We start from the raw sequence: 237,747 nt of genomic DNA, 5'->3' as shown, positions 1-237,747 counted from the left end.
ATAGGAATTTTCCATTTTGCATTTTAAATGCTTTTCTAAAAAACATTTTGCATTTTGCATTTTAAATGCTTTTCTCAATGCATTTTCCATTTTAAATGCTTTTTTGCAACATTCTTCCTACTATCTCCACTCATCTTTTTTTCATAAGCCCCAAATATCAGTCGTTCCTCAGCCTCGCTATGAGAGATAATTTACTTTTGTCAAGTTGCTCCCTGGTAGGAGCCCTGGCAATTGAGTGATACCATTACAAAAAATACTAATTATTATTTTTTTAGTAAACTAATGTTTAAGACAAGATATTTTATGCATAGCACAGAGGGTAAAAATTATTTTATAAGCAATAATTATTAGCCTGAAACACTCATCCACATTGAAAAATCTCCTGATAAAAGATACATGACGCCAAATATAATAAAGCCAAACCAAAATAAAGTTGGTTGTTTCAGGTGAAAAAATGTAACAAGCAGTAATTGTTGAATGAAACACTAGTATATATTGAATTATTTCGCGGAAAAGAGATAAGCCGCCATAGCTCAGTGGTCAGAGCTGTCGACCGGAAATCGAAAGGACACGGGTTCAAGTCCCGTTGGCGTCATGTATCTTTTATCAGGAGATTTTTCAATGTGGGTGAGTGTTTCAGGCTAATAATTATTGCTTATAAAATAATTGTTGTAAAAAATACTGATTCAAATACTGAACATGGGGCCATGACGCTGTAATATTAAATGTTAGATAGCAGTTTCTATGTTTTTACGTTGGCAACATTAATCCCGCGCAAATTTTTTAGTCGTGGTGTGTTTGGATTTACCATCATGTAATATGTTTGTTCTACATTGATGTCCATTATTAAATGACCAAATTGTTTAAAAATTCTATAATTCATTTTAATATTTAATTTTTGGCACTTCTAACAATCATTTACAAGTGCCAAAAATTAAATCCACTCTTGCTAAAAAACATGAATCTTACCTCGCACCTTCCATATTCAATATTTTCTTACAACATACAACTCAAATCAACAGAAAATGTACACATAAATACTTTAATACGTGGCTAATGAACAAAAAAAGAAATTGCATTAACAAGTTACTTGCAAACCTTCCATGCTAATTTTTATATGACATATTAAAAAAAAAAAAAAAAAAAAAATAAGAACTTTCACAACAAAAAATGTTCAATTATTTGATTATTTGATTCACATTTGATTATTTGATTCACACTAAAAAAAACAATTACTGTTACATATGTATGTAATAATTTATATTTAGATTATTTTATCTAGGTAATCTTTTATTTTTAATTACGTTTCTTTTTCCTGTATTTTGTATTTTTATTTATTTACTTTGTATTTTTATTCACTTTTATTAGTATTGATATATGTAATGGTAGATACTGCTACCCGGCTCAGAACAGATATTGTCTAGTGAGTCGGGTAGCGCACATAATATGTAAACAAATATTGATGTCAATAAACGCCCGGATTACCGGCAAATTTAAAAAAAAAAAAAATAAAAAAAAAATTATTTTGATTGTTTGACCTGAGAAACCATTTTGCATTTTCAATGCATTTTGAAAATAGGTAGGTATTTTGCATTTTGCATTTGAAATGCTTTTCTAAAAACCATTTTGAATTTTGCATTTTCAAATGGAAAAGTTTTGACCCATTTCCATTTTGCATTTCAAATGGTTTTGGGTACCCATTTTGCACATCTCTGTACCTACTCCCCCACTTGGCTGGAGGATAGTTAAGATCACAGTGGCCTAGCTACAAAAACTGGCGTTTTGAGTTAAGCTTAGTTTCAGCCATGCCATAATCATGTTTATTAGTGACATGAAGCTCTATCTCAAATATCCACATACAGCGGTTTAAGAGTTACAGTTGGGCACATCAGTTGGGCATACATTTGGGCATATGAGCATTCCAATCTTAGTTTGCGTTTATCTCAAAACTATGTTTTATGCGATAGGCCCCTGTGATCATAAACTCCCAAATTTAATACACATGGAGTGAGACTCCATAGCAAATAAAACTTAATACTTACCAAGAAAATTAAATGCCAATGTATACTTCATAAAGTTCATCATATAGTATCTTTATTCTTTTCACTACATTATACTTAATTATCTTTGTAATATTAGGATGTTTAACTCAACTAAACTGCTACTTACCTAATTTACAGTTCTGCCACCATGGATGGAACCACAGTGTCTTCATTAAGAATCTCAAGGAGGACTGGTACTGTGTTTTTACTTATGTTTTGCTGCTACTAACCTAATATACACTACTGCCACCATGGATGGAACCACAGTGTCCTCATTGAGAATCTTACGGAGGACAAGTACTGTGTTTTAACTTATGTTTAGCTCAACTAAACTGCTACTAACCTAATATACACTACTGACACCATGGATGAAATCCCAGTGTTCTCATTGAGAATCTCAAGGAGGACTGGTACTGTGTTTTTACTTATATTTTGCTGCTACTAACCTAATATACACTACTGCCACCATGGATGGAACCACAGTGTCCTCATTGAGAATCTCAAGGAGGACCGGTACTGTGTTTTTACTTATGTTTAACTCAACTAAACTGCTACTAACCTAATATACACTACTGCCACCATGGAGGGAACCACAATGTCCTCATCGAGAATCTCAAGGAGCTGTGATTTTACTTATGTTTAACTCAACTAAACTGCTACTAACCTAATATACACTACTGCCACCATGGTTGGAACCACAATGTACTCATTGAGAATCTCAAGGAGCATTTTCTATAGTAGGTACTGGAACTTATTGTCTATGTAAACTGTAAACATCTGTAAAAAGTAAATACGAGAATAGATAAAAATAAAATGGTGTAAACACAAGGAATGTAATAAAAGAAATCGGTAGGTGTTGATTGCCCCAATACATTTATTTATCATTAATAATATCTAGACTGTCATTGAAACTCTATTAATTGTACAGTGACTTAAGAAATGGTAAGTACAGTTTATAATAATAACATTTTAATACTGTGTTTCAGTTAAATATAGAATTTATATAAATATAATACATGGCTATTGGCTATCCCCTTATTATAAGTACTTTCTTTCCCATTATTAAACCTTACGTATGTTTTATTATTATTTATGAAAAAAATTACATGATTTCAAACATAGAACAATATTTTATAAAACAAATCTTAATAAGAACACAACTAAAGAAATCTAACTCGTTAAATATATTATTTATAAAATCAGTTAAGATATTATTTGATTGTAATTAATAGTGATAATGATGTAAAATAATATACTTTAAATCTACGCCAAATTCTTACCAGCCAAATAAGCATTTGGCAAAGATTTTTTAAGTTTGTAATAGGAAGTAAAGAAATAATGTTTGTAGGTAATTAATAGTTTTTTTAAATTCTGAGATTTAAAAAACCTTCAGGAAAATTCAAATAAAATTTTATTGAATCAAATTAGTGATGGAGTTTTTGAAATGTAGACTTTTATGTTTTTTCTTCGCATTAATGTAGAAATTTTTTATTTCTTTGGAATTATAGTGTAGAAAAGTAACACATAATGGAACATAAGTGAATGGAGTTGCAAGAAAAAACCCACGTATAAAGGACAATAAATCTCAAATAAAATCTAAAAGTACAGGATGTCCTCTGCGGGAGCTTGTCTATAATTCAGGTTTTATTTCAGTAGGGGGTGTTTCTTATTTTACGACGTGTTTTAACTTTGGGATGTTCGTCTTCACAGCTTCCGGCCGGTAATACAATTCTTGTAGATGTGATTATTCATGTGTAGATTCAAATATTATAAAGTTTGACGTTAATATTATGTAAATGGTGACGTAGTAGTGAAATAAAATAATACAAATTAAAGGTTTTATAGTAGCGAACTGACAATTAAAATAAGTTCAAAAAGGTTCGAAATAGATTCAAGTAGGTTTCGAAATAGCCCATTTTCCATTTGTTGTATGTCTCGTATTATAAAAATCTAATAATTGCACGCCCGGGAGAAGTAGGTATTAAAGTATTAAGTTCGATTAATGGCTATTTTAAATGTGTTCCAATTATGAAATGATCGGCTAAAATTGTTTTTAAGAAAAGTTAAATTTTTCTATATTTTAGACAGTAGAATTAAAGAAATAGCTGTAATTCCAATGGTGTTGTTGGTAGTGGAAAACACCAACAGATGCAGGAAATGTGAAGAGGATGAAGAGACTCCAATTCACCTTTGGTGCCAATGTCCCACTCTATTGGGAACAAGGCTCAGATACCTGGGAAGACACATTGTAGAACCAGAAGACATAGCCACATATCCAATGACAACCCTGGTGAACTTTATAAGAGGGACCGGATTACTGTAAAAGGAGTCAGGTAAAATGGGAGAGAGCACAATGGGCCTATGGCCTAAGTGCTCACGGGAACCTTACGTCAACCGTCTCCTATAGTAAAAAATAATAATAATTCAGATGGTGATGAAAATTCGGGTAAAATAATTCTATGTTTTTATTATTTTATATTCGTAGGGAAATTTCATTGTAATAATACCAATGTCTTAAAAACATTAGAACTTTATTTGACTTGGGCCTTTCAGTCAACTATTCTGATAGTAAAAGAGTCTGAGAATAAACCAGCCTGAAAGTGGATCAGTGTGAAAACGAACCAGCGTGAAAAATTACTGATCTGAATGTGAACATATGAAAAAAAACCCGGTTTGAAAATGTACTAGTCTGAAATTGGCACTGTCTTGAAAATGAAACAATTTGAGAATAGACTACTCTGAAACATGACCAGAATTAAAAATGATACGTCTAAACTCGAAAAAGACCCAAATTAAAGAAACAAAGATATTTGGAAAAAAATCATAGCAACATGAAAGCCTACTAGGTCAGTTCGCTTCTGGCAGTTAAACAACATGAAAGTTATACACTTTTCTCCCCTTATCCCTACAAAGATTTAGTGCGATGCTCCATTAACTTGTAAGATTGCCGCGTAATGAGCCCTTTGAAAGAAGATGTTCATGAATTTAACCCTTAAATAGGTTATTAAATCCATTAACACCATAATATCCTCTTGCGTTTTACCCTTCAAAACCTACCTCCAACCCACAACCAACGTAAATTATTAAGTTAACTTTTCGAAAACTTGACTCGCTATAAAAAATAACATTATTATAAAATTGAAAATGAAAAAGAAAGACTTTTCCGTGATCAAATTAATGAAATTTAAATAACGGCGAAGGAGAATTTTCTCTTTCCGCGGAGAGTTTTTACTTCATTCACTTCTTGCCCAAGTTTCAGCAATTTACCGACCATTTCACTAAGATAACAGCGCTGGTGTAAATAATTTTGCACGTTTATCAGTTTAAACTATTTTGGTTGAATTTAATCGGCAGAATTAGGAAAGCAAACGATAAGTTGATATTTTGCCGCCATAAAAACACAGTATATATATTTTCTCTTCACTGGTTTCAGAATATTTTCAGGAAAACTCTTCCTTCATCAGGACGACAATTATACGTTGGTTAAATCTGTTTTACATGAATACTGCTTCAGAATACATGCCACTGTCTTCCTAACGATTGAAGAGTTGTTTAATTTTTACAGCACATCTTTAAAAACAGTTATTTAGGTATTTTAACACATAACTATATCTCAATTTAAATGTCTTTTACATACAATAATAATATGTAGTAAATCATTAAGGCCGCTAACAATAACACTCCTTGTTAGAAGACGACAAGCGATCAAAATTTCAAATCAAAAACACGTGATTTTGTATAACTTCATTTCGCCTTAAAAAATTTAATTCGGTACTTTGTGTTTGTTTTGACGTTTTCCATAAATTAATTTTTAAATTGCTTAGATCTTTACCTGGCAGACCTTTAAAAATAGCATTTAATTTAAATATATATTTTTAATAATTTGAAAAAATGTGTTATTTTTTAGGCTTCTTGAAGGGTTTTGTAGGTAAGGGCGTGTTTGACGATTTATAATATAAGGTCAGTTACGAAGAGGATAAAAAGAAGAAAAACATGACATAATTTGGCGAAACGACACTATAAGTTTAGTACGAGGATATATAACCGACGGGATAGGATATTTATGTACCCCGTAGAGGGGCATTTTACCAGGAAAGCAGAGAATAGAAGAGAAACGATAAACAACGTGAGTTTATGAAATATTTAATGAAATAACTCGGCGGGAGTTGCAGTAAGTGACGGGTTTACGGGGTCTAAGGAAATCAATTTATATCTAGCCAAGAATGGATTGTGACAACTGTATAAGAAACGAGTCCTTTGTTTTCTGATCTCCGGATAGAATCTATTTAAAATGCCCCCTTGAGCTCCTTCCAAGAATATTTTAATTGAGTTTATTTTGGAAATTGGGCATTGATGGCTTAAGCTTTTATCATTGGAATTGCACAGTTAATATTGAAACGCATTTGATTTCAGTAAACAAAAAATTTCAAAATAATGATAGGTTACGCAAATATTGAAAAAGAATTGTTTTTAATTTTATAATTTCCTTATGATTTCAAAACGGATTCATCCACTTATTACGAACAAGTATATAACAAGAAATTTGTTGATTAAAGTGTATTTATAATGATAAAAATGCCGTTAGATTAAATGATATTAGGTTTGGTTTTAAATATATTTAAGTGTGCAGAAGAGGTGTTTGCAAATGCCTCTTAAGAATTGTGTGTACAATTTTGTTTAGTGATAAAATAATGATAAGTCATAGAAGAGTAAATACATAATTAATATGTACGTGTAAGAGTTTTTAATATTTAAAAAATATATTTTAGAGGTTTTAATAATACTGATTTTAATTCCAAGAGCACATTATTTTACATATAATTAAATGAGTCATAATTTTGTAGAAAATATATACTAAATGACATAAGGCCCTGTAAATAAAATTAAAATATTTATTTCATAAATATCACTAATAGATAATGTACATATCATAATAATTTGTTCTTACAAGTATTGAAAAATAAATATAAAAAATATATAAATATAATATTATGAAATAATTCTAGTTACAATGATAATTATTTGTTTGTGAGTGAAATTTAAAATATCTTTTTGGAAAATAGTTTGTGAAAAATAGAAGGATTGTATTTTTAAGCGTAGATATTTCATTTTTTTTGACGATTTAAATATTAAGCTTATTTTATTTCAAATTCCATGTCCATCAAATCAACGGTCAGCGTCATTTAGTTTTTTGGCATTTGAACGCTCCCTGTTAAACGCTGATTTCCGGCCTGTTTCAGCCTTTAATCAATTTGTGATCAGCTGACAAGCATACCAACATGAATGTGATTTATATTCAGATTCTAGTTAGCTCTGTGAAACATAGATGGCATTAGTGAATATTTGAGGAACTACCGATATTGTAGAGATCTACAAAATAAAGAGAAACATTCTTACCGCCTTCTTATAAGGACATTGGATGGCCATTGGGCTACTGGCTTTCCTGCTGTCTACCAGCTCTATATTTGTGGAAGTTCGTGTCATTATAGAGCATCAATTTACAGGAGTCAGAACAATGAACATTATGATTCGCATTGTAACAATTATCAACAGTTTAAAAGTCATAAATTCAATAAGGTTCTGGTCGTTGATTTTGATGGTCATCAAATATGATGGGGTTGGAAATACCTCAAACAAAGATTTATAGATTAAAATTAATTGTAATCAATAATAAAATACTTCAGCGCAATTAAAAACTAACCATTCACGAAGAATTTAAGGATTATGAATATTAATATTATAAATAACGTCATTTATACATTTTCAAAGACATAATAATACTTTCATCGTAACGAGGAGCACGCCATTTTTGAAATAAATAATTTATAGTAATTAAAAATACTTTGATATATAGGACTTCAGTGAAAATAACATTTTGTTAATGCCGAGTGACCATTGAAGGATGCACTCCAACCGGCGGAAGGGTCCAGAGTTTCACGAATTGTTGCATTTTAAGGTTCCTTCGGAGTGGACGAGCCTGACACCTTTTACATCACCTTTGTTATCCAAATCCGCATTAGTCCCAATACCTTGTTCTGCTTTCTTCACAAGAGATCTTTTCTTTCTAGATTCTTCTGGGAATAGAACGTCAAAAGCGTCGCCGTCTTGGTTGCCCATATTGTTTCCTCCCATACGCATGTAGTTCTCATCGATGAACATCTTTAGTTTCTCATTGGCTTCTTTATCGTTTATTTCAGCGCTTTCTTGGTTGTCTTCTTCTTCGTCTTCGTAGTTCTTTTGCAACAAGGATCGTCCTAGCCTCATGAAGTTGTCATTCTTCCTGTCGGCATAGTTGACTGCTTTAGGTTCTGGGGGGTCCTTGGCAGACCTTTCTTCCCTGACGTAGGTGTCTGATGCAATTGTAGGGATTTGTTCTTCTTCGTTAAATTCTTCAAAGTTAGGGTCAGTTTCGTAGTTGGCAAAGTCCTCGTCAGATCGTCCAAACCTCATCAAATTGTTGTTCGCACGTCCGAATCTCATCAGATTATTGTTTGCACGTCCGAATCTCATCAGATTGTTATTGGCTCTTCCGAAACGCATCAAGTTGCTGTTTGCACGTCCAAACCTCATTAGATTGTTGCCTCCTCTTCCGAACCTCATCAGGTTGTTGTTAGCTCTTCCAAACCTCATCAGATTGTTGTTTGCCCTACCAAATCGTATTAGGTTACCGCTGCTTCTGCCGAATCTCATCAAATTTCCTGGTGATCTGCCAAACCTCATGAAGTCTGAATTCTTGGCTCTGCCGAGGCGCATGAATCCTGATTGTTTGCTGCGACCGAATCGCATCAGATTTCCACCGCTCATCTTTACTCTGGCTTCCGTTGGCATATCGGGATCGGAGCGTCCAAATCTGTTGACAAAAAACCTGTTATTTATCGTTCCAAAACGGTTACATACAATTAATCCGAAGGAGCCAAATTAAATACACGGAAAACAGACAGTAATACGAAGTGGGAAACAAATGGTGTCTATCACGTTTGCTTGTCATCCTTCAAATATTTATTTATTTAATATCAACGGTATAAATATACCATAAATAATGACATTATTGACACATATAAAAGTAAGAGATACAAGTAGATGCAAAAGTTATGAGCAGACTTAGGTTAAATTAGTATTAATTTAAAATATATTATAGTACCTATAGCCTTTTTCCATCTACATTCTGTTTTCATTTTTGTTTTTATCTGTTACTATCTACATGTAATCTAAATAAAGCGAGTTTTTGAAATGCTCAGCCCTGGTATTGTTATTGATTAAAATTAAAAGGGTGAGTTGTTTCATAGAAATTGAACAATTCATCAAATTTCAACATTCATTTGCGAATTCTGTGAATGTCCTATTCAAATTCTGTTATTATATCATTATAGGCCAGTTACTTGACAGAACTGAAATAATAGCAGGACCTTCACAAAACTTGAAAATTAACTTTCAAATTTGAAGAATTGTTCAAATTTACTAAAACAACCCTTCAAAGGACGGGTTGTTTCGGAGAATTTGAACAATTCATCAAATTTCAACGTTAATTTTTGGGTTCTGTGAAAGTCCTATTCAAGTTCTGTTATTATATCATTGTAGGCTAGTTGCTTGACAAAACTGAAATAAAAACAGAACTTGAAATTTTTTTTCACAGAACTTGAAAAACGAACGTTGAACGTTGAAATTTGATGAATTGTTCAAATTCTCCGAAACAACCCGTCCTTAGTTATTCTCATTTTTGAATAGGCATCGAGTGTCATTGGAATACCGTTTTCAGAAACATGCTTTTCCATTAAATTACATTATTACGTGAAGAGGCAATAAGATTGGAAAGATGGGTCCCCGAGCCGAAGAAGATGGGATGATAATATTGAATCTCAAATTTTCCATGCACCTCTTACATAATAATAACATTAAGAATCGTGTCTGGTATAATACCAACCTCATGAAAGTTTTATCAAGTGCGCTCCTTCTCCTGGCCGCGATCTCGCTGATGGACCTCTTGACCATCTGACTTCCCTCCCCCTCCCCGGAGAAGGACTGATCCTCTTCCAGCAGAGGGTTGTCCTTGGAGGGAAGCTCCTCGCCAGGCAGCTCCTTGACGCAGAACACGAGGGGGGACACCAGAAGGAGTAGGCAGAGTCGCATGGTGGTCTGGAACAAACAAACAATTTCTATTGTTAGAACTACTGGATAACTTATTTTCAAATCTGATACTTTTTTACATTAACTCCACACAAGGGGAAAATAATTTCATAACCAGAGTAAGATGTTAAGATGGTATTTGATCGATTTCATCCGAAGGAAGAGAAATTATCTAATCAGGCACACCAGGATATCTTGCACGGTCGATCGATATAACCCTGTATCAATACAATGTTGACAAAATTCGTCATTTATGGCCTGTTAGCGATGTGTGCGAGCATGGTCAGAATATGATTCAAATCAAATGGGTATTTTTTTAATAATGTCACTCGTTATGCAAAATAACTGGCTTATTAATGAATGGAGGTGAAGTACCGAAGCTCTTAGAATTGAAAGAAATCGTAATCACTATACATAGACTGAACTACTTCATGATTCCGTTGCAAATCGAGATAATAAATTTGTTAAGAGGAAGCTACAAGCCAAAAATGTGTATATTCTTGGTATACCTTATATTGTAGGTAATAAGCATTAAAATCGCTTGACAAACGGAGTCTAGAAACGTTCGATTTCAAGTACAAAACTGGTTTTTATTTATTTTGTAAATATTTTTAAAAGAAAGCGAAAAAGTTAATCCCTTGAAACTGTCACAGATAATCTTAGCAATAATACTGTATTTTTTAAAAAGTTGTTTCCTTTACGCGTTCATACATTTCTATTAAAAAAATATTATTTAGTAGTTTACATTTATATTTTTTATTGATTAGTTAATTTTTTTATTTGTATTCTAATCAAGCGAAATGATAGGAAAACCTTCAATTTATCTAAAGCATATAAAGTTCACCCACCATAACACAGGCTCATCCCTAGCATGGAGGGTGACATATCACAAAAAATCAATAAAATAAATAAATAAATATTATTTGGTATTCATAATGTATGCAGTGGTTTCACATTTAGGAATGTCAATCCATATATAGATCCGTCAGTGTTGAAATCGTAAAACGATTTCTAATTTATTTCGTGTCAATATCGGTTCAGCTATCGAATGCAACCGTGCTAAGGATCTTGATATAAAATCGTATGAAGTTCAGCCTATCGAGCCGATTTTGTGAAGTTATCAATTTGATCGTGCTAGACTCCAGGACACACTTCCATCGTCCATCTATTCGGTGGTTATAGTAATAAATTATAACTATTCATTACGAAACGAAGTACAACAAATTAAAGTTAATCTTTACACGTACTAATTATTGTCTTATATGTACTTCCTTTGATGTTAATTTGAACACGTACTGCTGTCATTAAAACTTAACGTTAAATGTCAACTAGTTAAGTTATTAAGATGTTAGGTGCAGTAGAATGGTAGTCAACTAATTCTCACAGAACTCTCATATAAACGATGCAGCCGATTTGCATTAAATGTTGCAAATTACAAGCTAAAAGAGTTTGCGGTGGTTCTACGCGATGTTCATTATTCTCATCAAGATATTATGTGCCTGTTGTTAGCTAATAAGTTAAATGACCAGATACGAACTGGCGATCAAATTAACTATGTTGTTTTTTAAAGATGAACTCATGTTTACAAGACAAGATTTTTACACGAAGCACCAAGGATAACCAATTATTATTTACGATTTTAATTCCCGTCGGCGGCATGTATTTTTACAGGCAAATAATTACTGCTTAAAAATAGTATGTTATCCTTTGTGCTATGCATAATAAACTTTGTCTAGTTAACATTAGTTTTTCATTAAAAATAATAATTATTAGGTTGAAACACAAATATAAATTTGAAAAATCTTCCGAAAAAAAATTAAATGCCGCCGACAGGAATTTAACCCGTACCCTTCTGATTGTCGTGAAATATAGTAAAAATAAACCGACGTAGCAGTGGCCTAGGGCACCTCGATGATAATAAGGGTGTGGATTCAATTCCCTCGTGTGTGCTAGTTGGTTCCATGATAACTCAACACAATGACAATTCAATACACCTTTATAAAGTGATATGAAGTCATTAAAAGCAATGAAATAAAACTAGCATATTAATCTAACCTACGTAAAATATTTAACCAATCTTTTGTTTCATCACTTTTTATGACTTTATACAACTTTTTGTGTGTTTAATTGATATTTTTATGAGTTTTCCGGTCACCTTGCCAGGATATAATATTAATATTGTAAACGGTGACCGGATAAATCATCAAAATTATAATTCATTACATCTTTAAAAAGTTATATAAAGTCATGGAAAGTGATGAAAAAAAAACTTTATTTAATTATTGAAGACAATATTAGCGATTTCTAAACGAAAATCTGAAACAGAAAAGGATACGGTCACATCTAGGACTCGAACCCAGGACTCAAACCCAGGACCCTTGTCTTGCCGGGACACCGCTCTACCACTGAGCTAATGCGACCCTATCCCCCTCGGTCACTTTTAACTGTATCATACTTCGAATAAGATCTACCAACATTGTCTTCATTTTTTATGTATTTAGGCAACTATCTTTATGTATGATCGCAAGATTCAACCCGAACTAAATGCAATCTAGACAGCGTCTTTTTAGATAAACCTATCTTATTTTTATTTTTTTTCTGTTTCAGATTTTCGTTTGGAAATCGCTAATATTGTCTTCAATAATTAAATATTACAATTTGAGGTTTTACTCAATAAAGTTATTCCGAAAAAAAAAACTTTATTAACTGGGTTAAGTAGGTTAGGTTAGGTTAGGTTAGCTAAGGTTAGGTTAGGTTAGGTTAGGTTAGGTTAGGTTTGAATTATATTTTTTTCATCGTTTTTAATGACTTTATATCACTTTTTGAAGGTGTGTTGAATAGTCACTGTGTTGAGTTATCATGGAACCATTGTAAACATACGTTACAATTATTGATAGTTTGCACTCCCCGCGCAGTGAATCCGTCTCTGGTTTAGCAGGATTCTGTGTTGTGTCTTGTATCATGTTGTCTTGTGTTACGTTATCTTATGTTATGTTGTCGTGTGTTGTGTGGTGTAGAGGAAGTATGAAGTTGTACAATGTACATGCCCTCCCGGTACGGGTTTGATGCGCCCGTTTCCTCTCCGAAGCGAGTGGCACAGCCGGGTGCCTTCATAATTAACATGTGAACTCAGGTACACTAACAGTGGCGTTCTGGTTAATTGACTAGCTACGTATCAGTTGGAAACAGAATTTGCTATAATCTTTTACGATCACGCTCTTAAAATGTCTTATTTATCATTATTTATCATTTTAGGTTAGGATCTTTTTCGTTTATAATCAAAACCTCCTAGATCACAAGGTCGGGACACTGAATCAAATATGGCACTACATTCTCACTGTGAAAATGGTACTTTTACAATTAGTTTGGATAAAATATCTGTAATGTTGTAAAAATTTTGTACACAAATAAAATAAAATAAAAAATAAAATAAAATCAGCCTCCTAACTTGTATGGAAACCTAAAAATAATAAATGTATTTTTGAAAATTAATTCAAACATTTTAGGATGTTTTATATGATGACAACTAAACAACATAAAATATATAATACGTTAACAATGATTTATAAGCTTAAAAATAACATGCTCCCTAAATATCTGCAAACTAATATTATGTACCATGAAAATGTTCACAATTATCCTACGAGGAGTTGCCGAGACTTCAGGCTTCCTAAAACTAAACTTTTGTGCACACAGAACAGCGTGTTTTATAAAGGGCAAAAGCTTTATAATAACCTACCAAGTGCCATAAAGGAAGCCTCAACACTTTCCGTAAAATATGTGGTATGTATACTAAAAAATGAATTGTATTCACTCACAAATATTATTGTCACCTTAACAGGAGTTAAGTGTATTTTTCAAACTCTATTTCTTAAACGGGGGAAACTGTTTTTCTTTTGTTATACATAGTGTTTAGTTCTTTTTCCCAATATTTTTAATGATTTTATTTGTTATTTTATTTTGTATTTTATATATTTTTTAATTACTAAATGTATGAAAAAATTGGCTTACATCTAAATAAAGCTTCAAAAACATAAACAAAAAAATAAGAATAATTTGAAAAAACGACAGTTAAAATGATTTTTTGTGTAAAATCCCATACACGTTAGTAGGCTGCTTTGAATGAGTGTACAAGCCTTGTGATCTAAGAGGTTTTGGTAAAATCCCTTCACTTTCAGTAGCCTGGTAAATGGGTTTGTGCGTATCTTTTTATGTCTGCCGTGTTTATTTTACCGGTATTTTAATTAATGGGGAACTGAACCTTTGAGAACCGGAGCATACATAGTCTGATTAATCTGTTCTATGCTCAAATTACACATCAATGGATTAAAAAAAATTAGATTGTAATCAGATTAATTTATATTAAATCATCATCAACAAAACTAAGAAATATCGACCCAAAACATACCTTAATTTAAGTGCTTCGTTTTTGTTCGCCAAAAATATTTACGCTGGACTACTCAAAAACCAAAATCTAAAGCCACGATTTTATACTAGTTAGTAGTTCTGTGTACAAAGACTTCATATCCAAAAAAAGGATGTTTCTAATTTTCCATAACGAAGATTTTCTCTGAGATCGTAAGATTTGTGTCGGTCTTTAAATATCCATTTCATAATAAACCATATATTTTATGTTCATTTTAATTACGAACCAGCTGTCCCCCGCCACGTGTTGCTGCAGCTCAGTCTAATTATGCAGATAGAGAAATATTAGCGCGTGTTGCTTTTACGTCAAACAGATGGCGCTGTTTTTCAAAAAAATATGTTTGTCCAACAGATGGCGCTGCTTACAAAAAAACATGTTTTTACCTGTCACAGACATATGTATACTATAGGTATATAAAAAACACACGCGTATTCGAAAGCAATGTTGTGTCAACATTTTTAAGCAATCGGTGAAGAACATTTATAAAGATATGTAATTAATTAATTTGTCTAAAGAAACGTCGCTATTTAAATGATAATTATTTTTCAAACTTTCTTCAGGATGTAAAAAGGATTATAAGATAATCCATTTAAAAAAAATATTCTTTAATTTTGAAACGTAAATGGAAAGTACAAGCAAATTTACAGAAAGACGAAGTACAAAATGGTCGAGTTATAACAGGACTTCGCCACGCACAGATAACTAAATAATTTGTATTAAATTACCGAATTGGACTGTTCAACATATTTAAATATTCCTACTTCCGACAGAATGTAAAGTGAACACAAGTATTAGTGGCAATACTTAATAGTCAATTGATGCCATCGCCAGTATCTTCCAAATTATATAATTATTCAGTGATCGTCTGAGCCATTTATTTATAGCAATTTATTTAATTCCAACATTCGTATTTTAAGCAACTGACCAATTACTATCAGTGTACAAAGTGAACTTTCCAGTATATATTTTTACAAAAGTGAGTTAACTTAAATAACAGAAACTTTGAAATATGAACAATTCAAAAAGAAAATTATCTCCCTGAAATTTGATAATTACATATTGTACCTTTAATATACGCATACAATCTTTTTTATCTAGCATTTAAAAAAAAACATTGGTAATTGTTATAATACTTATTCTCTAAAATTGTGTATAGGTATTGAATAATGTTTGTAGTTAATTTGATGATTGAATTATTGGATTCTTTAACCAGATATAAATGCTAAACCGACCAAAACTTGCAAAAAATGACAAATAAGGTAAAAACAGTTTGAAAGTTACAAATCTCAAGATATTAATTCAACATTTATTTATTTTATTGATACATGATTTAGAGAGCACATGTGATCATTGATATTTCACCCTCCATGCTAGGTATGACCCTGTGTTAGGGCGGGTGAATTTTACAGTTTGCGGACATAGAATCTATACATTACTATAATATAAAAAAGAATATTAATACTAATAAGAAAAATGATGTATAGCTAGTTTGGGTTGCAAGAAGAGGATGGAGAAGTTAGAGAATTATAAGAAGATGAAAAATTTGAGAAATTATTAGTAAATAGATCACACTAATTAATTATGTACATACTATACTGCTAAGTTAGGGAATAAGGATATATTATGTTTTGTCTAAAAGGTGATTAAATTGATGGAGTGTAGAATGAATGGGTACTGTAGTTGTAATGTATTCAGTGTGTAAGGATCCATTTAGTAAGTTGTTTTTTAAAGGAATGGGGTTGAATTAATTAATTTAATCATAAGAAGATAATATTCTATTTACTTTAGCGTATGCCTTTCTCTGTTATTTGCGTTTACATATAAAACAAGATATTCCTTTATTTAAAAATAAATATGTATTATTATTATTTTTTTTATTTTTTTTTTTTTTTTTTTATTTAACAATTTTTTATATAAGATAATGTGTCCTTACTGGGGTACCCCGTTCTAAGGTCACTAAGGTGATTCCAACCAAATACAATCTTCGCCAAAGCACGTCCTTGCTTCAGAATTAGGTGCCAAATAAATTCAAGGAAATGTTTTTTGGCCATCGCGTTCTTTGTGTTACTAAGCATCCAACAGTTACATTTCTGTTGAAAAGTGTAAATTGCCAAAATACAATTGCAAATAATAATTTCTTCGTGGTTCAACGCAACAAGAATAAATTTATTCTATAGGCTTAATTTAATTAATAGGGGATGACGGAGGAATGCCTTAGTAGCAATTTTTTCAATTCCACGAGTTATTTATGCTAAGTAGGAAACAAATTAAATAAAAAAATTTCAACATCATTTCACTAGGCACTAGGTACTCACCGATATAATACAAACATGGATATGTACACAATTATTTTTTAAACTATATTAAATTCATCTTAACTTTTGCTATTATTTAATTTTTGGCCTGTTTGCAATATCTATAACACAACAAGTAAAAATTTTAAGATAGATCTAACTCCTAACTACTCAATATTTATTAAATCAGACTAGAATTTCGGACAGGAAATAACATAAATCACTAACCTTCGAACAAAAGATTGACTCTTCTCATTATTGTGTAACCCGTATGTGTAACCCGTGTGTGTAACCCGTGTGTATAACCGGTGTGTAATGGTCAATAATAGATCGACTCGCCTCATTATCGCGTAACTCATAACCCGTGTGTAACCAAAGCCTCCATGATGTTTTGCTGCAATCCGTTGACAACGGGGTAGTTAACCACATTACTTTGTGTAAATTAAAAATATTATTTCTGCACCTTAAAATTTAGCGAAACATGAAAAATGTTTAATTTATAATATATATGGTATTTTTATTTTATATATCACATATTTATAGATAGTTATGTGATATAAATACATTGAATATTTCATGATTCCAGAGTTAACCTTCAAGAGTTTTAGTTGAGACAAATATGTTGGTTATGAGTTTTGAATAATTTCTATGTGGGTCAGGCTAGTCTTGTAAGCTGCTCCCCATCTGATTATGGCATATTATAGAAGGTAAATTTTTACCTACGACTGCCATTTTTAATAGGGAATAAAAAACAAACCTTTTATTCAACTTCATGAGAATAAACAACAGCATTTAAGATTATGGAAAATAGTGCCATTTAATATTAAATTAGTACGCAAAAATCTGCTCAGGAAACTGCTAAAGAAACCCACCGTTTTGGAAGAACATCGATGTGAAATTCGCGTGTGTTTGTTAAGTACTGTCTGCACTGCCAAACTAACAAAATAAAACACTAAACACAGAACCAGTAGCTAGAAACGCAGAAATCTAAAATAATTGATTATAACATTAGTCAACAACCTCTAATCGGAATAACTTTTAGCTGACTGCTGTGGACTCATTATCTTAAGTCATTGAATTCTTTGATTCCATGATAACTCAACTCAGTGAAAATTCAACGCACTTTTAAAAAGTGATATAAAGTCATTAGAAACGATGAAATTTTTTTTAACATAACCTAACCTAAAATAACATACTTAACCAAGTTAATAAAGTTTTTGTTTAATCAATTTCAATGAATGGATATAGCTTGTTAAAGATGTGATGAATTATCATTGTGATGAGTTATCCGGTCACCGGTTAGGATATAGGTTAGGTTTGGCTAGGTTAGATTATTATATAGATTAGTTTAAGTTAGGTTAGGTTATTATAGGTCAGTTTAGGTTCGGATGAGTTATTATAGGTTCAGTTAAATAAAATAATAATTATAATAATACCTAAATATAAATAATTTATGCTTTTTAAGTAACATACAAATATTTAATTTTTCGAGTTTGGCCAAAATAGTACCTACCTAGTATTTGCATACAGTAAATGGTTGAATTCTAGCCACTCATATCAGGAAAACCAACAAATGAAAATGTCATCGACAGAAATCATTCCAGCTATGTCATCGCGAATTTTCATTTTACGTAGCTAAAAATTTACCAAATGCAGATTCAGATTCCTTTTATAGTAATTAAGGTATTTCGTATAATCCGTGTCCAGCGATTCCGAATATTTACCAAAACGGTAGTTGTAGGTAAAATCTTACCTTATAGAATAGACTATACAAATGCGTAATATATTGAATGTATCAATTAATGACTTACGAATCACTAAAAACTTTGTATTAATAGAAAAATAAGATTGTAAGGTGAATACATAAAAAGGTAGCGACACTTAAAAATTGCGAATTTCACAAACGATGAATTTAATGTCAGCTTCAACACTCCAGCCCTTTAATAAGGGGCATACAACGTTTTGCAGTACAATTTCTAACAATTTCTACTGCGGAAACTTTTGTGTTGCGCTTTTGAGTGCTTTTTGTTACGTTTTGCTTATCACGTTCACAACTTTCCAATTAGAGCGACTAAAGTTTTTCTATTCACTTATTTAGTTCATACGTCATTTTAAGAACGAAAAGAATATGAGCAAAATATATTATTCAACCTTCCAGGCCTCTGGCATATTCTGTCTGAAGGTCGGAATGTTTCCGCTTTCCAATGAAATACAAATAATTGGAATATTTCGGAACGTATCTGATATCAGAAAAATGTTTTTGAAAGGTGAATTACAAATAAACATTTATTTCTTAAATATTAAAATTTTAAATGCAAACATAAACCTTTTTTTCTCATCTAAACACTAAAATTAGTGAATTTTTTTATAATAATAAAAACACTTATTTCATTAGACAAATGTGTTAAAATTATTGACATTTTTCTCGTTTCATATAAAAAAATAATTCATAAAGAGTTTTGCTCGATTTGTGTTCGGACACCTTTGGTGTCATAAAGCGTGGTGTCTTCTCTTTCTAACACCTTTTAGATCATATTTCGAACCATGGTTGTAAAGGAGACACAATTTCTGTGAGACCATATGAGCTGTTTCCAAAAGCGAACAAATTCGCCCGAAGGATTAAGCCTTCTTAAATTCCAATGAAAAATACTACCGAAATTAGTTTGTTCAAAGTTTTTTAAAGAATCTTGAAAACATTGGATTACGAGTAATTTGAAGAGATTCTAAATATTTTATATCAGTACGTTTTCAAACGGTTCACAAACTTATATTTTCTACCTTGTATAATATTATGCCTAGAAAAACTTTCAAAATCTGATGAATCAATTTGCGATCCACAAAATTTTGTTTACATCTTTAGAATACATTTACACTAACATGAGTGAGTGGGAACATTGAATGAATAGATGTATTCTAGTTCCACTAACATGAGTGAGTGGTAACACTGAATGAATAAATGTATTCTAGTTCCACTAACATGAGTGAGTGTTCCCACTGAATGAATAAATGTATTCTAGTTCCACTAACATGAGTGAGTGTTCCCACTGAATGAATAAATGTATTCTATTCATTTAGTGTTCCCACTCACTCTTGTTAGTGATTAACCGTTTGTAGAACATGGAGAAAACTTAATTATAAAAATACTAGTAGTTTATTAAAAAATATAGTGAAATTATTCGTTTTCCTGTCAAAAAAGGGACTGCAGGCCTTTGTTAGGAATTGACAGAATTTCTAACAAAGTATCAGTTAGAAGCGAATGTTTTATTAGGACGGCGGAACACGTGTTCATACAAATATGGATATTGATATTGACATTCTGATATTATCGCATATCGTCATGGTATTTATTAGGAAAAGAACACGTGTTCTTTATATATTCTGAATGACTAATTCATTACATGGTTTCTTCTTGGTAGAAAAATAGTTAAATCTCAGAGAAAATATCATAGTTATATCTGTGAAACATACATTGCATGAATTTGTATTTATCTGAAGGTCCATCATCGAGTTTTCCATTCAGGAAGGGAAAATGCTAATACATATCAAAAAACAGTTTATCCAGTCTGGAGAAGTTCTCGGGAGCGTTATAATTGATGTATTGCTTTGATGCACATTTCGTTCTTTGAAAAATGCAATGTTATATTTGTAGCATGTTCAGTAAATTATCTCAATTTCTTTAGATATATTGTGCTCAATATGGATGTATATCTACAATCAATGTAATAATATGTATCATTGTTTATTTTTAACTTTTGCTCCACACAGGAGGCCCTGAGGAAAATAATTCCCCTCAATGACCAATATCATCTTTGGAGAGGTTGGGTGGAGGGTAAAAAATAATGAGGGGAGGGTAGGAACCTGGGTCAGTGTGTCCAGGAGTATGGACGTAAGAATCACTCCCACTGCGGTGCAAGAAGATGGGTTAAGAGAGTCCTACTGTAGAAGTATAAGTTCTCCCTCAACCTGACTCATATTCTTTTATTTTTATTATTATAACGCCATATAATGGCTTTTACAATGCAGTGAAAATCGAATTACAAGCGTACAGTGGTAAACAGGATACCAATAGCAATAATTTAAAGAACAATTAATGTGTAAACAAAAACACTATTGCAAGTGATTCGGTTATTAATATAAGTGCAGTAAGACAATGCATAATTCAAAAGAAATATATACCAGTGTAACAATAATTGAACTGCTTTATACTAGGTTTGTATAAGACCTGTCATAAGTCGATGTATGAGGTGTCTATGATAATAGTCAGTAGTGAGTTTATTGTTACCCACAAAATTAATTGTACTTGGAATATCTGAGTAGGCATCGCAACTTGGCATTGACAATTCAGGGCTATCAGCGATTCAATTCAATACTTATAAATAAGAAATAATATTTTTTAATAAAATAATACATATGTTAGCTAACACTATAAGATATCAAGGAGCCATGCAGAAGAATGTTATCATTCCTAACATTGACTATTGTGTTTGGGGTATGTTATTATAGCCTTCTTATAACTATATTCGGTGCAATTGAACACATCTATTACTTCTGAGAAAATATTGCCACCTGCATGCAATCTAGGTATAAGCGAGTATCTAAATGACTCAGTCCTGATATTTTTGTTGCAATTAAAAAGAGTTTTGGATCGACTAGTTCTTATAGGTATATGGGTATATATATATTCCATTGTCATTGAATAACATGCTGACAAACTGCTTAATATGGTATTTTCACTGTTTTTTACTCTAGAAAAAAATTACGACAGTTAAGGCATTTTTGAGTTGTCGAATAAATTTTCCATAAAAATTTAAGTGTGCCATTTTGTTTTGCCGCCAAAACGACAGATTCACTTTTGTTCGCGATTATAGCGTTGTTGATACCACACCGGCCAACGTCGGTGATAGCCAGTAGTGTTATGTACGTCATAATGACGTTGTAGCAAGTTGGAGCCATTTCGGAATGTGGGTTTATAGATATTTTTTAAAATAAAAAATAATATAAAATTTACACAGAGCGATGACCAGAATCGGAACAAAACTTTATATCTTCCGAACACATTTTTAACGGTATTCATAGTTTGAGAAAATACCCCATTGCAGTTTAGCAGGATAATATATTTAAAGACAATATAAAGCCAATATTTTGGTAGACGAGATATATTTAAGAATAAAAGTTCTTGTGATGGTAGGGTATATAGTAAACCATCACTGAGGAGGTTAATACTAAGTTAAAGTGGCTTCTCAAATTCGCTAGATAACGGAATTGTATATCTGTATCTTTGCTGAAACGCTATGTCGGGGTCTTCAGTAGGTAATAGTCAAGTTGCTTTTGGCGATTTATTTATTTACTTACGCCCATTTTAGGGGACTTTACATATAAATAGTAAGTAAACATTATACATAACTGAACTCCTTCAGTAACAACATTTTGTATTTGTTTTGTGAAAATTTCCACTGACCCGGTATAATTATTACCCTCCATCAGTATTCTTTATAGAGAGGGATACATATGGCAGTTAATCCCAAAATTTCTGCACTAAAATAAATTCTGACTTATAGTATAACGTATTGTTTTTCAAATGCTTATAAATGCAAGCAAATCTAGGTTATCAAATGCATCATTTAGAGTTTTATATATAAATAAATAGTCAGTGAAAATCCTTCAGTCTGTAAAAGATTATCGTAGTTCAACAAATTTGCAAGAATACCCATATTAAAACATAGAGATCGTAAAAATTTATTTTGTATTCTTTCGATAGCTTGTACATGAATATTAAAATGTGTGTTCCAGACGGGAGAATTGTACTAAAGTTGGCTTCTAATAAGACAAAATATATCTTATGCACTTAATATTTTTGAAATTTATAGTTAACCTAGTTATAAATCCAAACATTTTTAATCCCGCATTTATATTGAGTAAGCTGATAAATAATTTATTGTAGGTACACCTAATTTGTAAGAACAATTTTTCTACTAGATATTTCGTTATATTTGACGTTTAGAGTCCTTATTTTCTTCGGCACTGATTAGTAGGTGATTACGAGGAAAACTATTTAACTTCCTTCCTGAAATTTCTGATACTTAACCAATAAGTATATAATTATAAAACTTCAGGAATTAGTTCGCTTTTCATTTGGTCAAGTTTCGCAGTTAAGGTTCGCACAAAAGAAAAACGCTTTGTAAAAATTCACTACGCTATTTTGTGCGTGTATTAGATTTCTTCCAAAGTTATGATTACAGCGATTTATAAGTAGCTGGTCTCGAAAGATCTCATTGAATAATGATTTGTTTTGTGATACATAAGAGAAAGTGGTATAATTTATGTAGTAAATTGACTCGAAAACTGTGCGAAAATAACCATTTAAAAAACGATCTCTCATCATTCCAATATAGTCGATAAATAAATTCTACGAGTACTCAAGTTCGGTGTGCCATAAAAAATTAAGGAAATTAAAAAGTCTTTCAATTCGGAAGGCGGGGATAGTAATAATAATAATATTTTGATGATTTGAATAGCGCCGTTTTTGTGCAAAATCACCTCAAGGGCCCTGTACAAATATATAATACATTTCTACAATGATCTATGTTCTTACTAACTATATTTGGAGATCATATTATACAGTACAATACTTACCTGGTAGGTCACTTGAAATTAACACTATATTAACATTAACTAATTGTTTATTAGTGAAATTTAGATACAGGATTTAGGACATAATTAGATATAACTGAACTTTCTCTGAGGAATGGTATATTTAATTTAAGGGTATGACAGTTTAAAAAGGTTTATACCTGAATTCTGTTGGACTAGTTATGAATCTTAGTTTCGGAGGAAGTTTATTCCAAGCCTTCGGCCCAGATACTCCGAAACAAAGATATTAGAAGGACGAGATGTGCTATGAGCAGTTCATACTGTGTGGAATTGTTTAGCCGAGTGTCGCCGGTTTCGTTCACCAATACTACTGCACACCTTCGCTTACGCTAAGGTATCCGCACTAATACATAGAACAGATTTCTGTGCGTACACGTCCCGATACCGTTCAAAGTACCCTAATTAGGTAGTACTCCGGCTACGGTCCGGCGGTCAACATGGCATATCTCGTTCTTCTAATATCTTTGCTCCGAAAGCACGATCGCCAAACTTAGTATTTGGCTTGCGCATAGGTTCTATCAGTCTGCCTACAGCTGCTGATGTTGCTGATCTAAGAGTTGACTGCCTCAGACCAGTGTTTTCCGGGACGCATAGTTCAGAGATGTAGGGTGGGGCCATTTCATTGATGGATTTAAACACCATCCAGCACAATTTGTCCTGGATTCTTTCAGGGCACTTGAGCCAGTGATGGGTACCGCCGCCCCGGGAACTATTTATTAGATAATCAAAATCTCTGTCATATGTCACCCCCATTGGTGCGCTACGTTTGGTGACTTGCAGTGGTGCCCGGATCCATGGTATAAGGTTTATCTAAGTCTCAGCGGCTGATGCATCTGCCCACCTAATGCGTGGCTTGCCGGATTTGGAGACTCTGGTTGATCGAGACCTCTCCAACAGTACTCTATCGACCGATCGCCTTGTACCGCAGTGGGGGAATGGATTCATAGTCAATCTTGAATACAACCAACTTCCTCTCTTTTATTTCCTTAAAAAAAACCTTCTCACAGCATCAACAATGATAGAGAAAATCCAGAAGAAATTCCTCAGGTATGTCTATATGCGGATGCATGGAACCTATCCTAGGTTCCATGCACCATATCGACTTACTTGAGGAAACTAATTCTGTGAGTCTAGGCGGAAAGCAAGTCTAGCCATTATATCTTTCAAAATTTGGAACAATTTTTAATTGATATCCCATTCCTCTTGGGATGCTATGATTTATATGTACCAGACCACTACAGCTGAAGTCGATACCATATCTTACTCAGAGTACCAAAAGGCAAAACCGACGTCCTGGCAAAGCATAGCATGACGAGGAGAGTGGTGCTGTTGAACGAACTAGCAAAGAATTTGGATGTAAGTGACTGTTCTCTAAATGACCTAAAACAATTATTGAAGAATCACTTACCTAAATGCTGATACGATGTAAAATTGTACTGTAACTGGAATGAATATTCTGTTGCACAATAAAACAAAAAAAACAAAAATGAAACAGGCTATAAATGCAAATATTTTTCTTAGGGTCTCCTGCATGTACCAATGTTGAAAAAAAATCTTAGCGAAAGATTAATAAATTCCATTTCACAAGCAGTTTTTGACTGAGCGTTACTACGTCAACACCGAAATATAAGTCAATATAAAATATCGGTGGTTTCGCCAACTGGTGAATTTATGTCATTTAGGTACATAATATGACATAATTAGCGGATCGCAGTAAATTGAGTGCATATTTCATAAAGCTTTTAACGCGATCGGTAAAATTATTGACTAACTAAACGCACCTTTATATGTCTAATAGCCCTTAAAAGCTTTTACGTGATGGGTTGTGGCTATTTTGGTTTTTGGAAACGATGCATTTGACTCGGTGGATCAACGATAAGTCTTCCGTACCGCAATGGGCCACGTATTTTTAACATAGACTAAAATAGATCATTTGAACTTTAAAATAAAAATTATGATATGAGTATGGGTGTTGATTGTCAAGTTTGTTGGACCTTACAGTGGTTAACAGCCGTCATTAGGAAAGTTGAAAAAAAATTTTGACATTGAATTTTAACCTACCATGATATTAACTACCAATATTTCCTGGATGAATATAGACAGTCAGCAATAATTCTCGAATGGTGAGCTCTGGTGTCATAAAACGTTGCAATGTTTTATTTATCTGGTCTGGTTAGGTCCACGAATTTTTTTTCTTTTCCATTATGAGCTATGGAGTTTTCAAGTATATTTTTTTCTGTCAAAGATGTGACATGATGTCAACTGTAGGTGTATTTCAATAAGAAACAAATAACGTGTTTGAAATCTCAGGGGAGGCCAGGTAGGTAGCAAAGATATATATCTATTCACAATAAAGAACTTAAAATAATATTCAGGCTTAAAAATATATACTCATACTGATCAACAAACAATGATTCTGAATATATAAGTTAAATCATATATAATTACACGTAGAATTAATAATCGTCACTTAAAAACGATGAAAACTGTTCCCAAGACCCTCAAACGCCCTGTGATTGGTCTGTGGGTTCTCACAGCACTTTAAATGGCTACCTTACGAGTTGACCGGCCGCGTGCATTAAGAATGCGGACAATTTGGTTCCACGATGAGGTGCGTATACTCGCACTCGCGTCATTACTGCGGCCTACAAATTATTTCATAAGACTAATTTAATTTAAAGATTTCATAAGAATTCAGGTTTTTGGATTTCGAATTTTTTTGTTTTGTTTTCATATCTCACGGTGCGTATGAAGTCACGCGCACCCTTCAGATGTCGACCATTTTGGCGGGTTTTGAAAAATGAAAACTTTCAAAATTATTTTAACGATAAAATCGACATCCGTAGAAAAAAAGGTATTTAAGTTAGAACGTAAACATTCTTAGGACGGGTTGTGTCACGGAATTTGAACAATTCATCAAATTTCAAAGCTGATTTTTAAATTCTGTGAAAATAGTATTCAAGTTCTGTTATTATTCCAGTTTTGTGAAACAACTGGTCAACAAGAATATAAAAACAAAATTTGAAAACAACTTTCACAGAACTTGAAAATTAACTTTTAATTAAATAAATTGTTCAAATTATATGAAAAAACTCGTCCTTAGATAGAATATTTAATTTTTTAAATTGATTGTAATTCCTTACTACAGAGTTCGTATTCAGTAAACGTTCTAAATACGTAATGGCCTTACTAAAAACGTGTTTTAAAAATCTTATTAATTGATGTATCTTAAGTGGTCGTTTATCAGATGTCTAAAATTACACATTTGTTAATATTAGTAACAGGTTTATCGTAATTAAAAACTCGATTAATTTTATTTAAAAGTACCACACTCTTTAAAAATAAAGAAAAACCGTGCGAGATTAAAGGGTCAGCTCAAAATTAGAATTGTAGATTTTCTTCTCCTATATGCTAATTTTCTGTCAGAAAGCTATCCACTGAAATGTAGATTGTGGGAGTTGCACTTTTGTTTCAGTAAACATACATTTTAATGGTGGATCAGATATTGGAAAACCATTTTAAATCTGGATTTCTTTTACATAACTTACATTATTACAAGGCAAACTTCGCACTTAAATTCCTCGCAAGTGTATGAGTGATAAATGGAGGCGATAAAGTGCTCCACACACGATATTTCAGCTTTCGTTTAGTAATATTATTACGTGCGAGGTTTCTGCATAAGTGATCTATCGAAGGACCGTGAGGCTTTCCGTCTGTGGGGCCAGCTAAATAGCTCACAGACACGATTGGAATTGAGTTAAATTACTTACCTATTACATGTAATGTACATACTTAGTAAAGGACTTTTTTTACATTTTTTGTCTTTGTCATCGGTTTTACACATATATATGTGAATACCGCAAAAGAGTCCCAAACTGAACCCAACCGTCTGCAGCCTGTGAGATACCCAATTGGGTTATATTTTGAGACTGAAGATAGTGCAGAGGGAAGGTGGAAGAGGAAAGCGGGGTTGTACCTTGCTATTCAGAAATTGTCACCAAACACGCTTAAAGCCATTTCAAGCATTCTTAACGATGCACAAAGTAAACTTACTGATATAGTATTGCTAATGTATTAAAAACGGGATTGCAGGCCTTTAAAGAATGAATGAGCAGGTTTTCCAATAAACTGTCGGTAAAACGATGTCGGAACATGTGTGCATAAAAATTCTAATATTATAACATTTCGTTATGTTTATTAGGAAAAGGACACCTGCTGAACACGTGTTCCGCTATATTCTGAATAGAATAATATTTTATTGGAAAATGTATTGCAATCACGTTTTTAACAGGATTTAAATTTATTTATTTATTTAATAACAACGGTAAATATACCATAAACAATAAATCAAATACAATGACATCAGAAAGTATAAAATGATCAGAAACTCTAGAATGATATTAAAGTAAGAGATGCAGGTACACGCAAAACTTCTATGTAGACTTTCTAGGTTTAATTAATATTTATTGAAAATATATGATATTATAGCCTTCTTGCAGTTAAATAGATCCGCCACATCTGCTTATCTATTACTAACTTCATGTAATTTAGGTATAAGTGAGTATTTTTAATGCTCAACCCTGGTATTGATACATTTAAACATTATTTTGGAACGAGTAGCTCGCGCAAGTACATGAAATTCATTGAGGTTAAGTAAATTAGGGCTGCCTGTACTACCAATTACGATTTAATAATTAATCAGCCATACTTATTTTTTCCGTGTGGTCTTTTACCAGGGCTATACTGAAAATATCTCCCAATCTGGAACTTGCCGCAAATATACTATTTATTATTAAGTCAATTAATTTATTATTAAGTGAATTAACAAAAGTAAATAATTTAAAAAAATTTAAAAACCCGCGATACCCCACTTATTATATAAATTCATAATATGCTAGCGTAACTCCAAAAGCTACATTGTGAACTTGCCCTCTATCTCACGTTTAATAGAAATAATGATTGATAGATATAACTGTGGCAGGGTCGTAATGTTCGCTAAAAGAACAACGAAGGGTTTTTTAACCCTCTGAACTTAAACCCAAAATAAAATAAAGTCAATAGTTAAGGTTACTTACTTCAAAATTATTTATAGGAAGAAGCCAACCGGTTTCGGCCAAATCAACGGTTTTTGTTTATTAATATCATCTTCCCTCATTAATAAGCAATTGAGTCGAAACCGGTCAGCATATTCGTATAAACAAAGTGACGCAGATTGGAATCTAAGCAAAAATTCAATTTTATTCGAAAAAAATGTGTTCTAAATAATTAAATTCATTTAGTATCATTCATTACTATAGAGGAAAAAATATTAGATTTGGTGAAAACATGTTGAAATTGGAGGTGAATTGTGAGATTATCGTGATTAATTTTAGGGTTATTATGCCGTGTTGCGCTTCCTCCTTCTTTAGTTAACGTTTCCGACAGCGTTGCAGTGTTCATTATCAAGACAGATTTGTACACGGAAAAAATGAGTATTTCTAATTTATTAAGAATATCTTGAAATTATTGGTAATCCGGTTAGTAACGGGATTGCAAGTCCTTAAAGAATGAATTTATAGGTTTCCTGATAAATTTTTAGTAAAATACGAATATATTATTTTTCATAAAAATCCTATTATTTTGCATTGCGTAAATATATATTATTAAGGCAACTGCAGGTGCATCAACACGTGTTTCGATATATTAGTAATTTACTTAAAGTTTATAAGGACACGGCTTGCAATCCCGTTTTTAACCGGATTCCCAATAACTTGAAGATATTACAAGCAATACTTATATTTGTCTGTGTAGATTGTGATGAAGTGTGTGTTTATGTGCCTATGTGGAAAATATACCGTTTTGCGTACGTTCATCCTTATATGCATTGATTTAATAAGACTGTTAGATATTTCAATGTGATTTTCTGCGTTTAGTTTTGGTTTAGCCGAAATCTCAAATCATCCCCCAAGATTAATATTTTTTATCTCATGAAGTATTTGAGTCATTAATTTTACGATTTCCAACCTAAAATGGTTAAATCTTTCTGACTACTAAATAGTGAAAAGTTGGACGTCATAACGTTTACAAATATTTTGGGAAAAAAATAACACACTTAAATATTTTCTAGGTTTTTTTCCTTTTTCGCAAAACCGGCCGTAAAATCTGCTGATTGCTTTCTTCCCTAACTTTCTCCACAATCCAATTACATTCTTTCTCTAACTCTCTGTTTATCCTCAAAGATTCTGCTGCCTTAAAAACCTTAAACGCTTCTGGAACGAAACGGCTAGTTCGTTAATTATTGAGGTGGGCGGAACTAACATATTGTTCTACGAGAACTGATACAATCAACTTGTTAATTACCTGGAAATGGCAAACTCGAAAAAATCAACAAAGCCAATCGGAAGTGATTCACATTCATCAAAGAAAATTATTATTTACCTACGACGTGTTTATACTGGTTGCTTGATTAGCGTAAGTCTTTTGATTTGTAAAAAGATTCTTTTCGTTTTGTTGAATTCGCGTATTTTTTGTGAGTTTTTGAAGAGAATTCATTCTTTGGTTATATTTCTAAAGTTCTGTGTGTTGAAAATTTATTGAATTCTTTATTTGTATTTATTAATTTAACGCCTAGATCAAGTAGTCCCACGCCAAACATTTAATATTTCTATTAGGTATTAAATTTGTAACATTTATATTAAATTTATAAGATTTATATTAAATTTGTAAGATTTATATTAAATTTGTAAGATTTATATTGAATTTGTAAGATTTATATAAAATTTGTAAGATTTATATAAAATTTGTAAGATTTATATTAAATTTGTAAGATTTGTAGTAAATTTGTAAGATTTTGTATTAAGTTTAAAAAAATTGTATTATATTCATATTTCTATACTCTTCAAGTGCAAGTAATACAAAAAAATGTTCTTAATATAAAACACGATATAGGAAGCAGAGTGTAAAATAATCAGTAACTGTGTGTAAATGGTTACGTAGTAATGTTTTAACACCTCTGTGAGAGAGCCTCTGCTGAGGTTTAGGGTTGTAATAAGTATTTTGTATGGGTCACAGAATTAACAAAAGTACCGTTAAGTAAATATGTCAATTTCACAAAGTTTTTATTTATTTATTAATTTTTTATATAATTTAAGCTTTTTCATATGGGCTTTCATAAATTTATGTTCATAATAATTGAGGGGAACAGTAATCAAAAGTAATTTTCTTTTAAAATCATATAGAACTTATGCAGAAGTTATGATTAAGTATTATGCTAACCGTAATTGTTATTATTACTGAGGTATGGTGTTATATATTATAGCCTCCTTGTAACTATATTGAAAGAAATTATTTGCTAACTGCATGTAATCTAGGTACAAGTGACTCAGTTCTGATATTACTGATATTATTGAATAAGAATAAAAAACGGTCGCTTAGAAGGTTTGGGAATGAAAGGATTACATAAGAAGAGTCAGAAGGATATTTGTGAAACGATATTTGATTGTGAGTTAAGCCAGGAGTGTGTGCCTAGACCGACTTGTTTGGCAGTACATCGTTTCGGCCTACCCCTATGGGGAAACGGCGTGGTGGTTAGTTAGGAAGTTAGTTAACGTTTTCTTAACCTTTTGGTATTTTTCATCGAGGCAGATGCGATAATGGACTGAATCAGGCTATCCGAAAAACTGGCTCAAGAATACAGAGAAACACAACACATGTAACAAGTTAATCTTTAAGTTACAGTATAATAGTATTATTAAATACGTATGTTAACTCACAAGACAGTCTTAATATTGAAAAGAAATTTGAATTAACTCCCCCAAAAATAAACAACACATATAGTATATAGTTATTATTGACCGTAGAAATTAAGAAATGATTATTTTTTTGTTGTCATAACTTATCTGTACACTTGGGTTCGTGAAATGCGAGCTTTTTCTTTACATCATAACACAGGGTGGTCGTAAGGCCAGGTATCCTATGGCCGCTATTTTCCCTCTGGAGCGATACTTCGCGGTTATAAAGCTGGCTGTAACCAAAGCAGGCTTAATGGTGTTGCTCATTATGGTTAATTTCATAAAATTCATCTTTCCTTAGTAACTTGGTAAGATTCTGATATTAATTATTTACATAAAATGCGACAGTTTACGTGTTTTTGGCTTCAACGAAGATAATGTCAAATTTGACCTTTATGTGAAAAATTACGGGACATTAAACAAGCCATGTGAACACATGTATTAAAAAAAAGATGTTAAAATTAGGATTATGTACCTACCGCTTGTATTTACTTAAATTCAAAACCAAGAGATATTTTCTTGGCCTGCGACAGATCTCAATCTTTTGATCAAAATCAAGAGCTTAAATGTAATCTTAAAAATTTACTCGACAGAAGATATCTGTACATACCAAAACAAAATATCAATAAAATGGCAAAGACATACAAATTAATAGATCCATCAGAAAAGGGGAACAAACCAAGTTGCAAGGAGCGCAATCTCCCTTTCTACTATTTGTCAATAAATGAATCTGACAGTATAAATGCAACTCTTATTATAATATCACCATTTTTTAAGGAAAATAAAACCTGTTCACGTATTACTAGTATTTTTTACAATGGCGAGCAAATTGCTGACAGCGTAAAAAACAACTAGAAATCCCAAATTGGGTGAACAAAAGTTTGGGCTCACTTCCAAGTAGAATATTTTGTTACACTGTGTATTCAGACACTTTTACAAATGTGTTATAATTTACCCACCTCACTCATTTTTTCATCGCTACGGAACCCGATTTGAAGAAGGTTCGGTTTTTTTTAACCGTTTTTACGAACATTCCGATCTTGCACAGAAAAGTTCCATAACGGACTTCGCCGCAAACCGTTGCCTTACTGAAGCGAACTTTACTTTTCTGCGCAGGGTTTGGTTATTTCAATGTGCGTTCTCCAATGTTCAACGCTCGACTGATGTATTAGATTATACGAAACATTCTCGAACTCTTCTGGTGCCAAAAATATGTTCACGTGGTTTAACTCCAGCTGCCGAAATGATAACCGGATTTCATTTTAGGACAAGTCTAGCAGCAATTTGGATGACTATGGTTGTGGGCGTGTCCGTTTGAACAAAGGAAGATCAAAATTTTCTTACTTTGTGTGTTTTTCAACTATCAAAATTATTTCATGAAAATATTTATAGATTATTATATTTTTATTTTTTGTTTATTGCAGAAACAAACAGTACATAATTACATAGATGACAATAGTTACAAAGTTATAAAAGTTAGTAAAATTAATTGGTACCAATGACATGTCGCTGACATATATACATATGAGGTATATTATACATTTTTCGGTTAAGTTACATTTTTAAGTTAAGTTGATTAGTGTGCTGGGGAAGGAGAGAGGTGTGTGTGTGAGTGTTTGTGTGTGTGTGTGTACGTGTGCATGTGAGGGTGTGTGTGTGTGGTTGTATGTGTTATGTTGGAGAATTCAGTGTGCTAAAAAAGTTTTTCTTAAATAGAGGGAGAGAATCAAAAAATATATCGGTATTTGTGCTTGTTTGAATTGAGTTGAATGTTTGAAGGATGCGAGAAATAGGGGAATTATCTGCAGCGTTTATACTCTTAATATTATTATAAACATAATTTAAAGTGGACAGTTCAGAAAACATGGATAGAGGAAGGTTTAGAAAACCAAACTATTCAGATATCGTCATTCAAATATGGTATGCACGGTTGTGCACAAACGTGAGAAGCGAATAGTTAATCTTTTATTAAAGCTCCGTAGTAAGCGTCCAAAAAAGAAAAAGATGGTTTCAAACGGAGATTATTAAAAGATTATAATTAATGTGCGTAAGCGAAAAAATATAATAAAGCATGACGTATTGTAAATTGAGCAAAAATCTCTGGACAAATGTTTTAAGTAACATTTAAAGAAACACTTTTCAGAACATACTTCGCGATTTTTTTCTATGGAGGGAACTTCATGTAACTACTTTTCGGCTCACAAATTTTCAGAAAATTTCTTCAAAAATTATATATATTTTTTAAGAGCTTACAAACACAAAATGTTCAAGTGAAATATTTTGTAAATCGGTGGAAATTCGTAATGCAGGATCTTTAATTAAAATGATTGAGAGTCCGAAGGTTGTCCCGATCTATGGTCTCATAAATATATATAGATGAGTAGAAGAACTAGGGCGATACTTAAAAAAACTTTATCTCCTTGAGTACCTGAGATACTTTCTTATTCTATGATATTCTATCATAAAATATAACATTTAAATCTTAATAGTCGTAAAAGCTTTAGTGTCTTGTATTCTTTACGTTGATTTATGCAAAATATTGCAAGGAAGGACGTATATTACCTCCCATAATTCTAAATATGGAAACATGGTCTCGGAAGAACAATTATTTGAGATCTCATAATTTACTTCATATAATAAAACCTTCAACGTGATTCAAAATGTAATGCATTTATTATATCTTATAGGTATCATTCTAGTAGACCAACTCGACTCATTTCGCCATATTAATGTAAATGAAGAACAAAATTCTTGAATACATCGCCTGCATAGATTAGGAAATGAATACTTTGATGAAAAAAGTCTGTTATCATTATAAAAGATTATTATTTTTTTGGTAAACTAATGTTTAAGACAAGATTTTTTTAGGCATAGCACAAAAGGTAACAATTATTTTATAAGCAATAATTATTAGCCTGAAACACTCATCCACATTGAAAAATCTCCTGATAAAAGATACATGACGCCAACGGGACTTGAACCCGTGTCCTTTCGATTTCCGGTCGACAGCTCTGACCACTGAGCTATATAATAAAGTTGGTTGTTTCAGGTGAAAAAAATGTAACAAGCAGTAATTGTTGAACGAAACACTAGTATATATTGAATTATTTCGCGGATAAGAGATAAGCCGCCATAGCTCAGTGGTCAAAGCTGTCGACCGGAAATCGAAAGGACACGGGTTCAAGTCCCGTTGGCGTCCTGTATCTTTTATCAGGAGATTTTTCAATGTGGATGAGTGTTTCAGGCTAGTAATTATTGCTTATAAAATAATTATAAAAGATGTATAAAAAAATATTTTTACGTATGCAAGAATCAAAAGATAAGTAATTAAGCATAAATTATTGTTCTTATTATCGTTACTTTGATAATTGATAACCATTTGTGTTTGGCATAGTTGACAAATAATTCTTATTAACATTCTCATTATTAACAATATATATTTTTTTGTTACCTTTTGTACTCGTTTTTTATAATTTATTCTTGATAATTAACTTAAATTTATATTTAACCATACACTTTACACCGTAAATTATACTTTACACATAAACTTATCTTTATATTCCATCTTTACTCTTTATACCGTGTATATCTTTATACTTTAAGCGTATTACTAAACCCATTTATTGTACTAACTAAAACTTTGAAGTGTCCGCAGTTTTTTTTATCCTCGTCGAGTTTTGAAATAACTATTCTATTGATTACCTTTAATTTTTCCGTGTAAATGTCATTCTTGTGAACATACATATTATCCATGTAGAACACAAGAATCTGATTGCAATAGTCCCTTAAACCAACATTATGTATGATGCTTTTCGCTGTTGATATATTATACCTAGTTATTTGAGTATATGTCACCAAATGACACGTCCTCATACAACTCATTTTATCTACTTTTCTATTATGGTCAGAAATTTAATTCAAACAGATTTAGAAAGAGAGATCACGAAGCTCTCTTTTTGCATTTAAAAGTTTACCATGAACGGTTCTGTATAATAAGAAAAAAATCTATAAAACAGTAAACCGCCGTCCACTCGACCCGATTAAGATTTGGCAATTTTTAAATGAAAATTTTAATACAACTGACCATACCCTTTAAAATATGTTTATCTAAAAATGTGCTTTTTAATTTCATATAAAATGGTAAATAGTTTAAAAAAATCAACGTTAATTGATATCAAAAATTTTAACAATGTTTGCGATCAAAATTTGAATATTTTTAATTGCATTACATATTTTCCGCTGAGTTTGTAAAATGAAAATTTGAAAGAGTTTTTCATAAGTTTTGTAAAACAGTATTTCATGTTGGGATACGTTTCAAAAGCAGTGAATCTATTTGAAATGAATGTATCAAGCGGGAATGTTTTTTGATAACGTGGTATATTTATTTTGTCTTGGTTCAAGGGGTTAAAAGTAAGGTTGAACTTTGAATTTCTGTTAGTATGTATATAATGAATGCAGTTATTATGTATGTAATTAATGCAGTTTTTTTAAATGTGTACTTTTGTAGTAGTTTGTGTGTAGTTCCAACTGCTCCCAACCACTTGGAGCCAGTGAGATTATGGCATCCCAAATTGGGTATGTTGTGAGGCTGAAGGTAGTGGGGAGGGGATGGAGATGGGAAGAGGAAGTAGGGGAAGTATCTGGCCATTTAGATCTAGTCACCAAACACGGCTGAAGCTATTTCAAAATGAATGGTGGTCTTCCACTAGGGCGATACTGAGATTATCTTTCACCAAGTTTTGAGGATGAAGTATGCTGATAGTAAGAATATAAGTAATGTGTTCATTAATATCATCAGTATAGATATCTGAGTGAATAGTAACGAATGTTTATTCCTCAGAATTGAGACCCGGTAGAAGGCTTTTGTTTTCATAGCACTCTACCTCGATGGAATTTAATCGCTTGCTATCCGATGAAAATAATATTTCTCAAAACGGTTGCGATGTAAAACTCGTGTCTACACAAGATGAATCAGTAAAACACTTGGGCAATTTTAGTCAATCACAATATTTTGTGAAATTCCCTTGAGTCATATTAGTTTTATCACTTTTGGCTTTGATCCTCTTCTTCTTTCGTTTGGTGGGGGAGTCAGGCCTCGGGAATCGCTCTGTAGACTTCAATACCGCCGGGAATGAATGAGCGGGCATTCGTTGATTACATATTTGGTGGTCTGTACTGCACTGCATTCACACGTCGCCGGCACAGCGGCTGTGGAAGCACATAATTCTATTGATGGAGAACCAGACTGTCCATAGACATATGAATATTAGTAGACCTGCCCTAAGTGATTAAAAGCGTATTATTCCCCACTCCCCATACCGGTTCCATTGGAGCCGGCTGTGCTCGCGTATGGCCTCAAGTGAATTTAGAAAACGTGACGTCATCATTCTTGTGCGAACTATGGTCGAGGCATCATCGGTTCATTTTACGAAATAACACGGCAAAATGTTGACTTGTACTATGAAAACTTGTAAAAATAGATGTGAAAAAGAGAATAAACCCAATTGTCGTATTACATTCCATATATAAGCATTATTTTACTCCATTTTAAGCATATTCACATCGTATAATATGGATCAGTTGTAGAAACATAATTATACTATCACATCGAGACACGTCTGGACGTGAAACACAAAGCTAGATGGTTGCTGGGAAGTAAATTATGAACATTTATAAAAGTGTCTTAACTAAATACATAAACAAAATATTCGACTCTGAAAATAGAAGAAATTTATTGTGCCGAATTTGGACTTCGCAAATTTGTTCATAACGTGGCGAGTAATTTGCGCTCCCATGTAAAAATGTCTATTCATTCAAAAGCAGATTTTACTTTTAAGAACTAAATGGTGATATTATAAGGCGAGATGCCTATATACTATCAGATTGATATATTGACGAATCACAGTCAGCTTTACCCTCTTCGTTCTTCAACAGTTGATTTTACCCCTCATCCTTAATTTCTAGTCTATTAATATTCATGTCTGTGAGACTGTCTCTCGGCGGGATCGGAATCGAGATGGGCATATCTCACGTTATCCGATTGCCAGTCAAGTTTTCACCTGTTTGTTATCCGAAGGAGTCTCTCCTTTCATCCAGAAGTGTTTTCGGGATTTCAGGCGGCATGTAGGGTGAGAGTCGATTTCATCGTGAAAAAGGTATTGCGCTATTTTGCATAGTTTTTAGTAGGTTTTAGTTGTTATACAGACAAAAAACCGAAATTGTGGTCTGTCAAGGATAATTAAATTTGATCATTTGAAATTTACTTTTTCATCTATTTAGAGCCGTTAGCAGACAATATCTGCTTGTAAACTTTAGAGTATACAATTTACACCCGCACAACTGTGCAAGCGTCAGAACAAGATTTAATGAATATCAATAAAATCTGATAAACCGTTAAGGGGGTGACAGATTAAGATGTAAATTCTAAACGTTTTATATATGTAACTCCACATTGCTCGCCATAAAATTCCACATTTGTCATACCTAAAAAGGTGAAGTGTGGGCATTGCGACGATATGCGCTGTGATCTGCTAACCAGGCTATATTTGAAAATTATGCGACCCCTTTACTAGAACAATTTACATAATGCTATAATTTCGCGGCTGTCGTCTGTCAAAGTGACAGATCCCATAAAAATAAATGATATTCCGCGGCAGTTCCCCATTTGATCTGACCGACTCTCCTCGAAGATTTTAGCATAGTGTATCACCCCAACATATAATACGTATATGCCACGCCCAAATTATAATATAGCATATGTGTCTAAGGCTTTAGTGGTTTTTTCTTACTGCCTGTAAAGTTACTTTTTACTCCATGTGTTATATTAATATAACAGTTATTTTAAGTTGTCGGTGCAATATTTTCCTAATATTAAGTCATTAAGTCAAGTATTTTTGCATTTTATTCTTACGGTAGTAAATAAAGAAAACGGGCTGTGTTAATAATTTCGGGCTATTAGTAATACAAAAAGGTATCTGAAAGTAACAAAGCTCGATGTAAAAGAGCTTCCTATTTAGTCTTAGAAAATACGAGTACATGTTACGTTTTTTCTATGCTACCGGGACACTCTCTATTGCTACAGTATGTCGCATCTCTGATGTACAATGCGCAGCAGAGAACACACTAATTTGGTGCACTTTCCTTGTGCCATCTTTCTAGAAAGCTTGGAGCATCCGTACTCTATTCAATATTACACGGAGAGATATGCCTTTTCCAATTTTCTTTCAGACAAGTTCCATCCAACGGTACCAACATTCTTTCAGACTTATATTTTTACTATAACGTTTCAATTCTGAATGGTGGTCTTAACACTAATGCGATGGTGAGAACTTTAATTCTGAAACGTACCGCAAATATACCTTTTATTATTTGAAGTTTTTCAAATAAGAAAACTGTGAAATAACACAAATTAATCAAATAAAGTTTACTTGTGCACGCCGGTATTTGATCCCGCGACCTCCATCTTGCTAGACCTCCTTCTTGCTAGCCTTACCTCTCGACAACGGAGGCTAGCTAGCTAAAGCCATTTCAGGAAAAGTTTGGATTATTATCAACAGTCTCTACTAACCATGGCAAAATGGATAATAACTTTAACTTTGGAATGATTTGCAATCATACTACGGGTACTTGAATAAGTCTTTCACAGAACCCAATATGAAATTTGATGAATTGTTCAAATTCTCCGAAACAACCCGTCCTAAGCCTTTATTTCATTAATTCGAATTAACATAGTTAATACGTCATTTTAGTCGAATTTCATATACAAACGTCGGGTTACGATCTTGTGATCTCTGGCTGCAGATTCAAAAATCTTACCTCTCCGCCACGAAAGTCGTTCACATTCATTTAGTTGAAATATGCACAATGCAATCCTGATTAAAAAACTTTCAAATATTATTTAGATTTCCTAATCGCTTTCTGATAGCTTTCTGTTGGATAAAAATATTACAAAGTATTTCTGACTTAAATTTCTACAAAAATCAGTATTGCGAAAGGAAATTTACTCGTGGCCAAATAAATTAATTGATGGAATACGTAGGCAAAACATAAGGGGATGCCGTGGACTCCATTACATTTCCTACGTCAGGCTAAGGTAATATAATAACTTGTCAATATTAAATGATGGATGGTGGTATAATAGTGGCTGTAACATATGTTATATTGTATACTCAATGTCCATTTTACATTTGGAAATCTACGACAACCCTTGTTGGTTCGTTGAGGTTATTTTTTGTGACTAATGGGAGTGCTTTTATGTGGAAAATGGATGTTTATTTGATGGACATGTGTTTTGATGTCGCGGATATGTGTAGAAAATTTAATTTAATAAAAAAATGTGCTCTCTTGTAATCAATCAATAAATTAAGGATTATAAAATCTATCATGGCATCATGAGACCGGGTCGTTTCTCCGACTAGCTCTTTATAAAATTAAAATAATACAAAATTTACGTTTCATTGGGTGATGTTGGTCTAGGACTTGGCGGCCCACTTCTGCCCCCATCTACTGCGTGGTGGGCTGGTTGAAGGAGATCTTTTGTCCTCTACAGCAGGACATCTCCTTGTACCGCAGTGGGCGTGATAGTTTCATACGTCCGTAACTCCTAGACTTACACACCCCCAGATTACTAACCACTATTGATATGTTTTTCCTTTCTAGAACTTCCTTTCTATTAATTTTTTATTATTTTTATTTATTTTTTCCGGAGCCTCATATGTGTAGATTTTCAAAAAAAATGGAAAGAACCACTAAAAATTTTCTTTCCTACTTTATTTAACACGATGTCTTCAATCCCAGCGAATCAAAAAATGAAATCTCTTCCATGTGTTCGTTCCTTAACCCTGCTCATAAAGTTAATAAAAATAATACTTGGATGATTTGTAAGCCCGTTTTTGTGTAAAATGACTTCAAAGTTGCCCATAGTTGATGCACATAAATTCTTTCCCTTGGCTTACTTACTTACTTTGCAGACACGAGATTCTTACGCAATTTCTTCTTAGTTAAGTCAAAAATATGTGACTTACATTCAAACAAAGTTTTTGAAGTATAATAATATCTTACATTTTTATAAAACTGTCAAAATTGCCAAAAAATACACTTTTTTAAGTATTTCTATTGTTGTTGGTAATTCGATCACCAATATGATCACAAATCTTTATAAAGGTTTTCCAGCCCATTCCAAAGATGATCTAATTGATCTGAATTTTCTGAATAGCCAGATACTGATTTGAGATTTTCACGGCCAAATGTATTATAGTGATTTGTTTTTGAGGTATTATGCCGTGTTGCGCTACCTCCTTCTTTAGCCAACGTTTCGGACATCATTGCAGTGTCCATCAGTGTCAGCATTACAATTGGGGTACTATGCCGTGTTGCGCTACCTCTTTCTTTAGCCAACGGTTCGGACAGCATAGCAGTGTCCATCATCAGGGCATGATTACACATCTGCCCTGATGATGGACACTGCAATGCTGTCCGAAACGATGGCTAAAGAAGGAGGTAGCGCAACACGGCATAATACCCCAAAAACAAATCACTATAAAGCCAGATAGTTTCTAAGTTTACTCTTACCAATTCACTTTTTACCATTACAGCCTTTAGCTTCACAACATATTCATTTTATTGTGAAAGACATAGTTCCACTAGCTCCAAACCGTTGGGATTATTGTGCCGTACTTAAATAATTTATAACAAAAAGTGATACCTATCCGGTCTTAAATGAATAATTGAAAAAAAAACAATTTTTTTAAATAATTTACCTTAAGATAATGCATTATGTTGTAGTGGACATGTTCATTCCAAAGATTTTACTAACACTTAGCGAGAGTTGTCAAGTGACACATTGAACAGCTGTTGTCTGTTTTTCCTCAAGTGAGAGAATATCAACAGAGACCTGAAGGAAATGGGGAGGGAATGTCTGAGGGACGATGCGCACTTATTGCCGGTGCCAGAGGGTCTGGAGAAATGTTTTGATTTATTTTCTTTCTTTTCAAGTTTTCCCAGAGAGGTATTGTAAAAATATTTGAGTTGCCTGCTGATAGAAAGGCATGCACAAGATATTCGATTTATTCAATAACAATAGTTGATATGTCTAAAGAATATGTAACATTAGAAGAAATTTCCTGTAGACGTGCGCAGTGTAACACCAAATTTTACACAGTAGACATTCTTAGCAATAACCTTCAGAAATATCGAACAGAAGTAATGAATTCGATCATAAATTAATACATTAGTACGGAATGTATCAAGTAACATATTTAAAAAAAAAAAAAATTAAAATAAATTATTTATTAATACGCTGATAAATGAAAAAAAAAATGTAAAACATATATTTTTGTTTTCTGCATTAACACGTCGACTCGGGTGGGTAAAAACAAACAGAAACGGTGATGGGTACAGAAAGATCCACCTAAAAATTGAATTTAAATGCTTTTTTTCTGTAAGTATCTGATTAGCTTGATTGTACCATGTCTTCCTCGGGCGTCCCCGACTTATGCTACCATTCGCATTTGCGTGCAAATATTGCAACTCTGATAAAGCATGAGCGAAACCTGAATGAAATTATTTAAAAAAAATGGAAAATATGTTGAAGTTTGAAATTTTTGTTGGATCAGAAAATGAGAGCAATTTTAATTGGAGCGTAGGTAGTAAGCAGGCCAAAATAACTTTGAGTTGATATGTGGGTTTTTGATTTCCGTTATATTGAAAAGCAATTTAATTAAAATAAGCGCTCGTCAAAAAAATAAATTGGTTTTCCTCTGGCTACAGGTGCATTTTCTATTTGATGTAGACTTTTACCTTTTCCAGTCTTAATTTTAATTTAATATCAAATTCAGTTGCTTACTTAGTTAATCAAATAGCACCGTATATTTTTCTCCAAATTGTGTGTGGTAGTATTTTTGAAATCAAATTGGATATAAATATTTTTTTGTAAATTGTTGTCGACATAATAAATTACATTGCTAATGCCACTGAATCTACTTAACCTAGAAGTGTACAAAATCCGGTGATTTATTAACAGACAGCAGTCACTTAAAACGCCCTCCAAATAACGTAAAATAAAAAAGATTTGACACATTTTACCAACAAATTGCTTCGTGTCATTATTTGTTTCGATGACATGTGGTTTTTTGCAGTAACGAAGACATGTGGAGAGTTTATTCCAGGCGTGCTTTACAAACTCGGGTCAAACAAAGCTTCATTATTCGTTTACAAAGGATTATTTTCATATTTTTATTGCAAATAAAAGAATTTAATATAGTTTAAAACAATATTTAAACAAAGACCAAAAAAATAACATTAAAAGAAAATTACAAAATTCAAACCTGTAACATTCTCATAGAATATACACACATAATTTGAATAAATTCTGCCGATTACGAAATAATTTCCTGTTTTAAAATGTTTCGTATTTTTTGTTTGTTTTTTTTTTTTAATGTTCATACCGCACGAGAGTCCCAACAGCTCTCAAATTTTTTGAAGCCAGTGAAACTATTGCATTCCCAATTTCATGAGGCCGTAAGCAGTGGGCAGGGGAAGGAGATAGTGAAAAGAAGGTGGGAAAGCACCTGGCTGTTCAGATTTGGTAACCAAATACGGCTAAAACCATTTCAAGCAACTTTTTCATTCTGAATAGTGATCTTACACCACGGCTATATTAGTAAGTATATACCACTCTGCAAAGTGCCGAAAATATACTGTGCATTATTTTAAATTAATAAATTCTGAAAAAACACAAAATAATTAGATGAAATTCGACCGGTCGGTGGCTGAGTTGAAATCGCGTTTGGGTCCCATCCAGGCGTAGTGTGTTCAATTTCTCGGCTGGCTAAGTCCTCCATCACAACACAAGCAACATTTTCCGCTTAGTGTGGCGGTGGTAAGAAATTTTCAAATATTGTCAGGTTATCCGTAACCCGGGAATGTTTGACTTTCTTTTTTTTTTAAGAAAGGAATTTACACAAATTGCTGAGAAATTTACATAAATCTGAGCTCCTCCGGAATGCTAGTTCAAAGCATAGCTCCTCGACCACGGGGATTGCTGTAATTTATTAAATGGCGGGTTCCCAGCGACAATATCAGCACAAACATTGAACCAAATTTTTGTGCAAACAAGAAACATTGGGGAAGGGCCACAATGTTTTTGTTTTTCGTGGCCGATGGAAATAAAAAACTTGTGACCCCAATCCAATGTTTTTCTCTTTGCAACATTTGTTCGTTGGTAACCCGACATTTCACTACACATTTTTTTTATATAGTGTGTACATTTTTTTTAAATGTATTAACATTTTCTGAGTGACTTACCTAGGTCACTATTGTCTATTGTATCTTCTAAGTTACCTACCTAAGTAAACAGTAAACCTAGGTACATTATCACATGTCACATCGTAAAAGGCAATATTGGAAGAAAAATTCCAACAAGAGAAAACCTTTTCTTTTAATTGCTTACGAAATTTATGATTATGGCGCAATTTTCTCAAAAACATGGGTTCCAGATTTGAAAACATGTTCGAACTAATATTTGGTGTTATATATTTAAAACAACTGTAAAGTTTCTATGACACAAAACTGTCGATTCCTATATCGTATGTAAGTAAATCCTTATGTAAACTGTGAATCATGCAAACAATAATAGTAATCAATACATCGGTATCGTGGCTGAATTCCTTTTGAATTCTTTGTTAAAATGAATATAGTTTTATGGGTCACGGATGTTGTAGAAAAATCCTAACAGGAAAAATATAAATAATAATTTCGATGGGGAGACGAAAAGTTTCTCTATTTTAAAGTTCTGTAAAATGTCAGCCAATTATTGGCTGCGATTTCCCAGATAAGTGGACGTTCCTAAAGGGGGCATTCTCTCCTTGTTATTTCTTACTGGTTTCCAATTCCCTCGTTTCCTTCTATTTCGTTTCTGATCCACAGTGTAAGCAGGAACAATTCTGGTACCTGATCCAATGAACTTCGTTACCATTTCCTGGAATTTATATTACAACGTCCCTGGAAATGCAATGTATTTATAACTTGGAAACAGGTAGGAATTCCGCGGAAGACTCTGATTTTTGAAGAATTTCTAATAAATAGCAAAAACTGAGAAAACTCGAGTTTACAGTTCAAAAATAAACACTGTCTGCATTAAGAATGTTGAATATTACTTTTATTGATAATAATTAAACTTTCCATTTTAGATTTTTATCAATGATTATTCCTAGATATTATTACAATTATTCCCTTCGCACGTAACACAAAACGATACATTAAAATTCCACTCACAATAAAAGTGAACAATAATCATCAATAACCCGGTCAGTAAAAGAAAAACGTTTTCCTTTTTTTCCGCTGAATTATGTCTTTATAAATCCACCACAACACTTATCTTATATAAGCTGACGTCGCTTATCGAATCGAGAGAAATACAGATTTAAACACAGATAATATTCCTGTCCTTTAAAAGCCATTAATAAAGCAATAAACTAACTTTATTGACTTATACCCCTTTTATTGTCTCGTTAGTGGTGTGAAATATTGGCTTTATCGTCAAGGAATAATTATTCAAAATTATTGATGACTTATGAAAAAGTTTTCGTATCTTTTATTTACTTTGTTTAAATAAAATGCTCAAAAGTTTATCAGTTAACATAATATGAATTCATTCGTTAAGGGCCTGCAATCCCGTTCTTAACCATATTACCAATAACTTTTGAGAGATTCTTAATAAATTACAAATAATTTTTTTTACCGTGTACTTTCGAATGGGTACTTCTTCTATATAAATAAAAAATGTAAATGTTCCTTTTTTCAAAATCTTAATTCTCCGAAAGTTTTTTACCGATTGCTTTGAAAATTTGACATAACTTTGCATTCGAATGCACATATGTTTTTATAAACCTAGATGTCACCTGTGACAGGTAAAAATATGCCTTTTTTAATAGCGTTATCTGATGGACGTAAAAGAAATATGCTGAGACAGACTGAACAACAGCTTGAAGAATATAATCTTAGGGCGAGTTGTTTCGGAAAAAATCACGTGTGAGAAAGTCATCACAACGTCAATCGACTCAATTTTCCATAAATTGGGTTGTTTCATCGTCCGTCAAGAGAAAATTCAACGAAATATTCATGAAAATGTGATCACCCAAAATCGGCCGGTTAACGCGATCCGCCATTTTGATAAAGAATGACGCATGCGCAAACGTCACAATTGCGATCTGACAGATTTTATGCACTAACTGAATACCAATAAAAACTATACTCACTGTTTTATTTATTTTGTAAATAAATATTACGCACGAAGATTTTTTTCATTTCTGCTATTTACTTAAGGCGATTCACTACGTAGTAATTCAAAATCATGTGTTTTTGGTTTGAAAATTTGGTCGCCTAAAAATGTTTCAGATGTTTTAATTAAATACTGCGAGTAGAATACATCTTGGCCTTTGAAATAATTGAGTATTTTTTAGATAAGTCTGTTTATAAGCCAAGAAAAAAATAATGTATAAGACCTATGAAAACTGCTTTAAAGTTCAAAATCTCCTACCTACGAACCCATTTTCGGTTATGATTTTATTCTATAATGTGGCAAATTAAGTTATTTATCAAATAATCGGAAAAAAACTAAATATTTATACCCTGAACATCCACAAAATAAAATAAAAGGCACTTTTTGGCCATGTTTTTTTCTTGCATAAATCAAAACAGGCGGATGGTGTTAAGCGGGAATTTAAACCTTATCGCCATCTAAATAAGGGCTATTATTGATAGCGGCTCGATTTTAAATATTACACTACGTAGTGCATCGCCTTAACCAATATGAGAATATTTATTAACCGTTTGCGCAACTTTTTTTTAATATTTGCAGTTTATTCATGATTTCCTTATTTTTCTAAATAATGTATATATCATACATTCGTCAATGTAATTTCTAATATTGTCATCAAGTTTAACTGTTTACAAAATCCTACATTATTTTCCAGATTTTCGTATTATCTATATCAAGTTCAGGCATCAATTTATTGATTATATATTTTTGTATCAGCTGTTGGTAGAAAGGTAATTTGGTTTATGAGAAGGTTATCAAGGATTTCTATATTCGGACGACTGTGTAACGTAAATGGGGACGAGAACAGACAATTGTCTGGTGACGTCACGTATTTACAGCCATTCGGGTAAACTTTTCATTCTAAACACACGCTTGTCAAACGGTTACAACATTTCAAGTATTAATGATTTTATCCATTACAATTATTCATATAAATTCTAAGGGCATCAAATAAAGTAATTAAAATTAAAAAAAAATTGTGGAACTGTTAAAGTAGTTTGAGGTAATTTTTTTATGACAATAATGGACTGTTGTAGTAGATTGAGGTAATTTTTTTAATGACAATAACGGACTGTTAAACTATTTTAAGGTAATTTTTTAATGACAATAAAGGGCTGTTATAGTAGTTTGAGGTAATTATTTAATCACAATAATAGATTATTTTGGTAGCTTAAGGTATTTTTTAAATGACAATAAAGGACTGTTACATTGTTTTGGAGTATTTTTTAATGACGATAAAGGAATGTTACTGTAGTTCGAGGTAATTTCGTAATGACAATAAAAGACTGTTATAGTAGTTTGAGGTAATTTTTTGATGACAATAAAGGACTGTTATAGTAGATTGAGGTAATTTTTTTAATGACAATAACGGACTTTTATAGTAGTTTGAGGTAATTTCTTAATGACAATAAAGGACTGTTATAGTAGTTTGAGGTAATTTTTTTGATGATAATAAAGGACTGTGATAGTAGATTGAGATAATTTTTTTTAATAACAATAACGGACTGTTATACTATTTTAAGATAATTTTTTAATGACAATAAAGAGCTGTTATAGTAGTTTGAGGTAATTATTTAATCAGAATAAAAGATTATTATGGTAGTTTAAGGTATTTTTAAATGACAACAAAGTTCTGTTACATTAGTTTGGAGTATTTTTAATTACGATAAAGGAATATTATAGTAATTTGAGGTAATTTCCTAATGACAATAAAAGACTGTTATAGTAGTTTGAGGTAACTTTTTGATATTTAGAATATGCATAGGGTCTTACTTATAAATGTGTTATAAATTTTGCACAACTGCTAAACAACCATTAATATAGGGTAAATGGTTATTAAACACCTGTGTAAAATTTAAAACACGTTTATTAGTAAAGGGGTAAGTGTTCAATTTTGGGATTACAGTACTATTCTGTTTTCGTTTTTTTTAAATGTATACATTTTGTCAATTGTACGAGTAGGTCATTGAATATTGCAAAAAGATTCTAATTAAACGATAACACTGTCCAAAGAGTGTAATAATTAATACTGGAATGTAAGACAGTAAGGAAAATATATTTATGACGATAGGTTTTGTGGTTTGTATTAGAAGTATGTTAGGTTATGGTTGAAAAGATTATTACAAAATATCTTTTATTAAAAATCGATAATCCTCCAGATTGAGAGGGCCTTGAACGAAATGCAAGTCAGTGGTTTCATCTCAAAATGGTCCACCATCCCGCCTGGCTCGCAGCCAAAACGCGTAGGTGCTCTAGATAAACGCGTGAATTCCATTTTACTACCAAACACTTTTTACATCTCCTTAATGGGAATTTTTTAAGTTTTCCATTACATCCTACCGGGCAGATAATTCATTCAGACACTGACTCATCGAGGGGCCTATTAAAGCATGTCAAAACAGACGATGTTATTATTGCTAAAAATATCTTTGTGATTTGGGGTGGTTAAAATGTATAGGGTATTTCTGAAGATTACGATGTTAATTTAGAAGTTAGATTATTAATTGTTGCGGAGTCTGACGTCTGATAGGTACAAATAAATGTGAATCTTAGAGAGGGGCAAATCTGCTTATAATTTTATGAATAAAACAAGTCTTAGCTGTTACGCCTTCCGGAGGCATTATTAAACTGCGGTATAGCCAATTTCAGAATATATATTTATATTATTCTTCCAAATAGTGTACAAAACTATTCACCAAAACTACATCTTAGATTAGCACGAATTCGGGAGGCGGATATGGGTACCGCCGCCCGGGAAAACATTTAATGGATAACAAAACCTCTGTCATATGTGGTTCGCTGTGTTTGGTGACTTTATGTTTGATGACAGATGTGCCCGGGTTTCATGGGGTGAGGTTTGTCTAGATCTTAGACTAGTTGATGGTGACAATTGACCTCCATGGTCCATCACCTTGCACCACGATGAGAGGGATATATTCACACGTCCGTCACTACAGAACCTACTGACAACGAGATTCCTACCCACCCTCTGCCTTTTTTCTTCCTAGAACTTCATCTTCTTCACTTCCTTAAAAAGATCTTCCACACAGCATCACCAAACATGAAATAATCCCTGAGGGAAGTTATTTTGCTCAGAACCTTATATGTGAAGCTAATTTAAAAAAAAAATACATCGTTCAAACGCGATTCTGCATTGCGTGGAAGGGAGTGCGGGATTAGCATTAGGATTTGATTGGAGCCGATTATACAGCCAATGAACATTTCAATTTCAAGACGGATAAATTCTAGTAGGTATATTTGCAAAGTGTTAAATTATAACTAAATAATCTCATATTTCATAGCTAAATATTCTAAAATGATACTTTTATATCAAAGGACTCTTTTGTAAGCTAAATTCAGAATGTGATTCAACGTATACTAAACAGTTATTTCAGTTGAATTTCAACCGTGCCTTTGATATACCTGGCCGATTACTATGCAATACGCTTCCCTTCAGTTCGCCTATGATATGTACAGGACCTTAGGAATTCTGAGAAGGATTTAAAAGGAGCAATTTTCCAAAAAATTCTTGGCAACAACCGAACCAGAATGAACTGTTTCGACGGAAAATCTTCAAAAAGAGTGGCTACATTTACAAAAAAACGAAGGAAAATAAAATTTACAGTGCTAAAAATTTTAATCTCGTAACTCTTTCTACTGATTTCCGTTACAACAAACAGTTGCAAATTGTCTTAGACGTGAAGCGCATGAAACTCAAATACCCCGGACATCGATTTTGTGATGCCAAACTTATTTACTAAAAAATGCCCAACATAAGAATATTCCGTGATAGGTTGAACCAAAACAATTTAAGTACACGTATTTATAGCACTTGCCTAGTAACAAAATTTTAAAAAAAAACACACACATTTATCGCTTGCCTGTTTGGTCCAAAAGAAATAATATTAGTACATAGGTGTAGTACATAAATGTGTATTAATGTATTAACGTCCTTAACGAGTTTTACAAATTAATATGTGATGTATAGAATAATTTTGTGAAACAGTAATAAAAAAGTAATTTAAAAACAAATTTTATATGTAGATCTATGCAAAAGAATAGTATTATTTTAAAATTAATTATAATTATAATTGTGGTATGTTATAATAGCCTTCTTGTAACTATATTCCGTGCAGTACAGTACATCTACTATTTCTGCGAAAGTATTGCCAACTGCATGCAATCTAGGTACAAGCGAATATCCTGATATAGTTATAATTAAAAATAATTTACGAGTTCTTATTATTAAATCAAAGGAATTAAGGCTGAATGTATTCAGCCTAAATTATAGATAGAAAAAATTAAATTTTTCATGGGTGATCACACTGATCACCTTTAGGTGATTTTTCACACAAACGGCGCTATTACAATTATTATTATTAACCGACAGACAGCACATACATATTGAATCCATGGCAATAAATAAGAGAATCATTCAAAGTGACAGTTTTGGTTCATTCAAAATATTTTTTAATAAAATAACGAGTAGTGTGGGTTAACAACACAATTTTAGGATTGTGTGTATTGGGGAATATGTATTTACTTCCGATGATGATGTCCTTGCAAAACATCTCTGAGAAACCGTTTTTTGTCTTGTTGTCCCTGCTTTTCGTTTTTAGCGAGAAAGGAAAAAAAAAAACAATCCATTGTTGATCGAAGTTGATCTTTCGAAAAATCTTTGATTTCATTCGTGTTTATATTTATATCGACTGTGGCTTGGTAAAACTATAGTTGACATAATGAAATGGAAACTTTACAGAAGACCGAAATATAAAACCGAATTTTTCCGATTTCGTAAAAGTAATTTAAAATCTTGAAGTTTCTATAAATGTGGTTATGTGTTTTTCAAATTTTTTATTTAATATATTGCATTTTTTACAATAACTTAATGAGCATGACCGCAAATCTGAATATTTGATTATTGAAATTAAACAATAATCTGCAAAAGATACGGTCGCATCTTGGAATTAAACCCAGGACTTTAACCTTGCCGGGGCTAATATTGTTTTCATTGATGAAATAAAATATTGCTTTTCTAAATTTAATATTTGAAGGTTGCGTAATTTCATCAACGGTTTTCTCGAAATAACCTAAAATTTTTTGCATACATTTAATTTTTAGTATTTAAAATACCTTAATCAGCATAAATTACTTTTTACTTAAAAGGATTTATCAAAATACAGTCAATATGTATGAGAATAACGATTTTCCGGATTTCTTACGATTCTTACGAAATCAATCCAGATTTTTGTATGGTAAGAAATATGGATTTGCAAACCCTAGGTTATTTCAATTTTATTTTATTTAAGCACATAAAACAGGCAAATGTAAAAAAATTATAATAATTGATGTTTTAATACATATTTATAACAAAAATGATAATAATAATAAAATGATTAGCTAAATACACGAAAATAAATGACAAACAAGAGTGGACAAAAAGTAGAATACAAATATGTCAACAAACAATTTATTATTGCACCTGTACTGATCAGACACTGATTTGGTAGGTACAATATTGCCTGTCTGAATAAAAGGCTTTATTACAATATCAGCTTAATAGGATTAATAGTAATTCTTTTGATTTAAATGTTAAAATAGGTAGTTGAAAATGTCTACTTCATTATTAGAGCAGTGTGTAATGTTATAATTTTTCAATGTTCGCGAAACAAGAAGAAATATCCTGCATTTGTGTGATAGACTTTAATATTGAAAATATCTTTCATCCTCGGTTGTCCCTAACTGAAAATGTCTTTAATTCTCGATTATACAGAACTGAGAATGTCTTTCATACTCGGTTATCCCGAACTGAAAATGTCTTTCACCCTCGGTTGTCTCTTACTGAAAATGTCTTTCAATCTCGATTGTCCAGAACTGAAAATGTCTTTCATCCTCGTTTGTCCCGAATTGAAAATATCTTTCATCCTTGGTTGTCCCTAACTGAAAAAGTCTTTCAATCTCGATTGTCCAGAACTGAGAATGTTTTTCACCATCGGTTGTCCTGAACTGAAAATGTCTTTCATCCTCGGTTATCCCAAAATACCCTGACAATATTTGAAAATTTCCTACTACCACCACAGTAAGCGGAAAATGTTACTTGTGTTGTGATGGAGGACTAAACCAGCCGAGGAATTGCTCACACTACGTCTGGGTGGGACCCAAAAGCGATGCCAACTCAGCCACTGACCGATTTATTATGTAGTTATTTTTCTAGAAATGCAATTTATCACGTGAAAAACTTTTCCAGAGACCTCTTTCTATAGAAGGGTAGAAACGTATTGTTAACGACTACACTGAAGATCTAGTACATTTAATCCGATAAACTAGAAGTTTTCGTGATAATAAAATGTCAACTATCCGAACTTGATTTTTCATTCGATTCGTTTGACTGAATTCAAGTCAGAAATTAATCGATTTATGGAATTCCTCCGATGCAGCCAGAATTTTGGAACTTTCATCAGAATTGAAAATATCTCGAAACGGGTGAATCAAATATTCCAATATAAAAGAAAGCTCAGAAGGGAAGTTTACACTCCAAGCTTTGGAGATCATATTACTGCAAATATAATTTATGCGGAAAAACTCATTTTAAAAAGAATATACGAGATTGTTATATGAAAATTTTATACATTTATTTTATTATTTCAAACACATACGAAAAAATTGAACTCATGTTATTCAAAAGTATAGGTTTAATTTTTTTTTGGGTAAGATGCTGACTAATTCTTTTTGGGTTATCAGGATATTAATTTTGGTCCTCAAGAAGGAAGAGTTTTTTCGAAACCGGTCAAAATTTGATTTTATTTTTCTACTTACAAATCTGAAAAAACATTTTTTTGGTTTCATCATTTTCGTATTTTTACATTGAACTTCTCTTTGATTGCTTTTAGTAGGTGTTTATCGTTTTCTATTGTTCTAATATTTTCGGGTAGGCTTTTGTAAGTATTTTTTCCCTAGAGGTATGTGATAATGTTGAGCAAAAGTGGTGTTACATTTTTGTGTTGGAAATATATGTTTTTGACGAGTACGATTTTCAGTTAAAAAGCTGTGATTTTGTTTTTCTTTTATTATTTGAGTTATTATGTTTTTTGGACAAGATCATTAAATTTTAACACTTTAAATTCTTCAAAAATTAGGTGTGTTGGATAATCTCTTGGTTTTTCAATATTATTTTTATAATTAGACGTTGTACAATTTCAACAGGGTTATTGTACATAACTGAATTGCTTCATTAACAACATTTTATATTTGTTTAAACATAAATTGAAGATGTCCACTGACTTGGTATAATTGTTTCCCTCCATTAGTATTCTGGGCAAAGAGGAATAAATGTGGTAGTTAGTCACAGAATTTCTGCACTGAAATAAATCCTGACTTCTAGTTTTACGTTGTGGAATCCGGAAGCGTATTAATTCTAGCAATACCGGACTATCCACTAAATCATTTAGAATTTTATATAGAAATACAAAGTCAGTGAAAATTCTTCTGTCTGACAATTTGAGTATATTGAGTATATTATCGCAATCCTAATATCTGGCCTGGCTCAATTATCAAACTTGTTATAACTTCAAAACCTTCTACCTTGTCTACTCACTTTTTTTATAACTCATTAAATTCAACTTATCCATCATTTACTCCCACGCTCACAACACACCACAACAACACACTCATTCTACCCATAACAGCCGCTAAAATGTTTAACAATCATACCTACACACTTGCACATTCAATATATTATCAAGCGTTACACTCGCCTAATGCATATCCCAGTGGACTTGTGACAGACAACAATAAATCGGTAATTTACTTCGCTCTCTTATGTCCGAAAAATTAATAATTTTTTATCAAAACGCGCGTGGCCTTTGCACTAAAACGAAAGAGTTTTATCATAATGTTTTGTCAAATGAATTCGATATAATTTTAATTACTGAAACATGGTTAGTAGACAGCATATCTGACAACGAGCTCTTCGACCCCAGGTATAATATTTACAGAAAAGATAGAGACACGCCCCTAACGGGTAAAACCAAAGGAGGTGGTGTCGCAATAGGTATAAAAAAAGAATTTACTGTTCACTCACGCGACTCGTGGAGCTCGGAAGCTGAAGACATCTGGATTTCACTAGCATTAAAAGACCCAAAACGCCGTAAATCTAATATTCACATATGTTGTTCGTACTTACCCGGAGTCGGTCCAAAGCTATCAAATACTCAGCGTTTATCCTTTCTCAACAGTCATACGTCCAGAATTTCCGATTTAACCACAAACTATCCAAACGATATCTTCTTATTAATTGGCGATTACAACATGCCTAACATCATCTGGAACACCACATATCATCCCCGTGGTACTGACATCTGCTCCACCACCCTCCTTAACTGTCTATCTTATTCGGATTTAAAACAATACAACCACATTCCAAACAGGTACGGTAGAACACTCGACCTAGTGCTCTGTAACACCACAGTCTGCGTCACTCCTGCCGACTCTCCTCTGGTTCCGGAGGACGCACATCATACATCCTTAATAGTTGAACTCAATATTTACGCCCCCATAACCACTTCCTCACCCCAGACGATCAAGTTATTCAATAAAGTCAACTATGACCTAGTCAATGACGCTCTGGCAAAAACTGACTGGTCTTCTGTTTTAAACGCACAGGACGTTAACACGGCGGTTAACAGCTTTTACCTAATCATCGACGCCTTAATAGATGACTTTGTTCCAAAGAAAGTTGTGAAACCAACCAATTTCCCAACGTGGTACTCATCGGCTCTTATTAACATTACAAAAGAAAAGCTGAAATTCTTTCGAGCCTGGAAACGCCACAAGAACCCACTAGATTACCAAACCTTTTCACTGCTCCGAAAAAGACAAAAGAAAATTGCTACTCTCACATACCACAATTATATTTCACATTTAGAACATTCTATACAAAATAATACAAAAAAAATATGGAGCTTTGTCAAAACGCAAAGAAAATCTCCCTACATGCCGGAACACCTAACATACGGCTCGAAAATCGCACACAACAGTAAGGAGATCACTGACCTGTTTGCTGACTATTTCTCTACCGTCTTCACTGATCATACCCCAAATTTAGCACCTGATGTCAAGGAACCTGATCCGTTAAATAATATAGCCATAAACTCAATTAAAATCAATGAAGACATCACCTACAAATATCTTTCATCCATTGACATTAACAAAGGACCTGGTTTAGATAGTTTGCCTGGTATCTTCATACGTAATTGTAGTAAATATATCACTATTCCGGTCAGCGCAATTTTCAAAAAATCATTAAGTGATGGTACGTTTCCTCATAAGTGGAAATCTGCCGTAATAACTCCCATTTATAAAAAAGGCGATAAACATGACGTTACAAACTATAGACCTATCTCTCAACTTCCTATCTTAAGTAAAATTCTTGAAAAAATCGTTTACGACCAACTTTACCCGACTATCGCTACAGCAATTACACCCAACCAACACGGATTCATGAAAAACCGGTCTACTACATCTAACCTGGTCCTATTTGTCAACTATTTGCACAGCAATATGGACGAAAGGGTACAGGTCGATGCTATGTACACCGATTTTTCAAAGGCCTTCGACCGCGTTATTCACTCAATCCTTTTAAATAAACTTACTCGTCTTGGAATACACGGTGACTTATTTAGATGGATTAAGTCATACATTAGTAATCGTAGTCAAATTATCTCAATAAATGGTGTCTTATCCAAAATAATCAACGCAACCTCGGGCGTTCCTCAGGGTTCTCACCTTGGTCCGCTTTTCTTTAACATATACTTAAACGACATAGGCTCATGTTTCCAACACTCAAAATTTTTAATGTTTGCAGATGATATGAAAATTTATAAAACGGTCATCTCTCTATCGGACTGTAGAGAGCTACAAAGTGACTTAGACAGGCTCTGCAACTATTGCACTGTTAATTATTTGGACCTCAATGTTTCGAAATGCCACACCATGTCCTTCACCAGAAACAAGCATATAATTAACTTTCCCTATTCACTCCGCGATGAACCCGTGATCTCAAAAAGCGAATGTAAAGACCTTGGAGTCTACGTAGACAGTAAACTTATATTTAATACGCACATTTCTTCAATCACTACCAGATCTTACAAAATGTTAGGTTTAGTACTGCGTCTGAGTAAATTATTTAAAAATCCTCGTACGCTAGTAATGCTTTATTCCTCACTAGTCAGAAGTACACTGGAATATGCATCGCCTGTCTGGAATCCCAAATACACTTACTATGTCAATAATATAGAGCGCATACAAAATAAATTCATTAAGTACCTAGGTTATAAATACAACAATAATTATATCTGCACTCTCCAATCCCTGAAATCCAGGCGAACGGTAGCTGACATGACATTTCTCCATAAAATAATACACAACGAAATAGACTGCTCAGAACTTCTATCCCAAATAAATTTTAACACCCCATTTAAAAGAACTCGACACACCAACCTTTTTTACACAACTAGTAATAATACAAACGCTGCAGCCAATTCCCCTATTTCTCGTATCCTTCAAACATTCAACTCAATTCAAACAAGCACAAACACCGATATATTTTTTGATTCTCTCCCTCTATATAAGAAAAACTTTTTTAGCACACTGAATTCGCCCACATAACACATACAACCACACACAGACACACATGCACACGTACACACACACAAACACTCACACACACCTCTCTCCTTCCCCAGCACACTAATTTAACTTAACTTAAAAATGTAACTTAACCGTAAAATGTATAATATACCTCATATGCATATATGTCAGCAACATGTCATTGGTACCAATTATTGTACTAACTTTTATAATTTTGTAACTATTGTCATCTATGTAATTATGTACTGTTTGTTTCTGCAATAAACAAAATAAATAAATAAATAAATAAATATTCATATAATTTAACAAAGTGTTGTTGTTCAACGTCATTGCTGGAATACCTATTTTAAAATTTATAAAACGTAATAATCTCTTCTCTTTGTATTATTTCAGTAGCTTATAATGCGGTTAGATACACATAAGTTTTGGAAATATTTTCTTTTCTATATCGTGCTAAGACTACTTATGAAATTTAACCTAGCCCGGGTCCGTCTACTTTATTTCGTCAAGCCCCTAGTCCGCGTTGTTGCGCCCATCTTAATTCGTATTTATCGCCCTCTCTTCTTGTGGCGACGCGCGTTGTCTCGTGGCCCGAGGGAATTGTAAATATTTAATCATTAATCACAACGCAAAATCCGCAACATCTTTTATTTCGAAGTCAAGATATTTCATTAAAAAGTTCATTTTTAAAGTTTGGGAATTTTGATGTGACCTTACAGCTAAAAAAAATAATAAAAATCGCTTTTTTGACGGTAAAGGGTCAACATTTTTAATTCATGTGATTTATGCATCTATATAAATAAAAATGTAATTGTTTATTTGTTCAAATTCTTAAATCTCCAAAATGTTGAAACAACGTTGCATTCGAATACCCTTGTTTTTATATACCTATATTATTCAGATTACACTTTTGACAGGTAAAAACATGTTTTTTAAACAGTGCCATCTGTTGGACGTATCAGCAATTGTATCTCTATCTGCTCAGACCCACTGAGCCACAGCACGCGTGGCGGGATACAGCTTGTTCAGCTATAAAAACCTTAGTCAAAGGATACGTAATATCCACCTCAAATTACAAAAAAACTCACTCGAATGATAAAGATTGAGACAAAAGAGACACAAAGAGAGACAAAAAATGATACATAAAATAATAAGCTCAATATGTCATAAATATATCAATGTATCACTTGTTGTCTCTCTTTGTGTCTCTTGTGTCCCTATATTTATCATATGAGTGAGTTTTTGTGTAATTTTAGGTACATATTATAATAAATTTTTGAGCAATAGCAGGACATTATTTCTGAATAATTTTTCTGAAAAGGTCTACTTCAGCACAATTATTGGATAAGTGTGCTGAAGTAGACATTTTTTCACAGTGATTATTTATTAAGTGGGCTGAAGTAGACATTTTCGAATAGTGATTATTGGATAAATGTTCTGAAGTAGAAATTTTCGCACAGATCGATTATTGGATAAGTGTGCTGAATTAGAAATTTTTCCATAGTCATTATTGGATAAGTGTGCTGAAGTAGACATTCTCGCACAATGATTATGTGTTATAAACTTTGTAACACAATACTTTAGGTTTTGGGAAGGTTTCGTATGACCTAAATAAAACTTTAAGAAATGCATTGCCCTAAATCTAACCCGTGCAGTTCGAATCAGGAAATGCCCATAAAACACACTCAAACTGCATAAATATTGTTATTCCAAGGAGTCTCGTAACGTCAACATTGTTTCTGTGTTATTCTGCGCATGTAATAATGATGTGTAACTAAAATCCAACCGATTTTTATAAAGTGCTACGTAGTTTCATGTAACAAAATTGAAAAAAAATAAGTAAATCATATTAACGATTTCTAATGTTATTTAATACTTTCGCAGGCCGCAAATCCACGAAAAATCACAGATAGTCTGAATTGTTAAAAAATCGGTTCCAATTTTAAAAATTACTGTTAATATAATTTTCTTTTAAAAATATTATACTATAACAAGGTACTTTATCGTTTGTCTGAATTGTTTCCACAGTCAGATAAAATTTTGAAAATGACCCTTCATCAATACAAATTTGAGATCATTGAACCAGAGTTACACAGGACAGAGTGACGATAAATATTAGTAGCTATTAAAATGAAATCACTTATTTGTTTTTAAATGATATTAGTCCCTATTTCAGATAATTATTTTAGAATACATCGTCAAATCGATAGTATGAAAGGCCAAAACTTCAAAATTTGTGAACTGTCATAATGTGAGCTCAGGTATCATAATTTTTTTTCTACGGGTTTTCCAATAAGAGGTGTTATTTTGATATTCAATCGTAAAAGATCAATGGTTTCGTTGCTTGTGTAGCACGTAGCACCGTCTTGTTGAAAGTAAACATTGTCCAGATCAATAACATCCAATTCCGGCCATAAAAAATCATTAATCATCTCTCGATAGCGATCCATTCACCGTAACTGTTGCTCCAGCCTAATTTTCGAAAAAGCAAGTTCCAATGACTCCGCCGGACCATAAACCGCATCAAACAGTCACACGTTGAAGATAGAGAAGCTTTCAACAATAAATTTTGGGTTTTTCAAGCCCCAGATGCGACAATTTTTATAAATGATGTAGTTCCTACTTGTCAAATGTCAAAAATGACAGCTTCAAAAGTAACATCTACCGAAATAGCGGGTTATTCAAAATAACACCTCTTATTGGAAAACCCTTTAGTATAATCATGTTCAGCTCGCACCATTTTTGCCACTGATATTATAATTATTTTAACTCAAATAAAGAAAACTACGATCAAAGTTTTTCAAATAAAACTGAACAAACAAAGTAGGGGCAGGTAACAATATTAATTAAAGTGCTGATGGCCATTAACTTAAGGGTGCGGGTTGAATTTAAAGCGACTGCAAGGGTCGTTATGTACACAAATTTCCTTCAATTCACCGAAGTCACTAGAGAAAGTTTTGTGGGTCTTTTAAAGTCAGAGTAACCTTTTCACCGAATGGGGTCATTACTGAAAAGGTTTGCGCCTCCGCTAGTCCGCCCGACGGCGACATCTATTAACTGATTATTATCGAATCAACTGCAAGTTAAGGGTTGGTACTTAATGTTTCCAGGTGAGTAATTCTTTTCGGTTGGGATTACACTGCGAGCACTTATAAAAATATTAAATGGGATTTCAAAACACGATTAAAATTTTGTGAGAAGTTAGTTAAATATAAAAGATTAAATAGCTATTGCATACCTGGTTGTATTTATGTCAGACCTTGTTGTATAACACACTATTATAGAGTCATTAACAACTTTATTGACAGTCCTATCGCATTCCATGTACCAACTAGGAACACAAGACAAAATGTTACATTCTTCTGCAATACATACACACTAACTAACTAATAGGATGCATGATCTAGGCAACAAGTATGGGGGTATTATTATTAATATATTTACTGACACCATTTATAGATTTAAGAGTAATCTCTATCAGCGCTTTGATGAATCCTACAAATTATAGTAGCATTGGTAAATTTTTTTTAGTGATTTGTCTTTTTTTATTTTTTTTTTATTTGAGACACAAACAGGGCATTTAAAGTACATTCCGGTTGGTAGTATAAAATAAATTTACACACTAATATAAATGTAGATAACACCTAGATAGTATAACACCTAGAGTAATGAGTCTGCAGCAATCACATTTGCACATTCACTATCACAACAATATCAGTATTTTTTTATTCAAAGCTTAAAATTACAAAAATTATAATTATAATAATATTATAATAAGACATAATGATTTTAAAAATATGTTTAAATTAGGTATATTATAGAAAATATCAAACCATCAAAAATCAACAAACAATTTTTGTATTTTATTTTATTTATTTATTTTTAGGTACAGAAATCGTGGAGATATCTCTTGAAACAAGTTATATTATTTACGAAAATATCTATGCAAGCATGTGTTTTAGCAATATCGTTATATGATCGAGACATTCTAGACAGGATTAAAATAACCAGTGTTATTGGTAAAAATTTCGGTCCAAAATATGTTTCTAGTGAATTTGGGCCTGGCGTTTAAATTGATTTGATTTACTATGTTACTATCTACTTGATTATTCACAATTTTGTAAAGCATTAAGAGGTCATTTATGTTTCGTCTTTAATACATTTTTTTTTAAATGTACCTTTTGGTGAAATAAAAGGTTTCAGTATTTATTCAACTTTTATATACATATTTTTAAATTTGAATACATCACAAGAATCCCAACTGCTAAAAGTCAAGGTTAATGTTTTAAAAATAATTAATATTTATTGAATTGAATTGTCTGGAGGGCTTTTTATTTTTACAAAATAAGTGTTGATACCTGTACATAATATATATCAGTACATTAAAAACTTATCATTTTAGAAACATAATACAGAAACATATCAGATAATGCACAACATATCATTTTCGCCTTGATGTAGGACGGAGAGGTTTTGTTATATGCCGAAGTAGTCTTTATATATGTATTGGAAGTTAGGAGAAATAGTGTTAGTGGTGAGTGAGATGAATAGTTAGTGATGGTTGTTGTAGTGAAAAAAATGGCGGAGTCAAGTAGATTTAAAAGGGACACGGATATTCAGAACACTTAAAATTTGAGGGCAGTCTATGAAGTTATTCAATAATTTAACAAGAATAAAAATATCACTAATATTTTAAAGCAGATATGAATAAAAGATTACGGCAACATATAATTTATATGTCTAAGAAATTTCCTTTGTACTTTCTCCAAGCGGTGAAGTTAGTTTAGTTAGTATCGGGGGGTTAGAATCACAGGGGCCTATCTACAAAAACATCGTTTTTAGATAAACTCAAATAAACATTGAAATGCTCATATACCCAACTGTATGCCCAACTGTATATCTTAAACGGTCGTATGTACGAGATCTCTGGCTTCGTGTCACTAATTAATGTGATTATAGTATTATTGACACCAAGCTTAACCCTAAACACCAGTTTTTATAGTTAAAATAGTCCCCAAAATAGGAGACCATATAAGAGATGCATATTCTAGCTGCGATCTCACAAAAGAGCAGTAAAGTAGTTTCACTGACTCAAATTTTTGAAAAGTACTTGTGTTAGTACGTACTACGAAACCAAATTTCAGGTTGTTACGAAACCTAAAATTTGATTGGCATTATTGGAGATTGTTTCGCTGTGACAATCAAAGGTGAGTTTCCTATTATACTTCCGTATCTCTCAGAAAATAAACAATCTTAACTCTTCGTGCTAATTTGTTCTGTTTTGGGAACAAACGGCTATTACCCATAGGGTCAATGTGTTCGCTTTTCGGAACATCTCATATGGTCTCAAAGAAACCGTTGTTTCCCTTACCCTCATAGTTAAAAAATGAACTAAACGGCGTTAGAAAGAAAATACCACAAGAATAATTAAAATGTATACCTCAAATAGAAATTTTTTAATTTTATTTTAATTTTTTTTTAAATTTTTTAATATGTAATTTATAATGAAATTTTTTATATTAATCGACAAAAACGTGAGGTGGCAACAGTGTTTATAAGACGTTTCTCGAATAAAATATTTGTGTTATTTTTGTTGTCAGTAATTTCAGTTCAGTGTGTAGACGAAAAAATTCGAGGTGAACGAATGTTTGAATATATATGTATAATACATTTAATACTTTTATTTCAAAGATAGTCTTCTGGTATGTTTTTTTTTCGGAGAGCAACGAATACTTTTATGTAGATGAACTAAAAACACTCTATTTGAGTCCATCTATCAGTTTCATCTCATCCGTTATCTATAGCATTTCTTCATCCGTCGTAGTGTCAATTATTTGAATGCTTTTTCCTAAAATGAATTTCTTCTCTTGTACATAAAGTTACTATGGCACTTCAATTTGTTTCCAAATTCGCGCAGGCCTTCTCGGATATTGCGCTGAAATAATCTGCTAAGTTTTATTTTATTCTAGTAATAATAAAACATTAAAAATCTAACAAATTTTAAACTTCCGATTTTATGTCCGTGTTAAATTTTCCCCATAGGAAAAACTAAACCCTTCCATGCACTTTTCCACAAATGATCATCTAGTCAATCAACATTATGTAAGTGCATTATATAAGCAAAATAAATACAAAACAATACAAGAACAACACGTCAACTCACCGGAGATCAAATGGAAAAATAATTCACCGATTCCAGATATTTTCATATCAGAGGGTTCGGCTCGGTAGAACTTCTAACAGGGCCAATAAATCCTACTGATCCCTCAACATAAATATTTAAAAAATCTTTCGTTATCCTACATGTATTCAAAATGACCGACTTTTGCATCTTTATATATAAATTTTTTGATAGATCTAATACGCCTAAATTTTTAATGAGAGAGCTAGGTATAATGCCAGTAGCCGAAATAACGAATGGTAATATTTTTATAGTCTGAGAATGCCAAATTCTTTTTATTTCATTTCCTAAATCTGTATATTTTCTTATTTTTTCATCAAACTTTTGAATATTACAGGAATTTGGAATAGCGACATCAATGATATAAGTTATTTTTTTTTAAATTTTGTCATGTAAAACTATATCGGGTCTATAATGACTAATCATAGTATAATAATAATAGTATAATTATTAAGCATTATAATTACTCGCCTGAAATACCCATACTTTGAAATAGTCTGAAACACAAATATAAATTGAAAATATCTCCCGAGTAAAAATAAATGCCGCCGACGGGAATTGAGCCCGTCGTTGTTCCTATAGTTGTTTCCATGCTAAACCCATAGTTAAACCCGAAAAAATATAAAAGCAGCAATTGTCGATTGAAGTACTTGTACATTTTGAATTATTTGGCGGGTTGGGAATAAGCCGACGTAGCTGTGTGGTGTTCCAGAGCACCTGACGGGACATCATAAGGTGCGGGTTCAATTCCCTTTGGCGGTATTTATTTTTACTTTTTCAATCCCTAGTGAGATAGACACAGTGAAAATAATGTGTAAAACCTACTTATATAGATGTACCAAATAAATAAATCATCTGCTGGTAGAATCCTCTTTCGTTCTAGAGCCAACGTTTTCCATTAATGTGGTTGGAGAAATTCATAAATTATTTTCAATCAATAATACTATGTGTAACAAGGAAATGTTTGTATTTCATTTTCCTTCATTTAGTCCCCTTTGCTACTTTCACATTTTAATATACCTGTTTGGGGTGTATGAAGGCACGTCGTAATATTTGTTTTTTTTTCTCTAGGGGTAATGTTCATTATTCGATCGAGGTTCAAATGCATGATAAAATTTATGAAAATCACGTTTAAAATTTGGATTGCGACTTAATTACGCTTTTCTCCCGTTTGTTAGAAGCCAAAACACATTATCTTATCTTTAAACTCATGAATTGGTAATAACCTGTTCTAGTGCAGAACCCTGAAAAATCACGGGATATTCAAATAAAAATTTGGGAAAAAACAATAAAAATAAATTTCTGTGTCTTCAAATTTTTTTTCCATAGATAATTTATCCAGTTACAGTACAATATTAAATTTTTTTTTTTTACATATGTGAGTGAATACCTATACCCACTCTATAGAAAGTTCATTCTATAGCACCATTCCTCTTGTCATGTTATGTTGTGCTTCTATTATAGGTATGTAGTGTAGGTACCTTCTTTATCGCTTGTATGAATTTTTCACACTTATATTCACAGCAAATTTGAGTTAATTGAATCAGATTTCACGTAGGACGCACAGACAACCAAATATTTAGTATGTTTGATTATTTATATTTAATACTAAAACATGCGATTAAAGTCCCATTAATTTTAATATTTAATTTTTTAAATGTACAAAAACTTTTTTTTTTGCTTTTTTCGAAATGTAGCGCTTACATATTATGACATGACCGGACTTTTTAAGTCTCCCGATACGGCTTTCACTTAAAACTAATAAAAAAGAATAAAAATAAAAATACACTAGTATCTCAAAATGTACATAATAATAATCGTGGAGTTCCTAGCAACATGAATTGCATATGCGAATTCCATTTATCCATGTTGGCACTACAGCAAATAACTCGTACAACAAACAAAGAAAAGAGAAGATGGCAATTATTTATAACTGCCTACAGTTAATAACAAAAATCTTAAAGATTACATATACTAATATTAGCGAAAGTAATTCTAAGAATTTGAGTAAGTCAGAAATTAAAATATAAATGGAACAGAACTTATTTTCAAGCGTACGAATAATTGAAAAAAAATTCTTTCGACGAATAAACAAAGAACAACTACGGAAATCTAGTGATTATAATTTATCATTTTATTTGTTATCGCGGTCCTACTAGACGTCCTTAAGAATCTCATTTCCCAGCTTCATATTTGATTTCATGTCCTTGATTAATTATCGTATTTTTAAGAAAACTGTGGAAATGTATAAAAATTGCTCTAATTAGGTATTTATTATTATTGGAATTTGACCTGATTTATTTTTCCATGAACTCAAATAATCTATTCGAGTTTGATTTTCGTACAGTTGCCGAAGTTAACGTTATTGCTGCCGAACTTAGTGCTTTTCGCCGAGTTAACTATTAACAGTAAACATTGTTCAAACATCTCGTTAATTGCTTGTAGTACCTTGAATTCGATTGTGTACACATCGCAATAAACTACTTCCAGACTTCAAATAATGGGGGCCGAATCACGGGTAAAGCACCCAGTGAGGCTCAAATTATCAAATAATGTTTTGAAATATATGTAAAGTTATTGTTTACAATATTTAAAAAAGAATTCGAATGGAAGATTTATCGTATTAATTAATATTCAAGACTTAAAGATAAACATTTTTTATCATTAATCAATTTTATTCACGTTGTCAAATTTCTGAATTTAAGGCGATGCACTACGTCGTGTAATATTTTGAATCGAGCCACTATCAATAACACACCTTACGTAGATGGCGATAAGACTTAAATTCCCGCTTAACACCATCCGCCTGTTTTGATTTATGCAAGAAAAAAACATTACCAAAAAGTGCCTTTTATCTTATTTTGTGGATGTTCAGGCACAAATATATATTTTTTTTTTAAATCATTTTATAAATAACTTAATTTGCCACATTATACAATAAAACCATAACCGAAAATGGGTTTGTAAGTAGGAGATTTTTAACTTTAAAGTAGTTTTCATAGGCCTTATACATTATTTTTTTCTGGGCTTATAAAAAGACTTATCTGCAAAATACTCGATAATTTCAAAGGCCAAGATGTATTCTACTCGCAGTATTTAATTAAAGCATCTGAAACATTTTTAGGCGACCAAATTTTCAAACCAAAAACACATGATTTTAAATTACGATATACTAGTTAAATCGTGCAACTGTGAAAGCAAGATTAATGTTTAAATAAATAAACATGTTTAAAAAACTGCGTATAATAACAGAAATTCATGATTGTGTATAATAACAGAAATCCATGATTGTGTTTAATAACAGAAATACATGATTGTGTATAGTAACAAAAATACATGATTGTGTATAATAACAGAAATACGTGATTGTGTATTATAACAAAAAATACATGATTGTGGTATAGTAACAGAAATACATGATTGTGTATAATAACAAAAAATACTTGAGTGTGTATAGTAACAGAAATACATGATTGTGTATAATAACAGAAATACACGATCGTGTATAGTAACAGAAATACATGATTGTGTATAATAACAGAAATACACGATCGTGTATAGTAACAGAAATACATGATTGTGTATAATAACAGAAATACACGATCGTGTATAGTAACAGAAATACATGATTGTGTATAATAACAGAAATACACGATCGTGTATAGTAACAGAAATACATGATTGCGGGAAAAAAGATGTACTTATTTGAATTTTAATAACGCCTCCCAACTATTCATCAAGCCTTTAAAAATGTTTTCATCCTCTTTCCCATTGCGTCCCCCATTCTTTCTTGAGCCTCTCGACATACCCCAATTAGGGGTGCCATAGTCTCACTGGCTCTGCTAATTGAAACTCTTGTACAGTATTAATATAAATCAAAGAAAGACAAATGATAGGACTTAACTATCTCGGTTTGTGTCAATTTTACTAAAGATATTAAAAAACATTGTGTTTTTTAGTAAGATTTGTTTTAATTTGAAACGTTCTTCAATAATATGTCATTTAAATGTTTTATGGTTATTTATTGACTACTTTAACTGCCATGAAACTAGGAGCTGTTTATTGGGTCGTTTTGTTTTTAGTTTGGGTGTTAGAAGTTATACATTAATCCCATAAAGAAACAGTAAGTCTACACTTTTTTATATTCCTCTCATAGATCCCTCATCTTTGAGGATGTTGTATGGAGGGGTTTTTTGAGGAATGGAAGGAGTGGACCCGAGCCTTAAAGATACCCTTATTGTAAGGAAGAAGAAACACAGAGGCCCGCAAATCTTTCCACAGCCGAGCTGTTGAACTCAAGAACTAGTCGTAGAAACGATCCATTCTCACGTGGAAAATGTTAACTGTGCATAGTGTAATAAGTTTTCATTGGAATACCGGTAGAACAAGGTTAACGTTCTCAACCGACGCTTGTGTTCTAACGATTGGAATCCTTTTGTTAAGATGAAGAATTTATCGAACGGACCGCGCGTGAGAATCAATGTTTTTTCCAAGTATTTTGGGGCACACTTTTCGTGAATATTTTAGTAGACAATCTACCCAAATTATGCAATGTCCCTAGATTTATTTACACTCATAAAAACGTGCTCGTAGCTTTTTAAAATTCCTGCTTCAAAAAGGTAGATCTTTCGTAAAACCAACCTCGTTTTAAAAACTTCGACTTCAGGAAGCTTTTACTTACCTCAAATCAAAAGATAAACTAATTCAACCAATACGTCAAGCCCCAAGAGCATGAAGATTGAAACACTCTCAGGAAAAAAATATCCGTAGTCGAGGGTACGAGCACTGACGAGATAAACCTCTTAAAAGTGCTATGGGGGCGTGCGTGTACCCGAAGTAAGTTCAATTTTTCTTAACTTCTGAGGAAATTTGTCTAATTATTTCAAATGTGGAAATTATTTATTATATTATTTTAGATGAAAACTTAGAAAAAAACAGCAGTAATTACAAAAGCAATGAAAAAACACCAACCGGAGAATATGTCGTCATCCCGATGTTGTATTTTCACAAATTATGAATACCGTTAAGAATGTTTGGAAGATTAAAGTTTATATTTCTGTTTATGATTATCGTACTAAAATTATGTCATTTTAATTTTTTCATTAATAATTATTTATTTCAAAACGATCCAGAACAGCATATTCTGAAATGGTTCCTTTTGGCTACAACGTCATTATGGCATAAAAACGCCAATTTATGACAAGATTTCTGTCGTCAACGTCGCTCGGTTTTACGTTAACGCAGCTGAAATCTCGAATAAAAACTTTAATGTCGTTTTGACGGCAGATCGAAAATCTCACATTTTAAATTGTTTTAGAAAATTTGTTCGTTAACATAAAAATACCCTCATTATCGTTTTTTTTACGGGAATAAAAAAAAGGTGAATATTCCCTTTTGAGAACATTTACTATAAATAAAAAATAATTTTTTGAAATATGTTGCACATCAAAATGAGAAAAGTGCACATTGTCTAGGGGTAGACGAAGGGTCATCAGATAAATATACCCTTACAGATGTTTTCGGAAAATTAAAATGAGAAAAATAATATATTTTTTTATTTTCGGAATAACTTAATAAGTAAAAAAACTGAAATTTAATCATTAATATTAAGTTTCAACGTGAGGTGGTGTCCATAAGGTGGAGTGCAGTTTTTGAAGAGAGTATCAATTTCTTTGACCTGTTAAGTACCTAGCAGTCAAAATGTATGAAATAAATTCGCGATATCAGTTTTCTTTCAAATCGATAAAGACACTTCTTTGAGTTGTCTATTCTGTGTGTACGATGTAAGGCTATTATGTGATGGATTTTTCTTAAGATCCTAAGCCATCAAATAATTTATTATTTATATATTTCGGAAATGCGATATTTTATATCCCCGAGCAAAACCAGATTGATTACGCGCTGTTCCAGTAATCAATATACTTTTTTTAACGGACAACTCTTAATCTAAAACTCAACTATAATTTTATATAAGCTTTATGTAATGTTTACTGTAAAAAATGTTCCGTTTAGGTTACCATGATTTTAAATAACAATAATTTTTCGGAGTTTGCCAATCATCTCATTTCCACCGATCATACTTTTAGTAAAGATACAGGGGTTAAAATTCTTCACCGTAGTAATAAAGGCAAAAAATTAGATAATTTAGAAGCACTTGAAATCAGAAAATCCCTCAATAATAACTCCAGTATAATAAATAACCAAATTAATCTGTCTTATAGTCCTATTCTAGACATATTTCCAGTTAACCGCTCTGTTCTTCCTGGAATTCCCGTAATTACCCCTGCCACTTTGTCCACCCCTCCCAAAAACACTTAACATTTTTGTATTTTATTTTTGTATTTATATGTCAATATTTTGTGTTGTAGATTAGTTTTAAATATTCTCCTGACGAAGGAAGGGTTCTTCCGAAACCGGTAGAGTGAAAATAAAACTATCGTAGTCAAAAACAAATTTATGTGTTTTTATTACAAAATATTATATTTCCACTCGCCTCGGACAGTTGAAACTGTCGTTAAATATAAATAAGTAAATAAAATATATAAAAATGTAGGCGAATTTGAATGCATGCATTCAATTCACGTTTCATCCCCTGGAAAACATTATTTTTTTACAGTCTTCCATCCCGTTTATTAAATTTACGCTCAAAGAAAAATATAAATTGCCCATCCCACCTTATGGATAGTGGGTAACTTACTACGGCAGGAAGCAATACGAGGCCACCGTACATTGACTCATTCAAAATTCTGCGGAAACACACAATGATTTGCATATTCAACTCAAATTGTTCGGGGCACCAAGGTTATATAGATGAATTGTCAAGGTACAAAATGCTGGCTAAATCACTAGGAAATACATACAAATAAAAATAATATTCTTATTTTTTATTAATGGTTAAATAATGTTTTTTAAACACAAGGTTTTTATTAAAAGCACAACAAATTATTTTTAGTCTGAAACTAAATTGAAAAAATTCTGATTGCCGGTCAGGTGCACGGAACCATACAAACATAAAATTAGTTGTTTTCCGGTGACAAAAATTAAAAAGCATTAATTGTAGAATGAAATACTAGTATTTATGGAATTATTTAGTTGTTAAAAAAAGCCGACTTGGCTTAGTGGTATAGAGCACCTGAACGACAGTCAAAAGGGTGCAGGTACAAATCCCGTTGGCGGCATTTATTTTTACTCAGGCGATATTTTACATTTTATTGGATATTTCAGGCGACCAATTATTGCTTATAATAATTTGTTATGTAAATATTTTTTTGTTAAAAATATCAAATCTCCGAAAGTTTTTGCAAAAACCTTTGAAATTTTGACACAACAATGCATTCGAATGCGTGTGTGTTTAAATACATATATAATGTATATATACGACACCTGTGACTAGTAAAAACATGCTTTTTTTAAAAACAGTGTAGGCTATTGGACAAAGATGCCTTTGAAAAAAAAAACAGCGCCATCTGTTGGACGTAAAATAGACGTATTTAAAGAATCATAATATATAATATCTTGAAATATGTGACAACATTTAATGACTACTTTAATCCACTGTCTTTTTTGTACAATTCTATTGATTGTTACTATGTAGCCATCTATAGTGTAGATTCTATACAAACAGTCTCGCATATTTAAAAAAAATCTTAAACAGTCATGTACTACTATTGTCAAGGAAAATAGTGGTGTTATTAGAAATGTTGTTATTGGTTTTATCTTTTCTTCCTTTTCTTTACTATTTATACTATGCGTTATGTTTTATTGTATCTTTATAGTGTAATGTTTCTACCGTGTCCCCTACTTTCTTAACGAATTAATATTTTCGTCATACGTTTGATTTGGAACTTCTCGCGGTTTATCAACCCTTCAATCTTAACGAATTAATATGTCACGTTGTGTAATTTTTTGTTTCGACAGTGATTAATTCATTGAAGGATCCTTTTAATTGGTTGTGGTAACTTTGGTTCTTTTTAGATGAGGCGTGTTACATTCTGTATGGTTTGAAAATAAGACAATGACCGACTACCCTGATTTTAACTACCTTTTCCTACCTTGTTTGCTCGCCCAAACGTTTCCGGTTGCTGCAGTCAATAATGTGCTAATATAATGAGAAAATTAATTACAAGTACATGAAATTCGCTATAGACAATTCAATTCAAGATGCACAAAATTCTAAGTTAATGATCTGACTATGGTTTGTTAGTTTTGTGAGTTATTTCTATGAGTAGGTATTTTCGGGAATAGCTAGAGACAAAACATGTGTTGCTTTCGATTGGTCTCCGTCCAAATCCCATCCATCAACGTGACCAGCTCGAGAGCAGCCAAGTTGATGGTCCAATCCCAACACCTCCAGAAATGAATTGAATATCGCTCAGCGACAGATGAAATAATGACATGTTTTGCCTCCTGCCGGAGGGTGATGAAGGTGGAATGTGGGTCCTTGGTGGTAACTGTTGATGTTGATGATGAATGATGAAGATTCATCTTATACCGTTAGGTACAAGGGGCTGCTCCGGTCCGGTGGCATGATAGCCTGGTGTCAGGAACCATTTGGGTCACGTGGGTAGCGCGAGGTTTAGGTCGCGTCAACCTCCCCCAAATCGATGATGAGTTGAGCTTCGCCAGCATGCCGAAAATTAGGAGTCCACTCTACTAACCTCAAACATAAACATATACTGAAGTGGTTTGCATCAGCAACGTCAGGAGTTCGGGAGTCCCGTGAACACCCCTCTGGTTTACGCTCGTAAAAGTAATGATGAATTCAGCTTCAGTTTGTTCGACTTCGCCTCTGCAGTCACGCTACTCCAAATAGCTCCTGGCTCCAGTCTATACAGCTTCTCGTTCCAGTAGAGGTAATGACACATATTTATCATATGTACAATACAGAACATACTTCAAGTCTTTCGTCCACACTCAAAATAGTCATGTCAATATTTAATTTGGATGAGGGCGTCCATCCGACATAACGAATGTTTCCTAGACGGGAGATTTTACCCCACTTCAAAGTCATGGTCATTCGCTCTATCGTTTGTTACCCTCCGTTCGCTTCAAATATCAAAGAATGGCAGAAATTGATATCCTCGACTTCCGGCGCTAAGGATCAGGGATACTGGAATCATCAGGTCGTGAATCTGAAATCATCCGATCTCCGTCAGCTCAAACGGTTTCAGTCGGAGTCAATTTCCAACCTAATTCTGGATGACTTCTCCTCCTATAGTGGGGTAAGTACTTATTGAATTTGACAGGAAGGACGTCAGAAAGCGCCGAAACAACTTCATATTCGTCACGATCCCTTCGTTCTGTCAGCGAGAAAATCCTCCCCACACGCCAGACAAGAATAGCATAGCCCTTATCCGCTTTGTTCCTTCGTCTACCAGCTAACTCAAGTAGGAAAGCCCATTAGCAATTTTCGTTCCCTTCGATTTGAACTCCGTGAAAGCGTCCTCTCACCAGCTGAAAATACTCGAAACAGGGGTCTATTCAGGGTGACTATCTAAGGCTGGTCCGCCAACACCTTCGACAGAAACCGGTGCTTTTACGGGAATAACTCAACCACACCAATAGCAGGGGAAAAAGCCGGCGCTGCTATACTAAAATAGACGTTATCTCGGTATCCAGGGTTATCGACTTTGCTAACACAAAAGTCCCTATTAGGCAAGCTAATTACAAATTTCGTTCCCTTCGCTTTTGTCGCTTTGGTAAGATAGGACAGCCTACGGAAAATTCGTACACCTCGTCCCCGCCAAACTTATGAAAGATGAAAATCTCACTTGATAGAATAGGAATGCCAGACAGATGCATTCCCTCGGCGGCTAGTTTCAATCCGCTGCGTTATCCCGATTGAAAAATGAATGAAAAGAGTGATGTTTGAATAAGTTATATTTAATTAAATATATTTTATAAATTCCGTATAACCTTATCGTTAAATATTATTACTGGAGAATTTTTAAATCATTTTAAATTGCAGAAAAAAAATTGTCTAACTCATAAACAATGTCTATTGTCGAATGATCTAAAGCGGCTTCAGGGTAACCGCTCTTCGTCCCTTTTTTAATAGCCAAGACCCGGTCACTTCAGTGCAATAGGTGATTTATGGCCTCCCTTGCTAACAGGTCCGGACCTATAGTACTCAAGTTAAATACCCCTACTTCAAAATACAATTGAATTATTTGGTTTACATTAGGGAAATAAGTGTTAATAATTAGATTATAATAGACTTACCGATACATCTTAGTGTCAACAATCCAAATAATTATAAAGAACAAACACAGTCACATGCAGTGAAATACTCATGCTGTTAGAAAACCACACCTTCTACAATAAATGACTTTAGCTGCGTTCGCGTCCCGACGATTAATTCTTGTTGACGCGCTTCCTAGTTTTTTCTGACTCGACTATCTTAAAACGCTGACCGATCCTGATTATTCCTGACCGTCTCCCAAACCTTGAAACTCTGACCCCCTTGACTGTATTTGATCGTCTCCCAACGTTTTCAAAACCTGACTATCAAAAACTGACTACCCGCCCGCGCTCCTTAACCACGACTATCGACTTCCTCCTTCCGATCTTCAACGCTCACTCTCTTGAACCGCTTTTTCTAACCACGACTATCGACTTCCTCCTTCCGATCTTCAACGCTGACTGTCTATCCGCCCGGGCTCCTTAACCACGACTATCGACTTCCTCCTTCCGATCTTCAACGCTAACTGTCTATCCGCCCGGGCTCCTTAACCACGACTATCGACTTCCTCCTTCCGATCTTCAACGCTAACTGTCTTGAACCGCTTTTTCTAACCACCGACTATCGACTTCCTCCTTCCGATCTTCAACGCTAACTCACCCGACCGTCTCCCCGCGCTTTCAAATCCAGACTCCCCCTTCTCAAACCAACCCCCCCAAATCACCATATGCGATTTCTAATTTATGTTCTTTTGAATTCTGAATGCTTTTTGTTTTCAAAAGACAGAAATGCACTAAAGGAACACATCAATTATGGCCCTAGAACCTGTCACATTAATTTTAAATCGTTTCAAAACCAATAAATTGTTACTTCTCCAGTAAAATGTCTAACTCTTTGTTCAAAGGATGAAACTTGACTACCCCCAGTCCAGTTTCCCAGCCCAAATTCGCTCTCCACTGAAATAAAATCTAAGAATTCAAACGACCATCACGGAGGTCTGCGACGATACAGTGCATGTTCCTATTTTTTTTTCTCTACCCTAATAAATCTAAACACTTGTTTCTAAAGCAGCTTTCCAACATCTGGTAATCTCCTATGTCGTGAGACCAACTGAAAATTTCTTTCCCACCATAATAAATCAACAATAAAAAAATTTATCCCAGGGCGAGTCCATCACAATAGTATTTATAAGCATCATAGAAACCGGTTAGTAAGTAAAATACTAATAATTTTATATCTAAATAATTCGGTTCTATTGTAAAAAGGGATTTGTTTTTCTTTGTTGACGAAAAACGCCAAAATGATATTATGATTGTTGAAGTTATTTATCGGCTCTCAGTCATGCTCAAATGATTATTTTCATGAGTTGAAGATACTTTCAGTATCGCCCCGATGTAATACCACCATTCAGAATTGAAACGTTACTTGAAATGGCTTTAGCCGAATTTAATGAACAAATCTGAATAGTAAATGTTCTTTCCCGCCTTTCTCCACATCTCATTCCCCTCATCACTATCTTTATCATCACAACATACCCCAATTGTGGATTCTATAGTCTTACTGGTTCCAGATGGTTCGGAGCATTTAAAAAAACAATAATATAATTATTCTGAATCCAGAAGCATATGTGTATGTGTAAAATAAAAGACACAAAATAAGATTACCTATAAAAAAAAGTAATTATTCTGAATCCAGAAGCATACGTGCATGTGTAAAATAAAAGAGAAAAAAATCAGATTACCTACAAAAAAACAGTAATTATTCCGTTCAGAGTGTAAAAAAAAAGACAAAAAATCAGATAACCTACAAAAAAGCAAAAATTATTCTGAATCCAGAAGTTTATTTGTATGTGTAAATTAAAAAAACAAAAAATCAGATTACCTAAAAAAAACAGTTATTATTCTGAATCCAGAAGCATACGTGCTTGTGTAAAATAAAAGAAAAAAAATCAGATTAACTTAAAAAAAGAGTAATTATTCTGAATCCAGAAGCATATGTGTTTGTGTAAAATAAAAGACAAAAAATAACATTACCTACAAAAAACAGTAATTATTCTGAGTGTGTAAAATAAAAGAACAAATATAAGATTACCTACAAAAAATAGAATTTATTCTGAATCCAGAGGCATATGTGTATGTGTAAAATAAAATACAAAAAATCTGTTTACCTACAAAATAATCAATTTCTAGAAAGCGGCGTTTTTTGTAGTGTTTAGTGTAAAACCCTTTAGTGGAAAACAGACCCTACGATTCCAATATGTGAGATAGGTGTTTGAGGACCTTCAACCAAGTAACTTCTAGGAGTCGAAGCAATTTGTTATACATTTGAGGGCGGACGTGAAAATTTAATTACGAGGGGTGTTGTAGTTACCAAGGATATTTCTAGGCACCCGATGATACTACACGGTATTAATAAATTGTAAATTGTATTGTGAGAAGTTTTACATAATGTTAATTATTTTATTGGGGATTAGAACGTGTTCAAAGCAAGAAACATACAGTATTGAGATCGTGAATAATACATCCAGTTTGAATTACATTGTAGTTTGAATGGTAAATTGAAGTCAAATTCTAATAATTTTAACCTTTAATGCTTATAGTGTGATAACTAATAATGGTTTTAAATTGCAAATACCTTTCAACAGAAGGAGTTTAACTTATATAATGTGAGCAAAATTACGACATGTATCCAATGACATTGTAAAAATATAAGCCACGTTAAATTCATACTAATCGGACCAAAAATATAGCACCGCTTATAAAAAAGAACGAATATGTTTGGACAGGAGACCTACAGATATCTTCATGATTTGCGTATGCTGTCCATTATACTAAGTATATCCCTTTCGGTTACGAATTTAAGTTTGTTTGTTTTACGTTTGTTTTTGGACGTATGTTTAAGTTAGAATTTTTTTATTCGAAACCGCAGAAAAGTCCCAACTGCCCCCAACCATCTAGAGCTTGTGAGACTGACATCCCCGAATTGGGGTATGTTGTGAAGCTGAAGGTAGTGGGGAGGGAAACGAGATGGGAAGAGGAAGGTGAGAAATTACCTGGCTATTCAGATCTGGTCGCCAAACACGGCCAAAGCCATTCAAGCAACGTTTCAATTCAGAATGGTGGTCTTACACCAGGGCGATACTGAGAGTATCTTCAACTCTGGAACGTGCCGCAAATATTTTATTATTTTAAACGAGTAATTTTTGAAATAACACAAATTAATCAAAATAAATATACTTGCGTATGCCGGGATTTGAACCCGTGACCTCCAGCTTGCTAGTCGAAAGCCTTACCCTTCAAAAATGGAGACTGTCTGAATAAAATGAAAAAAAAAAATCAAGTAAAACAAACGAATTAATTAATGAGCCAGTTATTTATTCAAAACGAATTAAATTTTTAATGTTTTATTATATTTGGAATAAAATAAACGAAAACTGTAATTACTCTTCAGTGTAATGATATAAATTCCAATATTTAGTATGCTGTTTGATGCTCAGTAAGCCATAACGTCAAAGCCTACATAAAAAATTAAAGAATTATTCATTCCCAGTACATGCAAAATTTTAATAATCTTTTCGGTAAAAAGAGAGCGTACAAATTCATATTTATGCAAACATGGCTTTTCTGTTTCAAATCACATGCCAAGGTTACGAAATTATAACAAACCCCTGTATCCACTTGCTTATAGAGATGTTGAAAAATCATATAATATACATGGTTTTCCAATAAGAGGTGTTTTTTTGATATTCAATCGTAAAAGATCAATGGTTTCGTTGCTTGTGTGGCAAGTAGCGCCGTCTCGTTGGAACTGACTGAACTGACTTAGGCGCTTCTAGCACTAACCCCGAGAATTCTACAGGGTTTTCTAATAAGAGGTGTTATTTTGATCTTCAATCGTAAAAGATCAATGGTTTCGTTGCTTATGTGGCATGAAGCGCCGTTTTGTTGAAAATAAAGGTTGTCCAGATCAATACCATCCAATTCCGGCCATAAAAAAATATTAATCATCTCTCGATAGCGCAATCCATTCACCGCAACTGTTGCTCCAGCCTCATTTTCGAAAAAGTAAGGTCCAATGACTCCGCCGGACCATAAACCGCACCAAACAGTCACACGTTGAAGATAGAGAGGCTCTTCAACAATAACTCTTGGGTTTTACGAGCCCCAGATGCGATAATTTTGCTTGTTGACGAAGCCACCGAGGTGCAAATGGGCCTCATCACTCAAGATGATTTGCATTTGATTCACTCAAGTGAATCTTAATAATTTTTATGCGTTGTTGAAGCGTGTATCGTTGCATTTTTATTAATGGAAAATTTTTTACTTATCAAGTGTTAAAAAATGACAGCTTCAAAAGTAACATCTACCGAAATAGCGGGCTATTCAACATAACACCTCTTATTGGAAAATCCTGTACATACACGCACTACGCAATAGACCTTTTCATGGGTATTTTTATGAGTTTTATTTAGTGTTTTTGGCAGAAATTTTAGTTGAATAACTTAAGGAGTCATCATAAATATTTCAGTCTAATAAACATGATGGATCAACTTCCGTTGAGTTCTATTCTCAGTCGTAAAAATAGTGCAAAACTTAATGTCCAAAAATACAATGTCTAACGATAAAAATATTGTATCTGAAAAAAATATTTTTACATTTGTGATTATTAAGACCCCGCATTTAGAATTTCTACCGACATATTTATGACATACGTTCCTTAAACATTTCAATTTTTTAAGCTCTTATAAAATATGTGTTAAATTTTACGATAATCTCTATTCAAATACCGAGTTGGAAAAGTAATTACATTAAATTCTCTCCATGGTAAAAATCGTTAAGTATGTTCCGAAAATGGTTCTGTCATTTAACATGCTACATGTAAAAAAGGGTGATCGGATAAATCATCAAAATGATAATTCATCACATTTTTAAAAAGTTGTACAAAGTCATGGAAAGTGATGAAACAAAAACTTTATAACTTAAGTAAGTATGGTTAGGTTAGGTTTAAATTTTTTTTTCATCGTTTGTAATGAATTTATATCACTTTTTAAATGTGTGTTGAATTGTCTATGTGTTGATTTATCATGGAACCGTAAAAAAGATCACAGTGTTTATTTAAAAGCTACTTATTTTAGATGTTGATAGATATTTGATCTATGTAAATAAGTCATGTTTTATTAAATATATTCACAACGACTATTAATTGTGATGGGTTTTTTAATATTAGCGCGCTCACTCTATCATTATGTATGACATTCCTTCCTTTCAAAAAATTTTCAGTAATCTTCATATTGAATACTTATAACAGAGTCTTAACGGACTTAACTAAAGCAAAAATTATCGGTTTTCCAACCATACAAACATTCACTATCGTTAACTGTTTTATATAATTCTTTTTTTTCTCTCACCGTCCTGTTGAAAAATGTAAGATAAACAACATGGAATCTTATCTTATTTTTTTTAGGAAATGCGTTCAATGGTCAATTTAAGACTGCATGAAATTACATTGCTAGCTCTAAATAGTTGATTTGAACACAAAATTGAAGACACAGTTGTGAAAATTTCATAAAGCTAGATCTTACGATTGGATAGTTTTACTTTTATTACTCATCTTACCCTGAATTAAATGCGTAAGTACTTTACATACTTTTTAAATCTTCTTCAACAATTATTACCGAAAAATGTTAATTTAAGCCCTAACTTCTTTTATTATATAATAAAACAGATTTTCAGCTTTACAGTTATATTTTCTAATGCTGTATACTGTAATAAAAGAATTTTTAATTGCGTAAAAAATTGAGTAAAATGTGGTAAACATAATTTATAATGAATTTTAACAATGGAACCTTGTATGCGTGGTTTAAAAAGTAAAAAGGAAAGAAATTAAACGAAAAATTCGTCTTTTCACGAACCTAATCTTACGGTGTACAAACCAGAAAGAAAGGCCGTAGATATTTGGTTATTTTTTTACCTTTATGACGGAAAATGTTGAAAGTCTAACCCTATTTCTCAGAAATGTTCTAAACAATTAAATTAGTAAATTGATATATCATTGAAGAAACAGATAAGATCTAAACGTAACCGAACAAAACACAGAGAAATAAAAAAGGTCGGCCATTGGGAACTAATCATTTTACGTCAAATTTGTCAATCTCGTATTTCAAATTCAGAATCGACACTTTTATCTTCAACTATTTTTTCCCGCTATTTTGGTTGCTATCTTTTTGAATGATTACAAAGTTCTAAAGAATTTATTTGTAACCTAAATAGTGTCTCGGAATTTTATTTATATGGCCCACCTTTTGACTCTTTCTAAAAGTCTAAACGAATATTCAATTTTATTGGTATAATTTTTTTTAATGTAATAATACATCAATGTAAATAATAAATGTAAACGAAACATGAAACAGAATAAGACACAGAAGGATAAAAAAAATTACAATAGTAAATAATGTTCGGGAAAGAAATTTCCTTCCATTTTTGATATCCTGTTTAAAAATATCCATCGAACCTCTTCTAAAAGCCCAAAAAATGGTAATACGTGTCATTAACAAGCAACCGACAAGATACCCCTACACTCGACTCCTTATAGAGTATAAGGTCTTAAACGTACGACAACTCCACCTAAAATTTTCGCTAATACATTTCTGTTCAAATATAAAAACAAAACTCTCTTACAACACAATTACACCACCAGAACAATAACCAACGGTCACTAAAAAGTACCTTCACTACATACGACGTCAGCTTAAAGACAATTTTTCTTCCTAGCTCCTAAAATCTTTAACCTTATCCCTGAAAACCTAAAAACCGTGAGTCAACCACATTCCTTTAAAAAACAAATAACGAAATGGATCCTTACACATGGAATACATTACAACTACAATACCCATTAATTCTACACTCTATCAATTTAATCACCTTTCAGACAAAACATAATAAATCCTTATTCGCTAACTTAGCGGTAGAGTATGTACATAACTAATTATTGTGATCATAGACATATGAATATTAGTAGACCTGCCCTAAGTGATTAAAAGCGTATTATCCCCACTCCCCATACCGGTTCCATTGGAGCCGGCTGTGCTCGCGTATGGCCTCAAGTGAAATTTGAAAACGTGACGTCATCATTCTTTTGCGAACTATGGTCGAGGCATCATCGGTTCATTTTACGAAATAACACGGCAAAATGTTGACTTGTACTATGAAAACTTGTAAAAATAGATGTGAAAAAGAGAATAAACCCAATTGTCGTATTACATTCCATATATAAGCATTATTTTGCTTTATTTTAAGCATATTCACATCGTATAATATGAATCAGTTGTTACTATCACATCGAGAAACGTCTGGACGCGAAACACAAAGCTGGTTGGTTGCTGGGAAGTAAATTATGAACATTTATAAAAGTGTCTTAACTAAATACTTAAACGAAATATTCGAATCTGAAAATAGAACCGAATTTTTTTGCCGAATTTGGACTTCGCAAATTTGTTCATAACGTGGCGAGTAATTTGCGCTCCCATGTAAAAATGTCTATTCATTCAAAAGCAGATTTTACTTTTAAGAAGTAAATGCTGATATTATAATGCGAGATGCCTATTTACTGTCAGATTGATTTATTGACGAATCACAGTCAGCTTCACTCCCTTCGTTCTTCAACAGTTGATTTTACCCCTCGCCATTATCTTCTCGTCTATTAATTCCTATGTCTGTGATTGTGATCTATTTACTAATAATTTTTCAAATTTTTCATCTTCTTATAATTCTCTTCTCGCAACCCAAACTAGCTATACATATTTTTTCTTTTTTATATTATAGTAATGCATAGATTCTATGTACGTAAACTGTAAAATTCACCCGCCATAACACAGGATCATCCCTAGCATGGAGGGTGAAATATCACAAAAAACCACTTGTACTCTCTAAATCATGTATCAATAAAATAAAAAATAAAAATAAATAAATAAAAATTACTGAGGAGATTTGAATTACTTAGTCTGTTTAATGCGTGTTTCTTATCAACGTTGTATTCAATTATCTTTAGCACTGCTGCCTGCAATTCACCTGCTAATTGGTACAACTCTATTTGTTTACGCACACATTTTCTAATTTGAAGAATGTGAAAGACCCGAACACGAAATAAAAGGTGAAGATAATTTTTTGCATATATGAAGATAATTTTAACAACTTTCAATTAAAATATGAAACAGACAGAAAAGGAACATGGCAGCGGTCGCAATGTCGCAACTGGATTCGAGCAAAGATCATAAGCAAAAGCTATAAGCCAAAAATGTTTATATTCTCGGTATACCTTATATTGTAATATCTTATTATTATTATTAGTTTTATAAGTAATAGCCATTACAATCGCTTGACAATCGGAGTACAGAAAATTTCGATTTGAAGCACAATACTGGTTTTTATTTATTTTGTACATAATTTTATAACAAAGCAAAAAGTTAATCAAGTGAACTATCACAGATAATCTTAGCTATAATATTGTGTTTTTTAAAAGTGGTTTCATTTACGCGTTCATACATTTCTATTGAAAAAACATTTTTTTTAGTAGTTAACATTTATATTTTTTATTGAGTAATTTATTTTTTTATTTGTATTCTACTCAAACGAAACAATAAGAAAACCTTCAATTTATCCTAAACATATTTTTGTTATCCATAATGTACACCAATTCGCTATAAAGATGAATCAAAATAGTGATTTAGCATTAAGCTTCACCTTAACAGGACTGACACTGCCAATTTGTTTAAGCGCAAGTAATTAAATTTAAAAAAATAAATTTTTATCGAATTTCCGGTCAAATAAGTAATGGAAAAAGAAACTCGATGAAACTGGGTAGTAAATTGCTAGTAATATAAATGTTTTAAAACGCTTTGATTGCTTATACTGTTTCACACGAACAAAAATTTAACCTTCAAATATTTTTACGAAAAATTTATTTTGACAAAATGTTACGTGTTTTGATACTTCGCATTGCAGGGAAGACCGCTTTTATTCTTATTTAAAAATCTGAATGATTCAATAATCTCTACATAATTGAAAACAGTTCTACTAATGCGTAAAAAAAATAGTATTTCTTTCAAAGACGAATTTTCTTACTAAAAAAAACTGTTTTTGTAGCTTTTCTTTGTAAATGATTTGATTTAAATTTTAGTAAACAGTTTTTGATAGTTTGTTATTAAAGGATGTTCTTGAATTTCAAATTATGCCAATTCCTTCAGGCGAAATTGAGAAATGGTTTTCAAAGTTCTTACCAAATATTAACAAAGAAATCATGCCGATATTTTAAGCAAACACGCACGTACAATTAATTGAAAACGGGATGTTGTTCTTTTTATGATCTTTATTGTGCTCCATAGCTCAGCTGTGGAGAGATTTTCCGGCTTTTGTGTTAAATCCCTCCTACAACTTGTTCAATAGGCTCTCTATTTCTTTTACACAAAAATACCCTCCACGCACTTGTTGATTGAGGCTGACAATAATAAGGATTATGACAAACAAAAAATTAATCTGGCATATTTGTGTATCTGCTAATAAGGTTTATTTGCGGAAAGCTGTGATTCATAGTCGCCAACTGAGATAATTGTCTTTTTCTTTATCCTTGAATAGAGGCGCTTTCTTCAAGACACTACCCGGAGCGCAGGAGTCGGGGGCGATCAAATATTAGTTTAATTATACAGGGACATCTCTCCCCAAGACGGCAAACAGTGGCCAAAAGGAAATTATAAATTAACCGCACAAATCCAACGCAGATTGTATTATCCGCGACCCTTCGGCTCGGGAGTTAACAGGATAACAGAAGTGACTCGGTTAATATTTACCCACATATAAGCAAATGGTTAATTGTTAATTAACCTGATCATTTCTGAGACTCTGGTAGCATTGTCTTTATTACGAGCAATTGAACTCTTTTGTGTCCCATGTATAATATGAAACATTTTGATTGCTTATACTAATTTCACACGAAGAAACGTGAACACCCTCAAAATATTATTACGAATAGTTTTATTTAGGCAAAATGTAAAATTTGTTTTTATACTTTGCATTGCAAGGGAGACTTAATTTATTTTAACATAATTGAAAAAATTTCTACTAAGGCGTTCAAAAAACAAATTATTTTTACTCTACCAGAGTTCATATGAGCTTTACGAGCTGTCAAATCAGAATAACAAACATTTAATTCACAGAAGTACTACTTTTTTCGGTTTTTTAGTTTCTTTTAACTTTCTTTAGCTATATAATATCAAAAAATGCCGCTCCTACTAAATTTTACTTCGGAACAACGACAAAAAATATGATTGGTTTGAAGATCACAAAGTAATTTGTCAACACTTTACTTGCTCGTCATTGTAAAACTTTGTAATAACATCAACAACAGGATGGACTGTTACATTATTAATGGAATTATTAGCGACAGATTAAAGCATTAAAGGAGATGATTGATTAAAGTACAAGAAGGCTATATTGATCCCCATCTTACGTCAAAAATTGTCAAATTACGTATTGTTGAAAATTTTTCATTGGGAAGTCTGCGAACAATTTACATTCATTGTATAAGACTGAAATTGGAAAATAACATGGATTATAAAAGCTATTTCTGGAAACAAATTATGTATTTAACATCGTCGATTCACTTCATTGATGCAGGTATAACACGAGGACAGTACAATACTGTTTTGTACCATCTCCGGACCTTGTCCTAGTATGAACAGTATATATTGGAGGACAGTACAATAAACCAATACATTGTCCCAAAGATAGACGAGCAAGCTATCTCCGAATAATAGTGTATTACTCCCATCACCGTGCCTGGTCGCGTTTTCCGCGTGTAAATGCGTTTGGACAAAACAGTATGACAAAAGCCAGTCGCTAAACGCGCATGTATCTCGATTCTCGGCGCTCGAATGTCGTATCGGCTTAAAAATATCGCGTAGGGAATAACACTACAATATATCTTTGTATAAAATACATTCGATTTATTGAGTCGAGGCTCTTCACGGACCAGGGACAGGACAATTTGTATTGTCTTTTGGGTGACCGGATAAATCATCACATCTTTAAAAAGTTATATACAGTCATGGAAAGTGATGAAACAAAAACTTTATTAACTGGGTTAAGTAGGTTAGGTTAGGTTAGGTTAAAAAAAATTTAATCGTTTCTAATGACTTTATATCAATTTTTAAAAGTGTGTTGAATTGTCACTGTGTTGAGTTATCATAGAACCGTATTTTGTCATGTCTTCGTGCGAATCCGGTATTAATATAGAATCATAGACTATAAAATAATATACTAAATGTAATTATTTTTTTTAATTAATTGTTCAAAGTAATTTTTTCATCTTTTTATTTATCTTCGCGAATAATTATTGCTCATTAATCATGTTCAATCCGTGCAAAATTCGTTAGTTAAATTATTAGCTAAGAAAGGCATAATACTCCATACTTCTATCAGAGTCTCAAAATTATTTCAGTGAGAGCAATTCTGTGGTACAAAATTATATTTCAGCAAATACATAACCCTTTATATATAAACAGGCTAGAACACAATCATAATACTTGTTTTAACTTTGATGAAGGACTTATCTTAGCTTACAAATAAAAATGGACAAAGAACGTTAAACTATATGATTCCCAGTTGTTTTAATATGTTACCTGCTGAAATTAAAAACTTTGCCCAAAACAAACAATTGGTGAACTTACTGAAGACTTAATTGGCGCACTGAAAGAATTAATTTGTATTAGCTTACAATGATATATTATTCTAAAGACTTTTAAAATTTTTATTTATGTTTTTCATAATTTTCTTTTGCTATATTTGCTATATGTAAAAATATAACTGTAAACTCACTATAATAAGATTTATAATGTAAATAACCCGTTAGATAAACTGCTGAAAAGCAGTTGATCGGGTCTTTTCTTGCTATATATTTGTAAAGTGTGTAAGATATAATAAAAAATAAAAAAAATATTCTATGTGAATTGAAAATGTTTTCGTGATACCTCTTACATTATGAATGTATTCCAATGAAGAGATTAACCAACAAAAGTTCTGTGGGTATGTTCGTGCGCCCGAAGTAAAATTATTTAATGAAAAAATAATCCTTTTCATCTACGATGATTGTCTTACACTTAACACGATCTGTTTGGAGAGGATTCCGTGTTACCTCCAGTCAGTTAACAATAATAACAATAATGGGATAATTTATACAGCGTCGTTTTAGTGAAAATTTACCACAAATTTTACTTACAAGGCTCCATCTAATTATTTTTAAACGAATACAGAAAACATTTTTACCCGACATGTAACATTATTTTGTCGTTTACATGTTTGTTTACGTAGTTTTATTCAGTACCAAAGTATATCAAGTTAAAACCAACTTTTAAAAACAGGATTCTTTTAAATAAATTTGGCTTGTAGAGTAATACAGAAACACTTGAAAACACACGAAAAATAAAATGTGTATACCGTGTTATGATATTATGAAAACCTGTTGCACCCTCCATCAATCAAAGAACACCCTCCCACGCGATAAATCCATTCCAAGAACTGGATGAGATTTCCTTGTACGTCTGAAGTGAGGGTGCTGCGATGAAACGGGAGAATCAATCCAGATGTGGATTTCGTGATACTGGAGACTCCGTACAAAGGATACTGAATTTGCTTTCTTCCCGTTCTTTGGAAGATTTACTAGTGACGTGTCGTGCTTTGAGCTGAAGAATTTCACCAGTGCATGAATAACATAATTTTATATTTAAAAAAATGTTTTTTCTTACGTTTTTAGCTTTGGATTTATCGCATTGATAATGCACCTAAAAATAATATATTTATTAAATGAAAATTTTGCAATGTTTGGTTCGTTTTATTAAACGTAGAATTAGTTTACAACCTCCAGAAAAAGATCCGATATCTTTAATCTTAGGCTCAGAAGTAAATTGTTGCATGTCACATTTTACTAAAAGTAGAAGTCTTTTACAATCTTCAGAAAAAGATCCGATATCTTTAATCTAAGGCTCAGAAGTAAATTGTCGCATGTCACACTTTACTTAAAGTAGAAATCTTTTACAACCTTCAGAAAAAGATCCGATATCTTTAATCTAAGGCTCAGAAGTAAATTGTCGCATGTCACACTTTACTAAAAGTAGAAATCTTTTACAACCTTCAGAAAAAGATCCGATATCTTTAATCTAAGGCTCAGAAGTCAACTGTCGCATGTGAAATTTAAATAAGAGTGGAAGTATTTTATAACCTTCAGAAACAGATCCGATATCTTTAATCTAAGGATCACAAGTAAATTGTCGAATGTCACATTTTACTAAAAGTTTAAGTATTTTATAACCTTCAAAAAAAGATCCTATATCTTTAATCTAAGGCTCAAAAGTAAACTGTCGCATGTTACATTTTATTAAAAGTAGAAGTATTTTATAAAATAGGTTATAACCTTCATAAAAAGTTCATATATCTGTAATCTTAGGCTCAGAAGTAAACTGTCGCATGTTACATTTGATACATTTTTCAGTAGAGCAATGTTATTGATCTATGTTAACAGTGTTCAGATCTGAATGGCAAGTTACATCCTAACCTTTTTTCACATCTCCTTTCCTTTTCCACTACCTTCAGCCTCACAACATATCCCAGTAAATTATGTACGCTATAGTTCTACTGGCTCTAAAAAATTAAAGTATCTGAAACTTTTGTTCGATATTCACATTATAAAAAGGAATATACTTCATATCAGGTCATTCCGATAGTCATATCGCGTAGACTTGCCCATTTACCTCTACTATTTCTTTGTTAAAGTAAATCGAATATTTTAAAGTACCCGCCAAAGAACCATATGATATGATTTATGCATGTACTTATTCGAAACGTCTAAAATTAAGTTAAAGTGCTCTTGCTATTGAGTAGTTTCACCAAATAATTCTGATTCGCTGATTTTACCTATAAACTGAAAAAATCAACTGTAGTGGTACGCCACTACTTGACTCGAACGTTATTCTAGAAGTTTTCAAACAAGCTTCTTGGATTTTCTTTTATTTTTTTTTTTAATATTTGTTTCTGTAGTAACTGGTATGTTCGAGAATGTTTTATTTTCCACTTAAATAAGCGACAACGTGAACGAAATGGTCAGTACAGTACCAGCAACCGCGACATCGAGATCGAATTATTTTGCCTACGTGACACGCTTTGGAACATTCTCGAACCTTCCTTTCGTAAATCATTTTGTTGTATTTTCTACGTTTATTTATTGTTTTCGGATGTATTATTAAAAATCGCTTCAGCCAAATTTCGTAGTTATTTATTAATAAAAAGATTACCGAACATAACTACACAACTTTATCTTTTATCTTCTTAGATTTAGCATCGTCTCGTGTGACTATAAGCTATTATCAATTTATTTTTCCTATCTACCTTATCTTTTTTCCTACTTTAAAATATCATCCTTTGTACTGGTTTTTTTTTATTTGTATAATATTAACAACTAACTCTTTTAATACTACCAACTTTAATCCAAATTATCCTACAATTACTCTGCTTGCGTTACTACAACACCACTCTAATATTTATAATTTACTAGAACATGCTTACAACTATTTTATCAATCTTATATTTTATATATTTTATCAACTAAATGTACTAAAATGTTGAATGTATATTATCAAAATGTGACTGGACTGCGTTCTAAGACTGATAGATTTTATTTTAATGTTACCAATAACAACTATGATATTATTATGATAACTGAAACTTGGCTTGTAGACAGTATTGCTAGTGAAGAGCTATTTGACAACCGTTACCTGGTATTTAGGCGCGATCGCAATGAGCAAAAAAGAGGAGGTGGAGTAATGATTGCGTTGAAGAAGCACCTCATAGCTCATGAACGTAAGGATTTTAACACGAATGCTGAAGACATCTGGGTGACTGTTACGATTAATAATTTCATAAAAATTCATTTATGCTGTGTTTACATACCTCCAGGAGTCAATCACTCACAAAATATAAATGAATTCATGGATAAATTATGTGAACTTCGAGGACTACAACACGATGATCATTTTGTCATATCGGGTGATTTCAACTTACCTCAAATTAACTGGTCTTTAAGTAATGGTAATAGTATGCAAATTACGAATGGCTCTAAATCTGAAATTATTTCCAAACTATCTGACACCCTTTCATTTACTGATCTATCACAGTACTGCACCTTTCCAAATAATAATCATACATACCTAGACCTTGTTTTTAGCTCGATCCCTGTAATTGTATCAAATACTGACCAGTATCTCATCCCTGAATGTAAACATCATAAAAGCATTCTTGTTGACATTAACATATCTCTGGAAACTCCTATGGTGGACAACAAACGAACAATCAATCTTTTTAGGAAAGCTAACTATGAAACAATAAATAACGTCCTTAGTAGTATTGATTGGGATGCAGAATTTTTAAACCTATCAACCAATACTGCTATTGACCGCTTTTATACAATTTTATATGAAATCATTCGATTAAACGTCCCGTCAAAGGAAGTTCATATTAATAATTCTTATCCCTATTGGTTTAGTCCAGCCCTAATAAAACTGACTAAGGAAAAATATAAAGTGTTTAAAATGTGGAAAAGGTGGTCCAATCCTTTAGACTACCATGAATTCTGTATCCTTAGATCAAGGCAAATGAAATTGTCTAGAGAATGTCTTAAACAATTTATAACAAACGCTGAACTTAATATATCTCGTGACCCTAAAAACTTTTGGTCTTATGTTAAAGGAAAAAGAAATAATTCTGGTTTGCCTCATGTTATGAAACTGGGCGAAGTGACTGCTGAAAATCCTTTCGCAATATGTAACCTGTTCTCACAGCATTTCGTCTCCACCTTTAATTACAACACTATTTCCGATGTACACTCTACCAACTATCATTTTGACAATCAAGATATCTCCTCGGTATCAGTTTCAAAACAAAAAATAGAAAAAATAATCGATACTATTTCTAGCTCACTGGGTGCGGGTAGTGATAAAATTCCGGCTTTCTTTATCAAAATGTGTAGCAAGGTAATCTCGAAGCCCCTATTATTGCTCTTTCAATCCTCATTGAAAGAAGGTATCTTTCCTGATCGTTGGAAGAGTGCTCTCATCACACCTGTTTTTAAGTCTGGGGCTAAAAATGATGTCCAGAACTATCGACCGATATCTAAATTACCAATCTTTAGTAAAATTTTTGAAAAAATTGTTCATGAACAACTATATAACTGCATCGAGTCTGTAATACTCGTGAACCAACATGGCTTTATGAAAAAAAGATCGGTTGTATCTAATCTTGCCATTTTCATTGAAAATATTACTAAATCAATGGATGATCAAATCCAAGTTGACGTAATCTATACAGACTTCTCAAAAGCGTTTGATAAAATTGACCACAGTCTTCTTTTGTCCAAATTACTAGCTTTGGGAATTCATGGGGATTTATATAGATGGTTAGTCTCCTATCTTAATGGGCGCACTCAGGGAGTAACAATAAATGGCTTCATCTCTGAGATTGTAAATATACCCTCAGGTGTGCCCCAAGGATCTCACCTGGGACCGTTACTGTTTACAATTTTCATCAACGACATTATAAAATGCTTTAATTATGCAAATGTTCTACTTTTCGCTGATGATATGAAAATATTCCTGCCTATTAATTCTATAATTGACTGCTTTAAACTACAAGAAGATCTGTATAGGCTTAATGATTATTGTATCCGCAATCGTCTCAACATGAACACTTCTAAATGTTATGTAATTACCTTCACTAGAAATAAAATTAAGTTTGACCATAATTATCATATAGCTGGCCAACTACTCAAAAAAGTTACACAAATTCGTGATCTAGGTGTTATACTTGACAGTAAACTTACAGCCGAAAATGTTGCTTGTGTTGTGATGGAGGACTTAGCCAGCCGAGGAATCGAACACGCGACGCTCGGGTGAGACCCAAGCGCTATGCCCACTCAACCACTGACCGGTTATGATTGTTAAGAAAGCCCTTAGAATGCTAGGATTCTTATTCCGTATTGGAAAAGAATTTAATAATCTCATGACACTTAAAATATTGTATTTTTCTTATGTTCGCAGTCATCTTGAATTCGCTTCTCCCATATGGAATCCTCAATATAATATTTACATAAATCGCATTGAAGCCATCCAAAGAAAATTTGTGCATCATTTAAATTTAAAACTAAATTCAAACCTTGACGTAAACAGCTCGATGGACCTTTATGGACTTAAGCCATTAAAAACTAGAAGAGACTCCGCAGATATAATATATCTCCATAAAATTATCAATGGCTTTATTGATTGTTCTCCCCTTCTGTCTGAAATTAATTTTAGAGTTCCGAACGTTAGAACTAGAGAAAAATCACTTTTTCATCTCCATAAATGTTCTACTAATATAAGACAAAATGCGTTTATATTCAGAGCCTGTAGTATATTTAATAAGAATTTTAATGATATGGACATATTCACATGTAATTTAAGAACCTTTAAAAGATATATAATAACTAACATTAAATAATTTAAAATATTCTACTGGAAGTTATCATGTTGTTGCTTTGAATCCTTTCCAGTTACGTTACTTGACTTCCAATTTATACTCATGTATTCAATTTAGTTGTAGGTATACATTTATTATATTGTTATTATTGCTATTGTGTAGTGCTTTTATTGATTGCAGCTGTGTTAAAATCTTACAATAAATTATGTTTTGAATTTTAGCTATCAGTTAACTTTAAATTTTTGAAATTATTAGTTATTAGTATATCAATTAACTTTAAATTTTTGAAATTTAGATGGTTATTAGTATATCAATTAACTTTAAATTTTTATTTATTTGTGTTCTTACATCTTCTATAATTTTTTATTTATTATTTACAATATTGTATTTTTTGTAAATCTCTCAGGCCACGGGTACAGAACCCTTAGTTTTTTTTTTAGTATTGGAAAAGAATTTAATAATCTCATGACACTTAAAATATTGTATTTTTCTTATGTTCGCAGTCATCTTGAATTCGCTTCTCCCATATGGAATCCTCAATATAATATTTACATAAATCGCATTGAAGCCATCCAAAGAAAATTTGTGCATCATTTAAATTTAAAACTAAATTCAAACCTTGACGTAAACAGCTCGATGGACCTTTATGGACTTAAGCCATTAAAAACTAGAAGAGACTCCGCAGATATAATATATCTCCATAAAATTATCAATGGCTTTATTGATTGTTCTCCCCTTCTGTCTGAAATTAATTTTAGAGTTCCGAACGTTAGAACTAGAGAAAAATCACTTTTTCATCTCCATAAATGTTCTACTAATATAAGACAAAATGCGTTTATATTCAGAGCCTGTAGTATATTTAATAAGAATTTTAATGATATGGACATATTCTCAAGTAATTTAGGAACCTTTAAAAGATATGTAATAACTAACATTAAATAATTTTAAATATTCTACTTGAAGTTATCATGTTATTGCTTTGAATCCTTTCCAGTTACTTACCTTCCAATTTATACTCATGTGTTCAATTTAGTTGTAGGTATACATTTATTATATTGTTATTATTGCTATTGTGTAGTGTTATTGATTGCTGCTGTGTTGAAATTTTACAAAACATTTTGTTTTGAATTTTAGTTGGTTATTAGTATATCAGTTAAATTTAAATTTTTGAAATTTAGCTGGTTATTAGTATATTATTTGTGTTCCTAGATCTGTTATTATTTTTTATTTATTATTTACAATTTTGTATTTTTTGTAAATTTCTCAGGCCACGGGTACAGAACCCTTAGTTTCTTGTTTTAATATTTTTTATTATTATTATAATTTTAAGTGAAAATCTGTTATTGGATTTTATATGTATTATTTAGTTTATTCTTATATATGTAAATAATCTGTTGATTTTCCCAAATAAATAAAATAAAATAAAAAATAAAACAACTACTAAAATTAATTTTTGAGGTTTTATGTTGAAGTTGTTAAATAATAATATACTAAACATTGCGATATCATGTGACATTATACAGTACTTTATCACTTTAAAATCCGCTAAATACATCTTATTTCTACTAAAAAAATACTATTTTAGAAACAAGATAAAAATATGTATTTAAAATAATCTTTACTATTTTTAAATAATAAAAAAATTAATATCAAAAGTGAAAAATGTTGTCAAAAACGGTAAACAAATTTTTATTTATTTTTTAATTTTAATCATAGAAAACTTGAGAGTTTTTTTTTTTTTTTTTTTTTTTATTACTTTATTTATTTTCATTTCTTTACACATATTATACATATTAATAGATAGTATAAAATAACATAATATATAATACCAAATAGTTTACAAAAGAAATGAAAACCCACTAAGGCACTGACTGCCTGAGTGTGGGTAATATAAAACGATTACTATATTTCAAGTACCTAAAGTATAATATACATTAGTAGAAAAAGTTTTTTTGTTTATAGTTATTATAAAAAGTAAAGAGAAAAACATCATGTACAATAATTTATAAAGTTTCAGCAAGTGAGTTGTAGAAAGGATAAATAAATTTATAGTAAAAGCGTTTCAATATCTGCGTCAATCAGCCATAATTTTACCTCTTTAATATATTCTATCTTTTTATTTATCATTTGAGTTTGTAGTGGTAGAAGGTTAAATGTACGAGGACCAATGAAACTGCTATGCGTCTGCATTAATTTAGTATTGGTTTGGGGGGTGTAAAATATATTATTTGTTCTTTTGCTCATTCTGTTTTCATTTAATTTGAAATTGTTTTTGTTTTTAAATAGATATTTCATAGTTTGTAATATAAATAATTTACGAATGTTAAATAATTTAGATTCCTTGTATAATAGGTCGGTCGAAAATGTTTTATTTTTGTTATATATGACTTTAATTATGTGCTTTTGAATTATTTGTAGAGGCTTAATAAATGTATCAGGTGCACCACCCCATCCTATTATGCCATAAGTGATTGCAGATTGCACCAGGGAGAAGTAGATCATTTTCAATTTTTCAGCGTTTAAAATTTCCTTGAGTCTATAAAATATGTAGGTTAGATATCTTAGTTTTGAAGTGGTTTGATTAATATGAGATTTCCAATTAAGATTAATATCTATTGATACTCCTAAATATTTTATATTTTTGACATTAGCGAGTTCGTTGCACAGGAAGCACATTTCTTGATTGCAAGTTGTATTATGGATTCTAATTTTAAGGTTGTCTTTTGGTTTGTTTTTGATGTTTTTATAAAAAGGTAAGTAAAATGTTTTGCTGTAGTTTAAGACAAGTTTGTTGTATTTTAACCATTTTGAAACAAGTGAAATACATACAGTTGCATTCGAAAAAGTTTCTGTCCAATTATTACCATCCACTATTATTGCCGTGTCATCGGCGTAAGTTTAAAAACACATTCGTTTAGTTTGGAGAATTTATAAGTAAACTGTACTTTCATTTTTATCTTGTTCATAAATTAAAAAAAAAATTTTAAATGCAAACCGATTGTTACGATAGCGGCGTGAAATAAAAATTATAATTTTTAGGTATTCTTAATGCTACAGTGCCACAATACACAAAGAACAGCGAAAGGGTATTAGGTAATTGTATATTACATTTGTGCGTAAGATACGAGGACACATTTTTGGAAAATGAAGTTTTGCAGATGTGAACTATACAGGTTGTTAGAAGAAACTTGAGCGCATCCGCCGGGCAGGACATGCAGCAAGGATTCACCAAAGACGTTTCCTTATAATAAGCCTATGGAAGAGTGGGGATTTGGTAGACCTAATTTTAGTTGATCGGAAAGTGTGCACGGAGTAAAATGAGTATTGCATATTTTTTTTAAATCTCTACAAATTATTTGTGATCCGGTTAAAAACGGGATTGCAAGCCGTTTCCGGGTAAACTTTTAGTAAATTCGTAATAATATCGGAACACGTGTTTATGCACCCGCGTTTGTTTTAATAATACATAATAACGCAGTGCGAAACTGTTAGGATATTTATGAGCACGTGTTCCGACATCGTGACAATTCATTGATAAACGGTGAAAAATGATCCTGTTCAAAAAGTGACAGCATGCCAACTTCCTGATTTTTATTAGTCATTCAGAATATATCGAGAACACACGGGCCTTTATGTCAATATCAATATGTATGAACACGTGTTCCGCCGTCCCTAGAAAACATTTTTTTACTGATAATTTTCAGGAACTCTTTCAATTCATTCGTAATAGGCCTGCAGTCCCATTTATAAAAGGAAAACGAAAATTTGACCAGATTTTCAATAAATCAACATTATTTCACATCAGTAAGTTTTCTAAGTATATTTTGCTAGTTACTATTGCTAATTTATTAAAAATCTCTTCAAAAACGGCACTGCAGGCCCTTAACGAATGAATTGATAAATTTTCCTGATAAAATATTATTAAAATACCAATGAATTGTCACGACATCGGAACAAGTGTTCTTAAAAATTCTAACATTTTCACATTTCGTCATAATATATTATTAATACAAATGCAATTGCATCAAAACGTGTTAATGAATTCAAATTTATTATAAGTTTATCAGAAAACAGCCTCCAGTGTCGTTTTTAAACGGATTACCAATAATTTGAGAAAAAAAAATAACACCAATACTCATTTTTCTCCGTGCAACATGAAAAAATCTCTATTGCTAGGATATTAGCTTCCTGTTCACCTAACAATTTATTCAAACATCACAGCAGTAGAGGGCTTTGTTTTATCTAAAGGTTAGTAGTGGGATTACCAAGAACCTGGAGATTTTTCTTCCCATAAAAAGTTGGAAGTTACCGCAACTTTCCCACAGAGGTTGAGTCAAACAAAAGGAAGATTATGCAGTCAATTTGTTGGAAACTTGTGATGGGTAGTTAACCTTTGTGCTGCGGTCGCAAACGCAACTAAATTATGCAACACTACAAGAAATCTTAATATTTTTCTCTCAACTTCGAGAAGTTCCTTTCTTTTGCATCAATTTTTAAAGAAATAAATATTTTTGACGTGCAAAGAAAAAAGTTTTTTATCTTGAAGAATGAGTCCCATAACACAGGGCTGGTAAGACTATAGCACCATCAGTTGAATGACAATGAAGCTGGGAAGGGGAAATGATTGAGGACTATCAGGATAATCAGAGTCTGCAACTGATTTGAGTTTTGTGCCTGAAATGTATTCTTTCAACAGCTGACGGAATTTAACTTTTACTGCTGGACTACGTTTTTATATTTGATTATTGAAGATAATATTGGCAATTTTAAAACTAAAATTTGGAACAGAAAAATATACGGTCGCATATACTTCAGCCCAGCCAAGGCCCTGGGTTAGTTATTATTTTTTCATTTGATTTATTAATTTAATATTATTATTTAATAGTATATTTTTAGTACCTACACCCTATACACACATCCTAGGTTCAAAATTAAATTTAAATATAGCTTACAAAAAACAAATAGCGATTACCAGTTTTCTTATGATATTTCTTATGGTGGTCCGATCTCCGTGGTCGAGGGGTTAGGCTCTCGACTAGCAAGCCGAAGGTCGCGGGTTAAAATCCCGGCGTGCGCAAGTAAATTTTATTTGATTGATTTCACAATTTATTCAAATACAATAATATATAGTATGCTTGCGACACGTTCCAGATTGGAAGATACTCTCAGTATCGCCCTGGTGTAAGACCACCATTCGGAATTGAAACGTTGCTTGAAATGGCTTTAGCCACATTTGGTGACCAGATCTGAATAGTCAGTTAATTCCCCACCTTCCTCTTCCCATCTCCTTCTCCTCACCCTCGTTACCTTTAGCCTATCAACATACCCCAACAAAGGATTCCATGGTCTAACTAACTTTAACATACCTCTCAGACGTACACGACATACAGTGCTATTCCACACGCTAAATTATAAAAGAAATGCAGCATCTATTCGACAATTAATCGAGCTCTTCATACTCTAAATAATATTTGTCTAAACTCTAACATTGACATTTTTTCGGATTCACTGCCCAAATTCAAACGTGGCATCATGTCAATAATTTAAAGTTTTAAATGCGCATACATACAGACACACACACACATACACACAAACACTCACACATACATTACACACGTCACACACACACTTATAAACTACACAAGTCACCTGGTAATTAAAGAATAAACATACCACTTAGCAGACATTACAAGGAAACATATCATAGGTACACAACATGAAGTATCTTATTCCTGTATATTATTTCATCTCTGTAAATCATGTACTGTTTGTTTCTATAATATAAAATAAAATAAAAAAAATAAATAAATTATTTCAGACGGTTGGGAGATGTTGGGATTCTTGTTTGTTATTGACATAAAAAAGGTACTGACTGTAAATTTGATTTTTTTATTTCATATTTTCGTACAAGTAATATGTTAAACATATTAATTGCCTTTCTTAAATCATTACGTAAGTTTTTATAATCTTGTGTGGCCTTTACAAACTTTAAGAACGTAAAACGTTGGTGTAAATCGGATTCCAATAAGTAATTTAACTAAACAGTTATGATAAGGAATTAAAACCTTATAATTTCCTGGTGTAATTATAGAAGAAAGCTTAACATTGAAGAAATTAAAAGAACTTCTGAACATATTTCAGATCGGATAATCAGATAATACTAGAATTAAAATCCTTAATTGAAATGTCACATAAACAATCTTTCTTTATAAAGAAAAGTATTAGAAGTTGGATTATTTTAACAAAAATACCTTTTATTAGAACCGTTTTAACAGGAATTTTTACAAACAAATATTACTATTAAAATATTAACAGACGTTATTTTTTATGTGAATACCGCACTAGAGCCTCAACTTCTCCCAACCGTCTGGACCTACTGAAATATTTCACAGACCTAGTATAATATTTCATAGAATTAAATGTGTAAATCAAGGAAGAGACAGAGAGGAAGGTGAATCAAAAAATCAACCCCTCCTACGTAAACTATCGTATCTTCAAAATCCTGATTGTTGCGGAGAGCAGTTTAGTGTTTTTTGGTCATACAAGCACAAAGGACTAAAAAACAAAAGAAAAAAAAACCTATGTACATATTTTTTTTTGTTAATTCCTACAGATAATTTGTACTGCATCCAAGCTAGATACATTAAAAATGAAAAATTGTAATTTTGTGGTTTACGTAGGAGTAGTTTAAATCAAGGAATGAAAGAGGAAGTAGTACAAGAATGGATAGAAGGATACAGATTAAAGTACAGGATTTTCCAATAAGAGGTGTTATTTTGAATTGCCCGTTATTTCGGTAGATGTTACTTTTAAAGCTATCATTTTTTTAACATTTGACAAGTAAAAACTACGCAATTAATAAAAATGGAATGATACACGCTTCAACAATGCATTGAAATTATTAAAATTCACTTGAGTGAATCAAATGCAAATCATCTTGAGTGATGAGACCCATTTCCACCTCGGTGGCTTCGTCAACAAGCAAAATTGTCGCATCTGGGGCTCGGAAAACCCAAGAGTTATTGTTGAAAAGCCTCTTTATCCTCAACTTGTGACTATTTGGTGCAGTTTATGGTCCGGCGGAGTCATTGGACTTTACTTTTTCGAAAATGAGGCTGGAGCAACAGTTACGGTGAATGGATTGCGCTATTGAGAGATGATTAATGATTTTTTATAGCTGAAATTAGATGGTATTGGTTTAGACAAAGTTTACGTTCAACAAAACGGCGTTACGTATCACACAAGCAACGAAACCATTGATCTTTTACGATTGAATATCAAAATAACACCTCTTATTGGAAAACCCTGTAGAATTCCCGGGGTTAGTGCTAGAAGCGCCTAAGTCAGTTTCGGTAATTTGATTTAGGTACCAGAAAGTATTCTTTAACGAATCTTATTTTAATATAATAAATACCTGCACTAGATGCTCCGGATTAATTAAATTGTTGCCTATCTAATGGAGAAGTCAAATTATCGATTCAGCGTTTCTTAGGCCAAATTAATTCCCGAGCGATTCGCCAATTTGACATAGGCTCTTTTAGCATTAAGCCTCAGAATTAAAGTTAATCAAAGATAAACGTGTAAGGAAAAGCATTGATAAATTATTATTAAAGGGAGAAAAAATCACATCACAAAAAGAAAATAAAGGCAATGGTGGCAAAAAATAATGATAGCGCTCTCAATTATTCTCATACGTATGTATGAGAGGACAGTATTATTTTTTTTAATATAATCAACATAAACTGGCAAAAAAATATTTTTATGAAGTTTAATTTGTGGAACTCTTTTTTTATTTTTAAATGTCTCTTTTGTATATTCTATAAATGTTATTAATCTATTTATAAAAAAAAACAGTTTCGCTTCAGAAGGCAAAACACTTGTCACGTGAATTTATAATTACGCAGCGGAACTACTTCACAAATAATCTGTTTTTATAAATTAAATAATAATGTTATTGAATAAATAAAATAAAAACTAAATAAAATTTGCAAATAATTTCCAAAGATGCTGCTAAAACCATGTTCTTAATGGCCTTATAATTTAAAACAAAACAAAAAATAAAGTGTTTCTGAAAAATAAAAATCAAAGCAGTTCAAATCAAGGATCCCAAAATGGAATATAATTGTTTTTCAAGTTCTGTGGAAGTTCTATTCAAGCTCTGTTATTATTTCAACTTAACCATGATGATATAATAACAAAACTTGAATAGAACTTTCACAGAACTTGAAAATTAATGTTCAATTTTGATAAACTGTTCAAAATTTGTGAAACAACTCGTTAAAAATTTTGCATCGAAAAGGACACAAAGCCGTTCCTCATTCACTTCTTACAAAGTTTTATATAATATTCCATGACACTTTTATACAGCTTCTCCACTGGATCAGTTATTCGAGCAATAATATATGTAGGGTTGTGAACCTGAAGATTTGCCCTCAGAACTGCGAATGGCATACTACACTGAACTATACTGTACTATTCAATACTGTACTATAATATTCTGTTCTACATAACTTTGCTTCCCTCTTCCACATTCTGGATCAAATGCAGCGTGTTTGATAAGACTCCATTTACTTAATTTACCGTAAAAAAACCTCTACTTTATCCAGCGTTCAACAATTTCCACACTTTTTACATTTTTCCAATATCTTCAATTTTTCTTTGTGTATTATTTCTTCCAAGACGTTTTAAATTCATGTATCTACATTTACATATTAAAACCAATATTTACAGATAAAACAATCTTCTTGAATTTTTTTTTTAACAATATTCACTCTAAAATATTGGCCCAAAATTGTGATCCACAAGAAGTATCTATCTTTCATATATTATCTTCTTTTTTTATATATTAACTCCACACAGGAGGCCCTGAAGAAAATAATTTCCCTCAGGGCCTATGTCATCTTTTAGGATGCTGTGTGGAGGGTCTTTTCGTGGAGAGGAAGGAGTGAACATGGGTCTTGAAGAGTCCCATGTTGTAGGAGGGAGGAAACACAGAGGCCGTCAGTTCGTTCCACAGCCGAGCTGTTGAACTTAAGAACGAATCGTAGAAGCGACCCGTTCTCATGTGACAAATGTCAACCGTGTACAAATGTTGGGCGCGCGTTTGGCGTGTATCCCGACTACGCACCGGTGCCTAAGGGATCAATGACGCTAGTTCCTCAGAGCATCTTCCATTGTAATACCGATAGAACAAGGTAAACGTAACGTAAACGTCTACGGTAACCAGTGAGAGATATTTATTTATTTTAATTATTTTTGGAATAACGCTCAAGTCCCAGAACGGCCGGTATTATTATTGATTTTTTTTTTCAATTTTTCGTATGAGAATCGCTAATATTCTCTTCGATAAGTAAATATGTATTTTTGATGAAAGAATTTTTTTTCTCAACCTATTTCTGTTATATGGTTTTCCGGAATCTGACACACCAAAATAGTAAACAATCAACAAAAATTTAGTGTTAATTTTGTTGAGAAATAATATAATGTGTCTAAAAAAATATGAAATGTATTAATAAATTAACAGATTATTTACCGAATGAATTGCGTCATTGGTTTCCAATCGCAACCGTTTTAGTGTAATCGATCAATAATGTTATTTGTGTTGAAAATACGTTAACCCTTTAAATACCAGAGTTCCTCCTAAGGAACATGAACAAAAAAAATAATATCTTTTGATTTCGTCCAAGAAATCACACCGTATTTTGCGTATCACTTGAGAAGGAAAAAAAAACTATCTCACATCGTCTATTTTTTATGCTAGGTTGCAACCTTTCTTGCATCAACAAATACTGTAAATAAATTATCGATCCAGTTATGTTTTTTTTGCTTGAACTGGGCCATTATTATTTTTATGTTTTTCATGTTATCTTTATATTTATTCATGTTACACTGTAAATTAATATTTTATTAATTCAATTGTTTGTGTTATAGTTTTTTTCATACTAATAAAAAATAACCCATTGAGACCTAAAAAGAATAAAAATCTAAATTAGTGAGCAAAAAATTTTTTTTCAAATAATTGTAACTTGTTATCAAGCTTAAAATGTCATCAATATATGGAAATAAAAGTCCGCTTCTGAAAGGATTAAATGTGGAAAAATTAAATTCTTTAAACATTTTTTTCTATTTTCAATTGTCTGAACATAAAACTACATGATTATACTAACGTATTTATAAAAAACATCATCTGTACTAACTAAACTATTGACAAGACGCTGCAAAATCAAAAATTCCGAAAGCCTGGTATTTTACAGCAAGTAAAACTCCAATTGTAGAAACCAATTTAGAAATAAAAATGGTCGATCACTTAAAAACCAAAATATTATGTTAAAATACAAATAAAACAAATCCTATCCTATACATTTTATAACAAAATGAGGGAAGGATTATTATTTATCTACAGTAGAATATAATCGAAAAGCATTTATATAAAATTTACAAAATACTCCATTCAATTTTTGAGATGTTTCTGTCAATAAAACTTTTACAATAGTAGCGAGGTATGTACGTACATTGTTCAATAGACACTTACGAAGCTTACACGAAAAAATAAACTGACAAGCAATTTTTGACGAATACTTTTTATACCATATAAAAACTGTCAGAAACACACATGGATTTAACAATATCTTCCCTTCTATTTCTAGTAGAAAAATAACCAAATGTTAGAATAATGAACTCTTCAAACGCATGAACAGTGTTCCGTATTAAAATTGACACACCGATAATATAAACAATGACATTGCGCGCTCCATATTATCTTCTGTCCTATTCAAAGTAGATCATGCAAAACCAATTACAGGGTTTTCCAATAAGAGGTGTTTTTTTGATATTCAATCGTAAAAGTTCAATGGTTTCGTTGCTTGTTTGGCACGTAGCGCGGTCTTGTTGAAAGTAAACGTTGTCCAAATCAATACCATCCAATTCCGGCCAAAAAAAATAATTAATCATCTCTCGATAGCGCAATCCATTCACCGTAACTGTTGCTCCAGCCTCATTTTCGAAAAAGTAAGGTCCAATGACTCCGCCGGACCATAAATGTTGATTGTTCCATTTTTATTAATGACGTAGTTTTTACTTGTCAAATGTCAAAAAATGATAGCTTCAAAAGTAACATCTACCGAAATAGAGGGCTATTCAAAATAACACCTCTTATTGGAAAACCCTGTATATACAAAATGTTTCATTGAACAGGCTAAATAATAATATCAAAAGTGGATATTTTCAAGTGCGAGCTAAATAAATTAATATAAAAAGTCCATAAACTATTGTTTTTCTGACACGTCATAAGTAACTTTGTTTTTTTTCTGTTATGAATTTAATTTGTTCTGTATTACATTATAATTTTTTTTTTATAATTCTGATAATTTCTTAACACAAGGAGGAAATCTGTAGTTGGTTAATTTTTGATTTAATGCAAAAATTGTGAAAAAAATAAGTAAACCGTTGTAAAATTAATAAATAAACAAATTAGTTATTTTACTGCGAGATCTTCGTAGCTTCTTTAAAATTGTTAAACATATCTCCAAATTAGGAACACGTTAACGGATTTCGGACGCCAATAATATGATTGAATAATCATTTGATGAAAATAAAACAATTACTTTGTTTAAAACCACGATTTCATATTTATTTAATTCTCTATAATTGACCAGTTTCGCTCAATACGAGAATCTTCAGGGTATAAAATTAAACCATTTAATTTATACCCTGAAAATGCTTGTACTTAGCGAAACAGTCGGTTACAGAGAATTAAATAAATAAAATATCGTGTTTTTAAACAAAGTAATTGTTTTATTTTAATCAATATGTCAAACCACAAAGTTACTGCTTACTACTTAATTATTTTTAATTATTCGGTACATCTATATAAATAATCTTAAATATTTTTACTACGCATGTCTCACTAGGATATCCTGCGTGAAGATAGGTTAGATTACAAATATTTTATTCCTAAAGAGTTGTACATTTTTCAAAGAGCTTAGTGTCAATTAATACATTTTTTGAAAAATTCGAAGCAAAAATATTTGACAAAATTTAATCAGGTAACAATACTGGGATTAGAAATCTTTTTATATAGAATCAGAGTTGACTCATTATTGCACGACTTTTGTTGATGTTCCAATGAAAAAAAGGATTACTACATATTTTTTGATACATATAGTACTTTTGGTAGGAAATTGATCTGTTTTCCTATAAAAAAAAGAAAACGTGTTCTTACTTCATTCACTATACTCTTTAAGTACTTTTTTATGATTTATCTCTAAACTTGTATAAAAATATTTGTACACTTTTATTTGACACTGAGCATTATCTATATACAAAATAATTTTCTTTTATACTTTTTCCTTATTTACATGTAAAAAAATATTTTAAAGTATTATCTACCAGTCAATCTGTGTGAAATAGTTAGGATGCAGGCCAATTCTAAAGTTATTGTTTTACAAAATAATCTTTTAATTACTGTCTGTATCTGTGTTTTCTCCTTAAATAAATAAATAAAATGTCTAGTCAAGGTTTGAAATTTGTCTAGGTTTTTTCAATGTCTTGTTTTGTAAATAATAAATTATTAAGAATGTAACAATAACCACGGACAATTTTAGCGCCATTTTTGTTTTCGTTGTTTTAAACTCAACAGTATGTTCCAGTGTATTACTTTGGTGTAAAACATAATGATTGTGTTAGTTTCTATCTAATTTAAAAATAATTTTATCGATCGGAATATTTTACCTTTCCAAAATCCTATTCGCCCGATCAGTGTAACCTACATATGTAGGTACCTAAATAAGTTTTAAGTAGCACGCTAAATACAAGTAGTATTACGTATCCGATATCTAGTAAATACTAATTATATATCCGATAGTACTACAACATGTTTCCAAAGTGGAGCGAAAATTTCTCAGAAATACTAGAAATCAGATCCGCTTTAGTACCTAGTTAATTGCAGAAAATTATCTGGCGCAGTCTTGATATGCACTTCTATCGAACATAATGGGAATATTCGATCATGTCGGTTAAGCCGAGGGGTTCTGATTTGCGAGCTGTAACCATGAATGTAACACAATACCATCACCAAAAATCGTGGTTCGTGAGCGACTCACGGCGAGCTGACGCGACGCTGCCCTGTTTATTGGCGATGCACTTCGTAGTAATTTAAAATCATTTGTTTTTGGTTTGAAAATTTAGTCGCCTGGAAATTTTTCAGATGCTTTAATTAAATACTGCGAGTAGAATACATCTTGGCCTTTGAAATAATCGAGTATTTTTTAGATAAGTCTTTTTATAAGCCCAGAAAAAAATTATGTATAGGCCTAAGAAAGCTGCTTTAAAGTTCAAAATCTCCTACTTACGAAGCCTTTTTCGGTTATAATTTTATTGTATAATGTGGCAAATTAAGTTATTTATAAAATAATTGAAATTTTTTTTTATATTTGTTCCTGAACATCCACAAAATAAAATAAAAGGCACTTGTTGGTCATATTTTTTTCTTGCATAAATCAAAACAGGTGTATGGTGTTAAGCGGGAATTTAAACCTTATCGCCATCTACGTAAGGGGTGTTATTGATAGCGGCTCGTTTTAAAATATTACACGACGTAGTGCATCGCCTTAAGCTCGGGCGTATTAATGGATGTAAATATTTAATACGTTTTCTAAATCAGAATAAAATAGCTATTTCACTGTCTTTTAAGTCGTTAAACCGTATTTTCCCATAAAATCATCCTAATAGTCAATCAGTCAATTCCTCAAACTGATGCAATATTAAACTATCATAATGTGACATATTTAAACGAGATGAAAATAAATCTTCGTTGCTTAGTAAGAGATAAAAAATTAATTACTTCTCCAACAGTTTCAGGAAATGTAGAGGTCAAATCTGTAAATAGTAAATTGGGGGCTTGGGGGGGTGCATATAAATCATCCCTACTCCCACTGGAAACTATTCAAAAAATACTAATAAAAATCATCTTAAAAAAGCCATATTACTACCCAACTATAAATGTTTTTCAAGATTTCCCGGTTCCCCCACTTACAAAAATTTATGACAAAATTGCACTTCTACAAATACATAAAGATTTCTTAAGTAAAAATAATTTACCACAATTGAATATTAGCAAAAGAATAATATCTGTTGGAGGACTAACCGTGCCACTAGCACGAACCACAACAGCACAACATCACTATATATTCAAGGGTGTAAAATTATTTAATAAATTACCCCTTGATATACGATCGGAAGAAAACTACGAAAAATATTAAAAAAAAATTAAATTAAAATACTCTTGTACCACCTCATAACTTTACTTATTGTTTAGAAATATGTTTTTGCCTTTTAAATTCTTTGAATCATTTATTAACTAACCTATATTTTTATTACTTTTATTGTTATTTTTTGTGTTATTTTTTGTTTTATTACTAATATTTTTTGTTTAATTTAAACAAATGTAAAAATATTTTTGTTGTCCTCTCCTAAACACAAGCAGCTGCTTTATTAGGAGAGTGATTGATATATTGGTGTTAAAAAAATTGTAACCTTGTTTATATATTTCAATAAAAAAATAACAATTATAGTGATTTGTTTTTAGGGTATTATGCCGTGTTGCGCTAACTCCTTCTTTAGCCAACGTTTCGGACAGCATTGCAGTGTCCATCATCAGGGCAGATGTGTAATTCAAATTAAAATCTGCCCTGATGATGGACACTGCAAAACTGTCCTAAACGTTGGCCAAAGAAGGAGGTGGCGCAACACGGCATAATACCCCAAAAACAAATCACTATAATACTTTTGGCCGTGAAAATCTCAAATCATACCAGTATATAACAAAGTCATTATCAGCGTCTGTCTGTTTGTGCGCTTAGTTCTTCTAAACTACGCGACGGATTTTGACAGGGTTTTCAATAATATCAATAATCAATAACATTTACAGAATTTCTTCCGGAAGGTTTATATATATATAATACATACATTTAATATTTATGGAAAGTAGAGAAAACATTTTTTTTTTTGGTTTAAGGCATTTCACCCTGAAAAAGTGCTTTGTGAAGAGAAAAATTTGATGATCAAGTCAAAAAAAATATGGTAACCGGATAAATCATCACAATGATAATTCATCACATCTTTAAAAAGTTATATAAAGTCATGGAAAGTGATGAAACAACCACTTTATTAATTGGGTTATGTAGGTTATGTAAGGTTTGGTTAGGTTAAGTAAAAATAAAAAATCATCGTTTCTAATTACTTTATATCACTTTTTAAAAGTGCGTTGAATTGTCACTGTGTTGAGTTATTATGAAACCAAAAAATATATTTTTTCAGGCTTTTTCATTGCTACGCTGACTAAACATTGTGAGATACATCATAATAATGTACTACGGAATTCTATCTTAAAAAGGCCTACAGAAAATATCGATTGCTCGTAGCCAGTGGAACAGAATAAGTAAATATTTTTTTAAAGTGGAGACGAGTAAGATGAAGGTTGGGAGTGCAGTAAATAAGTCACCCAATTGACGTTCAAAATATAGCGTTGTAACTTTTTTAAACGCTTTAAACACGTAGTTTCCTCACGTACTCGTTTAATACGAAATAACACTCATAATATTAGTAAATTCGTTCCTATCTCGAATTAGACCGTAACTCGCGTGCATTTTGTTCGTAAAATTTAGCATAATAATTCCTTCGTATTACAGTTGTAACTACAACCTAAATGTTCCCTGGGGCAGGACGTCGTAAAAGTTTTGATTTACAACCGAACTGAATTCCCCGTGCGTACTATATATGCTACCGCGTTTGATGTAGCGTGCTACCGGTGAGGCTGGGCTATTATAATAATGTCGGAAGTTGTTACATGAGGGGAGGCGTTACATCGAGGAGTGTTATATGCAGTTTCACGTGAAAATATATGATTTTTGTTAAAAGCTTCCAGATATGCATAGAAAAAAAAGTACCATTGTGATTGAATGTATTGTTTTTTTATAGTACCCATATCTCTGTTCATGGGAAGGTAGATACTATCAGTATTGTTTAGGTGAAAAACCACCGCTCAGAATCTAAACTTTCCTTGAATTGATTTTAGCCATGTTTGAAGACCAGATCTGATTAACAAATAACTTAAATCTTCCTCTCACCCTCTCCTTCACTCCCTCACACTCTTTAGCCTCACAATATACCTACATTGGTGCAGTAGGGACCCTTAATCGGTAATCAGCATTAAATTAAATTAATTTTATAAATTTAACAAGTTAAATTTTTATCTTTGTTTAAGCTTACATTAAAATACAAGTTGTGCTTGGTTTAGATTATGACCGTAACTTCTTCATGGCAAAATCACACCAAAAAAACCATCTAGATTCAGATAAAAAAACATTTCTTTATAAGGACGGGTTATTTGAACAATTAATCACATTTATGTTATGTGAAAGTTCTATTCACGTTCTGCTATTATATCATTACGGGCCAGTTGCTTTGCAGAACTGAATTTGATAGAACTTTCACAGAACACGAGAATTAAATATGAAATATAATGCTTTTTTAAAATTCTGTTCAACAAATCTTCCTAAATGTTATAATGAAATTTTCTATGGATTATTTCTAAATCGCAAAATTTAATCAAACAATTTTTAACCTTATTTCATTTATGTTAATCGGTCAGAGGCCGAGTAGTCTGAGGCATCGGGTTCGCACTCAGACTCAACCCTTTGAAAGCTTGATACTCCATCATCGCACAAGCAACTTTTTCGGCTTTTTATAACGGTAGGATATCGTGTCATGAAAAATAAAAAAATAGAATTATATCCTCTATAGGACTTAAGAGGTACAAAATTTAAATTTGCATTTAAGGCCAAAATACCCCAATCAAACTTTTTTTTATAAATCAGAAGGTATAGTATTTAAATTATTAAATATTTATTTATTTGTATATTTTGAATAGGTACAAAGTTTTCTGTGTTCTAATATACCTTAAACATTAAAAAAATATTTCTTAGAATAAATCGATCAAATAATTTTGTAATTAAAGTTCAATTTTTTTCTAGTTTTTTTTTTTAATTTTTTTTAAAGAAAGACAATCCTTTCCGGGTTACAAAAAACCTGACAATATTTTCAAATCTTCTACTACCACCACAGTAAGCGGAAAATGTTGCTTGTGTTGTGATAGAGGACTTATCCAGCCGAAGAATTGAACACACTACGCGTGGGTGGGACCCAAACGCGATGTCAACTCAGCCACCGACCGGTAATCTTTTTTGGTAATTCGCTAAAGATATTCATTGCTCCGTACATCATCGACTTTTTGTTATGTTTTTGTTTTTTTTTAAAATTATAAATGGGAATCTTATTTCGTTCCATTTCCTAGTTTCATTTTTAATTTTTCTTAAAAATCTATTGATGTATATTTTTTAGATTAAAAATAAAGTATTAAAGTATATAATTTGTTTAAATGACAAGATGAAAATGATCAAAATTTACTTGATTTTTGCTGATCCATTTTTCTTCGTTATAATTCTCATAGCTGCATTTTGTAGTGTTGTCATTTTTTTCATTAATCCATAGTTATCAAAGAATAGAATGCTGCTACGAAATGAATAATTGAATTCCTTTTTGGTCTATATTTTATAATTGAAAGCACAAATAAATAAAATAGCATACATCCTTACTACGTAAATGCTATACATTTTGGTTTTTAAAATGTGATTATTCAGTTTGGTTATTTTTGAGTATTTTGGCCTCAGGGGAAGAGGGTCGCACAGTCGTTCCTCCTGGAAAATGTTTAACTCCATCATTTTTCTGACACGCGTCTGTCAAAATGAGATGATTTGTCAAGAGTTTGCAAGAAATTTATTTAAAAAGGTGTTTATTGTATTGCTAACACACACTAAATAAACAATTGTTTCCTTGCTCTCAAATTGTTGGACAGTTGAATTTTATTTTTAATTTACATGATAATTTTACTGATTCAATTTATTTTTTATTTTATCGTACTGCGTTGTATTTATAGTTAATTTTTATTAACTTGTAAGTATATAAGAAGTCCAGTAAAATGGGGCAATTTTTAAATCAAGGGTAACTTTGATCATCGTGGTTATATGCAAAATTCTCACAACGATTTTTTGGGCGATTTGGATCCAATGGCACTTCGATAATAAGTGTCAAATTAGTTAGTTTCTTCTGAAATTATTAAATTAAACACACTGTCGGTTGAATTGTGATGCTGTTTTTTATGTTATAAGGCAGAAAGAAATGAAAATATTATTAATAAAATCCTCGATGATAATAATACTATTTTCTTGTTTATACTCTAACCGTACTTCAACGTCGCACACCACGAAAGGTGTTTCTGATTACAATATTTTTGTTTATATTTTACTCCCGACACATAAAAACAATTAAAAAATATTTTTTATGGTTAAAAAATGTGCAATAAATATAATATAAAACTATACGACACAGATATGATTTCAAAAAAATATTTATTTTCAAAGTTGAAAATGATAAAAATCAGTGAAAAGTGACCCCATTTTAATGTAGTCAATATTTTTAAAATTGTATAATATTTTCTCTTCAGATTTATACTGATTGTATCTTCAGCAATTTAAAACTATTTTAATAAATTTATCTAAATAAAAATTATGCCATTTACATACATAAAAGTTATTGTCAGTCATAGAATCAGTTATAAAAAATTATAACATCACATAAGCAACAAAAAAGAATACAAATTAATACGAAGTTTAGAAATATAGTTTTTACCCCTTTGCCACAAAGCTCGGCCAAAAATATCCCAATTATAACAAGCTTTTTCTTTCATACAAATATTTGAATTGGTTTTTGTTGAGAAAGCTTAAGTATTTAACATAAAGCTCGGTAGTACAAAAGTCACGGTGTCTTCAATAGAAATAATGTCACCTCTGCGTTTTTCTCCATAATGCAGATTTACATGAGTGACTATATGACTAAAGGGTGATACAAATTATAAAAGAACGCGAAAAAAATGTTAAAAAAATGTTAGATGAGAAATGGATTAGAAAGTTGTTAGCGATAGAAAATTTAATATACATGCCTATTGCTGCACTGTAAAAATTTTATGTACACGCCTATTACTGAACTGTAAAAAAATAATGTACTCGCCTATTGCTGCACTGTAAAAATTTAATGTACTCGCCTATTGTTGCACTGTAAAAAATTAATGTACATAACTGCATCTGCACAAAAATTAATATACATGCCTATTGGTTAACTGTAAAAATATATGCTTTTTCACTCCGTCCCAATGAATACTATCAATTTTTAAAATATAATGACATTATATCACATTAAAGGTAATACATCAAATTTATTTCCACAACCACTGTGATCGAATGCTCTCTTCTACGAATTCGGGTGTCGCGGGTTCAAAATTTTATATGTAATTAGTTGCTACTAAATTAATTTACCAAAAATAATAACTGTATAGTATTTTACGGCACTTTCTTGAGTGGAAGATACATTCAGTAGCGCCCTAGTGAAAGATATTATACTATTCAGATTTTAAAAGTTGCTTGAAATTTGTTTAGCCGTGTTTCATTAACAGATCAGAATAGTCAAAAATTGCCCACTTCTTTTTCTTTCCATTTCCTTCCTTTAACAGGTAGTTTCAGCCTCACAACAAACCCCAATCATTACGGATGCAATAGTTTCACTGGCTCCAGACGGTTGGGACGTACTTAAATAAATATTTAAATGATTTCTTTTGATACTTTAAAAATTCAAGATCCGCCTAAGATACTAAAAATAAAGTTTTGATTGAATTTTGAATAGCAGAGTCTTACCGCAAACGATTCAATATCCCATCAGGGTTAATGGTGTGATTCAATTAAGTTATTCACAAAAAATGAGTTTTTTTCCGTTGGTAGTGAAATAATCACTTTTTATTCTGATGAGTTTGAAAAATAATCATTTTTAGCATGTTAAATATATTTCATTGTAGATTGTAGTGTTACACAACGGATATGTTTCCGTTCAATGAAAATCTTGAACGATATCCCAACGATGAGATATATACACGAATTATTTTGGTTCTAATATTTAAAAATTTCAAAAAATTGGGCTTTCAAATTATCATCCAAAGTCTTCAAATGTCGTCTTAGGAATTTGAGTGATTTGTGGGAGTGCAGTTCCACCATTGAATATAGAATTAAAACTATGTATTTTATTTAGTCATTGATTTCCGCTAAATTATTTGGAACTGCAGTTTGCGGGCTGTAGACTACCTGACGATAGAGAGGCAACCAGAGGTTGACAAAAAGATCTTTTAGATATATCTGTGAAAATAGGTCGTAACAGAATCTTTGTACGACCGACACTAGCGGTGAAAATACGATCATAATTGTCAACTTCTCCGTACTCCCTTGAATTCAGAATATTTATCTTCATTTTCAGGGAAAGATAATTTGTCAACAAATCACTGAACTGTAAGTATTATATTAACACTTTGATAAACAGACCACAAAGAACAAAACAAATTTAGCAGTTCAAACTGACAAAGTGATTTTAACGAATCGAAAAATCAATCGTATTAATTACATAGCGTAGGAATACAATATTTGCTTTGGTGTGGTTTTCAGTTTTCGATTTGGAATTAGAACATTTCCTGAAATATGTCTTTAAATGAGCTTTATTGTACACTTTTAGTGGCTTACATAAGTATTGACAGCTTTTCTCATACCTTCAATAAATTTTTGATTTCACAAGGAAGGGTAAGGTGTAGGAACTCTAACTTTTTATCCATAATTTATTTTACACAAATACGTCCATTAATCTAGCCATATGAATATGTCAAAGATTTTGTATTATTTTATTTACATTTCATAGAACATAATATAATATTATTTAATAATATACTTAAATACAATTGTAGACAATTAATGTTAACTCGCCCCATCAACTCATGATCTGAGTTTTCAACAAACGTTTTGAATTCGAGTAACATTAACATGTTAATTATACCATTAGCACACTCAAAAACACACACTAACAATGAAGTTAATCACTTTAAAAGAATTTCTGAACTTTTTCTTTGGCGATATAAATTATTATTCGTCCTATGTCGATATTATTCTGATTATGATAAATTTGGCCGAATGATATAAGTCTAAGTAATCACTACCAACGTGGTAGTATCACCCTGGTGAAGGACCACAATTCCAAAACTTAAAGTTGCTACCGAAAATGGCTTTAGCCAGTTTTTTGTGGTCAATTTTGAATAACCAGAAAAGTACTACCCTACTTACTCGTTCTATAACCTTCCAATTCACGCTTCCTTCAGTAACACAGTATCATTTACAACAACAGTTCAACTAGCTTTAGTACAAAAAAAAAATATTTTTTTTTGATCGTTATTTTTTTTAAATTATTTTATTTGAGTACATATTTTTATTTGCCACATAAATATAAAAAACGCTAATAATCTTTACGTACATGAAGGCAAAAAACACACACGACTAATAGTGGTTTCGATTGCGTCTCTTAACTTTCGTTTTTCCGTTTCCAGTAACAATCAGAAATATGTCCGAGAAATCGAGTGTAAGTTAAATGCATATTATTGCAGCTCTTTCCACTAAAATGCACTATTAATGACCCTGACTGAGAGATACATTTTTATATGCATATATTACCGAATAGTTCTTCGGAGATTACATAAATTATCAATTAACTAAGTGATGTAAAAAATAACTTATATATCGCACAAAACTCTCGTTTGGGGAAGTATGTTACCCCTTCCGGAGCGTGAGGGTTAACATATGTATTAATTAGTACAATATTGATATTAATTATTATATTAATATTCCATTATTGTAAGGTAATTTATATTGTGTTCAATTGTAGAGTGTTAGAATTTTTAAACTGTACATTGACATGACACAATGTGAGCACTCATGACAAGCAACTGCTTAAACAAGTCAGGGATAATTTTTAACAAACCATGCATGATAAATTTAATTGCAAGATAGACATCTTAATGATTTCACACTTTTGCGAAAGTGCTAACATTTTTTTTATACATTTATTTTTCCCAATTTTTACATTAAGTCCATACAAAATTATAAAAATCAATAAGAATAATGGGAACCCAATAAGGCACAGCCTGTGCGTGGGTAATATAGTTAAATACATTATATTATTGTACCTACAAAGAAACAAACTCTGGGCAAATAAAACAAAAAAAGATTACAACTTGTCTAAGCGGTTTGTATAAAAAGGGTATAGTGAAGTTATAAGTTTTTAGTTTAATATTGAGGGTATAGTTTGTGAGAAACATGAAATGATACAAATTAAAATCAAAAAATTAAAATTGCACCATACTCCCTAATTGTCTGCAAAATAATATTATCTACCATACAAATATAAACAATTATCCTACCAGAAGTGGCCGAGATTTGAGGCTTCCCAACGTGCAGACAAAATAGCGTGTTTTTTAAAGGACAAAAGCGATGGCGGCAGCCTACAGGTTACATTGCAATGGCCAATGGAGAGGAGAGTTGCCCAGAAACAGTCACACGGAAATAGGAATAAGACTGAGGGCAATTAGTCCGACGGCTGGGATGAAGCAGGACGGCAAACAAGCCGAATACTTCTTCGGACAGCTGTTTAAAGTGACGTACCCCACAAGGGAGGAATGGGACTCGGTCCCAGGTCCAAACTCCAAACAGGAACTAATCTGGTTCACAGACGGGTCCAAGATGGAGGAAGGAACAGGGGCCGGGGTCTGTCTACAGGGATCTAAGAGGGAACTCAGTATACCTCTAGGAATGCACTGCACTGTGTTTCAAGCTGAGATGAAAGCCATCTTAGCCTGCGCACAGGAGAATATGAGTATCGGGTACAGAAATAAGAACATAAACATATGTTCGGATAGCCAGGCGGCCTTAATGGCACTGGAAAGTAACCGATGCGACTCCAGACTGGTGATGGAATGCAGGACTATCCTTATAGAACTGGCGACCATCAATAAAGTAACCCTGCTCTGGATACCAGGACATAAAGGTATTGAGGGCAACGAGCGGGCTGACGAACTAGCAAGGAAAGGGGCGAAAGCACCACTTGCGGGATCCGAGCCGGCCGTAGGAGTAGCAGCTTGCCACACCAAACTACATATCAAGAGGTGAGTCAAATCCCAACACTGGAAGGAATGGAAGAAGGCACCCGGAATGAGGCAATCTAAAGTACTCATAAACGGACCGGACCCTAACCGAACCAGGCAACTACTCGATATGGACAGAAACTCACTGAGGGAACTGGTAGGACTATTAACGGGACACTCCCATCTCAGGAGACACATGCAACTGTTGGGAGTGGAAAACACCAACATCTGTAGGAAATGTGAAGAGGAGGAAGAGACTCCAATTCACCTATGGTGCCAATGTCCCGCTCTGCTGGGAATAAGGCTCAGATACCTGGGAAGACACAGTGTGGAACCAGAAGACATCGCCACATATCCAATGACAGCCCTGGTGAATTTCATAAAAGGGACCGGGTTACTGGCAAGGGAATGAGGTAAAATGGGAGATAGTACAATGGGCCTATGGCCTAAGTGCTCGCGGGGAACGTAAGTAAACCACCTCCAACTTTAAAAAAAAAAGGACAAAACATTTATAATAACCTACCAAAAGCCGTAAAGGAAGCCACAAATCTTGGCGCATTTCGTAAGATATATGCTATGTGTGTAAGAAAAAAAAAGATTTATATACGAAAGTACGTATTTTGGTCACCTTAAACCAATTTTACCTATTTTGTAAACCGGTGTAACTGTAATTCTTGAACTGTATGTTTTTAATTTTATTCTATGTTTTTATCTTTTGTTTTATAAATTTTCTTATTAAATGTGCATATATCAAAATAAATATTCAAAAACATTTTTTTTTCAATATTTGAAACAAAGCTTGCTCGTGTTAACAATAAATTTAACAGTAAAATATTTCTGTATTGTTAAAACACACTTCTACTGACGCCCTAAGCCCAGCTGTCAATATTATTTACAAAACAATTTGATATGAAAATACGCGCTAGTAAAATAAATTTCAAACACTAGCTGTCTGAAAAAGGCACACGAATAAATCTATAAAAATACGCTTCACAAAGTGTCAAAACGTTTATGAACAATTTCACAAAAACTTCTCAATGTTTCAAATAATTTACTTAGATAATATAAATTATATATACAAAAGGTATTGTTCGTGTGTGTGTGTCGTATTGACTCAAAAACTACTGGATTGATTTCGCTAAATATTTCAAAGTTTGTTTTTATTAGTGTCGGGAATGTTTAGAGAGTGGTTTGAAAGATAGAAGAAGTCTAGGATGCCCGAGGAAGGCTTAGCGTAATATCAAATTGACAAACTTAAATCAGTGTTTAATGCAGTAGCGCGGCTCATAACCGGGGTTTCAAAATATTCGCACATTTCAAAACACCTTCGTAACCTTCACTGGCTCAAGTGCCCTGAAAGAATCCAGTACAAACTGTGCTGGATGGTGTTTAAATCCATCAATGAAATGGCCTCATCCTACATCTCTGAACTATGCGTCCCGGAAAACACTGGTCTGAGGCAGTCAACTCTTAGATCAGCAACATCATCAGCTGTAGGCAGACTGATGGAACCTAAGCGTAAGCCAAATACTAAGTTTGGTGATCGCGCTTTCGGAGTATCTAAACTAAAAACTTAACTTTTTGAGCTGTCATACCCTTAAATTAAATACACCATTCCTGAGAGAAAGTCCAGTTATATTCAATTTTCCAATTATGTCCTAAATCCTGTATCTAAATTTCGCTAATAAACAAATAGATAATGTCAATTAAGTGTTAATCTCAAGTGACCTACCAGGTAAGTATTGTACTGTATATTATCTCCATAAATCGTTAAGTAATAACATAGATCACTGTAGAAATGTATTATAAGTTTGTACAGCGCCCTTGAGGTGATTTTGCACAAAAACGGCGCTATACAAGTCATGCAAATATTATTATTATTATTATTAAATACTTATGCGTATTTAAATGTTACGTTGTGTGTTTAAATGTTGTTATGTTTAAATGTCCGAGAAAGACATGATCAAGTGAAATAAATACAATACTTTTTTTTAATTCTTTCACCCAGTTTTCAGGTACACTATAATTCACAATCTAAAAACTTTACTCCACACTACTTAATACCCCGAGCAATGCCGGGAACCTGGTACACATCAGCTAGGATATAATATATTCGAACACCAGAATTTATTGGGGTGGTTTACTGGATAGAAAATCAACAGAATTGAAATCTATAATAGGTAGGTACCGATTTAAAAAAAAACTAATGTCATTTGTTTACTTCAGACCTTTTGACTTCTAGGTCCCAAACAGGCCTAAAAATTGATTTTTTTTATTTTTTTTTTATAGTGAATACCTCACAAGAGTCCCAACTGCTCCCGTCTGGAGCCAGTGAGACTATGGCATCCCCAATTGGGGGATGTTGTGAGGCTGAAGGTAAGTGGGGAAAGGAAAGAGGAAGGTAAGGAAGTACCTGGCTATTCAGATCTAGTCACTAAACACGGCTAAAGCCATTTGGAGCAACGTTTCAATTCTGAATGGTGGTCTTACACCAGGGCGATACTGGTAGTATCTTCCACTCTGGAACGTGCCGCAAATATACCATATATTATTTTAATTAATTAATTGTGAAATAACACAAATTAATCAAATAAAATTTATTTGCGCACGCCGGGTTTAACCGGAAGTAATGGAAATTTATGCGTACTTCGGGCACACGGAAGAAGCCTTACTTATACCCAATACTAGACTCCATGCTCAATTTCATGTATTTGCTTCTCGCACTAATTTTACGTACAATTCTATAATAATAATAATGATTCATTGTCTTCTTTTCTTAGTAACATACACAGATAATGATTTCCTCACTGGGATCTCCCGTGCTGAGGATTTCATTTACATATTATAATTTAATTATAAGAAATTAATATTACAACAAAGTAACATATTAATTTAATTATAAACATATATCATGTAGTATAATTTTATTTTATTTTAAATAATTTTAAAATAAGTAAGATAGTGTTTTTTTGTATAGTTTAGTTTATTAGATTCTGTTTTTGTCTGTGTTTGATATCAGTATATTTTCTATTTCAGATATCCTTATATTAAGTATCTAGCTTTTTATTTGAGATTTAAATGTTATAATGTTGAGGTTTTTGAGTGAGAGTGGTATTTTATTGTAGAGTTTAATACTATGATATAAGAAGCTTTTTTGCCCAAAAGTTGTATTAGTAGTTATTTGTTGGATAAGTTTTTGACCATGAGATCTAGTGTTTCTATTGTACGTGTTATTATTATTTATTGTTCATGTTCACAGAGATTGTACCGAGTGAGAAACTTGCTGGGTCGAAATATTAAATTTTAATAACATTGCTTCCTAAGCAAATATACCTACATGGTTACGAGGCAGGTATCTTACATGTCGATAGGCAATAATCCTTAACTGTATCACTTTATTATTATTTTATTATAAATACAAGTTACGGTTTTGATTTTGTAACTCCGGTGCGACGAACTTTAAAACTTGGATTTCTTTTGAATCTAAGTATCATTTTCAAAATTGAAGCTGATTGTGAGAACTTATCAGACAAGTGATAAAGATGGTAAAAAAATATTTCATTTCAATTAATTTATTAATGAATTACTCTAAATTTGAAGTGTGTATTTTTATGCTAAAATATTTCAAGTTTACTAACAGTGTTCATTCGAATGGTAAAATTATTATAATCTCTAAAATGAGCAATGTTTGTTTGGAAAGGCAAGTGATTTTTAGCGGATCTCCACTAGTTGTTAATAAGATTATTATTAACATAAATATTATCTTTATAGTTTTGTTTCTTTGTATGTAAAAGCACAATTGGTGCTTTAATAAATGAATTCATTTAAATTTTTGGGGTGTTATGATGTTACAGTATGTGTCCCCGGGTCAGATGTGTATTCGTTCAGAAAAAAAATCACGATCATATTTTTGGCCGTAAAAAATTGAAATTATATTTAAATGTAAACATTTAGGGGGGTTGATAATAGATATTTATTTTTGGGGTATTATGCCGTGTTGTGCTACCTCCTTCTTTAACCAGCGTTAAGCCGTGAGAATCTCAAATCATACCATTTAAGGCAATGGTTTATCTCTATGAAACTTTATGTTCATCTCTTGTCGTTTTAAGGGCAAGGACAAAGAAAAAAATAAGCTACAGTCTCCTTTAGCCTCAAAGTTAAGGTGTTAGCAGTTTTATCACCACTGATTGTTCGTAAAAAGCCACTTGTGGAAGAAAAACCCGATTTATTGGAGACTGGAACAAATTTACGAGCGATGTATGGAATATTTTATGGGTTTTTCTTCATCTGGTATTGAAGTCGGCCTTTATCACGCGGTGACTTCTTAAATGGCCTTTCATAAAAAAAAAAACATAATAAAAAATATTATGCTAAAAAAATAAGTAATAAATTCCATACCTACTGTAGAACAGATAATACAAAATACGCTCCTAGGTATAAAACATGAAATATATTTTCCTATCTACATTATATCACTATTATAAGGGTTAGTAATGTGAAAAATTGTAAACATATGTGTCTAATATACTTAGAAGCTTTATGGGCGTGTAAAGGAGACATAAATTTAAATATATATATATATATAAAATAAAGTTTTTGAAGTGACGACATTAATTTTTAATTTCTTTTAAGCTTTCAAAAATATGTTCTAAATAAATAATATTTTCTCTTGCAGAAATTTCAAATAATTAACTACACAAGATTTCGTATTATAAATTTCTAATTATTCCAAAAAAAATCATCCAAGACTTCAAATAAAATCAATAGATGTCGCAAATTAAAATTAAAATAAGATATATTATCTAAGACACTGTCTAGATTGCATTTAGTTCGAGTTGAATCTTGTGATCATACATAAAGATAGCAGCCAATAAAAGTGTGCGGTGAGAAACATGAAGGCAATGTCGGTAGTTCTTATTCAAATTTGATACAGTTAAAATATGACCGAAGGAGATAGGGTCCCATTAGCTCAGTCGGTAGAGCGGTGCCCCGGAAAGACAAGGGTCCTGGGTTCGAGTCCTAGATGTGACCGTATCTTTTTCTGATTTTTCTGTTTCAAATATTCGTCGGAATTGCTAATTTTACCAAAATTCTCCGATTCCGAGACTTCACAATCTCAGAAACAAATATTCTGATCTGGGTGATATAATTCATTTGAAAACTAATCAGTATAAATGTTGTATATTCTATCACTTGTATTCTTCTAGACACAAATAGACCTATGTACCCATATAACTCCTCCGCTTCTACTATTTTGTTTTGTTGAATCTTTTAAACTCAATTATATGCGTGAGGATTCATTTTTGCCATCATGTTTACATTCTTCTTTATTGTATTAATTTTTAAGTGTTTACTCTGATACAAAATGCTTGTATTTTTTTAAAGAAAAGCCCACTAGGGCGTTTAATAAATAAATAAATAAATATTGTCTTCAATAATTCAAGTATTACAAAATAAGGTTTTACTCACTAAGTTATTGCAAAAAATAATAAAATTCTACTATAAAATTTTACTTTCTTGTTGAGTAAATGACAAATATGGCGCTTTCGAATTTTTGTTTGACAATAACATAGATAATCCATCGAAATATCTATTATCACAATTTGAAAATATGCAGAATGCATTATCATATATTTTATAAAAAGTTGTGAAAATTTCAGAACTCACAATGTCAAAGTTTTTCTTGCTTCAGTACCTAGATTGTCGACATTCTGATCAAGAGGATTGTCTTTTAAATAAAAACTTTTTTGTTTGTTTTTAATATTAATTTCTTTCGATTCTCTCCAGTATCCAACCAGATCGTGTGACAACGTTTTTAGTGTAAAAAACCTTTTGTTGTAGTATAAAAGGATTTTTCAGCATTTCATTCCCATAAAATCCTTTACGTTTCTCAGAGGCATTTTTTCTTTGCCATGGATATTGATGTAATGCGAGGAAGATTGTTTTGTAAGATGGGTGCGAATAAATGCCTATAAATACCATGAAATCTCCCTGCTTTTTGTTCTGAATATATTAATTTTACATTCACAAATAAAGGACAATATTTCTTAATAGATTTAAATTCTCAGATGTCTTAATGAGATTTGATTAATAAGGGTAAATTTCTAAGACAAACGTATATATTATTATATCTTGGTTTAAGGCTCTCGACTATGAGTTCAGAAGTCGCGGGTTGGAATTCCTGCATGGACAAGTAAATTTTAATTAGAGTATTGTTTCACATATAATTCTTATAAAATAATATAAATCATATTTGCGACAGGTTCCAGATTGGTAAATATTCTCAGTTGGTATTGTCCAGGTGAAAGACCACCAACCACATTTGAAAAGTTATTGAAATGGCTTTAGCCGTTTTTGGTGACGAAATGAATAAAATCTAGATAAAAAATATTATAAGCAATAATTAGTCGCCTGTGATAACAATACAAATTGAAAATATCTCCCGAGTAAAAGTAAATGCCGCCGACGGGAATTGAACACTGGACCACTGAGCCACGTCGGCTTATTTCCAACCCGCCAAATAATTCAATTCAATTCGCCTGTACAGGTGAATAATTATTGCTTATAATAATTTCTTATCTTTTGTGCTGTGCATAAAAACCTTGTCTTATAAACATTACTTTATAATTTTTAAACATATATATATATCTAGTTACTTTACCACCTTCCTCTTCCCCGTCTCCTTCCCGTCGCCATACCTTTCAGTACAATAAAGTCCAAGTAGAAATACGTTACTGGCTAAAAATATATTGGGAATTCGGTTAAAAACGGGATTGCAGGGCTTCAACGAATGAATTAACAGGTTTTCTGATAGTAACGGATTTGGCGACACGAGATAGAAAATGAATATATTCTTAATAAGTTAGCAATACTCATTTTTATCAGTGCACCCAACGCGAAAAAATACATTTGTATTTTATAATATGGAAGCTGTCAGGTTTAATATTGATTGATAAGGTTGTGATCCTTACAAAAATTGCCGTTAATCTTTGGTGAGAAATACTGACAAGTTAATTTAAAAAATAACCTATGATAAAATTGCGATATTGCTTTGAGAACAAAGAAGAAATATAAAAAATCCTGGGTAACGCAAAACCTGACAATATTGGAAATACTTCCGTCATTATAAATGAAAAGCGTTGCTTCTGCAATGATGGAGATCTTAGCCTGTATGAGAACCGTCACATTTGTTCACTGAGCTACTAACTGCTAAATTATACGGTAATAGTAGTATTAAAAGCTTAATAGTTCGTGGTATCTGGTACTTGACGGTTACACCAAACTAAAAGCTACATTAATTTCACTAATTATTATACTGACAAGCCGGCTGTAAGAGGATTAACGCAAGCAATTTGGTATCATTTCCACATAAACACACACTTTACCACTATCTACACATCTGCCCTGATGATATGAACTAAAGCTCAACTTTGCATAATAACCCAAAATGAATCACGATTAAGTTATAGAGTTGATTAACCAGATCCGCTGTAATTTTCAGGGCAGTAGCCTGTAGGTTTCAAATTTCCTCGATGACAGCCAACCTCTAATAGGAAAGGGCAAAAAAAATTTAATTAGAAGAAGAGATAAATTATAAATTCATTTTTTTATCTTACAACAAAAAACCCAGTGGTCTCGAGGAAGAAGAAATCGGTAACAATTCTTATTAAAATGTCATTCCTGACCTGATAAGTATAGTTCTATTGCACCCCTACAACATTACATCCCTATAGTCTTCTGTTGAAAAATTATCATTTAAATCAACGGCATCAACTCGAAATCGTAATCGTGCAATAAAGTGTGTGTTTAGTGTATTTTATATAATGTATACATCTAATACATTAACTTTTGTTAGCTAACTTATTAATCAAATTATCAATTGAATTATTAATTAACTTGTTTATTAAGTTACATTAATTATGCGTCATCATATAATCACAATTTTAAGGTTGAATCCTAGATATGTTTAAGCTGAGTTCAATAATAAGTAGAGACCAAGAAAAGAAAAAAAGGACTTACTTATAATGGGGGGGGGGATTCAATGTGTCATCTAAATTATTAATTGGGAAACAAATCACATTAAATTTAGAAACAAATTAAGTGGGGAATTTTTAAAACAATTTCGCTATCAGCGTCTGTCTGTTTGTGCGCTTACTTCTTCTTAATTACACAACGGATTTTGATAAGATTTTTACTTTCATTTATAAAACTCTTTCTGAAAGGTTTGTATATATATTAAATGCATATTATATTTATAGAAAGTAGAGAAAAGTCAATTTTTTATAATCAAATCGTAAAAAAATATTTTTGTGCGCTTACATTACTAACGCTGGCTAAACCTTACAAGATACATTAAAATAATGTACTACAAAAATGTATATCTTAAAAAGGCCTACAAAAAAATTAGTCATGGTATATGTCTATATCCTAAGGATAACCCCTAGCAAAGCCGGGTACACGTCAGCTAGTTGGTAATAAAATTAAAAGCATTTTGATTTTGATTTACAAGTAACTATGTAGAATTTATATGAATAGATCGTTTGTGAGTGGCCTCACCACAGTTTGATAATATCTTCAGAAGGCGAAACAGCTGTCACGCTTAGTAATAATAATAATAATAATTACACAGCAGAATTTATTTTTATAACTGTTTTTACAAATTGAATAATAATATAATTGAATTAAGAAAATACCTCTGAAGTAAAAAATTAACATTTTGTATTTTGTGTTTCATAATTTGTACATTATATAATGTAACGTGGGTAGGTTCTTGTAATTACTATTTTTTTTATGTTTTCTGAATGCGAAACCACACTAGAGTCCCAACTCCTCCCAATCACTTGAAGCCAGTGAGGCTATGGCATCCCTAATGGGGCTATATTGTGAGGCTGAAGATACTGGGGATGGGACTGAGATGGAGGAGAGTAAGGTGGGGAAGAATCTAGCTATTCAGATCTGGCCACCAAACACGGCCAAAGCCAACAACGTCTCAATTATAAATGGTAGTCTTACACCAGAACGATACTGAGAGTATTTTCCACTCTAGTGTATGCAGTTAGTATACTATATATTATTTTTAATTAATAAATTGTGAAATAACACAAATTCATCGAATAAAATTTATTTGCGCATGCCGGGATTTGAACCCGTGACCTTCGGATTGCTAGTCGAGAGCCTTACCCCTCGACCACGGTGTCCGTGGAATACATATACTTTCCACAATCACCTCTCGGTGACACTGGCTAGAAAACTGATTCGAGGAGAAAAACCATTAAAAAATGATAAATAAAACGATTGATTGAGTATAGCGTCGATTACTATGGGTCACATAAAAAGTAAGCTTTCCTAGCGGCGATGAAAAAAATCAATAATTTTATTTAAAAGCTTCTTTACCGCACTTCATTCCAGAAAGTGGTGTTAGGCAATTATTATTGGTATCTTCTACTTCTCTCAACATATATGTAGGATCAGAAGTTCGCAAATTGGGTGAAACCGCCCCCTCTAGGGCGGTGAAAGAATCCAGGTGGCGGTAGAGCTTAATGGTAGCTAGGGGGGCATTAAAGGGCAAAAAAGGGGCGGCGAAGGAAATACAAAATAGCGAAAATAAAGAAGGTACTAAACAGTTATGATTCGTGGCAAGAATCATACCAATAAACGAATAAAATTGAACTCCAAATAATCCGGAATAGAGATAGACTAATTTTAAAGTGTAATAAATTTAATATAAACCAATACAGAAAATGGAATTATAACGTTTTAAATTTTATCTACAAATTTCTTAACAAATTACTACCAACATGCTTTAGAGACGAACTACAATATATTAAAAACTTCCACACAAACCTTCCAAGACAAAGAAAACATCAGACTAAAGAAATAATAAAACAATAACACAAAATTATTTACAGTTTAAAGGAATCTAAATGTACAGCTAAGTTAACAGTGATATTAAAAGTGTACCTAATTTAAGAAAATTCAAAGAAAAGAGTAAAAATTATATATTTAGTAAGTATTAGAAGCGTAAGTCAAAATGAAAATTGTACCTAATTTCATACTAGTCCATATGAAATGGATCTATTTTAAAATTAATAAATAAATAAAATGAATATCATTCTCGATCTGTTTTCTACGCTTTAATGCGCTTAAGACAATGACTTGAAATAATAATTAGATAATTTTAATAGCGCGTTTTTTGTGAAAACTCAACTCAAGTAGGTACGCTGTAAAAATACGTTTTCTTAGACTCTATCTTATTTTGTACAAACATTTATACTGAAAACATACATCTGGCAGGTAACTTTAGTTTATATAAATGCAGTTTTATAAGAAAGTTTAAGCTTGGAGAAGGTTCGAATTTGAATGCAGATAACACTATACTGCACATTTTATTATATCACAGTTGTTATTTAATCCTCCTTTACTAATGATATTACATTTGTTTGAAGATTTGTGACAAAAGTAATAATATTATAAATAATAATAATAATAGATGTTTTATTTTTCCGTTTTTCGTAACATATAGAGATAAAGACTTCCTCACAGGCATCTCCCGTGCGGCGGATTTCGTAACAGAGATAAAGATATCCTCACAGGGATCTCTTGTGTGGAGGATTTCGTCACAGATAGAGATAAAATTTTCATTTTAATTTTTTCAATTACAAATATAAATTTAACTGTACGAATAATATCAAGTAATTATAAATATGTGACGTAGTTTTTTTTTCTGAAAAAATGTAATGTTTTTAGTGCAGTTGTGTGATGTAAGTTTCAGTATGTATTTGGTGTCAGTATATTTTCTATTTCCTGATCTCCCTTTGTTTTATATCCAGGTTCTTATTTCAGATTTAAATCCTATATTATGTTGTTGTGGCAGAATTAATATTTTAATTTTAAGCATTGTAGTTAAATTTTATTGTAGTTCAATTTTAGGGGCTGGATAATTTTTTAATTACCATATATTCAGGGTGTACGGGGGTAAAGTGCATTAACTTCCGGAGGTCATTCTACATGATGGTAGAAGTAAAAAAAAAAAAAACTTTTTTCAAAATTTCAATTTTTTTCCTATACTTTATCCATGGAAGAATATATATTTTCCCATACAAACAATTCCCCTTTTTTACCTAAAAACTACCTTAAAATGTTGGAATTTCTAAAAAAAGTTATTAATCTTTTCTACTTCTAAAATCATGTAGAATTACCCCCCCAAGTTAGTGCACTTTACCCCCCGGACAACCTGTATATATAAATTGTAAATGGTTTCTTTCTTATGTTTTTTTCCTCAAGAAAATATTTTTCAAAATAATGCGGCGTATCAAATGAGATGGAAAATCTTAAATGCATAAATCATCTATTTTCTGTCGAGAACCATCCAACGTATCCTCGTAATAAACCATAAAAAATTCAATTGTTGACTATTACATCTTTAGGAAAGTTATTAATAATAGTTGACGGACTAATTAAATTAAATTACTAATTATAGTACCAGTAAGATATAAGATGGTGGTTTGGGAAAGGAAATTATAATATATTCGTAAGTTCGTAAAACAGCACATCAAAGAGGTCCACATGTAAAATTTTCTAAAATAAGTTACTTTTGGCTTCAAGGAATGTAAAAATTCAATAAAACAAAATCCGTATCCTAATGGAAGCATGACAGATAAATATCGACGGAGAGTAACCTTTAAGAGGAACAGCTGCGCGGATTATTCAAACAAAAATTAAAATTTGGATTTGATGCCACAATAATTGGCCAAAATGAAATTTTTTTTTATCAACAGTTATAGTATATAAATCTAGTAGGATAAGAGCTATTTTATTTATTTGAGTTTTAAATTATAAAATATAGGCTTTTAAAGAACAACTTTTAAAATTTTTCACGAATTAATAGTAATCTCTAAATAGTATGAAATAAAGTCGCTATCCGCGTCTGTCTGTTTGTGCGGTTAGTTTTTTTAAACTACGCAACGGATTTTTATAGTGTTTTAACTATCATTTAGAAAATTTCTTCCGAAAGGTTAACATATATAATCTATGCATATAATATTTATAGAAAGTATAGATATGTCAATGTTTTGTAATCAAGTCGTAAAAAAATATTTTCGGGCGCTTACATTGCTAACTCTGGCTAAACCTTATGAGATACATCAAAATAATGTAGGTACTAAGGAATTGTATATCTTAAAAAGGTCAACATAAAATTATGTTCTTGAATATGTCTATCTCCTAAGGACTACGCCGGTTACACGGTTAGTTATTAATGAAATAAGTTAGTTATTTATAAAATAATCTTGTCCCACTTACTATGTAGATATAAAATAAAATAAAACATCGTGCAAAAAGCGTTTTTTGGGTCGATATTTTAGAGTTATTAATAAAAAAATGTAGGTAGGGCAATGTCACTTGAAAATGGAGTTATTTAATAGCCTTTATTTTATAACTTAAAACACAAATAAATAAAGTAGCACATACGATTAAAAAAACTATTCAGTTTGGTCAAATTTAAGTTTTGTTTGAAAAGGCCGTTCAACCGTTCCTCTTAAATCACAGCCGAATTGATTTTTACAGCTTTTTGTACCACTACAGGAAAGATAATAATATCAGAAGATAATAATAATGTAAGTAAAATATTTCGTAAAATCATCGGATTATTTTATATGATATCACCACCTGCTTTCGACTGAGGTTTGGTTTGAAAAACTGGACAAACAATACAGCGTCTTGCCTTATTCGCTGGGAGATTGCCATTTTACTGAACGGAAATGACTTTGTGAGCTAAATACAGGGGTTTCGTTTTAAAAATTTATAGTAACGCATTGTAGGGTTGTGAAATCCCGTTCCGGAGATTGACTGCAATCATTTTTTTCTGCTCTATAGTTTCAATTTTATTTCTGTTATTGTTTGTAAGTTACACCATAGATCTCATTATAGGTTATTCTATTAATTGGGGTCAATACCAGTACAGAAGGTACGCATTCATCGAGGCCTAGAGGCTTAATGAACTTCCGCGATTCTGCAATACCTCTGTGATATTAATTGTTCCAGGAAGGGAAGTAATAATTTCCTGCCCTACTTGGCTACCTACTACACAGCTTCTGGACAAGGAAGCATATTACAGCCACATCGACAACTAAGCAGAATCGATAAGATTGTCTAAGTTTAGCAATATCGCTAGCATGATTTTTATTTTACTATAATTGATACATAAATAATTTGATCAATATTGGCAAAAATCTCCAGAAAACTATTTGTCGTTATGGAACATCCTAGAAAAAATAGTTCGTTTCACAAAACTAATTTCATCATTACATACCCCAATTGGGGATGCCATAGTCTCACTGGCTCCAGACGGGAGCAGTTGGGACTCTTGTGCGGTAATACTGTAAAAAAAAAAAAAAAAAAATATTATTATACGCATTTTCTGACTGTCTTTTTTACCGATACTTTCCCTTGGACAACAAGGTTATATCTGCCATTTGCATGAAATTTAGATTGTGTCGTTAAAAGTTTGAATCACAAAAAAGATAAAATAAAATTAAAAAAAAAAAAATAGAACTATCTTTAGGTTTCAAACATTCTATGCAATTTGGCATTTATCCAGAAAAACAGCTAAAACCTTGTTGCTTTGAAAATCAGTTAATCTCAGGGATATAGGTTCATGATTAAGTCTTTCTTGAAAGATAATTCAATTACAATATGTGTTCATCATATTCACTTTTTTTTTAAATTATTTTCTCTGTTGCACACAACTAGCAGATAGAACCTTGTTGACTCAATGGATAGAGCTTGTAGTAGAACGCAAATGTTCCTCCAAAGATATTTTATTTATGACAGATAGAGAACTAAGTTTCCGGTAAATTTGCAAATGAAACCTTGTTGTTCTAAAAAATGAACATAAGCGTTTAAAATAGAACTCTGTTGCATCTCTGCTTACTTACGTAGAAGTTATATATATTTTTAGTTAGGGTTTTTAAAGAGAAAAAAAACGTTTGAAGTTTTTTTTTGCTAAAATTTTAGATGGAACCTTATTGTTGCGAGGGCAATAATTGCCATTTTTAGCAGTAACCCGTGAAAAACAGAACGAAATTGGTTGTTAAAAAACACAGCAAGGCCGTACCTTTTACGACTTCAAATTAAAATACCGGTGATTTTTTCTACATGTAAATTACATTCTGGGGCCTATGACGGGTATCATGGTGCATCATGAATAAATTAATGTTTTCGCATGAGGGACCAAAGAAGGAAAGATCCCTTGTTTTTACTAACTTAAAGGATTTTTAGTTTTAAGCTCTGATTCTGAATAATTCTACCCGAGCAACCTAAAATCTTATTCGAGTACGATAGAATCAAATGATAATGTGCAATATTCCATGAAAATTATATTCATTAAGTTTTATGTCAAATTAAAATTAGAGCAATTTTCGATAAAACGGGCAAAATTTTAATGAAAACGGGTAATTCTTTACTAAACTAGGCAATTTTCAATGAAAGTTGTTTTTAATAAAATCTTTTTTGAAACCATCAATTTGAGAATGAATGACATTTATTATAGGGAAATTACAAATCAATAAATGTATTTTGAAAGCTCACTCGTGGCTTTTTCTCATTACTGTAGGTACATTTGAAAATAATTAATTACGATAAACTTTGTTAATTACCTACAATAATGTTCAAGTCAATCACAGGACGTATTGATTATGATTTTAAATGTGTAATGCTTATCTGAACATTTAGAACAAGTTGTTTAACATAACTTAATTAATACTTTGAATAGAACTTTCTCAGATCTTGAAAATTATTTTTGAAATTAGATGAATTCAAATTTTGTGAAACAACCTATCCTAAGCGTTTTGTACAACATGCAGTTTAACGGCGGGATTTATTTGATTTCGAATGAAATGATAAACACGTTTATTTTAAATTGTACAAAAAGTCCAAATAAGTATCTTGTTCGAGGATTTTTACAAACATTTAATTTATAGATCTGAAAGACCTATATCGACGATGGAAATACAAAAGAACGTAAGCGGCATTTAACCAAAATTAGTCAATCATTCAGTTGTGGTTAGAATTTTTGTCTGATCAAAACTGTGTATTTAACCTTTTTTACTAAATTGTCGCTTACGCCCTTTTGCTTTTCCGGCGTCGAGATTCCCATGAATCTCATGAATTTTACGAACGATTGTCCAACTCCAGGAAAAAAGATAAAAGGAAAACCCATCATTATTATCGGTGATTAATTAGAATGTTTCTTGGAATAATTTCTTACTAGATTATTGAAAAAGTTATAATTTCTGAAAAAAATTCATATTTGTTTGTGTCGAAATATTTGTACGGTAACATTTTTTAAGTGTGAAGCGTGTAGTAATGTTATTTCATTTTGAAAGTTTTATTATGTAAAATCGTATACTTTAACAGCAATTTTTAAAAGAATTCGTTGTTTTATCGACTATCTATAATTCTATGTTAAACAAGCGGCTTAAAGAGTAAACTAAGTCATTCAGAGGATACATATAAATAATAAAAATTTTATGAAAATCTTCAAAAAATCAGAATCTGAAAAGTAATTGTGGTATTAGAATAAAAACTCACGAGAAATAAACCAATTGTATTCTTATGTGCTGATATTTACAGAACTATGCGTTTATTTCTTAGGCGGAATGTACATCGAAATTAAAAATTTATTTAATTTTTTTTTTTCAATTAACAATTGATATATCTTTCATTTGGTATAAGTTATATAAATATTCAACTGGACAGCAAGAAACTTTTTAATATAGTTGTAAAGTTTCAATAAATTAATTTATTTATCTATTTTATCAAAGCCTCACATTAGCAATTGGCAATTTGCTCACCGGGTAGAAAATATTATTTCATAATTTATGTACTTCTACCCAAAGTTGACACAAAAAATGGAGAAATGTTTCCTGGCACTGTACAATTTTTTTTACAATGCAATATATTCAACTACTATATTAGCTTATTTGTATTATTTATAAGCGCTACTGGGGCAATTTAAACTACTATATTAGCTTATATTAGCTTATTTGTATTATTTATAAGCGCTACTGGGGCATTTTATTTCAGAAGTGCTACAAAAAGTTGACTTTTTTATACTTTGTATTGTTTATATTTTAATTTGAAATTGTTAAGAAATTCGTTTCATCGAATACGTCTATTATAATGCAATGCAATGTCATATAAGTCAAACTTTCTTTTTTTTAATGTCTTGAACATTTATTGTTAGCTGTGTAATAATACAGAGTTAATAATTAGAAAAAAATATGGAATTACTATATGTATCAATAGATTTTTTATTATTATTTATTTTAACAATGGGTACCTATATTTAAATACTCAATTTAACTGACGAAAACTTAAAAACAAACTTATTTTTCAAGTCAAAACTCCATGAAATAGTTGTCATAAGAAACTTTGTATTTACACTCGGCTGAGGACAAATTACCGTAATTCAAAGTTTCAAAAACACATTAAGTAGATTGGAATAAAGGGAAAAAAACTCACCATACTTCTTTCCGCTTCTCGTCGGCACAGTTTAATAATTAATAACAATACGAATTTAATTTAACAAAACTTTGAAACTTTAAAAAAATACAAAAACGAAGTTAGATGTTTTTCCAATGTTTAATATATTACTTATCAGTTTAAGTGTTGAGAAAGTTCGATAAGAAAGTCGTTCAGCACTTGTGTTGATGAATTAGCTGAAACTACTTGTTAGATGTTTCAGAGCTTGCGGGATGCGTCGCGGCGCCTGTTCTCGGTGCTCTGTGAGTTGGGCGCCGCGACGGAGGCTTTTATGCTCTGCGATCTGCGCGTCGATGGTGCCTCCCCCAGCCTCTCGCAGTCTCTGTCACGTGATTCATCAGCGAAGCGTTCACTTACTCTATTTTTTTCATTGACTGCAAAATTCGGCAAGTTGACAAAAATATTTATCTGTGAACTTAAGAAAATATCTTACTTTTTTCGTGTGTTATTCTCGTGTTGGTATTCATGACGTCTCTGAGCTGATTTAGGGATAAAGACATTATGTTTTTTTTCTTTTCTTTTGTGGTATTCAATGAAGTATTTTTTGTCATTGTTCACAGAACCACAAATTTGACAATGAATATTTTTGGGAAAATATTTTTGCTGTTTGTCGCATTCCACAGTAATAAATTAATTTTGTCTCAAACTCAAACAAAATAAGGTATATTTCTGCGCTATTACAAAAAATAATCCAAACTTATTAAGGTCATAATTCGATGTAGATATTTTAATAAACTTTAAATGTGTTGCATTTCTCCCTGTAAGCCGTATAAACAAATGGTACAGAAAAACATCCAGGTAATATTATCAAGGCATTAAATAATCACGTTAAATTGACATTTCGACATAAATTTATGAAACTACATAAACTAGGTATATTTATTCATTTCTGCACTCTTTTCGGTATATGTACGTTTTGCGATGTAGAAGTAAATTTGCGAGTTATTACTTGCTTGTAATAATTTTTTATCCTTTGTGCTATGCATAAAAAACCTTGTCTCATAAACATTATTTTATCATTAAAAAAATAATAACATACAACAAAACAAAAAATAGTGAGATAAACATAGCAAAAATTAATAGTTGATTGAGGGATTTTTTATTTTATTTACGTAGATATTAATTTTATTTTATTTTTATGTGATTGTAACGTTCTCTAACAAGGTCCATTTAGATGAAAAAAAAACGTTTATATTCTTCGTAATTACGTGACATGTTTTCGTACATGTAAGAAGTTTTTTGTCATCATTTTTACTAAAACTGATTTTCTAATTCTCACATTCGATGTTGGTTATCATTTAGGGTATTTACATTATTTACGTTAAGTTATCACTCAGACAGTGAGATAAAAATTAATAAATTAATCCTTAAAAATATTAAAATAAATAAATTAGTAACTGAATCTGAAAAAAATTGAAAAATATTCGTTGTATTACTATTATAGCTAAGGTTTAATGTTAAAAGTACCTACGTCAAATTTCATCAAAATCAGGCGTCGTGCGTTCAATTCCTCGGCAGGCTAAGTCCTCTATCACAACACAAGCAACATCTTCCGCTTACTGTGGCGGTAGTAGGAGGTTTTTTAAATATTGTCAGGCTATTCGTAAACCGGTAATGTTGTCTTATTTTGGTGGCTAAATCAAAAACTGTCATGTGGACGTATAGCACTAACCTTCGAATATTTCTATCATCACTTTCAAATGTGTAAAAAGGACACTAAATACATTACTATAAATATCAATTCTCAATGTTTTTCTTTTAGCACGTATTTTTAAATTTATTCGTATTTAATTTAGTGCGGCTATTTTGCATATTTTGTAATAATTTTAACCATAGATTGACATAGTGGAAACATTATTGAGAAATTATGAGATACTTATGGATTTTTATGGACTTTTAAAGGAAATTTGCGAAAAGGTATTTAATGATATTTTTATGAATATTAATCTCTGCCTGGCAGGCCTCTTTGTTTCCTCCCTCCTTCAGCGTTTTAACTTCTTCCTCTTCTTAAAGAATTCCCCCCACACAGCATCCCCAAATATGACATTGGCGCCTACTGAAAACCAATATAAATGAAGTGATAATGATAATTTATAGATACTGTTCGAAAACGGGAATTTCCTAGTTGGAATGTCGAATTTTATATTTATATAACATATATTGCCATTATAATTGCAAAGAATTCATCACCTTGAAAACAAATACTGTGAACTTATTGATATATTTGGTGTTAATAACTTTGTTTCAAAAGGCAACTAATTTCATACCTATTTGTTGGTTATTAGCTTGTATTATTTATTAGCTTTAAAAAAAAGTATTGTCTCTATACCTTCCAACGTTTTACACACATACGCCTTAGTTTATTTGTTATTTATTTTTTTGGACGCATATTAATTACTGTATGCATGTACGATCATACTTGATATATATATTATACTTTGATTAACTTTACCATTTCAAGTACTATTATTTAAATTCAATATTAATACTGTTTTCAGTCTTACTGGTTTTGCTACAAACATGAATAATTATATGCATATACGAATGTACAATGTACATACATACTTTATACTTGAAACTTTTCTTTATTTACAATATTACTTTATTTGTTATATCAATATTATTTTACGTTAATCTTAGTATTATCATTTGATATTTATTTTTTTGTATTTAGTTATGCTATTATCCATGTATTATGTTACATACATAAACTGTCAATTTACTGTGTAAAAACCCTATAGGGCGTTAATGAATAATAAATAAATAAATAAATTAGCTTGGCAATTTTGTTAATTAATTAAGTTAAGAATTTATTGAAATTGTGAATATCGTCAAATTTGTCCATTTGGATTTCAACAGTTATCTTTGAAAATTATAGATGGCACCACTTATGTGTGTAGCTAGCGCGTAGAGCATGTGTGCTCTGACCACGAGGAGCAGAGGTTCCTTCTCCACCAGGGAAATTGGAGTGGGGGTCACGATCCTTGGCAATGAGGAACTGACTAAGCGAAGAAGTGGAGCCTCACACAGCGGCTACCAGAAGTAGGTAAGGCAGACAGTACACGGATAAAACTTACTTATTGCTAATTAATTAAGAATCTCTTCAAATTATTCGAATTCCTGTTAAAAACGGGACTGCAGGCCTTTAACGAATGAATTGACATGTTTCTTAATAAACTGTATCAGTAAAACACGAATATGTATAAAGTTTATTTGCTTTGCAGATTTAAGTGTTGGGAACTCTTTGTAAAAAGTAAAAAGTTCTACTTTTAATTGTGTTTATTTAGGTTACAAATAATAGGTCTGGATTTAGCTACACTGTTCATTACCCGAGGGTTGGTAATTATCTGGTTCGAGAAGCTTGTTCTCTGTCAATCTCATCTCACAAGTAATTGTTACACTCTAGCGACATCTGTCGGACTCTGGAGTAAGCTTTATGACTAGCGCCATCTATCGCTTAAATACTCAACTTTATTACCATACATCAAAATTATTATGTATCTACTTTTACTAATTACATTTATATCACATCTACCAAACATATTCTGTAACTATTTTTTAAGTTTCTCGCTGCAATGTACTTACTACAACACGTAATACCTATTATTAATTAAATATAAATAAACACAGTAATGTACTGTGCACTCCTCTTTCAAACACAAGCTAACGTTTCTATGGAAGAGTAGTATTCAAATCTCTTATATGTAAAAACCCAATATATATACGATTTTATATGTAATTACTTTATATCATTAATTTCTTTAATGTTATGGCGATACCGGAATCCGTGTTGATAAAAAGTCTAACATTTTCGTATTTCATCATAGTGTATTTTCAGGACAAACGCGGGTACATTAAAACGTGTTCCGATATTGTTATATCTGCCTTACTTTGCAGATTTAAGTTTTGGGAACTCTTTGTTAAAAAGTAAAAGGTTCTACTTATAATTGTGTTTATTTATGTTACAAATAAGAGGTCTAGATTTAGCTACACTGTTCATTACCCGAGGGTTGGTAATTATCTGGTTCGAGAAGCTTGTTCCCGGTCACTATAACCTCACAAGCATCTGTTACACTCTAGCGACATCTGACGGACTCTGGGGTAAGCTTTATGACTAGCGCCATCTATCGCTTAAATACTCAACTTATTACCATACATCACAGATATATAATGAAGGTACTAAAAGTTTATAAGGAAACGGTTTGCTATCCCGTTTTTATCAAGATTTTAATAAATCGGCAATACTCATTTTTCTCTGTGTAAAGCGATAATACTATCAGATAATAAAACAGATAATGAAATATCAAAAGTAAGCATTGTTTGTTTTCTTACAAGTTCTTAAAAATAATGGTAGTTGTTCTACGAAACTGAGCAACCCATTGTAGCCAGAAAGTATTCAGATTTGAGACAGATGCAGTGTGTCATGAGTCATGAACAAAGTTCACAAACAGCTTCCTATTTCCTGTGGATATTATTGTAACCTGCTTTTATTACTGTAATTTATTGGGTCGTGGAGACTAAGTACTGAAGGTTCTACCTACACACAAAGTTTGGAAAAGTTCTTGGACCAAATGCAATTTTCCATTATGAATTTATTGTAGGCGAACTTACTTAAATTGAATTATAAACGCGAGCTTTATCATAATGTTTTGAACAATATGTAAATGCCGTACAAGTCAAACTGTCCGAAGCCAGTGGGACTATGGCATCCATAAATGGGGTATTTTGTGAGGCTGTAGTGAGTAAGGAGGGGAAAAATATAGGTTAAAGGAAGTTTGGAAAGTACCTGGATATTAGAAACTGATAACGAAACGAGGCTAAAGGCGATTTATTTTATGTTCAAAAAAATATTTCTTTATTTTTTTTATTGTTATTTCAGATTTCGGGGAGGGTGTTGCAATCACACAAGCTCCATATTATAAAAGTAATAGTATAGAATATATTATCAAGTAAACATAAAAATATTGTAAGATAATAAATACATAGTAAACGAAAACAAAATAAAATAATAATAATAATATAATTTATATATAAAAATGCAAAAATCAGTCATTTTAAATATGTTTGGGATTACGAAAGATTTTTTAAAAATATTAATGTTGAGGGATCAGTAGGATTTATAGATCCAATTAGAAGTTCTACCGAGCCGAACCCTCTGATATGAAAATATCTGTAGTCGGTGAATTATTTTTCCATTTAATCTCTGGTGATTTGACGTGTTGTTCTTGTATTGTTTTGTATTTATTATGCTTATATAATGCACTTGCATAATGTGGATTGACTAGATGATCAATTGTGGAAAAGTGTGTGGAAGGATTTAGTTTTTCCTGTGGGGAAGATTTAACCCGGACATAAAGTAGGAAAAAAACATTTTAAGAATAAAGTTTATGTATTTAGTATTTTTTTTAAAGTAGCATAGATGTAATATATATTTTTAACGTATGTATATTTATAATAGTTTAAATAAAATACGTGAATTTACTGTGTAAGTATTGTAAGTTAGATAATATTAAATACAGACAAACTATCATATTTGCTTGAACTTGATGCAAAGTGAAAAATGGAAAGAAAAAAAATCTGTCAAAAATTCAAAAGAACATTTCAAACGACGCTTCGATAATGAATGGTGGTTTTTCACCAGGGCGATACTGAGAGTATTTACCATATTTCGATGCGAGCTGAAAACGTATAAACGGATAATGTATATAGGAGGGCCTTCGTGGTCGAGGGGTAAGGCTCTCAACTAGCAAGCTGGAGGTCGCGGGTTCAATTCCCGGCGTGCGCAAGTAAAGTTTATTTGATTAATTTGTGTTATTTCACAAAACTTTTTTCGAAGTTTTTAATTTAATTTTATTATGATTACAATATTTATTTATTATATGGTAGTCGTACATGATTTATGTATAAATAATAAAATATTATTTTGTAGAACAAATAATAATTCATAAGGGAAAAGGAAATTGTGATATTAAAAGTAAAAAAAATGCATATTAGGAATAAAAATAAATATAAAAAGATATTTTATAGAAAATAGAAATAAAAATATTCATGAAAAATTATCCCAAATTATTTTTTATTTATTTATTTATTTAACGCCCATAGGGCTTTTACATGGTTGGTAGTATACATAATTTTTATTTGACAGATACTTTAAAAGTTTCAAAAAAAAATTACATTTGATAAAAGCTATGCAACAAGTCATACAAACACAAGAAACAAAAACAGAAAATTACAGCTATTTGTAGGTTTACATGATGTTTTTAGGAGTATTGTTGAAATAAATGTTTTAAATGATCCACAAAACTTGCCAAGTTGGTATTGAATATGTCAACATCACCCAAGTAATGATTTCCCATGGTGTGAAGTCGTTGTATCGGAGAGTGGGCAATGTAGTTACGCTTATGTGTACTGCTGTAGAATATTGTATTTTGTCGTGTTGTTACTGTGGGTGTATGTATGTTTATAAGTTGCAGGAGTTCACAACAGTCGAATTTAGACGTTAAATCGTTTATTTTACGTCTATCTTCTAATGTATGTATTTTTAGAGTATTTAATAAGAAATTGTATTTTATGTCTTCGGCAGGGATATTTAATTTAAAATTTATAAAACGTAGCAATTTTTTTTGTATTCGCTCAATGTTGTTAATGTGAATTTTGTAAGATGGAGACCAGACTACTGAGTTATATTCAATTAGACTTCTTACTAGAGATACGTATAATAGTTTAATGGCTTGTAAAGAATTAAAGTTTTTAGTTGTTCTTAATACGAAGCCTAGTGTTTTCATACCTTTGTTCACAATTTGATGGATATGATTGGTGAAACTTAATTTTTCGTCCAAAATAATTCCAAGATCTCTCATTTCCGTGACTCTTTCTAAAGCTATGTTATTGATGGAATATTCGAATAAAACACGATTTTTGTTTCTGAAGAAAGTCAAGGTCAAAATGAAAGAAGAAAGTCAATTTTGTTTTTTCCTTAAAACAGGTTAATCTTGGTACGTTCTTATCTAGAAATTTACCTATTTACGATCACATTGTCACATTTGAATAAATGATTTAGTTAATACTTTTTTTTAAACAGTGTTAGGAACTCATATATTCTCTGAAGAATGCTTGTCTCCTTGCAAGTAGTCAATGTTGAACACGGGTAGTAAAAAGGTATATAGAATTAATTGACTTTATATCGGTGTTTAAGGCATTGTATATTTTAGGAGCGATGAACCAGAATTGTCGAATTAAAAATAATATATATTGTACTTGCGGCACGTTCCAGAGTGGAAGATTATCTCCTACTAATACTTCCCCACCTTCCTCTTCGCCATCTCCTTCACCACCCCATTACCTTCCGCCTCACCACATTCTCCAATTGCAGATGCCATATTCTCACTGACTCCAGCCGGTTAGGAGCAGTTGGGACTCTTGTTCGGTTTCACATTTAAAAAAGGTAAATCTTATTATAAAATGTTTTGCAAGACGTCAGAGCTCTATGTTTATTATGAGAGATTTGGTTGCTTTGAAAAACAACTTTCTGATACAGTTATTACAAAATCTACGAGTTTCTCGATGCACAAACCTTAGCGAAAAAAATAACTTCTCGTGCATTTATACGATTTACACATTTAAAATACACAGTATCATTCTTACAATATGTATTTTCATTCACTTCTTCCATTTTCTTACAAAATATATATAATTTTATGTTTTGATTTGCATCAAACGTCTAGAATTTCCATACAATTTGTTTAGGTTCACCTAAGTAGTTTCCATAATTCCATTCCAGACATCGATGTATTATTTTTAGCTGAAACATGAAGCAAAAAAACAGGTTCCGCATTTTTACCTTCAACTGACCTCCAACTGCCCCAACACTCTAACTACCAATTTAAGGCGATGCCATACGTAGTAATGCAAAATCATGTATTTTTGGTTTGAAAATTTTTTTCGCCTAGAAATGTTTCAGATGCTTTAATTAAATACTGCGAGTAGAATACATCTTAGCCTTCGAAACAATCGAGTATTTTTTAGATAAATCTTTTTGTAAGCCCAGAAAAAAATTATGTAAAGGCATATGAAAACTGCTTTAATGTTCAAAATCTCCTACTTACGAACCCATTTTCGGTTATGATTTTATTGTATAATGTGGAAAATTAAGTTATTTATAAAATGATTGAAAAAAAATTAAATATTTATGCCTAAACATCCAGAAAATAAAATAAAAGGCACTTTTTGGCCATGTTTTTTTCTCGCATAAATCAAAACAGGCGGATGGTGTTAAGCGGGAATTTAAACCTTATCGCCATCTACGTAAGGGTTGTTATTGATAGCTGCTCAATTTAAAATACTACACGATGTAGTGCATCGCCTTAAAAACCGAAGGTTTACGCGCGCCGCTTATCACGTTATAATAGTGGAACAAGTTTCTACGAGATATTAGTACTCAGTAGCGCTTTTAATTGTAGTTCTATGATTCCAGCTATTTCGCACAGCGCAAAAGCTGGAAATGATGAAAAACAATATGAATACCATAGACATATGAATATTAGTAGACCTGCCCTAAGTGATTAAAAGCGTATTATCCCCACTCCCCATACCGTTTCCATTGGAGCCGGCTGTGCTCGCGTATGGCCCCAAGTGAAATTTGAAAACGTGACGTCATCATTCTTGTGCGAACTATGGTCGAGGCATCATCGGTTCATTTTACGAAATAACACGGCAAAATGTTGACTTGTGCTATGAAAACTTGTAAAAATAGATGTGAATAAACCCAATTGTCGTATTACATTCCATATATAAGCATTATTTTACTTTATTTTAAGCATATTCACATCGTATAATATGGATCAGTAGTAGAAACATAATATACTATCACATCGAGAAACGTCTGGACGCGAAACACAAAGCTGGTTGGTTGCTGGGAAGTAAATTATGAACATTTATAAAAGTGTCTTAACTAAATACTTAAACGAAATATTCGACTCTGAAAATAGAACCGAATTTTTTTGCCGAATTTGGACTTCGCAAATTTGTTCATAACGTGGCGAGTAATTTGCGCTCCCATGTAAAAATGTCTATTCATTCAAAAGCAGATTTTACTTTTAAGAAGTAAATGGTGATATTATAATGCGAGATGCCTATTTACTGTCAGATTGATTTATTGACGAATCACAGTCAGCTTCACCCCCTTCGTTCTTCAACAGTTGATTTTACCCCTCGCCATTATCTTCTCGTCTATTAATTCCTATGTCTGTGATGAATACACTTTTTTGTACGAATCAATTAACTTGTGGTTAGGCATTATATATGAAATTATATACAGATATCACGTCGGGGCATTGTTATCATCGCCAGTTTAAATGGGTTGTTGGCTAAATGATTCTGCGGTTCTCCAATCCGCAGAATCCAAGGTTGCGGATTACTCTCAGTGTGAAATAATCAGAATTTGGATAATTCCAATTTAGTTTTTTTATTTTAACAAAACTCACTTATAATAATTGTATGAACAAATAGTTCGCGTACGCTAGAGGAAATTTAGGGCTAACCCGACCGCTAGACTGCTGGAGACAGAATAATATTATTATTAGTACCGCGCACAGGTTTGACAATGATACCAGCCTCACAAGAATGTAAGTAAAAAAATGTTGTAGTTATTTTTGGGAGATGTAAACTATCTATAATTTACCTCCAGTTTGTTTCATTAAAAAAAACGATATGAATATAATTTTAATTACATATATTATCAATTGAGATATTAACAGTTCTGTGCTGAATTTTTATAATAGTAGGTACTTCTTTCTTAACTTAACAAGCATTTTTAAAAATAATAAAGGTCAGATATTTATCTTGACGCAATAAATCAAACTTTATCGGAAGTCAATAAATTAAAACGGAACTTTTAAACTTTAATCGCTTCTTCCGAGTCATTGGTTTTGTGCTATTTATTTTATTTACTTCTAATTACCGGCATTGCTTGCGCAATATATAACTTAGAAAATAACCTGCAAATTCTGATACAGGAGAAATATCTTGTACAATATTGTTATGAAAATATCTAGAAACATAACAATTATAATTAGGTACTAATTATTATTTTGATTTTTGTCTATGGTTATTTTGACAGCCATAAAATCGGCGCTAAATAACGGGAAAGGGTTATTCTTGCAAGGTTCCACACTTTCCAACGGAGCCCAGTTGGGCGAGGACTCAGTTGAAACGTCAGGTGCCAAGTTTATATGGAGCAATTTAAAAAACCGTTCGGAGCAAGTACGCGACGAATCTTAAAAGTAAAATCCGATCCTAAGATACGCGGAGTAATGGTTAAATGTAAAAAAACCCGCGCCGAAATACGCGCAATGTCGGTCGACAATTTTAAAACCCGCGTGAATTAAACGAGTGCCAAAGTGCACCGGGCCGCGTGTTCCGTTTGGGATGTAATCCACGTTTAAAGAGACAATCCTCTCTCGCTTCGTACATGCAAACCTTGAGTACGCTGAGGAATACTAGATCGTTCGGATGAGTATTGTATTTGGGTGCGTGAACGCCGCCTACCGCCATCCACACGCGCGCCTTGTAAGGATCCGCAATAATCGGGTGGATGGACACCGGAGACTGGTTTCCTGGCTGGAGACTGGAAGAGAGACGGAGCTGGTGGGCCAGTCGCCCGCGCCGAAGCAGACGTTCCCCTGGGAGGAAGGCATCTCCACTCATCCGCGTTTAGATAGTTAGATAGGATAGAATCGGTCTGATAGGGGGTAAGTCTTTTAAAATCCCTTACTTAGTGTTTACCCTGTTATCATGAAATAGAGTTCAACTTATATGTACAGAAACTTGTCTTTTACTCTGATTTACTTGTGAATAAGCCCCATATGCCCACCACCCTGAGAAGGGTTCTTATGTCTCACCGCAGAGCTCGGCATATCTTGCCCCCGGCAAGATTTGGCGTCCAAAGGTTCCACATCGGAACCAAAGCCGACCACTGTGATGATGACCAATCCTTATATGCACCCATTTAACAAGAGGTGTTGACCGGCTACTACTCCTAGCCTCACAAAGTAGGTACAACCCCACCCACCAGCATATCAATATCTTAAATTACTTAGTACAATTTAGTTATTTTGGCCTCACTGGGTGGCTTACTCGTGCCTCTATTTTAAAATACAAAAAAAAATATTCATAACACATTTGAGTAAAATATATAAAATGTTTGTGAAGAAAAGAAAAACATCAGATTAAGAAAAATTTAAACTAAAAATATAGATTTAAAATTAAAGTAAAATAAAATTTAAATGAAATAAAATAAAAAAAAACGGTATATTTTGTGTGTTTTTGAGTGATGTGTGTTATATTGGTTTTGTGTGTTACGTATAGGTTTTATTATTTTATGTTATGAAATTTTGATAATATTGTTTTTTTCTTTGATCTTTAATCCATTTTGTAATTTTGTGTCTGAATTTATTTTTGATTTGCTCAATTTTATTTTCAAGTGTTAGACTTTTGAAAGCTTTTATAGCATGAAACGAATGAATGAATGAATGCATTGAAAACACTTAAGGCGATGCCATACGTAGTAATGCAAAATCATGTATTTTTTGTTTGAAAATTTGGTCGCCTAGAAATGTTTCAGATGCTGTAATTAAATACTGCGAGTATAATACAGCCTTGGCCTTTAAAATAATCGAGTATTTTTTAGATAGTCTTTTTAGAAGCCCAGAAAAAATTATGTAAAGGCCTATGAAAACTGCTTTAAAGTTCAAAATCTCCTACTTACAAACCCATTTTCGGTTATGATTTTATTGTATAATGTGGGAAATTAAGTTATTTATAAAATTATCAAAAAAAAATAATTATTTATGCCTGAACATCCACAAAATAAAATAAAAGGTACTTTTTGGCCATGTTTTTTTCTTGCATAAATCAAAACAGGCGGATGGTGTTAAGCGGGATTTTAAACCTTATCGCCATCTACGTTAGGGTTGTTATTGATAGCGGCTCAATTTAAAATATTATACGACGTAGTGCATCGCCTTAATATTTAAACAGCATATTCAAGATGTTAAAGATAAAATCTCCCCCTTAATAAGCGTATTTAGCCGGTTATCATATATGATACCAAATATTTTTTTAAAGAGATCTTTATTATAGACTTGTCCACTCATATTTATATTACTTGATTGAAATCTGGAAAACGCATATGAAACATACATATATGAACTACAAAGTAATCAAAAATCTATTTCACCTCAAACCCAGAACATCCACAAAAAATTATACAGGGTGTATCGGCACGTACCCGACAAACTTTAACCAGCTATTCCTTGGCACATTTGGAGTAAAAAATGTTATGGGCACTTTGCTGTCCGGTAAAAATTTTTTTAATAAAAAAAATATCATCATATTTTCACCACATGTCACCACTGTTTTATCCTTTGTCACAGTTTGAAAACCCATCTGGCAATATTTTATTCGAGTTTCGTTGAATAATATACGTACGTACCTACATTGGCGTGCTTTTACAATTACAACGAAATGGCATGGCACCATTTGTCTCATTTTTAACTATTATTATTTTATTTTTTTTTTTTTTTGGAATTATTTTTTATTTTTAATAATAAGTTTACATGGTACATAATTCATTTTACATCTTGGGTTTTTTTACTACTCTTCCATTGAAAGCATTTGCTTGTGTATGGAAGGGGAGTGTACATAAATGTTGTTGTTAGTTAGTACTTAGATAATTCATTGTACTTAAATGTATGTTTGCTGTAGTATTTTTTTTGATAGTTGTGAAGGATAATATATTAATATAATAAATTTTAATAAAGAAAGAAAGTTATGGAAAACTAAGGATATTTGTGAGATTAATTAAGTGACAGTAGTTTTTTTTTCAGAATATTTTTAAAGTGTCTCTTGACAGAGAGCAGTATTTGGGTTTTATCATTAATGCTTCTGATTTCTTCTGGTAGACGATTGAAAAAAGTTCTTCCCTGGTAAGTATAATGATGTTGTGCAAAAGACGTATTTAGTTTTGGGCATAGAAAAACATGTCTAAGTCGCGTTCTGTTTTCATTTAAAAATTGATATTTATCTTTTTCTTTTATAATTTGGATTAATGAGTTTTTAATATATAGGTCTTTAAATGTAGGTACTTGAAATTCTTCAAACAGGCGTTCTGTTGGGTAGTCAAAGGATTTTTTTAATATAATTTTAATAATTGTTCTTTGTATAATTTCAATTGGAAGAAGGTTACATTTATACGCGGATCCCCAACTAATAATAGCGTATTGTAAAGTGGATTGAACTAAGGCATAGTAAATTAAATATAGATTTTTTATCGACAGAAAGTTTCTAATTCTTAAAAATATATATATTAATTTTCTAATTTTTTTTACTACTTGACATATTTGTTCCTTCCATTTCAGATTTTTATCAATAATTACTCCTAGATATTTAATTTCATTTGTTGTTTTTAGTACTGTACAGTTTGATTTGCAATAGTTTTGGCTGTGAATTTTAGTATTATTATGTATGACAATGTTAAAATTTTTAGGAGTATCATTTGTATGGATTGCAAATGGAATTACAAATGTCTTTTCATTATTAAGTGACAGTAAATTGGTGTCGAAAAAATTCTTGAGCGTGTTGATGTCTTCTGTGGCCTTTAATTCTACTTTTTCCCAAGTCTTATCACTTATTATTAATACTGTATCATCGGCGTATGACGTGATTTGACCATGTAAAGGTTGAAAAAAAATATCGTTTACATATATAGTAAATAGAATTGGTCCAAGCACTGTACCTTGGGGGATTCCAAAGCTTGTAATCTCTTGATCACTTTTAACACGATTGATTTTTACCACTTGAGGACGGTTTTTTAAGTAGTCGGTGATCCATTTAACAACGTTGCCTTTTATGCCGATATTATTCAATTTTTTTAATAGCATCTCATGGGATATGCTATCGAATGCCTTTCTAAGGTCAATAAATATACCCGCACATTTTTTACCTTTATCTAATGATTCGTGAATGTATGAAGTTACGTTAGCAATAGCATCTTGTGTGCTGAGTGATTTTATAAAGCCAAACTGGTTTTTGTGTAATATTTTATTATTATCTAGAAAATTTACCAATTGTTTTTTTACTATTTTTTCAAAGATCTTTCCTATATTAGAAATTAGACATATTGGGCGATAGTTCGTTGCTTGATGTGGATCTCCAGATTTGTAAATAGGTGAGATTATTGTGGTTTTGTAGTTCACTGGAAAAATTCCATTTGTTAAACTTAAGTTTATTAAATGAGTGATAGGTTTTATTATGTGAGGTTTCATAGTTTTTAACATGTGTGTCGTAATAGAATCAAAACCGGGAGACGAACCTCCTTTCATATTTTCTATTATTTTCGAGATTTCACATTCTGTTGTTGTTTCAAACATTGAAAGTATATTATGTTTCTGTATATTTTTATTTTTATGGTTTTCTTGGTTTGAAGGCTTATGGATATTTTTCGCAAGATTTTTCCCAACATTTGCAAAGAAGGAATTAAGTATGTTTGCACATTGTTTAGGCTGTATATTGGCATCTATAATTTTTTTATCATGTTCAATGTACTTAATGTTTTGTGTTTTTTTTGTATTTTCTATGGCGAAATTAACAGTTTTCCACATTTGTTTATGGTTATTTTCTGAAGATAATATTTTATTTTTAAAATACTCTTCCTTACTTTTTTTAATATAAGATGTTAATTTATTTTTATATTTTTTATAGAAAATATATGCTTTTTCATCTTGGGGATTTTTTAAAGTTATTTTGTAAAGTTTTTCTTTATTTCTGATAGATATAATAAGCCCTTTGGTAATCCAAGGCTTTAAACATCTTAATTTTGATTTTATGTGTGTTGTTATCTCAGTTGTCGAATTTTTAATGTGTTGTGACATAATATTTTCGAAGTTAGTCGAACAAATTTCAGTATCATCACTGTTTAAAACATTATTCCAACTCTCCTTTTTTAATTTTTCAGAGAGAATAGTCATATCTATTGTTGATTTTTTGGTTATTAAATTATGTTTTTTATGTTTAATATTATTATTATACAGAAGTAAGCATGAGTGATGATCAGTTATGTTAGTTTTCCAAACAATTGATTTTATTTTGTGAAGATCTTTAATGTTTACATTTGTCCAAATGTGGTCTAAACAAGATGGAGTATGTTCTTTTATTTCCCTAGTATTTTTATTTATGCAAGATATAAAATTTTGTTCAGTCATACAATTGATGTATTCATTTTTGTTATTATTTTCTATTTTTTCATTAATATTAACGTTAAAATCTCCTACGACGAAGCAAAGTTTATTTTTTAATTTTAATAATATGTATTTGAGGTCATTAATAAATGTAATAATATTCGAGCCATGCGTTCTATAGATAGCTATTAGATGGTATATTGATTTGCCGAGTTTGAAATGTACTTCGATGCAGTTTACTAAGTGTATTGGATGTTCTATTATGTTAACAATACTAAATTTATTGCTTGCAAATATTATTATTCCCGAATTTTTATTGATGTCTAATTTGGTAGAAATATAGTTGTACTCAGGTAAGTGATAAGACGGTGACTCATCGTTTGTAAATGTTTCGGATAACACTATAAAGTCCGGTTTTTTAATTAAATTATTTATTTTTAGAATTAATTCATCTAAATTTTTTTGAGCGCTACGGATGTTTATGTGCATAATAATTATATCATTGATGTTTTTAGAATAATAATAATAATAATAATAACATAACATTTATATAGCGCAGTTTTGTGTTGTTTCACTTCAAGTGCGCTTAACTATAATAAACTTAAAATAAAATTTCGTATTGTGTTCCTTTAAAAAAAAATTAATTACATAATATGAAATAAAGAATAAACGGTTTACACAAAAGCAGAGAATAAAATTTAACAATAACAGTGCTATTTTAGTAGAGGACAACAATAAAAGACAGTGACAGTGCACGAAAAAAACTTTAAAATTAAAATATTATATGAAACAGGAAAACATTAAAATATTATATAATAGGTGTGCATTAAACATAAAAGTACAATAAGGAGGAAACCGAAACCAAACAATTACCGGAAAACTTCAAAACCTGGCTTTTTATAGTATATTAAAAAAGAAGCTTAGATTCATGAGAATATAAATGATTTTAAATTATTAAATATGATTTTTTGAACAATTTTGTTTTTAAAACCCGTTTAAATTCAGCCAAATTTTGTATATTGGTAAGGGCTGGGGGAAGTTTATTCCAAATGAGTGGGCCAGCTACACGAAAAGAGCGATCATAGTAAACAGCTCGATTTGACCGAGAAAGTTCGATTAAACGATTGGTAACATCTATATCTGCTGACCTCAGAGTAAGCTGTCTATCGCTTAGGTTTTGTCGGACACATAATTCCGATATATAGGCTGGCGCCATTCCCTGCAATGCTTTGAAGGTCATTAAGCAGATCTTGAACTCTATTCTTTCAGGGCATCGAAGCCAATGAAGACGATCCCTTAGAAGCGGGGTTATACGACAATGCTTAGATTCACCAAAAATCATTCTCGCCGCAGCATTGAAAACGGACTGGATTCTGTTGAATTGTTTTTTAGGTAGGCCAGCATATGCACTATTACAATAGTCCATACGTGAGACAACGAACGAATTTATGAGTGATTTTGCTCCATCAAAGGGAAGGCATCTCCTAATTGATTTTATCTGCCTTAGATGGAAAAAGCCAGCACTTACAGTTTTTTAAATTTGCGATTCAAGAGAAAGACAATTGTCTAAAGTGAAACCTAGAAATTTTATTTCCGTAGAAGGGATTATATTTGTATTCTGAATACGGATTGGACTGGAGTCGATGAGGGCTTGTCTTCCAGGAGAAGCTATCCAAATAAATTCCGTCTTTGTCGGATTAAGTTTGAGTTTATTAACAGACATCCAACTTGAAACCGTGTCAATGAAACTAACCACCTCGTTTTTAAGGACGTCTTTTTCATCCGGGGAGCAAAACTTGAAAATCAAACGATCATCCGCGTAGCCTTGTGATTCAAAGCCAGCTGAGTGAATGAGTCGTTCGAGACGATTAGTATATAGAATGAAGAGAATGGGACCCAGTACAGAACCCTGGGGAACTCCAAATTCGATGGGAGTTTCAGGTGATGTATATTTATTGAAAGTTACTGAAGCTACTCGTCCAGACAGGTACGATGACATCCATTGGAGTACATCACCTCGAACGCCAAATTCGGTTTCAAGCACATTTAATAAAATACTATGATCTACAGTGTCAAATGCCGCACTCATATCAAGAACAGATACCAAACCCAACTTACCTGCTTCCATCCCGATGATCAAATCTGAAATTACCCGCAAAAGGACAGTTTCCGTTGAATGAAACTGTCGATAAGCAGATTGATTTTTGGCAAATAGACCGGCCGAGTTCAAGTACCCCACCAATTGTTTGGCAACGATTTTCTCAAGCAGTTTTGACAGAAATGGTAGGTTAGATATTGGCCTGTAATTATCCGTATTGTCTGTATCAAGATTTTGTTTTTTTAGAATCGGAGTTATAATTGATTTTTTGAGTGTTCCCGGTACAAGTGAATTTACTAGTGACTTCTGGATAATTGCGGTAATTATAGGCGTTATATCCGGAAGACATTTCTTTAAGAGCCAGGTAGGTATGGGGTCTTGTGTGCATTGTTTATTAGGACAAGACATCACAGCACGCGTGACATCTTCTTCCGTTACAGCTGCGAAAGTAGTGAAGTCACCAGAGAGCGGACTTGGTGCTGCGACAGAAGGCGATCCTACTACACTGAGGGCCCGAATGTTTTCAACCTTATTTCTGAAGTGTGTTGCGAGGCTGTTTGCTTCAAGGGAGGAATCAACCTTGATGTTGCTCTCTCCAGACAGAGTCTTTATGTTTTGCCAGAGCTTTCGAGGGTCCTTTTCTGACTCAATTTGGTCACACCAAAAGTTTGATTTTTTCTTCGTCACTTCTTCCTTATACACTTTTTGCTTTGCAATCCAAAGCTGCCGATTGCTGAGAGTTGGGTTCCGTCTGTAAGCCCTCTCCAATTTACGCATTTCCCTTTTCCTTTGAAGACATTCTACATCGAACCATTTACTGCAATTTCTAATGCGGCAGATCTTTTCTGTGAAAGGAGCATTTTTATCAATTAATGCCAGTAGCGTAGAATTATAGAGAGTAACTAACTCTTCTACCTGCATTTCGCAATACTTTTCCTTATCACATAGAGGCGAGGTTTTTAATTCGATGCAAAATGTCTCGAAGTCGAATTCTCTCCAATTTCTAGAGATAATAGATTTAAACTCCAGTTTTGGAGGATCGAAGGGAAACACGGATGTGACGAGACGATGATCCGATAGTCCAATGTCCGTAACATCTACGATTTTCGGAGGAAAACCGACCCGGGAAATTATTGCGTCAAGTGTGCCTCCTGCATCATGAGTAGGTGAGTTAACCCACTGGTCGCAGCCGAAGTCACGCAGAATTTTATTAAATTTTTTAGTCATGGGATTGGCTTTCTTTTCCAAGTGAATATTTATATCTCCCAGAATAACAACGTCGCAATTGTAATTGGAGGTGCACTCCAGGAGAGATCTAAATTCATTGAAAAAAATTGCAGTCGGTGTGCATGACCCGGGACGATAGATGGAAATTATCACGAGGGATGCACCATTAGCTGAAGCCTTGCAGCCGACAAACTCAAAAGTGGTATACACCTGACGTATTCCTATACTGTCTAAGCGAATACCATTTTGCGCTACAATTGCAACCCCCCCGTGATTTGTAAAATTAACGTTGCTTGTGTCCGTTTTGATCGGTCTTGCAGCTTCATACACCGAGAAACCGCTTGACCGAAGTGTTTTGATGGAGTATGAGTCTGCATTCTCATGCCAAGTCTCCGATAGCGCCAAAATATGAATATCTTTGCCCTTTATCAGATCCACAATATCTTCGTGTTTATTAGCAATGGATCTCGCATTCCAAGCCGCAACATTCAGAGACTTAGGTGGACGCAAATTTCTGGTTTGTGCTAACCGCAGATTTTTCACTAATTTTACCTTCCTTCCGGCTCTACACCCTCGTTTCCTTCCCTTACGTTGGGGAAGAAGTACACCATTGTCCTTTTCATTATCACCACTATTAAAACTATTATGATTGTTTATTACCGGTAAGGGTCGTAAGCCATACAGTTCGTCCAAAGTATATCTTATCATGATTTATGACCTTACTACCCATTTCGAAATGTTCCCACAAAAAATAAAACGTAACCTTACACCGGTCATCGCTCCACCCCGGCAGAAACACATGTGGCATCCATCTGTGAACCCACACTGCACTTTTAAATACAGCTATGTCTGTTAAAAGTTTTTGAATAAAACTCTTACTTCAATATTTTAAATTGTCATATCTATTAGAATTTACACTAAACAACTATTTTAACATAAAAAACACAACAATTTTAATATTTCACTTATTAGGGCGAACTTTCAGAACACTAGTATAAGAACTACCCCGTCAGGAGAATTAAAGTCCGGGAGCTTATATAGATACGTGTCTGCAGCTTCTAAGCGCGAACACTGAGAAATAATTTTGTTACACGAATCGGTACATATACATTCATATTCTTGAATTTTAATATTTAACTCTAATTCGTTATTTGAGAAATCATCCATTTAATGCATTTTCGGTTGTATTTTACAAAATTATTTATAAGATTTTTATTCAATGTCGTAGTTAATTCTTTCTTTGGCTAATTTAAGCATGTAAGATCGGAACTTACATGTTTCGCTGTTTGTTCGGTGGTCTACTTCATTCATTTTACTGTTCAAGGAGTTTATTTCTTTCTTCTTGTTAGCTGAGTTGCAGTTAGCGCATTTGGGTGGCAGTTCCAGGGATTTACACTCGGAGATGGGATGATCTTCTGAACAGTGCTTGCATGTTGGTTTATTCATTCTATTGTAGCATTTTTGTGCTGTGTGTCCAAATCTTTGACAGTGGAAACATTGGGTAAGAGGACTGCAGTCTTCTACATAGATTCTCATGAATCCTAGATGAATTTTTTTTTTATTAATAAGATGTAGTCTCATTTCGGGATTTGTTTGTAGTATTAAGTTTTTGCTGTTAGTTTTTTTGTTTGTAATGATGGCCTTAACTTGTAATATTTCTTTGTCTTGGTATTTTTCACATATCATTTTGATGTCGTTGTTTTGTTCAATGATGTCTTCTAAGAATTCTTTTTCGGTATAGTCTTTGTCAAGACCTTTGAATATTACGCATGGATCCGTTTTCAGAAGTACCTCCGCTATTATGGTTTTGTCGACTTCATTTATCTTATCTTTTAATTTTTTTGCGTCTTCTTTTTCTGGGCATGTTATTATAAGGTTTTTTTTTGTTTTTTTTATTTCGCATACTCGAATTCCCAACTGCGATATTTTAATCTTTTGTATTTTCTCTTTTATTTTTTCAGTGTCTTCTTCTTTTAAGCTTTTAATTATTATAGGAAATCGTTTTTCTTGCGTTTGTGATATTAAGTTTTTTACTGCAGAAGAGTATGAAAATGGGTATTTTTGTGCTTGGTTTTTTTCTTGAATATCACACTTTTCTTGTAATTTAGCTAATTCTATTGCCATGTGCGATATCATTTCCATGATGTTATTTATTTCTTTCATCATTTTTGATTTGGTTTCTTTGGTAAGTTTATTTTCTTCTATGATTGTATGTAGGTCACTTATGTTTTGTTTAGCCTTTGTTATGAAGGCATGCGGATCAACCGCTTCCTCCATTTTTCCAGGTTAAAAATATATTTTCCGTAAATTTATGTATTTATATAATTTGTCTTGGATTGAAGGTGTTATTTTATTTATTTACCGCTTACGGCGCTCACTCGCGTCCAACACCGTTGGAGGTTTGGGCGACACTGAACACCGACACTTTAGTGTCTATGAAAGAGCGAAGACGCTTTTTGACACACTTGCTAATAACAGCTGTTGAACACGAGAAACAATGCCAATGACAGTGACGGAGTGTGGATTTTTTTATAATTTTTTGTTTTTAATTGAAAAAAAAATGTTACCGGAAAGCAAAGTGCCCATAACATTTTTTACTCCAAATGTGCTAAGGAAAAGCTGGTTAAAGTTTGTCGGGTACGTGCCGATACACCCTGTATATACAAACAAAACTGAAAACATTAAGAAAACTGTGTGAATATAATACGTGTCTTCTTATATTCAAAATAAATAATAAACTCATATATACTAATACAGGATTCATTAAAACGTTCTAAGTTTACACGGCAACACGATAACATACGTTTAAACACCATACATACTCATTATGACAAGCAATCCATTGGTTACGAGGGGGGCAACATATATATTTGCCTTCCAGACAACATTAAAAATTAAAAAAGTGTAAGGTACACGTACAAAATTTTTTTCACTTTTATGCTAAAACTCTGAAAGTGAATAATATTGTTACGTTATGTATGTATGTGTAATTTAATTCTTAAAATTTATTTATTTTGGTTTCTTCTATTTAAATAAGTGAAAAAGTAATTTTCTTTTCAGTGAAATAAAAAAGTATATTTAAATGCCTTTAAAACTTAAAAATAAAAATAAAAATTGTTTCATTGAGTATTGAACCTTCCTACCCAGGAAATGGGTTACCAACTCTACAAACCTCACCAAATGTCGAACGGGTAGGACCGTCATTTAAAATATATACTTATATTTTCGCATGTGTGTACGTGATTGCTACAAAGTAGATGAAAAGCATTGTGATTGACAACGAGTCTGTCTACCTAGTTTTAGCAGCTCGATCGGATGTCGTAAATTTTTTAATTTCCGCTTCCAAAATGCGTACATTAATTCAATATTTCCTGAAAACCAAAGTCAAATTCAAATCGATGTGTTTAAAAGGGACTTTCAAATGAAAAAAAAATGGACCAGGTATGGTTTACTTATAAATAAATTATTGATCAAACATTTTGAAAAATATAAAAATGCTTCCTTGGAAATCATTTTCATTATTTTGTTTTATTTCAAAACGGTAAAGGTTCAAACTGTAAAATGATGCAATTTTCAGTATTTTAAGCTTAAACTTTTAAGTGTGTTTATCTGAGGTGAACTGCCAGGTAAGTATTTTTTTTCTATTAATAATTAGATTGCCCTTGAGATGATCTCTCACTAAAACGCTGCCATACAAATTATCCAATTACAATTAGGATTATTATATCACAATTTTCCGTTCAGTTCATAGTACTAAGCTAGTTACGTTGATGACTTATTATCTTTTGTACATTTTAAATAATACGTTTCGTTTCATGGATTAGTTTCCTTTCAAACTAATTTATGAATGTAAAGCAAATTATGCTGCTTTCTTCAAAAACGTCTTAATAATGCATATGTAATTTATTTCGGAACTAGACGTGGTAGGAACACGAATATCTTTCTGTACACAGTACATTGTATGTACACACCTAAAAAGAACGTTATTCCACAGTACACACGCTTTACATTTTTAATCAACGGACTTATTACATGTTCCTGAGATTAGTTCCAGAGAGATGTTGCCAAATCAGATGCTGGGTGGATTTACTTACAATGTGCACTGTTTCTTAATACGTTCTTATAAACACTTTCTGCATTTAACCAAGTTTATTCTGAATGTATGAACAATGTATTCTCGTAATAAAGTTTGTATAAATTTGCACTCCGGAATAAAAACTGAATAATTTTTTTTTTTTTTTTTTTTTATTAAATATCAAAATAATATACAAAAATCAAAAAGTCCCAATAAACTACTTTAAAGTAGTTTGTCATTGGGTGCTTTTAACTTAAACAGATTATATCAAATGTATACATTCATATCATGAGAGGTGTAATACAATAAAAATAAAAACAAAAAACAATTAAAGCGTATGCAGTTAGAAATAGTTTGTATTAGAGTCTAGTACAAACTATTTCTTTCAGCTAGCCAATTTTTCAACAAAAAAATTCTTTTTATATTTGTACATTTTTTGATTTCTGCAGGTAACATATTTAAACAATTTGGTATCATGTAGTCTAGCGTTCTTTTTCCATATTTGTTTACATGCTTTGGTACGATTAGTCCTTCATTTAATGTAAATCGAGTATTGTAAGTGTGTTCCAGTCTATTTATGTACATAGGGCTATTCATGTGCTGAAAAATTATTTTATACCACATAATTGCTCTTACCGAGAGGATTTTCAGATTTTGATAAAGGTGTGGAACATTATGCCTTTGTTCATATAAACTTTTATGAGCTAATAATTTAACAAGAGAATTTTGAACTGCTTGAACATGATTTATATTTGTTTTAGAGGAAAATCCCCAAGCTGTAATTCCATACCTTATGATAGATTCAGCTAGTGATAAATAAATTATTCGAAGTGTGCATATTGGAACATAAAATTTTAATTTATATAATCTACTAATAATAGATCTCAGTCGTTCACAGACTTTATTTATCTGTAAATCCTATTTGAAAAAACAATCAATAATAACACCTAAATAAACATATTTTTTTTTCACATGTACACAACGCAGGGATACCAACATGTAGGCAATCTGAATTGTGTGTTTTAATTTCGGGTATAATAGTATTTACCTTGGCATTGGGTGATCTAATGTGTATCAATTTAGTTTTTTTTGCATTTATGATTAGGCCAGAGTCGTGAGACCATTTTAAAAGTTCAATGTAATCTTTTTGTAAAAGTTCAATACATAATTGCAAATCACTGCAAGAAAACACCAATGCAGTATCATCCGCGTACACAAAGTGTTTTACATGTTTAAAAATAAATTTAATAAAAGATACATAAATTATATATAAAATAGGACCTAATATGGAACCTTGAGGAACACCTGCTAAGATTTTTCTTTTTTTACTTAATGTGTTCAAAAGCTTTATTTGCATGCACCTGTTGTTCAAATAATTTTCAAATAGTTTTAGAAGTTTCCCTCTTATTCCTATGATTTCTAGTATTTTCAACAATTTTTTTATGGTTAATAGTGTCAAATGCCTTGGAATAATCTATAAATAAGACTAATACATGATGTTTATTATTTAAATTATTATTTATCAAGCTGGCAAACTTTTGAAGTAGCACTTCAGTGCCCTTTTTTTTTTGGAATCCATATTGGTTAGTATCAATAATAGAAAAATCTTCCAAATATTTTATTAATTTAATTTGAATGTATTTTTCAAGAATTTTTTCGAGTGATGGCAAAATACTGATTGGTCTATAATTACCCAAAATGGTGTGATCACCTCCTTTATAAATGGGTCTGATAATACTACATTTTAAATCATCTGGAATTTTTGCTTCAAATAAGATTCTGTTTACAAAATGGGTTATAATTGGACCTAATGTTAATATATGTTTTTTAATATCGCTCATTCTGATATTATCGATTCCAGGAGAAGAGCTTTTAAGTTGCTTCACAATGTTTTCTATATCAGCAATTTTAGCCCTAGGTAGGTACATGCTTTGAGGCATCTCCTCTGGTTCAAACCCAGTTGTCCTGTGATTACATTTATGTAACATATTGCAAACATTGTCAGAGAAATAATATAGAACGGTAGATTAGAGTTTTAACTTTAACTCACATGCATTTAGAAACAATTAATAAGGTTACCAAGATCTAGAAGTGGGTTCTTTAGATTACATTTTATTGGGTCGTTCTTCTCTAAACTGATATGGTCTCTTCTATCAAGCCTCCGTTCAATCATCTCTTTTAATTTACATAAAAATTCACCTTCCTTGCCTCTGTAATTTGAAATGATGGCTCAGAACAGTTTAACGGTGAAAGCTAAGCTGAAAGTTAAGAGGCCGATTTTATTCAGTGTCCCGGCCTTGTGATGTAGATGGTTTTGATTCCGTCCGCTTTCACCATTGACCTGCTTCACTGCCATACATCAGAACTCGTACTCACGGTGGATAGCTAACTTCGCTTCGTACTAATACTTATAAAATAAATTATATACTACAATAAAAGATATAAATTTGTTTTAGACCACTTTAATTTTAATTACACTCTACCGGTTTCGGAAGCACCCTTCTTTTGTCAGGAGAGTATTAAAACTAACCAATGATACAATATTGACAGATATATACAAAAAATATATAAATATAAATAATTTAGGTGTTTGAGTGGGAGTTTAACAAAGGGGGAGGGGTAATTGCGAGAATTCCGGCAATAACAGAGCGGTTTACTGGAAATATATGTATCTAGAATGGGACTAAACGATAAATTAATGTGGTTAATACTAGCGTTATTATTTAGGGATTTTTTATTTCATGGGCTTCTAAGTTATCTAATCTTTTGTTTGTATTATTACGGTGAAGAATTTTAACCCCTGTGTCCTTATTAAAATTATGATTTGTGGAAATAAGATGATTGGCAAACTCTTAAAAATTATTGTTATTTAAACATCTTAAATGTTCCGTGATTCTAATATTTATATTTCTGGTTTCCGAAACCGGTGTGTAATTAAAATTAAAGTGCTCTAAAACAAATTTATATCTTTTATTGTAAATTATGACGAGCCACAAAGTAAATGCTTATTAGAAATATGAAATAAATTTTAATTTGGAAACTCGGCCCTTAAATGGTAGAAAAATATTTAACGCTTAACGCTTGCAACATGTAGTGTATTTAATCTGACCTGTTAAAGTTGGTTGCAGTCTTATAAAAAGAAAAAGCTCTCATCGATTCTATTTCCAGCAGTATTATTTTGTCAAATATCTTGACACATTTTACACATAGGAAAGGTTGGCGACGTTCTTCCCTCACGTGAATTCGTGTTACTTACAATATATACTCATTATGGAGTGAAAAATAATAATACAGCGCCAACAATTATTTTTTTAGAATAAGGAAGTTGAGTCCATTTTTTTATTTTTTTTTATCAATGTTCGCATTCAAACTTAAATACTGGTATTTTTTTTAAAGTTTGTTTTCATAATTAAATTAATTCTCAAAGTTTAAATTTTACTAAGCCCGCCAAAACGAGCGGAATCCGAGCGGTAAGAGGCGGGGTGTGGGTGTGACGTCATTCGAACTGTGAAAACCACGTCTCTTAAGCATTTTGTATGGAAAAATTTTTAATTCTTCAACAACGAATTCCAGTAATTTTTTTACCAATGTTAACCGTCTGTTAGAATTGATGTTATTAAAAAAAAGGAAAATTTATTAAGATTTCATAGTTAAATTAATATTTTAAGTTAGAATATTTGCTTTTCCCGCCCGGTACGGTACTTGTACGGTATTGCCGTCACTATTTGTTGACTTGCCCCGCGCGAATTCAAGACCACCGCGCAGAAAAGTAAAGACCAAAAGTAAAATAACGGTTTACAGCCCAGTTCACTGTGAGACTTTTCTGGGCGGCCGGCGGCCTGAAGTGTATCACATGTAATGTGACATGTATAATAATAAAAACTTCTAAGTTATGCAATAAACAACATATTATTATAAAGCACTATACGAATATGTATCTTTAGAAATCCATTTCATATAATAATAACAACAAATACGTACATATATTTGACAAACCCAAATAAACGGTTGGCCTATACACCTCTCTCATCTAAACCGACCATCTCTCATGTAATAGAAAGAGATGCACCATAGGTGATCCATTGTACGTACAAGTCACGACACATGTGACGTCAGAATTCTTTCGACCATTCGTGGAGCGTATACAGTCTATTGCTATTGAATGCTTTTTCAAGAACGTTTAACTAATTCTAAGAATAATAATATAGAAATATATTTATATATTTAGAATAGATATTTTTTGATCTACATGAACATATTTTTCATAAGTCAAAATATTTTTCACTCAATTTCCTTATTATCTTCATCCATTCGTCTTTGGGAATGCTGCATGGAGGGTCTCATAAATGAGTGGAGTGAACACGGGGGTTTTCAAGACCCATGTTTTGGGAGATGTGACAATGTGACCTTAGAACGGGGTACCCCAGTTACACATTATCTTATATAAAAAAATAGTTAAAAAAAAAAAAATTAAAATAACAATAAAAAAAAAGAATAAGTCGTCGAAACGACCCGTTATCATGTGAAAGATCTCAACCCTGTACAAATATTAGGCGCACGGAGAACACTTACTGATAAAAAATATTAGTAATTTATTAAGAATCTTTTCAAATTATTCGTTATCCGGTTAAAAATCGAGATTGCAGGGCCTTAACGAAAGAATTGATATTAGAATCGATTGATAAACTTTTAGTAAAATACCAATGAACAGTAACAATGTCGGAACAAGTGTTCAAACCGTAAAATTTAATTTCTATGTATGTTCAGCTTCTAACTTAAATACCAATATATTTTTTTGTACAAATGTCGATTTAATAGTAATATAATTTTCAATGTTTGCATTTTTCAAAGCCGGCCAAAACGATCGATATCTGATGGGGTATAAGTGACGTCATACGTACCTCGATGGTTAACAGTAAAGTCAATCCCATTCGGGTCGGTATGTAACAAAACAAAATTAAAAACCAAATAAAAAATACAAGATTACAAAAAAATTTGAATTCCTTTGAAATAATTATTTGTAAACCCGTGTGCGAGTCCACGCAAAACAACTTGGTACAAAATTATCTGCATTCTTAATGCTCGCGGTTGGCCAACCCGTGAGGAAGCCGTTTATGTGCTATCAAAACCCGCCGACCAATCACAGGGCGTTTAAGTGTCTCACGGTCTTAATCGTTTTTAAATGAGGATTTATTATTTGACATATAAAATGATGTATGGTAAAAATTAAATTTTCAGAATCAGCGTTTGTTGATTCTAACTTTTTTACGGTGTGTCAGTGAGTTTACCTTAAGATATTGAAATAGATTATTATTTTCGGGATCTTAATAATAAAAGTGCAATATGCTCTTATTAAATGCATCCAACTCTATTGCAGTAGTTTTATAAGTTATAGAGCGTTTTCCGAATGAGAAAGTTACTGAAGTGTTCAGAAGATGAAAAAGGATTTCTCAAAAGCCTGTTCAAAATAAAACGACGAGCTTATTCCACGAAATATCCCAGACTAAGAGAACTGAGCTTCACTTGTTTGGGGAAATCCTAACTTATCTACATATCTAGTAAGAATTAGCTGGGGTATACCCGGTTTTAAGATGAACCAAATACAAAAGTGATTCATGGAAAATCCAAAGCATTTCACCGGGAATTTCTGTATTGTTATTCTGACTATACAGTTCGCAAAATTAAGTACATATTTGATAACAATCGAGTTTCCGAGAAATGCCAAAAAACCATTCCGAATTTTAGAAGAGGTTAAAAATATACATCAGTATTTTTCCACGAATGGTTTTGTGATTTTTTCGTATTTTTTTAATCTTATGTTTACTCCCATTGTTTTTAAATAGGAATGTACTTTTTTTACATGGTACGGATAAAAATATTTAATTTTACTGAAATGTTAACTCTTTGTTTTGATCTCATTTTTAATACTTCATATATTTGTTTTATTTTGTTTTAGTATATAAATTGCATTCATTTCTTTCCAGCATGATCTTGTTCTTATCTAATTATTACATTTACCTATTCTCTTTATAAATGCTAATCACTTTTTTGTCGGGGGAACAAATACATTATTTTTAATTTAAATTTTATTTAGTAGGTAATATTTTGCTTTTTTTATTTTTGGACAAAGGCGTTTTCATGAAGAAATTAAAACATTAATTCAAAACGTTAATTGTAAAGACAACTTCAAACTAAATACAAAAGTTTAAAAAACTGAAGGCCACCTCAGAATTGATTATTAATAATTAAAAATAATTTTTTTAAATTTATACTTTTATAATAATATATTTTTTGAAATAACTTAATGAATAAAACCGCAAATGTAATATTTAATTAATGAAGACAATATTAACGAAAAAACCAAGGACCCTCGCCTTGCCGGGACACCGCTCTACCAACTGAGCAAATGGGACCCTGTCTCCGTCGGTGATATGTATAACTGTATCATACTTCGAATAAGAACAATCAACATTATTTTCATTTTCTCACCATACATTTTTATTGGCTGCTATCTTTAAATAAGATCGGAAGATTCAACTCGAACTTAATGCAATGTAGAAAGTGTCTTGGATAATTATAATAAATATATAATATATAATGCTTTCAACGGAAGAGTAGAAAAAAGACCCAAGATGTAAAATGAATTATGTACCATGTAAACAAATTATTAAAAATAAAAAAAAATTACAAAAAAAATAAAATAAAAATAAACTTACACTTCTCAAATTATACCGAATCCATTAAATTTCATAATTTTAACTCCCTCCAAACACGACGTCTAATTTTTGATCAAATCTTATTATTTAAAATCCTAAATAATTGTCTGGACTCTCCAGAACTTACCAATTTAGTAAATCTTCATATTCCGTCTAGATCAACCCGACAATCTGATTTATTTTATCTACCCTCGTGTAGAACAAACATTCGAAAAAATTCCCCAATTCCTCGTATATGTGCACAATATAATATAAAATTTTACAGCATTGACATTTTTGGTAATAACCAAAAGAAATATCGATATGAAGTAATGCGTACGATCGATTATTATTAATATGAGAGTATAAAATGTATCGGCAGCATCTCCTATCCTCTTCCTATTTTTCTCTTTCTCTCCCCTTCCTTTAACAGCAAATTAATCTTAAGATACTAAAACTTCATTTCTAATGCACTTTAACATAAGAAATTTATGTGGCTTGACTTCAGTTAACTTGTATATTTATCTCGTATATTATATAAAAGCTGTTTGTTTCTTACAAAATACATAAATAAATAAATAATCTATTTTTCAATGTGCGACATCTATTGGATTTTCTGTATATATGATTTTTTCTGAATAACTTAATGAGTAAACCCCCAAAATGTAATACTTAATTATTGAAGACAATATTAGCGACTACGAAAATTAAAAAAAACTACATCTATTCCTAATGTTTATATTTTTACTTACTATTGGGAAGTAAGTTAGCTAAGAGCTTCAAAGATGCACTCATAGAGGGCAGTGCAAAGAGCTTGCTTGGAAGTCCGCAAGATGGCAGCTAGTAGCCAGTAATCGCTAGGGCCAGTTGGAATGCTTCCAGACAAAACATGGTGTTTGCAAATCTCAATTAGCCAGCTCCTAGTTAGGTCGACTATCGAGTCACTATTGTAATACGCGAAGTATTTAATAAATCCCTGATTTAACACAAAGAACTTATTCTTTAAAATCTTCTTCCACGAAGAGTTGGAGAACTGTTTGTGGAAACACAACACTATGGGCGTGTTTTAGATTTTGAGCAGCTGAGAAACAACCATTCACTCTACATTAAGCGTTGGTTATCAGTTGTGCAGGGTTTGAAAAACGTTTATTAGTAAGGCCCAAACTCTTACGTTAAATTGTTTACCTTTTATTCAAAATAACTATAATGTATTGGTCACCATGAAACAGGCAGTTGCCTAGTATGGTAATTCAATGTGTCAATGCCTTGTAAATGTCAATTAAAAAATCATGTATTTTATAAATAAATGATAAAGTATGTAATGGAAACTCACTAAGGCGCTTTCTGTGTATAGGTAATGTAACTTTTTTTATATATTTTCCGACTTTATTTCCGGGTTAAATCTTCCCCATAGGAAAAATTAAAACCTTCCACACACTTTTCAACAAATGATCATCTAGTCAATCCACATTATTAGTTCATAATTATATACAAAACAATACTCACCAGAGATCAAATGGGGAAAATAATTCATCAATTAAAGATTTTCATATCAGAGGGTTTGGCTCGGTAGAAATTCTAACTGGACCGATAAATTCTACTGATACCTCAATATAAATATTTAAAAATCTTTTGTAATCCTACATGTATATAAAAAGACGATTTTTGCAATTTTATATATGTATTAATTCTTTTTTCAATTTATAAATTTTCATATTTTTAAAATATAGTAATATTTTTAGTGTATAATCATATTTTAATATTAATATTTTATTAATTATATACTAAAATTTTTATTAAATACTAATATTTAATTTAATCTTCCTATGAGTAGAGCTAAATTAAGCTTAAGAAAACTTTTAAGACAAAAACACAAATTTATTGAATTTTCAAGTATTCAATATGTACACTTAATATATATAAATATAATAACATAGAAGTACATATATATTTACTATACAGGATGTCCGGGGGTAAAGTACATAAAACTTGGTGATTCTACATGATGGTAGAAGTAAAAAAAAAAAAAAAAATATTTTTTCGAAATTTTAACGTTTTAATGTAGTGTTCAGGTACATAAAATGATTTTTTTGTTTGGGGAAAAAAAAATTCTTTTATGAAAAATATTTCTGTATGGGAAAAAAATAACAATAATCTTTTTTACTTCTACCATCACGGAAAATCACTTCCCGAAGTTTGTGCACTTTACCTTCCGGACACCCTGTATAGTGGAAATTTCGAAGTTACGGCATATGGAATCGACGTATATAAGTGAATGTTATATTCTAGTTAAGAGTGAAAGGTAAAAGCTTAAAGCCAATTTATAATAATAGTGTTAAATATTTAATGATTTAGCCATAATTTCAATTCTTTTACCCGGCGTGAATATATTATATTAGTTATTTGAATTTGTTACGGTAGAAGATTAGTTATATTACTAATATAACTAATCTTCTACCGTAACAAATTGAAGAAGATATTAGTATTATCTTCTTCAATTTGTTACGGTAGAAGATTATAATATACGAGGACCAATAAAACTAAAGTTATCTGCATTATTGAAGAAGATAATACTAATAAATCTAAAGAAAACATGAAACAGACCAAGACTAAAAAAAAGATCACAAGTAGGAATTGAACCAGGATGAAGTAGGATTTTTTTCTTCTCTTACCGAGAGAGGCGTCTTAAACCACTGAATATTAAATATTTTTTTGTATTAATTTGGTATTGTTTTGGGGGTATAAAATTAAAAGACACATTATTATAATAAATTGAATAGGCAAGGGTATGCAAAGAGGACGGACCACTACACAACTCGGTCTTGGCACACACTCCTTGCCTCATTCATTCTTCTATTATTCTGCCTCTGGACATGACCCATTAGCATTTAATATGATATTTTACATGAAAGTTTTTATGAGATACCATGCGAAAGCCACCTTTAGCGTAGTTATTTTCTTTATTAACACTCTAATTAATATTTCATTCACCCCCGCAAATATTTTAAATGAATACATTTTTGGTGTGCGGTTAACACTAATATTTCATTCACCCCCGCAAATATTTTAAATAAATACATTTTTGGTGTGCGGTTAACACTAATATTTCATTCACCCCCGCAAATATTTTAAATTAATACATTTTGGTATGCTGTTAACACTAATATTTCATTCACCCCCGCAAATATTTTAAATTAATACATTTTTGGTGTGCGGTTAACACTAATATTTCATTCACCCCCGCAAATATTTTAAATAAATACATTTTTGGTGTGCGGTTAACACTAATATTTCATTCACCCCCGCAAATATTTTAAATTAATACATTTTGGTATGCTGTTAACACTAATATTTCATTCACCCCCGCAAATATTTTAAATTTATTCATTTTTGGTGTGCGGTTAACACTAATATTTCATTCACCCCCGCAAATATTTTAAATTAATACATTTTGGTATGCTGTTAACACTAATATTTCATTCACCCCCGCAAATATTTTAAATTAATACATTTTTGGTGTGCGGTTAACACTAATATTTCATTCAACCCCGCCAATATTTTAAATTAATACATTTTGGTATGCTGTTAACACTAATATTTCATTCACCCCCGCAAATATTTTAAATCGATACATTTTTTGTGTGCGGTTAACACTTACTTTGGGTATTTTTAATTAATTATCAGAATAGACCCTTTATTTAACCCGTAATACACATGTAGGTATATTTTTCATCTCATAGTGAATCGCGTGTTGTTAAAGTTCTCAAATAATAATTCTGCTTTGGAATTCGATCCAAGCGGAATTTCTTGATTTACAACATGTTCATTATATAAATAAAAGCCTTTACATTATCTAGCTGATAACCACCGATTAACTGCTTATTAACTTTTAATGTCCAGATACAATGTCTGCCGATATTCCGTATAATAGGAATTGCCAACCGTAACGTTTCCCGACCAAACTAAAGTGATCTACGAAATTTTGAAGTGCTTCTTTTTAGTGCTTTTTACGAGTTTTTTTTACTTTAATGTTTATCATTTTATCTTAAATGGGTTAACGTTAGATTTGTTTGAGCAAAAAAAAGAAAACCTTACCTTTTAGAAGTAGATTAAGAATTGTAATACTTGTTGAGATAGAATCTCATTCCTCCTCAATCTGTGCAAATTTGTAGGTTTTATTGGATATAAATTACTCTATTTCCACTCACGTGACATTAAAGTAAGTAATTTTTTTTTAAATTTGCCAAACTCAATTATTTTTTTAAATCAGTCCTCTGTTCCTACGGCACCGATCTAACTTTGAACATTAACACTTTAATGATAATACTAGCGCAGACAACAGGTCTCCAACTCTTCTTGGAAGGAGTTTATAAATAATTGGTTCTTTCAGATTATTCAGGGATTTATTATTACTCCGCGTAATATAATGGTGACTCGATAGTCAACCTAACTAGTAGCTGGCTAATTGGAATCTGCCACAGTAAGTTTCTCTGAGAACCTTACCACTGGCCCTGGCGACTTCTGACCGCTGGCTCCATCTTGCGGACTTCCACGCAAGCTCTATGCACTGCCATCTGTGCGTACATCTATGAAGCTCTTACTTCCCAACAACAACTTAAATGTAGAGGATTAGTCATCGAACTACGGTAGTGGATAGTCGTGCTCTGTGTTTGACGAATTGCCTACCTGCTGTCGCGGACTTCGTACAGATAAGAAATTATTGTTACATTTTTGTTTTCTATTATTTGTTTGTTATATTTAGGTTTTGAAATTCGTGTGTACAGTCAATCAAATAGACTGTATCATTGTTTTTTTTTGTTAATTAATTTATAAATATGGAGGAAGATGAAGATCGACCTCCTGACCCCGAGTCCATATTTAATATTGGAGATGAGTATGAATCGGATGTTTCTATAATACTCCCTTCCAGAAAACGAAGACCATCGCTCTGTCTTAATGTACCTCCCAAAATTAAACCTTCGCAATCCGATGAAACCTCAAACCCTAAGGAAATTCGTAAGGATACCATATTATCAGAATCTAAAAATACTGAACTAAGTTATTCCCCATCCTCCTCGGCTCCATTCATTGTCAATGTCCAAAGTACTGAACAAGGAAAAATTATTCATCCTCTGGATTTCGGGAAATTCATTTTTAGTTCAAAAAACAATAACCTTGGCATAGTTAACGGATCTATTAAGCCGGAAGGCCGCTATAAGTTATCCCTAGAATTTAAATCCGCAAACTTTGCAAATGAATTTGTCCAAAAAATTGATACGCTTTCACACCACAAATTTAAAGCTTATATTCCAACTTACAACCTTACTAGAATGGGCCGAGTGAGAGGTATACCAACCGATCTCTCAGAATCTGAAATTGTTGATGCACTTAATGATTCTCAAGTGACCCCTAAGGTTTTAAAAGCACGTAGATTAAATTACAAAGATACATCTAATGGAACCACTACATGGAAACCCTCACAATCGGTTGTTATTACTTTTGAAGGCCAAACTTTGCCATCTCGGGTATTTATTTATTACAACGCACTCCCTGTGGAAGTATATAAATTCCCGACGATACAGTGTTTTAACTGCTGCCGTTTCGGACACTCTAAACCCATATGTCGTTCCCCTCCACGTTGTTTTCATTGCGGAGAGGACCACCCCTTTGATCTTTGCCAAAAATCATCGAATGATCCACGTTGCATTAACTGCAAGGGAAATCATACAGCGGTTAGTGTGGCCTGTCCAGAATTGACCAGACAAAGGAATATTAAACAATCAATGGCTTCAGACAACATTTCCTATTTCCAGGCATCAAAATTATTCCCACCTGCAATAAAATCGTTTGCAGAGGTAACATCTACCTCAATTCCTTGCAATCTATCTTACTCTAAATCTCCTCCATCATCTTCTCACAGGGAAACAATTTTTATACCACTAAAACCAAAACCAAAATTTATTGCTTCTATTGATAAAAATCAACATAATGATATTTTGTTTAACCCAAATGGGAATTATAAATCTCAGACACTCAATGGGAGTGCTTTAAATAGTTCCCAATCTTCCCCTAATTTAGGGAAAGTGGTGAATGAAAATTCTGCTTTCATTCAGACTTTAATTACCCTCTTAATTTCTATTCTTTCAAACAACAATAATATACCGTCCAACGCTGCCGATTGCATTAAATCTTTACTATCCTGTCTTCCTAATGTCTCCGAAACTGAACAGAATTCTTCAGTGGAATATCAGAAGTCTAATCTGTAATAAATTTGAACTTGTAAAATTACTCGATGAACATGAAATTTCAGTTGCCGCTATTTCTGAAACGTGGTTTAAACCCTCGTATCTATTTAAGATTTCGGGATATAATTGTCTTAGACATGATAGACTGGATGGTAAAGGTGGCGCTGCCTTAATCATCCATGACTCTATCCCTTTCAAACCAATCATGTTTCATACCCTCTCTAACAATTTTCAGATAGTAGCAGCTGTTGTATGTGATATTACAATACTATCAATATATGTCCCTCCCTCCACTATTTTTGATGAAAACGAATGGTCATCATTTATGTCTCAGATCCGTCCCCCGTATATGTTACTGAGCGACTTTAACGCTCATTCTACCTCTTGGGGTAGTGAATTAACGAATCGTTCTGGCCGTAATCTTTTAGATTTTATTGATTCCCATAATTTATGTATTTTAAACGACGGATCTCCAACCCGATTCACCCCCCCTCAACAAAGGAAAAGTGTTGTTGATTTATCTCTCTGTTCATCTTCGGTGATACGTAAATGTTCTTGGAACATACTTAAAGACCCCCTTTCCAGTGATCATTTCCCTATTATAATCCTCTTTCACTATCTAACCACCTCGCATTCCTTTACAATTAACAATAATTTTAAATTTAAAACGAAAGATGCGAACTGGAGATTTTTTTCTTCTGTATTAGACTCTCTTGTTCACTCTATAAAATCTTCTCTTGGGAACATCAGAACTGAATGTGAATTATTTCCTAGTATAGTTATAAAAGCAGCAGAAAAATCCATTCCAAAGCGTAAAGTTAACATTAAAACTAAACATTCGACTCCGTGGTGGGATGAAGAATGCACTCGTGCTGTTAACTCTAGAAAAGAAGCAGTTTCCATTTACCGCAAATGCATGTCTTTTGAAAATTTCTTATCAGTAAAACGCGTCCAATCAGAAACTAAACGTATTTTGAAAAGTAAAAAGCGGTCTGGATGGCGAAAATTTTGTGAAAACTTGTCTCCTGAAACTCCCCAGTCATCTGTTTGGACTAATTTAAAAAAATTCGGTTCGTCATATGCTCCGGAGCGTACCAAACATATTCCGGAGGAAATTATTATAGGTTTTGCTGATAAGATTGCCCCTCCTTCAGTTGCCAGATGTGAAGAAATGCCCTCTTTTATTTCATATCCATCTCACACTCTAACTGGCTAGACTCTAATAGCTTCTTTAAAGCATTCTCCGACATGTCGGTTGAATATTTCTTATCCTTAATTAATAACATGTTTGAAACAGGATTTATTCCGGATGTCTGGAAAGTTCAAAAAATCCTCCCGGTTTTAAAACCAGGGAAAAATCCGTCCGAAGTCTCATCCTATCGTCCTATTGCTCTTTCGTCGTGTTTAATTAAAGTAGTGGAACATTTGATAAAGAACAGATTAGAATGGTTTGTTGAAAATCACAGTATTATCCCTCCTAATCAATACGGCTTTCGGAAAAAGAAATCTACTATGGATAATTTAAGTTTGTTAACAGATATCCGTATTTCTCAATCCCTTAACTCTTGTACATTGGCCACATTTCTAGATCTTTCTTCAGCTTACGACGATGTATTAATTGATGTTTTGAAGGAAAAATTAATTAAAATAAAAATCCCTATAAAATTAGTTCAATTTATTATCAACTTGCTAACAGACAGATCCATTACTATCCACTCTTCCTCAAACATATTGAAGCGCAAACTTTGGAAAGGGCTACCCCAGGGGTCTGTAATCAGTCCTTTATTATTTAATATTTACATTAGTGATTTAGACATTGTAATCCCTTCGTCTATTAAGCGACTTTATTTTGCGGACGATTTTCTCATATATTTATCTCACAAAAATTTATCACATGCTGCGAAGGAATTAAATTTGGCCTTACATAATATTAAAGTTTGGATGTTGACAAATGGAATGAATTTAGCTACCTCTAAAACCAAGGTAGTGGCTTTTACTCGCAAAAGAAAACTGCCTCACTTTACAGTCTCTTTTGATAATTTCCCCCTTCAAATCGTTAAGCAAATAAAATTTCTTGGCCTGCTTTTGGACCATAAGCTTTCCTGGCTCCCGCATATTCAGAACGTTTCTGCTAAGTGTGAAAAGGGGCTTAATATGATGCGAGCTATTTCCAGAGTATGGTGGGGATCCCATCCTACTACTCTTAAACTAATGTATAATTCCCTCGTTCGAAGTCACTTGGATTATGGCACATTTCTTTTCGACCCACTTCCTAAATATCTGGATAAGAAACTTGAAAGAATCCAATCAAAAGGGCTCAGAATGATTATTGGGGCAATGCAATCTTCTCCAATTAATGCTCTTCAGATAGAATGTGTAGATCCTCCCTTATTTTTGAGAAGACAATACCTCGCGGATAGATATATCTTCAAAGCGTTATCTTTATCGCGTCACTCATTGGAACAGAGTCTCGATCGTTTGTTCAGTATTTTGAATAACAGAAGGAGGGTAATAAATAGAGATCGGTTCCCTCTCTTATTAAAAAGTTTTCTATCATTTAGATCTCTGTCTTCTAACCTTCAAAATCTACAAGATGATCCAATCCTTCCTATTTACAGTACCCCGTTTAATGCTATTAATTTTATCCCAAACGTAATAATTTCTGACTTCCGGACGAACATTTTATCATCAGCTAATAACTTTCAAAATGTTGAAGAACATTTTAAAAACTTTATATTTTCAAAGTTTCCTGGATTTTCCCTCATATACACAGATGGTTCCAAATCCGACCACAAAGAATGTGGCGCATCGGTATATATTCCTGAATTCAATGTTAATCTGTCTTATAAATTGCCTAAAGAAATTTCCATATTCACTGCAGAATGCTTCGCAATTGAACAAGCTTTAATTCAAATCCAACTCCTCAATATTCGTCGAGCCTTACTGTGTACTGACTCTCTAAGTGCAGTATTAAAAATTTCCTCTAATATCGTTCGAAGTCCAGAAGACTATGTTATTTGTAATATTAAAAACATCCTCGATTCTTTAAACGAATCTATGTTTGAGACAATACTGGTTTGGGTGCCTGGCCATCTAGGAATTGAGGGAAACGAGCAAGCTGATTCTCTCGCTAAACTTGGAACTGTATCTGGTTCTATTCCTTTAGATTTTAAAATTCCTGTCTCTGACGTCTTCTCTATTCTTAAATCCAACATGTCTCGTTCCTGGGAAGAAAATTGGACAATCACGAAAACTCAAACTGGATCTTTCTATGCTGGAATACAAAATCATATTCCAAGTAAACCCCGGTTCCACGGAATAAAAAAGTCCAAAAGATTTATTTCCTGTATCTCGAGAATGAGAATTGGCCACTGCTCTATAGCAACTCATTTGTTTAAAATTCGGGTACTCGAAAGTTCATTATGCCAGTGTGGTGTGGAGGATGAGACTCTTGACCACGTCTTCTTCAATTGTAAAAACCATTCTTCTTTCAAGGGCATGTATCGATTGCTTATTAAAATCACCCACCAGTCTCCCCTTAGTATTCCATATTTGCTGTCTCTCAACAACTCTCGCGTATATTCTATTCTTTATAAGTTTATAGATTTAAATGACTTTAATATATGATATGTCCAGTCCCCTTATAGATAATTCACATCAGTTTAACCATATATCTTAACCCAATCGGCACAAAGCACTCTCTTTAGGGTGAATTGCCTAATACAAAAAAAAAAAAAAAAAAACTTAAATGTATTAGTATTTTAGGCCTATTTCTTCTTTTGGGATGATGGGTGTGTTTTGAGCAGAGGAAGTTCTGAGAAAGAAACAGGTATGAGAGGTGGATAGGAATCTAGAGATTTGTGTGTCCGGGAGTGACGTATATCCCACCCGCTGCTGTGCAAGGCGATGGGTCGAGAGACCTGTTGGACACTTGGAAAGCGTCTCTCCAAATCAGTCTCTCCTTGAGGTTGTCTTGCACAATGAAATCGATCACTTTACAATACGAATGACAGGCGTAACTATCGACAATTTTATACCGATTTCCCGAGCATGATCGCACTATTGATATCCAAACTGTTGTTGATAACAGAATAAATCTGAAATTGATATACACTGGCAACACTGGCGCATCTTCATTTGAATTGACATTCCTAACGTCAGAAAGCTACGTATTACTTAAAAATACTATTAAATTGACAATTCCAAATTAAAATATTAACTTCTATATCCATTGACAGTCCGCATGTACTTTTTGACACTAAAAACGCAGTTAATTAGTACATGTCATAACTAAGAACTTTTGTTTCTCGAAGCTGGAAAAGAATAAACAGTGAATTAATTAAGTCTATAGATCGTGTATACGATTTCTTTCAGTTCTAAGAGCTTAGTTAGTTCACCCCCACTTATTGAAAAGTCAGTTATTTTGCGTAACGAATGTCACTGTCCAAAAATTCCTGCATATTGAATGCTTATTCAAGACCTTGGAGGCCGTGGTAAAAGTAGCGGTTTTTGTGGGCCGACTTTCGGAATCATTTTCTGACCGTGTTGGCAAATAACGCTAACTGACCAAAGATGACGTATTTTGTCGATATCGCATTGATACAGAGCTTTATCATCATCAGTGCTACACACCTACACACCTACAGGGTATCAAGCACGGTCAATCGATAAAGATTTTATCGATGAGGTCGGTAACTTGTCATCGTTCTCGAGTAAGACTAGAGATTGCCAACGAACAAACAACAGTTATTCTTAATTTCTTCGATCTGAACTGTTATTTGTAGGTTAGCAATTTGCAGTCGTGCCCGGGAATTATGACAAGTTATCGATTTTATCGATAAATCCTTTATCGATCGACCGTGCTAGATACTCTGGTCCATCTTTCCTGCTTATTTTATCTATGTTATTCACCGAACTTTTTATCAAAATAAGTGAGTTTCTAGACCCCTGACATAGAGCAGACTGTGGGTGTTGTAAAACGGAGATTTAGTGCAATTAATCAACTCGGATAATATAATAATCTAGTTCGGGATCGTGTTCCACGGCGAGATGCGTGCCCTAATGGCAGGGTAGAGTTACACCATCCCAACATCGGGAAGGGGAAAGTCCAGTGTAATGCGTAATTATAACACATATTCGGGACACTTGGGCGAATCTAATCAGAGGGTATCTGAACCCGTATATTATCAGTACTCTGAACCGAAAACACTTTGATTTATTATCCCTGTGTTTGGGAATATGATGTACTTACATGTTAATTTTGATGTAAAATTTATTAAGGGTGTGATGTAAAGCTAAAAACAATTTTAATGTACACCGTGTTCCATGTTAATACCTCGACACATTTTGGTATTTTGTAAGTACCCAAATTAAAAATTTACAATATAAAAAATATCTTAATGTGCGGTTTATAAATACACCTTTATAATTATCATTTATACACGCTGGTTTAATATAACGTAAGGGTGGCAATGTTGAAAATAAATTGCACACTTTTTGATTTAACACTCGTTTTTTGTATATTTTAAACGATAGTTGGAATATATATCCAACCTAACCTAACCTAACCTAACGCCTCTCATATGGTATCCGAACACGTGTATTAATTCTCGCAAAAGTAAAGGTACGATTACACTAGACAATTTTTAAAACATTTTTTTTTTTATTAAAATCGCTAGTTCGGAGAATTTGAACAATTTATCAAATTTCAACGTTTATTTTCTGGTTCTATTCAAATTTCGATAATACGAGATATCATTATAGAATAATTGCTTGACAGAACTGAAATAATAACAGAACTTGAAAAAATCTTTCACAGAAGTTGAAAATTAACTTTGAAATTTGATGAATTGTTCAAATTATCCGAAACAACCCGTTCTGAGATTTTCATGGACAATCTTCTCCCTTTGTTTTGCGGTACGAACGTGAAACACGAGGTATATAAGTAAACATACTTGGATAAACGGAAATAACTTAAATTATTGTAACTATCTGATCATCACCCAGCACCGTTTTCCGGAGGGACAATAATAGTGGATGGACCGCTAAACACATCTCGGTGCACACTAATTGCTTCATTCACATTCATACACTCCTTTCTGTTATTCTCTTTGAAAAATCTGACTGAAGGAGTACTATTGACTCTTGCCATGACCGGACTCAATTATTATTATTAGGTATATTTTATCCATTTGGTCGGGCTATGTCATCTTATCGTTTACTTTCGCATTATATATTATGCTTACATTACGTTAATTAGCTCCTAATGGTCAAACCATCTAAGCGTCCCTTTCTTAATGTTGTTCAGCACGCATTGTATTCGTTCCAGATCTTCATATTTATAATAGGTCAAACGTGGTTTTACCACGTACTCACACACTTTAGAAAATAAAGCAATAATAATGTTCTTCCCAATACTGATAGGTGAACCTCTGTAGTGCCAAGAAATATATCGTGGATTTTTTAGTAAATAACTCAGCGCACTTGCTTCGTTTATATGGTATTTTGAACCTTAAAAATGCTCCTAGCATAGTTAATAAAATATAATTTGCTGGGCAGGGAAATAAGGTGTCTTAGTATTATTCTAGCTTGTCGTTTCGTCACTTACAGTGATTTTTTTAAAATTTATGTTCAAAAGAACGTCAAATATTCCGTGTAAAATATCAGAATTTTTCATTTTCACAAGTCATATTATTTTTTTACAGGAAAGTCTCAGACAATTTATTTTTTTATTGTAAAAACACATATTTAGCTGGAAAATATAATAGCACTCAAGAATATTTTCGAAAAATTACATGATATTTTTTATGAAGATATTATATATGAAGAGATATTCTGGAGAAACTACGTAAGATGGACGATCATATTATCTGGTAATATGGTACAATTTACAAAAACATCAGTTTATAAAAAAAAACGTAAGGTATTACGAAAATAGTGTCGGCCGGCGCCTGACGGGCGCTGTCAATGCCGCTCGGCATTTGTGCTGGCACACTGGTTAACTTCTAAATACGACATGGGTCACTGTTGCGTACCGAATCTATTGGTACTCGACGAACGGACTGTAATTTTTAACGAGAAAATAAGATTAACCAATCGTGTTTATCGCAAGGAAAATAGGAGTGGGAAAGGAGGATATTATCTTGTGAATATAGTTTACAGATGTACATTTAGTATTGTTTTACAACACGAACGGTTTTTGTAGTAAAAATATTTATTGTTTTACAACATGAACGTTTTTTTAATAACTCTCGATTATATATAATATTTATTTCATGCATGATGTTTGGGGCTAATAATTTATGTTGTTTTCTGATAATTATTACGGGGTGGTGACAAATATGCAACAACGACGAAAATAATGTTCTTAAATATGCTTTTGGCTTCTATTTGTTCAAATTTTCTTGCTTGCTTTTTTAGAAGGTAAGATCTTTTGGAATTGGAATAAATAAATAAATGGGAGAGAGCAATTGAGGTACGAACACGAGAAGCAATTATTAATGGACGCATAACACGTTCGTGTACAGATCATACATACGCTAGGTACAGTAACGGGCTTAAGCAAGTGGACTCGCTATCAGCGTGTGTATGTGAGATTGCTATGTCAGATCATTATATTATATAAAATATGATGAGCTTTAAATAACACGAAGAAGACTACCTATTGAACTATTTGATCACAAAAACGTTTTGATCGTCAAATACACTGAAATTTTTTATTCAATGAGCAACACTACTATTTTGTGGCAAAAAATTATAAATAATTTTATTAATAGATTTATACGAAAATTGCAGTTTGTCATTTTTTAAAAACCAAATAAAAGATCGTATGCTACGAAAAAGTGACTTACAACTGATATTTTACAGAAAATTAAAGAAAGAGATGCATTGTTTCGAAGATGGAAAAATTCTCCTATATTTGAACAATTATGAAAATGATTACAAGCTCATACGAAATAACGTCAAAAAAATAATTGCTAAATGAAAATCTTGTTTTTTTCAAAGATTAATTTTGAAGTAGTTTTAATGATACCAAGCATCCTGGGATGGTATAAATAAAATTTTGGGAAGAAAAACTAAAAGTAATTGCGGTGTCATCTGGCGATATGTCTTAAAGTAACAGACAGTGGATAGTATAACAAACCAATACGTGAATTATGTGCCAAATGTTGCACAAATGTGATTTAAAACGTTTAAAGATTCTAAGTCTTGTTAAAAAAATTAAAAATTCCAAATCTGTAGGAATGGACGGTACGAGAATGTACGATATAAAAAAACATGTAATTATTTTAGAACTTCTTACTACTCATTTAGTTAATAGACTTATTACACAAGCTGAAATGCCTGATGACCTTAAATATGCTATTATTAGACCGGTATACAAAGTAGGAAATAAAACAGAAATAGGAAACTATCAACCAGTTAGTATCTTGCCTGCACGTGAAAAAAAATTCTAAATATATTCCAATAAAATTAAACAAATACTTAGAAATTTTTAGCATCATAGACCAAAAACAATATTGCTTCCAAAAGTAAAAAAGCACCGAAACATTACTACAGAACTTCTCGAATTATATAAATAATGAATTAAACCATAAAAGGCATGTGTAAGTATTATTTATCGATAATTCCAAGGCGTTTAACACAATTGATCCGTAAAAATTATTAATAATCTTAGTAGCAATTGGAATCAGTTTTAAAAATGATTTATTTGAGGAAAATCAGTGGGAAAATAACTTTTTCTGGTGTCCCTCGGGGGTCAATTTTGGGACCCACGCTTTATATTATATTTGTATCATTAATTTAAAAAGTTTTTCACATGTTAAACACTTTGTATACGCTGACGACAAGGCTCTTGTCATATCTGATAAAGTTGATGTATGCAACAAGACTTTACGTCCCTAATAAAATGGTCACATGACGCAGGCCTAATCATAAAACCAAAAAAAAACAAATTGGTGCACATACGATCTCCACATGCTTCAGTTTTGATTACACCTGAAATAAATTGCACCTGAAAACTCAGAATATAAAAATAAATTGGAACATTAACACAACACTAGGTTCACAGAGAATAAAGGCATGCTTGTTCCAAAATATAACAAATAAATACGGACTGTGAAAACCCTAGAATATAACGTGCCCAAAATGTTCAACATGTTGCCAAGTAACAGATTCAAATATGTGCTGAAAACATGGCTTATAAGTAGAAATACTTAATACTTTTTTGTGTCATTTTAGACTGTGTGCCAATAATAATAATCTGAATATCTTATAAGTAGCAACAATATTATGTATATTTATAATTAGTAATAATATTATTTATACATACTCGTATTTACATTGTAATTGAACATGTACATCCTATGGACAAATTGCTTATTTGTAGTTTAAAGGGATAATTTTACTATTTTTTTATACCGGATTGTTGAATAACCGTAAAAAGTGTTTCAATATTAAACATGAACACATATTTAAAATAATTGTTCTTCTGTTCCAAATCTAAACTCAACTCTCTTTCCTCTAACCCAAAGACAGTTTGTTTGTTTCAGAGAATTTGAAGAATTCATCAAATTTCAAAGTTGATTTTCAAGATCTGTGAAGATTTTATTCAAGTACTGTTATTATTTCAGTTTTCTCAAATAACTGGTCTGTAATGATATAATAACAGAACTTGAATAGAACCTTCACAGAACTTGAAAATCATCAAAAACAAATTTTTTGAAATTTTCAAATTTTTTTAAACAACCCATCTTTAGAATGAGTCAATCAATTTAAAAGGCGGGTATGGGAACCACCGCCGCCCCGTGAACCATTTATTGGATAAATTACACGCCGTCACGCCAAGTAGCGAGCGTTTGGTGACTTAGCAGGGGTGTCCGGGTAAAACGGGTAAGGTGTGTTTACTGTTCAGGTCTTGGCGGTGGATGCGCCTGCCCACTTCTCATACATTTTTTTCCTTCGCAGTACATTCTCACCTTCCTATTCTTAAAAATACCGTTCAAGCAGCATCTCTAAAAATGACATAGACCCCGAAAGAAAATATTTTTTCTCCAAGACTTCTGTATAGGGTTAACGTAAAAAAAAGTTTAATTTTAAGCTGTGTAAACACAATCCTTATTTGAACAGCTATTTTAATACCGCTTTTATTTACTTTAATCCAGAATCAATTGTATTTGTGCCAATATTCAGTATATTGACCTATCAAACACTCAAAAAGGAAGAATAATTACTAAAATAACTATTTGTTTTAAAACCCCAGTCGTTCATTATTTATTTGGAAAATGTTTATCCTTTAAAAGTAAATAATAAACAATATGAATTACAAAAATACATCTTATTTGATTAAAAAAAATATTTTACCTTTTTTATTTGAATACAGCACAAAAGTTCCAACTGCTCCCAACTGTCTTACATGAAAAAAAAAATCAAAAAAATATTTACTGCATAAAAATACAGAGTACAAAGGTTATAGCTTATAGGTTACATCCTATTTATTCCAGCTAACCCAACACATACACATTATATTACATAACCCAACAATCACATGTTAACAAATGATGTAAATTAAAAAAAAAAAAAAAACAGAAATAAAAAGAGGTATTTAATTTATGTAAGGTATTCATTTAAGGTGTGGTGACATTTGTTGAAAAAAAATGTTTTGAGTGATGATTTAAATTTTAGTAAGTCGGTTATTTGTTTGATGCTACGTGGAAGGTTTTTATATACTTTAATGGCCATGTGATGTGGTCCTTTTTGAAATATAGTTTTGTTTGCTTTTGGGATTAATAAGTTTTCTGTGAACCTTGTAGCGTGTTTATGTGTTGAGTTTTTTTGTGAGAACTTTTCTGGAGATGATCGAACTAACAGGCACAACTCCATTTTATATAATATGTCCGTCACTGTCAGAAGTTTGAAATTTTTAAAAATTGGTCTAAATGAATCCCGGTGATCAGAGTTTGTAATTTTTCGTAGGCACCTCTTTTGGATGATAAAAACATCTTTGGCGTTTACTGAGTTTCCCCAAAAAACTATTCCGTATTCTATCATTGAGTATACGTATCCATAGTATGCGGTGATTACGGACTCGATGTTTAAGATATTTTTAAGGGTGCCTAGAACAAAAGAAAAGCTACTGATTTTTGCTACAACTTTAGATACATGCTCTTTCCAGTTTATATTTGCATCTAGTTGTATTCCCATTGGTGCCATACTGATAGTATCTTTCACTCTGGAACGTGCCACAAGTATACAATATTTTATTTTTAATACAAATAATACAAATGAATTAATCGTGAAATAACACAAATTTATAAAACTAAATTTACTTGCGCATGCCGGGATTTGAATCCGCGACCTTAGGATTGCTAGTCGAATAGCTTTACCCCTCTACCACGGAGGGGTAAGGCTCTATTTTAACTAAACATATACATTTTTTATAACATTATTGTTGTGAATATTTTAATGGTGTAATGATTCAGTATTACTAACAAATAATAATATAAGAACAATTTAAAATATTAATTTAATTTAATCAATTTTGTATAAGTATATGGTCATGGACCTCTAGGATCAAATCATTCCATCACGGTGGTCTCAGACCAGTCATAAAGCCTATTTTTAAAATTAAAATGAAAAACCTTTTTCCTGCAAATATAACCAATAGCATAGGAAGGTTTGAGCAGACGTAAAAAAAACGTAATGCTCGTATGACTATGTAAAATGTTTATTTTCGGTCTGAAGTAATATTTTGGCGCCCTAATAAATCCTAGTGGGTAGCGGATTGCGTGGGAGATCATTGTTTAAAATGGAAATCTGTCTGTACTACGAGTATAAAATATCAGTTTATATAGATAGCTTCTAGTATTTATTTATTTAATGTAGAAATATGATACGTCACTGGTAATGGTATTGGTGTGACTTCAAATAAAACATTTCTTCAGTAGAATAATCAGGGCCTGACGCCAACTTGCCAAAGCGATGATACAGAGCCCTTGACGTTTTTACTAGCGCCATGGCCTCGTTATCTAAACAGAATTCTTCATTCATTCAGTATCTAAACAGCATTCAGAGAATTATAGTGGTATAAGTTCAGTTATCTAAACAGCATTCTTCATTCTCTCTATTCATTCAGTATCTAAACAGCATTCAGAGAATAATAGTGGTATTAGTTCAGTAATCTAAACAGCATTCTTCATTCATTATGTTATCTAAAGAGCATTCAGAGAATAATAGTGGTATAAGTTCAGTTATCTAAACAGCATTATTCATTCATTCAGTATCTAAACAGCATTCAGAGAATAAAAGTGGTATTAGTTCAGTTATCTAAACAGCATTCTTCATTCTTCATTCATTAAGTTATCTAAAGAGCATTCAGAGAATAATAGTGGTATAAGTTCAGTTATCTAAACAGCATTATTCATTCATTCAGTATCTAAACAGCATTCAGAGAATAATAGTGGTATAAGTTCAGTTATCTAAACAGCATTCTTCATTCTCCATTCACTCAGTATCTAAACAGCATTCAGAGAATAATAGTGGTATTAGTTCAGTTATCTAAACAGCATTCTTCATTCTCCATTCATTCAGTATCTAAACAGCATTCAGAGAATAATATTGGTATAAGTTCAGTTATCTAAACAGCATTCTTCATTCATTAAGTTATCTAAACAGCATTCAGAGAATAAAAGTGGTATTAGTTCAGTTATCTAAACAGCATTCTTCATTTTCCATACATTCAGTATCTAAACAGCATTCAGAGAATAATAGTGGTATTAGTTTAGTTATCTAAACAGCATTCTTCATTCATAAAGTTATCTAAACAGCATTTAGAGAATAATAGTGGTATAAGTTCAGTTATCTAAACAGCATTATTCATTCATTAAGTTATCTAAAGAGCATTCAGAGAATAATAGTGGTATTAGTTCAGTAATCTAAACAGCATTCTCCATTCATTATGTTATCTGAAGAGCATTCAGAGAATAATAGTGGTATAAGTTCAGTTATCTAAACAGCATTATTCATTCATTCAGTATCTAAACAGCATCCAGAGAATAATAGTGGTAAAAGTTCAGTAATCTAAACAGCATTCTTCATTCATTAAGTTATCTAAAGAGCATTCAGAGAATAATAGTGGTATAAGTTCAGTTATCTAAATAGCATTATTCATTCATTCAGTATCTAAACAGCATTCAAAGAATAATAGTGGTATTAGTTCAGTAATCTAAACAGCATTCTTCATTCATTAAGTTATCTAAAGAGCATTCAGAGAATAATAGTGGTATAAGTTCAGTTATCTAAACAGCATTATTCATTCATTCAGTATCTAAACAGCATTCAGAGAATAATAGTGGTATAAGTTCAGTTATCTAAACAGCATTATTCATTCATTAAGTTATCTAAAGAGCATTCAGAGAATAATAGTGGTATTAGTTCAGTAATCTAAACAGCATTCTCCATTCATTATGTTATCTGAAGAGCATTCAGAGAATAATAGTGGTATAAGTTCAGTTATCTAAACAGCATTATTCATTCATTCAGTATCTAAACAGCATCCAGAGAATAATAGTGGTATAAGTTCAGTAATCTAAACAGCATTCTTCATTCATTAAGTTATCTAAAGAGCATTCAGAGAATAATAGTGGTATAAGTTCAGTTATCTAAATAGCATTATTCATTCATTCAGTATCTAAACAGCATTCAAAGAATAATAGTGGCATTAGTTCAGTAATCTAAACAGCATTCTTCATTCATTAAGTTATCTAAAGAGCATTCAGAGAATAATAGTGGTATAAGTTCAGTTATCTAAACAGCATTATTCATTCATTCAGTATCTAAACAGCATTCAGAGAATAATAGTGGTATAAGTTCAGTAATCTAAACAGCATTCTTCATTCATTAAGTTATCTAAAGAGCATTCAGAGGATAATAGTGGTATAAGTTCAGTTATCTAAACAGCATTTTTCATTCTCCATTCATTCAGTATCTAAACAGCATTCAGAGAATAATAGTGGTATAAGTTCAGTTATCTAAACAGCATTCTTCATTCTCCATTCATTCAGTATCTAAAAAGCATTCAGAGAATAATATTGGTAAAAGTTCAGTTATCTAAATAGCATTATTCATTCATTCAGTATCTAAACAGCATTCAAAGAATAATAGTGGTATTAGTTCAGTAATCTAAACAGCATTCTTCATTCATTTAGTTATCTAAAGAGCATTCAGAGAATAATAGTGGTATAAGTTCAGTTATCTAAACAGCATTATTCATTCATTCAGTATCTAAACAGCATTCAGAGAATAAAATTGGTTTAAGTTCAGTTATCTAAACAGCATTATTCATTCATTCAGTATCTAAACAGCATTCAGAGAATAATAGTGGTATTAGTTCAGTTATCTAAACAGCATTATTCATTCATTCAGTATCTAAACAGCATCCAGATAATAATAGTGGTATAAGTTCAGTAATCTAAACAGCATTCTTCATTCATTAAGTTATCTAAAGAGCATTCAGAGAATAATAGTGGTATAAGTTCAGTTATCTAAATAGCATTATTCATTCATTCAGTATCTAAACAGCATTCAAAGAATAATAGTGGTATTAGTTCAGTAATCTAAACAGCATTCTTCATTCATTAAGTTATCTAAAGAGCATTCAGAGAATAATAGTGGTATAAGTTCAGTTATCTAAACAGCATTATTCATTCATTCAGTATCTAAACAGCATTCAGAGAATAATAGTGGTATAAGTTCAGTAATCTAAACAGCATTCTTCATTCATTAAGTTATCTAAAGAGCATTCAGAGAATAATAGTGGTATAAGTTCAGTTATCTAAACAGCATTATTCATTCATTCAGTATCTAAACAGCATTCAGAGAATAAAAGTGGTATTAGTTCAGTTATCTAAACAGCATTCTTCATTCTTCATTCATTAAGTTATCTAAAGAGCATTCAGAGAATAATAGTGGTATAAGTTCAGTTATCTAAATAGCATTATTCATTCATTCAGTATCTAAACAGAATTCAAAGAATAATAGTGGTATTAGTTCAGTAATCTAAACAGCATTCTTCATTCATTTAGTTATCTAAAGAGCATTCAGAGAATAATAGTGGTATAAGTTCAGTTATCTAAACAGCATTATTCATTCATTCAGTATCTAAACAGCATTCAGAGAATAATAGTGGTATAAGTTCAGTAATCTAAACAGCATTCTTCATTCATTAAGTTATCTAAAGAGCATTCAGAGAATAATAGTGGTATAAGTTCAGTTATCTAAACAGCATTTTTCATTCTCCATTCATTCAGTATCTAAACAGCATTCAGAGAATAATAGTGGTATTAGTTCAGTTATCTAAACAGCATTCTTCATTCTCCATTCATTCAGTATCTAAAAAGCATTCAGAGAATAATATTGGTATAAGTTCAGTTATCTAAATAGCATTATTCATTCATTCAGTATCTAAACAGCATTCAAAGAATAATAGTGGTATTAGTTCAGTAATCTAAACAGCATTCTTCATTCATTTAGTTATCTAAAGAGCATTCAGAGAATAATAGTGGTATAAGTTCAGTTATCTAAACAGCATTATTCATTCATTCAGTATCTAAACAGCATTCAGAGAATAAAATTGGTTAAAGTTCAGTTATCTAAACAGCATTATTCATTCATTCAGTATCTAAACAGCATTCAGAGAATAATAGTGGTATAAGTTCAATTATCTGAACAGCATTCTTCATTCTCCATTCATTCAGTATCTAAACAGCATTCTGAGAATAATAGTTGTATTAGTTCAGTTATCTAAATAGCATTATTCATTCATTCAGTATCTAAACAGCATTCAAAGAATAATAGTGGTATTAGTTCAGTAATCTAAACAGCATTCTTCATTCATTAAGTTATCTAAAGAGCATTCAGAGAATAATAGTGGTATAAGTTCAGTTATCTAAACAGCATTATTCATTCATTCAGTATCTAAACAGCATTCAGAGAATAATAGTGGTATAAGTTCAGTAATCTAAACAGCATTCTTCATTCATTAAGTTATCTAAAGAGCATTCAGAGAATAATAGTGGTATAAGTTCAGTTATCTAAACAGCATTTTTCATTCTCCATTCATTCAGTATCTAAACAGCATTCAGAGAATAATAGTGGTATTAGTTCAGTTATCTAAACAGCATTCTTCATTCTCCATTCATTCAGTATCTAAAAAGCATTCAGAGAATAATATTGGTATAAGTTCAGTTATCTAAATAGCATTATTCATTCATTCAGTATCTAAACAGCATTCAGAGAATAATAGTGGTATAAGTTCAGTAATCTAAACAGCATTCTTCATTCATTAAGTTATCTAAAGAGCATTCAGAGAATAATAGTGGTATAAGTTCAGTTATCTAAACAGCATTTTTCATTCTCCATTCATTCAGTATCTAAACAGCATTCAGAGAATAATAGTGGTATTAGTTCAGTTATCTAAACAGCATTCTTCATTCTCCATTCATTCAGTATCTAAAAAGCATTCAGAGAATAATATTGGTATAAGTTCAGTTATCTAAATAGCATTATTCATTCATTCAGTATCTAAACAGCATTCAAAGAATAATAGTGGTATTAGTTCAGTAATCTAAACAGCATTCTTCATTCATTTAGTTATCTAAAGAGCATTCAGAGAATAATAGTGGTATAAGTTCAGTTATCTTAACAGCATTATTCATTCATTCAGTATCTAAACAGCATTCAGAGAATAAAATTGGTTTAAGTTCAGTTATCTAAACAGCATTATTCATTCATTCAGTATCTAAACAGCATTCAGAGAATAATAGTGGTATAAGTTCAGTTATCTGAACAGTATTCTTCATTCTCCATTCATTCAGTATCTAAACAGCATTCCGAGAATAATAGTGGTATTAGTTCAGTTATCTAAATAGCATTATTCATTCATTCAGTATCTAAACAGCATTCAAAGAATAATAGTGGTATTAGTTCAGTAATCTAAACAGCATTCTTCATTCATTAAGTTATCTAAAGAGCATTCAGAGAATAATAATGGTATAAGTTCAGTTATCTAAACAGCATTATTCATTCATTCAGTATCTAAACAGCATTCAGAGAATAATAGTGGTATAAGTTCAGTAATCTAAACAGCATTCTTCATTCATTAAGTTATCTAAAGAGCATTCAGAGAATAATAGTGGTATAAGTTCAGTTATCTAAACAGCATTTTTCATTCTCCATTCATTCAGTATCTAAACAGCATTCAGAGAATAATAGTGGTATAAGTTGAGTTATCTAAACAGCATTCTTCATTCTCCATTCATTTAGTATCTAAAAAGCATTCAGAGAATAATATTGGTATAAGTTCAGTTATCTAAATAGCATTATTCATTCATTCAGTATCTAAACAGCATTCAAAGAATAATAGTGGTATTAGTTCAGTAATCTAAACAGCATTCTTCATTCATATAGTTATCTAAAGAGCATTCAGAGAATAATAGTGGTATAAGTTCATTTATCTAAACAGCATTATTCATTCATTCAGTATCTAAACAGAATTCAAAGAATAATAGTGGTATTAGTTCAGTAATCTAAACAGCATTCTTCATTCTTCATTCATTAAGTTATCTAAAGAGCATTCAGAGAATAATAGTGGTATAAGTTCAGTTATCTAAACAGCATTATTCATTCATTCAGTATCTAAACAGCATTCAGAGAATAATAGTGGTATAAGTTCAGTAATCTAAACAGCATTCTTCATTCATTAAGTTATCTAAAGAGCATTCAGAGAATAATAGTGGTATAAGTTCAGTTATCTAAACAGCATTTTTCATTCTCCATTCATTCAGTATCTAAACAGCATTCAGAGAATAATAGTGGTATAAGTTCAGTTATCTAAACAGCATTCTTCATACTCCATTCATTCAGTATCTAAAAAGCATTCAGAGAATAATATTGGTATAAGTTCAGTTATCTAAATAGCATTATTCATTCATTCAGTATCTAAACAGCATTCAAAGAATAATAGTGGTATTAGTTCAGTAATCTAAACAGCATTCTTCATTCATTAAGTTATCTTAACAGCATTCAGAGAATAATAGTGGTATAAGTTCAGTTATCTAAACAGCATTCTTCATTCGTTAAGTTATCTAAAGAGCATTCAGAGAATAATAGTGGTATAAGTTCGGTTATCTAAACAGCATTATTTATTCATTCAGGTATCTAAACATCATTCACAGAATAATAGTGGTATGAGTTCAGTTATCTAAACAGCATTATTCATTCATTCAGTATCTAAACAGCATTCAGAGAATAATAGTGGTATAAGTTCAGTTATCTAAACAGCATTATTTATTCATTCAGTTATCTAAACATCATTCACAGAATAATAGTGGTATAAGTTAAATTATCTAAACAGCATTAAGTTATCTAAACAGCATTGTATAAAATGTTCTTCAATTACATAAAATCATTGATGTTTGTAATGTGTAAGTTATATTTTTATAAATACAAGTACCTATTAAACAATGTTATGAAAAAACTGACCTTTTAAAGTAATAATTATAATAATTTGTCATATATTGTACACAGAGTGTCCCATAAGTCAACGTTTTCTTTTGGAGGGCTGATTATCTGATAGGAAGCTGAAAGCTGACCTCATGACGTACTTGAATATCATAATACGACTTTAGTAAAAAGTCGTTCATTTTTAAATCGGGCATATCAATATTGAAATGATATAAAAAAGTGACATGTATCTCTTAGTATGACGATGAGGCGTCCAAATGGTTAAGTGTGATTTAATTTGAGATATTATTGGTGAACCAAGTACAAAAATACTCGCAATTGAGAATTCGTAGAAATATAAACAGAATCGTTTAATACGTAGATTTCTAATAATTTTAGTTCTGCACAATGACAACAAAAGCAAATAAAATTGTGTTTATAAAAACCATTAAAAAGTTTGTAAAAAAAAACACACGTCTAAAGATGTTTCATTTTTTTATATAACCTCCACACAGGAGGCCTGAGAAAAATGTCATATTTGGGGATGCTGTGTGGAGGGTCTTTTTAGGAAAGGAAATAGAAAAAATTCTTTTCAGGAAAAAGGGTTGGGTAGGAACCTTAGGGTTAGTGTGTAAAAGAATGACGAATGATGAATATATCCCTCTCACTGCGGTGCAGGGCGATGTTCTGAGAATCCTGCTGGAGAGTTCATAAGGTCTCCCTCAACCAATAAGTAAGATAATGTAGTGTTTGGTGTTTGCGTTCGGGCAGCTTCGAGTTCTACCGAACATAACCGAACGCTACCAACAGCTTCGTATTACATTGCCGGGTGACGAGGAGCCATTCTGTCGCTAGACGGCCTTTAGGCAACTTGTACTTGTATTGTCAGTTTATTATATTCCGAACTAAACAACCTCCGTATATAAGTATCTACGGCTATTAATAGATATATTACCAGATCCCTATCCTCGTTAGAATACTGGAGATTAAGGGCCCAGTATTCTATCCTGTAAAACATCAATTTGTTACAGATAAGTATGGTAAGATTTTGTAAAGCAAGCTCACTCACTTTAAGACTGACTTAAGTATTATGTAATTTGTATTTCGGTGTTGACATAGTAACGCTCAGTCAAAAACTGTTTGTGAAATGGAATTATTTAATCTTTCGTTAAGATTTTTTTAACATTTGGTCCATGCAGGGGACCCTGAGGAAAATATTTGCCTCAATAGACTATTTCATATTTGTTGATGCTGTGTTTTGGGTATTTTTAAGGAAATAAAGATGAGGAAGTTCGGTGTGTCCAAGAGTGAAAATGAATCCATTCCCTTACTGCGGTACAAGGTGATTGGTCGATGGAGTCCTGTTGGAGAGGTCTCCATCAACCAGTGTCTCCCGGTCAGTCCTACCACGCAGTTTGTGGGCAGACGCATCTGTCGCAAAGACCTGGACAAACCTTACCTCATGAATCTGGGCCCTCTGCTAAGTCACCAAACGTAACGAACCACAAGGAGTGACCTATGGCAGAAGTGTTTGTTATAGTGAAGTGGTACCTACCACCCAAATTGATAATACATATTTTAAATTGAATTGAAAAAATAATCAGTCACTTCAAAGAACCATTAAAATATTAGAGATAGTTGCTCTCAATCTTATAAACATGAATTCATCAAGAGTTGATAAAAATAGAGGATAAATCGTTCTTTATTTATTTGAATTTAATGCAGCTTGGCTTTGCCACGAAGGAAATTAAATAAAAATTAGAATTAATTCGTCAATTAATTAATATAGTTTGAAGTTACTGATGCGTGTTAAACAGTGTGGTTGCATAAAAATATTTAATATTTTAGTATTTTACATACTCTCTGCACGAGTCAAAACATAGAAAAGTATTTAAAATCACAATCGAAAACTCGCACGCGGATTAAAATGGAAAAATTCGCTATCATTCTGGTAAAGCTTAATAACTTGCGTATAAAGCTATAAGCTGGATGTGCAATATTTAACTATGAAAAAATACTAAGTTATTATCTAAATTACTCTACCTATAAATTAATGCATTTCATAAAGTTTTTTAAATATATTATTCGCATCCCTAACATAGTTAAGTGTATTACAAATTAATTATTGAGTAAAATAAATAAACTATGTTCATATACAGTGAATTAATTGAATAAAATAAATAAATTATAAACCGGCAAATAAAATGTTGTATCTTATTTTTAAAACCGATTCACACTAAAATATTAAGATGAAAAAAGTGGAACTAACCCAAATATGTGTTTTATGAATCCGCCCGTCCATAAGCCGATATGAAATAATAAAAATAAAAATATGTATTTATTTGTCGTCAATATTTTGCAAAACAAAGATATCTGTACAAACCAAAAATATCTACACATGTAATTAACCCTAGAAGTGAACTTGCGAATAAAATTAGTCACGCCATCCCCACTACAGCTTTGCTTCCTTCGCTGGCTTGACCCTTCGTACTTACAAGCTACGTAACTGTGATGCATCCACAAGTCGCCTACTGATATGCTACTCTTTAAAGCTAGTTTCCGCACACGGCGCCACCCTAATACTGAACTTCATTTTTCTCACATGCAGTTAGTACGATTTTCAATGACTCTATCCGTGAAGACAATAATATTGTTTTTCTGTATCTTTATAAGCATCAAAACGATTTAAAAGAAGATTTTGTGTTCACCCACACAACGAAATAAATATTAATTTTAGGATATTGTTCGCCGCTAAGGAACTACACGAGAATGATGTCAATTCCCCCCATTCACCGTTAAGGCGATGCACTACATCGTGTAGTATTTTAAAAATTGAGCCGCTATTGTAGATGGCGATAAGGTTTAAATTCCCGCTTAACACCATCCACCTGTTTTGATTTATGCAAGAAAAAAACATAGCCAAAAAGTGCCTTTTATTTTATTTTGTGGATTTTCAGGCATAAATATTTAATTTTTTTCCGATCATTTTATAAATAACTTAATTTGCCACATTATACAATAAAATCATAACAGAAATTGGGTTCGTAAGTAGGAGATTTTGAACTTTAAATCAGTTTTCATAGGCCTTTGCATTATTTTTTTTTGGGCTTATAAAAAGACTTATCTAAAAAATACTCGATTATTTCAAAGGCCAAGTTGTATTCTACTCGCAGTATTTAATTAAAGCATATGAAACATTTCTAGGCTACCAAATTTTCAAACCAAAAATACAGTTAATTTGTATTACTACGTATGGCATCGCCTTAAATATTTTTTTAAGTATTCCGGTAATTATAATTACATCAACATGAATATTTTCCCACCTCCACAACAGTTTTAAGATTCAAATCATGTTTGGACGCCATTTCTGTTAAACGAATAGTATAAATATGCGAATGCAACTCGCGTAGCGTGCTACCAGCATTGTCAGTGACAGTAGCCTAATGTACGAACACTAGCAAAATAGTATGGTACTCACAAACGGCGAGTATGCTACGCGCACAAAACTCGAGTCGCTTGTAAAAATCTCCGTGTGTGAATGGCCTAGCGGATTAATATCCTAGTGCGATATTCCAGTGGTGGCTCACAAAACTTGGCGAGTATTTCTTACTGACTACCCTTGAATTTATTCTAATACCTAAACAAAACGAATGAACACCACAACCTACTGCATAAATTGCAAAAAACCAATTTTAGGGATCGTAAGAAAATTGCCACGACTGCTGTTGGAGCGTGTAAATGCCCCAACAAAGGCAGGCTTTATACTCTACAAAATATAACAACTGACAAATAACTACGCAGCGTTGTCATCTCAAAGATTATGGTCAAGAATTACCTAAGCGTATAATAAAAACGTCCATTAACCTGTTGAAGATCCCTTCCTGCAATAGTAAGGCTTCGTCTGGCCCATGCAATATGCGCAGAAAATTATTCTTGTAGGTTTATCAATTTGTTATATGTTGGTGACGAGACGAAAATCTTGCACATTGCTACGTAGAGTAGTTGCTATGGTTACTTGCTACGTGCAGCCTACAATACTCACCAGACATTTTAGGTTATAATAATGAATGTGGAATCACAAACTTTATCCAGTACTGGAAGCGCCAATTCTTGAGGGTTAGATACCCACAAGAATGTTTGTGATCCCAGGGTTCTCAGGGGGTTGGGTTCGAAACCAGAAATGTGTCAGGTTACAATGTGTAATTTAGAGTCAAGGAAAGAAGGTTTAGAGTAACATTAATGTATATTATTTCTAATACAATATAAGTCTATACACTCTACCGTGTGAGTTATAACGAAAACAATATAATAAAAGTTAGATATAAGCTTACCCCCAAGGTTCCGACCACGCTTTATCTATCTAGCTAATTAAGTAACATCCTACTCGAGCTGGAGCAGCACCTCATCAGGCTGAGCTCCAGGGGGCTCCAGACGGAGCAAGAGGAAGAGTCAGTTCCGCCTCCTGGCGACTGTCCGTGGCAGGAAACTGGTAATCTGGCGACTGAGGAAGAGGAATCTGGTGCCCGCGGTCGCATCCGTGTATCCTGGCGAGGATTCCCTTTATGTAAGGAAAAATAAGCCTCCCTACGGCCCTGGTGAAAATGCGGTCGGCGTAGTGCCAAACCGCGAGAAAGAATACTATCCTTAGGTTTCCGGGAACCTGGCACAATATTTTAAGCCACTGGCTTCTTCATCCCATAAAGGATGGGTCGGATTCAAGCAGATCACACGTCTGACTCCGTTTGCGATTCATGATGCCGCGTGGTTACAATATTCGAACGAGCCACGGAACTAATTCCACTATGGAACTTAGTATTTTACAACATTTATACGATTTTATTATGCAATCTCCGCGTATAAAATTAGACTTCGCCACTCCGATTAAAGGGAAACCATTCCCAAACAATTTCACTCCGGAAAACTGTGACTGTCGTCTGCCGAGAGATCAGGCCCACCCTCTGGTTTCTCTGCAGGCAAGGAAGTGTTTTTTTTTTTTTTTTTTCTGTTTCCGCCCGGTACAGATTTTAAATTTTAAATTATGATTCGAAATTTTACCAAAACCAATACCCGCGACAATCGCCCAGTTCCTAACTAGGTTAGAGAATCGGCGAGGATAAATGTGATGATGCAGAATAAATTAATGAATAAAATATTAAAACAAAAGGAGTCTAGCCCTGCATCATAACATTACCCCCCTCGCCACCAAATGTTTGCCCTCAAACATATAAAATTGTCGAAATAACCTAACCCTATTCTTTCTAGGTCGGTCCAAGGGTCTACTACAACAGAAAAAAAAACAAAGTGATCAATAAAATACCAGTAGATAATAATAACCATCAATAGGAAGTATTCATATAACAAAATTAAACCAAAGTGAGAATAGCGAATGGGCGTGCCGCAAATCCGGTCGCACTTCATCGAACGTAAGGCAGGATGAACAGGATTGCGGTGCAGCCATTCTTACTTAAATAACTATAATATTGTAGGAACTAAACTTAATCTAAACATAACAACCAATGTTACGTGAACGGGATCCGCCAACACCCACAGCTTGAATATGCTGGGTGAAGACTAATTGACTTAGCGTCATGGACAACCGTTGACGTTACATTTATAACTAACGTAATACCTGAGTGTCTATCACATTCATTTTACCAAATGCAAAAATGCATCACTGTCCCAAAATAGGGTTATAAGCCCGTCAGGCAACACTTTTTAGGGAGCATAGCAACCCTCACTTATCACTGACTCTACTTCTCCATAGGAGATAAGAAAACACTTTGTCGATGTTTCTACCTAATCTACCTAACTTGGTCGTATGGGGGTATCCATAAGAGAACAGAGCAGTTAATCAAAATACACAATCTTAATTCAACAAGAGTGTTAAGCAGTCAACAACCATCGCATAAGAATGGAGCCAAAGTAATAGAGTATACAGCCATCAATATAGAATGTGCAATCGGGTTAAGTGATATGCAACTATTATTAGTGCAGTGATCTAGGTATACGTCCAACAGTAATGAAGGCGTAATCGATATTTTTATGAAACAACTTATGGTTTTCTCTGTAAACAGTTGTTCAAAAAAAAAAAATTGTTAATAATAAGTCTCGCAGGACTGTAACAACAATTATGTATAATAAACTTAGAGTTTATAATAAAAAATTCTAAAACAATAGGAAAGGAACATCCCAGGTTACTTACATGGTAGCAAGATTTAATGCAATGCAATTTTTAAAATTAAAAAAAAATTATTTGTAACAAGTACAACAAGTGTGTACACAGAAATGACTGTTGAGAAGTCAAAGAATCAGCAACAAATAAAATTAACATTTATAGATTAAACCTAGGTCAGAACCTACGGAAGGTTTCAATACATCTTCGTATGTTCTGATCTTGACAAAATACAGAAAAATCAGGTTCAAGAATCATAATATGAAAGAAGTGGCTTAAAATGTGGAAGGATCGGTGGTGGGATATCGTTCCACATTATAAGTCAGAACCGTACTTTTAAAGGAAAACAAGTAAGTTATGTTTCGTTTCATCAGCAATAAAGCGAACAGCTCCATTTTATCACTAGGAGATTAAATGTTCAGTGCACCGCTTGGTGCAGTCTTTAATATATTTTCATGACCCATCAAGACATTTACTGTAAAACAATAACAAAAATATCCGTTTACATATTAATGATGAAACGAGAACAACCAGTGTTCAAGCACGTAATTTGTAGACAATGCTTCTTTGTTTTCACCATCATGAAACGAAAGAGACAGTGGGAATGTAACTCCTTACATTTCAAGATGTTATATCCTAACACATACTACATGTTAAGGTATATTAGCCAATTTCATTATACAAAATTCATAATATTTTTAAATGAGTGTTCATTTGTTCACTTGGAGTCTGTTGTGTACTTAAGTTTAAGTTAATAAATAAATTAAAAAATATTAATTTATGAGTGGCTCTTTTCATGAGCATAACGTACGACAGTATAAATGCGTGCATGTTTATGATTTAGACTTGTTATATTTGAGAATAATAGCGTGATTTCCAATAAATCACTACAAATAGTATCGTGTGAAAGAGAACATACAACTCGATTTCAAATAGAGTTTATGAATTTTATGTGTTAAGTGTCGTGTTAGGGTTGATCATCAACCTCCAAGAACAACCCGAACCACTCAAACATATATCTCACTACGAAATACTAACGTACGTACATAGATCAGAGGACAACAGGCCTTTCGCCTCCTGCAGGAAAAACCGTCCACAGGCAACGAATCCCCCGCCTTCCAACTGATGATGCAGTACCGTGTTCCGTACTTGAACCAGCGGCCCAAGTATAATGATCAGACAGCAAGCTTCTCTCGCCCTCTGTCTGTCATGTCTGGTGAACGTGATCGACTCCGGATCGATACGTTGCGTTTGGGGTACAAACCCATCCTCACCATTCGGAACTCATGGACCTAATGGATAGTGAGTTGATACCAGGATCCAGTTGATCAGACCGAATATACCTCCATCAACTCCCTCCAATGATAACGTTGCGTCATCGTCCATACCACAAAAAAAAAATTGTGATTATTTTTTTTTTTTTCCTTAATTCTCCAAGTCTGACACGTCGCGTGTAAATTGTCCATTATTTCAAAAATTGATAGTAAATATCGAATTATTTCTTTTGTCAACGTTGACATTTACTTTATTGAACTTAATTTCAAAACAATTTTCCAAATTGTTATTATGAATGATGATGATGATGATGCCCTTTATTTAGAAATAACAAGATGTTCTTTTCTTGTTTATAAGATAAAAACCTTGATAAATAAGGTAAAAAAAAATATATATATATTTTGTGGCAACCTTGAAAAAATTTGTGGCAACCTTGATAAAATATTTATTTCTTTTGCCAGCCCTGGTTTTTCCGTACTATTATTATATTTATATTATTATATTTTTCCGTAGAATATTATTTATTCTCGTATTAAATCCACACGAGAATAAAAAAAAAAGAATCACTTTTCAAAATGAAAACAATTACCTAATTAGAATATACATTTTTTATTTGAAATTATTTGCTATTAACCCATGCTATGAACTAATGGCAATGAACCGACTCCCGTTACTTCGATATGCGTTGTTATTTGTGTATAATAATATTCAGTTGTCAACTGCATTAATGAATAAACATGTTTCAATTTATTATTTAACGGCACCATAAAGGAGGAATGATCCCTAACATTCACACAATACCTTAAAACAACGCACATAAGAAATTCATACAATCATGCGATAACAATTTCACTTTTGTCACTTTTACAGTTATCGGGTTAACATTTAACAAACAAGGTTAACATTTTAGGTTATGTATCAGAGCTCCAAGAGAACAAAATAACCCTAAACCATCCAAAAAAAACACAATCCTGACACATTTATAGCCGTGTTTTAAGTGGGTCGCCAATTGCTACGTAGAGTCAAGGAAAGAGAAAAAAGAGTAACATTAATGTATATTATTTCTAATACAATATAAGTCTATACACTCTACCGTGTGAGTTATAACGAAAACAATATAATAAAAGTTAGATATAAGCTTACCCCCAAGGTTCCGACCACGCTTTATCTATCTAGCTAATTAAGTAACATCCTACTCGAGCTGGAGCAGCACCTCATCAGGCTGAGCTCCAGGGGGCTCCAGACGGAGCAAGAGGAAGAGTCAGTTCCGCCTCCTGGCGACTGTCCGTGGCAGGAAACTGGTAATCTGGCGACTGAGGAAGAGGAATCTGGTGCCCGCGGTCGCATCCGTGTATCCTGGCGAGGATTCCCTTTATGTAAGGAAAAATAGGCCTCCCTACGGCCCTGGTGAAAATGCGGTCGGCGTAGTGCCAAACCGCGAGAAAGAATACTATCCTTAGGTTTCCGGGAACCTGGCACAATATTTTAAGCCACTGGCTTCTTCATCCCATAAAGGATGGGTCGGATTCAAGCAGATCACACGTCTGACTCCGTTTGCGATTCATGATGCCGCGTGGTTACAATATTCGAACGAGCCACGGAACTAATTCCACTATGGAACTTAGTATTTTACAACATTTATACGATTTTATTATGCAATCTCTGCGTATAAAATTAGACTTCGCCACTCCGATTAAAGGGAAACCATTCCCAAACAATTTCACTCCGGAAAACTGTGACTGTCGTCTGCCGAGAGATCAGGCCCACCCTCTGGTTTCTCTGCAGGCAAGGAAGTGTTTTTGTTTTTTTTTTCTGTTTCCGCCCGGTACAGATTTTAAATTTTAAATTATGATTCGAAATTTTACCAAAACCAATACCCGCGACAATCGCCCAGTTCCTAACTAGGTTAGAGAATCGGCGAGGATAAATGTGATGATGCAGAATAAATTAATGAATAAAATATTAAAACAAAAGGAGTCTAGCCCTGCATCATAACATTATGCCAAATTTACAAAAACAGTAAGAGACCACCGAAAAAGCACGATGACAAGTAGTTCTATTTTTGAATCATAGACTAAAACCATTTGTTATGTATTCGGGTAAGTACTTAAGATTAGTGCACATTATAAATACATAGAGGCATGATGCACAATATTTGAGGTACTTATTTAAAATACAAGGAAATTATAATCTAACCGAAACAAAATTATATTAATTATTATTTTTTTGGTAAACTAATGTTTTAAGACAAGATTTTTTATGCAAAGCACAAAGGGTAACAATTATTTTTACAAGCAATAATTATTCGCCTGAAACACTCATCCACATTGAAAAATATCCTGATAAAAGATACATGACGCAAACGGGACTCGAACCCTATATTAAAAAAATTCTATTATGTTTCTAAACCAACTGATGGTATCTTAGCACTATGTTGTAAAGTAAATAGTATTTTTTCATTCTACATTTAATAAAAAAAGGATTTTTCGATATTGTGTTTATTTTTAATTGTTAAGGATTATTATGTTATCCATTCCTTCCATTAGATTAGTTATTCTAAAAAATCAAATCAAAGGGTTTTTGTCGAGGTTTTTTTAATAATACTGCTACATGTGAGTAAAATTTACTCATAATACCATTAACGTACCGACTAGGAGATAATACCCTTGCAGGGTTACGTAAATCCCATATTTCATTTCCCACGTAGCAATCTGGTAAGTTCAGTCATATTAGAATATAATTTTTAATTTGCGGCTCAAATGCATTCGAAAAAATTGATAGACTAAAAAAAATGTTTTATTGTTTGAAGTGCACCGAACAACAGAATGATAAAACTAACTAATTAACTAATAGAGTTCAATTTGCAGAATTCCATTTTGGTACGAAATTAATGAATTTCTTTCTTTTTTTTCTAATCTTTTAAAAAAGAAAGAAATTAATTAATTTCTTTGTTTTTTTCTAATCTTTTAAAAAAGAAAGAAATTAATTAATTTAGTTTTGAAAGATTTTTATTATTGTGTCGCCATTTCGGCTTTCAAAGGCAATATAATAATTTAATTATGTCACACGGAGACGACTTTTTATATAATTTACTAACCATAATTAACATATATTTTCCTCAGGGCCCATGTCATCTTTGGAGATGCTGTGCGGAGGATCTTTTTAGAGGAAGTTAAGTTATGTTCAGTCTGTCTGTGCATATAGAGAAACAAAACGCGTATTTGAATGGATACTTGTGTCAACATTTTAAAGAAATCGCTGAAGAACTTTCAGAGATTTGATTTTTTGAACAAACGGACACATACATATATTTATAAATTTATATAAAAATATATCTTTTTAAAGATATTGTGTAAAGTTTCTCCACTGTTTGCTTAAAATCGTTAAATTGGGCGCATTGGTGTTAATTTGGATGACGAAGTGTTTTTTTTTCCTGCGTAATTATTATACTAACTTGTATTATTATGGTCTAAACTTGAACTCAGCCTAAACATAACTGGGATTGGCGAATTTTGTTAATTCGTTAAATTAGCCTTACCGTGATAATAATTACACGAATATAAGTAAACAGGTTTAGTTGTTTATTTTAAATAAATAAAATTTAAACAATAAACACTTGAAATGGAGTTCCACAAATCAAACATAAAAAAAAACAAATATACCCAAATGCATACATATAAAAAAAACTTATTCCGTGATGCGCTTACATGAAACACCTATCTTAATTATATTAAAAACTGTTTTGGTCCATTTAATGATTATTAACTGTGGCTTACCTAATAATAACAGTTTTATATTAATTTTTTCTGGTCCAATTAATGATTAGCAACTATTGCTTACTTAGAGCATTTTTATTTATAACGGTTTAGGTCCATTTAATGATTAGCAACTGTTGCTTTCCTAATAAGAGAAATTTTATTTATAATGGTTTAGGTACATTTAATGATTAGCAACTGTTGCTTACCTAATAAGAGCATTTTTATTTATAACGGTTTAGGTACATTTAATGGTTAGCAACTGTTGCTTTCCTAATAAGAGCAATTTTATTTATAACTGTTTAAGTCCATTTAATGATTAGCAACTGTTGCTTTCCTAATAAGAGCATTTTTATTTATAACGGTTTAGGTACATTTAATGATTAGAAACTGTTGCTTATCTAATAAGAGCAATTTTATTTATAACTGTTTAGGTCCATTCAATGATTAGGAACTGTTGCCTACCTAATAATAGCAGTTTTGGATACACTTTTTTTGTCCATTTCATGATAAGCAACTGTTGCGTACCTAATAATAGCAGTTTTATATTTTTGTGGCAAATGGAAACCATATATAACTTTTGGATCCTAAGCATATTGCCGAAGGTGGTGCAACGTTCCAGATCTGGATACCTGGTTATATAGTTTAGCCTCACTACAATAAGAGAAGAATAATACGAAGGGTGATACTATGAGTACGTACTCAGAAGGATCAATTAGTGCGAGTGTGGGTATATACAAAGTTGTATCATACGTATACAGACCTCCAGAATATTTCAAGAGAATTCATATTTACGCTAAAATCACAAAAACACTCAAACCCCGAAACCACTTGATACCGTGTCGCCGACACATTTGGAGATCTTTACATCAAAATAACTCAATCAAATGATGTATTATATGTGATTAATCAAGATAATTACATAGCAATATAATAGCAGAACCTGAAACACATCTGAAAATAATCATCCACCACCTCCCTCGGACACACCAACCCACGAAGTGACCGCGGCTAAGAAGGCTACTCAGTATTTACGTAGGACCCCCTCCACTACTCCCCGGATGAAATTCCATGATGGCCGCCGTCTCCAACCAATCACAGCCCAGCATGTCACCTTGACTTTCTTATCAAACACTGATAACAGATTCAAATGTGATTAATTGTGATATCATCAGACTGGATTTACGGGAAAATGATGCAAGATATAACTACGAAATAAATATCAACATTAAGAAATGATTATATACTAATACAATAACATGAATAATTATATCTAAATATATTTGTTACCCTTTGGGAAATGTTCAAACCAAAGATATTTAACTTCAAACCCAATATGAAAGTTTGTATAATTATTTATAAAATAAATAAACGGGACTGCGGGAGATGGTTTTGGTAGATTGAACTGACTTGGTTAAAGGTATCACATTAAAATATAACTTTCCTCTCAACAAGATAATTGCAGAGAGGAAAAATACCTGACCACTTTACTCCTCACGAAAGAGGATAGAACGCCTCCGAGAGGGCTCGATTTGAAAATGTTCTATAAATAGAGAATCAAATTCCATACAAAGTCAGTTCAACAACTACTTCTGAAAGAGAATCCTCTCTCCTGAAGAACCATCTCCAAGTCTCCAAAAGTCTCAAGAAATATTTTTAAGTGTTTTATTCAGTAGTAAATTCAGTTTTGCCAAGTATTAAATTCTTTTCGTTAGTTCAGATCTGGAAATAAATTCCTCTCTGATCGTGGCTTTAAACTCTACCACGAACTTCTACAACATCTATCAAGACTGAAAACGCTGACAAGTGTACCCAGCTACCTTCGTATCTACAGTTATTGTACGGACAGTATATTGTCTCGTACACAAGTACTTCTAATATTTTCGTGTCAATAAATTGAAGACCAAAATTTTAATATATAAATTTTTTAATAATTAAAATTGCATGAAATTGTCTTCATCCCTTTCCGTATCAAGTCGGTTTTAGAGGGTTGAACAGTAGGTTCCTCCCACAGTGTTCTATGAAGACTTATATCCTGCTTCTCGGTAAACCATTGTTGCCCACCACTGTCCTTTATCATGCTCAATGTCCGATAACGGTCACAAATCATGATTTATGAACTTTCCCTTAGAGAATCTCAACAAAAACATTGTCTCGCAGCGTAAGAAATGTTGATACTGGAAACATATTATACCAATAATATTATATGTGTATCATAGGTCGAAAACATGAGTTAAAAAAAATTTGTCTTCATTTTTTTATGGATATAATATGCAAAGCTCTACATCTGATGGAAATCATATTGCTGGCTGAAAACAAAGGCGTTCGTTCACCAAGACATTTCAGATAGAAAATCAAAGATAATAGGTACGTCTTGTTTTTATGACCAATTTAAAGTTCTGTTTTTGGAAATCCATATTTTATTTATTTTTATAATTGATTATGATATTTTAAAATAAGTTTGCCATTTAAAAACTTGTATCGCCATTCAACAGACACTGTAAACTGGTGCTAAGAAAATGATTTTTTGGTAACGTGTATATCCTTTTACATTTTAGCTATGGTTTCGTCTCCCCGTTCTCTCGAGGAAGGATTATTTTTGGGACATCTTCCGCCCCGGAATCCTGCCCGCCACGGAGTTTGACTCCAACATCGCCAAAAATTGCACGGTATAACAGAATAATTACTACTATGACGCAAGTCCAATTTGTACCAGACATAATAAGGAATTAGGATGCCATTGTTTTGAACATAAAACTAAAAATTTTTGAAAACATTAATTCAATTCGCAAAAAATAAAACAATCATTTTATGAAATTGTTTTCACAAAATCCCACGATAACACTGCATGGTTTATAGATAGACGAATTTTTGCACAGAACAAAAAATCCCTAGAACTGTGACCTATTCCGATTTGAAAGAAAACTGATATCACCAATTTATATAAGACTCTTCGACTTCTAGGCCCCAGATAGAAACATCTGCTCAAGAACTAAATTTTATCTAATGTTTCAGTTGATTAACGCATCATAGACAAGATCTTCTGAACACCAGTTATTATGCCTTACTCAAGGCGCATCTCATTCAACAAAAATAAAAAACATTGGGGCAGGGCCACGATGTTTTTGTTTTCCCTGGCCTATGGCCATTGTGGCCCCGTTGTGGTGTACCCGACTTTCTCCATTCGCTACCATATACCACATTGTTACTACTTAAAAAACTACATTATATAGACTTCATTCGACTCCATATCCCATTTCAGTGCGTAGCTAATGCATTCCTTCTCGGGCGTCTCCAACTTTTCTACCAGTCACTACTGTATACTACATTGTAACTACTTAAAAAACTACATTATATAGACTTCATTCGACTCCATATCCCATTTCAGTGCGTAGCTAATGCATTCCTTCTCGGGCGTCTCTAACTTTTCGACCATTCACTATTGTATACCACATTGTTACTATTACAAAACTACAATATATCGACTTTTATTCCACTCCGTATCTGATAAAAGTTCAGGGATAATGCCTTGATAAAGTCTTTCCCGGGCGTCTCCGACTTCTACTACCATTCAAAATACTTTCTAAACACTCCTGGAAATGATAAAAACAAACTTTGAAATTTTCAGCAAAATCGGTCCAGCAGTTTCTAAACAAACAAACAAACATTTATTTTTAATATATATACTATTGATTTATATTTATATATATATAAAATTTAAACGAAATTAGGCGAAAGCGTGAATTTCTCTTACCAATATTGCTCTTAGAGAATTACAAACGAACAGAATTGCAAATTAAACTTACTGGAATTAATTTAATAAGTTCACATTTTAGAGTGTTTAAGTGTGTTCCAAATAAATTACAATTTGAAAAGGTTATCATTTAAGTCAAGTTTATCGAAGTGTTTCATTCCAGTAGATGTAGTTTAAGTAAGTGTGATTCCGTCCGTGTGTGATTCTAAAAATGTAATTGTAGGTGAAATTCACACCTGTGTAATTTTGTTATATAACCAGATGTCTCAATATGGAATTCTTTTTTAAATTATGTAATTTGGATCATAGAGCGGCAGGTTGTCGACCAATGATATTATTTCCTTTACGTACACGAATAACGAACAATGTACATTTATTGGTATTGTGAATTATACATTAATGGTCCCAGGAAATTATTTTTATCTAGGAAAAGAGACCCACAAATGGTGGAATCATGAAATACCGTACATTATGCATACCCACTACTTAAATATGCTGGCTATGTCACATTTTGTTCAAAATTTATACCCTGTGCGTTGTTTGTAATCACTTAGAAACTATAATGTCTTTTAATCGCGACCAATATTTAGTATTCCTTTGTGTAGTGAATCGTGTGCATCTTAAATAATATTAACGTGGTTCGTCGAGATTACAATTTGCTTTATTTACGACGAGATATGCAATAGTACTGTTGTAGTATCCTAGTGAATCTCTAAGTTATTCTGCCACCACGATCGGTTAAGTCCGAAATTGGTCGGAACCATTCGGATGTGCGCGCGCAACACTCGCGTATTTCCAGTTGCTTACAATTAATAAATGCAAGTACTAACTTACCTGTCACCACAGAAACTTAAAATTTTCGGAAAGGGTCATTACCTACTGACTTTTAAGTCTTACAGTCCATTAAGGTCTTAAAATGACTTATGGACTGGTGGCTTAGAGACGCCTCCCTATGCCTTATAAATTACCCATGTAATAAGTTTAATTAAAGTACCTTTGTAAGCCGTTTATATTCCCAAGGAAATCCTTATACATAGAAGGATTCCAATGTAAGAAGATTCCTAGAGACCTAAATAATATAAGGTTAGCAATGTGTCTATGCTGGGTTCTGAGGAACTTTGGAAGCGATACCTTTACTTTTGTCGTTTTTTAAATGCAAATTTTAAAAGTAGAAATTAACCCACTTCCCGACATCTAAACGTGCTGAAACTCGGCAAAGAGACTCGTCGTCGATAACGATGCATCCTACCAATCTTCTACTTTGATGACAATCACACATACGATCACGATGACGTTACAGCATAAAATGTATGAATAAAACGTCAGTCCCCAGTCTGGATTTGGCGCACTTAATAATAATAATAATATTTGGCTAATTTATATAGCGAGGTTTTCGTGAAAAATCACCTCAAGGGCGCTGTACAAATATATTTATTAAATAATTAATACTAGAACTGCTGACTTAAACTTACTTGACCCTAGTCTCTGAGGAAGAAGCTTCAACCCTAAATCAAGCCAATACATAAATTTCTTCTTTGAAATTAGCTAGTAGCCGACCTAAGAGGTGGCGCAAATAGGTCGAAAATAAAAAATAGATATATTATAGTTTAAAAAAATTTAGTTTTTTACGGTTTGATTTTTTAAATCAATATTTAATTGAATCGTGTATTTTTTATAGTTAACGACTCGTTTTGATTTTCTAGATGATTCATTTAATATCAACCATTCAGACTGTCATCGTTGTTTAGCCAGGTAAATGTAGGACAGCCAACCAGATTGTTATCTCAGATATTTTTCCCACAAATAAAACAAGGAAAAAATCATAAAAATAAGATTCTTCGTATTTTAGATTCAGAAGGTTGTTTCGACCATCTGTAATGACACAAATGTGAAATCTCTAGCATTACTCTGGTAAATGTAGAAAAATATTTATTCTGACGCTGGTAAGTGGGCAGTTCGCAAAATATATTTTCACCAGGGGCGTGCGTACAATTTTTTTTTAAATTATATTTTGTCGCCCATAGAGCTTTTATATTAGGCATATAAAATTGTTACAAGTTACATGCGAGGTTTTAAAAGATGTTTTTAATTAGATTTAAAAAATATCAATAATTTTAATTAGATTAAAAAAATGCTTAGTTACCATATAATCTGTAAATTATGTAACATTATTTTTTGTGAATAAATATATATAAATCAAAAAATGAGAGTTTTTTGTCATGTTAAAAATGTTGATATCATTGTATATTCGATTGCTTAACTTTACTGAGTAGAGTGTGTAGGCGAGGAATTGGCGAGTTTGCTTTATAATTCGTTTATGGATGGTGACATTGAAAAAGGTCCTTATGCCTTGTGTATCAAGTAGGTACTGTGATGTTGACTAGACTCAACAGATATCGCAACAGTAGAACTGCGAATTTACGATTTTAAAAAAGAAGCATTGGTCACTTATTCTTTATCGATCCACAAATTTATGCATTTTTAAGGTATTCAATAAAAAAGTATAGTGAATTTTATGTTGAGGTGGCAAAACGACGGAGTTTTTGGTTATTTATTGCATAAACAGGAAAAAAAATTCCGCTAGCCTGACCGCGAATTATGAGAATTTCGATTGCATTTTGCGAAATGATTATGGTTTTAAAAAAATATATGAACAAAATGTAAAACTATCTATATTCTTTTACGGACAATATGTAACACTACTTGTATTCTTTTACGACAAAATGTAACACTGTCTTTATTCTTTTACGGACAAATTGTAACACTATCTATATTCTTTTACGGACAAAATGTATCACTATCTATATTGTTTTCAAGTTTTAGTAATTTATTTACAAATTAATAATTAATTATAATTATTTTATTAAAAATGTGTAATTCACACAATAAATGTAGGCATTCTTTACTATGGATTGCCGGTGACTGATCTGCATAGCTTAACATTGTACCTACAGAGTAAGTAGTGTCAACAAGGTACTCGTAGCAGGAAAATAATTGTCTTCCAATCTTCATAATGATACTCATAAGTTGCTACCGATAAATCTATTCAACTTGCAACAAAGTGGTACATTTAATGGGGTTGATATTTATATTTTGTTCTTATTATAAGTATTTCTTCAGGCCTCTGGATTATTAACAGATATATTTCTTAAATATGCTGTCAGAAATTGCGAGATATTGTGTGTATTTCCGCTTTTCAATGAAATCCAAAATAAATGGAATAATTCTAAACGTATCTGCAAACTAAAAACTGTAGAAATAAGGTTTCAAATTAAACTATTTTTAAAAATAAACATATATTTTTGGAAATACTACAATTTTGAAATAAAACATAAAAAAGTTGTAAAAATGGCTCTATCTTTTTTCGTTTAAACGCTGAACTAAAATTACTGATATCAAAAAAATTGTTATTTTATTAGACAAATGTATTATAAACATTACTCTTACATAACTTTACTATAATTTTATATAAAAAACTATAAAATAAATAAAAAAAGTAAATGTTCGTTTGTCCCAAGTCTTAAATCTCCGAAAGTTCTCCACGGATATCGCTGAAAATTTCAAAGTTGTTCTTATCAGTGCTGGGAATGTTTAAAGATTGGGTTGAATGTTAGAAGAAATCGGGGATGCCCGAGGAATACTTAACGCAATATCTCTGGACCGGAATGTAATGTAGTTCTCATCAGTAAAATTGTGGTATACAGTAATGGTGGATGTAGTGTGATATGGATGGTGGAAGAAGACAGAGATGCCCGAGAAATATAAGCAATAGCGAAGCAAGGGGACCGCTAATTATGAATAAAAAAATCACAAACTTTCATTAAAAGGAAGCTACAAGCCAAAAAATTGTGTATTCTTGGTATACCTTATATCGTGGGTAATAGGCATTAAAATCGCTTGACAAACGGAGTCTAGAAACGTTCGATTTCAAGCGAAAAACTGATTTTTATTGATTTTGTAAATAATTTTATAAGAGACCAAAAAAGTTAATAATGTGAAACTGTCACACATAATCTAAAATACTGTATTTTTTAAAGTTGTTTCCTTAATTCGTTCATACATTTCTATTGAAGAAATATATTTTTTAGTAAATTACATGACGGCCGGCATAGTCCAGTGGTAACGCATTGGACTGCCATTCCGAAGGTCGCGGGTTCGAACCCGGCGTGCGCAAATAAATTTTATTTGATTAATTTGTGTTATTTCACAATTAATTAATTAAAATAATATATAGTATATTTGCGGCACGTTCCAGAGTGGAAGATACTACCAGTATCGCCCTGGTGTAAGACCACCATTCAGAATTGAAACGTTGCTCCAAATGGCTTTAGCCGTGTTTAGTGACTAGGTCTGAATAGCCAGGTACTTCCCCACCTTCCTCTTTCCCTTCCCCACTTACCTTCAGCCTCACAACATCCCCCAATTGGAGATGCCATAGTCTCACTGGCTCCAGACGGGAGCAGTTGGGACTCTTGTGAGGTATTCACTATAAACTAAATATTTTTTACTGAGTAATTTATTTTTTTATTTGTATTCTGCTCAAGCGAAACGATAGGAAAACCTTCAATTTATTTAAATCATATTTTTTGGTATTCATAATGTACACCAACTCGTTATAAAGATTAATCAAAATGGTGATTTGGCATTAAGTTTCGCCTTAACCTTTACTGTCATAGAGTTGTATATTTTAATTATTCTGTGGTTTCTATATTTCAAAATTAAGCTTATTGTTTTTTTTTCTTCTTTCTAATACCGTTTAATTCAAATTTCTAACTAATACGATAATGGAGGCACAACGATTTCTATGAACTGTTCCGAAAAACGAACAAATTGGCTCTACGAATAGGAGCTGTTTGTTTCCAAAACCGAACAAGTTATCCCGAGGAGTTAGATGACACCCCTATTTCATATGAGGCCGTTTAATTTTATCAAAAACTCCAAAAAGGTTTAAATTTTTGTTGTTGTTTTTTTTTTTTTTTTTCGATACAAGTCTGAAATAATTATTTGATTTCTTATAACCACAACTACCTAGTGCCAGAAACCAGTAGCATTATGGTATCCCCGTACTGGAGGATGTTGGTGTTGGTAAAGAGAAAGAAAAGAAGAAAGTTGGTTAGTAATGTTAGTACCCACAAGTTCAGAACGATTCCAGGTAATAATGTTTCTTGTTAAAATGTTCCCAGCAATATTGTTCCGAGCCAAAATGTTCCCAATTTTAAAACGATAAAATAATTGCATTATATTGGCAGTCAGTCAACAGACTCAGACAATCTTATAACTTGACTTAACCTAACCTAAACGTATGTGCGACTATTAGCTAGGAACATTTTAGCAGGGAACGTTTTGACCGGGAAAATTTTCGTAGGGAACATTTTAACTGGAGACGTTTTAACCGGCATTTTGGCAGGGAACATTATTACAAGGAACATTTTGAACACGGTTCAAAACCAAAGCGTTGACGGCTCGGTTACGTAGATTTCTGTGTGTTAATATAAATGATTGCTTAAACATATAGTTTCTTAAAGTTGACTGGTACAATGACCCAGTAGAAGGAACATGTGAATTAGTTAGTAAGATTTATTTTTGGTGTGTTTTGCCGTGTTTCTTCTTTGGCCAAAATTTCGCACAGCATTACGGTGTCCATCACCAGGGCAGATGTGTGACACCGATGATGGAAACTGTAATGCTGTCCGAAACGTTTTCTAAATAAAGAGGTAGCGTAGCACAGCATAAAACCCCAAAAATAAATTGCTATAATACTTTTGGATGTGAAAGACTGAAACAAATTCTAGTAAGCCACAGTTGAAAATAACATAGCAAAACATTGGCCCAAATTAAATTGCATGTGAGTACTACAACAGTTTCTTGATTAACTGGTACATTTCTGTAGTGATGTAAAAATATCTCAGCTCTTCCCAATTTCCCAAGGGCAGCCCATTGCAGTCTTCCTAAATAGGTACTACTCAGGTAATATTTCATCTCCAGATTTTATACAAGTTACATTCCGGAAACCTACGGTATACAAGGTGTACAGGATGTATCCAACATTAACCGACGATTCCTAAGCTGATTTCGTCGGATAGTATTCGTAAGTAGGTGGTCCGAATCGTCGGGTTCCTACGCAGGCATCGCAAGTCCAATCCGTTGCTAGTTAATCTCTCCACATTGCACAAGCGACGTTTTCCGACGAGTTAATTAGATTTTAAAATATTGCCAGATTATTCTTAACCCGGAAATGTTTGTTGTTCTTTACAAAAAATACAATTATTGAGTAAAAAGATACATTCACGCCATTTTGCTGTAAGATCCAAGGGCGGAAACACACTGAGCGTACCTTGCCCAGCTTATTTTACCACGCGTTACGCGTATACATCGTACCACATACAAATTGCAAATCGCTCTCAGAATGCACAATAACTAGTTTTTTTACGTCACTCAATATAAATTCAGCGTATTTTTAGCGGCTACAGCCATACTTAAGCGTATTTTTCGTCGCGTATCTTTCGCAGTACGCAGTGTGTTTACGGTGTGTTACTTAGTGTGTTTTTGGTCATAGGATGAGCCTTAAATACTTCTAGGCCCTATTACGCATGTATAATGAGGCCGTGCAGAAAAAATTGTATGTAACTCTATGTATACGCGTAAGGTGACGTAAAATGAGCTGCGCAAGATGCGCTCAGTGTGTTTCGGCCCTAAGATCATGATTTTCTATTAGGAACAAAATAATGTATACCACTCTGTCTCTTTTCCATGGAGTTCAACTGAAAGGGACAGAACGGGCCTTTATTAGCGGATTGCCCTTATGTTCTAGCCAATGCCGATTTGGAAAGAAACATAATACATAGTTCTTTTTAACTTGTGTGTACAGAAGTGCTAAAATTAAAAAAAGCAATTTTTGAAGATGTGGCCAAAATTTTTTTTTTTCTTTCGAAAAATTTTGTTTGTACCTATGAGGATTTTCAGAAAATCTGTGCAGCGTACTGTCGCACTGAAATTTCCTGAAAATCTTTATTCATATAACCGATTTATCGAAAAAAATTGTTTGGAATAAAAACATCACCCATGTCGAATTTAACAAAGTTAGCACTCTATCACACTCAGAAAATTATGATGAAAATAAACATTTTTCTTCAAACATGCCCATGAATTCCTGGTTACACCCTGTATAACCAGATCTCCAGTAAGTAGTACCTACCTGGCAGTGCATTTCACGAACAATACAATGGAGTTTAGTAGAAACATGATGGAGATGCAACAAAGTACCAACCCTTAATGAGAAAACATCTACTTGATGGATTAATATTTTAAGACATTTTGTTTTAAATTTTGGAGATTGTTTGTTATCTACGTTTTATAAATACGAAATATGTGCTTCGTATTTGAATATTTTGGAGAAATTTTTTAGATCTTTTGTGTAATTAGTATGATTGTTTTTTATGCATTTATTGCAACCAAGGTCAATGTAATACACCATGTTATTATTGAGTTCTATTAAAAATATCTTCGACTTCCACGGGTTGGTTACCTAAGCGGTATACACGAGTTATAAGGATGAAATGGTACTTTTTTTAAATAGAAAGTGAAAGGTTAAATTTAATCAAAAATTAACCTACACAGTTATTTTCTGAAAATTTTACAGTAATTATTTGACATAAAATTATTATTTTTTAAATACTTCCGACTGTGTAATAAACTGAAATGTCATAATTATGTTTCAACTTCAATTAATTCCTTTAAAAATATTTAGTATTCATTGCAGTACGTCCTTTTTTTATTTGTATATTTTGATACAACATTGGAATTGTTATACAAATTAATATACATGCAAAGCAGTACGTAGCAAAAAATTCCACAAAAAGGCAAAGTGTGTGCGTGAGTAGTTATTAATATCTGTATGGTTTATGTACATTGAGAAAAATGAGTAATGCTGTTTTATAAAAAATAAAAACGGGATTGCAGGCCGTTTCCTGAAAAACTTTTAGTACATTCTTAAATATCGGAACACGTGTTCATGCACCTGAATTTGCCTAGATAATATATACTGCTGACATATTGCAAGAGAATAATGATTCTTATGAACACGTGAACCGACTTAGCGATAATACACTCATATTTTACTAAAAGTTTAAGAGGAAAAGCCTGAAGTCCCGTTTTTAACCGGATTAAGAATAAATTGAAGAGATTCTTAATTGGCAATATTGTTTTTATAAAGCATAAAATTGAAGTGTATATTTTCTTTTGAAGATAAAAGATATGAATTTAGTTATCAAAAGAAAATATAAAAATATAAAAAAGAAATTAAAAAAAAACTTAAAATGTGATATTATCAGTGGAAGTATTAAACTTTTTATGTGAATACAGCACAAAAGTCCCAACTGCTCCCAACCGTCTGCAGCCAGTGAGACAATGGCATCTCCAATTGGAGTATGCTGTGAGGCAGAAGATAGTGAGGAAGAGAAGGAGATAGGGAAGAGAAAGGTGGTGGAGTTCCTAATTTATAACAAACTAGCTTAGGAAAATCACGGGATATTATGATTTTAGAATTTTTGAAGCTAAAAATATTTATAAAAATGTAGTGTTGTATTTATCTGTCGAATGTTAGTAAACTTTAAAAATTACGATATCTTTCCAATAATATTATAAAAAAACGAGAATAATTAACGCATTACGCAAGAATATTTCACATTACTTTCTTACCCATGCACCAAAAACCAATTAGCATGTTTAATTATTGATATTATACTCCACCAAGCGATAATCGTGCAATCTATTTGTTCATATTTATTATTTTAGTCAAATTATTTGAAAATTTTTACGGTGGAAGAAATGGAGCAGAACGATATAAACAGGAATACAGGAAACTTGAAATGTTACCTGAAGATATTTACAACATCAATGGAAAGACTGAAGGTTTAAATTTCAAGGTCTTATAAAGAAAGTATTCAACAATCCAACCTTCTTATCCAAAGATATTAGGTTCTTCTAATATCTTTGTTCTTATCCCTAACAACTACAAGAAAATGGTTTAGCAAAATGTGTAAACTGGCGTTACTTTTCGCCACAAATCTTTGTAACTTCTACCCTAATAGTTCTACAATTTATTGAAATTTATCACCGTGGGTTTACGCGGAAAAATCGGTTTTTCCAAGATGTCTATGTAGGTACTACATTCCTCAAGACCATTATGTCCGGACGCATTGAGATGGCATGCGCGAGAGTAGTTTGCACCGAAATGTTGGATTTCAAATTCATAAAACTTCTTATAGTGATTTGTTTTTAAATTATTATGCCGTGTTGCGCTACCTCCTTCTTTAGCCAACGTTTCGGAGAGCATTGCAGTGTCCATCATCAGGGCAGATGTGTAATCTGCAACACCCCAATGTATCTGTAATACCCCGAAAACAAATCACTTTAATAATTTTGGACTTGAAAATCTCAACTCATACCTCATAAAACTTCAGTCATATTCGTCGGCACGACACATTACTTTTAAATTACAGAAATGTATGTATTGATAGTAAGAAATTTAAAGCAATAATTAACAGATTTGTGCTTAAAAAATTTGCATAAGTTACAAAATTAAGAAAAAAAAATTATTTGTAACAAAACAAAATACTTTGTTTAGACCTCTATTTAATCAAAAGGATGGTCATGTTTCGTAACTAATGAACATAATAAAATTAAAATTTATAAAACAACGGCCTCTCGTAAGGCAGAGGTCGCGGGTCCAATTCCCGGCGTGTGCAGGTAAATTTTATTCGATTAATTTAAATTATTTCACAATTTACTCATTTACAATAAAGGGGCACTTTCCAGTTCAGTGGAAGGTACTATTAGTATCGTCCTGGCCTGCAATTCTGGAGTTAAACGATCAATCGTTTTCGTATGCGCCGTCTTCGAGTGAAAAACTACTAGTCGTCGCGACTAACTTTTTCGAATGTTTCAATTTTACGTATTCTTGAGCGTCGAACGGTCGAAGTTGGTAGAAGAGATGATTATATTGGCACCCCTGTGAATATTGTCTATGTTCCTGATGTTTTTGGGATTTCTATGGTGTGACTGTCAAACAGACAACAGTTATTCGTTATTCAAAACAGAAATGGCTGCGGGACATATTACAAATTGCCAAAAGCAACTCTTAATTGAGCTTGTAAGCTCCGATAAAGACTTAGTAAGTGGGAAATTTTCACCCACTTTTACATTTGCGGAATCCGCGCGGTAAAACAAAAATTGACAGCTAGACTAGATTTTGTCAGCCAATTCCATAGAAACGCCAGCAACCTACCACTCGCTGCCCTGTTTCTACTGGTTATACCCAGTAGTTGTTGTGTGGAATGACTTTTGACGTTTGGCGTCGAAGTATGTACCTTCGACCAATTTCGGGAATAGCAACGACGACCAACGTACGTACTTTCGACGGCGATTACGAGCGCCCTCGATTCAGGAATAAAGCCCCTGGTGTATGACCATCATTCGGAATTGAAGCGTTGCTTGAAATGACTTTTTGTGTTTAGTGACCACGCAGCCAGGTACTGCACCGCCTTCATATACTAAATCTTTTTCTCCTCATCATCACCTTACCGGAGCATACCATGACCGTGCTATGACCGAGCCGCGAACTATGGGAAACGTAATTGCGGTTGTTTTGTTCCTTTCCCGTTATACGTGGCTCGTTCATAGCACGGTCATGGTGAAAAATGGTCATGGTTAAAAAAATGTACGGCTTACTACCATCATATCCAAAGAGCATGTTTTGAGATGAATGACTTTCAACATTTTGTTATTTTCCTCACAAATTAAGAGAAGTAGCAATTTTAAATTTGGTTAATGGTTAGATTGACCCTTCATTTCAAATGTCACTTATCATGTAATTATTTTGAATAGAATTTATAAAAACATGATCTGTTTATTTTTTAATTTTATTAAAAAAAAAATTTAAAAAATATTTTTGTTGGTTGTTGTTGGTTTTGAATGGTTTTTGGCTGTAACTAAAACATTACGTGTACTTTACCGACTTCCGTACGGTTACGATGGTTTGTAATAACAAAATTAGGATTTGTGGGGTTGTCCTGGCAGAATGCTGTATTTTAAGATGCAATGTTCTGTCATTATACAAGTATTATTTTGCAGTTACAGCATTCTGCCATTATCAATGGGAAGTAACCAAAATAAGTTCATATGATGTAACTCAACTAAATGGAATCGATTGAGCATTGTAAAGGCAAAATGCTGTATGTATGGATATATAGTTACAGCGTTTTACCATAACACAGGTGTGTGCCAAAAAAATGAAAAACACTTTTCATTCCGAATTGACACATTGGTGTACTTGGCTAAATCAGCAGACAATCATAAAACCTTATATTAAGTTCATGTTGAGTTGGCCGATGGCGTTTCCAGTGAATGTCATATCACTGGCGTAATGCGAGATATTATTTAGTTGTTTATTCAACCATATTTGGCCATCATCTTCTAAGTGTTTGTGACGTAATATTGTTCGTTGTTATAAAATGTTTTCCTACTGATTTATTCCTAAGGGTGGGGCTACATCAATATTATTCTAAGTCGTCGCGAATTGAAATGAGATCGCTTACAATCTTCGGACGTTAGAAAAAATAAAACCAAAAGTAATTTATTTAATCATGTATTTCTTTTATTTTTATGTAAATACAACATCGGAATAAGTATATCAGATTGGCTCAAGTATCGGGCGTCTTGTCTATGGTTAGCAGATACTTAAATAGTAATCAGCCACTAGCTAACATTATATAAATCTCAAGTATGCCCCACAATACTTAATAAACCTACTTGATTCTGTGCAAAAGATCCGTCTGATTGACTATCGTTAACAGACCGATTGTTATTAATGCAATGACGCAATGTGGGCATGCTGAGTCTGTTCTACAGGTAGTTTAATGGAGCCTGCTCTAAAGAGCTAGCAGCAGCGATCAGACCACAGTTCATGAGAACGGGTCGCTTCTTCGACTCGTTTTTGTTTAAGACGACTGGTATGAGGAAGTTTTTATTATTCATATAATCCAGGCCTCTTCATGACCCGCTTTAATAAATCCCTTCCTACAGCCCCTGTCTTAACCCGCCTCACAATGCTTCCCAACCGGGTGGCGACATAACCCCCCCCCCCCTGCCTTTACACTGTACAGACGGAGGGGCTTTTGGGAGGTGTCATATAATTTATTTATTTTTAAGCTAGATTAAACTTTAAAAATTCAGTTTGATAACGTCACCTTCATTTTGTTGCTGTGCAGCGAGCATGCGATCTGGAATTAATCGAAAAAATATATGTTTATAAAATTTGGAGGAAGGTTAGAGGAAGAGCATTGGTTAGAGATGGGTCGGCAGTATTCTGGAAGCCTTTTGCTATAAACTAAAATTTTCCGGAAACCTGCTGTTAAATAATGCCTTCATAAATAAACATTTGACGCAAACTAGCATTGTGTAAAATCTATGTGGTTTTTGACTCATGTAGAATTTACGTATAGTGGTGTCATGATTTTTGTAAAGTACAATATATAGAAATTTTGTTGTTGATAAGATACAGTTATTGAGATATGGATACAAAACACGAATATCGCTAGACCTCTACCTTTCACCATGGTATTACTGAAGGTGTTTTCCAAAATTGCACAAAGCACCAAAAAAAATCATTTGCACTCCACCGGGTTTTGTGCCTATACCATAGAAAACATTGAGTTTTTACTATATGCGAATTCCTCACAAGATTAACAACTGATGGAAACCAGTGGATCTATGGCATTCTAATTGGAGTATGTTATGAGGCTGAAGGGAGGGTAGAAGAGAAAGAGATGGGAAAAGGGAAGGTCGGGAAGTACGTAGCTCTTCATATCTGGTCATCAAACATATCTAAAACCGTTTCATTCTACTTTGAATAGTGCTTTGAAAATTTTAGTGATCAAAATAATATACACTACAACATTTCGTTAGTAATGATAATAACATGGCATTTATATAGCGCAGTTTAGTGTCATTTCACTTCAAATGCGCTTTACTGTATCAAACTTAAAAACGGTAATTTAGTATTAGTGGTCATGTTCTTAAAATTATTCCTACAGTGTGCTTTACCCAATACAGATCTATTATTATAACACTAAATATACTGTTTATACAAAGTGATGACAAAACTGAGAATAACAATAACAGCAGGACAAAACAAGAATATTGAAACTAAAAATATAATTTAAAACAGGAGGCAGTTTCTGCTCAGAAATGAGAATCTTCTGAGCAGACATTTTAAAAGATACAATAAGGAGGCAACCAAAACCAAACAATTACCGGAAATTTTAGAATATGGCTTATTATAAAATATCGAAAATTGTATCGTTTTTGTATATATTATGTATCCATACGTTTTTATACAACGGTTCCTCGGCTCATGAACAGTGTTTATTACTCAAAGAAATTGGAGTTATACGTGCTATATATCCCAATGATGGTTCAGTATTGTGTGTTGGGTTGGGAAAGAAATTGCCGGGGTCAAGGGCTTGCGGGTTTTGGAATATGTAATGCTGTTTAGATGTTTTTTCCAAACACGTCCAGACTGGTAATCATTTCAGTAACGCTATGGTGAATGAACCCATTAATATTTACGGTTTAAAAATTTGTCCTTGTGTCAATCTTAAGGATGGTACATTTAGCTTCCCACCTTGAGAAAATTGAAAGAAAATCATAGAAGAATTCGAAATTATTGTTTATAAGATCTAGCAGAACATTCGAAGTAAAATCGAGGGAATTTTGTGTCAGTGAAAAGTAAGGGAAGGGAATTGAAACGAAAAGAATTCTGGGAAAGTTTGGCTTTGAATTAAAACATAAAAATTCAAATTTAAAAAAAAAAACAGAATCACATTTTTTATTTGAAAGTCGCACACGAGAAAAACACATATTCCCATAATATAAGTAACACCTCATTTGAGCAACTCAATTTATATATTTAGGGAAAATAAATACTTCAACAGCCTACCGGAAAACATCAGAACAAGACATATCCCACCGATCAATGGTTTCAGGAAACTGACATTTCGGAACTAATGTGGATTCTACTGTGTCCAATGTCTTAAATTTATAAACACTCGTCCTTATAATTTCTGTAAAAATCCAAATCGTTCTAGCCAGAGACACAACATATGCGTGTACACAGTGCCTCACTTCAAAACTAGGCTAGCCCAAAGACACATTAACTATATTGACCCAAAATTGTTGAATGCCTTGCCGAGTTCCATCAAGATGTGCCAAAACCTAAACTCGTATAAAATAAATGTCAAGAGCTGGTTAAAAAAGTATCTGGAAGTGAGAAATTTTTTTTCTATAATTTATACTACGAATATGATTTCTTTTTTCATTTAAACCATAGATAATGTAACCACCAATGTTTTGAATGCATAACTTATAATGACTACACATAGTCTTTGCCTTTGTGGGATTTTTTTGTTACTGCCTTATGTTTTGTATAATTATATATGTACCTGTATGTATCAAAAAAATTGCCAATAAAATAAAAATTAAAAACGATAAATGTCTAGTAAAAGCAATTAAAGATCAATTCAACATAAAAAATAATCGAGTTAACTTGTTCCAAAACCAATAATTACTTTCCTACCTAAGAAATTAATTATCTCTTTTTTTGTACTCATAATTATTTTTAATTGTCTTAGCAGTAAGTAACAGGATGTGAATCATCCGATAATTCCTTCCACTCTTCTTTAAGCAATATAGCATTTCCCAAATCGGGGAATTATCATTGCTTGAAAAATCTAAATAAATGTTTTATTTACTGATGCAAAATTTTGAGTCAATGACCTCTGGGCCTAGAGACGATGAGCTTACGAATACTGAGGTCATTAAAACAATTTGTCGGAGCGAAAATGTTTATGTTCAATGAGTTAAAGGATTTTTATTGTGAAACCTTTTTGTTTCACTGACTGACTGCGGGAAATTTAGACCTAGTGACGTCACAGGGATAAAGTATGATGACGTCACGCGATGACAGCAATAAAAACTATGATTTATTAGACAAATCCAATTATGTAGTGGTCTGGCGAAAACTAAACGAGACTGTTCATATTTTATCTATGAATGAAGCATTAGTTGACAGACTTTTTTTCACACCAAAAAAGGGATTTAATCGTCGTTGTATTAGTTTTGGCATCTTGATTGATGAGTTGGTATCTACTGGTATCGTGTTCTTCCACAAAAGAGACAGCTGTGGCAAACCTTCATATTCTCACAATTTAAATTGAACTTAACTAGAAAAGGGTTGGAATTCTTCTTGTGGTCAAGTACAAGTAGTATCAATATTCTTATGTATTATCATTCTGGCGTCCAGTTTTTGACATAGGCCTCCCACAAATTTCTTCACTTTTGACGATTTTAGTGTATCTCTGACTCGTCCAAAATTGACAATTATTTCAAATCATCAACCAATCTCTCTAATTTCATGATATTATAATTCCGACGTGTAAATGATGCCACGTTCATTGTAATGTTGTGCTTGAGATTGTTGAATGTGATAATTATATCTGCAAACTTTTAATTTTACTTTAATCTACAAATATCCGAATTAATTTACGAATCTTAATTTTGCCACTTCGAACATATTTTACAAACGAATTTTCTTGATTTTTCTAGGTAAATAACGACCTTCAAAATTCAAACCATATTCAATAGCACGTTGATCTGGATGGAAAGTAAATGGAAAAAGATGTCGGGGACATCTCAGAAATCAAACACTTGACTGGAGTCGTGTCAAAAGCTGTAGTATGAAACAAGTATTTATGAATACTGATATTGCAAGAAATATGTCTAAGACAGAGATTTGTATCATTCAATCCTCTCTGCTTACCCCTGCAAATAAATGGCGTGATGGTTAGAGTTAGCCAAACATAATTTTTGGCACAATCACTTTGTGGGTGTAGGGTATTGTAAAAGCCTTAATTCTTGTTAATTTTTTCTCACCCGAGGAAACAATCTTGCTCAGTTTTGTCATTAGGCGAACGGTTATTCTTAAAATAACATTATGATGGTAAAATGACATTAACGATCCCTTAATAGGTCCCCAGCCTTCCGAAACAGGGCGGACAGATCGGGGGTATTTTCCTAAAGATGATATTGTAAAGTTTAAACTTTTTAAATTGAAAAGCACACAAAAAGTTTGAAATTAAAAACAACACAAAATTTTTTTTGGAAATTAATTTCATCTCTCCGTTGATTGAATTAACTATTTTATAGTTGTATAACCTTTCCCTTTCGCTGGGTGATAGATTGTTTGAATCCTTTATCTAGCAAAAATCTTAAGCTTTATCTTATAGATTTATATACTTTATTATTTTTCTTATAAATTGTTACCATCGAAATTAATTGAAAAAGGTTAAAATAGATGTTTAATAAAAGTTGATGTAACCGTTGCAGTAATTATATGCAGTTCAACAAATTAATAATTAAATTAATCAACTATTCTTCCTTCGACACTTCAAAGTTTAAGTAAATCAGTATTTTCTTTCCTCGTGCCAAAGAATGGGTTTTCTAACATCAGTTTTACTTTTATCACATTGAACAATAAAATTGTTTTAATATTATGATCAAGTGTCTTTTACTTGTGTTAATATGACCAATATTTGTATTATTTTAACGTTTCTGCTAATGTTCAAACATTTTGGATACCGTAGATTACTTAACAGTAAAAACCAAATGCACCCTCAGTGTTAAAATGCAAAACTAGAGAAGGGAGAACAAATATATGTAGTACTATTGTGAAAATACTGTAAATTTATTAAAAATCTGGTAAAATTATTCGTTTTCCTGTTAAAAAACGGGACTGCAGGACTTTAACGAATGAATTGAGAGAGTTCCTAACATGTCAGTTAATGTTTTATGAGGATGACGGAACACGTGTTCATACAAATATTTATATTGATATCGACACACTGATATTGTCACTTTGCGTTACGATATGTATTAGGAAAAGAACGTGTGTTCTCGGTATATTCTGACTGACTAATATTTGATCAGAAAATTGGCGTGCTATCACGTTTTTAACAGGATAATTTTTCTCCGTGACATTGAAAAATCAACAAGTCAAAAAAACAGTAATGGTTTGAACTTGATTTGATTGTGTTATATCTGCCTTACTTTGCAGATTTAAAGATTGGGAACTCTTTGTTAAAAAGTAAAAGGTTCTACTTATAATTTCGTTTATTTCTTAGAGTAAAGGTTTATTTACATTACAAATAATAGGTCTGGATTTAGCTACACTGTTCGAGCTCTCTGGTTCGAGAAGCTTGTTTCCTGTCACTATAACCTCACAAGCATCTGTTACACTCTAGCGACATCTGACGGACTCTGGAGTAAGCTTTATGACTAGCGCCATCTATCTGCTGAAATACTCAACTTATTACCATACATCACAGATTGCAACTAAAGTATAGTGATTTTAATTTTATTTAATATAAATGACCCGTATCAAGGTTAACGCTGAAAACGGTTGGTATATTATATATAGTTATAAAAAATAAATAAATTCTCACATTCATTGTGAAATAGTATATTAAAGTATAAGTGGATAAACAGGTCTTTAAAACACGCGCGATTTTTCGAGCACGACGGCGTAGCCGAGTGCTCGAAATAAAGCAAGTGTTTTAAAGACCAGTTATCCACGAATACTTTACGCTATTTTTTTTTATTGGTACACTTTGAAAACATAAATATTGATATTATTATTAAAAATTTGGAAATAAGAAATATTAATGAATTCGTGATGTGACATCACAATATCTTGTTGTCATGGAAATGAAAAACACAAACATTTGACGTTTAAAATATTCCTGTCAGATTTATAGTTAAAGTTGATATTTAGAGTTCACATTTTGTTGATTTGTTGATGTTGCCATGGTAACTTTAAAAAACGCGCGTTCCATAAAGTGCGTTTTAAACACGCTAGAGCGTACTTTAAATGAGTAAAAAAGGGCACCAATAGAAAAAAAAATATTTTAAAAACAATCTAATCAAAAAAAGTGTTTTTAAAAAAAAAGTAACCCATATCCCATTCATCTTCTATAAATAATAATTTCTTCTCCAAATACATAAGTAATATTCTGTTTTATAATTAATTAACTTATTTTATTCACGTTATAACTACTCGTAGTGCACCATTAACATTTATATCACATTTACCAAAAATGTAATACAGGGTTTTCCAATAAGAGGTGTTTTTTTTTTTTTTTTTTTTTTTTTTTTATTAAGGAGAAAAAACAGATACAGATATCAATTGACAAAAATATATACGAAACATCAACTAGAAAATTCACCTGCATCCAAACTATTTCTCACGAATTAACTTAAACAGCAGAAAACATTTACAAATATTTTCACTTATAAATAGGGGAAAAATATATACATAAGAATATTATTTTACAAATAGAGATATGAAAGAAATGCGCAATATCCTTATAAGAATTTACAAATTATTTTTGAAAAAATTTAGAGGGTAAAACAAAAACAAAAAATATATATATAAATAGATAAACAATGTTAAACAGAAAGTAAAAAATATATAAATATATTTAAACGAAGTATGTCTAAGTTGTTTACTTTGAACTTTGTAGGAAAACAGTCTTCATTTTTCTGCTAAAAGTAGTGCGTGTATCAAAAAATAAGTCAGAGTCCTTGAGGTTTTGATTCTGATTAAGTGATTCGCACATTCTTCTGATTGGATCCCTGACACCAGCATTTGTACGCGTCCTGCTTATGTGGAATAAGTCGTTAAGCCTTGTTACTCTGGGTGGTACTTTGAAGTTTATCAATTTCAGTAAGTCGGGACAGTCAATAATGTTGTTACAGATTTTATACAGAGTCATGAGATCAAGGTATGTTCGCCGGTTAGATAGAGTGGAGACGTTATAACTCGAGAGCATATTTATGTACCGACGTTTGGGTGCGCTCATTCTGTAATTGAGGCATCGCAGAAATTTCTTTTGAATATTTTGAATATTTTCTTTATAGATATCGTAAAGTGGATTCCATATGGAGGTGCAGTATTCAAGTTGAGAACGGACCAGAGTGTGGTAAAGAAGAAGATATGTTTCAGGTTTTCGAAATTCACGGCTGTTTCTGATGACAAATCCTAGCATGCTGTAAGCTTTATTCACAATATTATCTATGTGCGCATCGAAGTGGAGTTTGGAATCAAAAAGTACGCCTAGATCTCTTATACAGTAAACGCGCTCGAGTAAATAATTACCAATACAATAATTGTGTTTGATAGCGTTGTGATTTTTAGTAAAACTTATTTGTTTACATTTATTGTAACTTAGGTAAATTTTGTTTTCATTGCAAAACGTTTCGAACCTTACTAAGTCGCTTTGTATGAGAAGACAATCGTTTAAATTTCGAACAATGGCAAATATTTTTATGTCGTCAGCGTACAAAAGATATAAACAATGCATGAAACATTTAGTAACAGTGTTAATAAAAAGAATAAACAACAGCGGACCCAGGATTGACCCCTGTGGCACGCCAGAAGTAACTGGTTCCCATCTAGAAGTCTGTCCTCGTAATGATACGGCTTGTTGTCTTTTTGTTAAATATGAGATAAACCAACGTAATAAATTTCCTCTAATTCCGTTGTACATAATTTTTTTAATAAGAATAAGGTGGTCAACCTTGTCGAAAGCTTTTTTGAAATCGCAATATATTGCATCTACCTGGTGGCCTCGATCCATGCTAGTAAATAAGAAATTTGAGTAAATAAGTAAATTACTCGTGGTAGATTTGCCTTTTACAAACCCGTGTTGTTGTTCAGTAATTTTGGCAGCAAGCTGGGGATATATATTGTCATGGACAAGTCTTTCCAATAGTTTAGGGATCGCCGAGAGAATGGATATTGGCCTATAGTTTTCCACTCTTTGACGCGAGTCACCCTTGTGGACCGGTATAATATAGGCCAACTTCCACCTATCAGGGAAAACCCCATCACTCAGGCATTTATTAAATATTATGGTAAGCGGCACACACAGTGACGACGCAGCAGATCTAAGGAAAAACGCCGGTATTCCATCGTGACCCGCACCCTTGTTTATGTCTATCGATTTTAAACTCGATTTCACTTCTTTTTCCGTTAGTTTAATTGTGTGAATGTTATTTTGAATAGCCCGCTATTTCGGTAGATGTTACTTTTTAAGCTGTCATTTTTTAATATTTGACAAGTAGAAACTACGCCATTAATAAAAATGGAACGATACACGCTTCAACAACGCATTTTGAAATTATTAAAATTCACTTGAATGAATCAAATGCAAATCGTCTTGAGTGATGAGGCCCATTTCTACCTCGGTGGCTTCGTCAACAAGCAAAATTGTCGCATCTGGGGCTCGGAAAACCCAAAAATTATTGTTGAAAAGCCTCTCTATCCTTAACGTGTGACTGTTTGGTGCGGTTTATGGTCCAGCGGAGTCATTGGACCTTACTTTTTCTAAAATGTCGCTGGAGCAACAGTTACGGTGAATGGATTGCGCTATCGAGAGATGATTAATGATTTTTTATGGCCGGAATTGGATGGAATTAATTTGGACAACGTTTGCTTTCAACAAAACGGCGCTACATGCCACACAAGCAACGAAACTATTGATTTTTTACGATTGAATATCAAAATAACACCTCTTATTGGAAAACCCTGTATAATTATTTTCTTGCTGCACATAAAATACATTCAATGCACATAATAAATGTACCTATAAGATGTGTTATAAATGTACTATAGGCACACTCCTCTTCCAGGTGCAATATCACACTTCATTCTACACATAATATCTTGAAACGAAATGTAAATAATATTTTATATGTACTTACCTTATGTCCTTAATAAGAATTAAAAGTATATTTTTTTAAATGTTCAAAAATAAGTTTGTCGCAAAACCACCTTATTGAGTATGTATTTTTTATTTTTTTATTATTTTACGATAGATTATCAATTCATTTACAGTATTATCGTCTCATTCTAAAGACGTTAATATCTGGGAAGATAAGTTTACAGAAAAAGTGTTAAGACTATTTAAAGAGGAATTAAATGCATCCACTATTTCAGAAATTTCATCCAACTGCACCATTCCTCGTGTCATAATATGTTGTGCTAGAACATCTGTTCTGCCGTGTGCTATCTTGAACGAGTCATGGCGACAACTACGACTGATGTTTTTGGCATAAGCCATTTCTCTTGGAATGGGCTATTAATAGATCTATGAATTATGTTAAAACTAAGTATTGCAAGATTTGCATAACGTCCGTGTTCAGGGCTAAATCTATTAAAATATAATAAACAATTATAAAGAGCCCTACGCAAGGTTCAGGCTGATCCGAAACCGGTTGGACAGTAAAGTGTTTTTCAGACAAAACAATTTTAAGCAAAATTATAATTGTATCTAATCACAAAGTTATTGCTACTTGTGAAAGTTTAAAGTTAAAATATTTTTTTGTAAATTTGAAATTAGATTAGTTATTTCTTTAGTTCCTTGTCACATTAAGGTTGTGGCAGTGAATATTTTTCCAATGACACGACCTCCAAAAAAGTTCAGCGCCTTGAAAAACAGTTAAATAGCTTTTCCGAATCGTGGTCTGGCATAATGTCGATCTTTCGAAATGTTTGTGTACTGAGGGAATCAAAACTGTTTCCTTAAAGTTTTGGTTTTTGTCTCTCGATTGTGTCACGATGAAAAATCAACTTTAACAAGAGATTTCATCCAAATTGCCCAAATATTTGTTTAAAAAACTATTAAACTTGATGTATATATACTTTACTTAACTGTCTTACAATTTTCCCACCAATTGGGATCAGAGTCTTTTCGCGTTGTTTTGGCACAAAAAATTATCAATTTATTTTTTCTCTGCTCTGGGCGATTTGATTTGACATTTATAATAACTCACTTACATGCTTTGGATTTTATTTCAATACCTTTATTTGTGAAGTATTTTGCCTCGTGATCACTATGTGTTTCAAAAAAAATCCAAATTCTTCTTGCCTTACAAATTTGATTAAGATGCCAATGCGAGTAAAGAGTGAATCTGCATGCACAACTGAACAAAAAATTTGGATCTATATTCTCCAAATTGATATTGTTTAAAAATACATTATTACTCATCGATTGAAATATAATATGTAATTGTGTAAATATGCCTATGAGAGTGTTTAAGGTTAAACATGACGTTCGTTATAATCTACGTTTTCATAGATGGCGTTAATTTAATTATTTCATTAAAATGCGCTTTTAGAAAGCTATGCTTTATACAATATTACATTTTAGATCATCATCTGTTATGTGTACCTTATTTGCCTGAAAGATAGCCACGATTCTTACATAAGTTTTATGTTATAATAATAGGTTTTGTGTAGAATATTGATTTTTCAATCTAATATTTGATTTAAGTTTTTTTTTATTTCATTTATTTGTTCTGATTGGTTGACAATACAGCGCAGTTCAGAAGGGAGATTATTGTAGTTTTTTGTGGCTGTTATTCTTGTTAGTCCTTTAGTGTTATAATTGTGAACATGATCCTGCTGACAAACTGCTTTTGTATTTTAGTGGGCGCTTATGATGAAGATTAAAAAATAATAATAAATGTAAAATAAAATTATTTTCTTGATATTAAATCATAAAATGTTCAAAATAGACAATATTTGCACAAATATTGATACGAAGCTATAAAGAAGGAAATGAAAGTAGATTTCGTCATAAAAAACAAAGCTTTTCAATATACTAAAAATTCACCATCACATTTCAGGAGTTTCTGATCAATTCATCAGGTCACGGGTCAGTGCGGGAGTTAACACGAGTGGGCCCACTGAGTTAAGTAAGAAGTTTATACTTGGTATACATTCTACGTAGTGTGCAGTAGGCAGTGGGTGGATAGGGTGGGTGGGTGGTGGGAGGATCGATGTGGGGTAGAGAGATAAGGACGGGGGTGGGAAGACGCTTGGACGTCGCGGCGCCAAACTACACCAACGCAGTTCTTAAAGGTGCTGTGGAGAAAGGCGGCAAGTATTCCTTTTGAATAAAGGTCATTGTGATTTTTATTAATTTTTTAATGGATTACTTTGCGGTTTGGACAGTTCTTTGTGGTTTAATGCAAACGCTTCGTATCATTAAAGGGTAGTTAAAAGATAATAAAAGCTTAATTTCCTATTTAATATTTTTGTTTAATTTTAGAAAGTTTTAAAAGAAATTTACAAACTTTTACGTCAACGTAATTAGAAAATACATTACTTTGGGATAGTTTTTTTATCGTATTATTAAATTATAATATCAAAATGGACATTCATGTGATTTCAAGGGAGAACAACACTGAATTGTTGACTTTGCAAAAAGGTATACTAATCTTGATATGATTGGGAGATATATAAACATCTGCCTTCTTATGCTGAGCTTGTACCATCAGATTTTAAAATTCCGTTCTCTGTGGAACAACAACCTTCAACGAGACTCGTTTTAACGACTTTGCTTTTCAAAACGGATGAACGTTTTCTTTACCCCTAAATAACCGGATTTCTTCAGGTGCAGAATCGTAATAGAATATGAGTATATTGCTTCTGAACTAAATCTCTTCCGATATCGATATATTTTTCGTCAGCTTCTTCTTTTAATTTTTTGCTAATATTATGCCTGATTTCTCATATGAACTGGTAGTTTTACTAAATAGATTATTGTTTTATTATTTTTTGGTAATATTTTAAATACTTGCATTGGTTATCATCTACTTGTGTTTTGTTTTATTCTCTTTTATCTTAACTATATCTTTAACTACACTTGATGCAGTAAGCTTTTCTTTTCACGAAACTTAAATGTAAAATTACTCTTTTATATGTAAAATTGTTATGTAACAACTATTAACCTATTTTGTATACATTACTGCCGCCATGGATGTAAACAGAGTATCCTCCTTGAGTATCTCGAGAACGATGATGTGTTTTTACTTATGACGGCACAATAAGACTTTCCCAATACATGCGAACAACATAAGTTATCCTAGTGGGATAATAACAAAACTTTTGTAAACTATATTTAAAAAAGAATAGGAATAAATTTTAAAATTGGAAATTCATATGTCATACGGCATATATTCTGGTCTAGTAATGTGTAATTTCTATCACCTAAGAAATTCTAAAAATATAGTACTATAGGATTCATATGTCTTATACTGATTTATAAATGTGGAAATTCTGACTATACAATTGTAAATGTTCTCCAAAATGCACTGGAAAGAATCTCAGACTTGTGATGTCCCGAAAGAAACCATTCATCTGTTCTGAATGCAATTACTAATGTTATCCAAATTTGGCTGTCCTGAAACTGGAATCCTTCCCAGTTGGACAGACAAAGGTTCATTTTGTTTTGTATTGTTTGTAATTTATATATACACGGAATACACAAACAAATTAACAGGCAGTCGAAATGCAAAGTGGTTGAGTCAAAACAGGATATCGCTATGCTCAGTAAATTGAATATTTAAGAAATTAACAAATAATATTATTACCAACAATTAATTTCAATACAGTCGTATAAATATTTTAATCTTTATTCATAGGATTATTACAGGATAATTACATTAATTATGTCAGTTTGATGAATCAATTGCATCTAATAACACTGTCTGACAGGAGAATTATTTCAGATCTGGTTGTGTTACACAGAGTCATTAACAACTTAATTGAAAGTCCTGCCATCGTTGCCACTATGAAACTCCATGTGCCAACTAGGAATACAAGACAAAATATAACATTCTTCTGCAATACATACACGACCAATTATCAGACACACTCACTGACCAATAGGATGCATGATCTGGGCAACAAGTACGGGGGTGCTATTGATTAATTTATTGACTCTATTTATAGAACTAAGCATAATCTATACCAACTCTTCGAATCCTACAAATTAGAGTAGCGTTGGTAAATTAGTTTTAATGATTTGTCTTATATGTAATGTTGTTGTTATTTCTATATTTTCATTGTGTTACTCTTACGTTTTACTAATATTGCTTCATTAACTTTTTTAAACATTTCTTAATATTTTCTCATTATACTTGTAATCACAATCTTACAATTGTGTATTTGTACCTACTTTACAGTGGATTACATCTATTTACTGTCAGTATATTCTGTATAATACAGATATTCTCTTATGTACACTGCATCATGTATCACTTTTATGGAAAAGCCTATTTAGGCGTATATATAAATATATAAATAGGAAAATATTTAATGAAAGAAAGACTTGCATCTTTTAATTTGAAAGCGATTATTCTATTAATTCTGGAAGGGAATATGTTTGTATATTTCATTCAAGAAAGCGATCTACTATTTTTCTCATCTATTGCTAAATATTGAATAACTGACCAATGAGAAGAAAGTGGAGGGAGGTGGTGTTAGGATGAGATAAGTAGTCGATTATTTATTGTGACCGGATTTCACTATGTATAGATATCCCAAGAATAACCTTCAATGACATTATAAAAGCTTTAAATATTTATTTACGAATATATTGTGTCGTGATGAATGAGCCACTTGTTGTAAAAAATATATTTATGTAAGTATTTATAAAGAGTTTTTTTTAAATATCATAATTTTTATTGAATATTTATTTCGTTATTTTTATTATAATAGTTTCCAAAAATGTCCTTTCCGGGGTAAGTAAATTTACCACACAACCCAAGGAGGTTAAATATAATTAAGGCAATGCACTACGTAGTAATGCATTGCCTTAATTATTATCATGTGCTTTTGGTTTGAAAATTTGGTCGCATAGAAATGTGTCAGATGCTTTAATTAAATACTGCAAGGAGAATACATCTTGACCTTTGAAATAATCGAGTATTTTCTAGATATATAATTTTATAAGCCCAGAAAAAAAATTATGTAAAGGCCAATGAAAACTGCTTTAAAGTTCAAAATCTCCTACTTACGAACCCATTTTCGGTTATGATTTTATTGTATAATGTGGCAATTTAAGTTATTTATAAAATGATCGAAAACATTTAAATATTTGTGCCAAAACACCCAAAAAATAAAATAAAAGGTACTTTTTGGCCATGTTTTTTTCATGCATAAATCAAAACAGGTGGATGGTGTTAAGCGGGAATTTAAGCCTTATCGCCATCTACGTAAGGTGTGTTATTGATAGCGGCTCGATTCAAAATATTACATGACGTAGTGCATCGCCTTAAAGTGCTCTAAAATCACACTGTACTTGTACATGGTTTCTGATATAATATAAAGATCAATTCTTCAAATCTTTCAGAGTGATGGATACTCTTAATATCACACTGGTGAACAACCACCTTTTGGAATTGAGATGGTGCTTGAATTGGCTTTGACCGTGTTTGGTGACCAGATCTGAACAGCCATTTACTTCCCACTTTCCTATCCCCATCTTCCTCCCCTCCCCACTGCCATCAGTCTCACGACATATCCCATAGTATCACTGGGTCCAGACGGCTGGGAATGTTTGGGACAATAACTTGTGCAATATTCAAATTTTTTTAAAGGTTGTCAAAAGTAATGTCAATAAACATCCTTTACCTAGCAGTCTTTCTGATAAACATGTTTTAAATTTTATACGAATAATAAATAACCATTATGGGTATTTATTGTAAACAGTTTGAAAAATTTAAAACGTGCATTTTTAGTAATAACATCAGCTATTTCCTGAGCGTATTCCGTCTCTCCATAAATTTGTCTTTACGTTCTTTTTCTATTTCAAGATGGTTGCCGTTTTTCGTTCTGTAAAGATAATTTTTTCAAAAGTCAATTCATCGTGTTTATTTGGACTTTTTTATTTGCATTTTTTGTATATTATGGTACCTACCTGCCAGAAGAATGCTTGAAAAGAGGATAGTCATTGGATTGTGACGTTTTTTTGGATAAAACACATTATTTCGTATCTGGTAAAAAATGTTACATAAAATACATGATTACTAAAAAAGGCTAACATTCACGGGTTACGAATAACCTGACAATATTTGAAAATCTACTACTAAGCGGAAAATGTTGCTTGGCCAGCCAAACTCAACCAGCTGAGGAATTAAATACAATTCGCCTGAATTCGACCCAAACGCAACACCAACTCAGCCACTGACCTCATTCCACATCCCACAGGTATTTAAGTACTTACTTACAAAGCTCTTTATTCTTGAAGAAATTTTGATTTTGGTTTAATAAACAATAGAAAATTAAATCGTACTTTTTTGGACGCGTTCACAGAACTATTGTATTTATTCGCCTAAAAATTACAACACTTGCAGAATGAAATTTTAAATAATTATTTTTTAAGGATTTTAGGATATGTATTATTTTATTTTTAGTTTATATAATACTTTATTTTTCTGTTTATCTGAAACCGAGTCAGGAGAGGTGAAGGGAGCGGGGAGATGGGAAAGAGGAAGGTGGAGGAGTACCTGGCTATTCAGAATCCATATTATATTTATATAGTTATGGTAAGACGTATGTCCATAAAATTTAATTATTTTGTATGAAATAAGAAGGCAATTAAAAGAAATGTGTGCTATAATAATTAGTGGGAAAGTGTGTGAAGAAAAGATATATGGAAGTTTAATTTATTTTATCATTTTTTTATGTTGATTGCATTTTAAAATGCCATACAGAGCAGATTTAAAAAAAAAATTCACTAAAAATTTCAACTTTGGACTCAGTTTACTCAAAAAAGGAAAACTCGAATACAAAAAAGTTTTACCACAAAATCTATACCAGTTTCTCGCTTGTTCGACTGTAGGGAGAAAAATTAGTTTGGCTAATATATTGAACTAGCCCAGTTTAAGTGATACTAACAACAATTAACCTTTAATAACCCAAACTTACCTAACCTAACCTATCATTTTATCATACATATAATGTAATAATAATAATAATGTTTATTTCAGCTGGACAGAGCGGTGTGTGCAATGCTCTGCCTGCCATAAAAGTTTACATTTAAGTTAATACATAAAAATAAAATGAATAAAGATATAAATAAAAATAATAAATAAAAAATCAATACATTAGGACTTTATGGTGGCTTGAGTGAAATTCTCCATCTCCGGTGTAGAGGCGCTCCCTGCCACTGGGCAACGGCCTGGACAAGAGTGTTGTTCGATCTCTGGTAGCGCTGACTCGTCCCGGCTATTCTGTGGCGCATCAAAGCAGCGAACCCATGCACCCTTCCTTCGGTGAACATCTGTGAAGCGCTGCATCGCCAGGGGAGGCCAAATAGGGCTCTGTATGCGTGGTTGTACTGTACTCGGAGTGTGTTCATGACGCCTTGTGTGTATGTCGTCCATAGCTCGCTAGTGTAGAAGCTCATACAATATGTTTGGAAAAGTTGCTTCTTCACCGGAGGACTGTATTTGTTGAATCTCCTGGCAAGCATGTTAGCTCTCACACTCAGTACTCTTCTTTGACGTTCTATGTCTTTTTTATCATTTAGGTCATCGGTGATGACATGCCCCAAATATTTGATTTCGCTGCAAATTGTCAGGTTGGCCCCGCCGAGACGTATGGGTGGAATGACAGTGGGACCAGTATTTGCTTTAAATATCAGCAGTACATGTAATATATAAGTACATGTACATTTTATTATGCATATAAGTACATGTCAGATTAGAGATTTGTTGGTTAATTTTACAATCTACGAAGCGTTTCTAGCTTTCGATTGTGTTTCATGTTTTTTTATTGGTTTGGCAGTGCCTACACTTCCTACAAATAAACGCGTATAGTGCGCGAACTTCATATCGGTTTTCTGTCAAAATGGTGCAAAATTATTATTTACGTAAATAATATTAAATATCAATATTTTTTTAAATCGTAAATGCAAAGATTTGTTTTATTGTCATTAAGTTGAATCAAATGTTTGTTTTATTTTTTAATGCTTATTAAGACGGTAGTTGTATGTAAAGAATAACCGTTATTTGAATAAATGAAATTGTACGTATTTGTTATGGATTATTTCAAATGAAACACTATTATTCGCTATTATGCCGCCAGAGGTGCGCTCTGTCGGCCAAGAGGGAAACTACTCCAGCGGCAGAAAGATTTGAATTCGACCAATCAGAGGGCCAAAAAAGTCCAGACGTTAGCGTAATAATACTACCAGATTTCTTCAAATTATTAGCAATCCGGTTAAAAACGGAATAGCACGCCCTTATTGAATGAATTTATAGGTTTCCTGATAAAATTTTAGTAAAATACGAATATATTATCAAGATGCCGGAACACGCGTTCATAAAAATTTTCGCATTTCGTAATTATATATTATCAAGGCGAGTGCAGGAGCGTAAACACGTTTTCCGGTATATTAAGAATTTGCTAAAAGTTTTTTTTATTGGGAAACGGCCTGCAATCCCGTTTTAACCATATTACCAATAATTTGAAGAGATTCTTAATGAATTAGCAATACTTATTTTTCTCTGTATAGTTTCCTTAAACCATGTATTTTTCTACGTGTAGTTTCCCGACGCCATGTATCTGCAAATGGAAGACGTTTGCACTGCCACAAACTATAACTTGAAACTCAGTGCGGTTTTTATTAGACGACAGCGTGCGTCAATATCAAGGTCAGGAATTCCCTCTCCTCCTTAAATCCTGTAAATCTCCTTCCTCACACACAGTCTTTCCGTCAGCAAACATATTAAGGCTTTACATTTGCAATCGAGCCCACATAATTGAGTTGCTCCATGTTTGGCTAGGGTTTCATTACATCCTTTTTGGCTATATATATGGTTCACTTGTATACCGTAGATTGGTTGCTTTGCAAACGTTTACAAATCGACGGACTATCATCTGTGCAGTCGGGGGCATAGATATAGATTTTACGAATGCAAATAAACATTTGTAAATAAACAAAGTAGTTCATTCCTTTGTTAGATAAGAATGCCGTTTTTTTATAGATTTTTCTTTGTTTTTTTGTAAAAGGAATAATTTTATTTATTTTACCCCTTACAGGCCTTTATATACAGTGCGTATCAAACTATTCTCTTCTTTCTATAAATATAAAATGTATGTAATATATAAGAAGAAACATTTCCGGAAGAAATTCTCTAAATACTAGTAAAATCCGTTACGTAATTTAGAAGAACTAAGCGCTTAAACAGACAGTCGCGGATACCGATTTTGTTTGATACTATTTAGAGAAGAGACTATTTAGAGATAATACCTCCAACTTCTGACATTTCCCATATATTCTAATGGCAACATGACATTAGAATATATAAAATCTGATCGCTAGCGCCTCTAGCGATCAGAGTTGTTGATATTGCCAATATTTTACTGGATTTGGACGTATCATTAATATTATAGGGTATTTGTACCCATTCAATATCAAAGATATGTCCTACTACAATGCGTTACACCTTAGGGAATTATAAAGGAAGTGAATGCGTTATATTGCTTGGTTGTGTAGATTTTGTATTAATTATAAATTTAACATATTTCTTGTTTCAGAAGTTTTACAACACTAAAAATAGAAGACCAAATACTTTCCTTCATTTTTCTCATTTTATAGAAACCCGAGCGAAACCGTTTAATACAGTTCGTTAGTAATAATAAAAATAGTCTAATTTATATAGCACCGTTTTCGTAAAAAATAACCCCAAGGGCGCTTTACAAATATATTTTTAAATAATAAATACGCTTGGCTTACAACTAGGATTCTTAATAACTAGTGACTTACATCTAAGATTTATTTCTAGAGACTTAAGAATAATGCTCATAACTACTAACTTAAAACTAGTGACTTACATCTAAGACTTATATCTAGTGACTTACGGCTATTTTTGTGAATAAATAGCCCACATTCAACAATCACCCAGAAACTAAGGTTTAAAAATTTAAATAAAGTTGATAAAAAAAACTAATAATTTTTAACTTCGTCTCCACCTCCATCAAAGTCCTTCAGTTACAATTTTCCGACCACTGAAGAGATAAACTGATAGAAAGGTGTCATAGGCGTGCCAACTTCCCGAATATTTTTCTTCAACGGAAAAAACAGTTTGATAGCCATATCTACATCAGTGCACACAGCGCACCGAGTCGTTCTCATCTAGCAAATAAATATTTAAATTTAGCAAAAGCAGTCAAAAGTAACAAATAAAGAGTTAGAACACAGTTGTAACTATAATAGTGTATTCGAGCTTTCCCATCAAAGGATTAGCTCCTTTGAAGGCATCACTCAGTTTCCTACAAATTGAATATTTCGACTTTATGTCCGGGTTAAATTTTCCCCACAGGAAAAACTAAATCCTTCCACAGACTTTTCCACAAATGATAATCTAGTTAATCCACACTATGCAAGTGCATTATATAAGCATAATAAAAACAAAACAATACCCCTAGAGATCAAATGAGAAAATAATTCATGGATTCCAGATATTTTCATATCAAAGGGGCTCGGTAGAACTTCTAACTGGACCTATAAATCCTACTGATTCCTCAATATAAATATTTCAAAATCTTTCGTTATTCTACATGTATTTAAAATGATTGATTTTTCAATTTTTAAATATAAATTATGAATGAGAAAGCTAGGTATAAAATATCCACTAGCTGAAATAATAAATGTTAATATTTTTATAGTCTTAGAATGCAAAATTCTTTTAATCTCATTACCTGTACATTTGCACTAAATTTACACTAAATCTGTACATTTGTTACGCCGAAACGTTAATTATACGAAATTCCCTCGATAGAAAAAAGGCAAAGTAAGCTCCGAAAATTATTAAAAACACGTTTTGTGCTCTTATTTAATATGTTATAGGCATGCTAAAAATTCACAGTGTAACTTTAATTGCAACTAAAGCATTTTTCGAAAGGTATTTGCTCTATTTCAAACGAGTCGTGTTTTATTAATATTTTCACCATTTTCGCTTAATTTTTATCATTTTTTTTAATATCAGCGCGCTCTTTCTAACATTTGTATTTACATATCTCCTTTTCAAACCATCTTTGAAGGCTTACTTCGGGCCTTAACTGGTGATGTAAGATTACACTTCTGGGGATTATTGGTTCAGTGTTTCAGACTCACTTGAAGATAATCCAGCGCCTTTATTCTTTCAAATTTATATTATGACTCGATGCAAGAAAGTTTATGAATGGAGGAAATAATGCCTGGCCTGTCTTCAATCCTGCTAAAAGCCTTTAACATTAAAAGGGAGCCGTGAACTTCGTGACCAGAATACCAACAGGTTATTTCTATTGTCAGAATAATCAGTAAGAATTACTGTTTTGGATAGCACTCCCCGCAAAGCTGCTAGGTGAATTTTTATGTTATCTGTCTCAAAATAAATAATACACGATCATTTCGCAACATCTCTTCTCTGCTTGAAACGGCTGAGATCTGGGATCTTAATTAATTAACTCTGGGAACATTATTTGTCTAAGCTGAACAATGAAAATCTAAAAATTCTTTTGTATTCTTTGTTTATTGAACCTTGCTAAGACAAGCCGGTGAAATTTTAATGAGTTCAGACAAATAAATTAGATCATTATTGTGTTTTTTCTTGAAATTTCTAGAGAAAAGGATATTCGTAATATTCCTTTGGTGAGAGATACCCATTCAAAATTAGTGGTTGAAATGTCTTCGGCTATGTTTGGAACTAGATCGCAATAGTTATGGTTTCACTGGCGCATTGCAGTTTAAGGAGCTAAGTTTTTAAAATGTTATATACTTATATCGAATTATATGTACTTCAAAATATGAAATAAAAATAAAATTAAACTCAACAAAATATTTGCCCGCTATTCCTCACACCAAAAATTTAAAATTCCTCCAACAAAAACAGCCTTCGCCCGTCGTTGGGCGAAGAATAATATATTAACAAATGAATCATGTATTGCATTTATATAATTATACACAAATTTCGACTACCATAATACGGACATGTGTCTAGTGTGGTATTCGAAAAGCATGTAAAAAACTATATTCAAATATATTTTATGAATAAAGAAAAAAAATGTATATATAATGTACGAAAAATATCAAAATATGCCCGTACAACGTCAAAATAATCATTAACAATGCCAAAATATGCACGAACAATATTAAAAATACATATGCACGAACAATGTTAAAATATACAACGCAAAAAAAAGCCATATCACACACGAAAGTTATCAAAACATGTATTAACATTGCCAAAATATAAACGAACAACGCAAAGTATCGCCCTGGTGTAGGACCACCATTCAGAATTGAATTCACCTTCCTCTACCCAATCTCCTTCCCCTCCCCTTTAGCCTCACAACATACCCCAATTCGTACCCCATAGTTTCACTGGCTCCAAACGGTTGGGAGCAGTTGAGACTCTTGTGCGGTATTCACATAAAAAAGATTTTTATGCATAGCACAAAGGACAACAAATTATCATAAGCAAAAAATTATTCGCCTGAAATACCAATACAAATTGAAAAAAAAACTCCTGAGAAAGAATAAATGCAGCCAACGGTCAGCTACTCTGACCCTTAAGCTACATAGGCTTTCAGTGTATACTATATTATTGCCTATTACATTTTTTTGAAAAAAAATAATAGTATTTATTGAATTATTTGCCAGCTGATCGGCAGTCAGAAGGCTGAGGGTTCAATTCCCATTGGTGGCATTTATTCTTTCTCGGGAGATTTTTTTAAAATTTGAATGGGTATTTCAGGCGAATAATTATTGCTTATAATAATTTGAAATAAATGTAACATCATGGTAACTGCGGAGCTGTAGAATACTCAAGCATAGTTGAAAATAGAGCTTACTTTAACACGTTGTAGGTGTTGATAATTAATTAGTAGAATGTTAAAGGTAAATAAAGTATGAAATATTCCCCAAGATTACCCCCGTGATATCACAATTTGTTATAGTCTAGTTGAGTGGGTGTACTATTTATGAAGAAAGGATACTCTAGCTTAGAAATTATTAATGAATGTTCAAAAAATATCAAATAATATCTTAAAGTGCAAATTCAGACAAACGCTTTTAAAATTGCATGAATGTCTAATAGCCGTCGTGGTTAAAATAAAAAAGTATTCAATTTCAATGGAATCATTTGGTTTTTCAGCAAAAGTGTCATTTCTTTCTGGAGCTAAAATCCTTTGAAGTTTCAAATTCAAATTCAAATTCAAAAACATATTTACTGCACAAAAATTCAGAGTACAAAGGGTATAGTTTATAGGTTACATCCTATTTCTTCCAGCTAACCCAACAAATACACATTATATTACATAACCCAACAATTACATGTTAACAAATGTATGTAAATAAAAAAATTAAAAACAGAGATATTTAATTTATGTAAGGTATTATTCATTTAAAGTGTTGTGACATTTGTTTAAGAGAAATGTTTTTAGTGATGATTTAAATTTATGTATTTCGGTTATTTGTTTGATGCTACGTGGAAGGTTGTTATATACTTTAATGGCCATGTAGTGTGGTCCTTTTTGAAATATACCTAGTTTGTTTGTGGAAAATTTTCTGGAGATGATCGAACTAACAGGTATAACTCCATTATATATATGTCCGTCACTGTCAGAGATTGAGATTTTTAAAAATTGGTCTACATAAATCCCGGTGATCAGAGTTTGTAATTTTTCATAGGCAGCTCTTTCTTTTCTCTTCTTCCACTGAAGTTAGCTAACTATTACGTTTTATAATTATTAAAAAAAATATATTTTTGGTGCAAAGACAGTAATATTTGTTTGGGGATGTGGCGAGGAGACGAATGAAAGAGGCTGTAAGGTCACAGTGTTTACTGAGTTTGTGTAGTATCGAGAGATGTCTCCGGACCAATGCTCACGCTGTTAGGATGTAGTCAGCGGAAAATTCCCCAGGTCGAAGATCGACACCACATGTAAGCGGAGATGATGGTGTCGATGATGAGATGATGGAGTTATCGAGGCGATGAAGTCACTTGTAGATGGTGTTCACAACTGGGTATGACATTGAGGCTTCCTTGTACTCCAGTGTGAAGTCAAAGTAGTATTTTTTTATAATCATTATTTGTTATATAAATAATGATGTTCTTACTCCCATTTCCTTTAGAATTAATATGGCGAAATAATGTAATAGCTTCTTACATCTAACCACTCGAGCATTTGTACCGTATGTATACTTTTGCCGTAATATTTTGAAGTAAGCGCTTCATAGATGCACGCACAGATGGCAGTGCATAGAGCTTGCGTGGAAGTCCGCAAGATGGAGCCAGTGGCCAGTAGTCGCCAGGGCCAGGGGGAAGGCTCTCAGAGAAATTGACTGTTTCAGATTCCAATTAGCCAGCTACTAGTTATCTACTCTATAAGATAATCGACATATCTACTCGATATGTCGATTATCGAGTCACCTTTATAAAACGCGGAGTAATTATAAATCCCTGATTAATGTAAAAGAACCACCACTTATTTATTAACTTCTTCCAAGACGAGTTGGAGATCTGTTTGTACCAACACGACAATACCATTCCTAAAAATATTAATATTGAAATATATGATAATGCTTACTACTTTTTAAAGCCAATAAATCCACCTGAATTTCTGCGCCTATCCCATATTTTTTGGTTCTATAAATTTGGCACATTTTGGCAAGCGATCGCTCAAAATGTTTTTGCAAACTTGGCATTACATGCAAAAAGTCGCTCGAGTGGACATGAAGTATAATATTATGTACTAATAGAGACTTTACCAGTAGCCTAGCTAGTTCATAAAATATTTAGAAGGACAAATTAAAGTAAATTACGAATGATTATATTTTACAATAGCTCCAAGCAGGAGGTCTTGACGAAAATAATGTCATTTAGGACCTATATCATCTTTAGGGGAGCTGTGTGGAAGGTTTTTTGAAGGAAAGGAAGTTTTGGCAAGGAGAAGATATGAGGGGTGGATAGGAATCTGGGGGCCAGTGTATCCAGGAGTGACTTACGTATGAATTCATCCGTCCCACTGCTTTGAAGGTCCTGATAGAGAAGTAAAAAGATCTCCTTCAATTAGTCTCTCCAAATCCGTCCCGCCACGCAGCGGATTGGCGTGCAAGATCCTGACACCCCTGCTAAGCCTCCAAACGTAGCGAACCACTTGTGGTGACCTAAGACAGAGGTATTGGTTATCCAATAAATGGTTCTCAGGGAGAAGTTACCCATACCTGCCCCCAAATTGCCTAGACAAACCTCACCCCATTAACCCGTTGCTTATCCGGTTATATCAGCTAGTTCAAAATAAATCATTTAAATTTAATATTACTATCTCAATAATTACGAGTGAAGCATCAAAACATCGGGCAGATGAAAATAATCCTATTTAACTGGAAACAAAATTTGTGTGAAGCCGGGTAACTTCCTTTCGTTGTAACTACGCTTCAATAATTTGTACCAACATAATGATTAGGTAATTATTATTGTACATACACATTTTTATGTACTCAGTGTAACTGCACACATATATATTAATCATACTTTGAACTCTAATATACCTACCAGTTTGAAAGTTAAATATAATTTGTGGGGATTTACAAGCACTCACAGCCTTGAGCAAATACGATTTTAAATCAACTTGTGTGGCTTCGTTAGTATTCGTTATTTTGTCATCGGGATTTTTTTGTGAAATCTTCTTCGGCCTTTTGATTTGACCGGTACATGTATTTTTAAAAATTTAATATATCGATTAGAAATATATATTTGTAAGCTTTTTAACCACCATGCTATTTCTCTGCATGGTTATGACTGCTTTACACCATACTTTTTTTCATACCGATCCACAAATCGGGACCCACGCGAAAATATCTCGCTTTACACTATCATTATTTTCATACTTACCATTTCATATAGATAGTTGCCTTTAGAGAAGATATGATATTTTGAGACGGTACTAAATCGTCAAGAGAAGCATTGCGGAGGATCCACTAGTACAATATAAAATAATTTTTCAGTGTAAACATACTAATTCGATTCAAATTAACAAAATTTTGGAATGAGGCAATAGGAAACAAAACCTTAACTAATAACGTTTTAAAAAATATGAGAAATGCCTTTTTGTAAGTTCTTCCGGTGCTATTAAAAATATCTGCTATACTTCTGTATTTTCATTACCTAATCGGTAAATGAGTTTTATGAAGGAGTTTGTAAATACTATTGCAGTAAAAAATCTGTTTCCAGTTTGCGTGACTCTATTGGGAACATTAAAATTCGTCAATAAGAGAATTAATACTATTGAAAAGAAAAATTATATTTTAGTTTAAAATTATTATAAGCATTAATTAATCGTTTTAAATATCCATACATATTGAAAATATCTCCCGAGTATAGAAAATTACAGGCGAGTAATTAATGGTTATAATAATTTGTTATCCTTTTTGTTATGCATAAACACTTTTCTTATACTACACAATAGTTGATCATTAAAAAAATTGTTTAAGTTACTGTTATTTTTAATTTAATTTATATTCTTAATGTACAAGACCAATAGGGCGTTAATAAATAAATAAAAACATCCGAACCATCTAAGATCTTTTTTATCTCCGTTCCAAGAACAACGTTTATATCATCATTTGATTATTAAATATATCCTTTACACCAGACTACTCCAAATATTTAATTCATAAGTCTATTTCCACTTTCTTTCAGAAATGATGGTAGTTAGTGGAGAGCCAACGTTTAGTTTTTTTTTAAATTAGCCCTCAAAGGAGGCTTTGAAGGAAATAATTTCCCTCCGGGCCTACGTCAACTTAAGGGATAGTGTGTGGAGGGAATTTTAAGGAAATGAAGGAGCGGCAGTTCTGGGAAGGAAAAAGTCAGCGTGTCCAGGTGTTTTTTATTTATTTTTTATTATTTATTGAGTTTGTTTATACAACATTTAAATATAAACTAATTTAAACAAGATAATATTTCATTTTGTAACTTTAAATATTTTTACAATTTATTTATTTATTGCCTCTCACTATACATAAAACACGTTTTTTTACATTAAAATCAACCTCACTAGGACTAAGCCTGTATTGAAGTTAACAATTTAAATTTGAGTGAAGCAAACATAAGAGTAATCACAAACATAAAGTAATTCTACATTCACAAACACAAAATATTTCAAAATTAAAGATAAAATAAGTATTAGATGTGTTACCAGATGGGTAATTTGACAGTTTATTGTAACAATATTTAAACTATAACTATACAATAAACATAACCTTTTTTTTTAATACATTCATTCTTCAGACTTTCGGGCATTTCATCATATATCTTTAGTTCTTTGTACATTAGGCAGTTCTGTGATTTTGATTTCTTCATATGTGGCAATCTAATTCTATTTACATTTCTGGTTTTGTAATTATGAACATCTCTATTAAAAACGATTTCATCCCTAAAATATTTTGGCGTTTGGTTTTACATGACTTTAAACACAAAAATTAACACATTAAATAACAGTCTCTTTTTTATTGGAATCCGATTTAGCTGCTCTCTTATTTGATTAATACTTGCGTATTTTCCTTTTCCCAGTATACATCTCATAGCTTTATTCTGTATATCATCTAGTTTGTTCAAATTTCCTTAATTGGCCAAATATAACATAGTAGAGCAATAATCTAAATTGGAGCAACTATAGTTTTGTGTGCGATGACGCTGTAATTGCGTCACCGTAATTTGGGGGCAGAGAAATTCTATATCCTCTCTCTGTTCCAGGGAATTTTGTAATTCTATAGGAAATTGCGCTGCCCCAACCAACACACAAAGTAATTGCAAGATTTCCGCACTTATCAGGTTTGGTGATTATTTTTGGTTTGATGTCCAGCGGGGCCCGCACTTGGGAAGAACGTTCCATGAATCACAAGTCACGTTTTTCACATGAACTAATGCACACA

At 32.2% G+C, this 237,747-nt stretch overlaps 1 protein-coding gene across 1 annotated transcript; it reads right to left on the bottom strand.

Moving 5' to 3' along the window:
- Positions 1 to 6,829: 6,829 nt before the first annotated feature.
- Positions 6,830 to 130,065, bottom strand: FMRFa (FMRFamide related propeptide). Its single transcript, XM_089644549.1, has 3 exons — positions 129,815 to 130,065; positions 9,964 to 10,175; positions 6,830 to 8,892 (listed from the first exon to the last, which is right to left on the bottom strand). Exons 1-3 carry the CDS (start codon positions 129,815 to 129,817, stop codon positions 7,977 to 7,979), a joined length of 1,131 nt encoding a protein of 376 aa, XP_089500675.1. The 5' UTR covers positions 129,818 to 130,065; the 3' UTR covers positions 6,830 to 7,976.
- Positions 130,066 to 237,747: the final 107,682 nt, after the last annotated feature.

This window comes from Hesperophylax consimilis, chromosome 21, assembly GCF_061612785.1.
Source record: "Hesperophylax consimilis isolate HC1 chromosome 21, BYU_Hcon_1.0, whole genome shotgun sequence".
Taxonomy (NCBI): domain Eukaryota; kingdom Metazoa; phylum Arthropoda; class Insecta; order Trichoptera; family Limnephilidae; genus Hesperophylax; species Hesperophylax consimilis.
The sequence above is the reverse complement of the archived record's forward strand: the minus strand, read 5'-3'. Positions and strand labels throughout refer to the sequence as shown.

What these genes read in the sequence shown, in the direction of transcription:
- FMRFa (XM_089644549.1), bottom strand. An exon ending in CTTGATAAAACTTTCATGAG is followed by an intron (nt 8,893 to 9,963) that starts GTTGGTATTATA and finishes TTTTGTCAACAG; the next exon opens with ATTTGGACGCTCCGATCCCG.